This window comes from Mercenaria mercenaria, chromosome 6 (assembly GCF_021730395.1).
Source record: "Mercenaria mercenaria strain notata chromosome 6, MADL_Memer_1, whole genome shotgun sequence".
NCBI classification, from domain to species: domain Eukaryota; kingdom Metazoa; phylum Mollusca; class Bivalvia; order Venerida; family Veneridae; genus Mercenaria; species Mercenaria mercenaria.
In genome coordinates this window covers 29,425,510-29,713,867 of record NC_069366.1, presented here as the reverse complement: position 1 = coordinate 29,713,867, position 288,358 = coordinate 29,425,510, and the positions used below count along the sequence as shown (strand labels likewise).

General features: G+C 35.0%; 9 protein-coding genes and 1 long non-coding RNA gene across 10 annotated transcripts; 3 read left to right on the top strand and 7 right to left on the bottom strand.

Annotated features, from left to right (window-relative positions):
- The first annotated feature begins 11,568 nt into the window (after window positions 1–11,568).
- Window positions 11,569–15,715, top strand: LOC128557658 (uncharacterized). The gene is made up of 3 exons (XR_008371299.1): window positions 11,569–12,596; window positions 14,131–14,200; window positions 14,431–15,715. It is a non-coding gene; the product is annotated as an uncharacterized LOC128557658 (long non-coding RNA).
- A 3,042-nt stretch (window positions 15,716–18,757) lies between these two features.
- On the bottom strand, window positions 18,758–24,170 carry LOC128557657 (transcription intermediary factor 1-alpha-like). Its single transcript, XM_053545510.1, has 3 exons — window positions 23,066–24,170; window positions 21,241–21,311; window positions 18,758–19,969 (listed from the first exon to the last, which is right to left on the bottom strand). Exons 1-3 carry the CDS (start codon window positions 24,021–24,023, stop codon window positions 19,838–19,840), a joined length of 1,161 nt encoding a protein of 386 aa, XP_053401485.1. The 5' UTR covers window positions 24,024–24,170; the 3' UTR covers window positions 18,758–19,837.
- A 20,007-nt stretch (window positions 24,171–44,177) lies between these two features.
- Window positions 44,178–49,590, bottom strand: LOC123550232 (transcription intermediary factor 1-alpha-like). Its single transcript, XM_045338663.2, has 3 exons — window positions 48,497–49,590; window positions 46,352–46,422; window positions 44,178–45,139 (listed from the first exon to the last, which is right to left on the bottom strand). Exons 1-3 carry the CDS (start codon window positions 49,452–49,454, stop codon window positions 45,011–45,013), a joined length of 1,158 nt encoding a protein of 385 aa, XP_045194598.2. The 5' UTR covers window positions 49,455–49,590; the 3' UTR covers window positions 44,178–45,010.
- A 2,973-nt stretch (window positions 49,591–52,563) lies between these two features.
- LOC123549297 (transcription intermediary factor 1-alpha-like) lies at window positions 52,564–57,678 on the bottom strand. The gene is made up of 3 exons (XM_053545507.1): window positions 56,606–57,678; window positions 55,283–55,353; window positions 52,564–54,029 (listed from the first exon to the last, which is right to left on the bottom strand). The coding sequence occupies exons 1-3, from the start codon at window positions 57,555–57,557 to the stop codon at window positions 53,898–53,900; spliced, it is 1,155 nt and encodes a 384-aa protein (XP_053401482.1). The 5' UTR covers window positions 57,558–57,678; the 3' UTR covers window positions 52,564–53,897.
- Window positions 57,679–81,637: 23,959 nt separating this feature from the next.
- On the bottom strand, window positions 81,638–87,913 carry LOC123549299 (transcription intermediary factor 1-alpha-like). The gene is made up of 3 exons (XM_053545508.1): window positions 86,684–87,913; window positions 84,850–84,920; window positions 81,638–84,660 (listed from the first exon to the last, which is right to left on the bottom strand). The coding sequence occupies exons 1-3, from the start codon at window positions 87,570–87,572 to the stop codon at window positions 84,532–84,534; spliced, it is 1,089 nt and encodes a 362-aa protein (XP_053401483.1). The 5' UTR covers window positions 87,573–87,913; the 3' UTR covers window positions 81,638–84,531.
- A 6,764-nt stretch (window positions 87,914–94,677) lies between these two features.
- Window positions 94,678–199,959, bottom strand: LOC123549300 (protein spire-like). Its single transcript, XM_053546734.1, has 16 exons — window positions 199,675–199,959; window positions 175,168–175,226; window positions 171,455–171,673; window positions 154,349–154,474; window positions 151,892–151,954; window positions 150,087–150,245; window positions 149,259–149,345; window positions 145,933–146,047; window positions 144,813–144,910; window positions 143,577–143,611; window positions 134,698–134,899; window positions 131,055–131,192; window positions 130,264–130,365; window positions 97,427–97,527; window positions 96,058–96,257; window positions 94,678–95,661 (listed from the first exon to the last, which is right to left on the bottom strand). The coding sequence occupies exons 1-16, from the start codon at window positions 199,940–199,942 to the stop codon at window positions 95,390–95,392; spliced, it is 2,244 nt and encodes a 747-aa protein (XP_053402709.1). The 5' UTR covers window positions 199,943–199,959; the 3' UTR covers window positions 94,678–95,389.
- On the bottom strand, window positions 108,754–113,667 carry LOC123550233 (transcription intermediary factor 1-alpha-like). Its single transcript, XM_053545509.1, has 2 exons — window positions 112,592–113,667; window positions 108,754–108,848 (listed from the first exon to the last, which is right to left on the bottom strand). The coding sequence occupies exons 1-2, from the start codon at window positions 113,547–113,549 to the stop codon at window positions 108,763–108,765; spliced, it is 1,044 nt and encodes a 347-aa protein (XP_053401484.1). The 5' UTR covers window positions 113,550–113,667; the 3' UTR covers window positions 108,754–108,762.
- A 20,759-nt stretch (window positions 199,960–220,718) lies between the features above and the next one.
- LOC123549301 (uncharacterized) lies at window positions 220,719–224,847 on the bottom strand. The gene has a single exon (XM_045337273.2). It carries the CDS (start codon window positions 224,194–224,196, stop codon window positions 221,419–221,421), a length of 2,778 nt encoding a protein of 925 aa, XP_045193208.2. The 5' UTR covers window positions 224,197–224,847; the 3' UTR covers window positions 220,719–221,418.
- A 26,989-nt stretch (window positions 224,848–251,836) lies between these two features.
- On the top strand, window positions 251,837–268,030 carry LOC123550234 (heat shock 70 kDa protein 12B-like). Its single transcript, XM_053546733.1, has 6 exons — window positions 251,837–252,189; window positions 252,739–252,954; window positions 254,512–254,610; window positions 255,586–255,804; window positions 255,958–256,114; window positions 267,861–268,030. Exons 2-6 carry the CDS (start codon window positions 252,739–252,741, stop codon window positions 268,028–268,030), a joined length of 861 nt encoding a protein of 286 aa, XP_053402708.1. The 5' UTR covers window positions 251,837–252,189.
- Window positions 268,031–268,479: 449 nt separating this feature from the next.
- LOC128558115 (uncharacterized) lies at window positions 268,480–287,887 on the top strand. Its single transcript, XM_053546962.1, has 4 exons — window positions 268,480–268,854; window positions 271,322–271,429; window positions 276,834–277,190; window positions 283,674–287,887. The coding sequence occupies exons 1-4, from the start codon at window positions 268,499–268,501 to the stop codon at window positions 285,022–285,024; spliced, it is 2,172 nt and encodes a 723-aa protein (XP_053402937.1). The 5' UTR covers window positions 268,480–268,498; the 3' UTR covers window positions 285,025–287,887.
- Window positions 287,888–288,358: the final 471 nt, after the last annotated feature.

Sequence of the window (288,358 nt, the reverse complement as noted above, 5' to 3'; positions counted from 1 at the left end):
AATACTCTGTATAATAGACCAAGATGCCTGAAAATAGTGAAAAGTGAGCAAATTAAGAAAACATGGACAACCAGCTGTTTTGAAATTTCAAAGGTCTAAGGGCTAACATCCTTTTCGCAGTTTTTCAATTTTCATGCCTATAAGATGACCCCAATTATATCATTGCCAATGGCATTGCGGGAGAAATTTGTTAAATAAAACTTTTTTTAATGAAAATAAAACAGTAGCAAATTTTGTCAAAATGTATAATGAAAGGAAGTAAATGCGGTTAAAAATTTCAGTTCTGAAAAAAGAAAAGCCACTGTATGAGTAGGTTTGTTTACACGACTGACCAGCCAGAACAGCCAAACATTACTTTAACCCAGTGAATTCCAGGTACCTTTTTGACTTGGTGGTCTATGACCTTCACTTTGCTCGGTATCATTAAAAGGCAAAAACAGACTGGTAAAGCAGCTAGAAGAATCTGTTATGCCTTCCTCAGTTTAGTATGAACACAGGAGCCGACAAAATGCTACAATTGTTTATTGGTATCTGACGATCATGATTCATAAACGTATAACTTTAAACGTATTTGAGTATGTTTGCAGTGTACAAAATTCAGATTTCAACTAACCCATGCTGGCTACCAGATAGAAAATTTTCCAAGCCTGACACCAATTTCACATGCCTGAACTTAAAGCTGAGTTTTGAACCATAAAACAACTGGTCTAGCTCATACCCTCAAAATACTTCGTCATACTGTTTGGGACATACTCGACTGGGGATTCCTAGGAGAACAGGAACTGAATGCATCGTATTAAAAAGTAATGTGAGCGGCTTCAGTTTGCATTTGCAGAGCTCAAATTTAACTTTTTTGACCAACGTACTGCAAATTTTAGCATGTAGCTTTTTTTTCTTGTTGCTAAATCTGAAATCTACTTGCAATTAAGAATGTTAGAATATCCTAAAAAATCATGCTAGAACATCAATATTGTTTGCACGGTTTTCTTTGGCATACAATTTTGTGCGTTATAACTCAAAATGACCTTCAAAGTAATTCGGAACGCATCATTGATGGCGTAACTTAACTACCGGCTGAAACTACGGCAAGGCAAATTTTCGTACCTAATATTATAAATAGCGATTCAACTGTATACATGTACGAATTAGTAAGATAGCCTGCATTCTAGATTTAATTATAAGATAGACCTCTACATTTCTTTATAATCAGTAATCCATTCAACAAAAAATGGCTAACCAAAAAAGATGTTGTGTTTTCTGTTATCCTCAAATGAAAGCGAATCTACAAACATTAACAAAAACCGCAACAATTTTGACTATTATTTGTATTTGCAAAATAAATTGTGTGAAATTTTTATCTTAACTTGCATTCCATGAAATTGACTTGCATTTAGCGAGTCCAAATTTTGAGCCCTGTGATTTGTGAAAGTAATTACATCTTCTGCATGATTATGGTTGACTAATCGAGCATGCTTCAGAACTCCAGATAAGGGCTGTATTTTTGTAATTACTAACTTGTTAGGGATCAGATATGACTTTATTTTAAAATGTGGACATATCAATACGAATTTATTTTAAAATGTGGTTGTATCAGTACGACATGTAAACAGTATTACATATATTCCAAAGATCAAGCCGAATTGCATGTCTGCACCAAGTTGCGCTTATCAACGCTATCCCGACTGTTGACAATTTGCACGGTGTCAAATGAGTGCGGAATATACGAAACAAACGCCAATAGCATAATGTAATGCACTAACACATAATTTTTTTGGACTTCAAAAATTATGCGTCATAAAAATCTGAAAAGGGGAAATAATTCTACCAAAAGTTAAACTGAAGGCAACCAAGTTATTTTTATTTTAATTTGTGTCATATGAACAGATGAACCAAGTTTGAAAGAAATATCTTTACTATTTTTCAAAAAATGTTAGTTTTTATGTCGAAAGCCCGATCGGGCAATGTTACCAGTCTTTAAAATCTATATTTTTTCTATAAGCCGATCCGATTCCCTGTATTTAGGCCGAGCACAGCTTATCGGCAGAATCATAAGCTCAACTTAATTACTGTGTATACATGCAGTGAGCCTTAAGAAACAAGAATGTGTCACCTTATGTACCAGACACCTTATGTACCACTTTGGACACCTTATGTACCACATATATAATATATAGTGGATTATCATTTTTGTTTTGAATTGATTATATTGTTATATTTTATGTTACTTGAAATGTTTTTTTGTTAAATTTAAATGTTAATTGTCATAATTAATCAGGTAAAGTTATATGCACTTCTTATATTTGAATATTCTTACCTCAAAGACAAAATTAAGGTCCATATATTATCCATATTATTATATCCATTCTATATTATTTTATTCAATATTTTACTTATTTTGATAGTCATTTCATATCAAGATGTTAATTTAAAATGAAAAAAATACTACTGTTAATTGTTTCAGCAGATTATCATTGAACCCTAATTAGCACATTAGTTACATCCAATTAATTACTGGCATAGTTCACTGTTTCAATCAAAAGGCTTGGTATGACAAACTTATGAGGACACTGAAACCAAACAAATCATTGGCTTGGTCAAACAGAGTGACATACTACTCAAACAAATCAAGATGTAATGTAAGTATGGGAAAAACTATATGGCATATGACTCAAACATTTAATTTGATTTTGTATATAAGTATGTCCATAAAAATTGTAAGACCAGTCCTAGACTACCATTACCATGGCAGATACTAGATTTCCGTGTATCTTTTGTGGCCTCAACGTCTCCTCCAGGCATCATGCAATTTCGTGTGATGTCTGCAAGCGATGGCAGCATAGGAAGTGCAATACTGGTAAGATTAAGTTTTTATTGAAAAATATTTGTAATTTTAAAGTAATAAAAATAATAATAAATTTATTAACAATAATTACATTAACTGTAAGTCTTAGAAATTTATCTAATTTCTTGCAGCGTTGAGTGAATCAATAATTAGTATTGCTATTAATTTATTAATGTACAATATAAATGATTTTATTATTTTTTTTAAACTTTTGCAGGTATAACCCACATCCAGTATCGCCAGCTCCAAAGACAGGAAATTGATCTTCCCTGGTCTTGCGACCAGTGTAAGGCAATTCCTGTTGACATCACCGACGACATCATCGACGAAAGAGCTGAAGAAGTAGACAACGTCATTCCGGACCAGTCGTTTAATGTAACGGATCCAATTCAAGAAAGACCTCACATACCTAATGAGTAAGTTTTATTTTTATTACTGTTACTTTTTGTTAATCAAAATAACAGCATCATTATCGCAATATTTTGAATACATAGTTCCAATTTTCTAGAAATCTGTAAAATTACAGCAAAGCCACATATTCCGAGTCTATTAAATGGTAATTACTGGTAGCCAAATAACATCATTATTTACTAATGTTATTAGGTAGGTAAGTAGTATTGCATATGATATTGTATTTCTAATTCCATTATATTTCTTCTTTCAGACAGTTGCCAGACAGGCCACCCAGCATGACTGTCGTGCCCGAAGATCCTGTCACATATGAGGTCATCCAGGGAGCAACACGTAAAGGAGGTAGCATGCTTCTTGGAAGTGATGGCTATACCTACGTTGTAAGGGTAAGGTTATAATTTTTTCATATTGAAATATGTTACGCGTGGATTTTTGTCTTAATTTTGTCCTTCTTTCCGAAACATTTATTACTTATTAATTTATTTATTTTATTTATGATTTTTGTTGTCTTTTTCAGCGTAGCAATCATGCAGCCGGCTTTGTTTACTGGACATGCAGTGTAAGGTCTACAAGCACTGTTCTGCCTGGGTAAAGAAGTACGGTGAAGATCGCGTCACAGGTACTGTTGCTCACAACCACCCTGCAGACCCGACGAAATCTGGAAAGCTGAAGTGCTCTGTCTTGGTATGTATCATGGTATGATTTGTCTTGTAATTGATCATCTTTTTTTCATTTTAGATTTTAGTATGACTGCTATATCTGCGACTATTTTTTTTTATTCTCGCTGTAATAATTTCTTATCATATTGTTATTATCGTTTCAGATAAAATCCAAAGCCACCGCCCAGGTCTCAAGGCCAGTCGGCCAGATCGCCAAGGAGGCAATGCGGGAGTTGGAAGCTCTGAACGTTCGGGTCAGTCAGAAACCCAGGAACCTTACCAAGGCCATCAATAAGCACCGTAAGGGTATGCGACCAACAGATCCACTTCCGGATGATCTGGAGTTTGAAGTAAGTTTTATTTATATATATTTTTTATTGTCGATTGTTGAAATGAAAATATGTATTCGAACATTTTGCATTATCCATAACTAATGTATCTTCATATCCTTATTCATACCTTATTCATTACAGAAAGTATCAAGAAAACAATAAACAATTTTGCAACGGTCCAGTGTATAGGCATGGCACAAAACCGAATTTCGTTTAATTTGGACTTGCTGAATTTTAACTTATTTGGAGGGAATGTTTGTATGGGACAAAACCGGATTTCGTTTGTATTTTGGGTAAGATGAATTGCATTTATTTTACACCGTATTGGTTTAAGTCTACATTTAAATCCATATTAAATTCTGTATTTAGAATACACAATTACTTCTAATCTAAATATTTTTTTGCTGTAATGTATAAATTCTCTAACGCATTGTTTTGTTTCTTTTCCAGATTGACAGAGAGTACTTTTTAGTACTGGAAGATCTGAAGCTTGAAGGTGCTCGCCACGTGCTCTTCGCCACGCCACTGCAGCTCCAGCTTCTGCAACGTTCCAAGCGCTGGTTTATAGACTGGACTTTCAAGGTCGTCAGTCGTCCTTTCTACCAATTAATGACGATCCATTCGTTCATTAAGAAAGACGACAATGTCAAACAGGTACCGTTGCTGTTTGTCCTGATGTCCCGTCGTCAGAAGAGAGACTACGTAGCTGTAAGTATAATTCTTTTGGTGAATTTTACTATTATGGGATAATTATTGGTAATATGCTCAGCAGTAATTAGCTAATTTTGTAACTTTATGTACTGAAAATTGATGTATGCTTTTCTTCAATGTTTAGCCTAATGGTTAGCCTGAGTAACTGAAACATAAATATATTAATGTAAAAGAAAACAGTTTCCTAATCAGCTATTATTATTTCACGTTTCAGGTGTTCCAGTCCCTTATCCAGCATCTGGCACCAGATCAGGTCAACGTAGAATGGTTCATGATAGACTACGAAGCAGCTGCATGGCAAGCCATCCGAGAAGTGTTCCAGCGTGCGCTTGTCCGTGGGTGTGTGTATTCAGTGGACTCAGCGTATATACCGTCAGGTGATACGTTTGGGCCTCAGTGCAACATACACACAGGGAGGAGACACTTACCAGTTTATCAGGAAGATTCTGGCATTACCCTTCCTGCCGTCCGAGCATATACCAGGAGCCTTCACCGAGCTGCAGACCCTTGCCAACCTAGGAGCAGAGCCAGTCAACCGACTGGTGGACTATGTGAACTCTACATGGATAAGTGGTAATAATAATCTAAAAGGCCAATTTCAAATTGATGAATAAATAAAAATGTAAAAAATAAGGAATTTCTATGCTTTTTATGGGGTGTTTGTTTACATTCTTACTATACAATGGAAAGTTAGTTACTCACGTTTCTAAAAATGTCAACAGGTCCAACCATGCACATGCTGTACTGGAGTGCCGTCCATATTCTATATAAAAGTAAAATAATTCCATTAATCAGTCATGCCTGCAAGTAAAATTACGGATTTCTTAATTTTAAAAATTCAGGATATAGGCTTAGTAACAGAGAAGTTCAAAGAAACTAAAGCACCGGAAAGGAATTAAAATACGATCTGAAAAGCGACACAAAGGTGAATCTATTCTCTCATTCCCCAAGCTGAAGAACTCGTTGGAGAATGTTTTTGTTTCCTCAAATTTTCAAAATGTCGGCGCCAGTGTAACGTGTATCCACTCTCCTCTAAATATAAAAATGTTCAAAATGTCGCCGTTTAAAAATGCTACTCAGTATTGAATAAAGCATGTTTGTATCACAAATTATAGGGTTTTGTGTTGAATTTAAATCCCATGTCACACATTGGAATTGAGCATTTTTCACGTCTTAACTGGTTACCAGTTTCAAGTAGAGTTAATCTAATAACTCTCTGTCATGTCTATAAAATAAATTCTAATATTGCTCCTTCATATTTAAGTGAACACTTTACCCCTATCAATACTGTTCATGATTATCCCACAAGGTTCAGAGCAAAGGCAAATGCCTCCCTTGATGGTACAGGTTTTTCAATGTCAGATAGTAAGAGATATGCTCTCCCAGTGGTCAAAGGTTTTGGGAAAAAAACATTTGCTTATAATGGTTGTTGTTTATGGAACAGTCTGCCACAAAATGTTAGGGATGCCACAACCATGTATTCATTTAAACGTAAGGTTAAGGAACATTTTTTAAGCTTAATATGACTTTTAGTTAGATTGCATTATAGATAGATTTTTGCATTGTGTTTTTTTACTAGTCAATCATTTTTTATACTAGTCAATCATTTTTAAGCATAGGATTTTTATACAAACTTATCTTCGGGCATTTTTCTGTGATTATTTTTTTACTGTGATAAATTATTCTTCCTATGTCATACAATACTATATCTTAAGGACCACAATGGAAATAAGAGTTTATTTTAACTCTTTTTTGTGTAATCCTTAACATATAATGTTGATTGACATGGCTATATTAATTCATACATGTTTGTTTATTGTTTGATTGTATGTTTTAATTATAAATCGCCATGTAAGTTGTACATTTTATGTTGAAATAAATCTATCTATCTATCTAGGGGATGAAAATCCCCGAGACGGTAACGTCCGTATATAGTTATTCGTCTTTGTTGTCTGCATATGGCACAAGACCACAGTTATTTGCGGAAGTGGTTACGCGGAAAAGTTCCTCTGTTTGATGGTGAATATTGGTGAATTTTTGAGTGAAAGACCTGCAATAAATGGCATGATTTAATAGAGGAGATATGAAATAGTAGGTACATGTACAATTTGACAGAATGAAAATGTCAGAATATGCATAACATGACTTTTTGATAGGGCCTGTTTTGCCTGTTTGCGGCCATCTAGAGAGTATTCTTCATACGCATGTGATTTGGTTCAAAATGGTGGAAAAAAGAGCCGGTCAACCCAATGTTTACTGTGGCTGGAATTTTTTCTCTTGGATAGTTCTGTTGAGTTCAGGTATTTTTATAGGGGTTGGAATGCATGCAAAATTGCTATAGTGTCCAGTGCCTATATACAACATATAGTAAAAATAACTGTGGTCTTAGGCCATAATCTGAGACAATTTTTTCGATGTTTTCCGGTTCCGGTTTATATACACACCGCAGACTGATTGTCTGCATGAACATCCGAGCACCCCGAATCAGTCATATAAACTCGTAAACCGCGCTAACATGATTATTTTACTTCTTTTTCGTAATGAAAACTGTACATGCAACTGAAAAACACTTTTAAAACAGTAAGGAAGTGTAAAGGCCGCCAAGTTTCTGCGTGGAGTGCAAACAAACAAAAAAAATCCTAAAAGCTAGTGCGAGAACGCTGAATGACGTCACCGTCACGGCTTCCGTAAATTTTGCAAAGTATGATATTCGCTGTAAGAGGTATGATGACACTAAATGTAAACTACAGTTTAGAGCAAAGTTTCACTTTCTTGAGCGTTGAATATTTCTTTCTAAGCGGATATAAAAAGATAAATCCCCAATGCTAGGTGATGCCTTAATTCATATTATCAGTGTAGTCACGTTACCGGCTGATTAGCTTCTGACGCAACAAAATTAACAGCTTACTTTGAATATTCTTTCGGGTCGTAGACATCTTATTGTGCGGATATTGCGTTTCGCCTACTGATCTGACGGACGCTTATTAGCATTAAAGAAGACCGTGATATCCCGAATTTCATCGGGGTCGTCGCACGCCCATGGTCTAAACCGGAACTCCATATTTTTTTATTTGGATAGTATGTGTTGTTTGGATACCCTCGTATGTTACCGTAGTGGGATTCGATCCCGATTTTCGTCGCTTCGCGACGAAAATCGGTAATATCGATTCCCTATTACTGTAACAAAATTTAAGAAAACATACAATATCTAAATAAAAGTGTCGTATTTCGTAGTATTCCTGCTAATGTATAATCTTTGTGGAGTATTGACCATACGCCAGGCTTCGCCTACAGGTCACGTGGTACCACAAAATACTAAACCTCCGACATTTAGATCGATAATGGCTGCTGGCCTGCTGCTACTTTACGCGATATTTCTGAAGAGATTAGCGAGAAATTTCTGTCTTATTATGTGTCTTTAAAACATTTAGATGAATTGCGAGAAAGTACCGTTAGGAGTCTTACATTGATAGTTTTAGGATTTTCCGACATTCGGAGACGGAATTAGTTGAGAAAGCATGTATATTCAGAAGTCAAAAGAAGACGGAAGAAGGCTACACGACGACAATAACTGATGATATCTATTGTTGAAAATTTTGTGTTGCTTCTTTAATAAATCGCTAACAAGTTTATGCGTGTTTTTATTATTATAAAAATATTTGTTTATCATTCAGTTTGATATTTTCTTAGTATTTGACTTGTACTCTGTCAGTACTTATGCCCCGTGTGCAAAACTGGAAAAAGTGCATTAAAGGATAATGATACATTTACATTTCAGGTATAAATAGCCCTTCTCCCTCATCCTAAAAAGAATTCACATCACCGACGCCTTTCCACGTACATGTTGATCGAGGTAACTGAAGTTTGAGCACGAATAATGTAGCATTTTTAGTTCATATTTTTGCTACTTGAACATTTTGGCACTTTCTCCTTACACTTTCTCGTTATGTAAATGCCCAATAAGAAGTGTTATGGCTAAGAAATAAACCAACAATGCCTAGTTTACCTTTGGCCTACGATGTGTCTGCGGAGCCCGTAGACTGTCCGTATCCTCCTTTCTGTGTTCTGTGTGGCCTCCATGCGGAGGCAGGGGGGTGGGGCACAATGCGATATTCGTACGGATTCACGGGCTCCGCAGCCTCTACGATTTTGTTTAGCGAAAAGTTATACATATTTGAATTAATCGAAAGCCCTTAGACCGTAGACATGTTGCAGGTGGCATTGCACAATCTCCGCATGGGCATCGTTAGGAGGCCACGCGCTGATCGTGCAGCCAACGCACGATTTTCCGTGGACATAATGCCTAAAAGAAATCGTACGGAGATTGTAGACATCTGAGACCTTCGCACGGCCCTCGCACAGCGGCCACAATGTTCCTGCTTGCTACAGTACCGAATGAAATCGCACGGATATTGAGCAATCATCGCGCGGCAACACTACAGCGGCCACATCATTTCCATGCGGCGGCCTTGATATGGCATAACATTTTTCGGACTATCGGACTTGCGAAGTCCCCACTGACACCTTTTTACCATTTCTAATAAGTTTTACTTGTATATATAATCATTTTCAAAAGGAATTTATCAGTTGTTTTTATCGGTGACGAGATCGCAATGTCGGAGGTTAATATTTACATTAACACCGTCAGAGGTGTGCGTCGAATCAAGCGCATTGATTGGTTGATCGCTTATCGATTTATTGGTTTGATTGACAGCCGGCGTTTGGTCAATTGCAAAATGATAAAATAATGCATTAGTATGATGTTATTGTGTTAACGTGTTTATTTATCTCAGACATTAGATATAGCAATTCCGTTTATGTTCAAGTATTGATTAATTTCGGAGGTCGTGATCTCTGGAAATATGAGAGATTGGTGCTGATTGTGCTTTATTATTCGTGATACTTCTATTGTGTACACAGTAATTCTTTCAGCAATTGTATTGGTGTTTTTCTTTTTCAAATAAAATCTTCAAATTGGAATTAATATTGTGGGTTAATTTTATGAGAGAAGAAAACGATAGTTCTATTTTATAAGCGATATTAGTAATAAAATTGGAAATACACCCGACCAATTTAATAGATATCGCAACTTGGATAGAAAAAAAATAATCCACTGAAAAGTTCATTCCAGTAAATAAATAAGACCGACATAAAATGTCATAAAGACTGCAATATCTAAGGCAAAATGTATTCTGCTTCAAAATGTTGTATTATGCCTTCGACAGGGTGTGGCATCGCGGACTTCTTCATAAGCTACCCTCTCTAGGTATTAAGGGCTTACTTCTGGACTGGATAACCTCATACCTTTCCACGCGTAAGCAGAGAGTTGTGTACGCAAATGCATTTTCCTCTTGGTCGACAATCAACGCTGGTGTCCCGCAAGGATCTATTCTAGGACCTTTGTTATTCCTAACATACATTAACGACATTGTTTCAAACATCGGTTCTAAAATTCGTCTTTTTGCAGATGATACTAGTCTTTATATCATCGTAGATGATCCAGCTTTAGCCAGTACCACTCTGAACGCTGATCTTGAAACTATACACTCTTGGTCCAAAGCATGGCTTGTGACATTCAACCCATCAAAAACAGAATCCATGATCTTTTCAAGAAAACTCTACAAACCCAATCATCCTCAAATATATATGAACAATACATCAATCACTGAAGTGACTGAACACAAACATCTCGGTCTTACCTTTTCCTCGGATCTAAAATGGACCTCACATATATCTATTACTTTGAAAAAAGCTTGGCAATGAATTGGAATAATGAGATCTCTTAAATTTCTATTAAATCGACAAAGTCTCGAACGAATGTACTTTTCATTTATTCGTCCAATCCTGGAATATTCTGATGTTGTTTGGGATAACTGTACAGAAGCTCTAAAGAATGAAATCGAGGCCGTCCAGAACGAGGCTGCTCGTATAGTCACCGATGCCACTGAACTCTGTATATAAAATAGATTCAATACATAAGCTGCGACAATCAACATCTCCCCTCTTCCTACCCCAAACGACGACGAGAGACAATAGCATAAACATGCTCGTTAATTCTTCACTCATCATTCAAACACAACCACACACACACACACACACACACACACACACACACACAAAAAAGCACAAAAGCTTTGTATTATACATATATTTTTCACATTCATATTCCGATTAACACAACATGATACACATACTTACACAGCCTAGTTACTATTCTTCATCTAACCTCTGTTTTTCTTATGGAGCGGAATTCATATAAGTTTTAAGTAGCTTGTTTTCCAATCCATTCGATTAAAAAATTCTTTGTTTGTTTGTACTATTTTGATTGATGTATGTCTTTTTGTCAAACTTTGTTAATTTAAATATAGTACTCATGTTTGTATATACAATTTGTGGAAATAAATACAGTTTAAACTAATGTTGTATTGGGGTAAATTGGCATAAAAGACTTTATGCAATATATGGTTGTAAATATTTTCGTCACCACTAAAATGTTTAAATAGACATCTCAGACATTATTGCATAAAGCGTACGAAAAAAGCATAAAGAAGACACTTACTATCATGTTTCGTTATCTATTAAAGGTAGTATATGTATAAATATCGTTGTAATCAAACTTTATGTGATATCAAGTATCGGCGGCCTTGTAGTATAAATAGAACAATCTTAATTTTACAACAACGAAAAACAAATCGCGTACAGTTGAAATGGAATAAATTAAAGTACATAACTCTTTTATATCACAATTGGTTGTTTAAAATGGAAGTCGCTGGTAAGAGAAAGAACTTCAAGAGAGGAAAACATACGTTTTGTGATCCTTGTAAAGTTGAAAGTAAGGAAACTAAAGCAAATGGAGCATGTCAAGAATGTAAAGAGTACATGTGTACCACATGCTTCTGGCATCACCTGAAGGGTAAACTGTGTAGAAATCATGTTTTACTTCCAACATAATAGCTGTCTTCAATGTCACTGGATAGCAGTTCGGAAGACGTTGAAAAATGTGGGAAGCACGATAATGAACCCATTAAATTCTATTGTCGTACACATGATATTGTGGGGTGTGGCGACTGCATAGTGTGAGGACATTCAGCCTGTAGGCCAGAGTATATCAAGGACATAGCAAAGTCATTTCCTTATGAAGCTTATGAAGAACAATTCAAAAACTTGATGGCGAAACTGGAAACGTTTAAATCGTATAATACAGCCAATGAAATAGCCATTCAAAAGAATAGGGAAGAAATGAAACAAATGAATGAAAAAGTGATAAAAGACATTCAACAATTTAGATCAGATATCAATGAATATTTGGATAATGTAGAAGCTAACGTCTTATCTGATGTGAGAAAATTAACCTTAGAAAACACACAAATACAGAGAAAGCTCGAGAAAGACGTTCAATCGTTGACATCTGAAATCGAGGAAGTGAAGCAGAAGTTAAACACGCAGCTGCATGGAGGAAATGCATTGTTTATCAATGCAGTTAGTTGTAAGTCTAAACTGAATGACATTGAGAAAATGCATACGCGAATAAAGCAAGAGCATTCTTTGAAAAGATTCGAATTTGTTCCTGACAAGACTCTGGAATATTACAAGCCGCACAAAAGTTTGGGAGCCTGAAGATTGATTCCGGTCTCGATACAAGTAAGCAACATGCTGTCAGTTACAGTACAGCATAATAAAACATAATTTAATTTTGCATTAGATAAATCAAAAGCACATGTATAACAAGAACACCACATTAATCGCACTATTTATTGTTTTGTACATCATTCAGATATGTACTAGCAGGGGTTTTTTTTATTTCTCAAAAGTAGGTTACAGCATATAGCATATAATATGTGAAATATTCTATAAGTAGGTGATTACATACTGAGTTATTTGAAAAATGTGCATAATCGAAACCTTGTGTAAAGCCCTGACCCGTGCCATGTTAGATGTCTTTAAAGAATTTGTCTGTCCTTCAATTCGGACAGTACCATCGAGTGATTAAAGGATGTTTACCAAAGGATACTGACCGATAGGCGAAACAGCGCAGATCTTGATCAGACAGCACTGATGTGCAGGCCAATCAAGATCTACACTAGTCTCAAAGGCAGAACCGATAGTGTCAAACAAAACAAGGGTCAAAGCATTACTATAGACTATTTAGCTAAATAAAGGGAATTAATTCCTACAAGCATAATACGCTAATCATAACACAGTTATTCATCTTCCTTGTTTGTAATATCTGCTTCTTATAACCTTAATAAAATAACAAAAATAAAATATACCAGATCGGCATGGTACCAGATACCAGAGGCTATGCCAAAAAGATTGGAAAAAGGGGGGAAGGGACAAAAACAAAGTAGGGTTTGGTGGTGCAGCACTGGGGAGATTCAGAAACGAGCTGTACAGAAGAAAGATTAGTTGTCTAGTGGAAGCAGAGATAAACAATCACTCCATTTCACATTGATTCTGTTTAAATTGTTTTCTTTTTTAGCGTTAAAATGTTCAAGTTTCAATAGCATTTCCATTTGTATTTTGAACAATTGAAAGCTTGGAAATATGTTTCTAGTTCGACATTGATATATAAAAAAAATTCGCATTTAGTAATATTATATTCATTAATGCAATGCTAAATGTTTCGTTACCTAAAATAATGTCTTTGACCATTCTGTGGAAATATTCGGACAAGTTTCGTTTATCCATCTTTTGACCTCAGTCCAGTATTAGTTACTGTAACGGCAATCATAAAATAAATGTTTTAAAGTTTTAGTTTCTGTATTACAGAAAGAACATAACGAATCATTTCTTAAACCCATTTTTTGGGGAGAGTAATTTGTTGCAATGATTCTATGATTCAATCTAAATTGAAACCATTGCAACTTTGTATCTTTAGTTATGTACATTGAAAGGGAATTTATATATAAATTTCCAGTTAAAAAGCGCTTTTAAATTTAATTCATCAATCCATTTTCTCCTTGAAGAGAGGATTATTTTTGGCCTGGCAAGTAGGGAAGCATAGATTTTTCTACATCCTTTTATTTGACTATTAATTATTTTAACTAGCAGGTTAGTTAATCCAATGTTTGTTTGTTTGTGGGGAGTTTATTAAAAGATTTTGACATATTATTATTTTTGCTTTAGAGTAAAACATGAAAAAGAAATTATTCATCTGTCATTTGTTTCGTTATAGGAGTAAAACTGTTCGAATTTGCTGTTGGTGCACGTGTACGTCGGGCCCTGACTGGAATTGGGAAAATGAGGTTTTGCAAATAAACATCATTTAGTTCATATAAATTGTATAAATTGCAAATAATGATTTTTAAAGTTTTGAATTAAAGCTGTAATTTGTAAATACAAACATTATTTCTTTAGAACTGAGACAAGCAATATTTCATCTGATAAAGTGTATACCAAGGGAGATTATCACTTGCATGTCATTTGTTTTCATACATCAGGAGAGTATTAAAAGTTTTTATTGTTTTTATTTGAGGACGGTGGAGGACTAGGCACTGTGACAGGATTTGATGATGGCTGGGCGCGTGTGACTTGGGACGCAGGCATATCGAATAATTACAGAATTGGACAAGAAGATGCTTTTGATCTTGAAATCGTTTAGAAACATCAAGTTTACATTATTTTTTTAAGTGGAAACTATACAAGTCGCTCAACACGATAGTATGTAAATATTGCTGACTCGGGTTTGACAGAGTCTGTTCATTCCCTTCCCTCACGCCCAAGGTTGAGCAGAACTCACATTAATTTTGCACATGCAGTACAATTTAGAGTTTTCATACGGCGGATCAAGGCCAATGACTTACTTATTCATATTAAAAAGTGCTTATCATTTATAAACATAAAGAAGTTTTCACAGTTTCATCCAAACTTATTGTTTTATGAGAATTATGACGACAGTCAGTTTCTCGTAAATCCTTATGTGATAGTTCTATCTCTTTAAAGTGATGGTTTCACTGATTTCGGTTTAATGATATTGTTTTAAAACTTTTTATGAAACACTGGTTAAAGAAATAATATGCAAAAGTACTGTATTATGTTTAGATTTTTTATCATGAATTGATGGTCTAAAATTCAGCTCATCTTGGAACCAGTAAAGGACTCGTCACAGTTAGCCTTTTAGCTATGTTATTTGTTAGCTTTTAATATTGGTTTTCCGATACTTTAACATAATATTTCTGAAGCAGCTTAAATCAGTTTTTGACACAAGACCTATGGTGTCTTTCTTTATAATTATCTTGATGAAAACAAAAAATATTCCAGTCAGACTAATGAACATAAAACAAATCTCTGGCAAAATGGGTAACTGACGTATCGGCAGTATTTAAACAATTACAGTCAATATCAAATAAAAATACAATAATTTTAGTCTGTTTTATCAATTTCAAACAGGAGATATTGAATTAGTGTGCATTATCAAATTTGAAATTCATGACAATCCAAGACCCTTCAACTCGTTAAAATGAGTGAAAGAGACCTACAGATTCACCATAACAATATCGGACTGCACATGAAAGCTGTGGCCAAAACATTACATTTCCGCAAGTGAAATTTAAAACCTTTTATGTTACATGCAAAATAAACAATATATTTCTATATTTTGACAATTCACTGAATCAAAATAACTATGCAGTTTTTAAACCATATTTCAATTCGATTTTCTTGCATTTCGGATGAAACAATAAAGTAAACATTTGTATTTTGTGACAGTAGTACGGCAATTAAGTGGTTGCTCCGTGATTTAATTACATACACATTGGTAGTGTACACGTACAATGACATCGAACTTAACTATATTGAAAGTTTTGTAAGAATGTGATGATTCAAAAAAACTCATAACTTTACATCTCGGGGTCGTCTGCAAAATAAATTACAAACATTTGTCGTTTTCAATCAAATGTACGCAAGTAATCAGTTGAATGACGTTCTTTTATGACTTTGTATTGTCCTGTATTATACTACATGTACATATGTGTTTACATTTTTCACGTTAAACTAGATCCCTACGTTATTTTCAAAGAAAAAGTCACTTGTAGGAATCTACAGTTTTCAAATTGATATGAGTATTGTAAAACTAGCACAAAATAAACAAAAATAAGAATAATCAAAAGTCATACATACGATATATAAATTACACATGCCTCCATCTATGGCCAAAACGTCAACGACCGCATAACTGGAAACATCTTGTTACTTTTCAATATTTATTGAGACGTTGGATTAACAAAATATATTAGATACTTTTGAAGCATATAACTCAAACAAGCACATTAATGGAAGAGTCGGTTTGAATAAATCTGTTGAAGAAAGGAATACATCACGACCCCAAGCACCGGCTTAAGCAGAATTCTGTTTTCAATTAACATTTATGGAAAGCCAGACAGTATACAGGTCCCTCGGAGTTACAATATAGGTTGTACAGTAAATGCGGAAAATCGGGGCACCCTCACCTCCGAGCATAACCTCCGCATTTTCAATAGGGTTTTATAGTACGTACAGTTAGAAAATCCCGAGCTTCCACTCGCCAAGTGACTACATGACCAGATGGACAAGGCACTTGAACGACTGGCCCACTAGAATTGAAGAAAATTGCGTACAACATCGTTTTCCAACATATGGTTCTCTTGGTAATACAGGGGCGTTTTTATCTTTTCGCCTCAATTGCTTATTATCAGCCTATCTCTGTGGCTCACACATTTGCACTCACGTTTCGTCACATATTAGCAAGTTAGAAATAACCCGACTATCACAGCTTTTGTATGTTTTCAAAAGTTTCAGGGCACATTTAAGGCGTTGATTTTTTTGTTGTTCCTCATTGTATGGTCAGTGGTATATACTCTGGTATTTAGCAGTGTATATCTCAACTATGCATTTAAAGTCGTTTTATTATACGGTCGAAACCCTAACTTATTCCAATACTAATTTACGTACAAAGTAACACGCATGCTGTCTTTCCTTCATTTCGAGAAATGTTTTATATGTTTAACTAATGGGTTTAGGCTAACGTATTGTCTCACTGATTTAGAAATAAACATATGGATACGATTAACGTTAAGTTTGCGAGATGGACTATAATATTGCTTCAATTCGAAAAGAACCCATTTTGAACATGTATAATATATAAATATTGCAACTACGTCCTGTCTTGATTTTCGCTTATTTTGTAAGTTGGTTACTATAGCAAGTAAGACGTTTTGCCAATGCATGTATTACATTATAAGCTTATTGTTAGACCCTGTGTTACGGGAGTGAAGTGCGTTGCTTATTTCTTATAAATCATGAACATACACACATAAACCATGTCTTTTATTACTTTCCTTGGTTGTACTTTTATGTTTTAAAGTCTTATAGATTTCAATGACTAACACAACAACATTCTTTAAGTTCCGTTCAATAATTATTTTATTACATGACATCGTAAATACATCTTCACAGATTTTATTTCCTCAAGTTTTGATTTTAGCTCAGCAAATCTGTGCTGATCCATAGACCAGTCAATAGTGCAAACTATAGACCGGCAATTTATAAGATTTGCCTTATAATAATATACACTTATTGAATGACTTGCCGTTCAATAGTCAATAATGGGCCATAGAAACGCTTTTAAAGTTCACTTGGAAAAAACACGATTGATGTAGCTGAAAGTAGGAAGCCTGCAAAAAGAGGTGTTATCCATAATATCAAACACATTGAGTACGGAATGTAGTGTACCATAGCCTAGTGTATTTCCTCTGATGTTTTCAGCGCTATATCGCAATACCTTAAACTGCACAGAGTATTTCTAAACGATCCAAAGCAAAGCAGTGCTATAAATGGAGCGTTCAGTATATCTTACTATACAAGTATACGCACACTAAAGTGCAAGTGAAATGACATGGCAAACCAGAATTAAAATTAAATTATTGTTTCAACTGGCTATAAGCACACATTGGTATTTACACCAAATTGCTCTGTTGTTAGTTTTAGTTAGTAGGTTTAGAGTTTTGTTCGAAATTCAAAGTACATTATGTGCTGAATGTATACACCGAACATCAACAGAACTACTAGTATATCTATAACGGATTCAGCGAATACATTAAATTTGTTAGCTTGTAGTATATGATGCCCAAAAAGTCAGAAAAAATGTGTTATTGATGTAAGTAAGACGCAAGTACTCATTATATTAAAATATATGCACTTTGTCTTTAAAACAAAATAATCAAACCAGCCTCTTAGTAAAACGAGCTACATATATAATTTTAACTCATCACTGTCTATTTTGCGGCTTCTATTTAAAAAAATGTACCCCACTTTACATCTTTCAATTACATAGTCTGGGATAAAACTGGGGTCTTGAATGAATCTAGTATGTATGCAAAATTTAAAACCAAAGCAGGATTTTGAATGGCTATGATAAAATAATATATAGCAATGGTGGCACTCATATCTGAAAGTCTCTGGGCTACTCCGCTCGACTATATTTCAAATATAACGCGACAATGCTATTTATGTTACAAACAATACTTGAATTAAAATATATCGGTTTAACATTGTTTGTTTTCCATGTAAAATTATAAAAATGGCTTATTTCATGAACATTTAGATACGCCATATTGACTGCGTGTTCCTAAGAGTAAGGTAGTAAAAAAAACTGATTCAATAAACAAATAGTTGATATCTGACTTTTAGTTAAACATGATGCATTGTTAACGCATCCACTGTATATGTACATACGAAGTTGGTATTCATATAGTGGCTGATTTTCAAGGCAGAAAACCTGGTTTCATTGTTATTTTCAGGTTTGTTATTTTTAACAAAAATGTGTGTATATTTAACAGTTTTATTATATCATAGATATTAAGCATATAATAATTTTCAGCTAAACCCATTCATCCTGGGAAACAAGTATCAATCTAAAACAGGAAAAAACACGTTCATAGACAATGTAATGCCACAGCAATGTATGTATGAATGATAAGCATATACACAACAATACATAAAGATAAGCATGTAGACAGTGAGAAGAAGAAATGTACCATTTTTTAACATACATGATGTTTTAAAATTCCTAAGTCAGAGTCTACAACATCTGAAAATGTCAATGGCTGTTTAAATTTTGAAACAATCCCCATCCATGATCATTTAATGAAATAATTACTTTCATCTTTCACATATACGGAGCTTATTTATGTAAAAAAGTGAACAAATATTTTCTTGTGTGGGTTTTCTGTCTCAAAAATTAACTACGATTATGCTGACTGGCTATACTAGCCTAGATGACTTTTGAATAGATAAACTGTGTTATTATTACTTGACGCAAGGTTGACCATTTCATTTCATCAAATGACATTGTCTTAAACGCCTTACCTTGTAAAGCTAGCAGGGATTGCTGGAAGTGAAGTGTATATGTTGGGTGATAATTTTCTGACTGGAATAATTAGTTTTTGTTAATGAATGACAGGATCCAGTACTTGCTTAATACCAAATGTGATTATTTTATCGTTTATACAAAGTATTGAATGATTAAAATTAATTTTTAGTAGCTATCTAATGACAAGTATAAAATTGTTTTAATAGATAACCAAATCTCAACTTCCAATGATCATAATGGAATCTACTGGAAGTTGCTTTGCAACCAAACAAACTAATATCAGACTCGCTTTAAATGAGTCTGTTACTGAAATTACGTCAAATACACTTGCATATATTTTCCTCTAATTCCTCTGGAAAATACTGAAACTAGCCAGTAACTTGAAAATAATAAAAGAAGAATACATTTTACTACAATTGCCTAAGAAACTGTCATATCAATGTAAGTGAACTAGATATTTCCCGTAACTTCAATATGTAATGATAGTTATAAGGTTGTTATCAAACCAATGAAGCTGGAAAGCCATCATCACAAGTCAGAATTGTATGATCTCTAGATCAAAGACATTGTCCTGTCCTATCCTATAAGATCCTGAACTTCCCTTATCCCACCGTACCACAGCCCAGTCTGAAAAAACACATATCACAGTACCTGGTCCCCCACCATCCTGAAAATATAAATTATTTATAAAAACAAGGAGCCAGTAGAAACGATGCTCCTCCACGCACCTATCAGAACCCTGTAGTAGTTTATGTGTGGATATGTACATCATGAAAAAATGCAAAAATACATAGACAAAGTAAAACATATAGACAACAACGGCGAAGCAAAACAAGGAACACACTGCGGCACGAACTGGAACGGTCAGTAGCAAAAACACCACTTAAACTTTAAATGATGCACAAAACGTGGCTCTAATTTCCAACATTTTCTCAAGTTTAAACAAATAAAGTTCTACCCGCCAGATGAAGCTCTTTTACTTCTATATTCAGAAACAAATATCATGATATAAAATTATATACATCTTTAAATTAACATGATCATTTCTTTAATATGTGAGGACTAAGCGTTCAGCTGCCAATTTCGGGACAGTAGGTTCGAGTCGCCTGTCGGACGATATCATTTTTGTTAACTTCATCTGTAGGTTAAACAGACGGGAAAATGGTCACATTTATCAAGATTTGTCGTTTATTATTGAAGTATTTTTGGTATTACACGTTTATACTGGGTGTAGCCATACATGTATACAATGCACTGTGTACTATTTTTTACCTAATACATAGTATTGTAAATATATATAAACTTTTATCTTTATGTTAACATAAACCCAATTCAGTAATTGGTCATGTTTTGTAATATAAAATTTGGATTTAGTATAACTTTAATTGTTATGACATATTCACGGCGAGCAGACTCTCAGGAACAACCAATATTTCAAATTTCCGCCTTTTTATAAAACTAAACGACTATTTATTAAGATCATTTTCCACTTTCATTCTTGTCAAATGTAAGCGTTTCCAAAGGTCATGTATTGAAACGTTATAACGTGGCAAGATCAAACACCATCGGACATTCGCCGAAATTATACTGGACAAGCTGCGCTAATGAGTTCCATGTTTGACACCACCATCTAAAATACTACCCAGATTTTTATGTTTTATCAGTATAACGGCTTAAGAGGATATTCGATATTCTTTTCCGATGACCGACCTAAAATCTTCTGGCATCAGATTTTCATTTCAAAGTCCTTGAGTTAAATCCCAATTCAGCGAAATTTATTTTAAACTATTGATGCGAATTCATATCAATAAGTAGATTTGAAAACATTCAAAAGAAAACGTTTCACCCTAGATGCTGCTAAACAAGTACTACACTAGTAAAGATGTTAACTATAAATCAAAGGCGTTTAGATGGCATGAGATTTTATAAATGTGTAACCTGATTTCCATGTCTCCAATCAGGACCTCGACGTACACGTGCACCTACAACAAAGTCCGTTGATTTCGGTTCTACAAATTAAAAAAAAGTTATTGAATCACTTTTTATCTATTCAATTCTATTTCTATGCAATGTTATATATAAAGACTATTTCCACACAAGAATTGTTTATAAAACATATACACCCGTGATGGCCTGTCAGAGAGAACTGGGTATGTAATTTTGCATGATGTGACCTTGATCTTTGACCATATGACCTCAAGAACAACAGAGTTTATGTTCTTGTAGACTGGCAAACTAGAATTAGGTTTATTATCGTCGTTCTTTACACTGCTAAATTGATTGGTATGCACATGTTCTTTGTTGCAAAATCTATACAAGTTATCGTGTTGAGATGTATTGTTTTTAAACAAATCAATATTAAAAAATTCAGATGTCAACCAATTTCATTATTCCTGGAATTGTGAGGTGTTTTACTGAAACCTTACATGTTACAGATCTTTCTTTTCTATTTTCCCTTGCAAACTGAATAGGATGGATACAAGCTCTACAGATGTTTTAAAACACATATCTTTTATTATGAATGTAAAAAAGGAAACTGAATACGTAGTGTATTTTTTAATACCAATATTTCTAGAGTTTTTTTTTTAATGAAAAGTCCCGTATTTCGTCTTACATTTCTTTCAGATATTACTAGACTGGCTCCCGTCCCTGTGTCATTTTTCTAATACATAAGTTTCTTCATTAACAGAGGAAGTAGCTCCAGTAGGCTGTTTCTTAACTGACATTTTTATTTCCCCTGATTTCAGATATAGGTGCTGTATGGTTTAGCCACCATATAAGATGTGCTATTCTAGAGGATTAAAATTTACTTTAAAAATCTTTGCAGTATTAAAAATATAACCATACAGCCAGGGAGCCAGATTAATGTTCTTGGTACAGGCAACTATCCTATGAAGGATCGGTGATGATAGGCACAATTAAGCTTTCTCCAGTAGCTGATCAGAAACCGTTATCAAACTCAAGGTTTACTGTAACCTGAACCCTTGACATCACCACTCTCTCCCCACTCCAAAACAATATGATTTATCCCCTGACAATCATTCTAAGAAATCTGAATGGCCAAACGTACTTCAGATATTGATCGAAAACCGTTTTCATTTTCAAGGTCACTTTTAACCATGATTTATCTTCGACCAATCGACCTGTTGACTACAGGCAAAAATTCTATGAAGTTAAAAAGCATGATATAAGTCTTCTCGAGGTGGTCCATTTGACGCTGACCTTTTCCTACTGACCCTTAAAACAGGCAATCATTATATGAAGTTTGATGACAGCAGGCTAACGCGTTTTTACGTATTGAGCGCAACCGGTTTTCAGTTTCGTATTCTCAAGCTTACTAGTATTTGAACAACTCTCCAATCTGCTTCCTGCAAAAACCAGTACATAAGAACGCATATTTGTGACCTCAGTGGGGCTCGAACCCACGACCCCGAATTGAGCAGGCAACACTTTAACCACTAGACTACTGCTTCCCTTTGACATACTGACTTCCAAAATAATAGGGTTCATCTACTGACCACAGTAATCATTCTATGAAGTTTGACTCTAGTAGTCCAAAGCGTTCTGGAAAACGTTTTCAGTCTAAAGGTCACTGTTACATTGCAATTTGACCTACGGACCCCCCAGTTTTAGAAAACATAGTAAGATCAATAGCATATTATCTTTAGAGTTTTGTTACTTTATAACATGTAAGAGCTAGTTTCATCTAGAGAGAAACGAGTGCCATAACACCCGTTATCCAATCTATATATCATTTACTTACTTCTACTTCCTAGACTTGCAAAGGTATCTGCAGAATATTGTTTTGCAGAATTCGTATTTCCATGCTTAATTCCATCGCGGCCGGAACCAATTCTCAGTTTACCTAGTTGTTGTGCAGCTTGTAATATTCCAGAGATATTCTCGTCACGAATAAACTCAAACCTTTTCACGCTATGTTCTTGCTTTATTTTTGCATTCATCTTTTCGATGTCACCGAGTTTAGACTTGCACCTAATTGTGTTGATAAACAATACATTTCCATGATGCAGCTGCGTGTTAATATTAAGCTTTTGTTTTACTTCCTCGATTTCTGATAACAACGCCCTTACGTATTGCTCGAGCTTTCTCTGCATTTCTGTGTTTTCCGCTGCTATTTGTTCTACCTGAGATAAGATATTTGCTTCTGCCTTGTCCAGATAGAAATTTATATCTGATCTGAACTGTCGAATTTCCTTCAAAGCTCTGTCATACATTGATTTAGCTTCGTCCTTACTTTTTTTAATTGTCTCCCCATTTTTCTTCTTATACGATTCAAACATTTTCAGTTTCTCCATTAAGTTTTTGAATTTATCTCCATTTTTGAATGTTTTTGCTAAGTCTTTGATATATTCTGGCTTACAAGTTGCATGTCCTAGAACTATACAGTCACCACAGCCCACGATTTCATGTGTACGACAGTAGAATTTTATGGGTTCATTATCGTGCTTCTCGCATTTTTCCGCGTCTTCCGTTCTGCTATCCAGTGACATTGAAGAAAACTCTCTTGTAGGAAGTAACACATGATTTCTACAATGTTTAGCTTTAAGGTGATGCCGGTAACACGTGCTACACATGTACTCTTTACATTCTCGGCATGCTCCATTAGCTTCAGTTTTCTTGTATTCTACAAGACATGGTTCACAAAATACATCGCTTAAAGTTCCTTCTTCTGTTCTCAGCTTCCTACCAGCGACGTCCATTTAAAATTGTAATTCACTTCAATTAGACGTGTTAAAACAGTTTTATTTTTCACTTTAACCTAGTTTTTAAACTAGAATAGCCAAAAATCCATACATAGTTAAGAGTATTGTTGTACAAGTGAATTTGATCACCTCGGCTTTTATGGTACGCAGTACACATATTTACAATAGTGAAACGGAAATACCCGTTATTTCACGCTTGATTGCACATTGCAAAGTACAAGGTCGTTGAAAATCGATATCACTGCATGACAGCGATATACTTAATAAACTTTATAAGTTGAAACAAGATAACAAGCATTTTAACGGTTTGTTTGATACTATATAAAGTAAACCGGGATGTTTAAAATCCGTTTGCTTTACAACCATGCATTTCTAAGCCAAAGATATTGACAATGTTACATCCATTATCCAGCCATTTGTTAATTTTATGATCTGACCAGTAAGTTTCTACAGTCCCAACTGTGGCATCAAAGTTTGTAATTACTAAGTCTAATGTAGACAGATTATAAGTTATAGGTTCATTTATAAGTAATCTACGGTCAAGCTTGTCATACAAATACTGCAAAACTCTTCATGGCATTTTGAAACAGCTATATTAAAACCCCCCAAAATGATTTAAGGTTTATAATGTACCAAAAGTAGGAAACGCTTTTCTGTCAAAACAGAGCGAAGGGCAGTATCTGTCATTTTTGGTGATTTGTGAAACACAAAAGCTTGCATTTCATTTAATTATCTTACAAGAACAAATTCAAAACTTGCAGAGCTAAATTTGGCTATAGATTTTATAACAAATCCAAATCACAGAACATCAAAACTTTATCATGTTTCCATGTTTCACATCACTGAAATGCTTACGCAATGATCTGCAATTATTGAAAGCTATTTTAAAATGCATGTTTGAATGAATAAATTTCAAAGGAATGCAACATAATTCTAGGGAAGCATCTTTATGCAGTCTCTCCATATTAGTTTTAACTTGTTCATCAATTTGTAAAGTTTGTTCCTCCAAATTGAGATCCTGAATCTTTTCTAGGGATCTTACACTACTTAGTGCGACAAAGTGAAGTTGCGGAACTTTTCGTGTTGTCCTTTGTGATAAGTCAGTAACAACATTAAGGGTAATAACAACTATCAAGGGTAGTTCCTTGTGCCCTTGTGAACGTCCTGCAGATGGTTGTAAAGGAAACTGAATTTACCTAAAAGTCTTCTTGTTGTATGTATATTGTTATGTCATTCACTTGTCAGGATAAACCAAGTTAGGGTTCGAGACGTGCCGGGCCCAATACGAATAACACTCTTAATACATTTTAATCTACATGATACAAGTGCAACGACAATACTGAATACTTGACAATGAAACATGCCTATTGTATAACACAGTAACAATAACTCAATGTCCTAATAGTGTTGCTGATACAGCATTGTTGTGTCCCTTAGTGTGTATATAATCCAGTTACACAACATATATGTCCGTTCAATATCAAATATAGGTGTCCAGTTTTCATCTATTTGATTATGAAACATGCTTCTGTACTTTTAGCTCACCTGAGCACGAAGTGCTCAAGGTGAGCCTTTGTGATCGCCCTGTGTCCGTCGTCCGTCGTCGTCAACAATTTGACTTTTAACACTCTAAGAGGTCACAATTTTAGCCTAATCTTAATGAAACTTGGTCAGAATGTTACCCTAGGTAAAATCTTGGACGAGATCGATATTGGGTCAACTGAGGTCAAAAACTAGGTCACCAGGTCAAATCAAAGGAAAAGCTTGTTAACACTCTAGAGGTCACAAATTTGGCCCAAACTAAATTAAACTTAGTCAGAATGTTACCCTTAATAAAATATTGGACGACTTGATATTGGGTTATCTGGGGTCAAAAACTAGGTCACCAGGTCAAATCAAAGAAAAAGCTTGCTAACACTCTAGAGGTCACAATTTTGGTTCAGTTTTAAGGAAACATGGTCAGAATGTTACTCTCAATAAAATCTTAGAAGAGTTTGATATTGGGTCATCTGGGATCAAAAACTAGGTCACCAGGTCAAAGCAAAGGGAAAGCTTGCTAACATTCTAGAGGTCACACTTTTGACCCAAACTGAATGAAACTTTGTCAGAATGTTACCCTTAATAAAATCTTGGACAAGTGTGATATTGGGTCATCCGGAGGTCAAAAACTAGGTCGTCAGGTCAAATCACATGAAAAGCTTGTTAACACTGTTGAGGCCACATTTATGACTGTATCTTCATGAAACTTGGTAAGAATGTTAATCTTGATAATTTTAAGGTCCAGTTTGAATCTGTGTTATGTATAATCAAAACCTAGGTCAATAGGTCAAATCAAAGGAAAAGCTAGTTAACACTTTAGAGGCCACATTTATGACCATATCTTAATTAAACTTTTCAGAATGTTAATCTTGATGATCTATAAGTCAAGTTCGAATCTGGATCAGGTGGGGTCAAAAACTAGTTCACTAGGTCAAATCAAAGGAAAAGATTGTTAACACTCAAGAGTTCACAATTTTGGTCCAATCTTAATGAAACTTGGTCAAAAAGTTACCCTCAATAAAATCTTGGATGAGTTTGATATTAAGACATTTGAGATCAAAAACTAGGTCACCAGGTTAAATCAAAGGAAAAGCTTGTTAACACTCTAGAGGTCACAATTTTGACCCAATTGTAATGAAACTTAGTCAGAATATTACCCTCAATAAAATCTTTGACAAGTTTGATATTAGGTCATCCATGTATGACTGTATATGATAAAACTTGGTCAAAATATTAATCTTGATAATCCCAAGGTCCAGTTTGAAACTGGGTCATGAAGGATCAAAAACTAAGTCACCAGGTCAAATCAAAGGAAAAGCTACATTGTAGAGGCCACGTTTATGACATGTCTTAATGAAACTTGTTTAGAATAGTAATCTTGATGATCTATAGGTCAAGTTCGAATCTTGGTCAGGTAGGGTCAAAAACTAGGTCACTAGGTCAAATCAAAGGAAAAGCATGTTAGCATTCTAGAGGCCACATTTATGACTGTATCTTCATGAAACATAGTCAGAATGTTAATCTTGATGATCTTTAGGTCAAGTTCAAATCTGGATCATGTGGGGTCAAAAACTAGATCACCAGGTTAAATCAAAGGAAAAGCTTGTTAACACTTTAGAGGCCACATTTATGACCATATCTTAATGAAACTTGGTCAGAATGTTAATCTTGATGATCTTTAGGTCAATAGGTCAGGTGAGCGATACATGGCCTTCATGACTCTCTTGTTATATTTCAATCTTGTTTCTCGGCCTGCTTTCAAAACCTCAAATTGTACCCATATAACACTAGTACTTTGTGTTTCTCTCACCATTTGCGAAGTCATCTTTACAGCAAAGTCATACAGCATCCCATGAACGACATCATATGAACAATGAAAATTTGCTGTTTTGTTTGGATCTGTTGGTAACCTTTTGATTGCTTCATCTCGTTTTTCCTTTGATAACTTTGGTGAAACAACAGACCCATGACAGAGTACCTTGTCTTTGTTTGAACTGTTTACGAGTGTCTTACTGTAAATATGCACTCTTTAGGAACAATCTTATCTTCAGCTGTTATATATTACTGTGTCAGTTCTGAGTCTGTTTAATAATGGGTGAAAATAGAAAAATGAAGCCTTTTAAAGATTTCCATTTTTTTGTTTACTGAAATAAGAAACTGTTTCATTTTTACTTCTGAAAATGTGGTATACAGTAGTTACTAGTAATTGTTATTTCAAGTTTTGTCGCACGACGATGGTCCTTTAAAAATAATGCAGAAAAAAATCTTCAAAAAATGTCCAAAGTGTACTGGTTTTAGCGTGACATTTAACTGAAATCATGTATTCAACTTTAAATTACTTTGTGACCATCTTAAAAAAGTCGAAGCTATACAGTGACTAATTTGTTTTGCACAAGTTAGAAATTGTCGGTTGCAAATTTCTTTTACTGACAATCTTATGTCAAAGACCCACGCTATTTAGAGTTTTATTAATGTGTTTTAACAAATCCGTAAATGTGTCAAAGCAATAAAGATGCGCCCATAACTTGACTGGTGTAGATTTAAACTGTTGAGATGTATGATGGGTAAACATTTACGTCCCTCTGGGTATTCAAATGTAAATACCATAAGGCAAATGATAGACATTATTTAAGAACACGTTCTGTAATAAGAAGTGAATATCCCGATCAGACTAGACAAAATAAAATGGAAAGCAACATTTCGCCCAACACGACATAAACAAAACTGCTGCAGACTCGATTTGATTGAGCCTGTTTATGGACGGTAGTGGAAATCGTTACATATGTTCGTTTTGATGCATTTGCAATAGCGTGCGAGTGGCGAAATTTCACATAACAAGGTGGAACACAGTTTTCAGCAATTGTTATCTTATTTCTTAACAAATGGCATTGATTTTCAAAGGGAGACAACTTTTTCTCGAAGAATACTTAAAATATTCGGAAAAAGTTGCCTCCGTTTGAAAATCAATGCCATTTGTACTTAAAATATTCAGAAAAGTTGTCTTTCTTTGAAAATCAATGCCATTTGTAAAGAAATAGTTATGCGAAATTGCACCACTTGCACGCTATTGCAAATGCATCAAAACGAACATGTGTAACAGTTCTTTGAAAATGGTGAGTTTTTAAAGGCATTTGACTGTCCGGAAGTGAGGCCCCTTTAGGCAGTCCTTTTCCTGAATTCAATGTTTATATCAGTATACTGTCGCTTGTTTCGTAAAGTAATATACATGTTTTGCATGCTGTTCAATTTTCATGTTAAAGAACTCTTTCTTTCTATGATTTGGTGTTGTTTGATTTTTGTCTCTCAAAGCGTAATTCTAAGCCTTAAAGTACTTATGTAAATCATTACTTTAGACTGACGGTAAGAAAGGTGGTCGATGACAGAGTTACGGCGACAAGTTTTATTTTGCCGTCTGCTGATAGAAATAAGTGGCGTTGTCTTAAGATGCACTAACAGTCGCATTCTCCTTTTAATAATGAAATATTATATTATGCACTGTTGTCTGTCAACCACCGCTATACTAGGTGCACTTCCTGTTTGCTCCTATAGTTTGTATCCTATACATGTTTACCGTTTATGACATACCATTATGTCTCCTCACTAAGTTACTGATCTTAACTTCTGGATCTCGCTGATCTTTTCACTCAACACAGTTCATCGTAAGCACATTTACAAATGATATATATGTTAACATCAACAACGCACTTCAACTGATTGCATGTGTACATTTCATAGACACCAACGGTCTTCCATTCTACTTGCAAAAAATGCAAATTAAGAAATAATAAATATGTCCCTATATTTTATCAGTTAATAAAATATGGGCAGGAGTTCGAATGCGTATTTTTTTTATTTAACCATATTTCATTGCTCATATATACATGCAAGTAGATACATAGGATTACAAAAATACAAAAGCAATTGGATTGGGCAACAAGTTCTAACACAGTAACAAATTCTTCGCATTTTACAGCACTACATTTTAGCTCGATACGTCCATCGTCTACCCATATGCTATTACAAAAACCTCCCCATGATTGGAAAGCGTTGCATAACGGAATTTTCCGATATTCAGTAAATTTTAATAAAAGTGTTACTGCTGTAAAAATGTTATTTTCAATAACATCTTAGGTCGGAAAAGATCTTAGAAGTAAGTACTTTATTAAAAGTTTATCTAGATGCAGTTTCTAAAAATAGTACACGTCACCTATGATGACACTGCAACATACATACCAAAACATTGCGGCATATAAACACGTAAACACTTGAGTAACAGAATTATTTACTATATTTATGTATAATTTATTTACTGTCAAAGTAGAATCAAGTTGACATTTGCGGTGCGTATTTAATCGGCATACAATGGAAGCGGGGTAGAACCTTTAATCAAGTTACAATCGTAGGGCGGAACTGAACAGCTATATTTTATCGTAGTTTCATGTATAGGCGGTTTCACGGTGAGGATGCTTACACCGGATATTGCCATTTAGTGATAAGGTATTTTCCGAAAACGTGTATATTTTTCGTCAACAAGGTAATTAAAACACCTATTTACCATTGTATTATACTACTATAGAAAAAAGAGCATTACTTTTAATAACTAGATACTGTGTATATGCTCTCACAAGCGTAAAATGAGTCAATCTTATGAAGGAACGCTAAACTTTGTGATAAAATGGCAACCTAATCATCTGATAAATGTAGGTCGGGGACACATTTCTCCCGATATCGTCACTTATTGTCTTGTGATAAAAATTCTGAATTGTATGATTTTTTTTGGATTTGACGTCGCACCGACACATGATAGGTCATATGGCGACTTTCCAGCTTTAATGGTGGAGGAAGACCCCAGGTGCCCCTCCGTGCATTATTACATCACGAGCGGGCACCTGTGTAGAACCACCGACCTTCCGTAAGCCAGCTGGATGGCTTCCTCACATGAAGAATTCAACGGTTGGTTATGCACCATAAACCGGTTTAAGCTTCCCAGTAGTGTTTTTGCTACTGACCGTTTCAAGGCGGTGCCCAACAGTGTTCAGTGTTTGTGTGTGTGTTTGTGTGTGTGTTTGTGTGTGTGTGTGTGTGTGTGTGTGTGTGTGTGTGTGTGTGTGTGTGCACATCTGTGTGCTGTGAGTTTTGTTTTGGGGAGGCTTCGTTTTTGGAACGTGGCATTCCCCGTTTGATATATATTCTTGTTTTTTATAACTTCTTACAATAGCATAATAATAACACAACCTTGCATATCAAAATATAAGGAAATCAATATTTTGGTTTTGTGTTAATATGACTTTGCATGTGCAATGTCATATTGAGACTATAAGAATCTTTCACTGGCTGCTGGTAAAGATGGGAATATCCGGCACTTGGGTAACTGTTTAAGCGGTAACGAGCGGGCACCTGTGTAGAACCACCGACCTTCCGTAAGCCAGCTGGATGGCTTCCTCACATGAAGAATTCAACGCCCCGAGTGAGGCTCGAACCCACATCGATGAGGGGCAAGTGATTTGAAGTCAGCGACCTTAACCACTCGGCCACGGAGGCCCCCGGATCGTATGATTTATTTGGTTACATTCAAAGAAAACATGTGCACAATTTCAGCTTTGTAAATGTTCAAATGACGGAGAAATCGATGATAAATGAGCGTCGATGGTGTACTGTGTATTGCAAATATACGTACTGTGTATTGACCTGTACCATTTTACTGTACTGTGTATTGTTTACATTATCGCTGAGTTTTATAGAATTAATCTTACAAAATGTACATTATCATTTCCTTTTCAAAGTACAAAACTAATTTCTTTAGTCCTGAAGATACGTGATGCTATTACATTGATATACATGTATATAGCGTTTACATTGTAGTAATTCATATAATAAGCTCTAAATATAACTCAAAGTCACCATAGTGCAACAGTGGGCAATAATGTTTGCTATGCTTACCAGTTGTAAATGTATATGTATATATATTCTATTCTTACACTGAGCATTGTTTAAGTCGGTATTACATGAATTATCTCAAAAACAGTTAAAGGTATCTTTTTAAAGTTTGCATTTGGATGCCACTAAGCCTTACTCTCAATATCTTGCAGAAAGCCCAGCCCTACTAATAAAGACTATATTGTGATTTGTTTCGTTGCAGATTCAACTTGTTTATGTGTGTTAATGGCTCGACGAACGAAATTAAGGACATTGTATGTCATTTGTTGAACCACCCAAATGACAAAAATATTGTAGTATGCTAACGACCAAAACCGCAAGATAGCACCAGACATATGCAAAGAAAAACAAACAGAAAAAAAAAATGTTGATTCAGAAAATATCAAAATACCTGTTTCAAAAAGGAACCCGCTTACAAAGGGACCACTTTGCAACAGAAAGAAACCTTTGATTTGGGCAAATGGTGAGGAGCCTGTTCATTGACGGCAGGGGGAAATGTATGCTACCTACCACGCCGTCTGGCAGAACTCACCATTTACACATGCTACCAGTACAAAAATATAATCACATACACGGCGGTGTACATGGAACATTCAATGTTACACAGAGTGCAATTCCATGGACAGACAAGGTTTTCGGAGAGTATTGTTATACAGTCTTTGAAAGAATGTGACAAAATAGATGGATGAATAAATTGCCTTTAATCAGTTTGTTTGCCAAGAAACGTTTTCTTTAACAGATAGAGTTTCCTATAATTCCTGACGTCGCAAAATGTTTTCATCGACAACTTGGTTAATGTGAGGTATAGTGAAGACTGCAAGTTATTTCGAAGAACAGGCATATAACTCTTCCGATGATTTTACAATTATACAACTGCTTGCATAACAGAGACCGCATTTCTGACGCTAAATTAAGAGGAAACGAAAGCAAGACAGAAGAATACTTATTGACATTGAAAGAAGCAGCTAGTTACTACATAAATATGATGAGTGTACATTACTTCCACATAAGACTGGGCATTGATATGGAAATATGTTCTGTCGTGACAGATTTATTTTACCAAACATTCTTTGACAAGCAATATTGTAAAAGCCATGTTTTACTTTGATAAAGAACAAATAGTCATGTACATTGAAATATTTATTAAACAAACTTGAAACGTAAACACAAATTCATAAAATAGCAAAAATAATAATAAGATAGTAGAAGAACTCTATATGATTTGTCTTTCGTTCTAATCCTTTCCACCAACTATAATGTTAGTAAATAAATATAGTTAGTTTTATTTACCCATTAATAGACTTCCAAACCTACATAAGTCTGTACATTCCAAGTATAAGGTCATCGATAATTGATATCACTATATGACAGCGATATATTAAATAAACAAGATAGCAAGCGTTTAATGGTTACCTATTATCTTTTATCTGGCACGATGTAAAATAAACTAGGATGTGTCGAAATACGTTTGTCTTCTAAGTCAATATCACGTTTGTCATCGAAAACGAAAGTTGATTACAATTTGATGTATTGATTTATAAGTTATTTTGACAATACAGTATTATTCGGCCTAAAGCAGCAAGTGATTGATTAAAACTGAACAGATTGTGTAAATAACAAACTACGCTAAAGATTTTTTCTTCTTAAATATTACGGATTTCATAACGACCTATTTTTCTGTCACGGCTTTCTGTCTTCAGTTGGACATATATATGACTAAAAAATATGGTTGGACATTTTCTTTATTAAAAGTTCGTTTGTGTACAGTGTATGGATAACGCGTTTTATTATATTTATTTATTTATTTATTTTTTAGTGTTACAACATTTGCAGAATCTCGACGTATTGGTTGGTATCCGAGCCCGGTACGTATCTCGATGGATTTTGCCGAATGGACATGCGCGAACACTACTCTAGCATAAATTTTTCATAAAGCCAGAATATGAAAATATTGTCCATAAATGTCATTTAATGATCATACAGAATGCGCGAGAATTTATGCGTTCTTTTTCACGTTGATGTCATTTTCTATTGAATTATCCGTTACGGTGCCGTAAAACGTACACGCATGTGCTTGGATGCTAAAAGCATGTCTTTGCAAGTACACAGTCAATTCATTCCTTGCAAAATTGAAAATCAGTAAATTTCCATTTACATTTTTATTCAACTGTAATAAAATGATAAAATTTTATGATGATTTATTTAGCATACCTAGTCCTGCACGTTTTAGAAGTATTGAACTGTCTGGCGTCTAGCCGCAACAAAATAGTGATCACGTGTACGAACACCTTTAAAAGCGCAGAAGCAGTTTGTTCCACCAACAAACATGTACCAATTATGTATGTGTATATATTTCGCCTAAGTGACCACGAGTGTAACTTTGCAGTGCTTGGATCGACCCTAAAAGTGTATGTCACGGACATCATGAATCATTTTTATGGAGTTTCAGTTCAACTCCTTAAAACAAGAAAATCAGTTTGCACGTCAATTGTTTGTTTGTTTGTGTTTGGTTTAACGCCGTTTTACACCAGTATTTCAGACATGTAACGGCTGGCAGTTAACCTAACCAGTGTTCCTGGATTCTGTACCAGTACAAACCTGTTCTCGGCAACTAACTGCCAACTTTCCCCACATGAATCAGACCAATGCCAATGCTCTACCTACTGAGCTAAGCGGGCGGGCTGCGCGTCAAATGTTATTACAACAAATTGCCTACTTGAGCTAACGACCTGCCAATCGTAAGGTGACTACTGTATATGCCATTAGGTTGCGGAGTATAACAAGAAAGTCTGACAATAGCCTGTTGACTCATATTATGATCAGATCAGAGAAAAGTCGGAAGAGCACTTGACACCGTCATGTAACATGATTGGATTTTACATTGCAAATTGAGTTTAGTCAAAGGCATGAGCCTTTAAAATGGTGGACGTTTTCTATTTTCAGTGCTGTCACTTGTAACGGATCTCTTAGTTACAAATAAACATGTTCTCATGTAATATTGCCTATTAGAGTTAAGATTAATGTTGATATGGTGTAAACTTTGGGTGCAATGAAACAGCATTAATGAGTTAGTAATAATACAATAAACGTCGCAACTTTATACGTATGGTTACCGTGATGGAAGTGAATTTAAAATATAAAACAAAATTTTGAAAGCAGGATTAGCATCAGATACACAATCGAAAGATTGTGTTGAATATGTCATAATATTTCCGATTAACTTTGCCATTTCAGCCATAAATAAAAAAAAAACAACTCATGTTTGTTCAAAACCAAGTCAAAGCAAGTAAGGAAGTAACAATATATTTAAGTGGTAATATTTAATCTGGAGATTTTGAGATGCGAGTTGTCAAAAATGTATTACTAATCTTTTCTAAATATGCAAATGAGTCTAAACGTGTACAATTGCTGCAACGTTATGTTTTACATGACATACTTTCATAGCTCTTAGTTATACAAGAATTAAAAATATTAAGATTCATAATTCTCCACTTGGATGTATAGCCGATTTATAGACGAGCTCTTAAACATTTTAGAACAAAGCGGTCTTGCTACAGAAGGATTTATTCCTGATGTTGTAAATCTTCTTGTCAAATATAGAATCTCCCATTTTCTCATTGACTATATCCAAACAGGTAATGTTCCACAGAAAAATAATTGGAATAGTATATGCAGAACTAGTATTCAATATTACGAAACGGAATCCTGGCCTTCCCGCATTGAAAATGATAATGATTTCAACAGATTTAAATTTTTACCTACTAATATTGAACACGCTTTAATATGGTCATGCGCAACTGATTAGCTTAGCTTATGCACATATAGTAAGCAAACTCTGGATAATGAAAATAACCGAAAGGGAATATATGATCTTATGTCACTATTGTGGAATGTTATTCGCTGACGCTCTTTACCATATACTGTTTGACTGCTCTAGAACTGAATCCAAACGGCACGTATTCTATAGGTGCATTGAAACAAAGTTTGGCCAAGATGTGATATTTGAACTTATAAACTGTTCAAATGAGACTAAGCTGCAGGAACTAATCGGTAGAAAATTGGATTCAATTACTCACAAAAGAGTACATAAACACTTTCTGCGAATAGCTATTCACTTTGTTGCAAAATGTTTAAATATCACTCACCTACTAGAGTTAAACGATTTCTGACCATTTGTGGTACTGATCACCTTTTTACCTGCGCACAAGCTTTAATTATACCATAAAGATTACCTAATCACTAAGTATCAGATTAGCCTAAATTGTACAAACCAATTTTGTACTGTATATTGCTTTGTAAACGATGTACTGAAACAAACCTGGTATAGTTCAGTTGATAATATATCTCTGACTATTCCCATTCTGATAACAGAACTGTTTAGTTTCAGCCAATACTTTTCAGATCTTTGTGTACCTTACTAATATATTTTGTTATATATTTGTCATTTGTACTTGACCAATGCTTTTCTTGTATATGTGTTACTGTTTGTGTGTTCGGATTACTACATTTGTATATTGTGTAAATATGTTAAAATCCTTGTATACATGAGGGAAATAAAGAGTATATATATAAGTCCGCTGAGACCCATGAAAATACAAACAGTGCCGGAACGTCAAACTAAGTAATGACAACTCTCAACGTTTTAAATGAACTGGCAAATTAGACAAAACCTCATAATAACTAAATGTGTGTCAATGGGAAACTTATGCCCAGACTTATTGACAATGCACAATCATGCCTATTACTTGTTGACAATGAAAACATATGTAAACTTATATATAACCATTAAACATCATCAAGAAAAACTAAATAAAAGAAACTAAGAGTAAAAATATTTGGTGTGAGTAAGGTGGGAAATAACTTCCGAATAAAACACCTGGTACAACTTTTCACATGCTGATTTACATTCTTTTAACGTTTCATGAAACTAGGTCGAATTATTCTTTTAGATAAATGCGATGCAACCTTTTAGACCTTTTATGAATATTTTTGACGAAGTCATGGGGAACTGAGGTCTTGCTGAGTATTTTACAATTATACAACTGCTTGCATAACAGAGACCGCATTTTTAACGCTAAATTACGATGAAAGTGTAAAGCAAGACAGACGAATACTTATTGACATTAATAGAAGCAGCTAGTTACTACATAAATGTGATAAGTGTACATTACTTCCACATAAGACTGGGCATTGATACTGAAATATGTTCTGTTGTGACAGATTTATTTTACCAAACATTATTTAACAAGCAATATTGTAAAAGCCATACTTTCATAAAGAACAAATAGTCATGTACATTAAAATATTTATTACACAAACTTGAAACGTAAACACAAATTCATAAAATAGCAAAAATAATAATAAGATAGTAGAAGAACTCTATAAGATTTGTCTTTCGTTCTAATCCTTTCCACCAACTATAATGTTAGTAAATAAATATAGTTAGTTTTATTTACCCATTAATAGACTTCCAAACCTACATAAGACTGTACATTCCAAGTTCAAGGTCGTCGATATTTGATATCCCTATATGACAGCGATATATTAAATAAACAAGATAGCAAGCGTTTAATGGTTACCTATTATCTTTTATCTGGTACGATGTAAAATAAACTATGATGTGTCGAAATACATTTGTCTTCTAAGCCAATATCACGTTTGTCATCGAACACAAAAGTTGTTTACAATTTCATGTATTGATTTATAAGTTATTTTGACAATACAGTGTTATTCGGCCTAAAGCAGCAAGTGATTGATTAAAACTGAACAGATTTAGTAAATAACAAACTACGCTAATGATTTTTTCTTCTTAAATGTTACGCATTTCATAACGACCTGTTTTTCTGTCACGGCTTTCTGTCTTCAGTTGGACATATATATGACTAATGGCTAAGAAATATGGTTGGACGTTTCCTTTATTAAAAGTTCGTTTGTGTACAGTGTATGGATAACGCGTTTTATTATATTTTTTTATTTTTTAGTGTTACAACATCTGCAGAATCTCGACGTATTGGTTGGTATCCGAGCCCGGTACGTATCTCGATGGATTTTTCCGAATGGACATGCGCGAACACTACTCTAGCATAAATCTTTCATAAAGCCAGAATATGAAAATATTGTCCATAAATGTCATTTAATGATCATACAGAATGCGCGAGAATTTATGCGTTCTTTTTCACGTTGATGTCTATTGAATTAACCGTTACGGGGCCGTGATACGTATACGCATGTGCTTGGATCGACCCTAAAAGTGCATGTCACGGACATCAAAATTCTATGATAATGAATCTGCACGTTTTGAAATAGTATTTCTGAAAATGCATTAGGCATGCTAAAAGCATGTCTTTACAAGTACACAGTCAATTCATTCCTTGCAAAATTGAAAATCAGTAAAATTCCATTTACATTTTTATTCAGCTGTAATAAAATGATAAAATTGTATGATGATTTATCTAGCATACCAAGTCCTGCACGTTTTAGAAGTATTGAATTGTCTGGCGTCTAGCCACAACAAAATAGTGATCACGTGTACGAACACCTTTAAAAGAGCAGAAGCAGTTTGTTCCACAAACAAACATGTACCAATTATGTATGTGTATATATTTCGCCTAAGTGACCACGAGTGTAACTTTGCAGTGCTTGGATCGACCCTAAAAGTGTATGTCACTGGAGTTTCAGTTCAACTCCTTAAAACAAGAAAATCAGTTTGCGCGTCAATTGTTTGTTTGTTTGTTTGTGTTGGGTTTAACACCGTTTTACACCAGTATTTCAGACATGTAACGGCGGGCAGTTAACCTAACCAGTGTTCCTGGATTCTGTTCCAGTACAAACCTGTTCTCGGCAAGTAACTGCCAAATTCCCCCCACATGAATCAAACAACCTCGCGATCCATAGACTAATGCTCTACCTACTGAGCTAAGCGGGCGGGCTGCGCGTCAAATGTTATTACAACAAATTGCCTGCATGAGCAAACGACCTGCCAATCGTAAGGTGACTACTGTATATGCCATTAGGTTGCTGAGTATAACAAGAAAGTCTGACAATAGCCTGTTGACTAATATGATCAGAGAAAAGTCGTCATGTAACATGATTGGATTTCACGTTGCAAATTGAGTTTAGTCAAAGGCATGAGCCTTTAGAATGGTGGACATTTCAGTCTATTTTCATGATGAATTCAGTGCTGTCACTTGTAATGGATCTCTTAGTTACAAATAAACATGTTCTCATGTAATATTGCCTATTAGAGTTAGGATTAATGTTGGTATGGTGTAAAATCTGAGTGCGATGAAACAGCATTAATGAGTTAGAAATAATACAATAAACGTCGCAACAGTGATGGAAGTGAATTTAAGATATAAAACAAAATTTTGAAAGCAGAATTAGCATCAGATACACAATTGGAAGATTGTATGGAATATGTCATAATATTTTCGATTAACTTTGCCATTTCAGCCATAAATAAAAAAAACACTTCATGATTGTTCAAAACCAAGTCAAAGCAAGTAAGGAAGTAACAATATATTTAAGTGGTGATATTTAATCAAGAGATTTTGAGATGCGAGTCGTCAAAAATGTATGACCAATCTTTTCTAAATATGAAAAATGAGTCTTAACGTGTAAAATTGTTGCAACATTATGTTTTACATGACATATTTTCATAGCTCTTAGTTACACAAGAATTAGAAATATCAAGATTCATAATTCATATATGTTTACACTTTTATGTTGAATGAAGTAAAGTAATCATATTATGCAGAATGCTACAAAACAACCTTCGTTCTTTTACATCACTATTACTGGATTTCAGAAAATATTTCAATCACATAATAATGACCTATGACTTGGGTAGATCTGATGAACTAAGACATAAATGCGAGATATCAAAAAGAAATAAACTCTATCTATGTACAACGGTGAGGTTCGAGAAGGTCTGTGCATCTTATTTTTCTGTATCCGTATAGAAATTCCAAAGCCGGCGAAACAAAGGTATTTCAAGTCCGCCGAGACACATGAAAGGACAAACAGTGCTCGAACGTCAAACTAAGTAATGACAACTCTCAACGTTTTAAATAAACTGGCAAATTACACAAAACTTCATAAGAACTAAATGTGTATCAATGGGAAACTTATGACCCAACTTATTGACAATGCACAATCATGCCTTTTACTTGTTGACAATGAAAACATATGTAAACTTATATATAACCATTAAACATCATCAAGAAAAACTCGTTTTCGTATAACCTAATGTAAAATTGCATTGACCATATCGGCATTAAGGATAAATCCCGTTTTCCGGTATTTCCGTAAATAGGGTCAGGGGGGCTGGTGAAATTAACCGACCGTATACAATATTAGCGATTATTTTTGCCAGAAGATAAGGATTTAGGAACGTTCTTACTTTTATCACAATGGAAATACTATTCTACGACCTCGGCAACATTTTTTTTTTCAAAAATAATCTGTTTACCTTGAAAAATGAGAATAATTTCACACCTTCGGTATCGAGCCACGGAAGCGGCAGTGTAGAATAAAAGATAAAATTTAAAAAAATAAAGTAAACTTTGGGGATACTTTTGCTACATCTTAATTACAACAAAGTTTAATGATAATCTGCAATACTTTTTTATTCATTTTCTTTGTTTAAAACTTGAAAAAATGATAAACTAAACACTACCGCCACGTAGCGTAATCGCCGATACCCTCCTCACCGTAAAACCGGGAACGGGCGTTTATTGGTGGTTAATACCGGAAAACGGGATTTTATCCATAATGCCGATATCGAGAATAGGTTACCAGATGTTCTTTTGAGGGTATTTTAGAGATCGGAGCAAACATGACAAGAGAAAATGTTATAAAGGTACACAAATCAGATTGCTCCGTCCCTTTAATGCGGATTTAAGAACTCATTGTCATGGCGTAACCCACCTAATCGCAAATCGAAGAGGAGTGTATACTGGCCAACTGTGAAAGGAATTAACACTAAACACGTAACGTGTCTTAAAACAATATGGTCACAGTCTTTTCCAACAAAACGTTTCATAATAAAGGTTGGAAATAGCTACAGTATGCCCGAGAATTTTACGAAGTTTGTAAATTACATCTCCATAAAAAGCAAGTTGTTGGTTACATTGTCGCATTTATTTTTAAATCAATAATTTTTTAACATAAGATTTAGTAAATAATTTGCGATGTTATTATAACTGTAGCTTTGCTGAAGAGGCTTTCATTAGGAATGTAAAGATGTTTAAAACACAGTCATTGTACTTCATACGGAGTTGAAAATCACTAAACTGTATCTTGTAATTACATTTTTGTGTTTATGAGTATTGTTATTAAAAAAAGTTGATTTAATGTGTCTAGTTCAGCATTCTCTTGAAACATTAGATTTCTGCTGGTAACAACTGGTAAAGTGGACGTGTCTCACATGGCGATGTGTAAAAACAAGCGCATTATGATTGTTAATTCTTATTAGATATCTCTGTTACTTATTTTACAAGAATGGATGCTAAAGGTAACTGAACTTTCTTACGACCAAGTAAAAAAGACGAAGTATTCAGTATGAAAATTGCTAATTGGTGGAAGTCTCGGGAGACAATTACGAGTCTTACCGTAGCTTAAACAAAAACTTGTTAATATAGTCCAAAGCAACGGGGTATAATATAAATACTTCCAAGGAACGCGTGTTGATCCAGGACTGGCGAGTACGGTCTATTACCAGAAAACTAAAACGGTAAATATCTTTAAATTTTCAATGTAGATAAATGCTTCTGGTAACTAATGTTGGTTTTGGTGGATTTGGTATCCAAATTGTTACGCAAAAAAACCAAGTGTCAGTCGCTACCCTGACGTACTACAGAAACCGATTGTCTGAACTGTTACGTCGTAAGTCAATAAAGATTATGTATCTCATGTACCTTATAGTTTTTTGACCATCGAAACAAACGTTAGAAATGACTGTCTGTCAAGCTATGTAGCAAAGTATTGCAATAGAAATCCTTGTAGAACTTTGATAATGAACCTTTTTATCGACTTCAAATACCATTCTTTCGAGAAAAAAGCTCGATGCTCTTATTAGTTTAAACGTACGATAGAGGAAGCAAGAAATAGAACATAATTGCATGCATCTCTAGTTTTGCTATCAAGAAATTTTCGTTGACATTTGGTCCCGTTTGCATTTCTTCACCAAATATACGTCATGCCCTGATATATGAATGTTACAAACAGAAACCAAAACAACAAAAATCAGGTCTCGGCAAGTGTTTGTACAAACTCTTTGGCGCTGTTTGGCGTTACTTGCTCATCCCACACTACCAAATATTTGGTGTACTTGATGTAGCAGTAGCGTTATTTTTTCAACTTCCCAAATTGAATATCTTAATCAAATTTTTAAATACTTTCTTGTTCTTGTGAAGTGGTAACACTTTTTCTCCATGTTGGCTTCATGTATATACAATTCTAATAAACGATGTTGAACATGCTGAACATCTACTTCTTACTTTGGTTCTTGATAGCGTTGATGAAATAGGAATCACAACATATATTTAATATATATATTTTAATATGGTTTGTTCAGCCAAGAAACAGGAACCGATGTGTATATGGAGGATTGTAATTTCATGAATAAAAAGTTTAGTTTATGATTGACAAGATCAATTATAACGCTGATGATTTGCTAAATACACAAGGTGATAATTTTATCGTTTACATGAAGTATTAACTTAAAAGGGGCATGCCTCCGACGAAAACAAGGCGATTGGTAACACCGATAGATGCTCCACGAAAGTATAGTAGCATAAAGGGCTTTTCAGTTACTGAGGTTGTGTTTAGGAGAAATGTTGTCAGGAAGAGTTGTGTTTCTTTAACACTGCATTCCCTGTCACAGATCTTTCAAGTTAATAACTAAGAGTTATGCCACGAGCAAGGTTTTTCAAAAAAGGAGATAATTCAAAAATGAGACCACCAAGAGTTATGATTCCTTATCATTGTACTTTCTCTCACTAAACTCTAAAAATATGTAAAGTATCAGTCAATACCTTACATACTATTCGAGTTATGCCCCAGACAAAGTTTTCAAAAACGGGAGATAATTCAAAAATCGGACGACCTAGAGAAATGATTCCTGTCACTGCATTTCCTCTCACTAACCTCTAAGAATGTGCAAAGTATCTCGTCAATACCTTACAGGATATTCAAAAAGGGAGATAATAAAAAAATGGTACCACATAGAGTTATGGTTCATTGCCTCTGCACTCCCTCTTACTGACACTATACATATTTAAAGTATGAAGTCAATACTTTACATAGTATTCAAGTTATGCTCCGGACAAGGTTTTAAAAAAATGGGATAATTAAAAATGGGTACTCTTAGAGTAATGATTCCTTGTCACTGACCTTCTCATTGAACTCTATCAATATGTAAAGTATGAAGTCAATGTCAAGTTTTTGTGTTTACTATCAAGGTGACAATATATCAGGTATCTTCTAAGCAATGTACACGACAAATGATTCATGCAATAACTGTGGTTCCTGGATTTACTGTCGTACCACGACTTGCTGCACTTTTAATACTGGCTGCGCTCACTAGAATTGCTGCCCAACCTGGGCTTGCTGCACATCCTAAATTTGCTGTGCAGTCTGGACTTGCTGCATCTTGGACCTATTCCGTAACTGGACTTGCTCATCTTACTGGATTTTTTGTGCAACCTGGATTTGCTCCTCTTACAGGACTTGCTGCGCAACCTGGACTTGCTGCGTTTACTGGACTTGCTCCTCTTACTGGACTTTGTCCTCTTACTGGACTTGCTCCTCTTATTGGACTTGCTCCTCTAACTGGACTTGCTCCTCTTACTGGACTTGCTGCTCAACTTGGACTTGCTGCGCTTACTGGACTGGCTCCTCTTACAGGACTTGCTGCGCCACCTGGACTTGCTCTTCTTACTGGACTTTCTGCGCAACTTGCTTCTCTTACTGGACTTGCTCCTCTTACTGGACTTGCTGCGCAACCTGGACTTGCTGCACAACGTGGACTTGTTGCAAGGTTTTCAAAAAGGGAGATAATTTAAAAAAAATGGGACCACCTAGAGTCATGATTCCTTGTCACTGCACTCCCTCTTAATGACCTTTATCAATATATTAAGTATCAATTTTTACCTTACATGGTATTCGAATAATTCCCTGGACAAGGTTTTCAAAACAGAGAGATAATTTAAAGATGGTACCACCTAGAATTATGGTTTCTTGACACTGTACATTCTCTCAATGAGCTCTGTAATTTATAAAGATAGAACTCCGGACGGACAGACGGACGTTCCTACATATGGGTAGTTATGTGGCTACTCTTTTGTTTTCTTTTTTGTTCTTTTAGCCATGTAAAAGAAAAATAGGCACATAAAAGCTTACAGAATGAAGGACATCAAAGACAAAGTACAGTTACCTATTGTTCCCTTAGCCACCCAAGTATGCAAATGTAAGCTCGGACAGACGGACGGATGGACAATGTAGCCACTATATGTCCCAAACCCACCTTCGCTGAGCATCAATACAGATTGCAGTGATATTGGCTATAGAAAATGATAAAGTGTAACATATATAACACAGCTTAATTCCTTCTATCAAATTACATTAGCAGGACTAACGTTTTTGTTAGTTTTCTACATATTTTATTGATTAAAAGAGTGTTTTCACAGATAAAAAGTTCCTAAATGGCACAGATGTACTTTATATAACAGAACAGCACATAACTTTAATAACTCAAGTTACATATGCAACATATGATTGTACAGAGACATATATGAATTATCAAATATTTACACATGACGCAAGTGTTTCTAAAAATCTTTAAATTCCAGTTCTAAGTAAGAACAAATAATCCCATTTTAAGTATAAAATATTTAGGGAGGTTATGTAGGACAGAGGGGATTGGGGACAGGGGAGGGGACGAAAGTTGGAATGCCAAGTTATCCTAACTAATTAATAGTGACTGGCTTGTCATTGGGTAAATTCAAAGTCATTTTACACGGGCCCGCTTTTATTGTTTAATGCAATAACTTATTAATGTAAGCATTTCACATAAATCTGGAGACGTGCGGCTTTAAACTAATTCCTTGTATCAAAGGACAAGCAGCGACTTTGTTTTTATAGATAACCAAAACCCACCTGCCCATGAAATCTGAAAGTTTCTATGGAATAAAAGAACGCTACAAAGCAAAAAAAACAAAACAGACTCGGTTTAATTGATTCTCTTCAGTGAATCATATACGTTCATTATGAAGTCATATACACTTGCATATATTTTTCAGCCTTATTACTTGGGAAAATATTGAACCTAGTAATTTTATCAAAGAAGAAAACATCCTGCTTGAATGTCTGGATTCTATAAAGGGAGGCAACTGCCTAGGATGTAAACGAACTCAATATCTCCCGTTTCTTCAAGATGTTATGATAGTTGAGATTTAAAATTTGTTATTACATTAATAAAGCTGAAAAACCATCATCACAAATCAGAATTATATGAGCTCTAGATCAAAGGCACCATCTTTTCCTATCCTGTAATTGCGCCCTGACTGTCCCTTATCCCAAGTCACAACTGCCCAGCCTGATCGAACACCTATCACAGTACCTGGTCCCCCACCATCCTGAAAATATAAATGATTTATAAATACAAGGACAAAAATCATAGAGTGCTCCCCTGCTCATATCAGAACCCTAGAGCAGTGTATGTATGAATGTGTACATCATGAAAATATATAAAAAATACATAGTCAAAATAAAAGATATAGACAACAAAGGCAAAGCAAAAAAAAAGGGAACACACTGTGGTACCCACTGGAACGGTCAGTGGCAAAAGAAACCTAGGGAGATTAATGTAGATAATGATGCATCAAGCCTTACTAAAGTGAAAGGAGAGTAGAAACAAAGTAATTCTCACCAGAATCGCTGCTACATGCAATGGTTTCAGAAGGCAGAGTAAAAAGTTCACTAAGTTTGCCCTTTGTTAACTTTGATTCAATGAGTGGTTTTCATTTGTCTTCTTACAAATATACAAAAGGACTCAAAAACTTGCAATCATTTCATCCAATATGATGAATTCTTTTGTGATAATGGAAGCGTGACTGTTGTCAACATTGCACATGGAGCTGGTGTTGTAATTCATATCATATGCAGTTCACAACGCAAATTAAAACAAAATGAATGTTATTACATGTTGTTGAAGTCGATCACAAACTTGTGAACAACATTCCGATTTGTATTGAAATAAACGTCTTTGTATTAAAATCATTATCAACTTTTATTTTTGTCAAAAGTAGCCGTTGCTAAAATTGTTTATTGAAACGCTATAATGCCACGAAATGAAACACCATCAACTTATACCGTTAAGGAAGATTCATCAAAATTACTGGACAGATTGCGATCTAGGGTTCCATGTTCAACACCAATACGTGAACATTTTGAATCACATCAACACCACCTGTATTCACGTATCAACTCAACATTTTATTACATAGTATCTTTAAAGGGTGTAACGACTTTTTATCCGACGATATTCGATATTCTGTTCCAACGATCGTAAAATCCTCTTACATCAATTTTTCAAATGTTTAAATGCAACGTTTTTAAAGTCCTTTAAAAGTATTTTCTTTAATTCAGAATTCAGCGAAATGTATTTAACACTATTGTCGCAGATTTAATACAGTATTTTAAACATAAACATTCAATTGAAAAAGTGTCACCCTGGACGTTGCTAAACAAGCATCACACTTTTAACGATGAATAGGCATGAAGTTAATTAATACATCATCATAAACTCAAAGGCGTTAACGTAGCATTAGCTTTACTAAACATCTTACCTGGTTTTCCCATTTCCAGTCAGGACCCCGACGTACACGTGCACCTACAACAAAGTCGGTTGATTTCGGTTCTACAAATTAAGAATATGGTATTTGAAAAGATTTGTTAGCTATACCATTTCTGTTTCTTTATAATGTTATATATGAATAATATTTCCAAACAAGAGCTTGTGTATACTCCCTTGATGACCAGTTGGAAGGAAATGGAATTGTAGTTTTGTATCTTGTGACCTTGACCTTTGACCAAAGGACCTCAAAAACAAGAGGTTCATTTACTTACTGCAGACAACAATCCTATGAAGACCCAAGTTTCTCCAGTCGGAAACTGTTTTCATTTTCAATGACACTTTGACCATGATCTTCGACCTAGTGACCCCCGAAACATTAGAGGTCATCTTACAACTAGAACCACTAATTCTATGATGTTAAAAAGTGAAATCCAAGTGTTCTCGAGGTCAATGTGACCCTGACCTACTGGCTCTTAAAACAAGCAATCATTCTATGAAGTTTGGCGACTGTAGGCCAAAGCGTTCTTTACTTATTCAGCGTAAACCATTTTCAGTCTCGAGGGTACTGTGACATTGACCTTTGGGCTACTTACCCAAAAACAACTAAGTCGTCAACTGACCAGAATTTATCATCCTATAAAAACTGACTAATGTGAGATCAAGCATATTTATTTATCTGTCAGAATCAAATAGTCTACAGACTGAATGACAGACAACTAATGAGCAAAACATTATTCTTATACACGGGTTCTTATGTACTGGTGTGCGATGTATGTCTGTGTTAGTTGTGACTGTGTTTCCAATAAAAAGGTAATGAACACAAATTGAAGACAGTGATGTTATATCTGAAGTTTATTTTCTTTAGTTATAGATGATGATTAATGACTAGTAATTCCAGTGTATAAAATTTTTTTTTCAAATAATAAAACCAGTGATTCCCACATGAAATGGTACAGTAACTACTTATGCTAGTATAAATTCACAATCGTAAAATAAGTCCAAACTTATGGTAACGATGGACGGTCCAATTTTTACAAAGGTAAATATTAAATTTAGTGTCAGACTGTAGATCCAGTCAAGAATTTACTTCCGAGCTGAGAAATGTCAGTATTCTAAGGATGTCTGCATTAACATTTATAGAAAAGTCTTAAAAACATTTACTCGCATTTATAAAAAAGGCTTAAAACATTTACTCAGAGTGACATGAGAAAAGTAACAACTTGAGGAAAAATTAAATAAAGCTAAATAATTATTAATCAGCAAACAGAAGCCAAACACCCCTAAGGTGATAAAAACAATCACCTACTTCTGCATCGGACATTCATAAAAGTGAAACAGCAATACCTTCTAAAAGCTATTTCCTAATAAAAATTGAATGGTGTTAAAACAGATTACAGCTTCAAGGACCAACACACTTTTAAGTCTAGATTAATGTTTACTTACTTTGATTAAAAAATTCTGGAAAGCGGATATATGCTTTTAAAAACCCCGAAAACATAAAATGACAAAAATAGATTTTCTATTTACAAAAGGTATAACATGATAAGTGGTATTCAATAATGCATAAAAAATAACACAGATTTTACATTGTAATAATATAGCCAAAGAGCGGCAAAATTACATGTAGGAACTATGTTCCAGTAGGAATTTCTGTTCCAAAAACGATCAAGCAGACCAATGTTAAATATCTGTTTCAAGCATAGTTCATCAAATAAAATAATAGCAGAATGATTACGTCTGTTTATGGCGGGTATTGAAACTGACTTACTTGTGTGACCGGACTCACAGTCTCAATATTGATATGAAACCGGTATCATGATTTTTTCAATGTGGAATTGCAGGGTAATTATTTCTTAGAGAACAGTATATGTTTCGAATAATAAAATCTATAAAATATATAGAACGCAAGGAATCAAAATAGTAGCAGACTATGTTTGATTGAGACTGTTTATGAGAGATTATGATATCAGTAAACTCGTAATTTTAAAGTCACGTTTTTTATAAATGAGTTTTCAAAAAGTAGAAAACATAACAAAATCAATATAATATTTCTTACGAGCTTTGATACCTTATAAGATGTTAAAGCTAGAAACGATTTTCATTAAACCCGTTATCTAGAATAGATATATTTACTTACTTCTAGTTCCTTGATGTCCAGACAGGCGTGCAGCTTTTTGTATTCCAGACTTTGTATTTTCATGTTTACTTCCATCGACATCGGAATCAATTCTCAGTTTACCAAGTTGTTGGAGAGCTTGTAATATTCCTGCGAAATTATCGTCGCGGATAAACTGAAACCTTTTCAAGATATGTTCTTGCTTTATTTTTGCATTCATCTTTTCAAGGTCACAGAGTTTAGACTTACACCTAATTGTGTTGATAAACAATACATTTCCATGATGCACCTGCATGTTAAGCTTTTGTTTTATTTCCTCAAGTTCTGATGTCAAAGACTTTACGTCTTGTTCGAGCTTTCTCTGCATTTTTGTGTTTTCCGCGGCTAGCTGCTCTACCTGAGATAACATACTTGCTTCTGCCTTGTCCAAATAGAAATTTATATCTGATCTGAACTGCCGAATTTCCTTTAGAGTTCTTTCATACATCAATTCAGCTTCATCCTTATTCTTTTGAATTGTTTCCCCATTTTTCTTTTTATACGATTCAAACATTTTCAGTTTCGCAATTACGATTTTGAATTCATCTCCATCTTTAAATGTTTTTGCTAGGTCCTTGATATAATTTGGCTTACAAGTTGCATGCTCTAACACTATACAGTCGCCACATCCAACAATATCATGTGTATGACAGTAGAACTTTATGGGTTCATTATCGTGCTTCTCACATTTAGCTTCGTCTTCTGTACTGCTGTCCAACGACATTGAAGACAACTCTCCTGCGGGAAGTAACACGTGATTTCTACATAGTTTACTCTTCAGGTGATGCCGGAAGCATGTAGTACACATGTACTCTTTACATTCTCGACAGGCTCCATTTGCTTTAGTTTTCGTGTTTTCAACTTGACACGGCTCGCAAAACACACGTTCATCTCTTGAAGTTCCTTCCTCTGATTCCGATTTCCTGCCAGCGACTTCCATTTTAAACAAATGTGATATAGAACTGTGCTTATACTTTAATTCCCTCCGTTTAAATCAATATGACTGAACTGTCCAAAAATGTGTTTCAAGATTGAGCTTGTTCTCTTGATAATACGAGATCGTTGATATTTGCTATCACATATATAAGATATCCTATCAACGATATACATGTATATTATCTAGTTTACAACCTCCAATAAATTTCAAAACGTAACAGTAACTCAATGTTTTCTCTGACAATTTGATTTTTTTTTAAAAGAGGATTCTACACCAATAATTCTCTTTTAAAGAGGCAAATTTAGCTTTTTGTGTCTCTTTTTTCTCCTTTTTTTATGTATTTTGTGAAAGTTGCACGATAGATAGGACTGGTGGTTTCTTCGTGATTGTTAATGGCGTTATACGCGTACGTATACAGTGTTGGTGCCCACGTACAATGACATCGAACTTAACTATATATTGAAAGTTTTGTAAGAAGAAAGTGATCATTCCAAAAATCATAATTTTACATCAACGGGTCGTTTGCAAAATAAATCACAAACGTTTGTCATTTTTTCAATCAAATGTACGCATGTAATCAAACTGACTGACATTGTGTTATGAGTAAGTGTATTTTCCTCTATTTACATTTGTTCACGTTAAACTAGATCCCCTGTTCCGAGAGTCAAGACCGGTAACCTAGTGACTTAGTAGACAGCACAAACATCTTGATGTATAACCGTTATTTTCAAAGAAAAAGTCATTTGTAGGAATCTACAGTTTTCAAATTGATACGAGTATTGCAAAACTAGCACAAAATAAACAAGAATAAGAATAACCAACAGTCACACATACGAAATATAAATTACATTTGCCTTCATGTATGGCCAAACCGTTAACGACAGCATAGCTGGAAACATCTTGTTTCTTTTTAATATTTATTGAAATGTTGGATTAACAAAACCTATTAGATACTTTGGAAGCATATAACGCAACCAAGCACATTAATGGAAGAGAAAGGAGACATGCGTAACAAACATCACGCTTAAACAGAATTCTGTTTTCAATAAACATTTATGGAAAGCAAGACAGTATACAGGACCCCAGGAGTTACAACATAGGTTATACAGTAAATGCGGAAAATCGGGACACCCCAAGCTTCCGCACCTCCAAGCATAACCTCCGCATTTTTCAATCAGAAAATCCCGAGCTTCCAATCTTGTTTGTTTGTCTGTTTTTGGTTTAACGCCATTTTTCAACTGTATTTCAGTCAAGTAACCACGGGCAGTTAACCTAACCGGTGTTCCTGGATTCTGCACCAGTACAAACCTGTTCTCCGCAAGTAACTGCCAACTTCCCCACATGAATTAGAGGTGGAGGAGAAATGATTTCAGACACAATGTCTTTTATCAAATCGTCACGGAGAACATACGCCCCGCCCGGGGATCAAACTCACGACCCCGCGATCCGTAGACCAACGCTCTCGCTACTGAGTTAAGCGGGCGGGCTTTCCACTCTTATCGAATCGATCAGTGATTGTATGACCAGATGGACAATGCACTTGAACGTCTAGCCCACTAGAATTGAAGAAAATTGCGTACAACATCGTTTTCGAACTTATGGTTCTCTTGGCAATACAGGGGCGTTTTTTTATCTTTTTACCTCCATTGTTAATTGTCAGCCCAATTGTGTGGCTCAAACATGTGCTCCTACGTTTGTCACCTGTTAGCTAGTTAGAAATAACTCGACTATCATAGCCTTTGTATGTTTTCAAAAGTTCCCGGGCACATTTAAGAGTTGTTTCTTTTGTTGTTCCTCATTGTATGGTCAACGCTATAATACTCTGGTATTTAGCAATGTATATCTAAAGTATGGTTTTAAAATCGTTTTATTGTAAAATCGAAACCCTAAATTATTGCAATACTAATTGACGTACAAGGTAACACGCATGTCTTTCCTTCATTTCAGGAAATGTTTGATATATTTAACTAATGGGTTTAGGCTAACTTATTGTCTCACTGATTTAGAAATAAACTTATGGATACGATTTACGTTGAGTTAGCGAGATGGACTATAATATTGCTTCAATTCGAAAAGAACCCATTTTGAACATGTATAATATATAAATATTGCAACTATAGCCCAAAGAAAAAAAAGATTGGAATGAATCGGTGTAATAAATGGTAAACAAATCGGGTGATTTGTTCACGATTTGAGCACGATTCAAATGGTATGCAAATGAGCTAATGAATCGGAAATAAATCGTAAACAAATCGTTTAATAAATCGGTAACAAATCAGAACTTTAAATTGTTTTGCTAAATAATGAATCGGTAACAAATCGGGTATGCTGAAGTTGAAATGAAAGGAATTTGGAAATCGGTGGCACTAATAAATCGGTAATAAATCGTGCTAATGAATCGGTAATGAATCGTACTAATAACTCAGCATTATTTTTAAGGGACGAATTTTCCGAGCCTCTAAAGCAAAAGTTCCTACCGATATATCGGAAAAAGGGGGAGTCATACTTATTTTATATATATTTAATATTAAAGAAATTACCACAACAAGAATGTCCGTTCGACATGTGTAAAATATGCACTGTTTCTATATGCCCTGGAAATGCATAAATAAAACATGTGTCCATAACAACCTGAAACGGCCGACTTCGATCGGCTAATGTCAGCTGAATAGTCTTGTTTTTTTTCGATATTTCCAGCACTTTAGTTGTGTTTTATGCAAGAATAGCGATAACACACGTTTGTTTCGTGAAACAACATCAGCAGAATCCCTCGGGCTATGTTGGTGCACTCGCCCTACGGGCTCGTGCAGCAACCAATCCCTTGGGATTCTGCAGATGTTGTTACATAAAAAAACGTGCGTTAACCCTACAATCAAATTAGCCTTTTAGTAAAACGCGCTACGTATATAATTTAAACTTATCACTGTCTGTTTTGCGGCTTCTATTTTAAAAAATGTACCTCACTTTACATCTTTCAATTGCATAGTCTGGGAATAAAACTGGGGTCTTGAATGAATCTAGTATGTATGCAAAATTTAAAACCAAAGCAGGATTTTGAATGGCTATGATCAAATAATATTTAGCAATGGTGACATTCATATCTGAAAGTCTCTGGGCTACTCAGTTCGACTTTATTTCAAATATAACTTGACAATGCTATTTATATTACAAACAATACTTGAAATGAAATATATCGGTTTAACATTGTTTGTTTCCTTGTAAAATTATAAAAATGGCTTATTTCATGAACATTTAGATACGCCATATTGACTGCGTGTTCCTAAGAGTAAGTAAAAAAACTGATTCAATAAAGAATTAGTTGATATCTGACTTTAAGTTAAACATGATGCATTTTGAGCGCATCCACTGTATACAAAGTTGGTATTCATATATTGGCTGATTTTCAGGGCAGATAATCTGGTTTCATTGTTATTTTCAGGTTTGTTATTTTTAGGTTTATTATTTTTAAAGAAATGTGTGTATATTTAGCAGTTCTATTATAACATAGGTATTAAGCATATAATAATTTTCAGCTAAACCCATTCATCCTGGGAAACAAGTATCAATCTGAAACAGGAAACACACACATTCATAGACAAACTGTAATGCTACAGCAATGTATGTATGAATGATAAGCATATACACAAAAATACATAAAGATAAGCATATAGACAGCGAGAGGAAGAAATGTACCATTTTTTTAACATACTGTAGGCCTACATGATTTTTCAAAATTCTACAACATCTGGAAATGTCAATGGCTGTTTAAAGTTTGAAACAATCCCCATCCATGACATGATCATTTTATGAAATAATTTCTTTCATCTTTCGCATATACGGAGCTTATTTAATATGTTAAAAAAACCTGAACAAATATTTTCTTGTGTGGGTTTTCTGTCTCAAAAATTAACTACGATTATGCTGACTGGCTATACTAGCCTAGATGACCTTTGAATAGATAAACTGTGTTATTATTACTTGACGCAATGATGCCCATTTCATTTCGTCACATGACATTGTGATAATTTTCTGACTGGAATAATTAGTTTTTGTTAATGAATGACAGGATCCAGTACTTGCTTAATACGAAATGTGATCATTTTATCGTTTATACAAAGTATTGAATGATTTAAAATTAATTTTTAGTAGCTATCTAATGACAAGTATAAAATTGTTTTAATAGATACCCAAATCTCAACTTTAAATGCGTCTGTTACTGAAATTACGTCAAATACACTTGCATATAATTTCCCTCTAATTCCTCTGGAAAATACTGAAACTAGCCAGTAACTTGAAAATAATAAAAGAAGAAAACATTTTACTACAATTGCCTAAGAAACTGTCATATCAATGTAAGCGAACTAGATATTTCCCGTAACTTCAATATGTAATGATAGTTATAAGGTTGTTATCAAACCAATGAAGCTGAAAAGCCATCATCACAAGTCAGAATTGTATTATCTCTAGATCAAAGGCATTGTCCTGTCCTATCCTATAAGATCCTGAATTTCCCTTATCCCACCGTACCACAGCCCAGTCTGAAAAAGCACATGTCACAGTACCTGGTCCCCCACCATCCTGGAAATATAAATGATTTATAAAAACAAGGAGCCAGTAGAAACGATGCTCCTCCACGCACCTATCAGAACCCTGTAGTAGTTTATGTATGGATATGTACATCATGAAAAAATGCAAAAATACATAGACAAAGTAAAACATATAGACAACAAAGGCGAAGCAAAACAAGGAACACACTGCGGCACGAACTGGAACGGTCAGTAGCAAAAACACCACTTAAACTTTAAATGATGCGCAAAACGTGGCTCTAATTTCCAACATTTTCTCAAGTTTAAACAAATAAAGTTCTACCCGCCAGATGAATCTCTTTTACTTCTATATTCAGAAACAAATAACATGATATAAAATTATATACATCTTTAAATTAACATGATCATTTCTTTAATATGTGAGGACTAAGCGTTCAGCTACCAATTTCGGGACAGTAGGTTCGAGTCGCCTATCGGACGATATCATTTTTGTTAACTTCATCTGTAGGTTAAACAGACGGGAAAATGGTCACATTTATCAAGATTTGTCGTTTTTTATTGAAGTATTTTTGGTATTACACGTTTATACTGGGTGTAGCCATACATGTATACAATGCACTGTGTACTATTTTTTACCTAATACATAGTATTGTAAATATATATAAACTTTTATCTTTATGTTTACATAAACCCAATTCAGTAATTGGTCATGTTTTGTAATATAACTTTAATTGTTATGACATATTCATGGCGAGCAGACTCTCAGGAACAACCAATATTTCAAATTTCCGCCTTTTTGTAAAACTAAACGACTATTTATTAAAATCATTTTCCACTTTTATTCTTGTCAAATGTAGGCGTTTCCAAACGTCATGTATTGAAACGTTATAACGTGACAAGATCAAACACCATCGGACATTCGGCGAAATTATACTGGACAAGCTGCGCTAATGAGTTCCATGTTTGACACCACCATCTGAAATACTACCCAGATTTTTATGTTTTATCAGTATAACGGCTTAAGAGGATATTCGATATTCTTTTCCGATGACCGACCTAAAATCTTCTGGCATCAGATTTTCATTTCAAAGTCCTTGAGTTAAATCCCAATTCAGCGAAATTTATTTTAAACTATTGATGCGAATTCATATCAATAAGTAGATTTGAAAACATTCAAAAGAAAACGTTTCACCCTAGACGCTGCTAAACAAGTACTACACTAGTAAAGATGTTAACTATAAATCAAAGGCGTTTAGATGGCATGAGATTTTATAAATGTCTAACCTGATTTCCACGTCTCCAATCAGGGCCCCGACGTACACGTGCACCTACAACAAAGTCCGTTGATTTCGGTTCTACAAATTAAAAAAAAGTTATTGAATCACTTTTTATCTATTCAGTTCTATTTCTATGCAATGTTATATATAAAGACTATTTCCACACAAGAATTGTTTATAAAACATATACACCCGTGATGGCCTGTCAAAGAGAACTGGGTATGTAATTTTGCATGATGTGACCTTGATCTTTGACCATATGACCTCAGGAACAACAGAGTTTATGTTCTTGTAGATTGGCAAATTAGAATTAGGTTTATTATCGTCGTTCTTTACACTGCTAAATTGACTGGTATGCACATACTCTTTGTTGCAAAATTTATACAAGTTATCGTGTTGAGATGTATTATTTTTAAACATATCCAGATTTAAAAATTCAGATGTCAACCAATTCAATTATTCCTGGAATTGTGAGGTGTTTTACTGAAACCTTACATGTTACAAATCTTTCTTTTCTATTTTCCCTTGCAAACTGAATAGGATGGACAGAAGCTCTTGAGATGTTTTAAAACACATATCTTTTATTATGAATGTAAAAAAGGAAACTGAATACGTAGTGTACTTTTAATACCAATATTTCTAGAGTTTTTTTATGAAAAGTCCCGTATTTCGTCTTACATTTATTTCAGATATTACTAGACTGGCTCCAGTCCCTGTGTCATTTTTCTAATAATAAGTTTCTTCATTAACAGAGGAAGTAGCTCCAGTAGGCTGTTTCTTAACTGACATTTTTATTGCCCCTGATTTCAGATATAAGTAGGTGCTGTATGGTTTAGCCACCAGATAGGATGTGCTATTCTAGAGGCTTAAAATTTACTTTAAAATCTTTGCAGTATTAAAAATATAACCATACAGCCAGGGAGCCATACTAATGTTCTTGGTACAGGCAATTATCCTATGAAGGATCGGTGATGATAGTGGGGCTCGAACCCACGACCCTGAATTGAGCAGGCAACACTTTAACCACTAGACTACTGCTTCCCTTTGACACACTGACTTCCAAAATAATAGGGTTCATCTACTGACCACAGTAATAATTCTATGAAGTTTGACTCTAGTATTCCAAAGTGCTCTGGAAAAAGATTTCAGTCTAAAGGTCACTGTTACATTGAAATTTGACCTACGAACCCCCCAGTTTTAGAAAACATAATAAGATCAATAGCATATTATCTGTAGAGTTTTGTTACTTTATAACATGTAAGAGCTAGTTTCATCTAGAGAGAAACGAGTGCCATAACCCCGTTATCCAATCTATATATCATTTACTTACTTCTGCATCCTAGACTTGCAAAGGTATCTGCAGAATATTGGTTTCCAGAATTCGTATTTCCATGCTTACTTCCATCGCGGCCGGAATCAGTTCTCAGTTTACCTAATTGTTGTGCAGATTGTAATATTCCAGATATATTCTCGTCACGAATAAACTCAAACCTCTTCACGCTATGTTCTTGCTTTACTTTTGCATTCATCTTTTCAATGTCACCGAGTTTAGACTTGCACCTAATTGCATTGATAAACAAAGCATTCCCATGATAAAGCTGCGTGTTAAGCTTTTGTTTTACTTCCTCGATTTCTGATGTCAACGCCTTTACGTCTTGTTCGAGCTTTCTCTGCATTTCTGTGTTTTCCGCGGCTAGCTGTTCTACCTGAGATAAGATATTTGCTTCTGCATTGTCCAGATAGATATTTATATCTGATCTGAATTGCCGAATTTCCTTCAGAGCTCTGTCATACATCGATTTAGCTTCGTCCTTACTGTTTTTAATTGTCTCCCCATTTTTTTTCTTATACGATTCAAACATTTTTAATTTCTCCATTAAGTTTTTGAATTCGTCTCCATTTTTTAATGTCTTTTCTAGGTCTTTGATATATTCTGGCTTACAAGTTGCATGTCCTAGCACTATACAGTCGCCACAGCCCACGATTTCATGTGTACGACAGTAGAATTTTATGGGTTCATTATCGTGCTTCTCGCATTTTTCCGCGTCTTCCGTGCTGCTATCCAGTGACATTGAAGACAACTCTCCTGTAGGAAGTAACACATGATTTCTACAATGTTTAGCTTTAAGGTGATGCCGGTAGCACGTAGTACACATGTACTCCTTACATTCTCGACATGCTCCATTTGCTTTAGTTTTCTTGTTTTCTACCTGACATGGTTCACAAAACACTTCGCTTAAAGTTCCTTCTTCTGTTTCCAACTTCCTACCAGCGACTTCCATTTAAAATTGTAATTCACTTTAATTAGACGTGTTAAAACAGATTTTTTTCACTTTAACCTAGTTTTTAAACTAGAATAGCCATAAACTCATACAAAGATACGAGTATGGTTGTACAAGTCAATTTGATCACCTCGGCTTTTATGGTATGCAATACACGTATTTATAACAGTGAAACGGAAATACCCGTTGTTTCACGATTGATTGTACATTGCAAAGTACAAGGTCGTTGATAATCGATATCACTGCATGACAGCGATATACTTAATAAACTTTATAAGCTGAAATAAATTTTGAAACGAGATAACAAGCATTTTATTGGTTTGTCTGACACTATATAAAATAAACCAGGATGTTTAAAACTCGTTTGTTTTTACAACCATACACTTCTAAGCCGAAGATATTCACGATGTAAGATTCATTATCCAGCCATTTGTTAATTTCGTGGCTTTGCCTTAAATATCATTAAGTCGTGGTGACATGAAGTACTATATTTCAACTTTTGAAGATAAAATGAATAATTATCTCACAGGAATCGTAGATTTTGCAATCCAGCTACTTGAATAATTTTATTTAGAATTTCAGCGTTTTCATACATTTGGGGAAATGTTGAAAGAGAAAGGGGGAAGGAGAGAGAGAGAGAGAGAGAGAGAGAGAGATCTCTGTCTCTCTCAATTGATTTTCTTTGTTAGTTATTAGCTCCCTGGACACAGTTGCACTTAATAAGATGCTAGAAATAGAAAGTATTTCTTCGTTATTAATAACAAGAGGGTCATGATGACCTTTGATCGCTCACCTGAGTAATGTGAAATTTTATAACCTTTGAATGGTAGTCCTCTGGTTTAGCTCAATGAGAAATCATGTTCAAGGATATGGTGCAAACCACTCTACTGTTATAGAAGCATATAGTACCAAGAGTTGATATTGTATATACCGATAAACCAAGTGGATGATTTCACACATTTTTTAAAAGACTCCTTTTGAACAACTACTGTTCCAACTGTGGCATCAAAATTTGTAATTACTAAGTCTAATGTAGACAGATTATCAGTTGTAGGTTCATTTGTAAGTAATCTACAGTCTTACAGTCAAGCTTGTCATATAAATACTGCAAAACACCTCCAAGGCATTTTGAAACATCTATATTAATTAAAATCTGAAAAGTAGATCCCTCGGAAGCACCGAAAACAAGGCAAACAGTGAAAATTGCAGACTCGGTTTGATTGAGTCTGTTCATGAGCAGTAATGGAAAATGCAACACTGCCCACGCCCCCTAGCACCGGCTTAAGCAGTATTCAATCTTCAAATCTAAATGAGTTGAAATCAATGATCCCGAAGGACCAGAAAATATAACAACACTGAGATGAAATCGGGGCGACTTTTTACGGCCGCCACACAGCACTTAACACCCGCTGTTGTGAAGTAAATAAAATCTGAAAAGTAGATCCCTCGGAAGCACCGAAAACAAGGTAAACAGTGAAAATTGCAGACTCGGTTTGAAGTTTAAAATCCCCCAGAATGATTAAAGGGTTTATGATGTACCAAAAGTGGGAAAAGTTTTTCTGTCAAAACAGAGCGAAGGGCAGTATCTGTCATCTTTGGTGATTTGTGAAACACAATTACTTGCATTTCATTTAATTATCTTGCAAGAACAAATTCAAAACTTGCAGAGCTAAATCTGACTGTAGATATTATAACAGCATCATCTTTGACATAAATATCATCTTTGACTTAAATAGCAAACCCATGCGGAGGTCTCTCTGATGCTGATTTGTAACACTGATCATTGCGTACTAAATTATATCCATGTATCTGATAATAAGTATCATCATCATTCTTGAGTAATCGAGTTTCTGCAAATCCAAGAATATCACAGAACATCAAAACTTTATCATGTTTCCATGTTTCACATCACTGAAATGTTTATGCAATGATCTGCAATTACTGAAAGCTATTCTAAAATGCATGTTTGAATGAATAGATTTCAAATGAATGTAACATAATTCTAGGGAAGCACCTTTATGCAGTCTCTCCATTTTAGTTTTTAATTGTTCATCAATTTGTTAAGTTTATACATCAAAATTGAGATTCTGAAGCTTTTCTAGGGATCTTACACTATTCAGTGCGACATAGTGAAGGTGTGGAACTTTTCGTGTTCTCCTTTGCGATAAGTAAATAACAACAGTAAGGGTAATAACAACTATCAAGGGTAGTTCCTTCTGCCCTATGTACTGATTGTCCTGCAGATGGTTGTAAAGGAAACTGAATTTTTTCAAAAGTCTTCTTGTTGTATGTAAAGGTCCTTTCAATATCAAATATAGGTGTCCAGTTTTCATCTATCTGATTATGATACAGGCCTTTATTTCTATATTTCGATCTTGTTTCTCGGCCTGCTTTCAAAACCTCAAATTGTACCCATATAATACTAGGACGTTGCGTTTCTCTCTGTTTGTATTCAATGAATTTTACAACACACATGGTGCACCATTTGCGAAGCCATCTTCAGTATTTGTATTTACAGTAAAATAGAGAAAAGTGGAAAATTCAAAGGTCGCTCAACACGACAAAAACGAAAATGTTGCAGGCTCGGTTTGATTGAGCCTGTTCATGGACGGTAGTGGAAATACATGCTACCGTCCACGCCCTCGAGCCCCGGGTTGAGCAAAACACAACATTTACACATGCTAAAAATACAAAAGCAATTTAGAGGCACCCGCAGATGTATTCAAACGGCGGTGAATATGGAACCTTCAATGATACACGTGTTGAGGCGTGTAATTCCATGAAGAGCGGCATTTGGTCCCCAGATAAAGTAAAGGAAGTCATACAACACCCCATAAACAACATCCAATGAGCAATGAAGATTTGCAGTTCTGTTTAGATCTGTTGGTAACCTTTTGATTGCTTCATCTTGTTTTTCCTTTGATAACTTTGGTGAAACAACAGAATAATGACAAAGTATCAAAACCTTGTCTTTGTTTGAACTCTGTATGAGTGTCTTATTGAAAATATGCATGTAATAGTTCTCAGCAAATAAATGTTGAGAATTCTCCTGGTAATTGTTTGCACTTAAGAATCAATTTCACACCATTTAAGAACAATCTTACCATCAGCTGTTATATAATTAGTGAGTCACTTCTGATTCTTTTTAATAATTTTGCAAATGGGCGAAAATAAAAAAAAAATGAAGCCTTTTAAAGATTTCAATTTTATTGTTTACTGAAAAAAGAAACTGTTTCATTTTTACTTCTGAAAATGTGGTTTACAGTGGTTAATTGTTATTACAAGTTTCGTCGCTTTACGATGGTCCATTGAAAATAATGCAGAAAAAAAACTTCAAAAAATGTACTGGTTTTAGCGTGACATTTAACTGAAATCATGTTTTCAACTTTAAATAACTTTGTAACCACCTTATATATAAAAAAAGTCGAAGCTATGCAGTGACCTGACTTATTTGTTTTGTGCAAGTTGGAAATCGTCGGTTGCAAATCTCTTTATCTCCTTTTACTGATAATCTTATGTCAAAGACCCAAGCTATTTAGAGTTTTATTAATGTATTTTAACAAATCTCTAAAATGCATCAGAACTCAACATTTACACATGTTAAAATTACTAGAATATAATTTAGAGATATCATTCGCAAATAACACATCGCCTGTCAATAGGGTAAAAGGAATGTCTCCAACTTACGGAATCCTGTTCGTGCCACTTAAATTGTCGCCTCGCCAACACGCGACAACGCGATAATTATCGCGTTGTCGCCTTGTCCGAAAACATACTTACATGCGAGATTTAACAATCCTCGCGAGGTTAAGAGGGCGACAATTATCGTCTTAATTGTCGCTTGTCTTTCTTAATTCTCGCATCGTGAAATTGAAATCCAATATACATAGTTGCGAGAATTAGTAAAATCTCGCATTGTCGCATTGTCGCTTTGTCGCCCGGTGATAGGGATTATTTCTTACTACAGCACCGTTGGTGAAATTTTCTGCTGCACCGTTGACAAAGGGAAACTACGGAATCCGGTTAGTGTCCCATTGAATGCCGACGAAATATTGACTAAAAACGAGTATGAAAACAATTTTCTACACGCCATCGGAAAAATTTGCTGAACTTTGCAATTTTTGCTTAAAATATTAGCCGTACAATAAGGAAAAAGTGCTTATGAAATATTCATCTGGGGTAAATAACTGCAAATAAAACTTTTTTTATAGAAAATGACACTATCTGAAAGTCTGTGTCAAAAAGACAATATTATCTGTTCCTTCGTCTGTACGTAATTTAGGATATCAGCTGTATTGCCGTACTTTTCCGTACGGAAAAAGTCCGTGTTTTTCAATAACCTTTAACCTGCTGGACAAGATTGATTCTGCCTTTACGATCAGTGTAGATCATGATTAGCCTGCATATCCGTGCAGTTTGATCATGATCTGCACTGTTCGCCATTCAGTAAGTATCTTTTTGGATAGCACCCTTTTTAACAGTTAATGGTACTGTCCAAATTGAAGGATGGACAAGTTCATTATAGAAATTTAGCAGGGTAAGTGTTAACTTCAAATAATTCTAAAATGTCCAAACACAAGATATTTTTATGAAATAACTTCTATAAATTTAATGTAAATATTGTCTACACAGACATGTGATTTGTATATTTTGACAAACTACGTTTTCGTCATGGGACGGTCTAAACATGTACCATTTTTCGTGAAAATATGCATACTTCTTCATATATTAAATATAGGGGTTGGCATTGTCAGAGGAGTCATATCTTCATAACCTGATGTCCTATTTTAATAAATAAATGATACCTTAATGCAAAGGGCAAGCCAGTACCTAGAGAAAACAGGCCAAGTTTGGTTCAAATCCGGTCGACTAGGGGTCAAGGTCATAGGTTAAAGTTCGGTAATATTCTCAAAATATGAACTTTTTAGAGCAGTCAAGGCAGGCACTATCTTCACTGAGTCCAACGACACCATTGGAGCAATTCTCACGGCTCCCCGGTTGGACCAGCTTAGTCTTTGCCAGCACCCTACCGCATATAACAAGTTTGGTCATTTACTGATACCTGTCCTGAGCTCTGATGGCATTATATGGACTTGTAAGTAGCTTAAATGTAAAGCTTAGATACCTACCAACATATTTATATAAGGTATAGGCAGATACCCGGGATTAAGAGTCTCGAACAGCGGTCAAAATCTAACCTAGTGTCATTATAACAATACCGTACCTCTATGTACTACCTCCCCTGACACATATGGCTCACCCAAGTACTTTAACATGGTCTCAATCAATGGATTAAACTTGATTTCCTGAAAAAAAAATCGGAGACAATTTTTTTTATATTAAAGTGTACCTTGTTGAATATTTTCGAAAAAAATATTTTTTTGTCTCCGATTTCTGTTGTTGTTCTTTTTTTCTTACAAGAAAACGAGTTTAATCAATTTCATCGACAGAACTGCCTTCAAAAATAAAATATCTTACCCTAAACTAATATTCTGGGGAGGTGGGGGGGGGGTGGTAATGTTTTTTGGGGTGGGTATTTAAAAAAACCTTTGAAAAAATGCGAAAAAATAAAGTTTGGTGTAATAAAAAAAATATTATTAGTGAGTGCTAGGCACAAACTTTAAAACAAATGAGTGATGAATAAATTTGGACCCTCAACGAAGTGACCTTGACCTGATGAATATATACAAAAATCATGGGGAAAAATCAAATTCTGGTCGGGTTTTATATTTTTCAAGTCCAGTGCTGCAGACATATCATTATAATTACAATATAATGTAGTTAAATGTCGTAGCTACAAAATAAGAACATAATGAGGTCACAGGAAATAAGTTAGCAGCTTAGCAGCCTAGCGGTCTAGTAGCGTAAAGTTAGCAGCCTAGCAGATTAGCGGCCTAGCAGCCTAGCAGCCTCCATTTTAGGCGCAACGCCGCTGAGCGGCCGGCGTTGGGGCCATCGAGTGATCACGTGACGGCCCGAACGCCGCCTTTTCGGCGGCGTTGCGCCGATAGTGTATATACATTAACCTTTTAATTATTTATGATGCATTTTAAGGTGATTTTATGTATTATTTAATTTATTTAGATAAATATTGGCGACTAATTTTGAAAAAATGCGTTAAACATGATTATTTATCCTTACTTTTTGCCGAATTGCGCTAAAGATATCATGAATGTGATGTAAAAATTACGGGTTCTAAAATGTATGTTTTCTAATTTGAAGATCATTCAAATGATTCAAATGTTGAATACTGAAATTTAAACTTTTACCATCTTTGAAAATATATGAAATCATTTTAAAAAGTCAACCCTTTTATTGAAAGTACGTGCTTGTTTCATTGATGACACTGTTATTTACTTGTTTTGTTACTATATATATCATTAAATATTTAATTGTTCATCTTTGATCTTTCTATACAAATGTGTACATGTACTTTATAAGATTTTATTCTATATAATAGAATCTTATGAATTTTAAAGACAAAATGTGTCTATGTGACTAATACAGTCTTGTGACTCTATTAGTCACAATAGTTTTTTCCTGTGTGTCAGTTGACAGTTTTCTGTTCTATTGTGCAAAAAACATCATGGTACCCCGGTTATTGCTGCATTTGATAATTTTTGTACACCCATATAGACACAACGTTAATGAAACATAAAACACTTTGTAAACCTTTCTCAAGGCTGTTTAATATTTTAGTACTAGAAGGCACCTTTTTATAAAATATGATCATTATCCATGCTACAATTGCATTTCAGTTGAATTCAATTGATATTACTCACTGCAGTATGTGAATATAATAACTGAATGATAAATGTAGATCCGAAGACTTTTGACTGTTAAAAAAAAAACTTCTATTATATTATACAGTACTCTTGACAGGAAAAAGTTGGTGTAATTTGTTCCATGTTTCAAAATACAAGGACTTTGATGTTTCTTCATGTCAGCTATTAAGCAACTTGTAGATGTATTTGCAAGATTCGTTCAGTTTCAAGAAACAAGATAACAACTTCCACCTTCAATCTTTCACATTAGTCAATATTTGCAAAAAGATGTTTTTAATTATTTTGTTTTATCATTTCCAAACTTTTGAGCATTTTAAACATCTTAACAATGAAATTTTCTTCGTTATCAATTTGTTTTTTAACGATGTATATCCTAACTCTTACACCAGGTCTAAGGAAAATGGGCCCAATTCTTTATACACATGGTACTTAATCCGTTTGGAAAAAGCACCGAAATCCATAAAATAAAACCCAGTAAAAAGTTTAAAACAATACATTAGACTTTATTTTTGACACAAGCGCAACATGCTGTCCTACCCTGATCTGAGCCCACCCGAAATAGAAACAACAATGATGACTTTTATCAAAATAATATCGAACATACAATAAGAATAAAAAGAAAATAAAAACAAAAAAATGAAAATATTTAAATAATAAATGACAGAAACATGAATAACAATATCAAAGAAACAATAAGAAAAACGAAATAATAGAATAACAATAATGCTTTTAGAATATGAATGACAAACTTTGAATAAAATAAAAACATACCAAAATAATAATAACAACAAACTATAAATTAAAACAACGTTTGAAAATGCCAAAGCGACTTAAAAGGTGTTTAATGTTTAAATTTAACTTTAAACGTCAAAATCCATCGCTGCAATTTGGGTTGAACCGTAAGGCCCAAGCGCCATCTACATTTGACCGTATTAATATAACACTCAATAGAAACTCCCCCGTTTTTATCATAATGTGTTTTTTTTTTCAAATCGAATAACGTGTATATTATAAGCTGGATATAGATGCAAATCTCTGTCTTTTCAATATAGCTTGAAACAAATCCGATGAAATGAATGAACTGAGGTATAAAAATATGAAGATCGGTGCCGTTTTCCCAAAAACTTTTACGCAAAAATTTAGAATCCGGGTCTTACGAAACTGGCCGCTCAGAGTCTGTTTTAAAACAACAATTAAAACAGCACTATAAAAAGGGTTTAAAATTTATGAATAAACGGGAAGGGTGATAACAATGAACTTCACGTTTTAAACAGTTAATTGCTAACTTCATTTTTTTTTATTTAATTATTTTAATCATATTATTGCTGTTTTTTCAATTAAGATTCTTTCATGAAAGGGTAAAGGGAATATCTCGTTACACTAACAAAGTGATGAATCTTTTTTTTGAATGTAACACAAAATTAAAAAAAAAATTAACGAAAATTTTTATAGCACATTTTTTCTTATAATAAAAATAACAAAGCGGATTATACGTCATAACAGGAAGTACGTAAAGACGTTACAAACACAAAACAACGTAATAGTTCCGATTTAGTTTTATCATCTGCAGTAAAACTTTATGGTTTTTCCGTAAAAGGACATTTTTGAATGGAGAAAAAGTTATAAGGAACAAAGAAAAAACATCAAGGTATTGATTTTTACGTAAAAACATTATATTACTACACAAATCTTCGTACAGAAGAGTTCATAAAAACGTCATTTACTGCACGAGAGAGGAGTTTTCCACACCGTGAAATCACCAAAAATAAAAATATCTGTCAGTGTTTACAAACGGATAGAAATATCCGTCCGAGGGCACCTACCATTCGCAGTAAACAAGCTGCCGAGTTACCGCCCAAGAAGTCAGATAAGTTATATTTCAGCAAGCATAACTTCAAAACTTTTCAAAAAATTGACTTCAAACTCGCATATGAATAGGAGACCCGCGAAAATGATGAAACAGAGTCCATGAACATGGTGTAGTCAAAGAAAATGTCACAAACTTATTAAAAATGACAAAGTTTCCTTTTGTATTTAGTTTCCAATCACAACTTCAAAACTATCAAGGTATTGACTTTAACTTCGGATATAGATAGGTATAAATAAGACGATTGCCATGTGACAATCCACACCACTCCCTCACATAACATTTTATCCCCTCTCCCCCCACACAAAAAAAACAACACACCAGTCACCGCCGCCACTCAAAACACAAACTGTCATATTGCACCCTCTCTGACTCACACACACCCCCCAAAAAGTAGGTCCTTTGTATTTTATCCCCGGGAGAAAAACTTAAAGTATCCAGTAGAATAACAGAGAAAAGAGACCGAACCTTGCAGTAGGGTATATACAGGTTTTATTGCAGTTCTCTGTCTTATCATGTGTAAATATGATCTAAACAAGCATTTAACATGACACTGAAATTTCAAAGATTCTGCTGAATAAAAAATGTAAGGAAAATATGGTGATATTTCTTTAGAACTTTTTATTTGATGATAAATGCCCTTTTCATAATAAGGTACTGTAGAATTTACATCACATAGTTTAAAAATGTTTTCCACTTGCAATACCTTAATTCTAAAGACGTTTCATCTGAGACAGAGTGTTTCAATCATAATTTGATCAAAATATTAAAATCAATTTTTCTTATTTAAAACTATTTTAAAACTACTTTTACCTGTGTTCCATTTATGCAAAAACCTTAAAAATATGTTACAAATATAATCCTTTAATTTTCATTTCAAGATAACTTTATATTGATGTGAAATGATAAAAATGTAAAACTTCGTGTCATTTTCTAACGTTCCTGCAAGAATCGTTTTAACTGTGTAAAAAAAATTGAAAAGTCAATGTTTTCGCAAAAATTAGCCCATGTACATACATAACACGACTGATTTTTTACGTTTTCTTTTCCTTTTTGAATAATTTAAGCAAGAGGCCAGTTACAGAACTTTTTCGTAATTAAACGTGATAACACTTAGAAGTTATGCATGTTTAACAAAAAGTTTAGTTAAACTTTTGAATAGGTACAAAGATCTTTACTTTGTTTGAAAAGCGCATAAAAAACTTCATCAGCTATGTATTTACTACATGCTAGATGCGTGAATGGAATTTTAATAGGTTGGCTTCTCTTATATATATTTATATGAGACATTCCTTTTTTCAGTAAAGTATTTACTTATAATCAAGTTGCAGGGCCATTAGAAATGTTACTACGTAACGGTACGTAATATTTTTTGCCAGAAATGCCTGTGACAACCCTTAACATCTACACTACATTAGGTAGGACTTCTGTAATCTGCACACTATTAAGTCTGAAACATGAATATATTGTTCATTAAAACAACTTAAAAGCCCTAATTTTATTCATGTGAAATAAGCATAAAAATTATATTAAATGACAGGAGACTGGTGAAGTATTTCCAGGATATAATTTCTGTAACAGTTAAAATGTACGATCGAGTTGAAATAATTACTCATTGCAAGATGTTGTTTTCTACAACTTTTGCATAACATTAATGTCTGCATTTTTGCTCCTTTAGAGCAGGAGGAATTATGGAATTGAATTGTCATTCTTTGATTAAATTGAGTAAAATGATGAGAGATATGTGTAGGTCAAGGTTACTTAAATTACCATCATACAAAATGTGCACACAATTCAGTTTTTTGCTGTGCCCTCTCAGTAAGTTTTTACATCAAATGAATCATATTCAAACTATACAAATGTGTATTACAGTAATAATTGTTTTACTTCAAAATGATAACCTCAAAGATAAAACTTGAAATATAATAGCTTACCCCGGTATCTTGAGAATACACCTTTATACTTAAAAGCAGGAACTCCATTTTAGTCTGAATTTAGGAAATTTATGGTAAATAATATGATACAAAGCTATTTTTTCTATCCACTTACAATTTAATGTTTTGGCAGTACTATATAATTTGAAAATGCCCTTAAAACAAATTTCCTGAATTTCAACATACATGTAATCTAGTAAATTTGAGGTTTTACTCCTTCCACGATCTAAACTCTCATTTTCAAAAGTGACTTTCTAACTTATGACTATAATTTATTTTATGAAATATTAACTTTGTTTCGTTTTACTGAAATTGCTATGTTAGAGAAAGCACGTTGTTCTAAATTTGCGTAATTAAATTAAACAAAGATATGCAGTTTTGGAAGTTTAAAGATATTTGCCAAATTTCAAACATAGCATAAAGAAGATGTTTTTAAAAATTTTGTGTTCTAACCGAAAACAAATGTGTGACTTTCAATTAAGGTCACAGCATTGTTTATTTCTGTGTTAGTTTTTTTTTTCTCCATCATCTTCAGCCTTACCAACTAACATGATCCAGTTGTAACTAACTGAGAGTTAAAAGTTAAAAGGGACTTGATTGTGTAAAACTAAAAACATTATCTAACATCTTAATATGCTTTTAGTTCCTGTTGTCATTGTCTAATCATTGATAATACTATGATCATATATGCACAAACTGCATTTGGATATAAGGGGGTAATGGTAAAGGTACAGCGGTCGTTCTGCTGTTACCTATAATGTCACAAACTAAAAATTATGTAAATATAGGAAAAGTCAACCTGCTTTTCATAATTCAGTGTTATTTTTCATAGATATATTTTTAAAAAACATATATTTATTCAAAAATCTTTCAAAAATCTATCACATGGGGTATTCGAAAGTAACCGTTATACCCCCTTCACACCTACGATTTTTTCTTACAATTCCTTACAATTTGCCAACTCGTAGGCAGTCGCAAGCTATCGTAAATAGCTCGTCGGTATCGAAAAATAGCTCGGCACCACTCGCAAACGACCGCAAGCAATCTTGAATGTTGAGGTAAATTTTTGACATGCCCAAATTTCTTAGATCGTCCGCGACTTGAATTATCGGTGAATAGCTCGGAAAGAGCTCGTAAAGAGCTCGTAACAAGTCGTAAGTATCGTAAACAACACGTAAACCACTCGTAAGCGCTCGTAAATGTATCTTAAAGACTTTGTTTTACGATTAAATACGATGTGTTTACAATGTGTTTACGATGTGTTTACAAGTTCTTACCATTTCTTTCACGATGCGGTACGAGGGGTTTACGATTTGTTACGGGCACTTTACAAGTACTTTACGAGTACATACGTATGCTTTACGATTTATGAGAGGTGTAAAAGCTACCAAATCGAACATTCCCTTTCAGTTGCTGTCAATACGTCAATGGAGTGAGACCTCAACCATATCTGCAACAATGCCCCAAAAAAGGAGGTAGTAAACAAGAAGAAAGAGCACGCTCGCCTTCGTGAAATTTGAACTGCAAAAACATGATATTCGTAAATACCGTATCTAACACGTAACTACTCTTAACAACTCGTAAACAAATCGTAATGTACTCGTAAAGCCTTTGGTGAATCCATAATAATCCAAAATTCACTCGCAACAGCTCGTAAATAACTCGTAATAGCTCGTAAAACGATCGTATGATCCTAATTACTCGGAACAAATCGGAAATTTAGTCGTAAATGCATCGTAATAACTCGGAATAAATCGCAATTTGATCGTAAACAGCTCTTAAATAGCTGGTAAATGTGGGGAATCGGTGAACTTTTACGATTTTGTGCAATCCGTCACAAATCGTAAGAAAAATCGTAGATGTGAAGAGGGTATAACTGATAACATTATGAAGCCAAAAGTATTATGGCAGCTGTTATAAGTTATCTCTTTTGGTGCAGTGAGTCTCCAGTTTATATGTGTTTAAATGTTTACACTGGAACAGTGAAATAGGACATAAAGAGCTTAATTAAAAGGTACAGTGGCCAGTCGGTTTGCAGACAGACTCGAGCTGAACTGTACATGTCTGAGGAGGGCTTTCCGGATTTAGATTGTTCTTTCATAGAAGAATTTGAGACGTACTAAGTGCTTAAATTTTGAATTCCAATTACGTTGGATACATGGACTAGTTGTAAAATACAGTAAGAGGGATGACACCGAGAAATAACACACTCCGCCACCCACTCCTACACCCCTCGACACACATCCCGAAAAATGTTTCTTTAAATTTTACTTCTTCTTCCTCCTTTAATCTAACGCATATTGCCCCCTTTGCGGAGCTACGTAATTTTAAAAACAAAACTATAAACAAATAACATACTAGTATATTATAAAGGTGGCTTAATTTCTGCCCTTTCGTTCTGTGATGTATTTGATAAACGTTCCCGAGGTAACTTGATCTTGTTTCATCATAATTTAACCACTTAGCATCAAAACGGGGCCAGGTTTATCACGAGCTGAAAGAGTAACCCGAAAGACCTCTTAAGGGCCCAAATTACGGTAACGTGAATGTATTTCTACACATAGAATTTGAGAACATTCGCCGGAAGTTAGCAAGGCGCCCTTTAGCGGCTAGGGAAATAGGTTCTCAACAGTGAGGAAAAACGTCATTCGACCGCTCAAATTGTATAACGACTGTTATGGGACATTGATATGGTAAAAACATGGTCGCTATGACTTATTTTCTCTAAATGCCTTGTCAAAACAATTTAACGAAAACGATTTCAGGGAAACTGTTGACACAATGATTTGTAAAAAGTGAGGCCGCTGGTGGCCGTGACTTGCAAGAAAAATTGTGTGTAGTAATATCTGTCGAGCGGTGAAACCTCAGTGTGATCTAGAGACCATCATGACCTATTTGTTTTCAGAAAAATATATCTCGAACGCTCGATATGGCATCTTTTTCTCCCGGCGCTCAAAATCGATCGTCGAGTGCACATCTTTTTTCGATCGCACGACAGTTTATCTCGAGAGCACGACATCTTTTCTCGAGCGCACGAAATAAATTTTCTCGTGCGCACGACACATATGTCGAGGCTCGAGATAACTTAATCTAAAAATGTGTCCAAAACATACCACCATATAAAAAGACATGCAAAGTATTTTCAACTTATACAAAGGTTTCGTTTTTGTTTTAGAACCCACTTCATCTACATACGAGGGGTTTGCAAGACACGCGAATGTCCTATTACCTGAAAAAAACTCCGTAGTAAGGACCTTAAATAATTCAAGTTCTGTCGCGCCATACCGCGTCGAGGCTCAACCCTGTTAAAAATTTAGTCAATAAAAGTATGAAAAGTTTAGCACCATTGAAAAGCAAACGTAGTTCCAGAACAGTATGCCAATTTTAAAAAGATTTAACGATTAAAGTGGTGCGACAATTAACGGGGCCACACTTTTTACATGTCATATTTTTATTGAGGTATTACTCAAATCGATTTGTCTAGAATCCCCATTTTTGCAGCCAAGATAGAATTATTTGAGCATATATAAAAATTTAATACACGCAATTTGCCTAACATAATTCTGGGAAAGGAAGTGTCTTGCACTATCCTCCCAGCAACATTTTGAACAGTCCCTTTTGGAGGGATATCCAGTGGCACTATAATAACTTGCAAACAAGAAACAGAGTAACCGACAATCATATTACAGTGTTGAAATCATCTAGAATTCACAAAATTCAGCCCTTTACCGCAACCCCCCCCCCCCCCCCCCCCCCCCCCCCCCCCCCACACACACACACCGCCCAAACCCTCTCCTGCAGAAATACAACAATGCCTAAAAATAAGGTAAACACTTCATTGAATAAACAGACAAGAAAGTAAAGTGAAATAAAGAAATTCATAACTTAAACTCTTTTAATTACATGATTTTCCCTTGAATTATCGAAATAATAGTGTGAGATATATCTAGTAAAATTTGACAGTGAAAAATATCAAATGTAAAAGAAAAACAAAACAAAAAAACTCCAAGAAGTTCTAATGGTCGCCCATTATCAATTGGTTTTTACAAAACTAACCTATACATGTTCTAAATAATTAATTAATTTGAAACATAGATAACAGTCTGCAGCCTGATCTAAATCCAGAAAATTTTTTTTTATACATCTCTGATGCGCCAGTGACTTAATAAGTGGACAAGATAATGTAAAAGGCTACTAGGCCGCTAGACTGCTAGGGTTCTAACTTCACGACGCACATGGGTGACAGGGAAAAGAAAAAATGGATGTCCGGTAAAGGAAATATTCATAAAACGGGGCCCATTTGATTGATAATTTTACTGATGAGAAGGCAAACAGCCCCCTTTAAAACATAAATGGTACTTAATATTGTACCTAAATAACATATCTACATTTTAAGGTAGGGTTTAAGGTGCAAGGATAACCCCTAGAGGTCACAGGAAAATGAAATATGGAAATCAAATACAGCAAAAACAATGAAACTCATTTTTAGACCTAACTGAACAAGTTTAGACCCTGGTTCGAGCCTCTGTGTCATCAAAATATACCCCTTACACATATGATCTGATTTGTATGGATCATAGCTACTGTTCAAAATCCAATTTGGGTATACTGGATACCATCTGAGGTCAGGGCAATAATAAAATTATGGGGGAATGTTGGAGTCAAAAAAGCATTATTTTTATCAATATTGGGCGTTTTCAACCCGGTTGGGTGCCCTGTGACCCGGGATATACTACTATGTATATCATAAGAAAAGGTATAAGGTCCTTGTTTCGAATAATATCAATTTTAGTATTTGACATACCCCTAAAAGGGCATGGCAGGTCCTATAAGGTCACCGGTATGTTGAAACTTAGGAAATACGTCAAATTTGATCATGTCTGTACGGCTTTAGACCCGGTTTTGAACCCCTGTGACCAGACATATTACAAATATTATACTTGCTCGTGTAGGTATAGGTCCTAGCTAAAGATTGAGACCCAGTTCAGGTACCTGTGTAGCCCGAGAGTCGGCAGGTTGTAGAAGGTCACCAGGCAGTGTTCAACTTGAAAATCTGCTTAATTTTTACCACGTCGGAAAGGTTTTCCCATAAAGTCCTGGCTATCGATTGAGCCAAAGTACGAGTACCTCGGATAGCCGTTGGTTGGGTGAGTTCGAGTCTCTACATCCTGGGTACCTACCTATACCATATATAGATATGTTGGTAGATTCTAAGCTACATACAAGTCAATATGATGCCATCAGAGCTCAGGACAGTATCAAAAATTACCAAACTTGTTATAATGCAGTAGGGGGCATACCAAGACTAAGCTGGCCCGGCCCGGGGGGGCCGAGAGAATTGTTCCAATGGTGTTGTTTTGGGCTTAGTGAAGATGTTATTTCGTTTTCAGGACTGCCTTACTGCTGTGAAAACTTCATATTTTGAGAATATTACCGAACTTTGACCTAAGACTTTGAAACCCCCAGCCGACCGGTCGAACCTGACTTGACCGTTTCCTCGAGGTACTGGCTTGCTCTTTGCATTTAATTTAAAAACAACATCAAGTTATGAAGAATAGCTTCTCTGACAAGCCCACCCCTCTATTTAGTATATGAAGAAATAAGCAATTTTCACCAAAAATGGTACACTTTTAGACAGTCCCCCGACGAAACCTTTGGCGGTAAAAAATTATAATTACGTATCTGTTTAGACCATGTTTAGATTTATTTTATAAAAGATTCATTAAAATATCTTGTGCTTGGAACCTTCTACAATATTTGAATGTTAGAAAAACACGAACTTTTTTTCCCTATGGAAAGACAGAAATACAGCTTTTACCCTAAATTACGTACATACGGACGAACAGATTTGTCTTTTTTTGTCACAAACGTTCAATATATAATAGCGATAAGTCTCTGAAAATCTGATATGCTAGAAAATGTCGAAAACTTTATTTAATGTAAATAAAGTACAGTCGGGTTTTGTGGTGTTCAGCCAGCAAGACTGTCATTAGAAATTTGTTTCGGTGACTGATAAATAATACCCAAGAAGAATTATATCGATCAATTTGTCCAGAAATATAATCCCAAGCGACAGTGCGACAATGCGACAATGCGAGGTTTTACTAATTCTCGCAACTATGTCTATTGGATTTCAATTTCACGATGCGAGGTTTAAAAAAGACAAGCGACAAATTAAGACGATAATTGCGCCCTCTTAACCTCGCGAGGATTGTTAAATCTCGCATGTAAGTATGTTTTCGACAAGGCGACAACGCGATAATTATCGCGTTGTCGCGTGTTGGCGAGGCGACAATTTAAGTGGCACGAACAGGATTCCGTATGAATCCCTTCGACTATAAAGGTCTTCCTTAACCCACTCTTCGATACATATATTGTAATAGATCCATTAACTACTAGCATACTGATTCACTGAAAGATAAAGAATAACATCACTCTATTATAGGTATTTCCTTCCATGTCATGTTTCCTTGGAAAATGTTAATTTGTAATATTCTTAAGTTTTAGCCTTCAAATAAGTTGGGTGTATTGTCCGTATTTTGTTATCGTAAATAGGCGACTTTGTACATATCTAGTTTTTCTTTTGTAAGCTTAAAATATACAGTTAGCAACAATAATGCCCAGTGTGAGCAGTATTGGAAAATAGACACACAGAAAGAAAATATCGATAAAGAAACCGATAATAAAATCGAAATCATTCATCAAGCTGGTGGACTGGTAAACGCTTTTGCTCACACGTAGCATTTAAAGATACTAGCAATATAGCGAATTTGAAACCCTAATGGAAACAAGAAAGATTGATCGATGTGGCGGCTGAATACTACAGAAAGCAGATATTTTGTAGACGGCATATTAACTTTACATTAAATGACTGCATTCGGACTACAAGTTGTGGAGTAGGAACAACTTTGGCTGAAACGTTAGCCTTTTGTGTGATTCAGAGATTATGTGGATGTCATGTCAGAAAGGGAAAGTAATGATAGAAGCATGCAGAATGCTGCAAAACAACTAACATACTTACATAAATTTATTTCTGGAAATATTTCATTCCGATACAGTGTATAGCCTAAGTAATAAACTAGATGTTGGACAAAACCTGTTCATCTGTGCCTGATCAATAACAAAAACATTTAATGAAAATAATAAACATGTATAAAACTATTATTATTATTATTATTATTATTATATAGATTTATATAGCGCCCTTTTCATGATGAACACGTTCAAAGGGGCTTTACATATAGCAAACGCAGCCACACAGGCGAGAACTTCATCCCCGAGCTAACAGAACAGCCCCGAGCGATCTGACCAGAGGGACAGTGAGTTAAAGCCCCAGAACAGATAGGGGCAGAAATCCTTTTCAGATACGAACTTGTCCGGCAACCCTAGCCTAGCTCTTTTGCGAATAACAGACTGGTTCTTTAACGTGCCTGTGAATACACCGTACACGCGAAGCCGTCTTTCCTGAGAGAACCAGTACATGCCTCAGTAGATTTGGGAAAACGCAGGAGAATCTCAGAAATTTCCGTGCCCGACCGGATTCGAACCCCGACCTCTGGATTTACGCTAGCGTGTTACCACTAGATCATCGGCCTACCTATAAACAAAAATACACAACAGACCACATACTCAAATTTTACCTGGCGAACAAGACGATACAATGTATTCATTTTATGTTTTTCAATGAAATACTGAAATTTATCAGTGAAATAAAATTGAAATAAATTCATATTCTTTCGCAAGTGTTTGAAACAGTGAAGAATATGAATTATGAATAATAGAAAGTTCAATGCAAAATATACTTTAGTAAAGATATTAATGTCTATGTAGATCTACATAGATATTTATCCTGTCACTTGCAGTATTTTCGACCCGATATCAGAGTGCCGTATATCTTTCTTGATATACCGTCAGTTGACACGTGACCAGTGATATACGGTCAGTTGATCATGTGACCTTATGATCGATATTGTTGTCATAAGAATTTTTGCATTGAAACCATCCCCATTGTGTTGGAAATGTCCAAACTAAGAAAATAAGTGGTCAAAAAATGAGTTTTTATTCAAAAACGAAGAAGTTACTGCGATTTTTAATTGTAACCACATTACTGCGTCGGTGATTACGTCATTATATAAGTGACGTCATTACGAATATGACGTCATTAAAACGGTTGTCGCACACTTACTTTTGTAAAATAAATTGCCAGATATCGGAAAATGAAGTAATGACAAGATAAATAGAATAACAGGTTAGTGCCTAGTGCGGCTCACCCGATAACCTCCTCCGCCTCGCCAGATAAACTTTCTCATCTACGGCATTGACCTGTTATTCTCTATTTACAGGATCATAAAGATATACGTTCCATCATTATAGAATCTAAAAGAAGTCTGAAAACGTCATAAAACTATTTGACATTTATACACCATAGATATCTGACGTCATGAAATTATGGCGTCCTGATGCGATGCACGTGACGCTGCGAGGGTAAAATGGATATAATTTGTTTAAAACGCTTGAAAATAATACAGTAAAAAGAAAATGTGTTTGTTTCAAAGTAAGATGGAAATATATTTTACTTGTGAACATTATAATTTACATTTTCAATTATTTGATTATAGTGTTCACTCATTGAAATATCTTTCGATCTTACACTGAAACAAACAAATATCCTCTATATAATCTATTTCAAGTAATAAAGTATATAAATTTAAATTGTGAATTATTCTTAAAAATATTTTTTTCTGCTGAAGAAAGACTAGAAAAAGTCAACTTAAGTACCGTGTGGCGGCTGTGAACCGTTTCACCGTAATTTGATTCAAAGAAGTTATATTTTCTGGTCCGTTATATCTTTCAACATGGCCAACAACTTCAGTAGCGAATCCTTTAGGGTTATGGTGTCCAGCTTCATCTATTGGGAAACGTAAGAACTTTTATATACATTGTATACTGTTTCATTTGCAACCTTGCCGTCAATGCTGCAGTCATTTTTTATGAAGCAAATTATCATTTTGTTTGAAAATTTCACATCAAAATCACTCAAAATACAAAAAGAAAAAAAAAATTACAACTTTAATTACTTATGTTAATCATGACATTAGACTGATGGGAAGAAAATTGTTCGATGACAGAGTTACGGCGACAAGTTTTATTTTGCCGTCTGCTGATATAAATAAATGGCGTTGTCATAAGATGCACTAACAGCCGCATTCTCCTTTTAATAATGAAATACTATATTATGCACTGCTGTTTCCGTCAACCACCGCTTTATTAGGTGTACTTCCATTTTTGCTGTATGCTAATCCATGTGTACCGTTTAAGATATAACACTATGTCTCCTCACTAAGTTACTGATCTTAGCTTCTGGATCTCGCTGATCTCTTCACTCAACACAGTTCATCGTAAGCACACTTACAAATGATATATATGTTAACATCAACAACGCACTTCAATTGATTGCATGTGTACATTTCATAGACACCAACGGTCTTCCATTCTACTTTCCAAAAATGCAAATGTGAGTTTATTGCGTAGTTTATTGTTTTTTATTGTTTCAAAAAGGAAATGTAAGCGAATCTATTCAAATGTTCAACTGCAATATGGTTCAGATATTAATCTTTACAATGCATATTTTATGACATGTGTTTCAGTGGATCATTACAATATAACAGAAAAAATACAAATTATCTGGCAATTTTACACAACAAATATCAAATTTTTGTTCCCCGATTTGCGCGAGCTGGATGTATAATATTTTGTTACAATTATCGAAAAAAAAGATGCGAAAGAAGTTGATTTTACATATTACGTCAAAATGTGCTTTCACTAATGAACGCAATGTTTTATATTTTCGCTTGCGCAAATTTCGTTTTGTGGCTACAGAACTCGTGAAAATACGGCATCTAGTGTTCACTCACTGAAACATATCTTACGCTTAAGTGACAGGGGCCAGCTTCGAATTGAGGCTCGGGTACGTTTGTTGATAGATATCTTAAATGTATCAAAATATCTTATAAATTTTTCACGTCTTCGACTATCTTCGCATAGACTTTGCATTGAAACTGGTAGGTGGAACCAACCAAATAGTATTCCTGTTAATGAACGAAAATGTATAATCTGTAATTGTTTGGAAGATGCATACCACTTAGTTATTGAACGTGTTTCATATAATGATCTAAGAAAAAAGTTTATCGCAGATGTATTTTGGAAAAGGCCTAGTATGTATAAATTTGTAGATCTACAACTTATAAACTCAGAAGATGCCAAACTCGTAAAACATCTCGCATGTTACATTGAAAAAGCTTTTCAAGTAAGAGGTAGCTTACTGTATTTACCATAATGAATACATGTAGATAATACTAGTATAATGATACAATTATTTTAAAAAATAATAATAATAAACCCTACCTTTTTTTTTGTTTGGAATTTGTTTATAGAGTTAAATGCATAGGTCGTGTTAGAATGTAATGACACAACATCCAAACGGATTTGCCATCTGTCAACCTTGTCGCTTCGTTTTTCGGACAAGATGGGCGGAACGATGGTGCAGATCTTGTTTATGAAATTACGTTAAAGTTCATTTCAAACCCCTCCACTGTCAATTTTAGCTTGACTTATTGCGTTCAAGATATAAGAAACGTGACTGTTTGTGTTTCCAGTATGACAGATTTCATCCAAAATATATAATAACGATATTATTCTGTGTGGAAAATCATTAAATGAAATATTGTTATGATAGAAACATTTTTGTCTTGAATAATGTATTTTGGTAATATTTTGAGGCCATTTTGAATCTTGGTGGCCACATTGAATCATATATCTTATTGTTAATTGTGTAAGCATGGCTGTTGCATGATGAAATACTTTTTGGTGTTATAAAAGTATATAAGTAACTGATTATTAACATCACAAGATAAAATGTTTGTTAAACTTTGGCCATCTTCATTTTGGTCAAATATAGCTTAAACATTTTATTTTTTATAGTTCTTGAAAATAAGCTTCAACAACTTTTTAGCTGTAGTCAACGTGTGGTTATGCTTAACTTACATGTATAATTATACATGTACTTATGTTTCGTATTTAAATTTATAATTAATTATTGACGTGGCTAATCTGTGCCATCATTTGTTCTATGACCTTCTGGATTAATAATAATTTGTAAACTTTGAAACTTTTGTTGAATAAATTGTAGCTGTACTTTAAAGGCTTTCGTATTCAATGTTATTTATACAATTTTCTGCGACGAATTATTGTGGTAAAATAAATAGGCATTGTGTTCAATACGAGAAACAGTGAATGCTTTGTTCATGAAACTTAAGTGACAGGGGCCAGCTTCGCTTTTTTTTTTGGGCGTTTGCTAAAGGTTATTTTGTTATAGATATGTTCTAAAATTATTTAAATAATAAGTGTCTTTTCCTTCACCCCTTCGTCTAACTTTGCTGATAACTGTAGGTCGGCAAACGGAAACGGTATTCATATTATGAAATCGAAAAAAAACGTATTGTTTTTGAACAGTGGCACATCGTAATTAGTTTTGAGGTCATATTTGGGATTAAAGGAAAGGTTCGCGTGGTCATTTGGGCAGGCCATTAGTGTTTTTGATTCATTTAAACATACAGGTGAATGTCACATCGTAAGACATCTCAGATTGTTTCAACAAAAAAACGCACTTTATCAACAGTGTCCTGTCCCTATTACGCTATAATAAACATATAGCATAAATACCATTTCGTACCTGGTCTTTTTCAATAGAATAAGAATTTATAACACGCATTTCATTATAGCCTTTTACTTAGTTTATACTAATTTATTTTAGATTGTGAAGCAAGTTCTACAAATTATATTAATCACTCTCGAAACCCCATTCCTGATGGAATCCATCGGCACGTGGGTATGAGTCTTTATTAGCAATACATCTAAGCAAACTGACCATGATCATTTCAATTGATATTTTATCAAATGAAATAAGAAAAGACAAATACTGCATCGTCTAAATATTATAAATTATAATAACGTCTTATTTGCTAAACTTTGATAGTGTTATGGTAAATCTTTTTACTTACATTCACTCAAATTTTAAGAGTTTGACCATTTTGTATTATCTTAATTGACCAATGAATAAAAAATATACAGGCTGAAACGGTTGACACGACCTTAAATATTTTATTTCCTAAATAAATTATCGTGACATTTAAATACGCCTATAAATTAAACAGTTGAAAGCTTTGCTTTCTGTCACGTGACCATAAATATATACAAGTATCGTACTGTGCAATCTTATATGTATTCACGGTTCTAAGTATATAATATACAACAATTTCCGAAACTTACAGTCCAAAAAGGCCATTTGTTCAAATTAGACAAAATCGTATTGGCTCGTCTCGCCTAAATATGGGTAATAACTGCTGTGTACTCGTCCAACAGAATTCAGTATTATATTCAAATTGGTTAAATAACCTCATTTAAGTTTTGAAGTACTGTCAATACGTTAGTTATCCACGTGCTACATTAATTTGTTGTTCCTTATTGTACATGCATTTTTCTGTTTTTATCAATATAAAGAGGACCGCGCAAACTGTATTGTACTATCAAAGACAAAGAACTGAAAAAATGACTTTGTCATTAAATTATTTATACTATACAAATGTGGAGTCGCCGCTGCTTCAAAATGGGAAATCAACGTGTCTCAACTGCTATTGAACAAAACATCGAACATCAAAGCTGTACCTAAAAATTGTTTTAAAAGTGTTTAAAGCTTACTATTTATCAAGGCATTTATTTGTTTAAGCTCATTCAATTATAGCTTGAAATCAGCTCTGAACATTCGTGAGTGAATCCAGGTTCAAGGTTTATTCGGAAAATTCGGCATTACACATGCCTTTGGCATTAACAAATGAAAGAAAGGAACATGGCATATTAAAATTGATACAAATACACGTTTATTCATATACTGATTCATTAAAAGTAAAGTGTATGCATCCAAATATAACAACATTTGTAAATTACTAGAATGAAAAAAAAAAATGTTAGGAAACATCTAACAAACAAACATATACAATACCTTAGTTACATTATGGTTTGTATGTTTTAATGTTAATCAGTTTGAAATTGCGTGCTTCTTTAATAGAACTTAGAAAGCTTACAAGCAACTGTGCAATTTTTGATACGGTTCTAATTAAAATTAATTAATTTTGAAAGTGGCCATTGTGTAATTACCAAGATGCTTTTTTCCTAATATGAGTAATATTTACTACACAAAGAATGAAATATGATATTCATGACTCCACATAATTTTGGTTACAAAATCTTACATAGTCGTTACTATCTATTATTTATTATATCTACTCAATTTTCTGTTCTTATCAAGGATAGAACGTAACTCATGCAAGTAACAATTTTCGATAAATAGATATTTTTTCATTTCACAATATATTCCTCATAACAATTGTGCCGCTTTAAAATTAATAACTGTCCAAATTTAGGCAGCATATAATAGATTCACTCCACTCTTGAATGAATTTATCACATAATCTGTTTTTCAACAACGGGAAATAGTTCACATTATTATCAAAGTTCATGCGTATATCCGTGTAACCAAGGTGATCTATAATAGAGTTAATTTGATTTGACCAGCAAATACCGTTAATAGTTCTACACTGGTCAAGATAAATATCATATAAAGCAGTATTAGGGTCCTTCATGATCTTTAACCAAAATTTCATTGCTCTTATTTTACAAACAACAGACAAAGGTAGTACCCCTAATTCACCATACACCGCATAATTTGGGGTCTGGAAGGTATTTACAAAACCGAACATGTAACTTGTCAATTTCTTTTAACTTGTAGACACCCCAAACTTCTGCGCCATATAGTAAAATAGGAAGGACCATTAAATTAAATAAAGACAATTTTGTTTTAACATCCATATCCACACGATCAAATAAGGATAGAAGATTGAAATAAGCTCTAAGAGCTTGATCATGAAGAAGCTTAACAGCATCTCTGAAAGTTCCTGTACGTGTAAATTTAATTCTTAAATAAATAAAACTGTCAACAGTTTCAACTTTTTTATCATTTATGAAAAATTCTAAGTTATCATTGCATTTTCGTTTCTCAAAAATACAGATTTTAGTCTTATCTATGTTAATTTCTAAGCCCCATTTAACAGAATAGTGCCATAGACTGTCAATTTGTGCTTGCAGACTCTTTGGGTCAGTGGTGAATAAAACAATATCGTCTGCAAATAAAATAAGATATTTTGACAATAAGTCTAAGTCATTCTCAGTCAAAGAATTCCTATCAATATTATCAGCAATATCATTAACAAAAAGAATAAACATTATCGGTGACAAGGGTTCTCCTTGCTTTAAGCCGATAGTGACATTGAAAAACTCTGACATTTTCATAGAGCTTGACATACGTACACATGACTGAACATTGTTATATATTGACTTAATCATTCTAATCATCTTGCAACTTATACCTGATTTAATAAGTTTCTCCCATAATGCCTCACGGCTGACAGTATCAAAAGCACGTTTATAATCTACAAATATACACCATAACTTGGAATTATTAGATAAAACCTTTTGAATAACAGCATGTAACAGAAAAATTGCATCAGAAGTAGAGTGACCATCTCGAAAACCGAACTGAGAATCGTTAAAAACATGTTCATTCTCACACCATTTGTTAATTCTATTTCTCAGTAATAAAGAAAATATTTTTGCTATGACATTCACAAGGGTAATGCCTCTATAATTTGAACAATCATTTACATCACCTTTTTTAAATATAGGCACAATGACTCCCTTTGTCCATGCATCGGGATAGCTACCACTATCGAATATATAATTAAATATGGTACACAAATAAGGCGATATAAAAATTTTTGCATCGATAAAAAAATCAGCCACATTATTTTCAATATCACTACTTTTATTTCTTTTCAACAACGAGATTGTTTTGTGAATTTCTTCTATACTGATAACACAATCAAGCTGCTCAACATCTAACACATTATCACGTGTACTTTGAAATTCCGATTCAATATTTAAATCATCAGGCCTGCTATTAGAACTTTGTGAAAAATGCTTTGCAAAGTCATCAATATTTAAATCAGTAGACACATTTTTAGATTTTCGAAATTTATTTAAATATTTCCAAAATTTTCTTGGTGACTGTTTGCTAAGTTTGGATAGTTTATATTTTTCCTTGCTATAAAAATTGTTTTTAGCTCTTCTCTTAGCTTTGGCAAAATTGGACCTGCAAGTTAAAAAATTGATTGACTCGATTAACCTCAGAATTTTCTAACAACATGTTTCGTTTAGCATGTAAAAAATCTCCTTTAGCAATTCTACAGTCATGATTAAACCAAACAGTTTTCTTTCGTTGTTTAGGTTTATTCGTAACAGTTTTTCCGAAACAGTTATATGATACCCCACGGACGAGATTTGAAAAGCAATTTATACATTCATTTATATCATAATCTCCAGACAGAAGCTTATCCGTTACATCATCAAATAAATGCGCTTTACAATTAAGAGCATTAAGAAATTCATCTTTATTAGATGCGTCCCAAAATATTTTATCGTACTGAACTGAATAATGTATACCAAATTTATGAACCTGCTTGCACATTTTCCTCTTATCATTATTACAGGTTATTAGAATATAATCTGGTAATGGTGAGGTAATCACAGAATAAATATATCATTTTAACAGTCTGCTAGAAAATGAAGAGTAGGCTGATAAAAGTTCAGACGTATTTACATAACTTCTTATAACATTTTATAACTTGTTTAACATTTCTATAATGAACTTGACCATCTTTCAATTTGGACAGTACCATTAACTGTTAAAAGGGGTGCTTAGCAAAAAAAAAGAAAAAAGATACTGACTGAATAGCAAACAGTTGCAGGTCATGATCAAACTGCACGGATGTGCAAACGGATCACAATCTGCACTGGTCGCAAAAGCAGAATCATTCGAGTCCAGCATGATAAGGGTTAAACGGAGCCAACGTTGTGTAAAATGTTTGCCAGTTTATACAATTTCTGATATGGTCAGGATATAGACTGGGAAGAAATCATATTCGGATAGACAAATAATGTCTATTACTACTTCTTCTTTCTGCTGCGAAGCGAGAAATTATTATTTAAACCGGTGCTCTATAAAAAAAGTTTTAAGGCAAATGAGATTAAACAAAAATCAGTAAAACCATTATCTTATGAAAATAAAATATACCGTAGGAATTCAGTGAATCTGACTTTGTCGTAATCCTTATAAAACAGTCAGGTTTTGATGAATCATTTTCAACGTCACTGTGGAAAACATCTTTAATGAACAATACGTGTTTTAAGCACGTAGTTTTTATATGCATGTCGTGTTTCTAAACGATTTCAAGATCGAAGGCATCTTCTTGTCCGATTCTGTAAACATCATTTCCACCTTTATCCCAGGTTACAGCTGCCCAGCCTTTACTATTAAATCCTGTCACAGTACCTAGTCCTCCACTGTCCTTAAATATAAATACTTTAAATTACACTCTTTAAATATTAAGCACTCCATCTTTGTAAAAAATAGTTCAGCTGAAATTTCGTTTGTGTCATGCAAGAAATATTCTGAAAAAGAAATGTATTTGAAAATGAAACAGTTTATGTTTATTGCATGGCTTTTACTGATAAAACCTTTTGGTTAGACTATTTACCTGATTTTCCCATTTCCAATCAGGGCCCCGACGAACATGTAACCCAACAACAAAATCGGAATGTTTCACGTCTGTAACGAAACAAGGGACAAAATTAATTAAACAGTTTTATGTTTCATTAAGAAAAAGCTTATGATATCCCATTTTTCAAAAAAAAAAATATTGGATAAACAAAACTGCTAGTATCTGGACGATGTAGAAAACAATAACTAATTTGGTCAATGCACTATGCTTTTTATACGCCCGTTTTGAAAAAGGGGCGTATTATAGAATGCTATTGTCCATCCATCCGTCAGTCTGTCAACATTTTGCGTTTCAGGAATTAAGTAACAAAGTCAAAGTTTCAAACAGGATGACTCAGCACTGCTTGAGGATGATCCCTATTGTGTTTAGGGGGTCAATAGGTAAACGAGTACAATACAGGGTTCAAACTTTACGTGATGGCTTACAACTGCTTGATATTTCAGGGTCAGAAGAAAAAGGTCAAGGTCACAGTAACCAGGAGACCGAAAATGGTGTCCGGGCTGTAAGACAAAAAGTGTAAGAGCTATGGCTTTCAAACTATATACAATGACTAAGAACTATTACAGAAAGATCTCTATTGAATTTTGGGTCAATATGGTCAAACATCAAGGGCCATTTGTTTCTAGTACTTTTATTTCGTTCCAGGGCTCTTAGGAACTATAACAGCTACGACTTTCAAATTTTTATGAAACGACTAAGTAACACCCGGAGAAAAATTCCCATTGATTTTTGGAACAATTGAACGTCAAGGTCACAGGCCCCTCTAACCTAATACCCGCTATTTCCTTTAATTTACTTTAAATTCAGTTTTCTTAATATTGTATTTCAGTATCCCTCATTCGCATCCTGCCAACCCGCATAAAAAATCGAATCATTTCAAAGTATTTTCTTTCTGTCACTATGTACGCGTCATTTCAATGTCTAGTTAGTTGTTTAAAAAATATACATACATTGTATATCTATCTGCTAACAACACTGACACATTTCCGAAATTGGCCTTCATGGGAACGGACTCGCAAAGAAAAAAAAACAGGTCACACATCTTGATATAAAACTTGTATCGTGATTAAAATATTTTCAACACGGAATAGGTAGTTCATTACATTACATAACATCGACCTAACGGATAATCGATCAATTTGTCTATATAAACAAAGGACAAAATAACTTAAAAGTAAAGCGAAATATTGTAATGTTAGGTTGGTCCTTTTTATCTTTAGACAGACCGACCTCAGTTCATATAGACTCTGTAGTAAGCGGAACTTCTTCAAATATAACAGATAAAATGAGAAAATTTCCGCAAATGGTAAAGAAAACGGTGCCCCTAAAAATATAAAGTATTCAATATTAATTTTGTTTGAAAGTTAATAATCCTTTATCATTTTAGTGAGTACATTGAGCATTTCTTCAAATATTCCGGCTTCATTTTTCGCTGTTACCCGTAACTACTTGGAAAAGATTTTCGTCTGCTATCCTGGTTTGCATAGGCAATATCGGATTGACAAAAAAAAAAAATAGATTGTAATTAGAAACACCGTGTAATATTCTTTAAGAACGACCAGCTTTAATATTGGTGCATATAGTTCCTGAAACATTTTTCAGGTTTTTGAATACAAAATGAGATCAATGAAATATTGTCTTAATTTTAAGCTTTGTTACTTTATAAAATAATAGAGCCAGTACCATCTAGAGAAACGATTGTCATAACACCCGTTATCCAAGCTAGATATCATTTATTTTTTCTAGTTCCTAGACTTCCAAAGTGTTGTGCAGCTTCTTTTTATTTTATAAATCGTATTATCATACTTACTTCCGTCGGGACCGGAATAGATTCTCAGTTTCCCCAGTTGTTGTGCAGCTTGTAATATTCCAGAGATATTCTCGTCACGAATAAACTCAAACCTCTTCACGCTAAGTTGTTGCTTTATTTTTGCATGCATCTTTTCAATGTCATCGAGCTTAGACTTGCATCTAATTGCATTGATAAACAATGCATTCCCATGATGCAGCTGCATGTTAAGCTTTTGTTTTACTTCCTCAAGTCCTTGTGTCAACGCTTTTACGTCTTGCTCGAGCTTTCTCTGCAACATTTTGTTTTCCGTGCCTATCGGTTTTACCTGAGATAAGATATTTGCTTCTGCCTTGTCCAAATAGATATTTATATCTGATCGGAACTGTCGAATTTCTTTCAGGGCTTTCTTATTCATCAATTCAATATCACCCTTATTCTTTATAATTATCTCTGCATTTTCTGCCATGTATAGTTCCAGCATGTCCAGCTTTTTTACTAAGTTTTTGAATTCGTCACCATTTTTGAATGTTTTTGCTAGATCTTTGATATATTCTGGTTTACAAGTTGCATGCCCTAACACTATACAGTCGCCACACCTTACAATATCATGTGTACGACAATAGAATTTTACTGGTTCATTGTCGTGCTTCTCACATTTTTCTACGGTTTCCTTACTGCTATCCAATGACATTGAAGACAACTCTCCTATGGGCAATAACACATGATTCCTGCACAGTTTACCCTTAAGGTGATGACGGAAGCACGTGGTACACATGTACTCCTTACATTCTCGACATGCTCCATTTGCTTCAGTTTTAGTGCTTTCAACTTCACACGGTTCACAAAACACGTGTTCATCTCTTGGAGTTTCGTCTTCGGCTTCTAATTTCCTACCGGCGACTTCCATATTAAACTGCAATTCACCCCAGTCAGAGGAGTTAAAACAGTTTTATTTTTCACATTAATCCACTTAGCCAAACTTAAATATGACCGTATATTCCAAAGTACAAGGCCGTTGACAATCACTACATATCACTACATGACATCGATATACTCAATAAACTTTATAAGCTCAACAAGATAGCAAGCATATAAATTTACGATGTAAAATAAACTGGGATGTGTCGAAATACGTTTGACTCACGCTTAGGGATGTCGGTAACGGCTTTCAGGACTATTTCTATGTTATTTTCCGTCAATGAAAACGAAAGTAGCTTACAATTTCACACTGTGTAAGTTATTTTTGACAATATAATGGTATTCGGCCTCAAATAAGTGACTACAATTGATAGCACACTACACACTACAACTCGTTTAAATGGGTGAACCGTGTTGTTGTACTTATAAAATAGACTGGATCGGTTTATAGGTTGGTCAGGGCTACGATATGTATTGTATTTTGCCATCGAAATACATTTTTGTATTTCTATAATGCTTCTTCCACTTCCGTTTGGATCCGCCCATATTTACAAATACGTTTGTTTATTTTATGGACTGTGCACTATAGCTAAGTTTTGAGGTCAGCGATGGTTTTGTACTTTTAATAATGGAACTTATTTATTTATTTGGGTTTTACGGCGCACCAACACAGTTTAGGTTATATGGCGCCAAACAGGAGTACAAATTTTGGTTTCACGTCTCATTTACATGGAAATAAAAACATGAGGTATGGAATCACAGAGTTACAGAGTTACAGCAAAGCCAAGAGTTAAGACCCTATTAGTCGCCTCTTACGATCATGCAAGGGTAAGGCAGTGGTTCCAATTCTTTTCATACATAGATCGTCCCAGAACCACATGGGGCGTAAATAATGGAACGGTCCATTTTTTGGGTAATGTTATTCAGTACGTTTGCCTAAATAAGGCAAAGTAAATCATGCTGATTTCCCTAATCGGTAGACGAGTCTATAAATTGAACCCTCAAATATAATCCCATTTTTTTCTGCTTGAATGTTACGGGTTTCATAACGACTTATTTTTCGGGTCTGACACGTGTGGGTCATTTAAATATGGCATAATAAATAGTCCAAAGCCACTGGGGACAAAAACATGGGTCAATGTATATAGAACTGACCAGGGAAATTGCTCCATATGGGCCCTTTAACTACAACACTCTACAAAACGTCCAACATTTTAAACACACTTCATTGCATCCATTGTTTCTCTCTATGAATTACAGGGCTATGCATTGCCATCCACGAAAATACACAACTTTAATCCATGCCTCAAACGATGTTCATTTTATCAAGCTTTGTATGTCACAGTAACGAATAAATTTCTATCCATTTACACGTGTTCGTACACACGTAATGCATCAGAACATTCAAGACATTTTCGCCAACATCCATTGCTATTTGTCAGAAAGGGTGATGTAACAAGTGACAGTAAATGATTTGTGACACTGATAAACGTTTAAGCAAATATATCGACTTGATTTATTAAGCTAAATACACAATACGTGTTAAAGTGGACAATACTACATACCATAACACAGGTAAGTATCAACATTCGGGTGCCCAATTAACGTTTCCATAGGCGGGCTATCGCAGGTACATAATAATGTTTATGATTTCAACTCAATATTTTGCGGTTATATAATATCGGGGATTTTTTCCTAGTTCTTATTTTTTCAAGTATTTAAGAAAATCTTCGAAGTAAGTTTATTTCCTGCCAAAGTCTGTTTATTTTTACTTAGAGAAACCTGCATTGATATTTACGAATGTTCGTTTCTTGAAAGTGATATGTGAATAATAATCATTTTATCCTCTTCGGTCCTTGACGATAACGTTAATTTAGTCTTTAAAAAGAAAACAGTCTTTTTTTAAGTCTTGTTCAGTATGTATGCACTGGATAAACGTCCCGACAAGTGTTATTGCACGCTCCTCGTGCTTACTTTCCCCTGCTTAGCCAACACTTAGATATTTCAAGACACGTTTGACGCCTACCGTATGGACCGAGACAAAAATTCACATGGTGGAAGGTTTCTGGCGCTCAAGAAATGTTTCATCTGCGTTGCACTCCCGCAGCTTCATAACGAAATAGTGAATTGCAAGCTGGAAAACACTAAGTCTTAAGCTCCTTCCAAACGTCAGCTTTGTCTCAGCTACTATGTGTCATGACTTACTGTATCGAGTCTGAACAGTGTAAAAAAAGGTAAATTGTTAGGAAATATCAAAACATACATAAATGGCAAATGGCGTTGGTTAACTTTTATTTATTTATTTTTTTTTTTGGTGGAGGGGGTGGGGGCGGGTGTGTAACGTTGCCCTCCGTGCATTATTTCATCACGGGTAGGCACCTGGGTAGAACCACCGACCTTCATGAGTAACATGATATTTAACTGACGATACTTGTAAGCCAGCTGGATGGCTTCATCACATGACGAATTCAACGCCACGAGTGAGGCTCAAACCCACATCGGTGATCTTAACCACACGGTCATGGAGGCCCCCGTTGGTTAACTGGTTAACTATTTTGCTCTATGTTAATCACATACATGTTTGTTATATAAGGTTCATTTTAATCTGGAACATTGTATTATATAATTAAAGAAACAGGTAAGACTGTGTTTTGTTAGTATCCAGTTTTATTTTATTATATCTTTTTTTCAACGAAGACCATTCATACAAAAACACAATTTCTCTTTACATAAATAACTGCAGTACATGTATGTAAAGAAAATAGCAAGATAATAACTTTGACATGCAAGTGAAAAGGAAGAAAAGTTGACCTGGGTGGCTATTGGCTCGTGCGGAAAGCAAATTACTATAGATCATTATTAATCAATAGGGAATGTTAACTTAACTTCGTTGTTCCTAAATCAAACTAGAAAATGCTTTTGTAAAAAAGCGCATGTCTCCCCCAATGCAAAGTCCTATAGGCAAGAAGTCAATAGGGGTCAGGAGCGAAAGTCAAAGAGACACTGATGGTTGGCTGCAATAGGGATCATCTACTTGGTATGTCCAGTCATCCCGCTAAATTTCAACACTCTTTGCCTAGTGGTTCTCAAGTCACTGTTCAGGCTCCTGTGACCTTGACCTTTGATCAAGTGACCTCAAAATAAATAGGGGTCATCTACTCTGCATGTCCAATCACCCTATTAAGTTTCAACACTGTAGGTCAAGTGGTTCTCAAGTTATTTCCAAAAAATGATTTTACATGAAAAGGCCACTGTGACCTTGACCTTTAATAGACTGACCCCAAAATCAATAGGGGTCATCTACTCTGCATGTGCAATCATCCTATGAAGTTTCAACTTTCTGGGTCAAGTGGTTCTCAAGTTATTGATCGGAACTGGTTATCAATGTTCAGGCGTCTGTGACCTTGACCTTTAACGGAGTGACCCCAAAAACAATAGGGGTCATTTACTCTGCATGAACAATCATCCTATGAAGTTTCAACATTCTGGGTCGAGAGGTTCTCAAGTTATTGATTGGAAATGGTTTTCCATGTTCAGGCCCCTGTGGCCTTGACCTTTAACAGAGTGACCCTAAAATCATTAGGGGTCATCTACTCTGCATGACCAATCATCCTATGAAGTTTCAACTTTCTGGGTCAAGTGGTTCTCAAGTTACTGACCGGAAATGGTTTTCAATGTTCAGGCCCCTGTGACCTTGACCTTTCACAGAGTGACCCCAAAATCGTTAGGGGTCATTTACTCTGCATGATCAATCATCCTATTAAGTTTCAACATTCTGGGTCAAGTGGTTCATTTGTTATTGATCGGAAATGGTTTTCCATGTTCAGGCCACTGTGATCTTGACCTTTGATGGAGTGACCCCAAAATCAATAGGGGTCATCTACTCTTCATGACCAATCATCCTATGAAGTTTCAACATTCTGGGTCAAGTGGTTCTCTAGTTATTGATCGGAAATGGTTTTCAATGTTCAAGCCCCTGTGACCTTGACCTTTAATGGAGTGACCCCAAAATCAATAGGGGTCATCTACTTTGCATGTACAATCATCCTATGAAGTTTCAACATTCTGGGTCAAGTGGTTCATTAGTTATTGATCGGAAATGGTTTTCCATGTTCAGGCCACTGTGATCTTGACCTTTGATGGAGTGACCTCAAAATCAATAGGGGTCATCTACTCTTCATGACCAATCATCCTATGAAGTTTCAACATTCTGGGTCAAGTGGTTCTCTAGTTATTGATCGGAAATGGTTTTCAATGTTCAGGCCCCTGTGACCTTGACCTTTGACGGAGTGACCCCAAAATCAATAGGGGTCATCTACTCTTCATGACCAATCATCCTATGAAGTTTCAACATTCTGGATCAAGTGGTTCTCTAGTTATTGATCGGAAATGGTCTTCAATGTTCGGGCCCCTGTGACCTTGACCTTTGACGGAGTGACCCCAAAAACAATAGGGATCGTCTACTCCAGCAGCCCTACAACCCTATGAAGTTTGAAGGTTCTAGGTCAAATGGTTCTCCAGTTATTGCTCGGAAATGAAGTGTGACGTACGGACGGACGTACGGACGGACAGGGCAAAAACAATATGTCTCCTGGGGGAGACATAATTAGTGCATTTGCATTAAACAATATATTTTCTCAACAAAACGTCAGGTAGGAACTTTGACTAAAATATTTTTTTTTAGTAAAACATAAGCCTTTTGTATGATTTCGAGAATAGTGTATGACAGGACTGGTACATTACAAGATAAAAAAAATCAAAATCTTGCACAAGTCCAAAATGGAGGAATCACTACACCAACATATTCATACTAAAGTGTAAAAGTACATACTTAGTACATGTGGTAGCACAGTTCCTCTTCAAGAACAATCAGTTTACTGATAAAATGAATATACCAAAAGATTTTTAAAATACATACATGAAAAGATTTATTTAGAACACAATCTGTCTACTAAGGCCAGTATTTGAACACGTTGTACATAATGTAGTGATTACTAATTAGGGCAAATGATCATTAAGTGTATAATGAGGTATTGCCTTATAGAGAGAAGCAAAACTTGATTAAGGTGAAAGTACAATAACTACTTATCAGTAACAGAATGAAACATTGCATATTACATTATGAATCTTGATTGGAATAGTCTTAAAGACAATAATTACTATCATGAAAGAGAATGTAAAAAGTATTGCAAAACTGAATTGGTATTTGATAAGGATATTTAATGGTAGGTAGCACATACAACTGATATATATTAGTAAAAATTTCTTTGTCACACTTGACTGTTCACAACCAGGAAGTAACATGCTATTTAAATGATGATACCTGTAATCACATCAGTTATTACAAATGTTTGATCAGTGTCATTCAGGTGATTTCAAATTCCTCTTGTATAAATATTGAAATTAATCTCAGTATGCAGGTATGTTACAAATGGTGTTTTATATGATTTAATTTCATAGCTCTAGATTATACAATACGTGAAAAGTAAGAATCCTATTTATATATTATACGTTCCTTATTTTGATGGCATGTCAAGCGGAGAATTTATCATAAAAGAATGTGGAATGCTGCAAAACGTCATTATTACTGGATTTCATAAAATATCTCATTCATACAATGAATAACCTATATTGTAAGCAATAAACTAATTCATAAATTGCTAAATAAACTCTTCATATATACACAACAGTCGGGTAGGCCTGTACATATTACTGTTCTATAATACATCTACGTTTGTACAAAATATGTACATCACACCGATATGTACAAGGATGGTCATCCTGACGAATTGCGAAAACAAAATGAGTTTATACAAATAAAAAAAACTTGTATTTCCATGTGTTCATTTTTTGAATGGTTACTAATCATAGACATTGGCACCACACAAAACTACATCACAGTGTACAGTAGAGAGAAAAAGTTCACCTTCAAGCCAGACAGTAAAGCTACTGTATAGTTATTACAAGCAATACACAATGTGGCTTCTAGCTGTGCAGGTAGATTTCTAAAACTGAAAAAAAACTTTGCCATAACTACAATCTGGTATCTTTTTTATTCAAACAAGTTAAATGCAGCAAAAACAATACTTTCCAGTTTTGCTCTTGTCAGTAATTTGGCCTTCATCTTGAATGTTACCAAATACAGTTGAAATTCAATATGTCAAACTTGCTTATCTCAAATTCCTGTTATTTTGAAGCCTACCGGTATTTCAAGTCCCGTCCCCAAACCGAATGCACAAAAATATCATTTTAAGTGGAATTTCGGTTATCTTGAAGTAAAACGATTAATCCTTGGTCATCCAGAAACCTAGTTTCAACTGCAAGGGTTTCCTCAAAAATGTTCTATTAAACTTGAGAACAAATCAAAACATATCCTTAACAACCTGTAAAACCAGCATTAATTTAGCACCTTAAATGATCCAAATATTGCATAAAATAAAGTTTTATTTCTAGGAATAATATGACATCTCAGAACAGAAATGCTGACAACAGGCACATACAAACCTGCATGTTAATGGAATGACAATGTTGAAATTTTATGCAGCTAACAGAGAACAGTTGACATTTTGATACAAGCACTGGTCTGAATCACACAGTCTCCAAGCTTTCTATAAAAGTTTTATTTTTTCAAACGATAGTCCCTAAAAATGTGTGCAATTAACTCTTCACTTGAACTTGATATGATAGCACAATTGCTCTTGTATACATTAATGAAAAATAGTAAGTGGTAGTTTAGAGCAAAAAGTGTATACATGTATAATATAAAAAATGGAAAAAATCCAAAAATGCAGACATAAAATAAAACATTTCATTGCAGAAAAATAAATAGAAAATGCACAACCCATGTTTTGATCAAATGCAGTTAGTGTATAAATATTTGTTCAATGGAAATATCTATATAAAATACAAAGCAAAAATTTGGTACAAGCAGCAAGTAAAGGAGTGCATATCTGGTTAAACAATCAGAGAATGGGCAACACATAGACTTCTCATAACATGGTTTCTCCTTATTCTAAACTTTTTCATTTCCCATTTCAGAAAATGTTAAACACTAAAAAGTAACTATCTTGGACATAACTTGGTGTAGGAACATAGATCAAGGAGTCACAAGTCATGCTTCACAATGAAAGTTTTGGTTTCCATGTGCTACGTGGTGCATTCTGGGTATATTTGAGTTGCATCTCTGAGAAAAATGTGTAGGTGTGTATATGCCTATAAATGATCAAATGATGTCTTTGAAGTGTTGAATGTATGTCTCGTATTTAACACTATGTAAGAAAACTTGGCAGCTGAATTTACTAACATCAGTGAGGTGAAGAAACTGGAAATTCATGCAAGAAAACAAGAAGGTCTTGTTGGCCCTAGATCCCTCAACTGAGTCTCAACAGTTTTGGTAGGGGATCGCACATGGACATTATTCTTCAATTTGGACAGTGTTTTCTGACAGGAAGATTTTTTAAGTTTCCACTAAATACACAAAAGAAACACTAAATTCATATAGCAGAAAATGCCTACAAGCTCTGGAGGCCAAATTTTTGACAAACAGTAATAACTAGAACATTCTTGGTATATGGTAAACAAAGGAACGTTTCTAACAAACAGGTGACAGACATCCAACAACCTTAAATGCTCACCATAAACACCTTGTGCTCTGGTGAACTAAAAATTTAAAGTTAACTTTGAGAGTCATGTCATCAAATTCTCCTAATATGTAGCTAGTGTTTTTTTTTTGCATGAATATAAAAGAAATCTGGAAATAAAAACATCACAGGACCAATCCCCCTCTGTGATAAAATATTGTGTATATTATGCATCAGTACTTGTTTTTGAAAAATTAAATGACTTGAAGTTATCTAGCATAGACCTAGGCCTCGGTCGTTCTTCAAGATTTAAATGTCTTGGTCTTAATACAACTGAAGATCTTGCAGACAACTGGCTCCTAGGGGTCACTGAGTCTTTATTTTTATCCCCTTCCTGGGCCTCAGGTTTGCCCGTAATGAGAGACACTGAAGATCTACTGGCTCGAATTATTTCCATTATCATAGTTTTACAATCACAACATATGCTCATCTGAGGTCCTGTAAAATACGGAAACAAAATTTGTTCAAATATCAATTACTTATGCTATAAAAACAAATAATCACTACGAAATATCAGCAAAATATGTAAAGTTTTATTACAAACATTGCACATGACACTGTGTAACTGAAATATCACAATTCCTCCAGAAAGTGCAATTGTTATATCAGGAAATTTAAAATATCTCGAAGTATCAAAACTGTTAATTTACCTTTCTTGTAAACCATGCAAGTTTCTAAAATATAAACGTAGAATAAAACCTCCTAGTAATAAAAACCCTTAAAGATTTCATCCAGCCTTACTCGTACATCATTCAAAGAAAAAGCAATCTAACAGATGTGCTTATAAGTTTCAAGTTAACTGAAAAGTCAAGGCCCTTATGGGCATCTATATACCTTTCAACAATGCCTTGTTAGGAGGTGGCCTTGACCCTACACCAACACCAATGGTATGTGACCTCTGTAGAGACTTTCTCCTAGTGGCTGTTTTATTCTCCTCTGATACTGGAGTGTCTGGTTCCTCTGCTGTTTTACTATTGCTGTCTGTCTCAGCAAGCTTTCTGTTAGTAACGGGGCTATGTGGAACGGAACCAGTGCTGTAAATGTTTAAAACTAATTGTAGATATTTGACTGACCAATTAATAGCCTACAGAAAACTTGCATTCCTCGACATACGTCTAGTAATCAAGGTATATTGGCTTAAATATGTATATATTTGGGAAACTTCTCAAGAGTTTCAGAATACTGTGAAATAATTTAATTTCATATGAATGAAATTTCGTGGTTTTGGCCAAAACTTTCGCGCTGTCAAAATGTATATACATGTACAATGCTTTTGTTTTTGTTTGTTTTGGGTTTAATGCCGTTTTTCAACAGTATTTCAGTCATGTAACGGCGAGCAGTTAACCTAACCAGTGTTTCTGGATTCTGTACCAGTACAAACCTGTTCTCTGCAAGTAACTGCCAACTTCCCCACATGAATTATCAGAGGTAGAGGACGAATGATTTCAGACACAATGTCTTTTATCAAATCGTCACGGAGAACATACGCCCCGCCTGGGGATCGAACTCGCGACCCCGCGATCCGTAGACCAACGCTCTCCCTACTGAGCTAAGCGGGCTTACTGTACAATGCATTTTAGAAGAGTTATCTGAATGAATACCATTCATATGCTATGGCTTTTCAAGTACGTTTCTGTTTTCAAAGAACAGGACAAAGTGTAAAAAGAGTAACCACAGAAATGTTACAAAAACAACTACCATATTCTCTTAGGGTTACCACAACACAGCTATCTTCTAAAATGGATGAGTCTCTTTCCTTTGACTGTTTTGACATTTAAGCAATGTAACTTTTCTTATGATTTAAGATATTATATTAATCCTGAGCTACACAACTGAATCAGAAAACAAAAATGAGCTGCACCATGAGAAAACCAACATAGTGGCTTTGCGACCAGCATGGATCCAGACCAGCCTGCGCATCCATGCAGTCTGGTCAGGATCCATGCTGTTCGCTAACAGTTTCTCTACTTGCAATAGGCTTTGAAAGCGAACAGCATGGATCCTGACCAGACTGTGTGGATGCCCAGGCTGGTCTGGATCCATGCTAGTCGCAAAGCCACTATGTTGGTTTTCGCATGGCACTGCTCAAATGCCTGTTTACCTTTCATAGACTTTGAGAGCACTTCTAGACTTAAAGCACTTCTGGACTTAAAGGTACAGGACTGAGTGTATACACAGGGATCTTCTCAAAATGTATATTTACCTTTCATAGACTTTGAGAGCTTCTAGCACTTCTGGACTTAAAGGAACAGGACTGAGTGTATACACAGGGATCTTCTCAAAATGTTCTGTAGGAACACTCATCTGAAATGATCAACAGAATGTCTCATACATAAATCTGTTTTAATCCTATCATTCCTTGAATTTTCTTCAACATAATTATTTATCATAAATAATCCAGCTAATTTCTGCATCAGCTTTTTATTTTCAATAAATGTGTTGACAGAGCATGGATGCCCTCTCTATGTGAAGTAACAACATGGAAGTTTGAGTCAGGTACTGGTACTTTGACAATAGAACATATAATATTAACTTATAGACAAAGAACTACCATTAATGTTTATTCCATCTTTATATAAATTACTAAATGTCAAAATCCCTTGTTATGGTGAAATTTTGTACCAAGTTATTTGATAATTCTTCTGTGTATATAAAACTTAAAGACCAGACAAGAAAATGGTTTAACATCTCTGGCTTCTATTCAAGCAGGATCTTGCCCTTTGAGCTATGACATCAGTATTGTCCTGTTCTAATGAAAACAAACACGATTGTTCTTAAACCGTGTCTATGTACAACTACATACAGGACTTTTTATTTTAAAACTTCTACTGTTTTAGTGGGTTCATATACATCTTCAAGTTGCAAGTGTTTCCTTTCAAAAAACAATGCTGTAACACGAATTTAGCCCTTAACTCTGACAGAAATGCCGATACATTTAATGAAAACTTGTGAAATCCAAGTTAAATCCATAAACAGCGATGATCTGAGATTTAATAATAAAATATATCAAAATCAAAGTTTCTTCTAAATAAAAAACAATGTGTTTCTTTAATGATTCGAAGGGTGTATCTGAGTTTGTGTGTGTGTATATTCTGGTTCAACATCTTTTTCAATGAATTTTCAGTGATATAAATGACACTATGACAGTGTTTATTTATCTCAGACATTAGATATAGCAATTCCGTTTATGTTCAAGTATTGATTAATTTGGAGGTCGTGATCTCTAGAAATATGAGAGATTGGTGCTGACTGTGCTTTATTATTCGTGATACTTCTGTTGTGTACACAGCAATTCTTTCAGCAATTGTATTGGTGTTTTTCTTTTTCAAATAAAATCTTCAAAATGGAATTAATATTTTGGGTTAATTTTATGAGAGAAGAAAACGATAGTTCTATTTTATACGCGATATTAGTAATAAAATTGGAAATACACCCGACCAATTTAATTGATATCGCAACTTGGATAGAAAAAAAATAATCAACTGAAAAGTTCATTCCAGTAAATAAATAAGACCGACAAAAAATGTCATAAAGACTGCAATATCCGCGACAAAATGCTGTTATATTGGGGGAAATTGGCATAAAAGGCTTAATGAATATACGGTTGTAAATATTTTTGTCACCACATAAAATGTTTAAATACATATCTCAGATATTATTGCATAAAGTGTACGAAAAACCATAAAGACACTTACTATCATGTTTCGTTATCTTTTACATCATAATTAATTGTTTAAAATTGAAGTCGCTGGTAAGAGAAAGAACTTCAAAAGAGGAAAACATAAGTTTTGTGATCCTTAATTGTAAAGTTGAAAGTAAGGAAACTAAAGCAAATGGAGCATGTCGGGAATGTAAAGAGTACATGTGTACTATGTGCTTCCGGCATCATCTGAAGGGTAAATTGGGTATAATCTATGTATTACTTCCAACAGGCGACATGTCTTCAATGCCATTTGATAGCAATACAGAAGACATAGAAAAAGTGAGAAGCACGATAACGAACCCATAAAATCCTATTGTCGTTTACATGGTAGTGTAGGGCATGGCGACTGTATAGCATTGCGACTGTAGGCCGGAGTATATCAAAGACATAGCAAAGTCATTTCCTTATGAAGACCAATTCAAAAACTTGATGGCGAAACTGGAAATGTTTAAATCGTATAATTCAGCCAATAAAATAGCCATTCAAAAGAATAGGGAAGAAATGAAACAAATGAATGAAAAAGTGATAAAAGAAATTCAACAATTTAGATCAGATATAAATAAATATTTGGATAATGTAGAAGCTAACGTCTTATCTGATGTGAGAAAATTAACCTTAGAAAACACACAAATACAGAGAAAGCTCGAGAAAGACGTTCAATCGTTGACATCTGAAATCGAAGAAGTAAAGCAGAAGTTAAACACGCAGCTGCGTGGAGGAAATGCATTGTTTATCGATGCAGTTAGCTGTAAGTCTAAACTGAATGACATTGAGAAAATGCATACGCGAATAAAGCAAGAGCATACTTTGAAAAGATTCGAATTTGTTCCTGACAAGTTATTCTCTGGAATATTACAAGCTGCACAAAAGTTTGGGAGTCTGAAGATTGATTCCGGTCTCGATATAAGTAAGCAACATGCTATCAGTTACAGTATAACATAATAAAACCAGATCTAGCATAATTTTAATTTGTATCAGATAATTCACAAGAGCCTCTATAAAAAGCACACCGCATTAATCACACTAATTATTGTTTTGTACATCATTCAGATACTGGCGGTTTAGTTAATCCAATGATTTTTGACACAATGAGATATCATAAAATTTGCTTTTGAGTAAAACGTAAAAACGAAATTATTCATCTGTCATCTGTTTCGTTACAGGACACAATGCCTAACAACTTGAAAAGTCAAAGTACACTTCCAAGATATGTCTTTGATAAATGATAGCTTAGTGTACAACTTTAAATACTAAGTTTGTATGGTGTCTTTCTTTATCTCTTGATAAAAAAATCATTCCATGCCAGAGCAATAAACATGAAACAAATCTGTAGCAAAATGGATAACTAGCGTATTGGCAGTGTTTAACAATTTCAGTCGATAGCAAATAAAAATACAATAAATTCTGTTTCATCAATTTCAAACAGCAGATATTACATTTTAGTGTATATCATCAAATTTGAAATTCATGACAATCCAAGAACATACAGCTTGTTATAACTTATAGATTTACCATAACAATAACGTAATTAACAAAACAGTCATGCAAGATGCCATATTTTCACGTGTGCTGTAGCCCAAAAAATATATTTCGGCAGGTGATATCTAAAACCTTATGTGTTACATGTAAAATAAACAAATTACCTTTTTATATTTTAATTTTTAATTATCCACTGAAAAAAATAAACATGCATATTTTAAATAGGTTTGCTTGCATTTCTTTTTCATTTGTACTTCGAGAAAGTGGCATGACTGACAGGTGCATTCTTCATGACTTTAAATGGCGGTATACGCGAACATATACAGTGGTAATGTACAAGTACAATGACATTGAACGTAAATATATAATAAAGATTTTATAATAAAAAAGTGATAATTCCAAAAAAATCATAATTTTACATCATCGGGTCGTTTGTAAAATAAATCACAAACGTTTGTCATTTTCAATCAAATTACGCATGTAATCACTTGAATGGCGTTGTGTTATGAGTTAGTGTACATGTGTATTTTCCTCTATTTACATTTGTTTACGTTAAACTAGATTGTTTGCAAATTAAATTACAAACATTTGTCATTTTCAATCAAATGTACGCTTGTAATCAGTTGAATGATGTTGTTTTATGACTTTGTATTCTCCTGTATTATACTAAATGTACATATACAAGTATTTACATTTTTCACGTTAAACTAGATCCCTACGTTATTTTCAAAGAAAAAGTCACATGTAGGAATCTACAGTTTTCAAATTGATATGAGTATTGTAAAACTAGCACAAAATAAACAAAGATAAGAATAATCAAAAGTCATTTATACAAAATATAAATTACACATGCCTCCATCTATGGTCAAACCGTTAACGACAGCATAACTGGAAACATCTTGTTTCTGTTTAAAGTTTATTGAAACGCTGGCTTAACAAAATATATTAGATACTTTGGAAGCGTATAACGCAACCAAGCACTTTAATGGAAGAGTCGGTTTGAATAAATCTGTTCAAGAAAAGAATACATCATGACTCCAAGCACCGGCTTAAGCAGAATTCTGTTTTCAATTAACATTTATGGAAAGCCAGACAGTATACAGGACCCTCGGAGTTACAATATAGGTTGTACAGTAAACGCGGAAAATCGGGACACCCCGCACCTCCGAGCTTTACCTCCGCATTTTCAATAGGGTTTTATAGTACGTACAGTTGGAAAATCCCGAGCTGCTTCCACTCTTGTAAAATCGCTTAGTGACTACATGACCAGATGAACGACTGACCCGCTAGAATTGAAGAAAATTGCGTACAACATCGTTTTCCAGCTTATGGTTCTCTTGGCAATACAGGGGCGTTTTTATCTTTTCGCCTCCATTGCTTATTATCAGCCTATCTCTGTGGCTCACACATGTGCACCCACGTTTCGTCACATGTTAGCAAGTTAGAAATAACCCGACTATCACAGCCTTTGTATGTTTTCAAAAGTTCCCGGGCACATTTAAGGCGTTGTTTCTTTTGTTGTTCCTCATTGTATGGTCAACAATATATACTCTGGTATTTAGCAATGTGTATCTAAAGTATGGTTTTAAAATCGTTTTATTATAAAATCGAAACCCTAAATTATTGCAATATTAATTGACGTACAAGGTAACACGCATGCCTTTCCTTCATTTCAGGAAATGTTTGATATATTTAACTAATGGGTTTAGGCTAAATTATTGTCTAATTGAATTAGAAATAAACATATGAATACAGCGATTAACGATGAGTTTGCGAGATGGGCTATAATATTGTTTCATTTCGAAAATAACCCATTTTGAACATGTACAATTATATAAATATTGCAACTACGTCCTGTCTTGATTTTCGCTTATTTTGTAAGTCGGTCACTATAGCAAGTAAGACATTTTGCCAATGCATGTATTACATTTTTAAGCTTATTGTTAGACCCTGTGTTACAGGCGTGGTCTTATATACCATGAACATACACACACACAAACCATGTCTTATTACTTTGCTTGGTTTTACTTTTATGTTTCAAAGTCTTATAGATTTCAATGACTAACACAACAACAGTCTTCAAGTTCCGTTCAATAATTATTCTATAACATGACATCGTAAATACATTTTCACAGATTTTATTTCCTCAAGGTTTTACTTAAGCGCAGCAAACTTGTGTTGAACTATAGACCATTCAATAGTGCAAACTATGGACCGGCAATTTATGTTAAGTCTTATAATACTATACACTTATGTAATGACCTGTCGGTCAATAGTTGATAATTTAATGTTATTAATCAAGCAATTTCATATTTGCCTTGTTATTTGTCCAAGGGTTGTCGTAATGGAATTCCTACTTATTTTCTTTAGTGAGTATCTCATTTGAACTGTGATAAAAACTGCTTTAAAAGTCATTTCCTTTTAGGCTGCAGGCAACGAGACACAAAATTGTACACATATGTGTTGATCAAGATAATACAACCAACTAAGCACATATTATACGATCCCATGCCTTGTTTAATTCTTATTTGAAAGTGTTTGCAGTTTACAACTGACACTCATGTTCGCCAATTTATTCATCCACTTTCCAGCATGTGAATCGCTATTTATCATTGCACAAATAGTCCACACTATCAAAATGTCTGTTAAAGATAAGTATTATCCTTTTAATTAATCTGAGTTTCGCATATTTTCTCATTATTTTCCTTGAAAATTGTCAGAATTTCTGACAGGAAACACTTGTTTGTACACAATACCGAATAAGCGAAAGTATAGTTGTAATCTATAAAGACGTACATAGACATCGTACGTCCCCGTTCAGTCATACTTGGTTATTACATGAACAGTTAGATGACTTTTTTGTCAAAAATGTAAAAAAAAATGTAATCTATAACTCTGATGTAAAACAAAATGGCGTCATTTAAAACTCTAACGGAAGTGACTTCTCCATATTGGCCCTCTCTTTTGAACCAATCAAAATGCTTGAATTCCGTATTGGCCCTGTTTTCTCGTATTGGCCCTGCTTTTCTCATATTGGCTCAGTTATGTTTTGTATTAGCTCTATCTGTTTCATATGATGTTTGCAATTAGTCTAATACAGTGTGTAATATTGTAAAGTTGAATAATAATGGGCCATATAATTGTTTTTAAACGTCACTAGGGTAAGCTCCGTATGAAGAAACACGGATGATGTAGCTGAAAGTAGGAAGCCTGCAAAAAGAGGTATTATGCATAATATAAAACACAGTGAATATGGAATGTGGTGTACCATAGCCTAGTGTATTTCCTCTGATGTTTTCAGCGCTATATCGCAAAACCTTAAACTGCACAGAGTATTTCTAAACGATCCAAAGCAAAGCAGAGCTATAAATGGAGCGTGCAGTATATTTTAGATATACCACACTAAAGTGCAAGTGAAATGATATGGCAAACCAGAATTAAAATTATTGTTTCAATTTGCTATAAGGCGTAAAAAAATTGTTTGTTTCCGGTATCCCGACCTACCCTAAATTTTTGGCCCTACCCTAAATGTTTTTATGGCCTTGGAGATTTTTTTTTTCAACCTTTTAACAAAAAGTTGCAAAACTTCACTCTTTATGCTTTAAACATGGTCAGTGAAGTTAGAAATCAACTTACTGATGCTCTAAAGGCATAACCCCCTTATTTGTATTCATTTTTGACATCAAAATAATTTCCGAAAAGTCTCACTTAATAAAAAAAATCAAAAAAAGAAAACAAAACATTTTCCGACCTACCTACCCTAATTCTTTTTAGCATGTTACCGTAAAGAAATAATTTTTTTTAGGCCTAAGCACACATTGGTATTTATATCAAATTGCTCTGTTGTTAGTATTTATTAGTAGGTTTAGAGTTTTGTTCGCAAGTTCTAAGTACATTATGTGCTGAATGTATACACCGAACATGAACAGAACTATATCTATAACGGATTCAGAGAATACATTAAATTTGTTAGCTTGTGGTATGTGATGCCCGAAACGTCAGAAAAAAATGTGTTATTGATGTAAGTAAGACACAAGTACTCATTATATTATATAAATATTGCATTCCTGAGAGGGTGATATGAAGATAATGTTCACCGCGAAATATATGAATATTGACCGAGGCGCCAGCCGAGGTCTGTATTCATATTTCGAGGGGTGAACATTTTTCATATCACCCTCTCAGGAATACAATATTTATTTTATTATACCGAAAGACTAAAAGGGTCAAAGCATTTACTTGAAAATCAACGTAATTTATTTAACATTAAAAGTAATTACTAACCAAATAATGAAGACAGAATTAAAGAGTCTTTACTTGTTAGCACTCATAATTTGTGGCGACTTTGCTGTGTAATAAGACTTTTTTTGATAGATTTAGTCGAGACGTTTACTATCGCTGACCCCTATATTTACTCTAATATTCAATATTGCGTCAATCAGTAGCATTCGAAAAACGGCGATAACTTTTTTTTCTACACGAAACATATAATTGAGAGCACTCATTTTCTTAGTTAGATCATTTCCAAAGTTATAGTGGTAGTTTCGATTCAATATTTGATAAAAATTTGTTTTCGAAATATTTTGCACTTAGCATAAAAAAAGAAAATTCGGCCCTGTTCGCACATGCAAGAGCACCAGAAAAGGGTAATTCAATCCTAAAGTATAATTATATAAGCGCCTCGTCTGAAAATTTATCGACTCAGTCTTTTAATCAATGCGAAAGTATCAATCTCTCAACGGGTGATATGAAAAATAATATCACATGCGCAGAAAAACAAAATAACGCTGTTGCGCATGTGATATGAAATTATGGATCATATCATCTGCGCAGAAATTAACGAGTTTGTGCATGTGATATAAAATCACTTGGGAATATGATATATTATTCAAGTTAAACTAATGGGAAATTTGCATTGGACATTTATGTGAGGTATAATAATAAAATATATGCACTTTGTCTTAAAACAAAATAATCAAATAAGCCTCTTAAAACGAGCTACACATATAATTCTAATTTTACACTGTCTATTTTGCGGCTTCTATTTGAAAAAATGTACCTCAATTTACATCCGTTTCAATTACCTAGTCTGAGAATAAAACTGGGTTTTTATTGATTCTAGTATGTATGCAAAATTTAAAACCAAAGCAGGATTTTGAATAGCTCTGAACAAATAATATATAAGAAATGGTGGCACTCGTATCTGAAAGTCTCTGGGCTACGCCGCTCGTGTATATTTCAAATATAACGTGACAATGCTATTTATATTACAAACAATACTTGAAATGAAATATATCGCTTTAAAATTGTTTGTTTTCTTGTAAAATTATAAAAATGGCTTATTTCATGAACCTTTAGATACATCATATTGACTGTGTGTTCCTAAGAGTAAGTATGAAAACTGATTCAATGAAAAAATAGCTGATATCTGACTTTCAGTTAAACATGATGAATGCATTGTTAACGCATCCATTGTATACGAAGAGTCCCGAGTAAAACTGGTAAAATGGTAGTAAAGAAAAGAGAGAATAACTGTAGATTGTGGATTTGCCCGGGACATTCTAGTTGGCATTTATATATTGACTGATTTTCAAGGTAGATAAGCTGGTTATCGTATAGTTTCATTGTTATTTTCTGGTTTGTTATTGTAGATCATTTTATTACAGTTTATTTTAAAGAAATGTGTGTATATATTTTTTGTTGGATTTAACGTCGCACCGACACATGATAGGTCATATGGCGACTTTTCAGCTTTAATGGTGGAGGAAGACCCCAGGTGCCCCTCCGTGCATTATTTCATCACAAGCGGTCACCAGGGTAAAACCACCGACCATCCGTAAGCCAGCTGGATGGCTTCCTCGCATGAAGAATTCAACCTCCCGAGTGAGGCTCGAACCCACATAGCTGAGGGGCAAAAGATTTAGCAGTTCCATTATAACATAGGCATTAAGCATAAAATAAGTTTCAGCTAAACCCATTCAACCTTGAAAGCAAGTATCAATCTAAAACAGGAAGAACAACACGTTCCTAGGTAGAAAAACTGTAATGCTACAGCAATGTATGTTTGAATGATAAGCATATACACAAAATACATAAAGACAAACATGTAGATAACAAGAAGAAGAAATGTACCATTTTTTAACATACATTATTTTTTAAACTTCTTAAGTCAAAGTCTACAGTATTAGCAAAAATGTCAATGGCTGTTTAAATTTTGAAACAATTCCCAACCATGATCATTTTATGAAATAATTTCTTTCATCTGTCACATATACGGAGTTTATTTAATATGTAAAAAAAAACTGAACAAATATTTTTTTTGTTTGGGTTTTCTGTCTCAGAAATAATTAACTACCATTATACTAGCTATACTAGCCTAGATGACCTTTGAATAGATAAACTGTGTTCTTGTTACCTGACGCAAGGATGACCTTTTCATTTCGTCACATGACATTATCTTAAACGCCTTACGTTGTAAAGCTAGCAGGGATTGCTGGAAACGAAGTGATAATTTTCTGGAATAATTAGTTTTGTTCATGAATGGCAGGATCCAGTACTTGCTGAATACGAAATATGACCATTTTATCGTTTATACATTTAGAATTAGCTTTTAGTAGCTATCTAATGACAAGTATAAAATTGTTTTAATAGATACTAGTAACCAAATCTCAACTTCCCATGATATTGAAATCTACTGGAAGTTCCTTTGCAACCAAACAAACTAATAATAGTAGACTCGCTTTTACTGAGTCCGTTAGTGAAAAGACTCTAGTGAATCATGCGTTCCTGATGACGTCACATACACTTGCATTTATTTTCCCACTCATTCCTCTGGAAAATACTGGAACTAGACAGTAGCTTGAAGGTTATAAAAGAAGAAAACATTTTACTACAATTGCCTAAGAAACTGTCATATCAATGCAAACGAACTAAATTTTTCCCGTAGTTTCAATATGTAATGAAAGTCATAAGATTGTTATCAAACCAATGAAGCTGTAAAGCCATCATCACAAGTCAGGATTATATGATCTCTAGATCAAAGGCATTGTTACGTCCTATCCTGTAAGATAATATTTTTTCTCTATCCCACTTTACCTCAGCCCGGCCTGAATAATAAACTCGTGTCACAGTGCCTGGTCCCCCACCATCTTGAAAGTATAAACGGTTTATAAATACAAGGACAAAGATCCAGTAGAAACGGCTACGTTTAAAGAATGATCATCCACGCTCCTATCAGTACCCTATAGTAGTTTTTGTATGAATATGTACATCATGAAAATATGCAAAAATACATAGACAAAGGACAACATGTAGACAACAAAGGCAAAGCAAAACAAGGAACACACTGCGGCACGCATTAGAACAGTCAGTAGCAAAATCACCACTTAAACTTGTAAATGATGCACAAAACGTCACTCCTAATTTTCAACATGTTTCGAATTTTAAACAAAGTTCTATCCGCCAGATGAATCCCTTTTACTTCTATATTCAGAAAAAAATGACATGATATAATGTTCAAAAAGTGTGCTCTAACAATTGAAAACCCAACGATATACATCTTTAAATTACCATGATCATGTCATATGTGCGGACTAAACGTTCAGCTAACAATTTCAGGACTGTGGGTTCGAGACACCTGTCTCACGATATCATTTTTGAACTGAACAGACGGGAAAATGGTCACATAAATCAAGATTTATCGTTTCGTTATAGAAGTTATTTATTGGTATTACACGTTTATACTGCCGGGGTGCAGTCATACATGTATATAGCGTGTACTATTTTTCCCTAATGCATAGTATTGTAAATATATATAAACTTTTATCTGTATGTTTACATAAACTCAATTCAGTCATTGGACATGTTTTCAAATATGAAATTTGGATTTGATATACCTTCAATTGCTATAACATACTCACGGCGATCAGACTCAACAACCAATATTTCAAATTTCCGCCTTTTTGTAAATCTTTTTCGACTTTTATTCATGTCAAATAAAGGCGTTTCCCAAGGTCATGTATTGAAACGTTATAACGTGACAAGATCAAAAACCATCGACACTCGCGGAAATTATACTGGACAAGCTGCGCTAATGAGTACCATGTTTGACACCACAATCGATATTCAATATTCTTTTCCGATGACCGACCTAAAGTCTTCTTGTATCATATTTTCATTTCAAAGTCCTGGAGTAAGATCCCAATTCATCGCAATTTGTTTTATACTATTGTTGCAAATATAATAAAGTATTTGAAAACATTCAATGTGAAAAAATTTCACCCTAGACGCTGCTAAAAAAGTACTACACTAGTACAAATGTTAACTATAAATCAAAGGGGTTTAGATGGCATGAGATTTTATAAATGTCTAACCTGATTTCCATATTTCCAATCAGGACCTCGACGTACACGTACACCTGCATAAAAGCCGGTTGATTTTGGTTCTACAATTAAAAAAATGTTATTGAATCATTTTTTAACTACTCAATTCTATTTCTATCCAATGTTATATGTAAAAAAAATTTACACAAAAACCGTTTGTAAAACATATACTCCCGTGATGGCCTGTCAGAGAGAACTGGGTATGTAATTTTTCATGATGCGACCTATCACCTTTGACCATATGACTTCAAGAACAACATAGTTCATGTTCTTGTTGTAGACTGGCAAACTAGAATTAGGTTTATCATCATCGTTCTTTACACTGCTAAATTGATTGGTATGTACATGTTCTTTGTTGCAAAATTTATAAAAGTTATCGTGTTGAAATGTACATTTATTTTTTAAAATATGCATATTAAAAATTCAGATGTCAACCAATTTCATTATTCCTGGAATTGTGAGATGTTTTACTGAAACCTAGGACAAATATTTCTTTTCTATTTTTCCTTGGAAACTGAATAGGATAGACCTAAGCTCTAGAGATATTTTAAAACACATGTCTTTTATTATGAATGTAAAAATGGAAATTGATTCGTAGTGTATTTTTAATATTTATAATACTTCTAGCTTTTTATGAAAAGTCCCGTATTTCTTCTTACATTTCTCCCAGATATTACTACATTGGCTCCCGTCCCTTTGTCGTATTTCTTATACATACGTTTCTACATTACCAGAGGAAGTAGCTTCAGTAAGCTGTTTCTTAACTGACATTTTATTGCCCCTGACTTCAGAAATAGGGGCTGTATGGTTTAGACACCAGATAAAAGATGCTATTTTAGAGGCTTAAAATTTACTTTACAAATCTTTGCAGTATTAAAAATATAACCATACAGCCAGGGAGCCAGGCTAATGTTCTTGGTACAGGCAACTATCCTATGAGGATTGATGGTCAAATGCCCAATTAAGTTTTCTCCAGTAACTGATCAGAAACCGTTATCAAACTTGCTGTACTATACTGTAACCTCAACCCTTGACATCACCACTCTCTCCCCACTCCAAAAAAAAAACAAAGAAAAATATCAAACAGGGAATGCCACGCACCAAAAGCGCAGACTCCTCAAAACGAACCCCCAGCACGCAAACGCGTGCACCACACACACACACACACACACACACACACTCAAAAGCTTACACATCAGGACAAAACGAACAACACACACACACACACACTCAAAGCCAACACATAAGGACAAGACGAACAATAAGCATACACACACGCGCGCACACAAAGTCAACATACACTATGATTCATCCCCTGACAATCATTCTAAGAAATGTACATCAAATATTGATCGGAAACCGTTTTCATTTTCAAGGTCAATTTTAACAATGATTTATCTTCGACCTATCGACCTGTTGACTACAGGCAAAACTTCTATGAAGGTAAAAAGCAGGATATAAGTGTTCTCGAGGTGGTCAATTTGACCCTGACCTTTATTTACTGTCTTAAAACAGGCAATCATTTTATGAAGTTTGATGAAAGTAGGCTAACGTGTTTTTGCGTATTGAGCGCAACCCGGACCTACTAATTTATGCTACTTTATTTTAGCTCAATTGTGATGAAAGCTCCAAGCTTATTTCAACAACTCTCCATTTCGCTTCCTGGAAAAACCAGTACTTAAGAATGCATGTTTGTGACCTCAGTGGGGCTCGAACCCATGACTCCGGATTGAGCAGGCAACACTTTAACCACTAGACTACTGCTCCCCTTTAACATACTGACTTTCAAAATAATAGGGTTCATCTATTGACCACAAGCAATCACTCTATGAAGACTGACTCTAGTAGTCCAAAGCGTTCTTTTGTTATTGAGTGGAAAACGTTTTCAGTCTAAAGATCACTGTTACATTGAAATTCTATCTACGGACCCCCAAAAAACTACAGGGCTATCTTCTGACCAGAAACATTCATCCTATGAAGTTTGTCTATTGTGAGACCAATCATTCCCTATTTCTTGATCGGAAACCAAAGGGTGCACCGACCGATAGTCCGACATACAATGAGCAAAACAATTTAGCCGAAGATCATATTGTATGTTGGAGCTATGTTCATGTAGAAAAGCTTATTGCAAAACGGCCAAGAAGGCATAGGTTCAATAAAATATATAAGCATATTTATTTTAAGAATGGATCGCCAAACAAAATAATATTAGACTCGGTTAGTACATTGAGTCTTTTTATAATAGGTAATTAAATTTGAAACACTCCTCAATCCTTGTCGGATGAACTTCAGTCCAAGAAACGCATTTTGTAAATGATAATGATATATTTAATTTTAATTGCTACAGACTTTCGCCTTATTTAATATAATTAAATTTAGATTCAGTCGCAATTTGAATAATAAGTTGAAGAACGAATATTCCTTGAAATTTTGTGAATTGTAAAATTAGGCAAACACACATATCCTTAGAAAATACTAACACATTCTCGAAACTGGTCTTACTCATGTGAACTGGCTGACAAAGGAAAAACAGGTTTAACATCTTGATAAAAAAGTTGGTATCATTATCAAAATACTTTAAACACGGAATTGCATGATAATATGATTCCTTATACAGTGTAACTTCCGAAAACCGAAAGACATCCGGACCAGCCTAAAAGTTTGCTTTTTGGAAGTTTCCGGAATTCAGAAGTTTGAAAGTTTGTAGGCAAAGTGGACGTGGTGCACAAAAGTTATGTTTTCTTACACCTAGATTGAAGGGGATTTTTATCTTTTTAATTTTAAAATTGCAATAATAATAATAATTAATTAATTAATTAGATAATTAATTAATTATTTACAAACATTAAGGATAATAAATACATAAATAACAAATATAAAAAGAAGCAACAGAACTTTTTCACTTACATTTTACCATCTTTGGAGTCCCGAGTTCATCAACATTAAATTTTAATTAATGTTGATAATGCATGGTTTAATCGATGTAACTAATCATTTAAAACATCTATCTTTCTTTCGTTCAAACATTAAGAAAGTTTTTAATACATAAGATATTCGATTCATCATGTTATCATCAGCTGAATACAAATGAAAATAATCGCTAATTACTTCCTTACTTTTGCATCAAATGATCATTGTGATTATATATCGTGTCAAAATAAACGCGCACCGCTAATGAATAAACAAAAGAACATGTTGACAGCGTTTCTGGATTATCAGGTGACACTTTTAATCCAGCAAATATTTTTCAGAAGTCAATTTGAGTGTTAAAATATAAACGGTGCTTCAAAAATCGTCCGGTTTTCAGAATTCGGAAACTCCGGCTTTTAGAGGTTAAAAATATATAGAAATAAGAACAGAAAAACGGGACCTTGAGTTTCGTGCGGTTTTTAAAGGTTTCCGGTTTTCAGAAGGTCCGATTTTCGGAAGTTACACTGTACTAGTACATCAGTTTAAGTTACGTAATAAAATCTTTAAAAAAGACAGAAAGCAACATGTCAAACTAGTTACAGAATTTGTAAATATGATTCCTTAGACCTCAGTTTATGTAATCTAATAAAATCTACTAACAGATAGAAAGCAAAAAGTTACAGAATTTGTTGGATTGAGTGTTAACGAGAGGTATTGATACTGTCTGTAACCTCGTAACATTAAATAGATAATTATCATTAACAGGTTTTAGAAAACATAGTTAGATCAATAATATATATAGTTTTGTTACTTTATAAAATGGAAGAACTTGTTTCATCTAGCGAGAAACGAGTGTCATAACACCCGTTATCCAGTCTAGATATGGTTTACTTACTTCTAGGTCCTAGACTTCCATGTGGATCTGCAGAGTTTTGTATTCCAGAATTCGTATTTTCATTCTTACTTCCATCCAGATCAGAATCAATTCTCAGTTTCCCCAATTGTTGCGCAGCTTGCAATATTCCAGAGATATTCTCGTCACGAATAAACTCAAACCTTTTCAAGACATGTTCTTTCTTTATTTTCGCATTCATCTTTTCAATGTCATCTGGTTTAGACTTGCACCTAATTGCATTGATAAACAATTCATTTCCATGATAAAGCTGCGTGTTAAACTTTTGTTTTACTTCCTCGATTTCTGATGTCAACGCCTTTACGTCTTGCTCAAGCTTTCTCTGCATTTTTGTATTTTCCGAAGCTAGCTGTTCTACCTCAGATAAGATATTTGCTTCTGCCTTGTCCAGATATATATTTATATCTGATCTGAACTGTCGAATTCCTTTCAGGGCTTTCTCATTCATCAATTCAATGTCTTCCTTATTCTTTTGAATAGACTTTGCATTTTCTGCCCTGTATAGTTCCAGCATGTCCAGCTTTTTTACTAAGTTTTTGAATTCGTCTCCATTTTTGAATGTTTTTGCTATATCTTTGATATATTCTGGTTTACAAGTTGCATGTCCTAACACTATACAGTCGCCACACCCTACAATATCATGTGTCCGACAATAGAATTTTATTGGTTCATTCTCGTGCTTCTCACATTTTTCAATGATTTCCTTACTGCTATCCAGTGACATTGAAGACAACTCTCCTATGGGCAATAGCACATAATTTCTACACAGTTTACCCTTAAGGTGATGCCGGAAGCACATGGTACACATGTACTCCTTACATTCTCGACATGCACCATTTGCTTCAGTTTTAGTGCTTTCAACTTCACATGGTTCACAAAACACGTGTTCATCTCTTGGAGTTTCTTCTTCGGCTTCTAATTTCCTACCGGCGACTTCCATATTAAACTGCAATTCACCTCAATCCGATGTGTTAAAACAGTTTTATTTTTCACATTAATCCAGTTTATAACCGGAATAGCCAAACCTAAATATGACTGCACATGTCGTTGATAATCGATATCACTGCAGAACAGCTTTATACTATACTATATAATCTTTATAAGCTGAACAAAATATAAATACCGCACAATATTATGGCGTTTCTATTTTTAGCAATAAGTAAATAAACAAACGATAGGGTATGCATAGTCAAGGTATAGCAAGTAAATTTAAATGTTTCTCTTATACGAAGTTAAATAATGAGATGTGTCGAATAACGTTTGTCCTCAAAGCCACGATCACGCTTAGGGATGTCGGTAACGCCTTTTAAAAGGTAAAAGGTAAAGGTAAGCTTTATTTAACGTCGCATCTAATCCAACATATAACATGAGCTACAAAGCTCTTGTGCGACAAACTAGGTATCCAGTAACAGATACTTATCTGTGCTTATTTTACCTTCCTGGTTTTTAGGACTATTTCTATGTTATTTGTCGTTATTGAAAACGAAAGTACTAGTAGCTTACAATTTCACATTAGTGACTGTATAATATTTGAAATAGGAATAGCCCCACAGACCCAAATTCTCCTCTACAGGCGTAAACATCATCAAATTTGCTGAATTTTGCAACATCCTGAAACAGCAGGCTTACTATATGTGGACGCATAACGAAATCACAATCTACTCAACGGAATGTCTGTCACTTTGAACTGTTCCCTAACTAAATTGGATGTGCAAAGTAAAAAAAAAAATACTTTCAATCAACTGAACTAGTTCTAGCAAATGACTGTTCTCATACAAATCAGATGATATACAAAAGGCAGGTTTAAAACTAGAGCTATCACTGAAGGTGATGAATGTACCCCCCCCCCCCCCCCCCCCTCCCCCGCATGCACTGACACAGTACATTGCAATTTGTTGCTCACAAGATTGCATAACTATGTGGACTGCATGTATATAGACTTTATGTAGATATACAGACTTTATGTATATAGTATAGTAACAAAAACAAAGTCCCATAACTCTGCAGAATATATATCAAAAACAACATAACATGCACCATGCACAACTAGGGTTACTGATTACTTGTGTGAAGTTTCGTTCAATTGTGTGCAAGGGTTCGTGAGATTAGGTGCGCACAATTTAAGATTGCATATACAGACCCTACGTACATAGTAGATTAACAAAGAAAAACAAAGTCTTATAACTCTGAATATTTTTTCTGAAAGAACCTAACATGCAAGATGCACAATTAGGGTTACTAGTGATAACTTGTATGAAGTTTCGTTCAATTGTGTGCATGGGTTCAAAAGATAAGGCGCGTACAAGATTGCATATACAGACTCTATGTATATAGTATAATAACAAAAAAAAACAAAGTCCCATACCTCTACATTTGTTATTCTGAAAGAATCTAACATGCCCCATGCACAACTAGGATTGGTACTGATCACTTGTGTGAAGTTTCCTTAGATTGTGTGAAGGGGATGAAGAAAGTTGGTGCGCACAAAACTGTGTCTACAGACAGACGGACAGATGACCAGACAGAAAATCAGAAACCATATACCCCACTTACAACTTTGGCCCGGGGTGGGGGTGCAACTTTGCGTGGGGTGAGATACAAAAAACAGAAAGGATTGAATATCTTATCTTAGAATAAGAGGCATAGTTAAAGTAAATATTAAGCTGGATTATCATCATAATGCATAACCGTATAACGCGGGTTATATCGGGTACAAAATGATGTTTACGATTTCAACTAAAAACATATTTTGCGATTATAATATCAGGGAATTTGTCTGTGTTTTTTCTAGATCTTACTTTTTGCAAGTATTCAATATAAACACCTCGAAGTTAACTTATTTCCTGCCGATTTCTTGGAAGGTGAAGGTTTCAACTCTGGATATGTAGACTGAACCGTACGGATATGACGGCAAGTTCCTCGAGGCGCGCCAAACATTAATACCCACATTAGATACACAGAAAAATACCCGAAGGCAATTTGTAGACAATATTCAAGAACACTGTTTATCCCAGGACGTCAATATCCCGACAAGACAAAGCAAACCTCTCGGTATTTTCACAAAAAGCAAAATAAAATACAAGAGGACCAAGATGGCCCTAGGTCGCTCACCTGCGAAACACATCATAACAGTGTAAACATGTTTCCCAGATGACCCATATTTGAACTTGGCCTAGATTTCATCAAGGCAATCATTCTGACTAAATTTTATGAATATCCAGTGTAAAATACAGTCCCTATTGCATACACAAGGTTTTTTCTTTAATTTGACCGAGTGACCTAGTTTTCGAACCTAGATGACCCATATTCAAACTCAACCTTGATTTCATCCAAACAAATACTCTGATCAAAAGTCATGAAGATCCGGTGTAAAATGCAGCCCCTACTGCATACACAAGGTTTTTCTTTGATTTGACCTAGTGACCTAGTTTTTGATCCAAGATAACCCACATTCGAGCTTGACCTAGATTTCATCAATGAAATCATTCTGACCAAAATTCATGAAGATCAATTGAAAAATACAGCCTCTATCGCATACACAAGGTTTTCCTTTGATTTGACCTACTGACCTAGTTTTTGACCCCATATGACCCACTTTCGAACTTACCTAGATTTTATCAAGGTCTCATCCTGAACAGAATTCATGAAGATCAATTGAAAAATACAGCCTATATCGCATACACAAGGTTTTTCTTTGATTTGACCTAGTGACCTAGTTTTTGACCACAGATGACCCATTTTCGAACTTGGCCTAGATTTCATGAAGGTAATCATTCTGACCAAATTTCATGAAGGTCAAATAAAAGATACAGCTTCTATCGCATATACAAGCTTAATGTTGACAGACGACACAAACACTGACAGACGACAGACAGACGCTGGACATCGAGCGATCACAAAAACTCACCTGATGTCTCCAAAGTGGTTTGTTTACTTAAGACTGGAGCATAAAAAGGAAATCACTTAATCGTCGTTCAAGACAGATACTCTTAATTTACAAAGACAAATAATTATCTCCTACTGAATTCCTGCGCTCCATAAAATCCTCCCCAATCCAACTTTTTCAGTACATGTATAATATATGCCTACCGGTATCTTCTAGAACACTGATTCTCCTTCTACATGGACCTTCCCATTATATATCATATTTCCTTGCAGACTGTTAACGAACAAAGGGAAAAAACATTTGAAATGAACGTGCAGAAACAATCCCTTACCTTTTGTAAATATGCGACTTTGTATATACACAATCTAATTTTGTAAGCTTTGTCTCAACTATCACCTGTCATTTTCTGTATCAAGTCTGAACAGTGTCAACAACAGGTAAATAGGAAATATCAAAACATACATTTTTTTAGGGGTGGGGGGGGGGGAGGGTGGTGGTGTAACGTTGCACCAACACAATTATAGGTCATATGGGGCCTTCCATGGGTGGAGGAAGACCAAAGGTTCCGCTCCGTGCACTATTTCGTCACGGGCGGGCACCTGGGTAGAACCACCGACCTTCATGTGTAACATAACATTTAACTGATGATACATGTAAGCCAGCTGGATGGCTTCCTCACATGAAGAATTCAACGCCACGAGTGAGGCTCAAACCCACATCGGTGATTCAAAGCCAGCAATCTTAACCACACGGCCACGGAGGCCCCCGTTGATTTACTGGTAAACCATTTTGCTCTATGTAAATCACATACATGTTTTGTTACATAAGGTTCATTTTAAGCTGGAACATTATATCATAAATTATAGAAACAGACAAGACAACATGACTGTGTTTTGTTAGTATCCAGTTTTATTTTATTATGTCTTTTTTTCAACGAAGACCATTCATACAAAGAACACAATTTCTCTTTACATAAATAAATGCAGTACATGTATGTAAAGAAAATAGCAAGATAATAACTTTGACATGCAAGTGAAAAGGAAGAAAAATTGATCAGTGTGGCTATTGGCTTGTGTGGAAAGCAGATTACTATAATAGATTATATTATTTATTTGCATTAAACAATATATTTTCTCAACAAAAAGCCAGATAGGAACTTTAGCATTTTGTATCATTCCGAGAATAGTTTATGCCAAATTAGAGTTTTAACATGATTGGTACATTACAAGAAAAATAGCTTGCACAAGTCGAAAATGGAGGAATCACTACACCAAAATATTCATACTACAGTGTAAAGTACATACATGTGGTAATACAGCTCCTCTTCAAGAACAATCAGTTTACTGACAAACTGAATATACCAAAAGAATTTTTACAATACATACATGAAAAGATTTATTTAGAACACAATCTGTCTACCAAGACCAGTATTTGAACACGTTGTACATAATGTAGTCATTAGGGAAAATGATCATTAAATGTATAATGAAGTATTGCCTTATAGAGAGAAGCAAAACTTGATTAAAGTGAAAGTACGATAATTACTTATCAGTAACAGAATGAAACATTGCATATTATATAATGAATCTTGATTGGAATAGACTTAAAGACAACAACTACTATCATGAAAGAGAATTAAAAAGTCTTGCAAAATAGAATTGGTATTTGATAAGGATATTTAATGGTAGGTAGCACATACAACTGATAGAAATTAGTAAAAATGTCTTTGTTATTAAAAACTTGTCACTTGACTGTTCACAACCAGGAAGTAACATGATATTTAAATAATGATACCTGTAATCACATCAGTATATTATAAATGTTTGATCAGTGGTCATTCAGGGCGATTTTTTTTTTCAAATTCCTCTTGTGTAAATATTCAAATTAATCTCATATCAGGGATGTTACAATTGGTGGTTTTATCTGATTAATTTCGATAGCACTAGATCATACAATAACTGAAAATTAAGAATTCCTATTTATATATATATATTTTTTTTTCTTCCTTATTTCGTTGGCATGTCAAACGGAGAATTTTATCATTAAAGAATGTGGAATGCTGCAAACGCATCATAATTACTGGATTTCAATAAATAACTCATTCATACAAGAAATAACCTATATGTGTAAGCAATAAACTTAATGTCAAAAAATTGCTAAATAAACTCTTCAAATATCACAACTGCGAGTAGGCCTTGTACATATTACTGTTCTATAATACATCTACGTTTGTACAAAATATGTACATCACACCGATATGTACAAGGATGGTCATCCTGACGAATTGCGAAAACAAAATGAGTTTATACAAATAAAAAAACTTGTATTTCCATGTGTACATTTTTTGAATGGTTACTAATCATAGACATTGGCACCACACAAAACTACATCACAGTGTATCGCAGAGAGAAAAAGTTCACCTATCTAAACTAGAAAATGCTTTTGTAAAAAAGCGCATGTCTCCCCCAATGTAAAAGTTCTATAGGCAAGAAGTCAATAGGGGTCAGGAGCGAAAGTCAAAGAGACACTGGTGGTTGGCTGCAATAGGGATCATCTAATTGGCATGTCCAGTCATCCCGCTAAAATTCAACACTCCTTATGGCCTAGTGGTGCTCAAATTCACTGTGTTCAGGCTCCTGTGACCTTGACCTTTAATCAAGTGACCCCTCAAAATAAATAGGGGTTCATCTACTCTGCATGTCCAATCATCCGATTAATTTCAACATTGTAGGTCAAGTGGTTCTCAATTTATTTCTCAAAAATATATTACATGAAGATCAGCCACTGTGACCTTGACCTTTAATAGACTGACCCCAAAATCAATAGGGGTCACTACTCTGCATGTTCAGTTCATCCATAAGTTCTAACATTCTGGGTCAAGTGGTTCTCAAGTATTGTTGATCGGAACTGGTTATACAATGTTCAGCCTCTGTGACTACTTGACCTTTAACGGAGTGGACCCCAAAAACAATAGGGGTCATTTTAACTCTGCCCATGATCAATCATCCTATGAAGTTTCATCAACATTCCTGGTCCGAGAGGTTATCAAGTTATTGATTGGAATGATTTTCATGTTCAGCCCCTGTGGCTTGCCCTTTAAGCAGAGTGACCCCATTTTGATTAGGGTCATATCTCTGCTTGATGACCAAATTCATCCTATGAAGTTTCATCATTCAGTCAAGTGGTTCGCAAGTTAACTGACCGGAAATGGTTTCATTTCAGGGCCCCTGTGAACCTTCACCTTTCACAGAGTGACCCCAAAATCGTTAGGGTCATCTACTCTTGCTTGACCAATCATCCTATTAAGTTTTCAAAATACTGGGTAAAGCGGTCTCAAGTTACTGACCGAAATGGTTTCAATGTTCACCAGAAGCCCCTGTGACCTTGACCTTTAATGGAGTTGACCCCCAAAATCGATAGGGGTCATCTACTTTGCATGTACTATCATCCTATGAATTTCAACATTCTGGTCAAGTGGTTCTCAGTTAGTGATCGGAAATGGCTTTCCATGTTCAGCCCCTGTGACCTTGACCTTTTGATGAAGTGACCCCCAAATCAATAAAGGTCATCTACTCTTCATGTACAATCATCCTATGAAGTTCAACAGTCTGGGTCAAGTGGTTCTCTAGTTATGATCGGAAATATGTTTCAATGTTCAGGCCCTGTGAACGTTGACCTTTGACGGAGTGACCCCAAAATCATAGGGGTCATCTACTCTTCATGAGCCACTCATCCTATGAAGTTTCAACATTCTGGTGAAGTGGTCTCTAGTTATTGATCAGAACTGGTTTTTTCACAATGTTCAGGCCCTGACCTTGACCTTTGATGACGAGTGACCCCCAAAATCAATAGGGGTCATCTACTCTTTCATGCCGAATCACCTATGAAGTTTCAACATTCCTGGGTCCTAGAGATTCTCTATTTTTGATCGAAATGGTTTTTCAATGTTCAGGGCCCCTGTGGACCTAGACCTTTGACAGTGTGACCCCAAAAACATTAGGGGACGTCTACACCAGCAGAGCCCTACAACCCTATGAAGTTGAAGGTTCAAGGTCAAATGGTTTACTCCATTTATTGCTCTTAAATAAGTTGCCGTACGGACGGATGGACGGACGGACGGGACAGGGCAAAAACAATATGACTCCTGGGGGAACATAAGTTACATTCGAGGCCAGACAGTAAAGCTACTGCAAAGAAGTTCCAGTGTGGCTTCTAGTTGTGCATGCAGATTTCTAAAACTGAAAAAAACTTTGCCATAACTACAATCTGGTATCTTTTTTATTTCAAACAAGTTGAATGCAGCCAAAAACAAAACTTTCCAGTTTTTGCATCATCAGTAATTTGGCCTTCCATCTTGAAATGATTACTAAATACAGGTGAATTCAATATGCAACTCACTTATCTCAAAATTCCTGTTATTTTTGAAGCCTATTTCACGTCCGAATCCGTAAACCAAATACACAAAAATATCACTTATATCGAATTTCGTTATCTTGAAGTAAAAACGCTTAATGCCTTTGTCATCCCCAGAAACCTAATTTCCAACTGTAAGGGTTTCCTCCAAAACGTTCTATTAAACTTAAGAACAAATCAAAACATATCATTAACAACATGTAAAACCAGCATTAAATCAGCACCTTAAATGATCCAAATATTGCATAAAATAAGTTATTATTTCCTAGAATAATTATGATATCTTAGAACAGAAATACTGACAACACAGGCAACATAACAAACCTGCTGTGTAATGGAAATGACAATGTTGAATTTTTATGCAGCTAACAGAGAACAGTTGACATTTGATACAACACTGTCCTGAATCACACATCCCCCAGCTTTCTATAAAAGTTATATTTTTTTCAAACGATAGTCCCTCAAAAGGTGTGGGCAATTAACTCTTCAGTTGAACTTGATATGATAGCCACAATTGCTCTTGTATACATTTATGAAAAATATAAGTGGTAGTTAGAGCCAAAAGTGTAAATACAGTAATAAATAAAAAATGGAAGAAAATCCAAAATGCAGACATAAAATAAAACATTTCATTGCAGAAAAATAAATAGAAAATGCACAACCCACGTTTTTGATAAACTGCAGTTAGTCTATAAATATTTGTTCTATGGAAATATCTATATAAAAATACGAAAGCAAAAATTTGGTACAAAGCAGCAAGTAAAGGAGTCATATCTGGGTTAAACAATCAGAGAATGGGCAAAACACATAAGACTTCTCCATACATGGTTTTCCTCCTTATTCTAAACGTTTTCATTCCCATTTCAGAAAAATTTTAAACACTAACAAGAGGGGCCATGATGACCCCTATATGCTCACTGCTATCATTGCACTTGAGACAAGAAGGTCCTCAGAAAAAAAATATCTCAGAGCCCAAAGGACAGGAACAACAAAGCAAGAAATTTACCAAAAAGAAAAACAAATTCTTACAACATGGTAACAGATATGTCAAAATACCCCTAAAATTGGCGGTAAAACCATCCATGTTTGTACCACAGAAAAGTGGTCTCAGTTTTTTCCCTACGGCCAATAATAAAAAAGTTACTAAAAATAAGCTATTTATAGTATCGTAAAAGAGGGAAGTAATTAAAAAAAAATTATTGTAAGTGAACAAAAGAAGGATTCTGCCAAATAATCTTTGACATAAATGAAATTTCAGAACAGTATCTTCATTAGTTACCGGGATATACCAGTTAGTTTGAAATAAAGGGATGTAATTGACATAAAATCAGTCCGTAGTTAAATCTAACCCTGTTTGGCCTCAGTCCAACAAATGACAATAATGAAATTTCAAATAATCCCTATAAGTACTTACTGAGATTAAAATCCATTTTGACTACAATCAGGGGAGTTAATCAGATATAAAATAACTCTGGAATCCTACGATTGGTCTGATTTGTCATGGAAATCCAAGATTTATTGTTGTTGAAGAATTTTGGAAATTTGTATCAAATAAAACCATAAATGAAGTCTCTATATGGCTGCAAAAGCCAAAAAAGCCAATGTTTGGACATTTTAAGAAGGGCCATAACTCCTGGAACCCATGATGGAATCTGGCCAGTTTAACAAAAGTAAACCAAGAGCTTGTGGTGATACAAGTTGTGTGCAATTTGGTTAAAATCAAATCAAAATGAAGTTGCTATTGTGGCAGATAAGGTTCAAAATAGCTAATGTTGGCCCTTTCAGGGCCGATAACTCTTGGAACCCATTATGGGATCTGGCCGTTCATCAAAGGAACTGAGATCTTATGACAACACAATTTTGTGCAAGTTTGGAGGGTACATTCCAAAACAAAATGAATGCTGCTAATTGTGCAGACAAGATCAAAATAGCTAAATTCTGCCTTTCCAGGGCCATAACTCTGAACCCCACAATGGAATCCTAGCATTTCAAGACAAGACCAAGATCTTATAGTGATACAAGTTGTGTGCAAGTTTGGTTAAAATAAAATCATAAATGAAGCGGCTATTGTGGCAGACAAGGTCAAACTAGATGATTTTGGCACTTGCAGGGTCCAATAACTCTGGAACCCATAACGGATCTGGCCAGTTCAAGAAAGGAATCGAGATCTTATGGTTTGGTTAAAATAAAATCAGAAATAAACCTACTATTTTGTGCAGACAATTAAATTGTTGACGCACAGACAACGGACGAAGGGTGATCACAAAAGCTCACCTTGTCACTATGTGACAGGTGAGCTAAAAAAGTAACTATCTGGGATAAAACTTGGTTAAGACTGATCAATGTGTAGGAACATAGATCAAGGAGTCACACGTCATGCTTCACAATTTTGGTTTCTGTGTGCTTCGTGGTGCATTCTGGGAATATTTGAGTTGCATCTCTGAGAAAATGTTAGCGTGTATATGCCTATAAATGATCAAATGATGTCTTTGAACAGTTGAATTATGTCTCGTATTTTAACACTATGTAAGAAAACATGCAGCTGAATTTACTAACATCAGGAGGTGAAGAAACTGAAATTCATGCAAGAAAACCAGAAGGTCATGTTGGCCACTAGATCCCTCAACCCGAGTCTCCAACAGTTTTGGTGGGGATCACACATGGACATTATTCTTCAACTAGAAGTCCCATTAGCTTTTGAGAAAAGCCATGTCTCCCACAACTGCCCCTAGAAAAATGTCTAGTTTCTCTAGATGGTTTAGATGAGTGGATCAATTAGATGCGTCTGGATGAGTGATCCCAATCAAGGGCCCATAAATCAAAAGTGCCTGGGCGGATTTGGCTCTGTTATCGAACTTGGCTAAGTCTTATTGGCCAAACACCTTTTGTCAAGTTTGGAAGATCGGATGAGAAATGTCGACTTAGAGAGCGACAAGAGTAAAATAGGCGGATTTTTTCGGTAATTCAAGGCCGTAACTCCAAAATGGCCTGGACTGTTTTGGCTAGTTATTGATCCTGGGCCGAGGTCTCATGGTCAAACACATTTTGTTTCAAGTTTGGTTACGATCGGATGAAAAATTTCGACTTAGAGGTGGACAAGTGTAACAAGAGCACCGCCCATCTGATTTTTTTGTATAAAAGAAATATTGTCCTACCCATGATTTTCTAAGTCTAAAAAGGGCCATCATTCTTGCAAAAGCAGGATAGAGTTAGTTTCTTGATGTACAGGGTTGCGTCGGCTTATGATGTGAAAAACTGTTGCCAATTTTTTAAAGAATAGCTTAGATAGTTTTTATGAGAAAAGCTGACTTAAACATAATACCAACCAAGATAATAACTGATTTTCTAACTCAAAAAGGCAATGATTATTGCAAAAAAGCAGGATGGAGTTATTTTTTTGCTGTACAGGGTCAGCTTATGATGGTGAACAAGTGTTGCAAGTTTCAAAGCAATAGCTTTGATAGTTTAAGCGAAAAAGTTGACCTAAAACATAAATCTTTAAACCAAGAACTCGATACTTTCTAAATCCAAAAGGGGCCATAAAATCTTGCAAAAAGCAGGATGGAGTTATTTTCTTGCTGACAAGGGTCAGCTATTGATGGTATACATGTGTTGCAAGTATCAAAAACCATAACGTTGGATAGGTTAGGAGAAAAGCTGACCTAATCATAAAACTTATCCAAGAAATCAGATTTTCTAAGTCCCAAAGGGCATAATTCTTGCAAAAAGCAAAATGGAGTTTATGTTCCCCTGCTGCACGGGTCAGGCTTATGATGTGAACAACCTGTTCAAGTTTCAAAGCAATATCTTTGAAAAGTTTAGGAAAAAACCCTGACCTAAAACAAAAACTTAACCGAAGAAATCTGAATTTTCGAAGTCCAAAAGGGGCCATAATTCTTGCAAAAAGCAGATGTAGTTAATGTTTCTTGGTGTATCAAGGTCAGCTAATGATGGTGAACAAGGTTCCGATTCAAAGCAATATCTTTGATAGTTTAAGGAGAAAAGCTGACCTAAACTAAAACTTAACCAGGCAATGCCGACGCCGACGCCGATCAAGTGATGACAATAACTTTTTTTTCAAAAAATCAGATGAGCTAAAAAGGCCCATTTTTCGATAATTCAAGTGCCTTAACTCTATATGCCTGGACCGATTTTGGCTAGTTATGGGAACTTGGCTCGATTCTCATGGTCAAACACATTTTGTTTCAAAGTTTTGGTGAAGATTGGATGAGAAATTGTTCGAATTAGTAGCGGACAAAGCAAACAAGAGCACTGCCTTGCGGGTGCTGACGCTCATCCTGATTTTTTTGTATAATAGAATTATTGTCCACCCATGATTTTCTAATCCTAAACAAGGACCATTACTCTTGCAAAAAGCAGGATAGAGTTATGTTTCTTGAAGTACATTGACCCTTAGATGGGAAAAACTGTTCAAGTTAAACAGCCATAGCTATTGAATAGTTTCTGAGAAAAGTTGACTTACACATAATATTACACCAAGAAATGATTTTTCTAAAGTCCAAAAGGGGCAATAAATTATGCAAAAAGCTGGATGGAGTTATGTGCTTGCTGTACATGGTCAGCTTATGGATGGTGAACAAGAGTTGCTAGTTTAAATAATTAGCAATAGCATTTGATAGTTTAAGAGAAAAAGTTGACCTAGACATAAAACTTAACCAAGAATTCTGATATTTCAAGTACAAAAAGAGGCCATAAATCTTGCAAAAAACAGATGAGATTATGTTTCTTGCATGTTAACAGGGTCACTTATGATGGTTGAACAAGAGTTGCAAGTTTTAAAATAAGAATAGCTTTGATGTTTAGGATATAAGCTGACCTAAACATAAAACTTTACCACGAAAACTGATTTTTCTAAGTCCCACAGGGGCAATGAATTCTTGCAAAAAGGCAGATGGAGTTATGTTCTTGATGTACACGGGTCCTGCTTATGATGGTGAACAAGTATTCCCAAGTTTCAAAGCAAAAGCTTTGATAGTTAGGAGAAAAGTAACCTAAACATAAAACTTAACCAAGAATCGTGATATTTTCTAAGTACAAAAGGGGCCATAAATCTTGCAAAAAGCCAAAGTATGGAGTTATGTTTCTTGCATTAACAACAGGGTCAACTATGATGGTGAACAAGTATTTCCAATTTCAAAGCAATAGCAGTGATAGTTTAAGAAAAACTGACCTAACGTAAAACTAACCAGGAAATACCGACGCAGAACGCCGACTCCGACAACCGCTCAAGTGATGACAATAACTCATCATTTTTTTCTTTCAAAAAATCAGATGCGCTAAAAAGCCGATTTTTGGTACTTCAAGGGCAATAACTCCAAGATGCCTGGACCGATTTGGCTAGTTATCGAACATGGCCAAGGTCTTATGGTCAAACACATTTTGCTTAAGTTTTGGTGAAAATCTGATGAGAAATGTTCGACTTAGAGTGGCGGACCAAGCTTTGTGACAGACAGACAGACAGACACACACACACACACCCCACACACACAGACTGGAGTAAATCATATTTCTCCCACACCACTGTTGGTGGAGACATCATAGGGCAGTGTTTTCTGACCGAAAGATTTTTTAAGTTTCCTCTAAAAACACATACAAAGCACTAAATTCATATAGCAGAAATCGACTACAAGCTCTGGAGGCCAAGTTTTTGACAAACAGTAATAACTAGAACATTCTTGGTATATGGTAAACAAAGGTAAACAAACAGGTGACAGACATCCAACAACCTTAAATGCTCACCATAAACACCTTGTGCTCTGGTGAACTAAAAATTTAAAGTTAACTTTGAGAGTCAGGTCATCAAATTCCTCCTAATTATGTAGCAAGTGCTTTTTTTGCATGATATAAAAGATCTCTGGAAATAAAACCATCACATTACCAATCACTCTCTGTGATAAAATATTGTGTATATTATGCATCAGTACTTTTTTTGAAAGAACATTAAATGCTTGAAGTTATCTACATAGACCTAGCCTCGGATCGTTCTTCAAGATTTAAATGTCTTTGCTTTAATCCAACTGAAGATCTGGCAGACACCTGCCCCTAGTCACAGAGTCTTTATTTTTATCCCCTTCCTGGGCCTCAGGTTGCCCGTAATGAGAGAACACTGAAGTCTACTTGGCTCGAATTATTTTCCATTATCATAGTGTTTACAATCACAAACATATGCTCATCGTCTGAGGTCCTGTAAAATCCGGGAAACAAAATCTGTTCAATATATCAATTACTTGATGCTATAAAAACAAATTAATCACTAACGAAATCTCAGCAAAATAGTAAAGTTTTATATTAACAAACATTGCACATGACACTGTGTTAAACTGATATATCACAATTCCTCCAGAAAGTGCAATTGTTATATCAGGAAATTTAAAAAAATATACTCGAAGTATCAAACTGTTAATTTATACCTTTCTTTTAAACCATGCAAGTTTTCTATAAATATAAACGTAGAATAAAAAACCTCCTAGTAATAAAAAAACCCTTAAGATTTCATCCACCTTACTACTCCATTCATCATTCAAAGAAAAAGCAATCTAACAGAATATGTGCTTATAAAGTTTCAAGTTACTGGAAAATCATTCAATTTCGTGGGCATGAAATTTCGGGTTTTATGGTCAAAAACGGCAATTTCGTGGGGATAGAATGCATGGATTTCAAACTTTTTAAAAACATAAAATGAAATTGGAAATTTACTTGTTCGTTGGGATTAAATTTCAGATTGACTCAAAACCATCGAAAATTAATCCCCCACAGAATAGTAATGATTTCACAGTATTGAAAAGTCAAGGCCCTTATGGGCATCTATATACATTTCAACAATGCCTTGTTTAGGAGGTGGCCTGACCCTACACCTACACCAAAGGTATGTGACCTCTGTAGAGACTTTTTCTCCTATTGGGCCGTGTTTATTCTCCTCTGATACTGGATTGTCTGGTTCCTTCAGCGTTTTGAATTATTGCTGTCTGTCTCAAGCAAGCTTTCTGTTGGTGACAGGGCTATGTGGAACGGCACCAGTGCTGTAAATGTTTACAACCAATTGTAGATATTTCTGACCACAAATAGCTTACAGAAAAACTTATAATTCCGCGACATACTTCCAGTAATCAAGGTTTATGGGCTTAAAATGTATATATTTGGGAAATTTCCTCAAGAGTTTCAGAATACTGTGAATAATTTAATTTCATAATGCATACATTTCATGGTTTGGGCCAAAACTTACAGGCTGTCAAAATGTATATTGTATGTACAATGCATTTTAGAATGTTATCAGAATGAATACCATTCATAATGCTATGGCTTTTCAAGTATGTTTTTGTTTTAAAAGAACAGGACAAAGTGTAAAAAGAAACCATAGAAATGTTACAAAAACAACTACATTCTCTTTGGGTTACCTCAACACAGCTTTCTTCTATAATGAACGAGTCTCCTTCCTTTGACTGTTTTGACATTTAAGGCAATGTAACTTTTCTTATGATTTAAGACATTATATTAATCCTGAACTACACAACTGAATCAGAAAAAAAATATGAGCTGCACCATGAAAAACCAACATAGTGGCTTTGCAACCAGCATGGATCCAGACCAGCCTGCGCATCCATGCAGTCTGGTCAGGATCCATGCAGTTTCGCTAACTTTCTCCCGTAACTTGCAATAGGCTTTGAAAGCGAACAGCATGGATCCTGACCAGACTGGTGTGGGTTGTATGCCAGCTGGCTCTGGATCCATGCTTAGTCGCAAAGCCATATGTTTGGTTTTTGCATGGCACAAGCGCAAATGCCTGTTTACCTTCTAGACTTGAGAGCACTTTCTAGATTAAAGCACTTCTGGACTAAAGGAACAGGACTGATGATACACAGGGATCTTCCTCAAAAATGTATATTTTTACCTTTCATAGACTTTTGAGAGCTTATAGCACTTCTGGATGTCTTAAAGGAACAGGACTGAGTGTATACACAGGGACTTCTCAAAATGTATTTTTTAACCTTCCATGGACTTTGAGAGCTCTAGCACTACTTCGTGGACATAAAAGGAACAGGACTAAGTGATACACAGGATCATTCTCAAAATGTATATTTACTTTCATAAGCTTTGAAGCTTCTAGCAACATCCTGACATTAAAGGAACAGGACTGAGTGTATACACAGGGATCTTCCTCAAAATGTTCCTGTAGGAACCACCTCATTCTGAAATGATTCAACAGAATGTCTCATAATAAATCTGTTTTAAATCCTATCCTTCCCTTGAATTTCCTTTCAACATAATTATTTATCATAAATAATCCAGCTATTTCTGCATCAGCTTTTTATTTCAATAAAAGAGTTGACAGAGCATGGATGCCCTCTCTATGTGAAGTAACACCATGGAAGTTTGAGTCAGGTACTGGTCCTTTGACAAGAGAACATATAATATATTAACTTATTGAAAAAAAAAAAAAAGAACTACCATTAATGTTTATTCCATCTTTATATAAATTCTAAATGGTCAAAATTCCATGTTATGGTGAAATTTTGTACCAAGTTCTTTGAATATCATTCTGTGTAATAAAACTTAAAGGACCAGACAAAAACTGGTTTAACACTCTGACTTCATCAAGCAGGATCCTTTGCCCTTTGAGCTATGACATCCTATTGTCCGTTTCTAATGACAAACAAACCACGATTGTTCTTAAAACCAAAACCGTGTCTATGTACAACTCCATACAGGAACTTTTTTATTTAAAACTTCTTCTGTTTTAGGGTTCCATATACATCTCAAGTTGCAAGTGTTTCCTTTCAAAAACAATGCTGTAACACGAATTAGCGCCGTTAACACGACAGAAATGCCGATACATTTAATAAAACTTGTGTAATCCAGTTAAATCCATAAACAGCGATGATCGGAGATTTATAATAAAAATATATCAAATCAAAGTTTCTTCTCAATAAAAAACAATGTGTTTTTCTTTAAATGATTCGAAGGGTGTATCTGAGTTTGTGTGTGTGTATATTCTGGTTCAACGTCTTTTTCAATGAATTTTCAGTGATATAAATGACACTATGACAGTGTGTACTTGCAGAGTCAGCACAATGCCCAACTTTATAGTGCTGCCTCACTGGAATATCATGCCATAGACATGTCACATGATATCCCACCTAGTCATATTATACTGACACCGGGCTGACCAGTCCTAGCACTATCCTCTTAATGCTGAGCATCCAGAAAGGAGGCTTTTAGTACAATTTTTCATGTCTTAGGTATGACACTGCCAGGGAGGGAACACAAAACCTCCCGCACTCAAAACAGGCTTACCACTAGGCTACAGAGACGGTATAATAAAATGTGTCACTCTTACCTTTCTGAGACAGTAATTGCAAACAGTTCTTTGGCAGAATTTACATTTGGTACCCCACTGACCAAATAAGGAAAACTTTGTCTTCTTGCATGTAAAACACACCTGAAAGTGATAAAGATAAAATGCTGAAATTTGAAATTTTCGTTCGTTTTGGTATAATTATTGATCTAAAGACTCACACAATATAGTATTCAATGAATGTTAAAGAAGTCAATGTTGTATTCAATGAATGTTCAAGAAAAACATTAAATTGAAAGAATTCAGGACAATTATCTGCCTGCTTTACTGGTAATAACTTAATAAAATATATACCTTGAACCATACAGAATATTTAAGGTTGTAATGCACACAAGCAACTAGATAGCTGTTTTACCAAAGATAATCTGTATTAAGGTAAAGGACCAGTAATAACAATTGGCAATTTATGTGCAAATTTGTATTTTTATTTGCTATTTCAGGCTTTTTTAACTGTAAATATTACTCTTATGAGCAATGGTTTCCATAACAACTAGAGAATGCAGAAATCACATGCAGAGAAAACATAATCAAATGGAAATCACAAACTGTCAATATGGGTCCACCACCTTAAAACTGGTAACTAAAACTGTTTAAATATTCCTCATATGAGCAATGGTTTCCATAACAACTAGAGAATGCAAAAATCACATGCTGAGAAAACCTAATCAAATGGAAATCACAAATTGTTAATATGGGTCTACCACCTTAAAACTGATAACTAAAAATGCTTAATGGTTTTCTATTGATTATAAAACAAAACGCAAAGCACATACCTTTCCCTTGCTAACTTGACTATAAAGTTCTGGATTGGTTATAAGACTTTCGAGCTCAGCTTTGGTCAGTACACAGCGGATATGTGTCACTTCCTCCAACGTCAACGACAAACATTCTATAGGATTCTGCCATTTATGCTGCATAAAATTGATCACAAAACTGATATATAATTTCAAACAAACAATTCCCAAAGATAGGCTTTTCCAAACTAAACAAACTGTATAAATGAACGAATAAAACACAGAAAACTAGAGAACTTAGAAAATCAACATGCTTCCTACAGAAGATAATTTCCCTTTATTGTTTTTTTTTTATTGGGAACTCAAAATTAACTAGCAATTAACATAGAACAAGAGGACCATGATGGTCCTGAATCGCTCACCTCTTCCCACATGACCCAGTTTTGAGTATGAAGTCGTTTTTTCTATTATTTGACATAGTGACCTAGTTTTTGAGCTCATGTGACCCAGTTTTGAACCTGACCTAGATATTATCAAGATAAAAATTCTGACCAATTTTCAAGAAGATCCATTGAAAAACATGGTCTCTAGAGAGGTCACAAGGTTTTTCTATTATTTGACCTATTGACCTAGTTTTCGAAGGTACGTGACCGTGTTTTGAATTTTACCTAGATATCATCAAGGTGAACATTCTCACTAATTTTCATGAAGATCTCATGACAAATATGGCCTCTAGAGAGGTCACAAGGTTTTTCTATTTTTATACCTACTGGCCTAGTTTTTGACCGCATGTGACCCAGTTTCGAAATTGACCTAGATATCATCAAGGTGAACATTCAGATCAATTTTCATGAAGATTCATTGAAAAATATGGCCTCTAGAGAGGTCAAAAGATTTTTCTAATTTTAGACCTACTGACCTAGTTTTTGACCGCAGTTAACCCAGTTTCAAACTTGACCTAGATATCATCAAGATGAACATTCAGACCAACTTTCATACAGATCCCATGAAAAGTATGGCCTCTAGAGAGGTCACAAGGTTTTTTTATTATTTGACCTACTGACCTAGTTTTTTAAGGCACGTGACCCAGTTTCAAACTTGACCTAGATATCATCAAGGTGAACATTCTGACCAATTTTTATGGAGATCCATTCACAAGTATGGCCTCTAGAGAGGTCACAAGGTTTTTCTATTTTTAGACCTACTGACCTAGTTTTTGATTGCACATGACCCTGTTTCGAACTTGACCTAGATATCATCAAGATGAATATTCAGACCAACTTTCATACAGATCCCATGAAAAATATGGCCTTTAGAGAGGTCACAAGGTTTTTCTATTATTTGACCTACTGACCTAGTTTTTGATGGCACGTGACCCACTTTCAAAAAATACCTAGATATCATCAAGATGAACATTCAGACCAACTTTCATACAGATCCCATGAAAAATATGGCCTCTAGAGAGGTTACAAGGTTTTTCTATTATTTGACCTACTGACCTAGTTTTTGAGGGCACGTGACCCAATTTCAAACTTGACCTAGATATCATCATGGTAAACATTCTGACCAATTTTCATGAAGATCTCATGAAATATATGGCCTCTAGAGAGGTCACAAGGTTTTTCTATTTTTAGACCTACTGACCTAGTTTTTGAGGGCACGTGACCCAGTTTCGAACTAGACCTAGATATCATCAACATGAACATTCAGATCAACTTTCATACAGATCTCATGAAAAATGTGGCCTTTAGAGAGGTCAGAAGGTTTTTCTATTATTTGACCTACTGACCTAGTTTTTGAAGGCACGTGACCCAGTTTCGAACTTGACCTAGATATCATCAAGATGAATGTTCTGACCAATTTTCATGAAGATCTTGTGAAATATATGGCCTCTAGAGAGGTCACAAGGTTTTTCTATTTTTAGACCTACTGACCTAGTTTTTGACGGCACGTGACCCAGTTTCAAACTTGACCTAGATATCATCAAGGTGAACATTCTGACCAATTTTCATGAAGATCTTGTCAAATATATGGCCTCTAGAGAGGTCACAAGGTTTTTCTATTTTTAGACCTACTGACCTAGTTTTTGAAGGCACGTGACCCAGTTTCGAACTTGACCTAGATATCATCAAGATGAAACATTCTGACCAACTTTCATAAAGATCCCATGAAAAATGTGACCTCTAGAGTGGTCACAAGCAAAAAGTTTACGGACGGACGCACGCACGCACGGACGACGGACACCGCGCGATCACAAAAGCTCACCTTGTCACTTTGTGACAGGTGAGCTAAAAACATTAGAAAACAGCTCACCAGCTAAAGACAGTCTAAGACTGTCAACCTCAAGAAGGTGGACAAAAGGGAAAAACAGTAGAAGCATTGCTGCCATACAAGTACTACTGAAAGAACATTTTTCAACTACTGAACAAAAGATGACATGTATATGAAAATTGAAGAAAAACTTTTTTCCTACAACTAAATCACCTTTTATATAAAAAGAGTTTGACAGTACGTAAGAAAGAGTGTTTTCATACAAATTGATCAAAAGTACCAAACATTATCCATGGAGAACAGTAACCCAAAACCGAAAAAAAGAAATAGAAATGAAGAGATTTATAATTAATATATATACATGGAATGCAGTAATTACTGGAAGCCAGTCAGCCTTAGAAAATGCATAATTATATAATCATGCAGTGTCAAATTTGCAATGCAGTTTTATCATGTGCCATAAAACCATGTCAGTTTCTTTTTTTTTGTACACATCCACTACATGACATTTAAAGAATAAACTTTTAGCAAATATTTTAATAACAAGACTTTGTACAGACATTCATTTGCTATTTTGCATCCTAAAAATATTTACAAAAATCTCTTTTCATTGGCAAATTTTACCGTAAGCTTTCATTCAATGCCTTAAATTATTAAATTACAGTATTTTAAGACATCCATTACGTTACAAAATGTGAGATAGTTTTTAAATTCATAAATATATCAGTAATTTATCCATAATTAAAGTTCAGAAAACAATTTCTAATCTTTATCAAAGTAAATGTTTTCCAACACAAGTTGCCAACTAACTAAATCTGGAAGAATATTATAAAAATCACAAAATCTTGTGAAAATTACAACAGGACTTGCATTACATTGTAAAGCTTTTCTTTGAATCTTATAAAGAATATACTGCATGTAGATAATCAGGAACGTTCATTTAATAACAGACCTGTGTTATGTTAAAGATGTTATATAATTCCAAGACTTCAAACAAACAAACAAACAGATGAAAGTTCCTCCAATCATCTGTTAATTGGCTGTTGTGTTACATTTTAAAGGGGCATGTCTCCATTTGTACTTAAGATTACCAAAAAGTTTAAAAAATGACAAAATCCCTTAAATTATAAACAAAAACATATCTTATACAAACATTATGTTTACTATATACGTAATGCAGTATGACTAATGCAAGCTTTTTTTCTTATTCAATAGACTGCCTGAATGTTTCCATCAATACTACCAAGACATAAATAGAGCCATTTGTTTTAAATTTTTACTTACTTTTCGAACAATTATAAAAGAATTTACAGATTTTCTGTTTTTCCTATATTTTGGAAATATTTAAAAAAAAAAAGTCTGGAGATGTGCCCCTTTAAAAGAGAGAAGGAAAGGTTATCTAGGTACTCACTGAGGGAAGGGGTCTGCAGTCAGAGCAGGGGTTAGACTTGTTAGTAGGGTCCTGACGACAGCATTCCGTTTTCCAACTTACATGCAGTAAATCGACCACCTTGAACTCAGCACGACTCGTCTTAATCACGTCTGGAATATTTTCAGTGTGGGCATACAAAATACTTTTTTTTTTTGTGGGAGTGGTTTTAATCATCGGGTCTCTAAACCAGAGGCGGGAAAATCAAAATGTTTTTATTTTCTAAATGATCGAGATTTTTATCCAAAATCTACCGGTAAGTTTGTAAACCCCTTTTCACGGGTTTTCTTTTCGGGCCCTTTTACCCTGCCTTGACCTTAAAATTGGTCTTATTTTTGCCCCTAATTAAATTCTTCTTGGGGCTTTTTTTTTTCCTTTTTTTCCTATATGACCCCTTCCGTTTTGAAATACTACAGCCCCCCTTTTGTTGATTTACTTGAAACCAAACTTTTCTTTCATTGAAACAACCCAACAACGTCTTGTTCGATTTTTCCTGGGTTTTAAATTTTCCAGGGTCACAAACGGGCTGTAAATTTTTTTTCAGTATAATTTTGTGGGCTTCTCAGTCCCCTTTTCCCTTTCATTTTTTACTCTGAAATTTTTGGATTTTATTCAAGCCCTCAGTTCCCATTGCCAAACTGCAACAGTCTCACTGCTCTCTTACTTTGACTCCACTTCTTTTTGCCCCTTTTTTTTGGGTTTTCAATGAATCTTTCTAGAGAAAAACCTTTTGCAGCCCTTTTTTCAGATCAACGGAATTCTCCCTGTCAACTGATCTTGAGAAAACAGGCCTTTCAACACTGCTCTTAGCTCTAGTAACCTGTGACCTTGTTTTTTGATTAAAGTCAATTTCACTAGTTGGTCTTGCTCTTTCATGATCCCCACTATTAACAATTTTAGAAGCAGCACTAGCTCTTTCAATAAACTGAAAATGTTTTTCTTCTTCTTCTTTGATATCTTTTGACCTTACATCAGGCCGTGACCTTGCTCTAACAATAGTTGTCCTCGACCTTCTTACAGCTACATTGCAATTTTTTTTCCCCTTTGGTTTCCCCATTTTTAATCCGGGGATTAGAATTTTCCCCAAAAAATTTTTTTTTTTTTTTGAAAATACTAAATTTTTTTTCCAAATTTTTGGGAAAAAGAATTCTTAAAAAATTTTTGAATTATTTTTAACGGGGCCCCCCATGTAACTATTTGATTGGGTGATTAACTTGCCCCTTTTAAAACCCGGGTTTTGGATTTTCTACCATGCTCTTTTGAAGGGTGATTCTGTTTAACCCTTGAAAAACCCAAGCACCTGGAAAACTTAAAATTCCTCCGAACTGAACGAGATTTTTGGAAAAATTTAATTAAATACTGGAAAAAAAACCATCCCCTGCTGAAACAAAAGCCCATGCACTTTATCACTAAAACTTGAGTATCACATCCCAGTTTCTTTTTAAAGGCGCCCCATATGGGCAAATGTCTCCTTGGAGATTCATTTCTACGTGAATGAGGGGGGGGCCTCTTCCGATCCGGGGGGAGGAAAACGCCCAGAATTTTTTTAAAGCACATTTGAGGGAATAAACATCGAGTTCTATATGGGTCCATTACGAATAAAAACCCGATTTTTTACGGGGAACACTACAAGTAAATGTTTCTGAACAGATAAATGAAAAACAGGGATTCGGGCCCCTACCTCATCTTTCGGGGCGACTGAGATCGCCCAAACCCATGGCTTTTGGGAGACATACATCTAAAGGGGTTCTGAAATAGAGCACACAGCAAACAGAAAAAACGAGACAATCACTAGACACATTTCAGGGCATATATTATGAACTAAAAAACACCGCCCAAACAAAAATTTCCATGCGATTTTGATAAAAAAAATGACCAAAAAGCTTAAGCGGGATTTCGGCCTTTTCGAATATTTCTTGCAGAAACATTTTTGAAGAAATTTTATAAAAAGCTGTAAAACTTTGGTGCTTTTTAAACGATACGTTTAAAATTTTTTTTAGTTTTTCTTGCGCAGGACCACGTTTAAAAATTTTTCCACTATCACAACATTGTCTTTTTCATCCTGGGAAGAGGAGCTTGCGGGGAAGGGTTTCGGATACCTTTTTCCCCATTTTTAATATCACGGGCACTTATTGTATAAACTCTGGACACAGAACGACATTTTAATTGAAGGTTTTTCGCAAGGTCCCTGGAAAACACAAAAATAAAAGAGAAAGCGCATATTTTCCCTATAATCCCACACAGCCTTAACATTTAGAAAATACGAAATATTAAAAAATTCCCATTTTTTTTTTTTTAAAAAAATACGTACTGTGAAATCTTTAATAATCGGGGGGGGAAAAAATTTTTCCGTGGATTTCGGGTTTCCCAGTAAATCCACAAAATTTTAATCCCAACAAAGAAAAAAAATTTCCCATTTTTTTTTATGTTCAAAATTTTTAAAAACCACGAATTCATATTTCCACAAAATTGGGGCCTTTTTTGGGAACCAAAACCATAAAAATTTCATGCCCACGAAATTAAATGATTTTACAGTATCTGACACAAGTTTTATTACATACTTATAAATTTTCTGTCTGAAATTCAGCTAGTATTTCACCAACAAATACAAAACCTAATATATTCAATCCCAAAAAATAGAAGTACCAAAACCCTGATGGGGTTTTCCCCTTTTTTTTCAGAGGTATGAAAAAATATGGGGTTAGAAATGAAAAAATGATATGCATCTAAAAAATTCCATGCATTAAAAATTCCCCCCTTTTTAACAACGTCAAATCTTTTTTAAAAAAAAAAACTATCTTTAAAGGTTAAGAAAGGAAAAAAATTTGGTCCGGGTTAGTTTGTAAAGAGCCCTAAAGACAGAAAAATCTTATCGCATTACCGGGCAATACGAATTCACTGGGACCAAATACCCCAAATTTTCCGTTCCAGATACAAAGGGCCCAATAACTCTTTAAATTCAGCCCGTGTTTTTAAGGCTAAACTTTTGGCGTAAAAAAAAAAAAATGGTTGAAATTGTTTTTTATCTATAAAAGTGTGAAAAAAAATCGTATTTTTTGTATTCAGTAAAAACAAAATTACCCGGTTACCGCCACTTTTTCCAGTTGACATCTTCAGCATTTGGATAAAGGGGATCAAGGGGTGCCCATCCGGGGGGGCTGATATGTTACGATAATCATCTTCCGGATCAAAAAGTAAGAATCAAAAATCATCGTAATCCTGAAAAGTTTAAAAAACTTTTTAAAAACATAAATTTTTTTTTTTCTGATCTTTTTTTTTTTTTTTGAATATATTTTTTGGAATAAAAATTTTAAATTGTACCCAAAAAGACATAAAATTAAAGACAACTAAATATCATATTTTTGGGTACAACTTATTATATAATGTTTGAAAACACAAAAGGGGCCCACGGGGCCATAAAAACATTTTTTTTGTTTTTCCTTTTTTTCCGAGAAAAAATAAAAAAAAAAACAAATTTCAGAAAAACCCATCTCCTTTGCAATAATCATAAATTTTTTGAAGTCCGAAGAAAAGGGTTTTTAAACTTATTACAAAAAAATTTTTAAAAACAATAGAAAAATTTAAATTTTTTTTGTTTTTTTTTTTTTTGGGAAAATTAAAAAACTTTCTTTTTTTCAACAGTATTTCGGGTTAAAATAACTGTTACAGGGGGCCCATTAAACCCCAACCAGTTTTTCCAAATTTCCCGGGAACGAAAAAAACCTTTTCTTCGAAAGAAATTTGGGCCAAACTTCCCCACATGAACTGAGGGGGGGGAATAAATTTTTCAAACACATTCTTTTATCAAATTACCCACAAATATCACCCCACCCTGGGGAACGAACTCCCCTCCCCCCGGTTTATTTGTAGACCCTGCACTCTAACCTTTTTAACTTACTGTCTGTACTAAAAATTCGTATCCATGTAAAGTTTCTTTAAAAAATCGGGGCCCTTAAATTAAAAAAACAACAAACTTTTTTCAAAATTGAAAAAACTAAATTTCGGGACTTAAAAACTTGATAAAAATAAACCCGGGTTTCCCAAACTTCAAAAAAAATCTGTTTTGCTTTTTAATAAGTCCTCTAGCAAATCGCTGAAACAGGAACACATTTCCAAAGCTATAAAAAAAGTACCAAAAAAAAATTTTTTAAAGGGATCTAATGCCTATAATTACTGATTTTTAAGAAATATTTTAATTTATAAACCAGCTGAAGAATGTAAGGTTTTTTGTTGCCCAATACATGTGTTTATACTAGATATACTTAGGTCAGGGATGGAAGCACCTAATCCTGGTACTTTTGAAAATTCAGAAAATTTTTGGTAAATTTTTTCCTTTTTCCCTTAGAATAAGACAATGATATACATTCACATCTACAATACAATCTAAAATGGCAGTGATAAAATGAGTCTGAAAAGTGTATTTATGAAGGTAAGGTATACTACCCTATGTGATAATAAATATGTTTGAAATCCGTATTCATTTTTAAAGACTTGAAAACTTTAAAGATTAAAAAATATAAAACTATAAACTCCAATAAAAAAATTATATAAAATAAACAGTTAAAAAATTTTTAAAAAATGAAAGATTTGAAGGAGAACAGATTTACAAACATGAATTAAAAGAAATCTAAATCATTGCGTCTTATTTACAACATGTTTTAAATGATTTACAAAACAAGAGCTGTCTCCATAGGAAAGACACATGCCCCCCGATGGCACCTTTTAAATGAATGTTATGGCCGATGTTAGAGTTTTGGACCTTTGAACCCCACGGGCCTGGGGCTTGCGCGCGACATCGTTTGTCTTTTCCCGTTGGGACACATTTTATGCCCCAATTTAAATTTAAAAACCATGCATGAAAGACAAAATATGGCCGGACATGCCCATCAATGCACTATCCCTGAAAAAATTTAACCCCTTTTAAAATCTAAGTGTACCTTGACCTTTGACTCACCTGGGTCTTGCTCCTGACATGTCCCTCTTACGGGTACACATTCCTGCCAAATTTTTGAAAAACCATCCCTTTATGACAAAGATAGGACCCCACAACACATCATGAAAAATGACCTTTTAAAAATCTAAGTGTGCCTTGACCTTTGAGCTACGGACCAATCTTGCGCGCCAAAAAAGTCGTCTTACTTGGGGAAACCTTCATGCCAAGTTATTTTTAAAAACCCCCATGGGTGACAAAGATATGAACCACACTAATGCCAAATATCATGAAAAAGACCTTTTAACGTCTAAGTGTTGGGCCTTGACCTTTGGGGCTACGGAAACCAAGGCTTGCGCGCGACATGTCGTCTTACTTTGGGAACTTTAAACCAAGTTATTTTTTAAAATCCATCCATCAATGACAAAGAATGGCCACAAAGAAAATTGCCCGGGCAAAACTGACAGACCGCAGAAAGGTTCAAAAACTAATTCCTCCCTTTGGGGGATGAAAAAAAAAATCCCGATAAAGAAATAACTTATTAAACAAATATTGTTTATGTTATACCTAGGGAAGTTTTAAATAGCATTTTAATGGCCTATATACAGTGCTGAATTGAAATTACATGATAAGAAATGATGGAAATAGTTTGCATGCTACAAAAAAATTTATTATTTTAAGAGTTACATTACAATATAAAAGCCGTGCCCTGAAAAAACAACATAGGGGGCTTTTGACCAGCATGGAACCAGAAATAGCCCGCCATCCCCGCAGTCGGTCAGGAAACCATGCTGTTCACTTTCCCTTGTCTATTGCAATTAAAAGAAACCATTACGAACACATGGAAACCGACCAACCAGACTTTCGCGGAGCGCAGCTGGTCTGGATCCAAGCTGGGCCCCCAAAACCACTATTTGGTTTTCCCCAGGGAAAAGGCCAATTTTGTTTCTTAAATCCAAAAACCCTTTCATGGAAAAGTTTTTTTCCAACAAGCTTCCCAAAAGAAAATTGAAAAAACATACTTTAAAAATTTTTTAACTTTGAAGCTTTAAAAGTTGTAATTTTAAAATACTTGACATTTATGTAAAAAAGGGAAAACAGTCTTTAATTTTAAATTTTATCATCTGAAAAAAATCCCCAGCTGCCCCAAAATTGATCTGAAGTTTTGCTTTTCATATTAAAACTGAAAAGTTATATCAACTGCTCAAGCTATAAATTTTTTTTCATCCCGTCTGTTTTTAATTGGATTCCACCAAGTATACAGAGGAATATCTTTTTGTTTTAGTGTAAGGTTGAAATATCTTTCACCAAGAGAACACCAGAAACATATTTTCCCCAAAAGGAGAAACCATCAGTTGAATGAAATTTAGTGTTCACCAAGAAATCTTTTTTTTGATCTACAAAGTATAACAAAAAACCCTTACTTTTTTTTCCTTCTTTTCCCCTGGTTTTTTAAATTAAAAATTTCCAATGTGGAAACACACCTGCAAAAACATATATCTGATATTTTTACTGTGAAATTACCAGATATATTTAATTTTTATATTTCATAATTTACTGAAAAACTGGGTCATAAAAAAATTTTTTACTCAATGCTCTTTAAAACTTTTTTTGGGGTATTCCCTCAAATACCTTTTTTTTTGATGTAAAAAGATGTGAAACCAAAATTTTAAAATCCTGCTTTGCCATATAACCTATACTGTGGGTTTATGGGGCCATAAAAAGAACCCTCTATATACTTAAAAGGGTGTTTAAAAAAAATAGCTTGGGATAGTAATTTTATTTACAATGTTTTAAAAAAAAGAACAAGAGACCATGATGGTCCCGAATCGCTCACCTCTTCCCCCCATGGGCCCATTTTTATATGACTTTTGTTTTTTTTTTTATTTTTACATAGTGACCTAGTTTTTTTAGCTCCAAATTTACCCCGTTTTGAAATTTTACCTAGAAATTTTCAAAATAAAAATTTTTGACCAATTTTTTATAAGATCCCTTTTAAAAATATGGCCAGAGAGGCACCCGGGTTTTTTTTATTATTTTTACCTATTGACCTAGTTTTTTAAAGGGATGTGACCCTGTTTTGAACTTTAACCAAAATCCCAAAGGGGAAAATTCTCACAAAATTTTTTTGGAAAACTCCCTGAAAAATATTTCCTCTAGAGAGGTCCCCAAGGGTTTTTTTATTTTTATACCTACTGGCCCCAGTTTTTTTACCGCACGTGACCCAGTTTCAAAACGAAACCCAGATAAACTTTAAAGGGGAACAATTTAGATCAATTTTCAAAGATTTCCCTTGAAAATATGGCCCTAAGAGGGCAAAAGATTTTTCCCCAAATTTTAAAAACCCAAATGCCCCATTTTTTGACCGCATTGACCCTTTTTTAAAACCCGACCTAGTATCATTTAAAGAAACATTTAACCAACTTTTATAAAAGATTTCCCAAAAAAAGTATTGGCCCCAAGAAATTTACCAAGTTTTTTTATTATTTGACCTACTGACCTAGTTTTTTACGGCACATGACCCAGTTTCAAACTTGACCTAGATATCATCAAGGTGAACATTCTGACCAATTTTCATGAAGATCCATTCAAGGGTATGGCCTCTAGAGAGGTCACAAGGTTTTTCTATTTTTAGACCTACTGACCTAGTTTTTGAGCGCAGTTGACCCAGTTTCAAACTTGACCTATATATCATCAAGATAAACATTCAATCAACTTTCATACAGATCCCATGAAAAATATGGCCTCTAGAGAGTCACAACGTTTTTTCATTATTTGCCCTACTGACCTACTTTTTGATGGCACGTGACCCACTTTTGAATTTGACCTAGATATCATCAAGATGAACATTCTGACCAATTTTTATGGAGATCCATTCACAAGTATGGCCTCTAGAGAGGTCGCAAGGTTTTTCTATTTTTAGACCTACTGACCTAGTTTTTGACCGCACATGACCCTGTTTCGAACTTGACCTAGATATCATCAAGATGAACAATCAGACCAACTTTCATACAGATCCCATGAAAAATATGGCCTTTAGAGAGGTCACAAGGTTTTTCTATTATTTGACCTACTGACCTAGTTTATGAAGGCACGTGACCCACTTTCGAACTTGACCTAGATATCATCAAGATGAACATTCAGACCAACTTTCATACAGATCCCATGAAAAATATGGCCTATAGAGAGGTCACAAGGTTTTTCTATTATTTGACCTACTGACCTAGTTTTTGAAGGCACGTGACCCACTTTCGAACTTGACCTAGATATCATCAAGGTGAACATTCTGACCAATTTTCATGAAGATCTCATGAAATATATGGCCTCTAGAGAGGTCACAAGGTTTTTCTATTTTTAGACCTACTGACCTAGTTTTTGACCGCACGTGACCCAGTTTCGAACTTGACCTAGATATCATCAAGATGAAAATTCAGACCAACTTTCATACAGATCCCATGAAAAATATGGCCTTTAGAGAGGTCACAAGGTTTTTCTATTATTTGACCTACTGACCTAGTTTTTGATGGCACGTGACCCAGTTTCGAACTTGACCTAGATATCATCAAGGTGAACGTTCTGACCAATTTTCATGAAGATCTTGTGAAATATATGGCCTCTAGAGAGGTCACAAGGTTTTTCTATTTTTTGACCTACTGACCTAGTTTTTGATGGCACGTGACCCAGTTTCGAACTTGACCTAGATATCATCAAGGTGAACATTCTGACCAACTTTCATAAAGATCCCATGAAAAATGTGACCTCTAGAGTGGTCACAAGCAAAAGTTTACGGACTGACGCACGCACGCACGCACGCACGCACGCACGGACGGACGACGGACGACGGACACCGCGCGATCACAAAAGCTCACCTTGTCACTTTGTGACAGGTGAGCTAAAAAGGAGGGAAAGGTCTACAATGATGACCCTCTACAGTGCTTTACGTACCTCTTGACTTCCATTCGATACCTAACATTAGTAAAGCATTTTGTGTTACTATCAACTACTTTGAAGGTGATTTTAAAACTAGAAATGAGCCGAGCCATGAGAAAACCAACATAGTGGCTTTGCGACCAGCATGGATCCAGACCAGCCTGCGCATCCGCGCAGTCTGGTCAGGATCCATGCTGTCCGCTTTGAAAGCCTACTGGAGTTGGAGAAACCTTTAGCGAACAGCATGGATCCTGACCAGACTGCGCGGATGTGCAGGCTGGTCTGGATCCATGCTGGTCGCAAACCCACTATGTTGGTTTTCTCATGGCAAGGCTCAAATGTGTCCATAGTGGTATAATACCCCAGTTATGTCATGTAAGGACACAAATTGTTTCTGTGAGCCATGAAATTTTGACAATAGCTTATTAGTACTTTTAACCTTTAGCCTGCTAGCAGCAAGAAATACTGCCTTTGCGACCAGTGCAGACCAAGATTAGCCAGCATGTCCATGCTGGCTCTGTTTGCTATTCAGTCAGTAAATTTTCAGTGAACACGCCTTTGATAAACACAAGGCACAGCCCAAATTGATGGACCAGTCCATTTTATAAATTTAGCAGGCTAAAGGTTAACAGCAGGGGCATAAAAAAATACAACATAAGCAAAACAAACCATGCAAGTCTGTTTTCCTCAATGTTTACAGTTTTCAAAATAGTGCCTCAAGTAAACAAGCTTTGAAATGAGCTATAACCCTTACTCTGCTAAATTTCTATAATGAACTTGTCCATCTTTCAATTTGGACAGTACCATTAATTGTTAAAATTGGTGCTTACCAAAAAGATACTGACTGAATAGCAAACAGTGCATATCTTGATCAGACTGCACAAATGTGTGAGCTGATCGTGATCTACATTGGTCACAAAGGCAGAATCAATCGTGTCCAGCATGCTAAGGGTTAACTATGAAATTTTGCACAAATATCAAGAATTGTGGAAAGCCCATTGTTCTTTTAGCTTGACTTTGTGCATTACAAATTTCAGCTAGCCGAACAAGATAAAATTAAACTGATAACAACAGACCCTGAATAAAACTAAAATGTGAAAAGTACAATATATATTGAACTTAAGTTGCACAACATGTATGACTAAATATAACAGAACAAAAAAAAAATAATATAAATGCATATACAATATGTTTTGGTATACATATAATGCAAATACGAGTGGTGGGGTAAATTTACCTGAAAGGCTGCTACTGGTTTGATGACTTTTCTCACTTGTTTTGGGCTCTCTTCCTCTGAGGAATCATTTGTATCACAGTCTAATGTTGGCTTCCGAACTGAAATTTCAAATATTATAATACCAAATATTATAATACCTAGTATATGGATTAGCAATTATTTTCAAACTATATTCCGTTCAATTGTAGTGACAAGGCTGACAAAATTTAGCATATCTATTTTCGAAAGCCATTCCTATTATCCATTTCGGAACATGTTAAGCTTTAAATTAGACAAAATACTGTGAAATCACTAATTTTCGTGGTGTTCAAATTTCTGTGCCTTTTATGATAAAGTCAATCCATCGGATGAAATCCTACTCATATGCAAAATTCTCATTCATTTTACATATATCTTCAAAATTTGAAATCAATAAAATTGTATCCCCACCAAACAGCTGTTCTGACTAAAACTATGAAAATTTATGCCATTAAAATTGAATTTTTTTGCAGTATAATTACGCTGTATAGTAAACTATTAATGCAGCACAGACGATCACTATTACAATGAAGAAAAATCCATTTATGAAATAATTCCTAGTTACCTCCCTTAGACTGTTCAACAACTGTTGACAAGTAAAATTTTGATGCAGAGCATCAAATCGCTGGAGAACTAAATTGACTGTGCATAACACAGAGTGCATGGGAGTTAAGTTCGTTAACCCATTTCAAAGTGATAAATAAGAGTAAAAATGTTACTGATAAAGTCAGTTTATTCAATACACACTTCACATAATCTTCCATTGAAAGGGTACTGTAAATAATCTCTCATTAGAGAAATATCTCTTACGAAAAGGTAACTCTACCTGGATTAACTTGAAACTGACCCATTTAATGATATTCATATATGGATATTTTTCCTATTTTCCTTAAATAAGTATCTTTTGAAATAATAAAATTGTATGCAATTTTCAGCTCTTAATTCCTTTATGTAAGCTTTTCATTAACTGCCTTATTTTTCTTTTATTCACAATATCATTTTTTCATTGTCACATTTACACAACTTCTCCTTCAAGCTGAAGAATCCTAAAGTGTATCAAATATAGTTGCCGGTCTCTACCGGCAACTAATAAAGAACCTACCAACAACCTTGCCATGTTTGACAGGTTTTAAAGTCTGAGGTTGGCGTATATCTTGTAACAGTAATTCTCTAGGGTCCATTTCCTGTGGCCGCTCTTTTAATTTACGTCTATTTGCCTGGAAGAATAAAACATAGGTTTTTAACTGACTTCTGTACATTCAAAAAATATTATCTCGTGAGTGAAAGGCAAGCATTTTATGAGCTGCACCATGAGAAAACCAACGTAGTGCATTTGCAACCAGCATGGATCCAGACCAGCCTGCGCAGTCGCTAACAGTTTTTCTAATTTTTCTAATTGCAATAGGCTTTGTAAGCGACCAGCATGGATCCTGACCAGACTGCGCGGATGCGCAGGCTGGTCTGGATCCATGCTGGTCACAAATGCACTATGTTGGTTTTCTCATGGCGCGGCTCATTTTATTTCTAGATAACATGCAGTAAAAAGAAATAACTTTAAGCATGAATGACTTCAATTACTATTTGGTTTAGCTACTAAATGCAAGTCAAGAAAAAAAAAACAGCTAAAAGAACAAAGCACCTGTTCATAATACATTAATGCCAATTATTGTATATCTTACATTGTCAGTTATGAGCAAGCCTTTCCATGCTGTTTTTACACAACATTACACATACTTTCATTCATCTACTTCAATGTTTAGCATATGGTGTAAACATAAGGCAAACTGCTTATCTTTTCACCTCCAAATTTTAATTAAATACATACCTACCTATAAGCAATCAACCACTCAATTCCACTTTACATTCTTTTCATTAACACACAGAAATATCAAGTCCAAAATAACTATGAATACAGTATTACCAGAGACACAAGATCTTGTGAAGTAAGTAGTTCACTCACATCTGGTAATGCATTAAACAAATTGTGTAGAATATAACGCCTTCAAAACACTACTGCATGATATAACAAAAACACATGCACATGCAGTATGCATGTTTCTGCACCTTCTGAACATTGCACATGAAAACAATGAACTCTTCTAGACACTAATAAAAAAATTTAATGCTATGCAATTAAACTGGAGAATCAGAGTTTGTAAATTCAGAAAATTTAATATTATACAAAACATAAAAATTTACAATTTCACATGCAGCTCTCTCACAAGTAAAGGTGAATTTATAGTCAGAAATCTTAGTAATATCTCATTAAACAAGACTTAGTGCTTTTTTCTTATGTTATATTCCATACATTAAAATATTTCTGCTAGGGAAAATTCACGATTCTACCGTGATAGTTTTTTCTAATGTTATATTCCATGTAAAATATTTCTGCCTTTAGTTTTTCTTATATCATATTCCATGTAAAGTATTTCTGCCCTTAGTTTTTTCTTTTGTTATATTCCATGTAAAATATTTCTGCCCTTAGTTTTTCTTATATTATATTCCATGTAAAGTATTTCTGCCCTTAGTTTTTTCTTTTGTTATATTCCATGTAAAATATTTCTGCCCTTGTAGTTTTTCTTATGTTATATTCCATGTAAAAAATATATAATTATCTAAAAAAATTCTCTGGAGAAAATATCCTGAATGACCAAAACCGGCTTCTTTAATTCTTCATCCTGATTTATGACACTCTATTTTTAGCTTCCATTCACACAAATAGTTTCTCCTTTAATTAAGTCTAATCAACAATTCCCTATGCAGTACCAGATAACTGACTTAGTAAATTACATCATGAACTTGGTACTAGCTAACTTCCCTACTGTATTATCCATGTCACTTATTTCCTCCTCTATAGCTGAGCCGCGCCATGAGAAAACCAACATAATGGGTTTGCGACCAGCATGGATCCAGACCAGCCAGTCTGGTCAGGATCCATGCTGTTCGCTAACAGGTTCTCTAATTGCAATAGGCTTTGAAAGTGAACAGCATGGATCCTGACCAGACTGCGCGGATGCGCAGGCTGGTCTGGATCCATGCTGGTCGCAAAGCCACTATGTTGGTTTTCCCATGGCACGGCTCAGTTCTTGTTAATCAATGCTTAATTTCCTTGCAACCCTAATTAAACCAAATTACTGAGCCCTATAATCCAAGAAATAAACAGAAATTATAACATTTGTACCTCTGGTTAACCAGTTATTGTGATATATTACAGACGTTCCTCATTCTACTACTGTAAAACAAGAACATTTCCAGGGAGGAGAGCATACATTATTCTGTTATCAACAGCACAGATGAAGGTGGAATATTTGTTTACACCATATCTATATTACAGTATGAGGGTCATCCAATAAATAACTGAAAATTTTATGCTTTAAAATGTCTATTTTAGAAAACTGAATAAAATCTAAATATAAGGGCTGTTCCTTATGAAAGTCAGGGAGCAAGTATGAACACAATCCATAGATAAATATTTCACCTAGAACTTATACAATATATGCACCAGGTTTTACAAAAGTGATTCTCTCAGATTTACTTTATTCATAACAGAACAGAACTGAGATGACCAAAATTGCCAACTTAGTTTCTTATAGAAATAGATGAAATTAACATGCTGTTTTTTATATTTGTAAGACCAAACTGAAGATATTATTTTTAGGAAAGGTTTCCACAGACAATACCAAAATAAATATTTTCTCACACTTTCTGTTGATTATTAAACATGACAGAAAATATGCTAGCTTACCACAAAGTAGACAGAAAATTCATCAACTATTCTGTTAGCACAAAAAGCTGAAACTGCAGATTTACACCTAGTTTTTGTTTTGGCAAAACTGGCCCAATTAATATGTTTTAAAGATGTTATACATGTACACATCAACTCACATATCAACCATGAAGAGCCAAAACAAACAACCAATTAGATAGGAAATCTTGTAAAAAAAAAAAAAAAAAGAGATTATTAAAAGTTTCCAAGTTAACACATCTAATGATGAACAAGTTGATCACTCTCTATTTTTATTTACTACCTTTCAAGGCCATAGCTGCTATAGAAACTTAATAAAATGCTGACACCAACAAGTGACAACAACACCTTATCAACTGTTTTCTTAATCAGATGAGATTTTGAAATTTTGACTTTTACCTAAAAACTTGCAGATTAGGGTGTTACTTCAGTATCAAATCTATTCAACATGTTACTTCAGTATTTTTAGACAAGGGAAAGAACTTACAGGTATGTGTTAGAACTTACAGGTTTGAGTTTTAGAACTCACATATCTGATTGCTGCAAATTACAGGTTTAAGTGTTAGAACTTACAGGTTTGAGTGTCAAAACTTACAGGTTAAAATGCTAGAACTTAAAGGTTTGAGTGTTAGAACTTACAGGTTTGAGTGTTAGAACTTACAGGTTTAAGTGTTAGAACTTACAGGTTTGAGTGGGGGTCTGGATCGTATGAAGTCTAGTATGACAGCATGAGCATCGTCCTTGACCTTCCTCGGAATGTCACCATTCACCTACACAGATAAATATACTATCATGCCACACAGAACCAACAGTAAGTCAAGATGCAGAACCAACATTACTGTAATCAGATATTTTTGCAATGCTAAAAGTTACATTATTTCCAAACCTTGAATTTGTGAGCATAGTACAAGATTAACAACATATGCAGCTAAAAAGTCAATTGCAAAGGTTAATGATTTTACACAATCACAAGCTGAAAACAAAAGAAATGCTTCTGAACTCCTAAATAACAAGATTTTAAGGCAGCATTCTAGTAATAAAGCACGCAATCCATGCCTAACAATTAGTTAGTTTAGAACATGAACAAAGTACATCTCTTCATGCTTGAGACACTTCATTAGTGTAATAGAAGTGAATACAACAAAATAATAAATCTTTAAAACTTAAATGCTTATTATTTATTACAAGTCCCATTTTCATTTGTCTGTTTTGTTGAGTTTAAAGACACACTGAAAAGATTTATGGAATACAGTAACTTGTCAGCTTTTAGAGTGTCTTAGTCCAAAATTGCAACTCATAGTTTAAATGGAAGCACAGACAGGCACCACCAACCTTTGCAACCCAGGCCGATGGCTTCCTCAAATGAAAGAAATCTACATCAAAGTTGGGGTTTCAAATCCAATGTGGTAATAGGAGAGTGAGTCAAAGTCAGTGACCATAACCACTCAGCTATAGAGAACACTTATTTTTCTCTGAGAAAGATATTAATTTATGATTATTGTGTACATTACCATTATTCTGTTGAGTTTGAATCTGCCTAGCCGTATGTCTTCAAGCAAAATCTCAAATGGTGTGAGTTCAAACTCTAGCGGAAGAAGTTGGACTTGTTCAACTTTTTTCAACCGTACCCCATGCCGTAATTCACGCATGATCTGTACCCATAGCCTAGCCTGTAAAATAAAGACACAAAATTTTATAAAGTAAGTTCAAATACTCAAATCAACAATACTTTTTATAACAGACATAAAATACTGTCCTTTTTAGCAGAATTATTTTATTATCAAAACTCTTGCCATTTACTCTTAAACTATATAATTTATCATATTATACACCTTGGTCAATTGGGTCAGTAATATTTAAAGCTGGGGGATACAACTAGAAAGTAGACGATTTTTTATTTGTTCTTATTCTTGCATCCCACCCACTTTAAGCTCTATAGGGAGAGCACAGATCCATGGATCGCAGGGCCGTGAGTTCGATCCAAGGGTGAGGTGTATGTTCTCCGTGGCGATTTAATAAAATGACACAGCATCTAAAATCATTTGTCCTCCACCTCTGAGTCATGTGGGGAATTTAGCAGTTACTTGCAGAGAACAGGTTAGTTCTAGTATGAAATCCAGGAACACTGCAGGTTAGGTTAAGATAACTGCCCACCGTTACATAAGTGAAATACTGTTGAAAACGAAAAAAAATTATTCTAGCAGGGCTACAAACAAAAACAGCCCGAGTGTTCTACCAACAAGCTCCCCTGCTCTGAACTATATTTTATTTAACTGATTAAAGTTTCCTTGCAATGTGTGTTGGCTATACAGTGCCTTTTCAACCTACAGGTTAACTTTTTTGGTTTTAATTTAATATGGCATCTTTTAAAGATAATCTACATTTTTGGTTTGAATTCATAATGGCCTCTTAAAGATATCTACATTTTTGGTTTGAATTCATATGGCCTCTTAAAGATATCTACAGTTTTGGTTTGAATTCATATGGCCTCTTAAAGATTTCTACATTTTTGGTTTGAATTCATATGGCCTCTTAAAGATTTCTACATTTTTGGTTTGAATTCATATGGCCTCTTAAAGATGTCTATATTTTTTGGCATAAAAGCTGGCTGTCAATTCTGTGACCATATAGTATATAAATTTTTGTTTGCTGTTTCATTATATTCAACTTGTACAAGGAAATGAACTTGAACTGGTACGTGTGAAAACAGTCCTAATAGCAGTCATTTCCATGCTTCATGTAGAAGTAATTGACTTAATTCTTGTATTTATATGATAATGCACAATACAGGAAAACAGGAGGCAACTTTTCACATTGTCTTGGAATGCATAATATAGGAATTAATGCATGCAGGACAGCATAGTCTTGCATTATGATCAGTTTCCAGTTTTTTTTCACCAGAGCTGGAAAAAACTAGTCTTAGGTCAAGGGAATTAACCTTTAGCCTGCTGGCGGCAAGTGATTTTGCCTCTGCGACCAGTGCAGACCAACCAACATCATGGTCTGCACTGTTTCCTATTCAATCAATAAATTTTCAGTGAACACCCCTTTGAATAGTAAGTGAAATGAATGATGGACCAGTCCATTTTAGAAATTTAGCAGGGTAAAGGTTAAGCTGCAAGATATGTTATTTATAAAAAATAAATGTCTCATTTCATGAAAGAATGTGTAAAATCATACACTACTATAATACTTAAAGGAAATTTATTTTGAACATGCTACAAAAGAAAAAGAATCCACCTGGGTGTGGGACCATACCCAATTTTAAGCTCTGAGAAAATTAATCCAACAAATGCCAGTCTTCATGAGCACTTACCCAATCTGACCTTTCAAGGTCATCAACAGAAGGTTGGTTATCACCTTTATTAGTTGCCAATTTCTGAAAAAAGAAAAGTTTATTTACTGTATACATTTGAACAAGAGCTCGTCGAACACGACATGCCCCCCTTGATGCATTCAGTAATTGCACAAGGAACAGAAATTATTTGCTTACTGTAAACAAAAGTTCTACTGTTCTGGTTCAATGTGACATTGACCTTTGACCTACTGACCTCAAAATCAACAGGGGTCATGATCAACCTCCCTATCAAGTTTAGTGATCCTAGGCCCAAGCGTTCTCAATGTATCGTCTGGAAAGGGTTTAACTGTTCCCAGTCAATGTGACCTTGACCTTTAGCCTAAAGATCTCAAAATCTATAGGGGTCATCTACAGGTCATGACCAACCTCCATATCAAGTTTCTTTATCCTAGGCCCAAGTTTCTCAAGTTATTGTCTGGAAAAAGTTTAAATGTTCCGGGTCACTGTAACCGTGACCTTTGACCTACTGACCCTAAAATGGTCATCTGCTGGTCATGATGAACCTCACTATCATCTTTCATGACCTTTGGCCCAAGCGTTCTCAAGTTATCTTCCAGAAACCGTTTTAACTGTTCCTGACCGATCTGACCTTGAACTTTGACATACTGACCTCAAAATCAATAGGGGTCATCTGCAGGTCATGATCAATCTCCCTACCAATTCTCCTGATCAAGCATTCTTGAGTTATCGCCCAGAAACTGTTTTACTGTTCCTGGTCACTGTGACCTTGAACTTTGACCTACTGATCTCAAAATCTATAGGGGTCATCTGCTGGTCATGATCAACCTCCCTATCAATTTTCACGATCCTAGGCCCAAGCAATCTTGAGTTATCATCCGGAAACCGTTTAACTGTTCCGGGTCACTGTGACCTTGAACTTTGACATACTGACCTCAAAATAAATAGGGGTCATTTGCTGGTCATGACCAACCTCCCTATCAACTTTCATGATCCTAGGCCCAAGCGTTCTTGAGTTATCATCCGGAAATCGTTTAACTGTTCAGAGTCACTGTGACCTTGACCTTTGACATACAGACCTTAAAATCAATAGGGGTCATCTGCAGGTGATGACCTACCTTCCTATTAACTTTCATGATCCTAGGCCCAAGCGTTCTTTAGTTATAATCCGGAAATGGATAGGTCTACATACAGACCAACCGACCGACAGACCGACCAACATCTGCAAAACAATATACCCCTCCTTCTTCGAAGTGGGGCATAATAAAATATGTAAACAAAAAGGAAGGTTTTGTAAAAGTTTTTAACTGTTATACAAGTAGTATTTGAACATAATATTGTTCACATTCTGTTGCAAGTCCAGTCCCATCACCATTTCCATAAGTGATCTTTAACAAAAATATTTTTCGAGTTGAAACATAATACTTTTTAAATAATTCATTTCTCTATAATACAGCACCATTATTAAGTTAACAACTACAATTGTCCCATTTCAAAACAAAAGCCTGAATGTATGGCTAAGAGATATGGAAACTAAACAGTACTGGTTGGGAACCATTTTCCGAACAGCACCAGTTTCCAGACACATGTAATATCCGCTTTATTTCATTGTTATTCATGTAACTGTTTCATTTAGATCATTTAGATGTTTGTTCTTCATGTCTACAAAAAACCACTATATCATAAGGCTGTATAATGTTTGGGTTTTTGATGATAACTCATCTGCGTTTACAAAACAACTTTCTGTCTTAACGGGGCATGAAGATAGCATTGCGCATGCGCGGTAGTTCACACTTGCCGAGATATCAAGTATGGAAGAAATAATCAAACTACATAATGATTGTCTGCTGATAACATGTTCTACCTTTAATTTCACGGTAAAAGTTACGTAAGATGCAGAGCTGTCGATTTTTGCACTAATTTTATTCTATATCTATTGGAATTATCAAGAATTCATGTTAGACGAAATTCGAGTCTTTTATAGTCAAACTCAGTTTGCTTTCGTAGCTGCTGTTGAACGTTGGTTTATGTTTCATGTGCAATTTTGAAGAGATGAATGATTAAGAAATGTGTAGAAATAGTTTAATTACTTATTTTGATATCAAATTAACAACAAAACACCGTCAAAATATTTGTCCGGATACTGGTTTACCTGACGGGGAAAATAACTTCTATTAGTGACCCCATTGAACCCATATTCAATGTCACAAGGCGATGCTGATTACATCAGATGTGGAAGGAGCTGAAGTTTGTGCAGTGTGGGCTTCATTTATGTCGAATATTTTTTTTAGGGATTAATGGCGACGAAATATGAAAATGTGTCCGGAAAATGGTTCCCAACCAGTATATATTTCTGCATTGCATTTTTGGGACAATCATATAAAGTAGTAAAAGTCACCCAGTCCCCTAATCCCAACCCCATTTCTGAGGCAAGAAGAAATTTAAAACCTAACTCACCTCTTGTCCTTTTGCAATATTATCGAGGAATGTAACGAGTTCTGTTGCCTCTGTGGCCAGGGCACGACACACAGCCTTGTAGTGTAGCTGGGCATTCTGCTGACTTGACAGGCGCCTCACACAACTCTGAATATAGACATAATATTCTATGTATTATAGAATTTCTAATTTGTAAGGTTTAGTGTCATATCCAGTTTCAGGTCACACACCAGGGTCACAAACCAGCTTCCTCTGCGATACTGTCAGAAGAATACCTCAAACATTTTTAAGAGGGTACCTGGGTGGAGTTGCTAACATTCTGCCAGCTACTTGGGTCAGTAAGCGTTCTATCATTACTCTTAAGGTTGTCCCTATTAAGGTCCAATTTGCAAATGTACTGAAGTCAGTGAGCTGTAACTCATCCAGATGCTTACCCGTGGATGTACCCTGCATCAGTGGTAAATAGCATATGAAGTTATATTAAGCCAGTAAACAACTGAACAACAGATGCTCACTGGACCCCTGTTGAATATGACTAAAGCCAGTGAACAACTGAATAACAGATGCTCACATGACCCGTTGTATATGACTAAAGCCAGTGAACAACTGAATAACAAATGCTCACTGGACCCCTGCTGTATATGACTGAAGCCAGTGAACAACTGAATAACAAATGCTCACTGGACCCCTGCTGTATATGACTGGAGCCAGTAAACAACTGAATAACAGATGCTCACTAGACCTCTGTTGAATATGACTGAAGTCAGTAAACAACTGAATAACAGATGCTCACTTGACCCCTGCTGTATATGACTGGAGCCAGTAAACAACTGAATAACAGATGCTCACTAGACCTCTGTTGAATATGACTGAAGCCAGTAAACAACTGAATAACACGATGCTCACTGGACCCCTGCTGTATATGACTGAAGTCAGTAAACAACTGAATAACAGATGCTCACTTGACCCCTGCTGTATATGACTGAAGTCAGTAAACAACTGAATAACAAATGCTCACTGGACCCCTGCTGTATATGACTGAAGCCAGTGAACAACTGAATAACAGATGCTCCCCCAGGACCCCTGTTGTATATGACTGAAGTCAGTAAACAACTGAATAACAGATGCTCACTTGACCCCTGCTGTATATGACTGGAGCCAGTAAACAACTGAATAACAGATGCTCACTAGACCTCTGTTGAATATGACTGAAGCCAGTAAACAACTGAATAACACGATGCTCACTGGACCCCTGCTGTATATGACTGAAGCCAGTAAACAACTGAATAACACGATGCTCACTGGACCCCTGGTGTATATGACTGAAGCCAGTAAACAACTGAATAACAGATGCTCACTGGACCCCTGTTGTATATGACTGAGCCAGTGAACAACTGAATTACAGATGTTCACTGGACCCCTGTTGTATATGACTGAAGCCAGTGAACAAGTGAATAACAGATGCTCACTGGACCTCTGCTGAATATGACTGAAGTCAGTAAACAACTGAATCAAGGTGATCCCTGGATCTATGATGTATAGCAAATGAATTGAAGCTAATGAGCCACTTCAACATGCTTGGACCAGAAGCAAACAGCAAGTAAATTAAAGATGTTGGATCAGAAGTGAGCAGCAAGTAAATTTAAGTCAGTGGATCAGCAAGTAAATTGAATTCAGTGGATCAGAAGTGAACAGCAAGTAAATAAGTCAGTGGATTGGAAGTGAAGAGAAAGTTAATTAAAGTCAGTGGATCAGAAGTGAATAGTAAGTAAATTAAAGTCAATGGATCAGAAGTGAACAGCAAGTAAATTAAAGTCAGTGGATCAGAATTGAACAGCCAGAAAATTGAATTCAGTGGATCAGAAGTGAACAGCAAGTTAATGAGAGTCAGTGTATCAGATTTGTGAACAGCAAGTAAACTGAAGTCTGTGGATCAGAAGTGAACAGCAAACAAATTGAAGGCAGTAGATCAGAAGTGAACAGCAAGTAAACTGAATTCAGTGGATCAGAAGTAAACAGCAAGTAAACTTAAGTCAGTGGATCAGAAATGAACAGCAAGTAAATTAAAGTCAGGTGATCAGAAGTGAATGGCAAGTAAATTAAAGTCAGTGGATCAGAAGCAAACAGCAAGCAAACTGAAGGCAGTGGATCAGAAGTGAACAGCAAGTAAATTGAAGTCAGTGGATCAGAAGTGAACAGCAAATAAACTGAAGTCATTGGAACAAAAGTGAACAGCAAGTAAACTGAAGTCAGAGAATCACTTATCCAGATGCTCCCTGATTCACTGGCAAGTAGCAAATAAATTAAAGTCAATAAACCAATTAAATTAAAGTCAAAGAACCACTTATAACCAAAAGAACCACCCCGCCCCCATCCCCAGATTAAAAGATATATACACTTTCTTAAAGAAGCTCTTCAAATAAACTCTTTGAGCCTTTTTGCTCAAAATTTATTGTCAAAAAATTAAATGCAGAAATGAATTACAACACAAATAAATCATCAAGACTTAGTGAAACATTTAATTTTTGGGGGGCATTTTTGTATAATTTTATTTATTGTAAAATTGTTCCTTTTCATGTAACAAACAAATTACCTGTTCTAACAGATATAAGGAATTATCTATGTTATATTTGTGGTATAGTTGAGACTTGTCAAAAACAAACATAGTTTATCACAGTACATATCTCAATTGTACAATTTCAACACCAAATTAAACATGCAAAATCATCGACAAGTAGGTGGAAAATAATGTGAAGAGCAGGGTAATTTAATTCTGAAGAGCTCATCAAATACTTTTCAGTATAATAATATACCAACTGCAAACAAACTAGAAAATCTGCATTCTTCAGTTTGCAAACTAATCTAGACCTGCAAAAAGACACTGCATGGAAAGAAAATATAATAACTCTAGGTTAATAACATCTTTTTGATCTGCTTAAACTTTGTTTAAAGCTAACTTATACTGATACAATTTTGCTTTCCCAAAGCATCTTCATGTAAAGTTTCATTTCGATCTATGCTAATAAAAATATTATAATAGTGACAAGATCAAAACGGAAGTTTAGTATTCTGAATCCATTTAAGTCTTAATTTACCCTTATCATGCTGGACACGATTGATTCTGCTTTTGCGACCAGTGTAGATCATGATCAGCCTGCACATCCATGCAGTCTGATCAAGATCTACACTGTTCGCCATTCAGTCAGTATCATTTTGGAAAGCACCTCCTTTAACAGTTAATGGTACTGTCCAAATTGAAAGATTATAGAAATTTAGCAGGGTAAGGGTTAACAATGATAAATACCGAACCTTCCCCTTAAGGGTAATAGGTGGCAGGTTGAGACTGGATGGAGCGAGAGACACTGACAGAAGGGTAGCAGCTAACCAAGTAAGGACTAATAAAACATCCTTTTGACTGATAAATTCTGCATTTAGAAATCATAAATAATTTATTCAAAAGAAAACTTCATTCTGAAATTTTACTATTTACAGAAAATACATGTAAATCATTTTCATTTAAATGAAACAATAAATGCAGATAAACTTCTAAGAACTCATTAAATTAAATGGTGGTGGTGCGGTGAAGTAAGGGCAGGGCATGATTTTAAGTATTCCTGAAAAATGAAATCGTGCACGTGCAGAAAACAGAGCTGTTTACCGCATTTAACAATCTGGCTAATTTTTATCGAAATTATTGTATGATGTGTCTGCCCACGCCAATGTCAGTGAAACAACAGGAAAACCCTGTAATATTATATCTGTCTATCTTAAAAAACATGCTATTTTGTTATCAAATCTTAAGTAATTTCAGTTATGAGTAATTTAGATATTTTGTTTGAGTTGTTTCTATTTATATAGGGCAAAAAAAACTGACAAGCTGATACCACTTATACGCATATTTACGATATTTGATATTTCACGCAAACTTCAGCATATGCTAAGTAAATAACTTAAATTTTATAAAAGCACGTAAAGCTATCGTTAAATCAAAATATAAGTTCAACTTTCTATACAATCTAAAATTCTTTTATTTGGGTCATGGACAAGAAAATAGAAGTATCTTTGTATTCCGTTTATCAGATTTCTGATCATCGGAAATAAGAAATTAACAATGTAGGTCTAATAGACTAGTATTTTTACTAACATTCAAAATCTAAATTGTATTAATCTGGTAAGATCAAATCGGTAAGGTAACAACAAAATGTTAAACAGCACTCTAAAACCAATCATCAAATGAAAGGGAAGCTACTCAGGCAACCTTAGTTTTATAATGCACATATTACATTATTTTGATTTTTGTCGGCCGCTAACAATTAACATTGTATTGTATGAAATAAGCACATCTAACTAGCAGGACTAGAAGTTAAAACTGGTATTTCTGTACACTGAAAATAAACAGGATTATAAAAGGTGTTAATCCTTCTATAACATAAGAACATAATGGGCCAGTAACATTACAGGGAATTACGAGATTGACTATTTATATATAGAACACTGGTACTACTTTTTCATGAGAGATTTAATACGTATTACGCATTTAGCCATGTTTCCCTGTAAAAGTCGACTGCCTATAAATAATTTTAATAACTTCTAAGAAACACTGTTTCAGTTTCAAAGCAAGAAAACAAAAACTTAAAAAAGCAAAAATAACAGTTTGACACGTTCGTTAAAGTAAATGGTTGCATGCATGCATTTTCCCACTCCTTCCTTAAAGGTGGTTAATCAGATTTGGGTCAAATAACAGATCTGTTCAACCAAAATTATTTGTGTTCGTACAGATTTTTACAGTTTACATTTTAATTTACTGTAAAACTAGAAATTTGATAAACTGAAATAAAAAGAAAAATAAAATTATGTACTCAGTGTTTTTTTGTAACTTTCGTAATTATTAAAGGGAGGTAATTAAAATATTTCAAAAAAAAAATCAATAAAACATACATAATTTACATCAATTCTGGTGGAAATCAAACTCTACATAAATGTTTGTAGTAATTACTAAAACTACTTTTGTTCCTTAAATAAATCTCTAACAGAGTAATATATTATGAATTCAAAAGAGAAAAATGTCATAAAATGTGTCTAAATACCACATTTAGATTAACACATAATGTTGCAGAAAAAAGGAAAAGCTAAATGTGACATCTCTAAAATTACTTCTTATTTAAATTTAGAGACACCATAAAAAATAACAATATCATTTAAACTAACAATTTGCTTTAAAATGTGCTTTGAGCAAGTCTACACAATTTGGCTAAATACTGTAGAACAATTGCACAGTGGTGCAGTGCAGGCAGTGTGACAGACCCCAGATCTGGAGGATGTAGAATTCAATCCATATTACACTCAGTGGAATTTGACCTTTTTTTCAAAGCTCAAGCACTCCTTTAATTCAGAGTCAAATATCCAATTTAAGGAGACCCAAAATGACAATCAGTAATTTCTATTTGATTACTTATTCCCCATATATGATTTCAGCGTTCTCCGGCTGCTATACGGAACCATTGTTCGTATGAACACTTACGGCTGAAAAATGCCGAATAACAGAAGAAGAAAATAAGAAATTGCACGGAAGTTGTCCACTGACATTATGGGTCCACTTCCTTAATTCATATTAACATTGTAGCAGGATGTAACGTTAGCTCCTAGACTTCGATACATCATTTTTTAAATCTTTATTTCTAAAATTGTGAATACTGCCAGTCTATATCCTACGTGATTATCAAAATAGTTCAATCAGTCCTACCCCAGTCAACCATACGGCGAGGATCTAAGCTACGTCTAGCCACGGATAGAAACGTAGTAATCCGTATCGATCCGTACCTGAGCCGTACGGATTGGTACGGATTACTACTTTAAGGTATGACTCAGGTACGGATCGATATGGATTACTACGTTTCTATCCGTGGCTAAGACGTAGCTATCCGCGCCGTATGTGTGACTGGGGTAAAAAAGACTGGCATTTGTCATAATTACATTAGTTGAAATTTTGTGACAAATTCTTTATAATTTGTCTAGTGGCAGGTCTGGCAGGATGTCTGTGTCATATGTATACAAACTAAAAATCTTTCTACCACAATTTTAATTATTTTTTTCTTTCAGTCATTCATCAACATAAATTCTTTTCGTTGTCTTACATAATTTACCTTTTTTATTCAAGTTTGAAACTAAAATGACATAAATTAGGCATTCAAGCATGAACAATTTCATCAACTTGAACACCTTTCCATTAATTTTCATTTTGCACCGACAATTACACTGTCAGGTGGAGAGATTTCAGTTTCTTTTTTTCCTTTGCATTTTTGTTAGTCCATCAATTATAGCAGAATAATTTACATAAAATGTGCACCTTTTCTCGCAATTTCTCACAATTATTTATGCAAGAGATGTCAGAGGTATTTGCTGGTGTAAATTGTATAAATGCAGGTATTAAATTAGCTTTTTACAAACATCCATCTTCGTATAAAGCGTTTAAATTGTTTGGCAAGATTTATAGCACGTAAATACTAAATCAGCATTTACTACAGTGGCGCCCCTGATGATAGCGATGCAACAAATGCACTAAAAGATGCAAAATGATAAACAGAGTTAGTAAATAATATATTTTTTAGATGTAAAACACATACATTAACCCTTATCATGCTGATCGAACAGGACTGATTCTGCCTTTGCAACCAGTGTCGATCTTGATCAAGATCTGCTCTGTTCACCATGGCATCCAGTTTAAATGTTTACTGAGGAAATGTAAACCATTTAAGTACAATTCAATTAGTGTAAGACTCTCCATACAGAAGCGTGGTAATGTTAACTGATTCAAGGTCATCGCACCATCTTCAAATCAATCTAAAAGAAGTTCCAAGCAAAACAAGTGAATGAAGTATTGCCATGCAATACAAAGTCCCCTACTGGAAGGCACCTAATTTTCTCTACTGCAGTATAACATAATGAACTGATATCTGTCAATGATGTATAAACAATATTGTACTACATATACAATATGTTATAACAACACACTTGGATTAAAATGTGCATATATAAAAACCCACAGTTGTTTTCATATTGAATTTTTTTTGGCTGATTATAAAAATGTTATCATGTAAGTTATTTATAGTAACAACAAAGGGAAATTAATCTTTAAAAAAAAAAAAAAAAAAAAAAAAATCTATATAATATAAGTCCACAAGAAACTCTTTACCAGGTAGAGATAGGTCAAAATACACCTAAAAATTGGATGTAACATGCATGCTGTACCACAGAAAAGTGGTCTCGATTTTTCTCTACCGCCAGTAATAAAAAAGTTACAATAAAATCTATTTATAGTAAAACAAAGGGACGTAATTCTAAAAACAAGGGTGCCTCATGGTGGTGAACATTTGGTCCAAGTTACATCAAAATCCCTCCATGCATGAAGAAGAAATGTTCCGTACAAAGTCATTCTTGAATTTGACCTTTGACCTCTAAATATGACCTTGACCTTAGACCTAGGGACCTGGTTCTTGCGCATGATATGTTGTCTCATCCAGGGGAATATTTGTGCCAACTGATATCTAAATCCTGCTTTGCATGACAAAGTTATAGACCGGACAGGAAAAAAATCCTCTTGACCTTTGATCTCAAAGTGTGACCTTGACCTTTAAGCTAGGGTACTGGGTGTTGCGCATGACACGTCGTCTCATCATGGGAAACATTTATGCCAAGTAATATTGTAATCCCTTGATGGATGCAGAGTTCTTGATCGGACAGGGAAAAAACCTTATTGACCTTTGACCTCCAATTGTGACCTTGACCTTTGAGCTAAGGGTCTGGGCTTTGCGCAGGACATGTTGTCTCATCATGGGGAACATTTGTGCCAAGTAATATTAAAATCCCTTCATGGATGGCAGAGTTATGGACGGGACAGGAAAAAAACTCTGTTGACCTTTGACCCCCAATTGTGACCTTGACCTTTGAGCTAGGGGTCTGGGATTTGCGCATGACACGTCGTCTCATCATGGGGAACACTTGTGCTAAGTGATATTAAAATCCCTTAATGAATGTCAGAGTTATGGACCGGACACGAAACAGACCCTGTTCATGCTATGATAACATTTGACTGCTAAGTGTGACCTTGACCTTTGAGCTAGGTGTCTGAAAGTTGTGCATGACACATTGTCTTATTATGAGGTACATTTGTGCCAAGTAATATTAAACTCCCTTCATAGATGGGAGAGTTATGGGCCGGACAGGAAAAAAGCCTTGTTGACCTTTGACCTCTAATTGTGACCTTGACCTTTAAGCTAGGGGTCCAGGTTTTGCGCATGACACGTCGTCTCCTCATGGGGAACATTTGTGCCAAGTAATATTGAAATCTCTTCATGGATGGGAGAGTTATGGACCGGACAGGAAAAAAGCCCTGTTGACCTTTGACCTCCAATTGTGACCTTGACCTTTGAGCTAGGGGTCCGGGATTTGCGCACGACACATCATCTCATCATGGGGAACATTTGTGCCAAGTAATACTAAAATCCCTTCAAGGATGGGAGAGTTGTGGACCGGACAGGAAAAAAGCCCTGTTGACCTTTGACCTCCAATTGTGACCTTGACCTTTGAGCTAGGGGTCCGGGTTTTGCGCATGACACTTCGTCTCATCATGGGAAACATTTGTGCCAAGTAATATTAAAGTCCCTTCATGGATGACAGAGTTATGGACCGGACACGAAATTGCGGACGGACGGACGGACGGACGGAATGACGGAAAAGTGCATTCCTATAGTCCCCGAAACTGGTTTTCAACCAGTAGGGGACTAATAATAGCAGATGAGGTTAGACTGAACCTGTTCATGTGAGGTAATCAAACAGACAAGATGCCTGACACTTCCACTGGCATCGGCTTAAGTGGAGGTCTATATTTTACAACAGAGTTCTACTAAAGCCAGTGCTTGCTATAATGACGGGCATGAATTAATGGAGTTTCCATGATCACAAAGGACCAGCAGATTAAGATCCTGTCAACAGATTCATGTGAGTGTGAGAAATGGTTCCAGGCACTGTCAACAGTCTGTGAGAACTGGTTCCAGGAACTGTCAACAGATTCATGGTCTGTGAGATGTGGTTCAACCCACTGTCAGCAGAATGATGTGTGTCAGAACTGGTTCAAGACCATGTCAACAGATTTAGGTGTATGACAGCCGGTTCAAGACCCTGTCAGCAGTTTTATGTTGTGTGACAACTGGTTCAAGACCCTGTCAACAGATTCATGTTGTGTGAGAACCGGTTCAAGACACTGTTAACAAAATGGATGGTGTGTCAGAATTGGTTCAAGGCATTGTCAACAGATTCATGGTGAATGACAACTAGATCAAGGCATAATGTCAACAGATATATGATTTGTTAAAACTGAACATGTCAACAGATTCATGGTGACTATGACAACTGGTTCCAGGCATATGTTGAGTGGTTTTAGTGTTTTGCCAAAGCTGACTCAGGTTTGATGCCCATTAGAAAGAGAAAAAGATCTTTTCTACCAGGTAGTAAAAACTTTTCAGCTACATAGTGTATACCGTATAACCCCGTTTAAACGCCCCCGGGGGCGATGCATTTTACGAAAAATTTGATCCAAACAATGTCAGTAACTCGTATAAACGCCCCCCCCTATTCATCCCAATTCATGCACTGACATAACCCGATACGTCATCGTACCGGGAATCTGTGTAAAGTCGCGCGCTGAGTGATGTGGCATATTCAGTACTTACACACAGTAGATTTATTTGTGCCATGCCTGTTGACGTGTTTAAAAGTTTGTGTTAATAAAGTGTGTTTTTTTTTAAATTCATTTGTATTGTTATGGAATTGTTATTATCTGGATATTATTGTGTTGGATCTAGGACCAATTTTTGAAGGTAAGATTTTTTTATTTTCCCCAAAAAACTGGGGGGGGGGGCATTAATTAGAGGGGGGCGTTAATACAGGGTTATACGGTATAAACTTATTCAAATGCTCCAAAACAGTTAAAAAATAATACAAGTCCCAAAGTCAAACTGACCTTTAAGGTCCTATAAAGTGATGTGATGCTAATTTCAACTGATTAAAAGGCTATTTTTACTTTATTGCAGACAATGCATGTATAAATCTTTTCAACTATCACAATCATTCATTCCATTTTTTTCATATGGTTTTCTGTTTGTGCTAAGTATGATAACTTTGATTTATTTCAAATGCAAGCTTGTTCTTTAAGTAATGTACAGATGCAAGATCTAATAACCCATAGTTTGTAAGGCTGTGATGTGATGTTCATCGTGCAATGTATGCACTTTTTAGAAACCCAGAATGCAGTCACCACATTTAAGTGTATCATACTAATTTTGTCATTATATATCATTATAGAACAGTTAACCATTGATTCTTAGAGAAGCTTCGGAATTCCAGTAAATGGTACCATACAGATTGCCAAGAAAAAACAAAGAAAATCAATTGCAAACTGGCAGTCGCACTGGAAGATCATAATTGTCTATATACAGTATCTAATTACTCAATAATGCTTCCACTTCAAATAAATAGCCACTATTGATGTTCCTTTCATGTCCAACACAAAGACACTTGGCAGACAATTGTGCTGAGCAGCAATTTTATTATAACTGATGACAATATGCCTGCAATACTGTTTGTTAGAAGTTTTGGTTTAACGCCATTTTCAACTGTATTTCAGTTATGTAATGGCAGACGGCTAACCTAACCAGTGTTCTTGGGTTCTGTACCAGTACAAACCTGTTCTCTGCAAGTAACTGCCGACTTCCCCACATGAAACAGAGGTGGAGGACGATTGATTTCAGACACAATGTCTTATAATTATCAAATCGTCACGGAGAACATATGGCCCATAAGGGGATTGCCCTTGTGACCACGCAATCCATAGATCTGCCCTCTCCCTATTGAGCTAAGCCGTCGAGTTACCTGCAATATTGTAACTGAAGGTTAACATCATTTATGTTATGAGGCGACAGTAATCACGCTGTCCCTAAACGTCCAATTATTTAGTATATGATTACATATGGCTGAACTGTTAATAACATAAATGTGTTCATAAAATAATGAAATCTTGTTCAGTTGCCTAAATGCAGAGTGCCTTTATTTCCTGAAGGTCTTTAAAGAAATTGTTCAATCAAGAGCTGGCAATACAGATAAATCAATAGAGAACCATACAGAGATTCTGAACAATAAGTACACCAACAACCAACAGAGATTTGCTGACACAGCTGATTATATATTACCACTACTGAGGGACAGAAGAACAGATATTGATTCATTTATATCTGGACTGCCTAAATACATCACCATGAAGTAAGATTAAAATTAAAGTATTCATACCAAATTACCAATATTATTTAAGTGAGTGAGCGAGTGAGTTAGGTTTTACGGCGAATCGACACAAAATGGTCATATATCGCCGAGTATTTAAGTGATGTAGTACAGTCGAATTTCGTTTACTCAAATATGGTTAATTTGAGCACCACCCTGTGCTAAAACTCATCGTCAAGTCCTGGCAAAATTATTATATAATGCATACTGTTCGATGGCTCAAACTACGTATTACTCGAACAAAATGTCAGTCCCATCGAGTTTGAGTGATTGCAGTTTGACTGTAGATATAACAGGATCAATGCCTGAGAGAGGCACTGATATGGCACTTACATCAGACACGAGATTCCTGCTGCATTTAGCCAGTCAGACTGCTTCCTAACATGAATGACCTTGACACTGAGAAGCTAGGAACCAACAGCAAACAAGATCATGTGACCGATGCAAGAGAATACGTATCTCATATACAGCGGAATAAATTCTTCACTTCTTAATAAAACCTTGGATTAGGGGCTCTTAAATGCTAAGAAATTCGTTCAATAGTTTCTCTAGAGAGGGACACTGTTCCGTAAATGAGTACAATATCATTTGTATTCAGCCAAGTCATTACTATAGAAGTACTGCATTAAATATACGACACCTTGAAAATAACTTCCATTATTCTGTCTGGTAGATAACTATAATAAGAAAATAACAAGCTATTGTTTCCTTTAATAGCAATGTTATAGATTATTCCTGAACTTAAATGCCCTTAGGCTTACCACTGGGTTATTTTGTCCGGACTTCATAATAACTTTTCTTTAACCTTTAGCATGCTAGATAAATTGTCGTCTGCTGGAAATGTCGTCTGCTAAAATTGTAAAGTTCATTCAATTTGCTCCAAAATTGAAAGAAATATTGTCAGAGTAGCAAACAGCTTGGAACCTGATCAGACGCCGATTTAATCGGCGTCTGATCTGGTTCCAAGCTGTTTGCAAAGGCTGTTAAATTCGCCTGCAGCATGCTAAGGGTTAATTATTACCCAGTTTGCTAAAACACAAATCTTCTGAATGTTCTAATCAAGTGTGTGTCTTAAGTTTTGTTTAAACTTTAATATCTATTGTACATTGATTGCAGAGAAAATTACTGAAGACTCAATGAACAGTCAGAAAATGCCAGCAATTCCTGGCTCTTAAGTGACACAGCCTTTCCAAAATGAACACATTTAAAAAATGGAGAAAAATCACAAAAAAACTAAAACCTACTAAACATTGAAAAACAAATGCTGTATCATGCAAGTTAAATGCAGCCAGGGAGAAAATGCTGTTTCATTTCAAATTTAACAAGTCAGTGATCATAAAAGTTGTAGTCCTTTAAGCAAAATAAAGTTTTTCCAACAATACTAATATCATTGCAATAAAGTATAACCTCAAGTATAATTCTGACATTCAAAATTGCTTACAAGTCTATTAAATTATATTCTATACCAATTTCAAAGCAATAAAAAACGGCATCTACATGGTCACGAAAGGCAAAACATTTCTATAAATTAAGGTATCATAAATTCTCTATTTTCCGCTACTGTTGAAAATTACTGTGGCATGTGAAAATTGGTTTCTATTTCACTTTGCTTTTACAACAATCAGAAATATATTACTTTAATATTATTTTCATCTGCAAAGAAAATGATGACTGTTACACACATGGTGGAGAATTTACATGCTGCTCAATCAAGACTTACTTGTCTTAGACACAGATGGGCTCCAGTCCTGTGTAGAATTTAGACACTTGTGTACAAACTGTACAAGGACCTCTGCATACAATAATATATGCGTAAAAAACACCTGTGTAGAAGGACACTTGTGTTATAGGCCAACTGCATATGACATTTGTGTAGCAGGACAAAATTTGTGGAAGGACATTTATGTAGAAGTATACCTGTGTTGTAGGACACCCGCATAGAAGGTCATTTGTGTAGAAGGACACCTGTGTAAAAGCACAGGTGTCTGAAATTCTATCAGTAAGACCATAAAAGTCTATCTTTACAAAAAATACCCCCTATTTTTTTTATAGGGGGTATTTTTTGTAAAGATAGACTTTTATGGTCTTATAGGGGGTATTTTTTGTAAAGATAGACTTTTATGGTCTTACTGATAGAATTTCAGACTTTCTATCAGTAAGACCATAAAAGTCTATCTTTACAAAAAATAATATTTTTGTAAAGATAGACTTTTATGGTCTTATAGGGGGTATTTTTTGTAAAGATAGACTTTTATAGACTTTTATGGTCTTATAGGGGGTATTTTTTGTAAAGATAGACTTTTATGGTCTTACTGATAGAATTTCAGACTCCTGTGGTAAAAGTCCAACTCTGTGTAGGACATCTTAGTTGCAGGCCACCTGCATAGATGGACATTTGTGTAAGATTCTTGTGTAGACTGTAGGACACCAGTGTAGAAGAAAACCTGTACAGAAGGGCACTTTGGTAGATGACAAAATGTGTAGAATAACACTTGTTTTGAAGATCATGTGTGTTACGAAGAACACCTGCACATAAAGACAGCTGTCTAGATTACTGTCAAGAGAGTTTCCTAAATTCCTTTTCCTAGCAAAGCTGAAATTTCTTTTACTGACAGTCAAGTCATCAAAGTCAGTAAATCTTCATCATTCAGACAGGCCTCAAAATATTTTAGATGCATTTTCTTTCACTTAAATTATGAAAAAAATGTAACTTTAACAAAACATGTGTATATTTTGATCTGGAAGACAAAAATTGGTCAGGTCACGACCAACATAAAAATAATGTGTCCTAAAGCTATGACTTGACTCCCTATAATAAAACTTCACCTACAACTATGGAATGTCAAAATTAAAGAGTGTCCTGTTTGATATTTTCACCTGATTAAAAATATCTTCATCATTAAAAGTCAAATAACCTTTCAACCTCTTTTTTCACTAACCTAATAAAATATTTCAGTGAATGACACCAGTTTTCATTAAGCCAACTTTTAAATCTCATACATCATGTAGTAAATGTACTGTTGGATTCAGAAATTAAAACAAGCTTGTTATATATATCTATTCCTTTGATTAATGCGAACAATGTTTTATAAATCTACAGAGTCACCGACACTAACACTTCAATACTAAAGATTTTTTTAAACCTCCCCCTAACCAAACTTTGTCTTTAGCCTGCCCGCATAGCTCAATAGGGAGAGCGTAGATCTCTGGGTCGTGAGTTTGATCCCTGAGGCGGGGCATATGTTCTCTGTGACGATTTGATAAAAGACAAAAATGTGTCTGAAATCATTTGTCCTCCACCTCTGATTCATGTGGGGAAGTTGGCAGTTACTTGTGGAGAACAGGTTTGTGCTGGTACAGAATCCAGGAACACGTACTGGTTAAGGTTAACTGCCAGTCATTACATAACTGAAATATTGTTTAAACCCAAAACAAACAAACAAATACTTTCTCTTCATAAACACAATTATTAAGGGTTAGCCTAAACACTTTTTAGAAATATTCTTATCATTTGTGAATTTGTTCAACTCTATCTGAAACCGTGGACCAAAAATCTAGGTAATCCATCTTCTTTTATGTTAAAAGACCATCAATACAAAATTTTTAAAAGTTTTTATCTTACAACTGAATTAAGTGGTATTATGAAATGCTTTTATACCTTTTAATATATATGAGCCGCGCCATGAGAAAACCAACACTGTGGGTTTGCGACCAGATGGGTCCAGACCAGCCTGCGCATCTGCGCAGTCTGGTCAGGATCCATTCTGTTCGCTAACAGTTTCTCTAATTGCAACAGACTTTGAAAGCGAACAGCATGGATTTTGACCAGACTGCGCGGATGCGCAGGCTGGTCTGGATCCATGCTGGTCGCAAACCCACTATGTTGGTTTTCTCATGGCACTGCGTAATTATGCTGTAAGACATTTTACAGTATCATCATTTATATTTTCTTTATCATGTTGACAATCTAGCACTGCTATCATACCATACAAAAATGTACCCCATTTCAACGAAAACAGGATGAAAAATGATGTAAACTTTGAAACTTGAGAAATCCAACCAGTATGTTCATTGTGCAATCACATCGGTGACAGCACCTATTAAAATTCAAAACACAATTTGCTTAATTTTAATGGTATAAATGATTTATCAAATCCAGAAGAGAAATAAATTTTATTCGTTTTACGTAGGTGGATCATAATTAAGGCCTCCATATTAAGCAGTAACTTGAAATTAAACTATTCTTAACTACTGCAGGGCCACTCAGAGGGTGTAGGACATAACCCATCCACAACAAACCAAAACCTGTGGCCTCGATCTCCCCCACCAATAGCTGAATTTTGAATAGGGACAAAACCCTTCCCATAAAAGACTTGATTTTTTATTTAAGATATTTCGACTGACATTTATGTATACTTACTGTATAGTAAGGCTAAGTAACAGTTCATGATAACGAAATATTATAAAATAATTTCATAAATTATGATAATTCTGTTTAATGCATGGGGTTTTGTATGATCCATGAAGTATCAGTAAGAAGGGGTTTAATGGGCTCCTCACTCAGACACTCAGTCACAAGTTTCATCTCTCTACCAACTACTTTATACCCAAGATAGATATTATAGTCACAAATCGACAAAGACCCATCTATCCTTCATTAATATATAATTTCACTTCTTTAATGTTCTTATCTAGAACTTAGAGGAACATATGTTCTCATAACTTTTCCTTCCATATTACAGTGAAGATGAACTGAGCATAGATCATGCAACAAACACATTAATCCACTTTCAGAAAGCTGGCTGTGCTATAAAAGGAACAATAAACCATTTTATATTCCATTGATTCTCCAGGTCCAGGGTACTTTGACAGAAAATGTTAAGCTTAGATGTGCTGTTGTTTTTTGTGTGTGTGTGTTTTTTTTGTTTGTTTGTTTGTTTGTTTTAAATACTAATGGAATAAAAAGATCTTACATGCCTGCCTGTGCAAGACAGGGTTTACCCTACTCAATTTAAAAGCCAAGCATCAGCTGTCATGAGGGTTTCTTAAATTAATGAGGGTTTGGAAAACATCTTTCTTAAACAGACATTAAAATAAATTTTTATGCCCATCACCTTCAATACAGATTTGGGTATTTCCTGGCATTATTATGTAGTTTATGATGTCATGTGTTAGTACCATATATGATGTCAATAAACTGCACTGCACACTATTTTAGACAAGAATTTTCCCTAGGGAATGACAGGAATATCTATGCTTGGCAAATGCTCAGACAAAATAGGCAGGCAAGAATAATTTCTCTTTCGATATAATAAGATTTGTATCAAGATGTTTTCCAAAAAAAATTCAGTTGTCTCGTTCTTCCGCCTACCACTTTTATCTGATAGTCTAATTTAAAGGGAAGAGGAAAACTGCTCCGAAAGTCACATTCAAAACTATATAGTGTCTCCCACAACTACATAATCATCTGAATAGTAAGTCTGTCTTTATATACTGTTTACTCACAGAAAATATACCTTTGATTAGGAGTAAGTGTTGGAGTAAGCTGCCAATTAGAAAAGTGTAATTGGAGTAAGCGGCCTATTGGTAATTCAAGGGCCATAATTCCAAAGTGCCTGGGTCGATTTGGCTAGTTATCGAACTTGGCCGAGGACTTATTGGCAAACACATGTTGTTCAAGACGGACACACAGACAAACAGGAGTAAATCAATATGTCTCCCACCACACAATGATGTGGGAGACATAATGACCAGTTACCATGGTAACCATTCTCATTCAGTGGCAGGAAAACTTACATCAATGATATCCTGGAACTCTGACTGTTCACGACCCTGACTGTCGTCAATATCCTGGTCAGAATCTCTCTCAATATCTATACCCTCATCATCATCTGTTGGGTGATCTGTGAGGAACTCTATCAGGGCCTCCAGGTCAGAACTCAGATGCGGCTCCTCTGATTCACTGAGGCCAAAGTCCAGGGCCTTGTATATTGCTGTTCCCAGGGCCTGTCGTACCTGCAAAATACAGACAGTATAGACAGTCAATAGAGTCTTTGACTTGCTACAGAGGTATACAATAAGTGAGTAACTGACTGTTGCTGACTGTAACTAGAGCTGTCACAGGAGTGACGAATTATACCCCCACAATACAGCTTTGTCACAGAAGTAAGCGAATGTCAAAGTTAAACTCAAAATCAACGGGGATCATCTGCTGGTCATGATTGAACCGCCCTATAAAGTTTCGTGATCCTAGGCCCATTCAGCATTCTCAAGTTATTGTACCGAAATGATTTAACTGTTCTGGGTCACTGTGACCTTGACCTTTGACCTCAAAATCTGTAGGTGTCATCTGCTGGTCATGACCAACCTTCCTATAAACTTTCATGATCCTAAGGCTAAAGCGTTCTCAAGTTATCCTCCGGAAATGGTTTAACTTTTCCAGGTCACTGTGACCTTGACCTTTGACCTACTGACCTAAAAATCGATAGGGGTCATCTGTATGTCATGACCAACCTCATTATCAACTTTCATGATCCTAGGCTTAAGTGAATCTCGAGTAATCATCCGGAAACCGTTTCACTGTTCAGGTTCATTATGACCTTGACCCTTGACCTACTGATCTCAAAGTTGAACTTGACCTTTATTTTATAATGTTACACCAGTGTACCAAAAATTATTTAAATCTGTCAAGCCTTCCATGAGTTATCGTCCGGAAACCATGAAAACCAACGGACCGGCCGGCCAACAGACCGGCTGACCAACAAGCTCACTCCTATATACCCCCCTAAACTTTGTTTTGTGTGGGGTATAATGAACAAACAAGTGATAATAAACATATAGCATAATTAAGATGTGACTGTCTTTAAATTTGCATAATAAAGGAAGATACATTTCTGCAAGGTCATCATTTGGTCTAGATTGCTAGGCAAATCCTTCTGACATTTTTATTATATTTTTTTTATTACATCTAAACATTTTTAAGTGAAATAAATATCTTGACTGCTTTAAAATAACAGTCATAAAGTTGCATTACTTACAATGAAATGTGGATTTATAACCTGATGACAAGAATTATGCGTATATTATGTCGTTTTTACTACTTATTTTGGTAATTTCCTCCCCTTAATTTTTCAACAAAACTATTAAATTAAAATCTTGTTCTGTCATATGACAAGTTTGCTACAAATGCAGACTGAATTTTGTAATAATTTATTCACTTATGGCGCAATTTCTGACATTTGTCCTTGACTGTTATAATGTGAATATTCTATAATTGCACAATTATGTATAATAGCTCTACCTACATTAAATGTGTTTTATTCCATAAAAGATTCTTAAATAATTTTGACTTTTAAATGTAATATAATAAGATTACAGGAAGAAATTTTATAAAAACAAAATTTAAATGAACTGGCACCAGTTTTGACAGTTAATACAGCAAACGTTTTTCATATCAACTGTAGAATCAAATAGGTAAACGTCTACACAGTGACAAGTATAATGACAAAGGAATGCAAATTTAAATAAGGAAAGTTGAATACTGTCAAACTCCTAAAAAGTCTGCAGCTATTTTTATTTGTGTGAACAAATAATATAAGACAGAAAAATGGTCACTTTCCATTCTTATACAGGATTCTCTGCTCTAATGTGGACAATTAATGAAATTAGGGGCATTTAAAAAAAAATAAGGAGCTGTGTTTTCAAAACATAAAGTCATGCCCCAGGATATATGTCCGAAGATGTTGCTTTATTAGGAAGGTCAATGTCAACTATATAAGGCAGTTTAAAGGTCTTGCATAATTAAAGGTCTGTTGAGTGTGGGTACAAACTAAATTGGGTCATTTATGTGGGTTGTATAGGTCCAAAAACGTTGTTCATTAAGGCTTTAAGTTTGAAGGTGAAGGTCATATGAGAGTCAAGGTCATCTACATATAAGTCACTTTGTTGGTTTTGCCAAAAGGTTTGTTGAGTACGAGTATGAACTAAATTGGGTCATATATGTTGGCTGTACTTAAAGGACCAAACATTTTGTTTATAAAGGTTTCAAGTTTGAAGGTGGAAGTCATTTATATACTAGTTAAGTATAGGTCAGTTTGTAGGTATTGCCACAAGGATTGTTGAGTGTGAGTATGAATTAAATCAGGTTTAATGTGTGCTATAGCCAATATGGTTTGTAAGGATGGACAAACAGATGGACAACACCAAAACTATATCCCTCCACCTTCGTGGGGGGAGAGATGGTGGGGGGGGGGAATAATAAAAAGGGATGAACCATTTTAAATTTGGTGTTTTTATTGGTTTACTGAACTCTCCCTATTGAGCTAAGGGACTTGGAGAGCATCATAACCCCCATCTAGCACTCTGAAATGATTCTATCCCAGTGTATTCCAGGATCCGGCTAAGTCCCTACATGTTGTAATACAGAAATCAATTTGATATATTCATCACTCACTGAAGATAAAAGTAATTTATATTCATGAGAAAAATCTATTTTCATGTTTTCTATCAACTCTGTATACTGTAGCCAATGTTATTTATAGCTTATATCATTATAGTGTTTTATGTAATTCATTTAATTAATTCAATGATAAAGAACATTCAAATGATAAATGACTCTAAATTAGGCAATAAAAACACAAGAAATACAGTGATGTTAAATATCTCAAATATTTTTACTGGTAGATGTCAATGTTTTAATGATTTTACAAGTTATTATAATTAGCATCTTGTAAAAACATAGTGAAATATGGCATTCATGGGCACACAACTCTTGCCTGACTACAGTACATGTCTTCAATCTAGCCAATCACTCAATTCAATCAGATCTTAGTGTTCTAAACCATGCTTTTTTTAATGTAAGGGTTGTAACTCTTGACATATCCAAGTCTGATGAAATGATGATGCAGAGTGTTAACTGATGGATATTTTACTATTCTTGACATAATAAAGGCCACCATAGGCACTTACTAGGTAGGCTCAATTCATACCATATACCGGGCTATCCTGACCATATGATCAGTTCCCCGAAATGTACCGTGATGTTTCAGCTGGGCTATTATGCATGTCCAACAGGTGTAGAACTGATTTGCCTGCAAAAAGACTAACTGGAATTGGAGCAAATAGGGCCATATCGGTGTACCGGGCGCAATCTGGGGATGCAATCAAGACCACCTTCTGCTTGAGCAGCTCTATTTCAGTGCTGCCAGAATATTTAGATTAATGCTTTAGATGTCTTCTTGTTCTAAAATAATTGAATAATTGAGCCACGCCATGAGAAAACCAACATAGTGCATTTGCGACCAGCTTGGATCCAGAAAAGCCTGCGCATCTGCACAGCCTGGACAGGATCCATACTGTTCGCTAACGGTTTCTCTAACTGCAATATAGGCTTTGAAAGCGGACAGCAGATGCGCAGTCTGGTCTGGATCCATGCTGGTCGCAAACGCACTATGTTGGTTTTCTCATGGTGCGGTTCAATTGTTTTGTTCTTTTTAAACCTGTCTACTTACATCTGTAGGTGTGATAACTGTTTTGAATTCTCTACTCAGTGAAAATGAACTTCTATTCTCTGAAAATAAAAAAACATAATTACGATTTTACTAAAACACAAGAAATATCTAATGGTGAAACTGTAATTATAAAATGCTGATTATGGTCAAACAGTTGCAGAAATAATTAACCCTGTTATACAATTTTGCAGAATTTGCTAATTAGGGGATCAACATTCTTCTATACATGTACATGATATGGAATATCAATTAATGTACTATGTTTGGAGGAGGGGGGCATTCTTTCAATATTTACTTAATGTTTCGGGCGTAAACAAATTAAACATGGTCAGAAATATTTATCAAAAGTGTTGTATGCAAACAGCTTACGTGCTTTTAATGTCATTGTGTCCCTTAAAACCATGTTTGACCATATCTGACCAAATATTTGCCGGTATTGTCAGGAACTAAGATAAGTTATCGGTGATATCGCACCCATATTGTCCGACTCTGTGGGCTTATATGTACATAAATAATCACATTATAATTACATTCAATCATAAGATTAAACATGAGAAGTTTGACGTGTTTCTTGATCGACTGGTCTAAATATTTACGAATTAGAGTAATGCTACTTCTCACCAAACTGCAAGAAAGTTTAATATCTAATGGGTGTACAATTTTTCATTCTAATCCATTTTCAAAAAATTTCCAAAAGCTTGCTTAAAGTTTATAAACATACTGTTCTAGATTTGAACCATTTTAGTATGCCTTAGTGCAGGACGATTGTGAAAAAAAAAACCAATACAGAAGCTGTTGGTTAGCTCCCCTGGCATGAAATTGTAACACCCAATACAGAAGCTGTTGGTTAGCTCCCCTGGCATGAAATTGTAACACCCAATACAGAGATAGCTCCCCTGGCATGAAATTGTAACACCCAATACAGAAGCTGTTGGTTAGCTTTCCTGGCATGAAATTGTAACACCCAATACAGAAGCTGTTGGTTAGCTCCCCTGGCATGAAATTGTAACACCCAATACAGAAGCTGTTGGTTAGCTCCCTTGGCATGAAATTGTAACACCCAATACAGAAGCCGTTGGTTAGCTCCCCTGGCATGAATTTGTGATAGTATTTACCTTCCCTGTGACAATTAACCCTTACCCTGCTAAATTTATATAATGAACTTGTCCTTCTTTCAATTTGGACAGTACCAATATCTGTTAAAAGGGGTGTGTTACCAAAAATATACTGACTGAATGGTGTACAGTGCAGAACTGTAATGGTTCATTTCGCAAAGGAATGATGTTTCAATTTTAAAGGATTTTCTTTTTTGATACCTGAAATAAATTACTAATCAATATTCATTTGTACCAGGAATATCAATGTCAAAATTAAATGTACTATTTCAATAGGTACATTCCTGCAAACCTACACAGACCTTATTTGTGTATTGGTGGGTGTGGGAATTCATTGAATTGTAACATTTTTTTGTCAATTTGTCTTAAATTAGCTAAAACATGAGGAGAATGTAACTACAACAGGTGTGTGTCAGGACACAAACCACACGACTATTTGATCAATCACAGGATATAACACCTATCATAGCTTTAATATGATTGATTTTTGCATGATCTTTTGTGATAAAGAAAAATGACTCATTTTTGACTGATCTTTTTTTGTCTTCTCTTAAATTTGGAGTAAAATTATAACTCTTTCTTAGTATATCCTTTTCTGGTGAAAAATAATTTCTCTCATAATTGGAAACCTTATACTCGTGTAAATAAATTGTTATTGCTTTAAAAGAAACTTGTCATTAAGGCTTTTAAAGTTTAACTTTGTGGCCTTTAAAACATAATATATGCTAATTAACTGTAATAATTATGACCTGTGACACTATGTGATTTTTGTGAGCTGAATCTGGCTAAAAACATACATACTGACAGTAAATATAAATTGACTACGAATATAATGTATATTGACTGAAAATACAAAATTATAGTGACTGTCACAATGTAAAATATTACACACCAGACTTTCATTCTACAATGTAATAAATTAGAATTACAAATTACATAACAAGGTTTTGTGTACAGTCGAACATGGTTTGCTCGAACTTAGGATAATTTGAACACCACCTTCGCTTGAACTCTGAGGATTGTTTAAGTCCTGGCAAAATCCATTTATAATGTAAATTGGTAAATGGCACTTAACTACTGATAACTCGAACAAATTTTGTCGGTCCCATCGAGTTCGAGCGAATGAAGTTTGACTGTACCTATAAATGTAACGGGAACAGCTAGTACGGCACTATAATCATGGTCAAACATAACCGACACTATTCTATAGAACTAAACGTGACTGCCATTATAACTCAAGTAGTTTTTCTACAGTTCTGCACATGACTTATTTCAGAAGAGGTCTAGATTTTATGCAATCAATAGAAAACTCGCAAATATTTATATATTTCGCCAATTTCAGGCTATTATTCCCCGGGTGCCTCCCGGCCATTCACCTCAGATTTATATCAATATATGGTAAGTGCCAATAATTAGCACTATTGTGTAAAACGAAAAATTCTATGGACTTGACACCCAAGAGCCCCACAGGGGATCAAACACCACTTCAGCAATTTTTAGGTTATCTTAACCTACCACTAAACACCATAAAAAGTTGTTTCACAATTTATAATAGGACACTATCAGATTCTGCAGACTTTATATAAATGAAATTTTGAAAGGTTTTGGAATAATTTCAGTTCAGATGTTGCAGAGATGCTAATAAAAAAATCGGAAAAAAAATCTTTTACATCTGTCTGTCTGTCTGTGCTACTGTCCATTTGAGTTAGAATTTTTTTTTTAACCTGACAGGGGTTTCAATAATTTGCATTAATTATTGAAGTAAAAAGTCAAAGTTGAAAAAAACAAGGGGAGGGAGGAGGGGTGTGGGTTTTGGAGGTTACTCCTGTTAAGAAATTTATTTGCTAAACATAAAGACTAGCCAGCCAGGGCTTCAGACTTGACAACAGCATGGGAAATCCCTGTCCCCTGGCCCTTAATTAGCCCAGTTTGGGCACGTTAATTTCATTCATGTTATGTATTACAGGAATCCTGTCATTATGCTGAACCATTACATGTACACAGTATGGCCATATTCCTTTGACAATTTTTACCCAGAACAGTGTTCTAAAAAGATTCTGGAGTAATCTTCTAATAATTGTAGTCAAAGGAATAAAATAGTACACTGTTTTGATCTGGTACCTTAAGTCCTAGTTATAGTATCCACATCTGAAAGGGGCAAGACCTGAATCTATAATCATAATATCACGTGACTATTCAGTCTGCACTGGCCAACTTTTATTTAGAACAGTCCGCACAATATGTCATGTTCTAAACATCCTGGAACACCTCTCTTTTTCACTCCATGTACTTAGAACTTCTGAGTATAATTATAGTCCAAGGAATATAGCCTATTTGATTTGTGTACAGACTGCAGATATTTGGCAACTGTTCATATTGGCGAGGAATTTGGCCAGACACCAAAACCATGATCTTCTTCCCTGTCAAGATACAAACACTATCTTACATATAACAATACAAGGTAAAAGACAGTATTATCTGTTGTCAACAAAGACTTCAAAATGTTCAATTAGCAAAGATATTGGTGTTAATCATTATATTTGTATTGTGAAATAGCATGCATAGATATTCAAAATAGGTGACAAGGTAAGATAGTTGTCTGCTGACAGGCACAAAGCACCCAATCATCAATGTATTGAAATAGCTGTCAATAAAAAGAAAGATAAATATTTCAACTCGGCCTTATTCCTAACTACTATCTCAATTTTGCTGTTTGAAAATCAATTCCTTGCTTAACTTGCATAATCTTTCTTTATGAATCCAAAATAGTTCTAACCACAGTGTCATAAATATTTCTGAAAATCTCCATATTAACTAGAAATTCAAATTCAACCAATTTAGTGTTACAACATCGACAACCATAATAAGAATGAAATATCAAATCATGAGTTATTTGTCAGATCTGTTGTTTTTTGAAGAGGAGGCGGGGTATTATTTTTTCTTGCAATCTAAAATGATTCCATCAGTGACTATTTCATTTTTCGTTGGGTTCAACTTCGCAACACACTGACACAATGCATTTTGCCAGCGTTTGATTGCGAAGCATAGAGAACTCAGTCTGGTACTCCCCCAGGCAGTTTTAAGGCATTGTCATCACATGGGTAGAACTTTCTACCTTCAATAAGTCAGCTGGATAAGAATTCTACAACCCAAGCAGGTCGGCTGGGTTTCGAACACACACTGGTGAGGGGCCAGATGTGCTTCGAAGGCAGCGAACTGTAAACACGCAGCCTTGGAGCAGCCAATAGTTGCTGTACCTGAAAATACTTTTACAATAACAAACATACCTTTATATAATAAAATTAGTCATCTACCACAAAATTTCAAGGTCATAATTTTAATTTTAATCAAGTTTAAAATGACAACATTTAAGATGACTCATAAAATGTTTCCGATCTAGCAAATCTTTAAGCCAGTAAATCTATACGTTTTGAGTTTTCTTTTTTTTCTTGTTCTCGCATTTCTCTGTGCAAAACTCAGATCCAGATGTAGATTTTCTTATCCATTTACGCAGTGACTTAAAACCCGCCAAAGAAAACATTTAATGCTATTTCAAATAAATAAATTTCGGAAATCTATTTTGATTTTTCAATATAACAAGAGCTGTCCGTAAGACAGCCAAGCTCGACTATTCGAAATATTGTCACAGAAGCAGGAAATTATTACCCAAAATGTTAAATATCAAAAGAGTTTTAAGTTCGAAACGGGACATAATTTGACCAAAATGCATATCAGAGTTATGGGACTTGATGCTATCAACTAGTTTAATAACCCTGAAGAAACATGTTAAGTTTCAATTCCATATCTGCATTAGTTTTGGAGATAGTAACTTGCATGTAAAACTTTAACCAGAATTTTCTAAGTCCAAAAGGGGGCATAATTTGCTCAAAATACATGTTAAGAGTTATGGAACTTGACCCAGTGAGGTTGGTAACTGACCTAGAAAAAGAATAAATAAGTTTCAAAGCTATATGCCTTTAGGTAATAGCTGTATGTACTTGCACGCAAAACTTTAACCAGGATTTTCTAAGTCCAAAAGGGGGCATAATTTGCCCAAAATACATGTCAGAGTTATGGGACTTGATTCTATCAACTAGTTTTATAACCCCGAAGACACATGTGAAGTTTCAATTTAATATCTGCATTAGTTTTGGAGATAGTAACTTGCATGTAAAACTTTAACCAGGATTTTCTAAGTCCAAAAGGGGGCATAATTTGCTCAAAATACATGTCAGAGTTATGGGACTTGGCCCAGGGAGGTAGGTAATTGATCTAGAAAAAGGAAAAATAAGTTTCAAATCAATATGCCTTTTAGTAATAGCTGTATGTACTTGCATGCAAAACTTTAACCAGAATTTTCTAAGTCCAGAAGGGGGCATAATTTGGCCAAAATACATGTCAGAGTTATGGGACTTGACCCAGTGAGGTAGGTAATTGATCTAGAAAAAGAAAAAATAAGTTTCAAATCTATATGCCTTTTAGTAATACCCCTGTAAAAAATGTTCTAGAACTAGTATTAAGTTCTTGAACATTCAAGAACTTCTGAAGAACTTATAGAACTGTTCTTGAACCAGCAAAACAGTTCTTAGACTGTGGTTCTAGAACAATGATGGTTCTTGAACATTGGTTCAAAAACTGCAGAAGTTCAAGAACTTATAGAACTTTACCAGAGTTCTGGAACAGTTACTGCTGGTCTAGAACCAAAATTGTTCTTGAACACAGGTTCATTAAAAGTACTAAAATTCAAAACCTTTTTCTAGTTCAGTACCAGTTCTTGAACCCAATTGTGAGTTTCTGAACTGTTCATTCATTATACAAAAAACTTAGGTTTATTACCTTTTACAATAATGAATAAGTTCTTGAACTGTTCTTGAACATTAAATTCATAATGTCACATGATTAGTTTCCATTATTTTGTTGCATGCTGGGAAATTTTTTGCACGTGATTCAGCAATTTTTGAGACGTTTGTGCAGCAAATAAGCAGGAAATATTTATCAACTACAGTAAGTAATGGTTTAAAAGGAACACGAGTATAATGAATATCAGATAAGTAATTATGGTGTTGTCATTAATTGTTCCTTTTAAAAAAATATAAAATCCTTTTAAAATGTCACAAGTTTTCATGACCCTGATTTCAATCTTGAGATTAAAGTAAATTATACATTGTTTAACTTAATGTTTTGTATTTTATGCAGCTATTGTTTACTTCTTATTATGCTCCCAATCCCACTCTAGTTTACTGTTTTACTCAACATGTCATTTGTTGAGGGTGTAAAATGTCATTTCACAGTAGCTGAGACTAAAAACAGACCAGTCTCTGGCCACTAACTGAACATCACTTTGACCTATAGTTGACAGATTTCATAGGATGGTCAGTCTGCTAAATAACAGTAATGTAGTTTCAAAAAAAATGTTGTTTGTAGCCCCTGCCAAGATCAGTTCATGAAATTTTCGACAGGGTTCTTAAATTAGTTCTTGAATTTCTTCTTGAATTTATTCTTGAATAGTCTAAGGAAGGGACTCAATTATATCAAACTTCTGTAATCATATCTAGAAGTTCTTGAACTGTTCAAGATCATTGCAGAATTAATACTTGAACTAGTTCTTGGATAGTTCAAGAACATTAAATTGTCATTCTAGAACTAGGAGTTCAAGAATTTGTTCTTGGTTTAGTTCTAGAAAAAGTTCTAGAACTTGGAAGTTCTAGAACTGCCATTTAATGTTCATGAACTATTCTAGAACTAGATTCAAGAACTGTTCAAGAACTATTTCTTGAATTCCTCGCAGGTGTAGCTGTATGTACTTGCACGCAAAACTTTAACCAAAATTTTCTAAGTACAAAAGGGGGCATAATTTGGCCAAAATGAAGGTCAGAGTTATGGGACTTGGTGCTATCAACTAGTTTTATAACCCCGAAGACACATGTGAAGTTTCAATTCAATATCTGCATTAGTTTTGGAGATAGTAACTTGCATGAAAAATTTTAACCAGAATTTTCAAAGTCAAAAGGGCAAAATTTTGCTCAAAATCATGTTTAGAGTTAGGGAACTTGCCCCAGTGAGGTGGAATTGCCCTAGAAAAAGAATAAAAATTTCAAAGTATATCCTTTAAAGGATGGGTTTATGTACTTCATGCAAAAAATTTAAACCCGGGTGTGATGCCGACGCTGACGCCGGCCGGGGAGTAGAATAGCTGATATTCTTCGAATAGCGAGCTAAAAACAAAAAATTTTTTAAACGTTTGCAAAAAAACAAAAGCGGCTTTAAATCCTTCAGCTGAACAGTTAATTTTGAAATATAGGGCTAGAATGTTCTCGTTCTGGAGGATGGGATTATACTATTATCATTAAGACAGGATGTGCACTAAGCTTACTGCAGTTTAAATATGTCGGTGTTCAGTATTTTCCTGTTTGAAAAGAAGAAAGAAATATGAAACCATTGTAAAGATATCCCTTAAAGCTGCATCTATTATACTTTTGAAAAAAAACAAATTTTTTGAAGGCAGCAAAAGGTGAAATTCAGGTCAGAAAAAAATAATGGAATTGAATCTGTAATTAGGTTTTTTTTTCTGAAAGTAAAACTATCGACTAAATAATACTTTTTTCATTCTACAACAAAATAGTAAGCACATTTGAGCACATACTTCGAATTTATTTTTTTATGACAAAAGCTAAGATGATATTGTGAGACAGGCTACACTAAATTAAGTCTAAAGTTTTTCAGAACTCTTGACGTTTGACCTTTTGCTGACAGTAGCAGTAATGCTGCAAAACAGCTTGGACATAGAAATTTTAAGGCAAAAATTTTTTCTAGCAGGGCAAAACAATGTTGGGGCAGAGACAAAATTTCAGAAATCATAAGTCGACAATTCACCAAAAAAAAGTTTTAAATTTAAAATTTTAATCATTAAATTCACTCGCCCAAACCCAAAGGGGCTTTGGAAGAAGAATTACCAAATGATAATCTATGAAATTGTTTTGAACAATATTTTAATTTCTACATTTTTTGTTTTTAAAAAAATCTACAAAGGGAAAAGAAATTTTATTTCACATCGATTAAATTTGTTTATATTCTTAAAATTAAAAAGTTGAATTTTAAAAATTTGTAAATTTGTGTCTAAAACACTTCTTTTGTTACTTTTTTCACTTTTCATACATTTTTGTAATTCTCATTTCTGTGAAGGTCAAATCGAAGAAACAAAATAACCCATTACATTGGAGCCAGGTTTCCATCAGAACAGGATATTTTATTGCATCTCATTCAATTTTTGTAGTTACCTCCCTTTAAAAAGATCATTCAAAAGTTATTATGCATTTTTTTTAAAACAAGAGCTGTCACTATTGCATGGTGACAAAGGGCCCGAAGCATGCCCAAAAATGATAAAGTTGTATCGCAAAAAAAAATCAACATCATTTTAGTGACCTTTTCCAAGAGGCCCGGGGCCTAAGCGTGATCACCCTTTTTAAAAGGTTACATTTGTGTCAAAAATTTTTTTCAATTCCTTTTATAAATGGCGAGTTATGGACCCCACAAAAAACACCTTTGACTTCTAAGTGGACTTACCCTTGGAGCAGGGGTCTGGGGCTTGTGATGACATGTCTTTATTATAGGGAAATTAATAATTTATGCAAAGTAATTTCAAAATCTCTCCATCAATGGCAGAGTTTATAGGACCGGACAAGAAACAGACCCTTTAACCTTTAACCCAGCTAAAAATGACCTTTACCTTAGCTTAAGGGGCTTGATCTTGCACATGACCATCTCTCATTATGGGGGAAAATTTTTGCCAAGTAATTTTTTAAAACCCTTGATGAATGGCAGGTTATGGCGGACACAAAAAAGACCCTTTTAAACCCTTTTATTCCAAGTGTGAGCTTGACTTTGGAGCTAGGGGTCTGGGTCTTGCGCATGACACATGGTCTCATTGGTGAACATTTATGCTAAGTTATTTCAAATTAAATCCCTTTATGGATGGAAGAGTTACAGCCTGGACAAGAATTACCAGACGCACGCACGCACAGACACATGGACGGACAGACAGTGCGATTTTAATATGCATTCGGGGGCATAAAAAAAAGAAACATTTTTGCAAGATATTCTATATTAAACCAAAAATATTATGCAGAATGTAGTAAACCATTGCAATGCTTTTGAAATAATGCTGAAAATTTACATTCTTCTTGCATTTTTACCAATATCTAACCTTCTTTTTCACCCACTTTATCATTAAATTACAGTGTCGTATAAATACATTCTATGCCAAACTTGGTAAAAATGGACATGTTGGAAAATTTGACCCAAACTACAGGACCAATAGACAATGTAGTTACTTGAATGGGATATGTTTTTTGCTTTGCAAAGCTTCCAGCACAGCTTGTTAACATACAACATTAATCATAAAATAATCATAAATGCCAAAACTAGGTTGACAATTACAATTAGTAGGTGGTGGTAGCGTGACATTGTTCAAATTGTACTCGGAAGTTTAAACAGAAATTAGACCAATTAAAAATAATTTACATAGTTTAGTGTACAGACCTTTATACTGCTGATGAAATGTAATGATTGTTACAAAACAATTAAACAATGCATACCTTGTGTATGACTCCTCGTAATTGCCCAAATTTATTAATGCCTTAACTTCTAAAATTTCAGAATTTTTCTACCAGACCCCTCGGAGGCAACCCAACTGATACCCAGACCGGCAAAGGCGGGGACAACTAAACCGGTTTACAAAATGTGTCCTCCAGCAAACAGCTACTGAACTTGTTGGGAAGAAATTGCAATGTTGTTGGCTTTTTTCATCAAATATACTGGGTCACAACTGTCATCTAAAACTGGGACTCGTTGGGCTTCACGTAAAAGTGGTCTTCTTAAGTCTATGTTGACTGGCTCATTGTCCATGGCCTTACAGTGTTTTCGAAGGTCAGAGTGATACAATGACTGACAGGAAGAGGGCTATATAAAACTGTATTATACCCCTCATCATGAACCTTTTGCAGATTTTATGTTTGAAAAGTTTGATATTGGTCTGAAACAACATTCTTCGAAGCATTCTAAAGAGCCATAGGAAAAACTGACCCTTCCCAACTGGCAAAACTGTTTCTTGTACATTTTTGTAGGATCAAACTTCACTGGGATGACAGGAAGAAAACAATGTTTCAAACCAATTTAAGAAAATATTGATCAGTAAATTTAGACAAGATGTTCAAAGACAAAAACAGTTAATTTCAAAAATCCACACTGTAAATTTACAGACTGAACAGAAAACTGTGCAGACCACGATCTGCCTGCACAGTTGTGCAGGCTGATCTTGGTCTGCACTGGCCGCAAAGGCAGAAACACTTGTCTCCAATAGGCTAAAGGTTAAAGCTCATTTTAAGTGTTTAACTTTTCTTAATTATTTGTATTAGGCAAGCAAAATAATGATCATCAGAGGAACTAGTTCATGTGATATTATCTCATCTTAACAAAAGCATAATAAAATGTTCCTTCTCCTAAAGAAGGAAATTAAATAAACTACCATTGATTTCCTATACCGCTTGAATTCTGCAAGTCTCTATAAATTCCGATAGGCCATTACCATGATACCAGGAATAGAGAAAATTGCAGTTATTATGAGAATAAGAAATTTTAAAATCTAAAATGTCAGGAGACAAATGGAACAACAACTTGTCACAATTTACACTTAATTCATTATCTTTTTTCCTCATTTTAAAAATTTGTTATCAAGATCAGAAAGGCTGAGTGTTTTATATATGCCTAAACACATTACCAGGGCTAGTCTGGAAGCTATGTCTGACCATTGCATGGCCCTGGAAATTGTATACAGTCATGTCTCTTCCTGTATACACCTGATGGCAACATTTTTACCATACTGTATTAATTTGTATTGATTAGATATTGTATATTCAAATGAACAAGTCTTTTTAATTATGATAGATGACATACAACATAAAACAAAATTAATTTTCTGTCAAGTCATTACAGGTTTAATTCATTTTTGATACTTACAGAGTTTTCTCTAGTATTAACTGACCATAGTGAAATTGTGTTGTAACTTCAAAAAGGTGTATTAATTAGCATTAATATGACATATACAAAAATGATAATATCTTAAGCTATGACAGAATGCCACTTGTATATAAAGGAGAATAGTTACAGTCAGCTAGGGGTAATCAGATTGCTGTCATGTCTGGCAGATTTTGAGACCACCCCTGATCCAAGTTCTTATGACCAAAAACATCTATTAAATGTTTTGTATAATCTTACACTGAATGTCAGCTTTAATCGTTATTTTCAACCTTTTGCTCACTTTATATTTTCATAATGGAAATGATGTATAAAAACTAATTTTCAATCAGTTTAAGTGGTTATAACAGCTTTGTATATAATTTTGTTGCATGAACATAAAAAATACATTAATTTCTAAAAAGGTGGTATTTCCTAGTTTTGGAATGGTGTTATGGAGCTTATTATCTAAGATTTTTGTCATAGGTTTGATTACTTGATTAACATAGTAGAAAGTATTACTGAATACACCATTTTTGATTACCTCCCTAAAATTACAGCTGACAGTTCAGTTCATGTGCAACACATTGAAGAGAGGGATATTCTAACCCTGTATAAATTATGCATAATATATCTGTCCTGTCAATTGATCTGTTTTTACATAAAACTTGGAAATGTGCATGGTACAGCCAGCTACAGCATCAAAACAACTCTAATCATCAATCAAATTCTAGGATCTGAAAAAAAAATCTGCACAAGATATAAATATATATATAATAACTTTTTAAGTGAAAAAATGTACTAAGTTTAAATAATACATTAAACAAAACTGTATCAAATTCCCTATAAACCTGTAGCAATTGTTCAAATATCAGTCCTTAATGGTTTATCTTTTATCAAAGCTATTGATGCTTTTGTATTTTGGACTATTTCCTTCACACTGATTGTCATCAAGGAGTTCTTTCAATGCTTTGATATCACACCTACTGTAAACAGATATATTATCAACATTTTTATGCATCTTTTGCCAGTTATAATCATCCAATTGTTTGGGCATTACTTTAGAACTTGGATCATGTTACCTAACAGCCCTTCAGATGAATAAAGTCCAAATCCCTACCCTTATAATGTACAACCCTTGAAATGGGGGGATTAAATTAGAGAAAGGTCACCGATTTGAAGTATTGCGATTTGAAGTATTGCGGTATATTGCGGTATTACACTGAAATGCTGAAAAAATCTTTGAATGTGCAATAAATAAATTTTGCATTATATAAATACAGGATAAATCTCCATTATCTAACAGGAAAGGTCAAGTTTGTCCCTTTTACACTGCACAGCTAAATTGATAACAACAGGGGAGACAATTGGTAACATTTAATTCAATTCAAACCTGATTGAGTTTAATGAATTATGAAAAACAGAAAACAACAGAAGTTGTTTTTGCATACCTTATCAATTCTTCTACTTTAACTCTTTATTTACTGACACACTTTTTTTGAACTACTGAAAATTAGTTTTGTTATTACCTCCCTTTATGTCATTCTAGGTTTCTGGCTGACCTTTACCCGTCATTTGTTTACAAGTCATATTTACAAATACTTAAATATATATTTTACATATGAAGGAACTATAATTATTCATAGACAGACTATATATCGGTCCGAAGATAACGGAATGTTAAGCAGTGTAAATTGTGCAATTACTGAACTAATTATGATAAAATCATACCAGTCATGCTGTCTCATTTACATAAAAGCTTATCCAGTACATCAGTCAAGTTAAAAAGTTCAAAACTTGACCATTAAATGATCCTAACAGGAAAATATTTTCATGTATATTAAAATCTGAATACTGGTGTTATAAATTAATTCCGCACAACATGACAATAGTGCAAAGATTTTTCACATCATTAAGCCAGACAAACTGTTGAAGTTACTTACTTTTTACTGCAAATATAAACCATGGCAGGGGCGGCAAATTCAATTATCCATATTGCCCAGGTTGTCCCAAAGCTTGTACGGACAAGTGAAATTTGATTAGAATTTTCTATATAACTATCATACGGACAAGTAAAAAATAGCAATTGACAAAAACGGATAATTAAGCAAGTCAAAATCAGATTTCGCCGCCCCTGCATGGAGTGACTAATCCACTTTTTACTTCAACACAATCATGCCACTTCTAACTTCATGACATGTTTTCAAACTAGATGCCCACAGGCAACATGTCGAGCCCACTCTTTGACCGTAACTGTGACCATGACCTTTGAGATAGGAACTTGGGGTTTGCACATGTTACTCTGTCTAACTGATTTAAACATTCATGCCAAATATCAACAAGATTCCTCCATATTGCATGTCAAAGTTCTCCAGGGCCGGACAAGATCTGACATGACCTTTGACCTCCAACTGTGACCTCGACCTTTGAGATAGGAACCTGGGGTTTGTGCATGGCACTCAGTCTCACTGGGGTTAACATTCATGCCAAATATAAACAAGATTGCTCCATGCATGTCAAACTGGATGGACGCAGTCACAGCACATACACCAAACAGCTATTTGGATGGCTATGTCTTCCCTTCTACAAGTGGGCTGGACAATAAAAATCAATGCTTAAATTCATTGGTCTGATAGGGTAAATAGAACTATACTTAAAATGTAATAATCTTGCAGGGGTCAAAGTTGATTAAACAATTTGTAATTCCATATAATGGGCTTGTTTTTTGTTTTGCTTTTTAGGGGGTCAGAATTACCTCAAAAATTTATTCATAACACTTGAGATGAAGTTCGTTCTTGTAATCAAAACGTAAAATTTGTCAAGAAGCCATAAATGAAGTATATATAATCGCACAAATGGCAATAAACATCTTCAGGTATATCTTAAGTACTTCTAAATGATCAATTTTACAAAATAAGTACATAAAATAAAACTGAATATCTCATCATGCAGTCTTTTAAAATCAGCAATCATGTCAAAGTACAAAATCATCTCAGTCAGAGCGACTTATATATTATGTGGTATACAAAAAACCTACAGAAAGCAAAAGACTATAATCCTTTGCTGCTGGTTTTCATATTTTTACAGGTCAAGAATTAAAACAAATGGATTTTTTTAGCCAGTGCTTTAGCAACTGGCTATAGCTCTAAATCACAGGTGGCAGTAACATAGTCTTTAGGATACAGTATGGGTCCATGAGCCATATACACTTAAATATATTAGAGCAAAGGAGTCTAATATCGACCCTCTTCTATTATCGACCCCCCACCCTTAATTGATACTTAATCACATTTATTACTAGAAATCATGTGATCATGTCATTCACTGTCATTTTTACGTCACAAATTTTCTTCATGCGCCATTTTGAATGTTTACATACAGTGTGACTGCATGAATAATTTCAGTGCCAACCACTACATCGTCCGTTAAGGTAGGTATCTTTCTTAAATCAAATTTACCGTTTTTATGGATCGAATCAGTTTAATTTTGTATTTAATCCTACTATACACATATAGAACCCATTTCTATCAGCCATTTTGTAGTCTCTTGCAACTTCTGGAAAGATTATGTGGGGGTCGATAATAGCAGATTGAAAATATGACCTTCTGCTATTATCGACCCCCAATTAATTAAATTTATATAATTTCTTGTTGCTTTGAGAAAAGCACTTAATTCATAACTTTAACATGTCCAAAACATTGTGGAATGATACTTATTTCACTTGGGTATTGATTACATTTTACTCGGACTTTATCATAGACTCTCAGTGTAAAATCTCAAACTTTTAACTAAAATAAAGGTATTAAATCAATATAAAATTTCAATGAAACTTCAAAGTTTTGTTGTTTGTAGCATCATCTGAAGCATGTGCAGTGAAAAATCTTGATTTTATTTCTAAAATAGTGTGATATTTATTTCTAAAGTCACTATTATGTTCATTGTAAATATACTTTGTTATACCAAAGTGGAAACTGGCAGGTACTCTAAAATGCAGCTCTCTGATTGGTCAGTTAGAAACCCTAATGTTCTGTGATGACTCATGATAAAGTTATGAATGCACATTTTAGTTGATCACAAGGATTAAAAATCTCCTAAAATAAAAAGAAAAAAAAGCGCAGAGTCTCTGAAAGTTCGTCATAGTCTGATGTTTCTATCATTTATGATGATAGTGACAGTTATGACGATTTTGACGATTCCTCTGATGGACAAAATGATGATGGACAGTGCAGACAGCTTAGACCAATGTCAGGGGTGTGGTCAGTCTAATGGGAAGCCAAATGAGTGAAAAGGCTGTGATGAATGCCCAGGATGGTGGCACATTAAATGTACTAAGCAACCAGAACTTCACTTGTTGACTCCAGAGGACTTAAAAAAAGTTAATTTTAAATGTATAAAAATTGAATGCTAAAATATGTTGTTAAGGCTGTAGAAAATAATAGATAATCAACTTTGTTTGAATGTTTGAATTATTTATCTCTTGTGTGTGGCTAATGTTATATTACAAATAACTATTATCTAACATTTACAATTTGTCAGTCAAAAGACCAGATATGAAACTGTGATAGTATGAAAGACCAAATTTATAAATAAAAAAAAACACATGAAATAATATTTTCCATGAAATCGTAATAAAGTGATGCTTTGTTTATATGCTCAGTTGCATAATTTCAAATTGCAATTATGACAATAAAGGACAAATAAAAATTAACTTAATATTAAGTTAATAATAATATTATGCTTGATTTTCAGTGTTTTCAAAGTTTAAAAAAAAACAAAAAACTAGGGGGTCGATAATAGCAGAAGTGGGTCGATAATGGCAGACACATGTCACGAGACAGAATATTAGACCATACCTTATTCTGTAATGTAACAAGTGTTTTCATTGGTTGAAATCGACCAATGATAGTTTGTCTCAAATATATGCGTCACTTTGTCTCCGAAAGTGAAAGTAAGAATATGTACGGTAGATTATGGTCTTAAGGGGTCGATAATTGCCTCCTTTGCTCTACAATTATAATGTTTTCTTAGAAAAAAAATGCCATTAATTAGACTCAACAAAGTAGGACTGAACCTGATTTTCGGTCTTATTAGTTTGCAGTTTGCCTGTTCTGAACGGTTATAACGTTATTTTAAACTGACACGACGTGCTTGGTGTGTTTTAAACCTTATTTAAAGCAAGTGTGTAACAGGGTATTGAAAGTTTTCTCCATTTGTGACTGAATTTCAGGTATTTTTATTTCACTAAATTTACCGTTTTAAGACAGGATAATAAGTATTTTATATCAATTTTATAGCCACACATGAAGGCCTATAATCACGACTTCATCTCAAATGTAACACCATATTGAATGTAACACCATATTGCATGTGTTTCATGACCATGACATTACAATTTCAATTTCGCTACCTATTAACATTTTTTCACATTATCTGAACAAATATTCACTTATAATTTATATGACACTGCCTCAAAAAATAGTTTTTTTACAAAGAGTACATAAAAAAAGAATAATGATTTATGTAACGGCAGGCTCCAAGGTCTGTAATTTGTAATCATAAAGGCCTGTCCGTAAAGTTATTTTGTTTGTTTTGGGGTTTCAACGACCTTCAACCTGTCACATTTTCTCATTTATTACGGCAACTTTTGAGCTTTATGGTACAGGTATGATCTCCGGTACCTTAAACTTCAATCCAACGAAAAGATTCAAACCTGCAGCAGTGCGAGGTATTAACCCTTAGCTTGCTGGCGGCAAGTGATTCTGCCTTTGCGACCAGTGCAGACCAAGATCAGCCTGCACATTTGTGCAGTCTGATCATGGTCTGCACTGTTCGCTATTCAGTCAGTAAATTTTTAGTAAACACCCCTTCAAATGATAAATGGTACTGACCAAATTGGAAGATGGACCAGTCCATTATAGAAATTTAGCATGGTAAGGGTTAAGTTGATAGTATTGCAGCAAGGGTTAAGCTTCTCTGGTCCTGTTTTCCTCTACCAGCAAATTCAAGATTGTTCCCCACCCAGATACAGATCCACATTGGTCATGTTTGTATTAAGCTCCTGGACACATGTACCTCCTCATAGTGTCCAGTAAACTGGACTTGTTGACACTTAATTGTTGTTTATAATCCGTCGGACAAGATAGCATTCAAAGGTTGCTATGCACACTGTAAGGAAGTGTTTCAAAACTTTCAATCTCTGGCCATGCAATGACCACGTGCACAGATCTTAAAAAGTTTGCCAGTGTAAACAGTTGATATTCTCCAATCCTTACCATATATGGCTTCAGTTGAATTGGGCTTTTCCTAATTAAAAAGAAAAATTCTTTCAAGATGTCTGTTAAGCATAAAGGGTCATTATGGGACACTGTGCAGTCTATTATCAGCCACTGTGGGTAATTGTTGATTATTAACCCAGGAAGTAAATAAAATTCCAGTGTAGCTCAAGTCCTACTGTTTGTCAGGGATAATTAACTTTCATCACACTGGCTAATTAATGTCTCTGGAGTATCACAAGTAAACAAACAGGTGAAGAGGGTGCTTAACCTGCACATTTATCACACATAGTGACATACAAAATACAGTCAAACTGCAGTGATGGCTGTGACAGTTCACCTTATAAAATTTCATTTTTTTTTATTAGATTTAAGGCTATGCCAAAACGGAATAGGCTGGAAGGGAAAAATACAGTGGAGGGCTTTAAGTCGGCTCTAAAAAAATCTTTGTTTAACAACCCAGTCGAAACTGATGGTTTATTACCATGGTGATTCATGGTTTACCATAGTAGTTCGTGGTCATGAGACAATGGTTTGGTAATTGGCACCACAGTCATAAAACATGGTATCAGACCATGGTCAAAAACCATGTACCATGGTTATGGATCACAGTCAACCATGGTAGACCAAGGTCCATGACCATGGTCGACCGTGGTGATTATTGACTATCAAAAACTGTATAAATATGAATTTGAAAGGGTCATGAAAATAAATGACATTGCAGTCTATATCTACTTTTGCAATCAATCATTTATTTTCACAAAATTATAGTCAGACTATGAAAGTTTACCTTTGAATCTGTCTACAAATCCAGGAAAACTATTCTATAACTAGGAAAACTTTTGGAGCCAAAATGCAGTCAGGTCAGTGTCTTTGGTGCTTTGTAAAACTTGATGTGTGAAAATTACTAATATGACCATGTAAGTAGTCCATTGACTATTAGTCAACCGTGGCTGAAAAAAGTTGACCACGGTAGCATCGTCAAACTGTTGATAGTCTTTTCTGACCAAGGCCAATCTTATCTCACCATGGCCGACCGTGCTCCTGACCATGTTTTCACCATGGTCATCATTTCGCCTGGGTAACCAGTAACCGGCACAACCATTAACTCACAACCAGTAACTCACGACCACGACCAGAAACTCATGACCAGTGTAACGTTGCCTGTGATGTCTTAATTATAATTTATACCTGTATAGTACAACTACAGACATTAGGGCTGTCATCGATAGAAACGATATCAATGTATCAACGATTTTTTTTTGTCGATCGATTATCGATTACCATTTTCAAAAATCGATATTTTACAGGGAGAAAAAACTACCCAAATAAACACTCAGACCCTAAAAAACAACTTAAGTTCACAAAGTTGTAAATTTGGATGAATGCAAAAAAGGAGTGAAGGCAAAATAAAAATGAAAGATGTTATTAATTTTTATGTATTACTTTTATTTCATAAATACAAATACAACACAATCAAACAGAAATATGGAAAGTAGGCAATAAAACTTAAAATAGCATTTACAGGAAGGTATATAGTATTGTATGAACAAATAGGTTGTTAATCTAACTTAATAATCAATATATCGATGTATCGTCGATATTTGTCATCTGATATATCGGTATCGTCGATACGCCTAAGACCCAATCAATGACAGCCCTAACAGACATAGGGGGAAATCTAACAAACTTAAACCCCAACATGCTTCCAGCCATGATGTGATTAAAATCTAAAGATAATATGATTTTCCGTGCAGTTTTACGAGTGAAGAAAAAACTATCCAGCTTCAGCCCTAAATCAGCAACATTCTATGACCCCACTCCTTGAAATGGCTTTGGTGATTAGTAAATTTATTACTTTTATTATTAATTAAACCATATTACTCACATCAGAAAAAGGTGAAAAAAAGCCAGGCTGTTTGCAAATTATTACTTGTTACAAAAATCAATCACAATCTGTGCACTTTTGTATGTGCACCTCCCACTAAATGGCAGAACTTGAAAAAAAATATCAAAATATTTAAAGTTGTTTCATCGAAAATGTTTGAAAAAAGAGCAAATCGTTCACTTTAATACCATAAATCGTTCGAACATATTTACAGTATTTTTTTATACTTTATCTAGATGATTCATTGAATGATCACAGTTAATCTTTTAAAGATTTTCTATTGAAATATTCTCCTATTTAACTGCTTTAATCAAACATCTCCTGCTAGGATATTACCCTCTGAATTAATTTTAATGGGTTAAAAATTTCAAATATATTCTGGTAGCGAAAAAAAATCACATTCCTGTACGTCAAATCAAACATGAAAAATGTTTTTAAAGAATTTGAAACTTTATACATAGTTTACTTTTCACTGATTTCAAGAGACCCACTTTAAGAAAAGGAAAACATCAACATGGATATTAATCTATTTAAATCTAATTTCAGGGTTTTTATCACTGCTAGTTTAGTACAACATAAATCAATTGATTTATTGACAAAGTCAAGAAAATATTTCTTATGGATCAGCGTATAGGTATTTTCCTTTATATATAAAATGTTTCACATCCTGAAATGCATTAGTTATTACAACTACCATGAGAGAATTAATTATTTATATATTATAAATTCTGTCTACCAGACATATAGTCAATACAAAAAACTTACTCCTCTGGAACAAAATTCACATTTTTAATGAACGAAAGAGCTGTAAGCATGGTTAATAACAATTAAGATTGTCCATTTAAAAAAATCATGGACCCTAAGGTTCACAAATATATATGAGCCGTGCCATGGGAAAACCAACATAGTGGGTATGCGATCAGCATGGATCCAGACCAGCCTGCGCATCCGCGCAGTCTGGTCAGGATCCATGCTGTTCGCTAATAGTTTCTCCAATTCCAATAGGCTTTAAAAGCGAACAGCATGGAGCCTGACCAGACTGCGCGGATGCGCAGGCTGGTCTGGATCCATGCTGGTCGCATACCCACTATGTTGGTTTTCTCATGGCACGGCTCATATGTTAATACGTATGTTGGACAAGGACATACTTTTATTAAGTTTTAAGATGAAACAGTAAAGAAATAAAGTATGCTTGCATGTACAAAATATTGTACAGAGGTGAAGTGTCATGTTGTACAGGCAGGGAAAACACGCTACAACATTGTTTGGGCCAAACTAGTTCATCTGAAAAAGATGTTACTAAACAAAAAAAACATGCCCAAATTCACATGACTTTGTGTACTCTCAAATAAAAGGAAGTATAATTTTTTTTCTTTCCATGTAACTTTATTATACAGACTGTTCAGATGAAAACTATATTATTTTAAAGATATCCTATAACTTCTGATCAGGTACATGTAGCAGTTTAAATGCCATATAAAAGTTTTAAACTTACTGACCCTACAAGTTCAAAAGAGAAGTACCCGCTTTGACATGTGCTTTTGAGATACAATAGCTGGGTGCACCTAATGGTAGAGATGTTGATTTTAGTGATTAGCCTGACAAACGGACAATACTAAAAGTTACAATACATAAATGTATAAAATAACATGGCTTGATCTGTATTTGCTTGAGGGATTAAAACATTTTGGCTCTACAAATATTATAGCTTCATCAAAGCTTTCAGGAAAAAAAAAAACGTATTCGTGTTTTTCGTTCTTGTTTCATATCCTTAGGACGGCCAGCACATATTTATGCAATCTCGCCAGGCACATGTATATTTCTGACAACACAGAAAATGATGTCACTCGACCTTCAGCTATTTCCGGAAGTAAATAAAATGAAAGTAGAAATGCTAAACTTGAAAACAAAAGCCGCATTTTGATTCGTAGATAGTCAGGGGTCACCCCGTCTAAATGTATGCGCGTGGACTTTTTTTTTTTTTTTTTTTTTTTTTTGCTATCGGGGAGCCAATTTTTGGCACTTTATTACGAATTGAAATTACCTGGGCTTTAGTACAGCATGTCAGCTTTTAATCTATGAAAAAATAGTTGAGCTCTGGATAAACAGAAATCCCACAGGGGTCCGTAACGGACCAAGGGTACATCGATAATTTTGGAACTTCATCAAATCGCTCAAAATGTCATTTTTGATGTTGTCTGAGAGTGTGAGAATATGACTCAGATGTAAGATATAACCGTATTTGAGAGCTGCAGACCTAGACATTTCGGAAATATTTTCAAAATAAGTTTCGTGTAATAAATGTTGTTTCTACGGAAGCGTGAAAGGGCCATCAGACGCTAATACGTTTAAGTACGTTAAGGCTGCGGAAAGGATATAGTGTGCCTGGCGTCTAACTTATAATACAAAGCTCATTCTAACTGCATGTTTTGTCTGATACTTTTCATGCCATATAAGTGAGTTGAAATAAGCAAGTGTTTTATTTCATCTAGCCCTAGCTCTGCTAATCTAGTATTAAATACCACCAAAGGCAAAATATCTAAATGTCTGGCAGAATGCTTACACTCTGAAGTATAACGCAAACAACAATATAATGTAATTTGTCATAATATATAACTGGCAGCTGTTCTGGTACTTCTCGCTTTATCATAACACACATGTTTACACATGTATATACACAGAATATGTTAATATGCATTTTTTACCCATGTATATACACAGAATTTGTAAATATACACTTTTTTCCTTATTACATTTCTATTATATTCTATAGATTGAATAATTAATGGATAACATTACAGAACATCAATGGATCTCATTACAACGTTTAAAGAACATGAAATTTTTTTTTTCATTTATATTTAAATTATCTTATACAGCTGTGACATTCTCTTCATTTCGTTACAGTGATTTTTACATAAAACATAATACACGTTACAACTTCAATATACAGAATACTTTGATATATATTATTATAAAGTAAAATGGAGGAAGGAAGCCATGGGTCAAGAGAAATGGCTGTTTGTCCTGCAATCTGAAAGTAGCTAGTACGAACTACCATGGGGTCATAGTGACATAATCCAACCCACCATAATAATTATGACAGTTTTTTTTTCTCAGATCTATGGTAGGCTTGAGAATGATTCAAATACTTTATTCATAAATTAATAAATCATTCTACATACTCTCGCTAACTTTTTTGCAAAGACATTTTAAATTTTTTGCTTTTTTTCTGAAGAAATCATGTGACATTATGACAGTATAAATATATTTATTAATATTATTTTTATACCAAAACATAGATGACCTTTATAATCTTGATATACAAATTGTTAAAGCTGTATTAGACACAGAAACCTTTGTGTATTCAAATTTTTCTGAAATCCTCTTAACAAAGTTATCGCCTTTAAAGCAAGGCCAAATACTTTCACAGTATTGAGAAATGTAACTATTTAAAACCTTTTTATGTTATTAGTAAATGGTTAGTTGAATAAAAGAAATTGTTTGAATAGGTGAAGTATTAGGAAATTGTTGATCTTTTTCATCAAAAGAACAAAATTAAAGATTACATCATTTTGTGCCTCAGATCTGTCACCATTTTATTTCATTGAAAAAGAAATTGAAAAGTATTTTTCAAAATCAAAGTTTTATTAAAATGTAATAATGCTCTAGTATGTTTTGTGTGGCTGCCATATTTTGTATGTCAAAACACAACACAAACTAATTTCTTGACGTTGTTAAATCTTATTTTCAATACTTATTTTCTCATATATCTGTCAAAGGTTTGTCTACTGACTTACACAGAAGGAAGTATTACCAAAATTATTGTTTTCTATTACCTCCCTTTATGACTCTAGTAGATAACCAGTGCAGTATTGAAACAAGCACTTTTCTCACCATGTAGTTTTGTATAATCTCTATTTGGACAGCCAATCTATCTATTTTGACATAAAATCAAAAGCAAGATGGAACATTTAACAGTTTTAATATATTTCATAAATGCTATAACTTCGTAATAATTTAATGTGAAGAGACTCAATCTTCAATGATCTTTGTACAAATTTAGGCTTGCTGTCTTATCACATAATCATAATGTATGTAATTGATTAAGTTACATCGGTATTGACTTTAAAATCAATTAATCTACAACTTATTTCAGGTAAACCTTCCATTTAATTAATTTTATAAAATGAAGAATTCTTTCCTTTCCAACATAAAAAAATGCTAGAATTTTTCTTGTCAGCCTATACCATTTAATAATAATATTTAAGTAGCCTAAACATAAAAATAACACAAAATGAACACTTACAGGCCACCAAAAACCTGTAGATCTGTGACAAGTAAAGAAATTGCTCTTGTTTTTTATTGTTAACATATTTAGCTATCAATGGCCTTTTAAACAGTTTACCAGACATCAGTTGTTGCCAGGTGACTCCTAATTTGCCTAGATATATTATACAAAGGAGGTGGAAAATATGACACTGATTTGCAACAAAATCAGTGCTAGTATATATGGATAAAAGCATCAAATTTCATAGCAACACAGTGAAAATACATTATGACAATGAAGAGGTGGTTGAATCAAAATATGATAGCAGTAAGCTATACATTGATTTTCTATGAATTGAACACAAGTTAAATATCATTGTTTGTTCTTTATCTGGGTATCATTGGCTGCACCCTCATGATATATTTCCTTCACATATGATCTGAACTCCAAAGAATGACTATATTCATGGAAAAAGTCACTGTTTTGAATGAACTAAAAATTAACTCTTACCCTGCTATGTTTCTATAAACAATTTGTCCATCTTTCAATTTGGACAGTGCCATTATCTAAGGGATGCTTACCAAAATGATACCGACTTAATGGTGCACAGTGCAGATCTTGATCAGACTGCACCCACATGATATGAAAAGGCAGAATCAATCCTGTATTATATTGAGGGACATTAAGTTAACATCATCAGCATGATCAGGACAACATATAAATGTTGTACAGTAGTCCAATTAATTGTACTCAAGAGTTGAATATCGTTATGACGTTAATATTTTTGACTTGCGATATCCGCCTCTAGGAAGACAACGTAAAATATCAAAATGTAAAATCGGTCTACCCGAGGTCTCGTTATTTAGACTATCAAAATAAATGTTGGACCAGTTTTCCCCATTAACAGACCCATGTTCACAAATATCAGGTTTGTAAATAAGAAATACTTACTAGGAGGGCCTTTTCCCGAACCCTGACTGAAATTCACTTCTATTTTAACATCCCCTTCTTTTGATAATCCAATCGCAGTAATTCCATAATAATAAAGATCTCTAAAACTATCCTGGGATGGATTTTGCTCAAAAAATTGTGCACACTGATAACAAACAGCCCAGGCCTGTTCTTCACTTAAACTATTATTAAATGCATACAATACATCCTGTAGAGAAAATAAATCCACGCTAGAATTATGTGCCACTTCTTCTCTCTTGCTGGCCATGTTTTCAACTGACAACAAACTGTCGCTTACAGCATATCGAAAATAGTATTAGAGTGGAACGCCATTTGCATTCAATCTAAGGGAGGTAACAGCAACATACTATAGCCCTCATTAGCTTCTGCTTCTGTTTCCTTTTACAGCGTAAAACACCGTGGGGAGTGCGCTAGTAATACTGAGGGAGGGCAGACTTAAAACCCTCGACTGTCTTATATAAGGTTCTTGTTTTTCGTGGGAGAGTCTAATGAATATTTGACTAGATCTATCAGTATCCTTTTATGATCTGCAAAGTACAATTTTACTACAGGTGGCTGAAAAATGTAGAAACCGGATGGGGTTTTATTACAGCGTTTAAAAGTGATCAGATAGAATCTCCTCATTAAATTGAAACATTGCATGGATTTTAAATGAGTAGGCCTATACAACACCAATCCAAGTTCAAGCATAACGCGTGCATATATAGCTTCTAAATACACTGGTTCAAGGCTTGTGCCCTGCTGATTGCTAACCAAACGATGAAGTGGACGTCTCTTAACTAAATCATATTCTGCTATTTACTAGTATAAATACGTGTGTAAATGTTGTGTTCTGCTCAACCCGGATTTCCACTATCGTTCATAAACAGGCTCAATCAAATCGATCGTGCAACATTTTCATTTATGTCGTGTTGGGCGATCTGTGGTTTTCCGCATTTTTATTCTAACAATGAAAAAGATTCGTTATTTTTCTCCATGCATCCTAAAATGCATTGAATGCAGTGGTGGCGACACTCCATTGATGTGATGGCGACTACTGCATGCCTGTTCCATAACTAAACTTACTTGACAAAAACATACCTATAAACATATTCGCTTTTATAATCAGGAAGGATTACATTTACTATATCTTTAATTTCTGGACATAATTCTTCATTTTGCTATCATGTTATATTTAGGACTTGGAAATACAGCTTTTAGACAATGTGCTTATGGGCTCATATCATTTACTTGTTTGGAAATGAAAGTTTTGCCTAATTTTGATTTCTTATGGATAGACAAAGAAATGATCTATCAAGTGTGTGACCCAACTATTCTGTCACAGGATATGTTGTCTGCCTTTCAGTTTACAGTATGAGATGTCAGTGTTCAGCAGAAACAGCTGATACCCCGGCATCAAAACGTACGGTCAACGTTGACAACGTTTCATTAATTCGTTGAAAATTTTGCGTTTCTTTCTTGTATTTAATATATTTCATCGATCGTCCTCATGCATGTGATACTTTCTTTTATATGAGCCGTGCCATGAGAAAACCAACATAGTGGCTTTGCGACCAGCATGGATCCAGACCAGCCTGCGCATCCGCGCAGTCTGGTCAGGATCCATGCTGTTCGCTAACAGTTTCTCTAATTACAGTAGGCTTTGAAAGCGAACAGCATGGATCCTGACCAGACTGCGCGGATGCGCAGGCTGGTCTGGACCCATGCTGGTCGCAAAGCCACCATGTTGGTTTTCTCATGGCGCGGCTCATATGAAATCTTATTGTAAGTGCTTGGAAACGATTGCAAAATTCAACGGCGAGTTGTTTTATATTCTGACAACATTATTACGTCCCTTATATATGTGCCGAAACAGTTCTGGTGCTAGCGTTTTGTTACATATGACTGCGTTCATCCTGCAGTAACTGAACATCGACATATGTTCAAACCTTTCTTTTGACGTATGCCGCCAGCATATTGAAAATCTGTCGGCAATGCAGTATGTAATATTCTAGCAGGTTGACTGCAGTCCCGTACGTGAAGAACGTTGTGAATTACATTTGTAACAGGGATTCGAGCCCATTTTACAACACATATGAATGAACAATCAGTTTAAAACTGATTTCAGTGTATCTCAACCAGCTCCAACACTAAGTCAGTAAAGTAGGTGAGCAATCAAATACATCATATGGGCATGTATCGCCGGCATATTGATAATGGTGCATGGAGGAAGATCCATGGAAATATTTAAATACATTCTGTAGTGTGAAGACTTACATTATTTGTTGCATCTAGCCACTACCCGGTTAGCCGTGTTATCAAAACTTTAGTTACTTAGTCTTAAACATTGATGTATAAATGAATAGCATGTTTTACGGCTTATATACTGTAATGTCATAGAAAGTTAGAAACCCCAGAATCAATGGAAAATATGTTGTCTCACAGTTGTATCATTTCAAATAGACGGAATTGACAGGCATGCAACTGTGTGTAAGACCATCTTTATGCTACACCTTTTCAGTAGGGTCTCCGTGGTCGCTGATTTCGAATCACTCGCATCTGACCGCTGTAGATTCAAAACCTCGCTTTGGGCGTTAAATTCTTTCATGTGAGGAAGCCATGCAGCTGGTGTAAGGAGTGTCAATGGCTCTATTTAGGTGAATGGTTTTTGTTGCATTTGGCCAAATTGTAGACCAGGACAGGGTCGTAGCTGGTCCAATCCCCAAATAGCTGAGGTTAATTATGCACGAATGGGTACATGCGTCTTCCTTTACCATCAAAAGACGCCTATAAGTGTGTCGGTGTGACGCTGAGCCCAACAAAAAACATTTACCAGTATGCTTCCGCCTCAGTATCACAACGTGCATAGCTTGAAAACTCGCCCACAATGTAGTATCTAACTAGAAAAAAAGATACCGAGTATTGCAGTGGCAATACAGAAGTCCCCTACAGGTGAAAAAATATTTTACTTGACCTTCAATAGTGACCTTGACCTTTGACTGACAACCATGGGTCATGCGTGCGACACATACTCTAATCATGGGGAATATTTCTTTGTAGTACTAAAAATCCTTCAACGCAATTAAAAGTATTGGAGCAGAAACAAATTTTTACTTGACCTTGAACAGTGACCTTAACCTTTAACCGGCAAGCATAGATCATGCGTTGACACATTGTCTCATCATGGGGAACGTTTGTGTGTAGCATTAAGATAATCCATCAATGCATAAAATTATAAAAGTTATGGAGCAGAAACGATTTTTACTTGACCTTCAATAATGACTTTGACCTTTGATCTACAAGCATACGTCATGCATAATCTACACATTGCTCTCTATTCACATACCAAGTTTTATGAACCTAGCTTGAATCCTTTTTGAGTTATCGCAGGATCCAGATTTGCGGACGGAGGGCATTCCTACAGTCCCCTCTGGTGTTTCACCCGGTAGGGGACTAATTATGCTTTTGAAAGATGTGATATAAATTTTACTACAAATCTGCATCAAAAGCCACATTTTAATGTGATGTTCTTCACACAGCTATGGTCAACTCTGTATTCGATATAAGATCTATACATAGGTTTTTGATAAAAAAAGAGGGCACGGTCTTCCCAATTTTTTTGTTGAAACACACCACATATTTTACAGTCAGGCATCACGCTATGTCTGACGGAGCAGGTGGAAAAGTCAGTGATAGATTGTCCTTAATGCCCACTTAAGTCTTGGCGGGGCCTCCGTGTTTGAGTGCTTGATGTCGCTGACTTTAAATCACTTGCCCCTTACCGCTATGGGTTCGAACCTCACTCAGGGCATTGAATTCTTCGTGTGACGAAGCCATCCAGTAGTACTACTCAGGTGTCTGTCGTGATGAAATAATGCACGGAGGGGCACATGGGGTCTTTCTCCACCACCAAAGCTGGAAAGTCGCCAAAATGACCTACAGTTGTGTCGGTGCGACGTTAAACCTAACAAAAAACTTAGGTGTTGGCAGCGAATATATTAGTGATATGGAATAATTTAAGTGGAGAGTAAGAAAGAGTTCTGCAATTAGTAATTTTTGTACACTTGGCATGTAAAAGTTTAGCTTTCCTCTTACAACAACTATTTATATTTTCATTTAGTTTATTCACTATATAGCCGCCTATACAGAGGGAAAAGACTCTTACAAGAAATCCAGTGATAAGTCGTATTGACTGGCTAATAAATTCAAAAGTGGTCCAAACGAAAAAGTAGGAGTGCACATCACAGGTGCGCATCAACATACCGACAAATAATGAAAATGTGGTAGGCATCGGGAATTGTAATGAAGGCACTGTTTATTGATGGACGATAGTGGAAATGCATGCTACCGTCCACGCCCTGTAGCCCCGGGTTGAGCAGAACTCAACACTACACATGCTACAAGTACAAAAACAATTTAGAAACATCAGTATGAGTACCAATATCAAACATAATGGGCTATTTTTATAAGCAGGGGTTGATTATGAAGCAGTCCATGCTTATGGGGATTCTGCTAAAGGAGATGCTGAATCTCTTTCTGTTAGCAATATGACATATTATATTTGTATGTTTCCGATAATGTGGATTGTTTCATTGAAATAAGTGTCCGCAAAATGAAAATGTGGGCAAGTGATTTTATACCTTAGTTTTCAAAATTTTGAATTTCTTTGCAAGACAATTTTTACGAAAATAAAAGTAAACTTAGTTGTAAAAGTCTTTATTTAAAGTACAAAATATATATGTAAAGCTGCTCCTAAACAAAACCTTATCCAAATATGTATCAGGCCTATAATACAGTCTACAGCCTCATGCAACACAACTCACACATTTCTGACGAAGAATAGCCTTAAACTTCAATGGATATTCCAATACATATTTGATTGCTAAGCACAATGAATTTCATGTGTTCAGTGAGAAATAGAACTGTTCAGTTCCCTTGCACCTCTTCATAGTAATATTTTGCCACACTTTTTTTTATAAGAGTGAATAGTACTTGCACATTTCTTCAAACCCAACAGTCTGGTCATCCATTTCTTCAAATTCATTTTCATCCTCATTTGAATCATCATGTGTTTCTTCAAATTCATTTCTGTCTCGCACGGCTCGTGAACAGGAACCTTCATCAATATCTGAGAAATCCTGTCGCTCACCTAGCATCGACAGCATAACTTTGATAAAACAATATCTGAATGCACAGAAGTAATGATTATAGTGTGGAAGGACTTTAGAGTTGAATGTGAATACATTTTGCCAAGGAAATACAAAAAAGACGGGAGATTTTCATCTCTGGGAAACATCAATAACTTGACAAATATATTCCGCACTATGGCATGAAGATCAAATTCTTCGCCATGTTTTGATTCATTCGTTTCTGTGGGGTCAATATTCTTCATTTGTTCGCCTACTTTCATGTCATTCACGACGTGAAACATTGTGTTTTTCAGTATATAACTTGTGAGCAACGTCTTTATAGGGATGTCTGCTTTGACATGCAAATCGGGACATATTCTACTGTCACATAGTATCTTACAGGCTTTATAAGCATCTCTTGCTACTTGTGGAAGATTAAGCATATGTTCATTTTCAGCACTCATTGCTGATACTCTCAGTTTGCACTGAGGTTCATTATGAACATCGTCCTTAAATTCAGATTGTAAAAGTAGAACAGCTCCTTGTTCTTTCAAGGTTGTTAAATCACCCTTTAGATCATCAATATTGCAATTATTTGGCCACCAGTTTTTAATCTGACAAGCTGGAACTAGATCGACGTCAACCAAAATATTTTTGTATAAACATCCTTTCCAGTAGAATGTAAAATTAAAGGTAGGACTGATTATGGCTTTGTTATCACCCTCAACAAAAGAAATGTTAGGATGCTTAAAGGTCCAATACTAAGGAAAGTGAACATTTTAATTTCTTTTAAAAAGCACAGAAACTATTTCATTTTATTGGAAAATGAAAGTTGGTATGTAGAAATTCGAAATAAATCGCAGTATATGTACAATTATTTTTCTATGAAGTATGAAGAAAGTTAAAAAGACCTGGGGGGTCATTCTGTCGATTCATTGAAATTTCAACATAATACACATACATTTCTTTGAGTTCCAAAGACCTTCTGTAAATTTTGACCTGCCAATCTTCATTATTTAGTGTCTTGCAGAAGTCTATGCACTGGCTATGAAAAAAATTGCCAACTCACTTTCCCTTAGTAATGGACCTTTAAACGGACTTTCAGTTGTGTAAAGTTCTTCTAGGATTTCGTCTAGTTCACGTCGAACTTCACCAGTGTCAAGATAATTATCATCGTTAAAGAACCTTTTGTACTCCTCAGTGGCATACTCCTGTTTCAATTTGAGATATGCATATCCTTGATCTTGGTGAGATTGCTGCTCATCTACAAAACATATTTCTCCAAGTTTTTCTACAATGATAACAAAATCAAATTCATTTGGAGATTTCACTTTTGTGTTTTCTCCTACACTTCCCGACTGCATAATCCTACATTTCCAGAATTCATTTTTCTCTGTTAATTTTGCACAAATGCTTTCTACAATGTCTTTTGTTATATTCTTAATATCATCAATTTCGAAGTTTACAGCCCCAATAGCCGGAAGACTTAAAACTTTTGACATTTTATCGCCTCTGAAATTTCTGATACGATCAAACTTTTCTTCGAATTTCTCAGGAGATTTTACTAATGTTGATAACTTAATTACATCGTTAGTCAAATTAAAATGTTCCTGATCAATATGAGAATCATCACTGCATTCACAAAGTTCATCAAATACTGCTTTGTACCCTTGCATATAGGCAACATCACATGGCAGTTGTCCTAGCTTATCTCGTATATCTTTCACTTTGTATTTATTTAAGGCAGGAAGAAAATCTCGATGGAAACCATGCCAGGCAATGTAATGTAATACAGTACTTCCATGAATGTCGGCAGCAAACACATTAGCACCTTGTCTAAGGAGATCCTCTAATGTATCCAGTTCAACATTCTTTTTACCAACAAAATAAAGTAATGGTGTTTGCAAAAGCTCATTCCGCTGGTTAATGTCTGCGCCTAGATTGACTAAGGTATTTATATGCTCTTTATTTTTTGCTAGAAAGATAGGAGATTCCCCTCTTTGGTTGGTAGCATTCACATCTGCTCCATGTTTGACTGAATATTGAATCACTTTACCCGTTAAGTCATCTAAAAATTTAGCTTGATCGTCTGTTTCTTCAGTATCTTCTTCTAATTGGTTCATGTATTTTTTGAAAATACAGTGAAGAGCAGTATCACCTATCAAGTCACTTATATTAGGATCTGCACCAGCGTCAAGTATATCTTCATAGTCACTTACTGATTTTCCTTCACCGAGTTTTATAAGAATATGTAATGGTGTATTCTTGTTTATGTTCTGACTATTAAGGAGTTGTACAAGTGTTTCTTTTGATAGATACTTAAGCTCTCCTTTGAGCATTTTGTCTTGAAAATGCGGTGCATACATTCTTCTGTGTCTTAGAAAGTATCTATGGAGAAAGTTTTCACCATCCTCATCGCAAATGAATGGATTCACATGTGCGAAATGTGACAACATTATTTCAAGACTCTTCATGGACGGCCAATAATCAGCGGCTATGTGAAGCGGTGTACAACCATACTTATTCTGTGCATTCAAATCTATTGCAAACTCGTCAACATTTTCTAGAATGTAGTCCCAGAACATTTCAACCATTTGTTCTTGCTCTGAACTTCCAAATTCATATTTACCATCTTCATTTCTTCGTATACCCCAAACACTATCCCCAACTCTATCCATCAACACATGGAGAAAAGAATTCCCAATATCGTCTCGAAGATCAAAATCCTTTTCCAGTTTTAACAGATTTATTGCAGTTTGCCACGATCCATGATTTATACATTCAAATGGTGTCTTTCCATTATCGTTAGTTACATTTGCATCTACACCTTCTTCCAGTAATGCTTTTAGTGTGTTTATGTCAGCATCTGTTGAGATGGCAACATTAAATGCTGTACCACCGTTCATCTTTCGATAGCTAATATCCCATTTTTAATATGCAGGATCCTCTAACAGCTGCCTTTTTCTGTTTTGACCAAAGCACCATGTTTTCACTGGTCACATCCCTTTATTATTAATAACTGTTAACTTCTATAGATGAAACACAATAACTTGATTTTATCCCAGTATCAGTGATTGCAGGATTGTTGCCGTTTTTGTAAATCCTTATATAAATATAAAGGTAAGATCACTTTTACCTTATCATCTATATTACGATATTAAAAAATATATAACCAAATTATCGAGATTCACTATGTGACAAATGCCTATATATTGCCATTCATTTCACATTCCTGTGTGTAAATAGTTGTATGATACATTGCATTTATATCTAGTTGAATAATATCTATGTAATACAATATAAGACAAACAATCATAAAATATTCAACCATGTAAAACAATCTGTAGCTTGCTTATAAGTTTGACATGTCAGGTTCATGAATATTAATATTCAGACATTTGCTGAGGTACACTTCTTTTTCAGTATACAGACGGTTAAAGGTGGTTAGTCAGATTCGGATCAAGAAACGGATTTGTTTGAAACTTTAGTATCTGCCTATGAACAATTACTTGTGTTCATACAAATTACATTTTTAGTGTAAGTTATTTTTAAAATGTAATTTGCCCAACCAACATAGAGTTATTTTATTTTTCCTAGGGACATATTGTATTATATTTATTAATGGTTTGCACTAACAATTATATATTTAGCTGGAATTCATTAGAAAGGAAATTTTGGTATTGCAAATGTATGACTTCCAATTGCCTACCAAGATGAATCAGGGATCTCATTCTATGTTATGGGCATTTTGTTTTTCAAATAAGTCTCTAACAGAATAAACGAAAAAAGCAAAATGTTATAAAATGTTGCTCAGATGTGATTGACAAGTCTTAAAGATCCGCGACAAGCCTTTTCTACGTTTTAACATTAAGGTGGCATGTAACCCGGTTTCGAGAAATGTTAATCGCTGAATTATTCAAAGATTTGTAACTTTAAAAAAATTAATTTAAAATATATATTGACCTTTAGAAACATTTTGTCAGATCAGTCTGATCATAGTGCTTACGACAAACAAAATATAAGTCGCTAAATTTAATAATATGTCTTACCCATTAAGTTTTGAACGGTAATCTCATGTGCTCGAAAGTTTTACCGCATCTTATTCAATGTTCTCTGCTAGAGTAAAACGCATGTCTATCTCTTCAAATTCATTTCATACTCTTAAATGTGTAGTGACAGAGAGCTAAACCACATCATAAAATTGAAACATTTCTGTACCTTCAAAATTTAAGGGAATATCACATTATAGTATTGATGCATATGTATAAATTCAGATACTTTGGTTCGAAACAGATTACGAGTATATACACACCTTTAAAATTCCGACTAATCAGTGATCACATGTGAGTGCAGTGCAGATGTGCGTGGAATGTTAATAATGAGCGTAGGGTGTTGTTTTAAAATGCAATGACACGATCACCATTTTTAATGGAGATACAGAAATTATCAGGCATACTGACTTATATGGGAATAGGCCATCGCCTTGAAAATACTGAACTACTTAATACTGAAATACTTAACTCAGTCTATACGACTGAGTTAAACCCAAGGTGCTTCGGGCGGTGTCTGCATGATAACATTTTCCTAAACATGTCACACAGAGATAACAATCATGTGTATTCGACGTATCATTTTGAAACAGTTGAGTCGTCAATGCGATAGAAAACTCAAGTCATGTTATCCCAACAGTATAATGAGTGATCCAGAATGAGCCGGTGTACTGGGCTTTTATCAAAACTCAAATAGGAGAAATGATTCTTCAATAAATTTTCATTTTCAAAACACTGTGTACAATATACACACCATGTCCGTATGAAAAAAAACCAAATAAATAAATAAATCAACGCAACTTGACAGGATATTTCATGCGAGGTAATGAAATTTGTAACAAGCATCACTCCCACTAGCACCTGCTTAATAAGTAGAGCTCTATGTATTAGTTTAATCATATTTTGTACATATTTACGGAAACACAAACAACAATCACATACATCAAATATGTCATATATACAAATGGCTCTACTAAAACTATCTTGCATGGCTCTTTATCCATAAGGACTAGAAAAAGCGATACTGTATACAGTGTTGTCTGTCTAACCGTAACGTGCAATACCTTCTTCAGCAGTTTACAGTCCAGTCCCAGCTTTGGTCTCTTGAACGGCTGACTATTGTATCCGGTATTTAAGGTATATCTTTATTTTTTACAACAGCACTGGTCTTTTCATTCTTTTATCCTTGCACTTCATGAGTATTCAAATGATCTGCATTACCCAAAGATAAATTACATGGTATTCCTTAAATTTCATCTCATATATTTTCTGCGTGTTAGACGTATATTTACTTTGTATGAGGATGTAAATCACCAGAAGCGAGAAGATTCCGGATGAATAAGGGCATCTCATCTGTATCCACTCGATTTTCCCTATTATGTAATTACTATGGATGTCACCATTGTTCTGCTAGCAAAGGATGGCGATACCCATAATGGCTTCTACTACATGCCTGTTTCATAACGAACCTTACTTGACAAAACATTTACGTATCAAGAATATTACATTTATTACATATTTAATTTCTGGACATAATTCAACGTTCTACTACCAGTTAATGTTTGGGACAAGGAGTGACGACTCAGTTGAAGTACTGAGCTTATTGGTTCATGTTATTAAAATGCCCTGGTTTGGAAATTAAATCTGATTTGAAATTACCGTCGGACAAGTAATGTATCAACTTGTTGACCCAACGATTCTGTGACATCTGTGACATGATCTTTTATCTGCTTTCAGTTTACAACACGCGATGTTAGTGTTTAGCAGAAACTTGAGAAAGGCAACTTACCGAAACAATTCTGTAAGCGTTTTATTACTGAACAAATATTCTAGCAATATATTTATACGGTTGAATGCAGCCTAATACGACCTGAACACAATAACAAGGATTCAAACTCATTTTAACAACACATGAAAAATAAAGCGAATACGTTACACTGATTCCGCAGTGTACATTGTGTATCTTTTATGGGGACAAAGATATCGACGAGGAATACAGCGTTAGCTTAGCATCAAAATATCTTTTTTGGATGTGCATCGGCGGAATATTGTAAATCCGTCGGCAATGCAATATGTATGGCGATTTTCCAGCTTTTGATGGTGGAGGAAGACCTCTGGCATTATTTCAGAACATTTGATCCTGTGAAAATGCACATTACTTGCTGCATCAAGTATTAGTGTGTTTGCAAGTTCTCAGCCATACCAATTGATATATAACACTGAAAAATTTCCACTTTTTCTCATTCTGATGCAGCTACTTGTTAGTCAGCCGTGTTATCAAGACTTCAGCTACTTAGGAATGACCTGTTTCGCGGCTTGTATATTGAAATGTCAAAGAAACCTCATAGTCAATGGGAAATCATTTATCTCACGTACAGTTGCATGGTACCAAAAAGATGGAATCTTTTACCGAAATCGACGGGCATGCGACTGTGTGTAAGCCCATCTTTATGCTACACTTTCCAAGTAGGGTCTCCGTGGTCGCTGACTTCACATCACTTGCATCTGACCGCTGTAGATTCAAAACCTCGCTTTGGGTGTTAAATTCTTTCATGCGAGGAAGCCATGCAGCTGGCTAAAGGAAGGTCAGGGGTCTTGTTCAGGTGTGTCAATAAAGTATTACGAAGGGGTACATGTGTCATCCTCCACCATCAAAAGCTGGAAACTTGCCAATTATTTTGTCGTTGAGACGTTAAAATAACCCTTTATCAGTATGCTTCCGCCCCTTATCAGTTGAAACTGAAAACAACATAATTCACTGAAAAACCCGATCACTAGACGGTGTCTGACTAGATATAATTATGATTACAAATTCTACTATACTTTGGCTGATACAAAGTGTATCATAAGCCACCTTTTATGGAGATGTTATTTACAAACTTCGTAAGCCTCTTGGTCATGGCAATTCTTTAGTTGTATTCAGTAAAATTATTAAAAGTTTTATTAAAAGAGGTTACGGCACTTTTTTTAAAGGCACTGACCTTCAGATCGTACGACAAAAATATTTGAAAAAATAGATATCAAGAAATTATTGCTATATTTTAAAAAGGCTTTGAAACTTAATTACTGACAGAATATATATTACAGAAACGGAAAAAATGAGTTGATTTTACTAATTTGTTTCCATTCAAATTTTAAAAGCGTTTTTTACGGGGTACCGGATGTAAATTGCCTTAATTATAAAGCTTTACATTTAAGGACTGTTAAAGTTAGTTCTGCATGCAGGAACATTTTTGTTGCCGAGGCGGCCCGGATTCGAGCAGCGACTAGGGGCATTTTTCTTTTTCTTGATTTGTTTTTTTTTTTCAGATACCTTAAAAACAAAAACTAAAGTTCTAACCTAACTTCAATTTCAAAGAAAAATCATTTAAAGCGAAAAGCTTAAGGACACTGCTATTAAACCCACTACGATGTTTTACAGTCAGACGCTACGCTGTGTCTGACGGAGCAGGTGAAAGACTCAGCAATAGCCCAATTAGGTACTGCATCTGGTATATTAGATATTTATGGTGATAACTTTCCTTTTTAATGTTTCTGTGACGATGGAACAAAGCGGAGAGTGAAAACAAGATTTATGCTGAACCGGTTCAATCACTCCGGTAAAGTTTTTACCCCTGGCCTTTTGAAAAGCTTTATCCCCGATGTATTAATATGTTTATTTGTTCGTTTTTGTTTGAGTTTGTTTTACTTTGTCTATGTGTTGTTAAGTAACACTTACATACACTGCCGAATGTTTCATTATGGAAAGAATGCGTTCTTGGAACGTGGCTATTCAAAATGTATAAATTGCATTATAATTCTAATGCCGTGGCATTCAGTAAAAACTTTAACATTGTTTTGTAAAAATAACCATTCTTGTTGGGAAGACTGGTTCTTTTAACAAACTTTTATGTTTATTACACAATCTGTCTTTACAGAGAACAAAATATACTGATATACCTATACATATATCTTCATGGCATAAAAGTTACTCAAATAAAGTGACTCTTGCAAGAAACCAACTGATAAGCCGTACTGACCGGCTATCAAATTCAAAGTTGAATATCAATATCAGACATAATGGGTCATTGGCAAGTAGAGGTTGATTAAGAAGGAGCCCATGCTGGTGGAGATTCTTCTGAAGGAGATCTTGCTGCTAAAAGTGTGATACATAATTTATGTATGTGCCCAATAATGAGGATTGTTTCAGGCAAGTAAAAATTTCATTACATGTACTTAGTATTCAAAATTTTGAATTTCTCCGAAAGTCGATTATTTAGAAAGGATTAAATACTTAGTTGTAAACTTCTTTGTGTAAAGCTGTTCCTAGACGCAGATTTATCCAAATATGTATCAGCTTTCAAAGTCTACAGCTTCATGTAGAAAAACTTCTACATTTCTGATGAAGAATAGCCTTCAACCTCAATGGATATTTAATATATATTTCATTGCTAAGCACAATGAATTTTACATGTATCCTGTATATAAAGCTGTTTAATTCTCTTGCACCTATTCATAGTATGTCAAACTTTTTCATAAGAGTGAGTAGTGACACCACTTAAATGATTTTTTAAACCAAACACTCTGGTCATTCATTTCTTCAAGCTCATCTTCGTCCTTATTAGAATGCTCATTTGCTTCTTCAGATTCATTTCTGTCTCGCACGGCTCGTGAACAGGAACCTACATCAATATCTGAGAAATCCTGACGCTCACCTAGCATCGATAGTATTATTTTGATAAAACAATATCTAAATGCACAGAAGTAATGATTATGCTTTGGAAGGACTTTAGAGTTGAATGTGAATACATTTTGCCAAGGAAATATAAAAGACGGGAGATTTTCATCTCTTGCGAACTTCAATAATTTGACAAATACATTCCGCACTATAGTATGAAGGTCAGTGTTTTCGCCATATTTCGATTCATTCGTTTCGGTGAGTTCACTATCCTTCCTTTGTTTGCTTACTTTCATGTCATTCATGACGTGAAACATTGTGTTCTTGAGCATATAACTTGTGAGCAACTTCTTTATAGGGATGTCTGCTTTGGCATGCAAATCAGGACAAATTCTACTGTCACATAGTATCTTACAGACTTTATAAGCATCTCTTGCTACTTGTGGAAGATTAAGCATATGTTCCTTTTCAGCACTCATTGCTGATACTCTCAGTTTGCACTGAGCTACATTCACATCCTTGATTTCAGATTGTAAAAGGAGAACAGCTCCTTGTTCTTTCAAGGTTGTTAAATCACCCTTTAGATCATCAATATTGCAATTATCTGGCCACCAGTTTTTAATCTGATAAACTGGAACTAGATCGATGTCAACCAGAAGGTTTTTGTATAAACATCCTTTCCAGTAGAAGGTAAAATTAAAGGTTGGACTGACTATGGCTTTGTTATTACCCGCAACAAATGAAATGTTTGGATGCTTAAATGGACTTTCAGTTGTGTAAAGTTCGTCTAGGATTTCGGCTAGTTCACGTCGAACTTCATCAGTTTCAAGATAATTATCATCGTTAAAGAACCTTTTGTACTCCTCGGCTGCATACTCCTGTTTCAATTTTAGATATGCATATCCTTGATCTTGGTGAGATTGCTGCTCATCTACAAAACATATTTCTCCAAGTTTTTCTACAATGATAACAAAATCAAATTCATTTGGGGAATGCACTTTTGTGTTTTCTCCTACACTTCCCGATTGCATAATCCTACATTTCCAGAATTCATTTTTCTCAGTTAATTTTGTGCAAATGCTTTCTACAATGTCTTTCGTTACATTCTTAATATCATCGACTTCTCCTTCGAAATTTACAGCTCCAATACCCGGAAGACTTAAAATCTTCAACATTTTATCGCCTCTGAAATTTCTGATACGATCAAACGTTTTTTGGAACTCCTCAGAAGTTTCTACTAATGTTGATAGCTCAATTACATCGCCAGCCAGATTAAAATGTTCCTGATCAATATGAGAATCATCACTACATTCACAAAGTTCATCAAATACTGCTTTGTACCCTTGCATATAGGCAACATCACATGGCAGTTGTCCTAGCTTATCTCGTTTATCTTTCACTTTGTATTTATTTAAAGCAGGAAGAAAATCTCGATGGAAACCATGCCAGGCAATGTAATGTAATACAGTGCTTCCATGAATATCGGCAGCAAACACATTAGCACCTTTGCTAAGGAGATTCTCCAATGTATTCAAATCAACATTCCTTTTACTAACAACATCAAGTAATGGCGTTTGCAAAAGCTCATTCCACAGGTTAATGTCTGCACCTAGACTGACTAAGGTATTTATATGCTCTTTGTTTTTTGCTAGAAAGATAGGCGATTCCCCTCTTTGGTTGATAGCATTCACATCTGCTCCATGTTTGACTAAACATTGAATCACTTTATCAGTTAAGTCATCGAAACATTTAGCTTTTTCGTCTGTTTCTTCAGTATACTCTTCTAACTGGTTCATGTATTTTTTTAAAATACAATGAAGAGAAGTATCACCCATGCAGTCACTTATATTAGGATCTGCACCAGCTTCAAGTATATCTTCATAGTCACTTACAGATTTTCCTTCACCAAATTTTATAAGAATATGTAATGGTGTATTCTTGTTTATGTTCTGACTATTAAGGAGTTTTATGAGTGTTTCTTTTGGTAGATACTTAAGCTCTCCTTTGAGCATTTTGTCTTGAAAATGCGGTGCATACATTCTTCTGTGTCTTATAAAGTATCTATGGAGAAAGTTTTCACCATCCTCATCACAAATGAATGGATCCACATGTGCGAAATGTGACAACATTCTTTTAAGACTCTTCATTGACGGCAAATAATCAGCGGAAATGTGAAGCGGAGTACACCCATATTTATTTTGTGTATTCAAATTTATTGCAAACTCGTCAACATTTCCCAGAATGTAGTCCCAAAACTTTTCAATTATTTGTTCTTGTTCTGAAGTTCCAAATTCACATTTACCATCCACATTTCTTCGTATACCCCAAACACTATCTCCAACTCTGTCCATCAACACATGGAGAAAAGTATCCCCACTGTCGTCTCGAAGATCAAAATCCTTCTCCAGTTTTAACAAATTTATTGCAGCTTGCCACGATCCATGATTTATGCATTCGAATGGTGTGTTTCCATTATTGTTAGTTACATTTACATCCGCACCATCTTCTAGTAATGTTTTAAGTACTTTTATATCAGCATCTGTTGCGATAGCAACATGGAATGCTGTATCACCGTTCATATTTTGACAGTTAAGGTCCCATTTTAAATATTCACGATCATCCGTTACTGACTTTATCTTTTACCAGTACTTCTCAGGAAAATTCTTCAATTAACATGTTATCCAGGAGGACCTTATAAGAAGTCCTAGGACAATAATGAGTTATGTCCATGTTGCTGTACCTTTGATAATATTTGTCTGTTTAGTTTTACGTTGCATTTTTTTTCATAAAAAGCACCATGTTTTCACTGACCACATCCCTTCATTATTCATAACTGGAAACTATCACATCTTGATGAAACAATAATTTGAGTTTTATCTCATCAGTAACAGTGATTGCAAGATAATTACAGTTTTATTTTGTAAATACACATATAATGGTAACATCACTTTCACATTTTCATTTTTTATAAAGATATTGTTTGTCAATAAATTATCGAGCTTTCACTATGCCGCATGTGCCAATATTGCCATTGATTTTAATTCCTGTGTTTAAATAACAATATCATGAATATGAGTCATATAAGCCATGTAGAACATTCTGTACTAAAATACGGTGTGTCGTATATTTACACAAAGCGGGTTGTTTGTCGAAATTTCATTTTTAGATTGTTTGAGAATCCACAAAGTGTGTTTTTCCTTTATCAAGAAACGTTTTTTTTTAACCTTTAATATCTGCTCATGAACAATCATATTTGTTCATACAAGGAAGTTATTTCTAAAATTTCATTTTTCATAGCTTTGATGGCAAACCAACATAGAGTTATTTTATTTTGCGTGGAGGCTTATTTATTAATGGTTTGCACTAACAATTATATATTTCAAATTAGCTGAAATTCATTAGAAAGGATTTTTTTATATTATTAATTCCCTTTGCTTACCAAGAAGAAATCAGAAGCTACCAGCCGTTTTGAAACTTTCCGTTTGATTAAGATTGTTCAAATATCTTGATATCTATCCAATACAAATTAACTAGATAATAAATCAAGATAAGAGGAAGTACATGTTCCCAGCATTTTTAGGGGGAAGTGATTGTAAACCTTATTTTATAAATTAAAATCAACAACCCACACATTTCTAACAGGGATATTCTATTTAATGGGCATTTTGTCCTTCTAACAAGTCTCTAACAGAATATATGAAAAATCAAAAATGTCGTAAAGTATTGCTCAGACGTGACTGACAAGTTTGAAGGATCCGCGACAAACCTGTTCTACGTTTTAACATTAAGCTGGCATGTAACCCGGTTTCGTGAAATGTTCCGCTAAATTATTCAAAGATTTGTAACTTTAAAAAAATAAATAAAATATATATGGACCTTTTTTTATATCAAATACAGATACATTTTGTCAGACCAGTCAGATCATAGTGCTTACGACAAACAAAATATAAGTCGCTAAATCTAATAATATGTCTTACCCATTAAGTTTTGAACGGTAATCTCATGTGCTCGAAAGTTTTTCCGCATCTTATTCAGTGTTCTCTGCTAGAGTAAAACGCATGTCTATCTCTTCAAATTCATTTCATACTCTTAAATGTGTAGTGACAGCTAGAGAGCTGAACCACATCATAAAATTGAAACATTTCTTTACCTTCAAAATTTAAGGAAATATCATATTATAGTATTGATGCATATGTATAAATTCAGATACTTTGGTTCGAAACAGATTACGAGTATATACACACCTTTAAAATTCCGACTAATCAGTGATCACATGTGAGTGCAGTGCAGATGTGCGTGGAATGTTAATAATGAGCGTAGGGTGTTGTTTTAAAATGCAATGACACGATCACCATTTTTAATGGAGATACAGAAATTATCAGGCATACTGACTTATATGGGAATAGGCCATCGCCTTGAAAATTCTGAAGTATAGACTGAGTTAAACCCAAGGTGCTTCGGGCGGTGTCTGCATGATAACATTTTCCTAAACATGTCACACAGAGATAACAATCATGTGTATTCGACGTATCATTTTGAACAAGTTGAGTCGTCAATGCGATAGAAAACTCCAGTCATGTTATCCCAGCAGTATAATGAGCGATCCAGAATGAACCGGTGTACCGGGCTTTTATCAAAACTCAAAAAGGAGAAATGATTCTTCAATAAATTTTCATTTTCAAAACACTGTATACAATATACATACCATGTCCATATGAAAAAAAAAATAAATAAATGAACGCAACTTTCATGCGAGGTAATGAAATTTGTAACACTCATCCCTCCCACTAGCACCTGCTTAATAAGTAGAGCTCTGTGTATTAGTTTAATCATATTTTGTACATATATACGGAAACACAAACAACAATCACATACATCAAATATGTCATATATACAAATGGCTCTATTAAAACTATCTTGCATTGGCTCCTTATATCCATAAGGACTAGAAACAGCAATACGGTATACAGTCTTGCTTGTCTTTCTAACCGTAACGTGCAATACCTTCTTAAGCAGTTTACATTCCAGTCGGTAGCCTAGTGGTAGAGCGTCCGCTTCGAGTGCGGGAGGTCGTGGGTTCGATCCCCGGCCGCGTCATACCAAAGAAGTAAAAAGAATGGTACTAGTAGCTTCCTCGCTTGGCGCTGAGCATTAAGAGGATAGTGCTAGGAATGGTCAGCCCGGTGTCAGAATAATGTGACTGGGTGGGTTATCATGCCACGTGTCTACGGCGTGATATTCCAGTGAGGCAGCACTATAAAGTTGGGCATTGTGCTCACTGCTACAAGTAGACATCGTCGTTTATATGACTGAAAAACTGTTGAAAAAGACGTTAAACCCGAACAAACACACACACAAACACACACACATACATTCCAGTCCCAGCTTTGGTCTCTTTCTTGAACGGCTGGTTATTGTATCCGATATTTAAGGTATATCTTTAGTTTTTACTGTAGCACTGGTCTTTTTTATTCTTTTATCCTTGCACTTCATGAGTTTAACGTCTACTGAATTCAAATGATCTGCATTACCCAAAGATAAATTACATGGTATTCCTTAAACTTCATCTTATATATTTTCTGCAAATATAATGTTAGACGTATATTTATTTTATATGAGAATGTAAATCAATCTTGGTTTTAGGCCAGATCCGAGGAGATTCCTGATGAATAAGGGCCTCTCATCTGTATTCACTCGATTTTCCCTATTATGTAATTACTATGGATGTAACCATTGTCCTGCTAGCAAAGGATGGCGAGACCCATTTATGGCTTCTAACTAACCTTACTTGACAAAAAAGTTTACGAATACTTGTAAATAATTTTATTCATTTTAATGATCAGGAATAATTACATTTATTACATATTTAATTTCTGGACATAATTCAACGTTTTACTACCAGTTAAAGTTTGGGACAAGGAGTGACGACTCAGTTTAAGTACTGAGCTTATTAGTTCATGTTATTAAAATCCCCTGGTTTGGAAATTAAATCTGATTTGAAATAATTTTGATCATTTACCGTCGGACAAGTAATGTAATTCAATCTGTGTCTGGACGACATTGCTTCATTTCTGGTGTAAAAATCTGGACAGTAGAAACTTCTTGTATGCTTATTCATAGTGTTACAAAAAGCAAATTGTTTAGTTTTTGCTAGTGCAACTTGAGAAAGGCAATCGTACGAAAACAGCATATTCATGTGTGAGAAACGTGTTTAATCATTACATAATAGCAAAAGTTACATGATTCGCATGTAATTATTTTTATGACAGTTCTGTTGTAGACTATGTGTGCATGCACTATTGTAAAATCCGCGGCAATCATATGTGCATTTGCTTGAAGGAAGATGTATTCTGAAGCTAAACTACATTACTGCTGTAATGCAGCCTAATACTCCTGAACCAATATAAACAATGAATATAAACTCTCTTTAACAACCTAGAGATAAATAAAGATGAACAGTTTAAGCTGATTCCGGGGCTAATGATGATACTTAGTAGGTATCTTTTTAGTGGGGAAAAAAAGATTCGATCGACGAGAGATAGTACTTTCAGCCGTGTTAGCTTCTGCATCAAAAGTAATTCTTTTTTTAATGGAATGGTGGGCCATCGGCGGAAATAATTTGTTAAATCGTCGAATTGCAATATTGTAGTGGCGAATATTTCCTAGCTTTTCATGGTGGAGGAAGCCCTCTGGACAAATTATTTCAGAACATTCGGAAATATTACAGTGCTTTTAAACCCACTACATTGCTTTACAGTCAGTCAGACGCTACGCGGTGTCTGACGGAGCAAGTGAAAGACTCAGTAATAGCCCACTTAGGTGCTGCATCTGGTATATTACAGATTCATGGGGATAACTTTCTTTTTTTTCAATGTTTCTCAATGGAACAAAGCGGAGAGTGAAAACAAGACTTATGATTAACCGGTTCAAACACTCAGGTGAAGATTTCACCCCTGATCTTTTGAAAAGCTTTATCCCCGCTGTATTAATATGTTGTTATTTGTTTCGTCTTTGTTGGAGTTGGTTTTACTTTGTCTATGTGTTGTTAAGTAACACTTACATACAATTCCGAATGTTTCATTTTGGAGAGACTGCGTTCTTGGAACATGGCTATTCAAAATGTATAAATTGCATTATAATTCTAATGCGGTGGCATTCAGTAATTACTTTGACATTTTTTGTAAAAATAACGATTTTTGTTGGAAAGACTTTTTCTTTAAACAAAATTTTTATCTTTATTACACAATGTCTATACAGAGGACAAAATATACTTATATACTTACATATATATCTTTAAGGCATAAAAGCTACTCAAATAAAGTGACTCTTGCAAGAAATCAACTGAAAAGCCGTATTGACCGGCTATTATGTCAAAGTTTAATGTCAATATCAAACATAATGGGTCGTTTTTGCAAGCTGAGGTTGATAAAGAAGGAGCCCATGCTAACGGAGATTCTGCTGAAGGAGATACCGATTCTCTTGTTGCTAAAATTGTGATGAATTATTTTATGTATGTCTCCAATAATGAGGATTGTTCCAATGAAATAAGTGCTTTGCAATGTGAAAATGCCGGCAAGTAATTTCATTACATGTACTTAGTATTCAAAATTTTTAATTTCTCCGAAAGTCAATTATTTAGAAAGGATTAAATGCGTAATTGTAAAACTCTTTATTAAATATTATTTGCGTAAAGCTGTTCCTAGACGCATATTTATCCAAATATGTATCAGGTTTCTAACACAGTCTACATCTTCATGTAATACCCCTTCATTTCTGATGAATAACAGCCTTAAACCTCAATGGATTTTCTAATACAAATTTGTTTGCTAAGCACAATAAATTTCATTTGTTCAGTGGGAGATAAAACTGTTCAATTCCCTTGCACCTCTTCATAGTATGTCACACTTTTTCATAAGAGTGAGTAGTACTTGAACTCTTCAAACTCAACAGTCTGGTCATCCATTTCTTCAAATTCATTTTCCTCCTCATGTGAATCCTCACGTGCTTCTTCAAATTCATTTCTATCTCGCACGGCTCGTGAACAGGAAACTTCATCAATATCTGAGAAATACTGTCGCTCACCTAGCATCGACAGCATAACTTTGATAAAACAATATCTAAATGCACAGAAGTAATGATTATGATGTGGAAGGACTTTAGAGTTGAATGTGAATACATTTTGCCAAGGAAATACAAAAGACGGGAGATTTTCATCTCTTGTGAACTTCAATAACTTTACAAATATATTCCGCACTATGGTCTGAAGTTCAGTGTTTTCGCCAAAGTTTGATACATTCTTCTCAGTAGGTTCACTTTTCCTCCTTTGCTCGCTTACTTTAATGTCATTCATGACGTGAAACATTGTGTTTTTGAGCATATAACTTGTAAGCAATTTCTTTATAGGGATGTCTTCTTTGACATGCAAATCAGGACAAATTCTACTGTCACATAGTATCTTACAAACTTTATAAGCATCTCTTGCTACTTGTGGAAGATTAAGCATATGTTCCTTTTCAGCACTCATTGCTGATACTCTCAGTTTGCACTGAGGTACACTAATATATTGTGCATCAACATCATCCTTAATTTCAGATTGTAAAAGCAGAATAGCTCCTTGTTCTTGCAATGTTGTTGAATCGCCTTGTAGATCATCAATATTGCAATTATCTGGCCACCAGTTTTTTATCTGACAAGCTGGAACTAGATCGATGTCAACCAGAAGGTTTTTGTATAAACATCCTTTCCAGTAGAAGGTAAAATTAAAGGTTGGACTGATTATGGCTTTGTTATTACCCACAACAAATGAAATGTTTGGATGTTTAAACGGACTTTCAGTTGTGTAAAGTTCTTGTAGGATTTCGTCTAGTTCACGTCGAACTTCATCAGTGTCAAGATAATTATCATCGTTAAAGAACCTTTTGTACTCCTCAGTGACATACTCCTGTTTCAATTTGAGATATGCATATCCTTGATCTTGGTGAGATTGCTGCTCATCTACAAAACATATTTCTCCAAGTTTTTCTACAATGATAACAAAATCAAATTCATTTGGAGATTGCACTTTTGTATCTTCTCCTACACTTCCCGACTGCATAATCCTACATTTCCAGAATTCATTTTTCTCTGTTAATTTTGCACAAATGCTTTCTATAATGTCTTTCGTTACATTCTTAATATCATCAATTTCTCCTTCGAAATTTACAGCTCCAATACCCGGAAGACTTAAAACCTTCGACATTTTATCGCCTCTGAAATTTCTGATACGATCAAACTTTTCTTCGAATTCCTCAGGAGTTTTTACTAATGTTGATAGCTTAATTACATCGCTTGTCAGATTTAAATGTTCCTGATTCATATGAGAATCATTACTACATTGACAAAGTTCATCAAATACTGCTTTATACCCTTGCATATAGGCAACATCACATGGCAGTTGTCCTAGCTTATCTCGTATATCTTTCATTTTGTATTTATTTAAAGCAGGAAGAAAATCTCGATGAAAACCATGCCAGGCAATGTAATGTAATACAGTACTTCCATTAATGTCTGCAGCAGACACATTGGCACCTTTCCTAAGGAGATCCTCTAATGTACCCAACTCAACATTCTTTTTACCAACAAAATAAAGTAATGGTGTTTGCAAAAGCTCATTCCGCTGGTTAATGTCTGCGCCTAGATTGACTAAGGTATTTATGTGTTCTTTGTTATTCGCTAGGAAGATAGGGGATTCCCCTCTTTGGTTGATAGCATTCACATCTGCTCCATGTTTGACTAAACATTGAATCACTTTATCTGTTAAGTCATCGAGTAATTTAGATTCTTCGTCTGGTTCTTCAGAATCCTCTTCTAATTGGTTCACGTATTTTTTGAAAATACAATGAAGAGCAGTATCACCTTTCCAGTCACTTATATTAGGATCTGTACCGGCTTCAAGTATATCTTCATAGTCACACACAGATTTTCCGTGACCGAGTTTTATAAGAATATGTAATGGTGTATTCTTATTTATATTCTGACTGTTAAGGAGTTTTACAAGTGCTTCTTTTGGTAGATACTTAAGCTCTCCCTTCAGCATTTTGCCTTGAAACTGTTGTGCATACATTCTTTTGTGCTTTAGAAAGTATTTGTGAAGGAAGTTTTCACCATCCTCATCACATATAAATGGATCCACATGTTTGAAATATGATAACATCATTTCAAGACTCTTCATGGATGGCCAATAATCAGCGGCAATGTGAAGCGTCGTACAACCATACTTATTTTGTGCATTCAAATCTATTGCAAACTCGTCAACATTTTCCAGAATGTAGTCCCAAAACTTTTCAATCATTTGTTCTTGGTCTGAATTTCCAAATTCACATTTACCATCTATAGTTCTTCGTATACCCCAAACACTATCCCCAACTCTGTCCATCAAAACATGAAGAAAAGTATCCCCAATGTCGTCTCGAAGATCGAATACCTTCTCCAGTTTTAACAAATTTATTGCTGTTTGCCACGATCCATGATTGATACATTCGAATGGTGTCTTTCCATTATTGTTAGTTACATTTACATCTGCATCTTTTTCCAGTAATGCTTTTAGTATGTTTATGTCAGCATCTGTTGAGATGGCAACATGAAATGCTGTATCACCATTCACATTTTGATAGTTAATATCCCATGTTAGATATTCATTACCCTCCATTGCTTGCCTGCACTTCTTATGAATACTCGATCCTGGCTGATCTTTTTAATACTAATTAGAATCTTCACAGTAAGTGCTGTTAATGTTGTTCTTGAGTTTCCTATTCATTTAGTCCCATACTTTCAATAACATTAGTTTTTCAATGATTGTTATGTACTTAAATATTATTTTAATTTCACTTCATTTTTTATTATCATACAAAGCACCATGTTTTTCATTGGTCAAAACCTCTTATCATTCATAGCTAGTAACTATCGCTTTTATAGATGGAACTTTTTATTTCGTCAATAACAGTGACTGCAGGTTTATTTACGGTTTTTGTAAATCCTTATATAAACATAAAGTTAAGATCACTTTCACTTTTTCATCATCATGAATTTTAAAGATATTGTTTGTCAATAAAACCAAATTACTGAGCTTTCAAAATGCCACATTTGCCAGTATTTTGCCATTGATTTTACATTCCTGGGTATAAATAGTTGTATGATACACTGCGTATAGATCTAGTTTGTATATATCTATGTAATATATCCAATGTAAATCCAACAAGCATATACTATTCAACCATGTAGAACATTCTGTACTTAATATCTGTAAATTTGATACGTCATAGATTTACACAAAGCGGGTTCATGAATATCAATATTCAGACATTTGCTGCGGCTCACTACATGCTCGCTTTTCATGGATAATTTAAAGGTGCTTAATCAGATTTGGATCAAGAAAAGGATTTGTTTGAAACTCTACCATCTGCTCATGAACACTTACTTGTGTTAATCTAGAGCTAAATGCAAATAACATTGTCAGTGGAAGTTATCTTTAAAATTCTATTTTGCGATCCAGGTTGCATAACCAACTAACGAAGATTTATTTCATTTTGACCAAGGAATGTTATTAATTTATTATATTCGCACTAACTTTTACATTTTCAGTTGAAAATAATTAGAAATGCGATTCTGAAAATCCACTGTTTTATCTTTACAGATTGAAGGAATAAATTCAGAAGCTTCATACAGTTTTAAAACTTTCTGTAAGATGCAGATTGTTGAAATATCGCGCTATCTGTCAAATTCAAATGTAAAAATAGATAATATATCAAAGTAACAGGAAGCACATGTAGATCTACCCAGCTTGTTTTAGGGCGAAGTCATTACAAACGTTATATATAATAATCAATAACTAATAGGGATCTCATTCAATATAATGGGTATTTCGTTAAACAAGTACGCACAGGACTTGAAAGCATGTTGCATTAAGTAATAGGATGAGCATTTAACAAAATAATACGTTACTGTGACCAATTAGTACATACGTTAGACATGACGACATTGCAAGTCATCATGATAACATAGTATTTACCCAAATATAACATGATCTTGAGAAGCTACTACGCTAAATAAAGAAGATACCGGTACCTTGTTTTCATCTAACATAAACAGCTCTGGCGTTCCTATATGTTGTTTTATTTTTTCAATTTAATTCTATGCCTTTATATGTTCAATGACAGACAGCTTCAGAATTTAAGGAAGCTTCATAATAATTTGATATCTATACATATGTATAAGTTACAATTACTTTGTTTCGAAACAGTATATACCTTTAAAATTCCTCCGACTAATCAATTATCACATGTGAGTGCAGTGCAGATGAATGAAAAAAGTGCGGAGGTTGAATAGAGAATACACTAGATTTCCGTTTTTAATGGAGATAACGAAAGTATGAGGCATACCGACTCCAATGGAAAAATGACATCGTCATGGAAATCGAAACATTTGTATCCAACGAATTTCCGGCGGTGACTACACTCAACAAAATTCCTAATCGGTCAGTTTATATTTATATTACTATTTTGTCAATAATGCAGGTATTTACACAAAATTTCACATGCCGACATTTGAATAGGTACTACAGCTAATTATTAACTTATTTTTTGTGACTGGCCAAAGTAACCGCATTAGGCGGTTTGCCTAATATTGGATATTATGCACGTACAGTGCATGTGCACCAACATGCACGTTTTTGTTTACAATTTTGGCATTACTGACGAAAGTCCAACTAGAAAAACACATATTATGGTGAAATTGACACAAGAGCAATGGGATCGATCTTTCGGAATGCTGCTAGCTGGGACACATTTACGGCACGTGTTATTGTTTTTAGAATTTCAATAGAATTTTGATGTTATTTGTTTGTAACTGTTACTTTGATGGTTATTTCCATTTGTAACCTTATTTCCGTTTACAAGAACCTTCACTCGTTGGTTGTCTACCATCCGCGCTCTTTTTCGAAATTTAACCAAAGTACAATTCATTGAAATGACCGATTTTTTAATTTTGTTGTATAATTCCGACAGCCCGGGCGCGTTGCTCTTGTGTCAATTTAACGATGATATGTGTTTTTCTAGAAGGACTTTCGTCAGTAACATCAAAAGTGTTCATTAACACGTGGATATTGGTGCACATGCCATGCACGTGCAGAATATGCTAAATTGGCTAAAACGCCTAAAGCTGTTATTTTGGCGGTGAGTCGGTCAAAAATAAATCAATAATTAGCTGCAGTACTTAATTAAGTGTCGGTATGTGAAATTTCGTGTAAATACTTGCATTATTAACAAAATAGTAATACAATAAAAACTGACCGATTAGGAATTTTGTTGAGTGTACATGTGAACAATAGTTATTGTCCTAAACAAGAGCTGTCTGTTGACAGCGCGCTCGACTATTCGAAGAATTGATTAGAGTATAGGGTCAAAATATTACCAGAGATTTTCAGACAAAAGGAAAAAAGACACGACAAACAATGTACCTGTATTTAGGGAACTGGATATGTCTTGTGCTATTATTATGGCAATGTGTGACCATGATGGTAAGCAAGTGTTCAAAGTTTCAAAGCCATATATAAAACAGTTTAGACAAAATTTCAAAATGGCGAAACTTAACTAATTTCTATATCAAAAAGGACCATAGAGTCTTTGTCTTAGTTATACAACTCTAGTCTTGCCTACATATGTAGACTATGACGGTTAACAAATGGTCAAAGTTTCAAAGCCAAATGTCAAACAGGTTAGGCAAAATATGGACTGGCATGAAAATTAATTGATTTCAGTCCAGAAAGGTCCATAACTCAGCCCAAATAATAATAATAATAATAAATCTTTATTTAATGAAGGTAACATACAAGGTGTACATAACATGAACATGAAACGTAAACTTATTTTTGGTATGGCCTTCAGTTAACAACAACAAAAATAATATACATGTATACAAACATGTACGATAAATTTCACACTCATATTTAAAAATATATCTATGATCAATGTATAAAATATATTGTACGAGTAAAAGCCTTCCAATCATCCATCCGACAGACACTGTATTTCTGAAGAGTAATACTATCCCAGTCAATATATCACAGAAAAACACCACCATCAACAATGAACTTTTTTGCTACACATCAAAGTATCTAGTCCATATAAGATTATTAAAGATAATAAACAAACAACAGCAAAAAATAATAATAATAATAATAATAAAATAACTGACCTCATTATATGTAAAAACTGGAATATTAAATATAATTATTTTAAGTACTGGACTGTAACATGAGCAAATGTCGTTTGAAATTATTTTTGAATGTTTGTAAAGTACTCGATTCCTTAATTTCAGTTGGTATTTTATTCCAAATATAATGCTGAAGTACGAGAACGAATCTTTAATACCCCTGTCACATACGGCCTAGCCACGGATAGAAACTAGTCTGTTACACTGATCTCTCATAGGGTGTCACCCCGGCATTGAAGTACTTCCGGGTCGTTGTATCCTAGGAAGTAGTTCTTGGAAATTTTGAAGTTCCCAATTTAACGCTATCCCTACTTTTTGACATGTTAAATTCCAAATGTATTTATTGATACTGTGTACATTTTTTGTTTTTCAGGACTACATTTCTGTGCGGAAGGATTAAAAAACTACACTAGACTGGCGGCCATGACAGGTGTCAGTGGGAAATTTAAACATGGACTAGATACTTTGATGTGTAGCAAACAAGTTCATTGTTGATGGTGGTGTTTTTCTGTGATATATTGACTGGGATAGTATTACTCTTCAGAAATACAGAGCTGTCAATGCTGCAATTTTGTTGTGAAATTCACAGTCCATGTCCAAAAGTGCTTGTTTTACTATACAGCAAAGAAGGAGAAATTGTACTGGGCCGACACCATAGCGAATACAGCGCGTAAAGTAGTAATCCGTATCAATCCGTACGGCTCAGGTACGGATCGATACGGATTACTACGTTGTTAGACGTAGCTATCCGCGCCGTATGTGTCACTGGGTATAAGGTAATTTGTACGAGGTGTTACACGCAAAACAAGATCTTTGTGGGCTGTTGGTCGTAGATTATGTAATATATTATTTGAGACACTCAATATTTCAGTCATGTAGATAGGTACCATGTTATGCATACATTTGTTAACCATCACTGCTGTGTGATATTTCACCCTGTTGCTAAATTAAAGCCATTTGAGATCATTAAAATGTTCTGATGTAGGGGGCCTTATCGGTTTGTTAAGTATAATTTTGGCCGCTCTTTTTTGTATTACTTGCACTTTATTTAATAACATTTTGTATCTTTTCCCAGAATAGTACAACAATAGTTGATAGAGTTACGCATGCTTGCCTACATATGGAGTTTATTACGATAAACAAGTGTTCAAAATTTCAAAGCAACATGTCAAATAGTTTTGACAAAACATGGACTTGTACAAAAACTGTACCAATTTCCAAGTCCTAAAATAATTCAGCCAAAATATAAATTGCAAAGCTTTATCTCAGAAGGTTTTGTCAAAATGTGGACTGGTACAAATATATCATAACCAAGGCGTGACGCTGACGCTGACGCCGACATCGACGCTGACGCAGACGCCGTGGTGTGTAGGATAGCTCTACTTATTCTTCTAATAATCGAGCTAAAAAGTCACAGTGATAACAATCATAGTTATGTTTGCTACGTTTAATTTTGGACATGCAATAGAAAGGTGCTCTACTTTAACTGTTCTTTCGCTACAATGTTACCAACAGTAAAACGTGTGACCAAGAATTAATAAACTCAATTACAATAAATGATACTTCAAAACACACTGTATACAATATATCTATAGTATTCATTTTGTGCAAAAAGACAACTCAAACAAGCAAAATAATATCAGATTCGTTTTGGGTGGGTATTTTTGAGAGATAATGAAATCTGCAACACCTTAACTTCCACTAGCACTGGCTTAATAGGTAGCGCTCTAATATAAAATATATCGACTTGGCTATCCCTAAGGACTAGAAATAGCATTACTGTAGCCTTCCTAACCGTGTGATATTCATCAGTATCTTTACTACCTATAAGTATATGTGTGTGTAGATATGATACATCAACACCCTTCAAATGTCCATAAAAAGAGAATTTTTCCACAATAAAAATCACTTTATCATCATCATCTTTCAAAATGTTGTTTTGCGTCCATCGATGTTCGATGGTGATCAAGAGATTTTTAAGCTATTTATACGCTTTTGTGGGTCCGGAGATGGCTAATGAGTTTAGTCAGACTACTGAAGTAACGACCACAAGTGGGGCACACATGATTCGTTCACATAGTCAAATGTGGTGGTACGGTGCTGCCTGAACGAGTGTTGCGGGGCAAACACTTTTCTTTCGCTGCCTTCGTAAGCCGTTCTTCGGAAAGTTTGGCATCCCTGCTGATACGAACACGCTTTTCCCAGGTGTTTTAATCTATGTCAAGCCTTTTAAGTGACACTTTCAGGTTGTATCTAATTCGCTTCCATTGGCCACCAACTTGTTTTCCTTTTGCAGCTCTCAGTAGAGTAGACGTGAACATCCAAACACATTTTTGGTATTTCTGTAGAATGGTGTTGATAGTTGGAAGAGTAGTTTTTACAAATACCTCTGTATCTGGGACTTTGTCCTGCCATCTTATGTGGAGAAGTTCGTGCAAGCATATATTGAAATGGTTCAGTTTGCGCGCATATCAACTAAAGACTGTCTATAATTCACAGGCATACAGTACTGTATGGAGATCAACAGCTCTACGCTCCCGTACCTTGGGACGGAATTTACCAAAAGTTGAGCTTGCTGTTTTATTCTGCAGTTGGTCTCACCAGCTATGTGAACTCCTCTGGATATGGTGCTATTCAGCTAGGTTTCCGTGAGTTGGATGTTGTGCTCTGTATAGGTTTTATTGGGAGATGCTGGTGCATGATCTCTGTTTTCTTAGTACTAATGGTGAGACCAAAATTGTTACCAGCCTTATAGAACTTGTCCATGTTCTGCTGCATCTAACCCTCAGAGTTAGCACTGAGGGCACAGTCATCTGTAAATAATGTTCACGTCTCGAATGATAGTGTGGCTGACTTTGGTGACAGCCTTCAGGCGTCTCGGATTGAATATCTTGCAATCAGTCCGATAACGGATTTCTAAGCCAGAATCTTTCCGTGTGAAGGCATCCAGAAGCATTGCTGAGAACATCAATGAGAACAGTATTGAAGCAAGACTACAGGCCTGCATGACGCAATTACTAACTGGAAAGTCTTTCGATGCCTCTACGTTATATACATGTAGTACACGGGCAATCATTCCCTCATGAAATTGAGGAGCGTACCCTTGTTCAAGCATGAATAAAACAGTGCAGTGAGCCTCTCAGTGAGTACGAGATCTCAACTTGAATGGCATCAGCTCCAGGGAATTTACCATACGAGAGCTGTTTGATGGCCTTGCACTCCTCAATTGTGGTTGGGGGATAGTCGGGCTCTGTTGATTGGTACCCGAAGAATGCGTTTTTAGGTGCTCTTTCGTTGATGAAGGACGGCTGATAAGGCTATCAAAGTGTTATGCACATAGATCTCTTTTAGATCGGATTTCTGTCAGTTAAGAAAGTTGTTTTGTCTCATGACAAATGTGGGCCTGTACCGACTGATGGAGGACTATAAATTGCCTCGAGGAAGACGTAAAAACACTTGCTATAATGCCCGTCAGCATATGATTGAAATATCATCAGCTTTATCGCTGAGTCTATTGCTGTACACGGTACGAAATTGGTCCTTTCCTTCCTACGGCAGTCAACAAAAGCTGCTCTCTTGGAGAAGAATATGGTTTGGTTTGAAAGACAAGATAGCTTCAATTCCAGAAGCACAATAATTGCCTTGTCATTCTTATCAAACCAGTCCTATTTTCTTGCCCCAAGACCTAGGTGTTAATAGGACATAGCGTACAGTCCGAATAATAGGACGTTTGGGGACAGCGTGATAATATTTGACTGTCGCTGTCCCGTCACAACAAGAGGGATGACAACGATACAGTATCAGATCATAAAATAAGTCATCACGATAAGCCAGATAAGTAAGGCTAGGTACCGTAGAGCTGCCCAGTCTGCTCACGGCATTGACGGCTAGGTCTTCTGCTGTATTCTCTACCTTCACCTTAGCAGTGTTCAGTCTCTTGAGCGGTGCCGTTCCTTGTGGTTTGCGCTTTAGTTTTAATCCATGGTTAAGTTTCGTGATGACTAGACGAGAATCAGCCCGGCATTCCGCACCACACATTGTCCTGTCACTTGCACAACGTGCCTGTCTATCCCTCTTGTAATGATGTTGTCAAGGTGTCAGGGTTTGGACCTTGCACGGGAATCATCAAGAAAAACATTCTTACAATGTTTCATGAAGATAGGGTCATAAATATTGCCCAAAGAGTGTTAACAGGCTTTTCTCTTGATCTGACCGAGTGACCTAGTTTTTGACTCCACATGACCCAGTTTCGTACTTGGCCTAGGAATCATCAAAATAAACATTCTGACAAAGTTTCATGAAGACAGGGTCATATATGTGACCTCAAAAATGTTAACAAGGTTTTCCTTCGAGTTGACTAGGTGACTTAGTGTTTGACCCATATGACCCAGTTTCAAACTTGGCCTAGGAATCATCAAGATAAACATTCTGACCAAGTTTCATGAAGATAGGGTCATAAATGTGGCCTCTAGGTTGTTAACAAGCTTTTCCTTTGATTTGACCTGATGATCTATTTTTTTATTCGACATGACCCAGTTTCGATCCTGGCCTAGAGATCATCAAGATAAACATGCTGTGCAATTTAGTTTCAAATCAAAGCATAAATGAAATCTCTATATGACTGAAAGCGCCGAAATAGAAAATATTGCACCTTTCAGGGGCAGTAACTCTAGAAATCATGATGGAATCTAGCCGCTTTTCGAAAGAGACAGAGATCTTATTGTAACTTAAGTTGTTTGTAAGTTTGGTCAAAATCAAATATAAAATATCACTTATATCGTGTTCACAAGGTAAAAATCAACAAATTTTGGCTCCTTCATGGGTCAGTTAGGGACCGTAACTCAGGATGGATCTGACAGATTCATTACGAAATCTAAGAGTTATTGCTGTTTAAGATATTTTGCAAGTCTGTAACAAATAAAACCATAAATGAAGTCTCTATATCCTTAGGAAGCCAGCACATATTTAAGCAATCTCGCCAGGCATATATATGTTTTTGACAACACAGAAAATGACGTCACTCGACCTTCAGCTATTTCCGGAAGTAAAGTAAATGAGAATGCAAATGCTAAACTTGAAAACGAAAGCCGTATTTTGATTCGTTGAGTCAGGGGTCACCCCGTCTAAATGTACGCGCTTTATTTTTGCTACTGGGGAGTCAATTTTACGCACTTTCTAACGAACTGAAATTACCTGGGCTTTAGTATGGCATGTCAGCTTTTCATCTATGAAATGATATTTGAGCTCGGGATAAACACAAATCCCACAGGGGTCCGTAACGGACCAAGGGTACATTGATAATTTTGGAATTTCATCAAATCGCTCAAAAGGTCGTTTTTGACATTGTCTGAGACTGTCAGTATATGCCTCGGATGTAAGATAGAACCGTATTTGAGAGCTGCAGACCTAGACATTTCAGAAATATTTTTCAAAATAAATTTCGTGTAATAAATGTTGATTCTACGGAAGCGTAAAATGGCCATCAGACGCTAATACTTTTTATTTAGTTAAGGCTGCGGAAAGGATATGGCTACAAAAGCCAAAATAGCACATTTTGGCCCTTTAAGGGACCATAACTCTTGAACCCATAATGGGATCTGTTTAGTTTTCAAAAGGAACCGAGATATTATGGCAATACAAGTTATCTTCAAGTTTAATTAAAATCAGTTTCAAAATGTGGTCTCTATCATGGTCACAAGTCAAAAATAGCAAATTTTGGCCCTTTGGCCCTTTAAGGGCCTATAACTCTGGAACCCATGATGAAATCTGGCCAGTTTTCGAAAGATAGTATGTCAATACGTTGTGTGCACGTTTGAATTTAAGGGGCCATAACTCTAAAACACATAATGGGATCTGGCCAGTTTTCGAAAAGAACTGAAATCTTATGCCAATACAAGTTGTTTGCAAGTTTGATTAAAATTGATTGCCATATGTGGTCTCTATCGTGTTAACAAGACATTGTGAACGGACGGACGACAGACGGACGGACGACGGACAAAATGGGATCACAAAAGCTCACCCTGTCACTATGTGGCAGGTGAGCTAAAAAGGGGTTTATGTTCTCAAGAGTTTCATGCACGGATTTTATAAATCTTCAAAAGCAGCATCTGGATCATTGTATTCAGTAAAATTATTAAAGGTTTCATAAAAAGAGGTCACGACCCAATTTTTATTTTTTTTGAAACACACCACATATTTTACAGCCAGACATCACGCTGTATCTAACGGAGCAGGTGGAAAAGTCAGTCCTTAATGCCCACCTAGGTATTGGCGGGGCCTCCGTGTTTGAGTGCTTGATGTCGTTGACTTAAAATCACTTGCCCCTTACCGCTGTAGGTATAACCTCACTCAGGGCGTTGAATTCTTCGGTGTGACGAAGCCACCCAGCTGGCTTGCGGGAGGTCTGTGGTTCTACTCAGGTGCCCGTTGTGATGAAATAATGCACGGAGGGCACCTGGGGTTTTCCTCCACCATCAAACCGGAAAAGTTGCCAAAAATGACCTAAAGTTGTGTTGGTGTGACGGTAAACCCTACAAAAAACTTAAGTGTTGGGCAACTAATATTATTAGTGACAACTTAAATTCATACCGTTTCTGTTACTATTGAACAAAGTGGACAGTAAGAAAGAGGTTTGAGAAAAATAAATGGTTCAGACTTACCAGTGCGATTTTTACCAATGGCCTTATGAAGCGTTTTGCCCCCACATACATACACTGCCAATGGAGGCTGCTGTCTTTGAACGTGGCTATTCGCACTGTATAAATTCCATAATAGTCCTAATGTGGTGGCATTAGGTAATTTTTGTAACACTTTTGGCTTGTTAAAAATGGTTGAGTTTGCTTAAATAAAATGACATCTTTATTACATAAGTCGCCTATACAGAGGGCGAAAACTACTCAAAACTCTGTATTGACTGGCTAAAAAATTAAGTCAAAATATGAGCACCAATATCAAACATAATAGATTATTTTTACAAGCAGGGGTTGATGAAGAAGCGGTCCATGCTAATGGAGATTCTGCTAAAGGACATAATGTTAATAATGTTAAAGGAGATGCTGAATCTCCTTCTGTTAAAAACATTAACGTGATATTTTTGTTTGTCTCCGATAATGCGGAATGTTTCAATGAAATAAGTATCCGCAATATGAGCAGGCGGGCCCGTGATTTTATCACATGTACTTAGTGTTCTGAATTTTGAATATATTTGCAAGTCAATTTTTTGAGACAATAAACGTATACAAAGTTGTAAAATTCTTTATTAAATAATATATGTGTAAAGCTGTTCTTAAACATAAATCTATTCAAATATTTATGAGGTACAGCTTCATGTAACTCCTACATTTCTGATGTATAATAGCCTTAAGCTTGAATGGATTTTCTAATATACATTTGATTGCTAAGCACAATAAATTTCATTTGTTCAGTGAGAAATAAAATTGTTCAATTCCCTTGCACCTCTTCATGGTATGTTACACTTTTTCACAAGAGTGAGTAGTAAGTGAATGAGTCTTCAAACCCAACAGCCTGGTCATCCATTTCTTCAAATGCATTTTCATCCTCATTTGAATGTGCTTCTTCAAATTCATTTCTGTCTCGCACGGCTCGTGAACAGGAACCTTCATCAATATCTGAGAAATCCTGATTCTCACCTAGCATTGACAGCATAACTTTGATAAAACAATATCTAAATGCACAGAAGTAATGGTTATGATGTGGAAGGACTTTAGAGTTGAATGTGAATACATTTTGCCAAGGAAATACAAAAAGACGGGAGATTTTCAACTCTAGTGAACTTTAATAACTTGGCAAATATATTTCGCACTATGGTCTGAAGTTCAGTGCCTCCGCCAAATTTTGATATATTTTTCTCAGTGGGTTCGATATTCTTCGTTTGTTCGCTTTCTTTCATGACGTAAAACAATGTGTTTTTGAGCATATAACTTGTGAGCAACTTCTTTATAGGGATGTCTGCTTTGACATGCAAGTCGGGACAAATTCTACTGTCACATAATATCTTACAAACTTTATAAGCATCTCTTGCTACTTGTGGAAGATTAAGCATATGTTCCTTTTCAGCACTCGTTGCTGATACTCTCAATTTGAACTGAGATTTAGTAGGAGCTTCATCCTTAAACTCAGATTGTAAAAGTAGAACAGCTCCTTGTTCTTTCAAGGTTGTTAAATCACCCTTTAGATCATCAATATTGCAATCATCTGGCCACCAGTTTTTTATCTGACAAGCTGGAACTAGATCGACGTCAACCAGAAGATTTTTGTATAAACATCCTTTCCAGTAGAAGGTAAATTTAAATGTAGGACTGATTATGGCTTTGTTATCACCCTTAACAAAAGAAATGTTTGGATGCATAAATGGACTTTCAGTTGTGTAAAGTTCGTCTAAGATTCCGTCTAGTTCACGTCGAACTTTACCAGTGTCAAGATAATTAACATCGTTAAAGAACTTTTTGTACTCCTCAGTGGCATACTCCTGTTTCAATTTGAGATATGCATATCCTTGATCTTGGTGAGATTGCTGCTCATCTACATAACATATTTCTCCAAGTTTTTCTACAATGATAACAAAATCAAATTCATTTGGAGATTGCACTTTTGTGTTTTCTACTACACTTCCCTCTCATCTACATAACATATTTCTCCAAGTTTTTCTACAATGATAACAAAATCAAATTCATTTGGAGATTGCACTTTTGTGTTTTCTACTACACTTCCCGACTGCATAATCCTACATTTCCAGAAATCATTTTTCTCTGTTAATTTTGTACAAATGCTTTCTTCTATATCTTTTGTTACATTCTTAATATCATAAATTTTGCCTTCGAAATTGACAGATCCAATAGCCGGAAGACTTAAAACTTTCAACATTTTATCGCCTCTGAAATTTTTGATACGATCAAACTTTTCTTGGAATTCCTCAGGATTTTTTACTAATGTTGATAGCTTAATTACATCGCTTGTCAGATTTAAATGTTCCTGATTCATATGAGAATCATCACTGCATTCACAAAGTTCAACAAATATTGCTTTGTACCTTGCATACAGGCAACATCACATGGTAGTTGTCCTAGCTTATCTCGTGCATCTTTCACTTTGTATTTATTTAAAGCAGGAAGAAAGTCTCGATGGAAACCATGCCAGGCAATGTAATGTAATACAGTACTTCCATGAATGTCGGCAGCAAACACATTAGCACCTTTGCTAAGGAGTTTCTCCAATGTATCCAAATTTAACATTCTTTTTACTAACAACATATAGTAATGGTGTTTGCAAAAGCTCATTCCGCTGGTTAATATCAGCGCCTAGACTGACTAAGGTATTTATATGCTCTTTATTTTTTGCTAGAAAGATAGGCGATTCCCCTCTTTGGTTGATAGCATTCACATCTGCTCCATGTTTGACTAAACATTGAATCACTTTACCCGTTAAGTCATCGAAACATTTAGCTTTTTCGTCTGTTTCTCCAGTATCCTCTTCTAAATGGTTCATGTATTTTTTTAAAATACAATGAAGAGCAGTATCACCTATGCAATCACTTATATTAGGATCTGCACCAGCTTCAAGTATATCTTCACAGTCACTTACATATTTTCCTTCACCAAATTTTATAATAATATGTAATGGTGTATTCTTGTGTATGTTCTGACTATTAAAGAGTTTTATGAGTGTTTCTTTTGGTAGATACTTAAGCTCTCCTTTGAGCATTTTGTCTTGAAAATGTGGTGCATACATTCTTCTGTGTCTTGTAAAGTATCTATGGAGAAAGTTTTCACCATCCTCATCACAAATGAATGGATCCACATGTGCGAAATGTGACAACATTTTTTCAAGACTCTTCATGGACGGCCAATAATCAGCGGAAATGTGAAGCGGTGTACACCCATACTTATTTTGTGTATTCAAATTTATTGCAAACTCGTCAACATTTCCCAGAATGTAGTCCCAAAACTTTTCAATCATTTGTTCTTGTTCTGAAGTTCCAAATTCACAATTTCCATCCACATTTCTTCGAATACCCCAAACACTATCTCCAACTCTGTCCAAGTAGAGAAAAGTATCCCCACTGTCGTCTCGAAGATCAAAATCCTTCTCCAGTTTAACAAATTTATTGCAGTTTGCCACGATCCATGATTTATGCATTCGAATGGTGTGTTTCCATTATTGTTAGTTACATTTACATCTGCACCATCTTCTAGTAATGCTTTAAGTATTTTTATATCAGCATCTGTTGCGATAGCAACATGAAATGCTGTATCACCGTTCACATTTTGATAGTTAATATCCTATTTTAGATATTTATTACCCTCCATTGCTTGTTTGCACTTCTTTTGAATACCTTTCGGTTACTCTGTTATCCTGGCAGGTATTTTTAATACTCCCTAGGGCCTTCACAGTATGTGATATCAAAGTTGTTCTCATGTTTCCTATTTCTTTAGTCCTGTACCTTAAATAACATTAGTTTTTTCGATGATTGTTATTTACTAACATGTTTAGTGCAATTTCACCTATTTTTTTTTATATAAAAACATCATGTTTTCACTTGTCAGATCCTCTTATTTTTCATAGTTGGTAACTATCACTTTATAGATGAAACATTTTTTCGTCAATAACAGTGACTGCAGGTTTGTAACTGTTTTTGTTAATCCTTATATAAATATAAAGTTAAGATCACTTTTACTTTTTCATTATTATGGTATTGAAAGATATTGTTTGTCAATAAAACCAAATTATTGAGCTTTCACTATGCCACATTTGCCTATATATTATCATTGATTTTACATTCATGTGTGATACACTGCTAATAGATCTAGCTGGTATATATCTATGTAATATATACATTATAAGTCAAAATATTCAGCCATATAGAACAACCTTTACTAAAAGCTTATCTGTAAATTTGTCGTAGATTTACACAAAGCGGGTTCATCAATACAATATATCGATATTCAGACATTTGCTGCGGTTCACCACCTGCTCGTTCGTCAAACGAAGTTTCATATCAGATTTGGAACAAGAAACGGATTTGTTTCAAACTGTAAAATCTGCTCATGTACAATTATTTGTGTTCATACGAGTTACATTTTCGTTGGAAGTCATTTCAAAATTTTTATTTTTCTGTCCAGGTTTCCCAACAAAAAATGGGAGATAGTTTACTTATTTTTAGCGCCACCAAGATTGTTGATATATACTGAACAGCAAAAGAAACTATCCAGATATATAACTGGGGTATTTTTTGATAAAACACTTCCGTACCGTTCGTACTTTAAACTTAAGTTTAGTTTAATGAAAACTGTCCATTTTCAACACTGTCATTGATCTTTTTATTTTTCAAAAATTGGGGACCATCTGCCAATATAAATCCTACGTACGCCTTTATAAATTTGACTTGTTTTCTTCAAACCACATTACACTCGAAGAACTTCACGTGATAAATTCAAAAAAATCGACCAACCTTGAAGTCAGTAGTCCCGCGATAACCATTTTGCACGAAATTCAAGTGCGCGTGTAATTCACGATTTTCTTTGTGAATTTTTATTGTCACTGGAACCATTCATGATTGACTAACCGGAAAAACAGCTTTAAGTTAAAAAATACTGTTGGTTGCATGGCACGACTGAATCAAATTCAGTGCGAGCGCGCAATTCGGATGTTACAATGCAACAGATGCGCCGAAGATAAAGCCAGAATTTCGCGCAAAACGGCTATTGTTGGACCACTGACTTCACGGTTGATCGATTTTTTAAAAAATTTAACACGTTAAGTTCTTCAAGTGTAATGTGGTATGAAGAAAACAAGTCAAATTTATAAATTTAAATGTTTTATTAAAAATACCCCAGTTATCATCTGGATAGTTTCTTTTGCTGTTCAGTATATGTTGATATCTTTCAAATTCAAATGTAAAACTAGATAAATTATTACAGTGACAGGAAGTACATTTACCCAGGTTTTTTAGGACGAGGTAATTACAAACTTTTTTATATAAAACTCAACAAACCGTATGTATTTCTAACAGGGATCGCATACTATGTAATGGGTATTTTGTTCTTTAAATGAATCTAGATATGTCTCTATTTTCTTGTAGGTGAATTGCTGGTAAACTGGACAGAAAATGGACTTCTCTTACAGAATATACGAAATGGAAATGTTGATCAGATATAACCGGCTAGCTTTAAGATCTGTGGCAAGTCTATTATACTCCTATACGTTTTAACATTAAGGTGGCATGCAAAGCGTTATCATTTATGGAATTTAATTCGCTGAAATAGCTAAAGGTTTGTAATTTAAAAAATACGTAGAATTTATATAAGCTTAAAGTTTTAGATATCTAAAAATATTAATCTTGTCAGATCATTCAACCCATAGTGCTTACGACATCGCTAAACGTAATGATACGTTTTACTCATTAAGTGTTTGAACATGGACTTTGGGGGTGATCCCATGTACTCAAAAGTTTTATCGCATCTTGTTTAATATTTTCTATTTAACCAACTTTTGATATATCTATGGAACGCTGCCTTATGTTAGATCAATACGAGGTATCTCCTTTAGTTGAAGTAGTATCTTCTCAAGATCTTGTTATGCGTTGTAAATTACTTTGTTATCATGTTAACTTGCAATACTATTATGTCTTACGTACGTACTATTTTGTCAGAGTGACTTATTTTATTTAAACGACTATCCTTTTTTTCTCAAAGCAGCATGCTATCATGTCCAATGAACATATCTTGTCTGAGTGACGTACTATTTTTTTCAGAGTAATATGCTACCATGTCCAATGTGTATACTACCTTGTCACAGTGATGTAATATTTTGTTATACGTTGATTTATTTTTGGGACACGTTTGCGGAAGACATGACCAGTCCAACGCATTTGGTATTTCTGTAGAATGCTGTGGACAGTTGGGAGATTAGCCCTTCCTAACACAACTGTATCTGGGACTTTGTTCTGCATATTATGTTGAAAAGTTGGGCAAGCATTTTGGTGTGGGAGTGGTTCAATTTGCGTGCATGTCAACTGTAGACTCTAGAGGGCGTGCACGTGGACGGTAGCGTGCATTTCCCCTACTGTCCATGAACAGGCTATATCAAACCGAGCCTGTAACATTTTCGTTTATGTCGTTAAGGTGACCTGTGGTTTTCCACTTTTTTTTATTTCTCCATGATTTACTGGCATACAGTAGTGTAGGGAGAACAAGTATCTATTGACATTGAGTTTTGTTTCATGTGGAGACGTCTGTACCATCCCATAGATTGGGACGGAATCTACCAAAGGCAGCTGAGCTTGCTTTTGTTATTCCGAGTTCGTTTATATGGACTCCTCTAAACAGGGTACTACCTAAGTATGTAAATTTGTCAACTGCTTTCAGGCGGGTTCCCATGACTTGGATGTTGTGCTTTGTGTAAGCTTTGTTGGGAGGTGGCTGGTGCACGATCTGAATCTCCAGTGTTAGTACTAAGGGCGAAGTTGTCTGCAAATAACAAGTGTCATTCTCGAATAATGGTGTAGCTGACTTTTATGACAGCCTTCAGGCGTCTTTGGTTGAATAACTTGCCATTAGTTCGATAACGGATTTTTAAGTCAGGATATTCTTATCTGAAGGCATTCATACGCATTGTTTGAGAATATCAGTGAGAATTGTATAGGTGAAAGAACACAGTCCTGCGTTACACCAGTACTAGCTGAAAAGTCTTTCGATGTATTTTCGTTGTCCAGTACATGGACCATCATTCCATAAAATCAGTCCGCTTTCAAGGTGCTTAATTAGCCGATTCATGAAGATTCTGGCAAGCACTTTACCTGCAAACGATACCTTTGTGATTAACGAAGGGCTGTCTATTCCCCCTTCTTTCATATAGATGGACATTGGATGCGTCCTTTAAGTATTGAGGGAGTGTACCAAGGATAAATTAAACAGTTCAGTGAGCCCACAGTGAGTATGGAGACCCCACACTGGTAGATCTATACTGGAATAGCATCAGCTCCACGGGCTTAATCATATGAGAGTTGCTCTGTGTTCATTGACACGTGAGGAAGAAGCCCTGAAAGTATATGGTTGCTGCATTGATAAAGAATGGCTTAGAACGCTATCAGAGTGTTTTACCCATATTTCTTGGATTTTATTTCTGTCCGTCAAGAGAGCTGTTCCATCTGAAGACAAAAGTGGTGCTATAGCAATTGATGGAGATGTTAAAAAAACACTTGTTATCATGCTTGTCAGCATAATTGAATTTCATCAGTTTTATCGCCGAGCCACTTGTTGTGCACGATACGTAGTTGATCCTGTACCTTCCTGTAGCTGTAAACAAAAGCTGCTATCTGAGGGAAAATGGGGATTGCTTTGAAAAGCAGGATAGTGTCGGTGTTTCTCATCTACAAGCTTGTTAATTACCTTATTATTCTCGTCCAACCAGTCCAGACCTGATATCTTCTTGTGTTTACAAAGGACTTTGGAGGTAATATAGAGATGGAGTGCCGACGAGATAATTGGTGCAAATTATTTATTTTACCCGATGTACATGTAGTTCATTGCTGAGCTTCATTCAGAATCATATGAGAGATATCACCATAGACACCATATAATCACTATCTCACATGTAATCTCTTTAATACCTCCTTGAAAAGACAAAGCGTACACTTGGTCCCGTGGTGCTGCCAAATATGCCTCTATATTGTCAGAGCTGAGTTCCTGTAGCTTGCTATGAATGGTGGCGGCTATGACTTCTGCTGTATTACCAACCTTCAACTTAGCAGTGTTCCGTCTCTCGGGCGTGTCGTTCCATAAGTCAACGCTTTGGTTTTGTTACGAGGTTAAGATTTACGATGGCTACACGACGAACAGTTCAGTATTATGCACCACACATTATCTTTGTTACGTGCACATCTTACCTGTCTGTCCTTCTTGTTATAATGTATTCAAAGTGCCAGAGTTTTGACCTTAGATGCTTTCAAGTTGTCGTCTGGCGGTTAGCGAGGGTCTCATTAAAAATCGACAAGAAGGATTTTAGCGACAAGAAGCGTCAAGAAGGTTTATGATTTTTGTATTCAAAGTGACTTTTAATAGAAAATGACTGATGTTATTTAAGAATGATTTTATGATATTGTGCCATTAAGAAATATTTTTATATAATTAAATGACTTAATAAGACCCAAGAAAAAAATCGTGAACTGCCATATTTCTTGTCGCTTTCGGGCGTGCATTTTTAATGAAGGCAGCGTCAAGAAGGTTTATTTCAATTCTCCATTACCTTTTTTTATCAAAAACATGATTGATAATATTTAAGAATGATTTTCAAGACATTATGTCATTTAAGGAAATATTTTTATCATTAAATACGTTAATTAGACCAAATAACAAAATCATGTACTGCAGTTTTTCTAGTCGCTTTCAGGTATGCATAAATGAAGGAAGCGTCAAGTAGGTTTATTTTTATTCTAAATTATTTGTAAGTAATTAGAATGATTTGTTGATATTATAGAATTAGTTTTGAGACATATTATCAATTAAAAATATGTCTTTTTATCTTTTTTACCCAAGAAAAAAGTTCACGTCTTTTACTCTTGTCGCTCTCCGACATGCTTTACTGTAGGAAGCGCCAAGAAATAAATACAAGATCTAAATATAATATTTACAGTCTACAAGTTTAATAAAGTTATCACAATCTCATGATGTCATGAAAAGATAGATAATTGCTGATGGAGTGATCACTATACTCCACTGGCTTTATTACTAACGACTTAAAATATTATAGATATGTGTGAATTATATCTTTTTATTAATAAATAAATGCATGAGGAATGCAACATCACACATTATATATAAGTTAAAGAATCACGAATCAAATTAATTGAACATCAACATGTATCAACAGGTGCATCAACACAGTGTCTATGGTTCCACTGTGAACATCTCTCGCATTGCACTTGATCATCCAAGCATGCGGGTAAATTACAAATACAATATTTTTTAAAGAAACGAATTTCAGATGCTTTTTTCTTCGTACACTTACAGTTTTCTTTGTGCTGGGAAATTCTATCTCTAAACACAACATTAAATGTTCTCTTAGTTTAATAGAATCAAATATCAACTAAGAGCAAATTTTCTGTCTATTACAATACGAGGAAAAATATAATGTTTTTGAGTGCATTTAATAAATATTGCTTTCAAATGATTTCTGTTGTCAATATACCCAAATATATTTCAGACTTATAAGCCAAAATTGTAACTCACCAAATACAGCGACATCACTTAACAATACAAAACAAGAACATTGACTGTAACTATTTTCCCATAAACAAAGTTCATTCTGCAAAATAGAAGTTTCAGTTTTGGCATCCTTTAAAAAATACGATATGAAAAAAGATCGAAAACATGAAAAAGTCTTTAAAACCGTACTTAATTCCAAGCACAAATCAAATAATTTAAAACAGACCATAATACTACAGCGTGAAAATCCTTCTTTCTATATATGGTCAGCTCTTTCCGATAATCCTTTTTCTAAATGGTCAGCATTTTCCAATACATTCTATGTCGTCAGCAATAAGGTGGCAGGGGAGCAGTTTTTTGCTAGATTTTAAGCAAGTCCACGATTCGCAACTGTTTTTCCTTATATATTATAAGTACAAAAAAAGCAGTACTTCTGCTTTACATTGTGATATGGCACTAAGGTAAGCTTCAAAATGAAAGCATTAATTTTAATCCATGTGGTCAACTTTAAAAGGAGTACACATTACAGTCTACCCCTAACCCCTCTTAAAATCAAGAAAATTTGAGCATTTTTCCTTACTTCCAACACATGCCATACACTCGCTTGTGTACTTTCATACAATTACACCAGGTTTTCATATAAATGAACCCATAGGTTGCAAAGCCCTGCTAGGCAAAGTGTCTGTCACCCACAAAGTTTCAGGAGAAAAAGTTGGTCAAAAACACTTACCGTTTTGCTGTAGAAAACACCTGATTCGTTCAAATCTGCATCCGGAAATTTATAGATCTAGGTGTACAAGTGGGGTATTCGATCTACTCCTAACCACCGAAACAAAATGGCGGCCAAAACTGAAAATGTGAGTTTTTCTTACTTTATTTCTTTTTCAAGGATATCTAGACAATAGCACATGTCTATCAACCTGCTCCACTGTTTTCTCTATCAACCAGTACCGTTTCACTTTGGAAACGGTACTGTTATTTGTCTGGAATGCTGGTCATGAGATTCGAATCGATGAAAGAGCCTCCGTTAAACACGGGATAAGGAATAGTGCGACTTGCCAAAATGGTCCTTTTTACCTAATATACTGCAGGTTGTAAGCTATTTTTCTGATTGGAAGGAATATTTCCACATACCTATCTAATACGGTTCGTTTTGTGCAGATCACAGTTCGTATTTTCAAAAAAAACACAATTTTTGTCCGATGGTAAGGAACAGTGTGCGAAAATTAGAGGATAAGGTGCAGTGCAATTTTTTCAAACGGATTTTACAGTTTTCTTTCATCGTTTCTGAGATAACCAGTTGACATTTCTCTACCATGTAATAATTGAAAGGGGTCGGATTGAGGAGTAGAACAGTAACATAATCCCAAAATGAACATATTACCTGACAAGATATGTCAGTAGGTAAGCACACTTGACTTTTTCAGTGATTGTCGATTAAACAAAACTGTTGTTCTCTGTTCTACGTGGTGTCTTATATCACTTTTGACCTAGATATCTGGCCAATCAAACATTTTATAGGAACTTATATTTGTCCATTTAAATGCTAAATAGGTAGGGATCATATGTAACGATTTTTCCATTGGTTAAATACACAAAGCAACCAAGTTCCTCTTCAGAAGATATACTACAAAAGTTTGATTTCCACTTCAGAAGCTTTTCACGAAATATAAACGACGATTCTTCTGGAAATTACAAATCGGTTAGGTCCTTTGGTAGACTTTTATGATTATTCATGACGGCCAAGAACCGTTGCTTTTTATATTTCACAATCTCATTTGCATATTTAAAGTGAAACACTGATCATCTTACTGTAATTCGTGTAGTATAATACTAGTAGCAATTTTCAGTTGCTGTGCATTTCCATGTGTAAAATGAATGATATTTCCGCATAAGTATTTGGTTGTTGTGCTTTTGAAATATAGAAACCAGGCATTCGGAACAGGACAATACTCTATTCTGTATGCTAAAACATACGGTAATCCAGTCTCACTTGAAAGACTTCCAAGTAGGATGTCTCATCAGCCTGCATGAAAAAAGTGAAAAATGTAAACATTTTCATAAACATGGCTATAATTATGGGGACTCGGATTCAGTCTTCATTTAAAAAATTCATAAGGAATTATTCACCCAAAATCACTAGTGAGGCGCATGTGTATGTTACTGTTTACTATCTTATTCACAAATCAATAGAAGAGTAGCACTAAGCTTGTTTGATTTTTATACCGACTCTTTGACTGTTACCTTTGTCTGTTAGTAATTTATGAAGCTTCAAACTACCGTAAACAATACATACGTTACTGTCGCCAGCTCATTTTTATGTTTAATGAACGTTCTTGTAGTTAAAATTCATCAGTAGTCAATGAAATCACATATTTTTATGAAGTAACATAGGAAGTTATTTTATAATCAAACATAGATACAAATTTTTCCGGACTCCTTTGGTATCAGTCATCATTTAAAATGATGTCTCAACCATAATGGTACATACGTTATGCCAAAGAATATGATAATGTTTCTGCCGTTTCTGGGTAGAATAAACATTCACACATGTCTGTTCGTAAATTATATAACTATTATGCTTGCTCATTCTTGCTGTTAATTCGGGTTACATTTTATACCATATCAGCCTGGAAAACCTTACCCAAAAGCGTATATAAGAGATTGATACATCCGTCACCGTACTGTAGAAATATCTCAATTTAATTCATTTTTTTTTAATGCTCTTAAAGACGAAGTTCATTGTCATATCTGATAGCTGATTACCCTTTAGGTAACAAGTATCTATCCATGAATATTCTTTATGAGCATCAAAGAAGGAAATGATACATACGTGATCGATACATACATTACTGAAATATTTAAAACTAACTCCTACATCAGCATACGTCAACAGTGATGCAGGGTTTCATGTTTACAAGCTTTTTAGGCCGTCAACTTTTAATTTTGATAACCTTTTATCACGTACACATTGTAAACAAATTCAGTTTTGAGAATTGTATGCTATAGATATGATAAGAGAATAATATCACACCGTAATAAAGTTTTATATCTAATAAATTTTAAATATAGATTATGCTTATTATTTTCAAATGAAATCACTACATAATTTATATATTAATGTATATAAAAGTAAAGATACAGTGTGTACGAGTGATACATACGTAACCAATAGTAACATATGTATAATTTCAAATGAAAAAAATAAAACATTTCTTTTTTTTGTGGCATTCATAATGTAGTAATAAAATAATTTGAATATCATGTTCGGAATAATTTATACAGGATATGAATAGATAGAAAAGTATTTTCGCATTATGTTTAATTTTGAACGGGTGCCATTATTTATCTCTAAAGTTGATTGGACAAAGTAATTCAAGTTCCATTTGATCTGTAATTCATTTACACCAATCCTAATGCTTCAATTCATTCGTACAGGATGGATTTTATATTGTTTCGTAGAATTTCGACGATTACATAACGCAGATTCTTATTTTTGTACAGCAGGAGGTTACATGCCAGTGTAATTGTGCAGTAACGTGTGTATTTGCTTTGAAAAAAAGCTATTTGTTAATATTGTTCATTCTTCTTTTCTGCAATTCACATGATATGCATAACTGCCTCGATAGTGATTAAACATCTTAAAACATTTTCTTTATTATAGTTTTGGACCAATATACTAGAAATTTAGGACGTACATAAATTTCAGGGCAGTATCATAGATGATAGTATTCAAATGAGAATACACTATTGCCCATTAACAGTAATACAAAAATTAATGTTATCGAAACATATTCAAAGGGCATATAAAATATTTTATTAAATTAACGAAAAGTGGTATCTGTAAATACATTGTATATGCATAATTTACTTAACTGGTACATACGTTACCTTGAGCATACTCATCGATTTTGTGTTATGTATGATGAAAATATGATAGATTGTTCTCAAAGTTGTTAGAATGACTGTAAATATTCCAGTACTTTTCCTTCAGACAAAACTATTGTTTGTACTACGTTTAAATTACATAGGAAAAAAAGAGAAAAAAAAATTGTTGAATTCACTCTGAGTGTTTAATAAAAGTTGATTTCAATTCATTTTGTTAGTTTGATATACGAAGCCGGAAAAATAAATACAGTTTGTATAATCAGTCTGTAGCTAAAATGCTGGTATATTTTCAGCTATTCTACTAAACATACCGACTCAGTCAACCGCGCAACTGTTCCCGAAAACAGTTTGTTTTTTAAACACTGGTGTAGTCACGTATGTATTTTGAAAACCCTCAAGGAAAAAGTGGTGATGTTATTTAATGTATCATAACTTTCTTCAGAGAAAGTTTTCATGGTTGATTTTTTTTGTGTTTAATCTAGGTATATTTTATTTTGGAAATGAAAGCACCTCACTTGTATACCTCAATTTTTTTAGATTTTTACGGCCTATATGCGCCTAATTAGTGATTTTGAGTGTATTACTTCTCCAAAAAAGCTTTTAAAATGTTTGAATTATTATATACCATTAGGAGAAAGGCTTCTGGAAAATAAGGTGTAGTCCTTTTTATAAAAAGATGTTAGCAGTAGTGTTTTCAAATCATAATATTAAGATTTAGTTTCGTTTATTTATAAAACTTATGGAACTACATGTGTTGATAAACATATTTTATGATACTGCTTTCACCCCTAAAATTAACATGTATGCTTTAACACATAGTAGGAACTCCAAAAACATTAGAAGCATAAGCACCACTTGTCAAAACATAAATGTGAAAGCACATAGTGTAAACCCTCCTATACCAAATAGAAAAATGTGAGCAAGGGATACTATATTAAATACTTGCTAAACTTTTGGCTTTCAGTACATCACGTGTCTGATAGACAGGCGGATACCTTTTAAATCTTACTACATTGAGCAAGAGGTAGTTATAAATGATCACCAAATATTATTTTAACAGAATTTTACTTGATTGTCTCTGAAAAGAGCGAAGAAAAAAATCGCTTGAAGAAGTGAACTGCACCTTATCCTCTTATTTTCGTACAATGTTCCTTACCATCAGACAAAAAAGCTGTGTAATTTAAAATTACGACTTTTAATCGGCTCCAGACTAACCATGAAGGAAATATATATTGAATTTTTACTTCTAATCAGAAAAATAGCTTACAGCTGTATGAATAATTAGGAAAAAAGACCATTTTTGCTAATCGCACTATTCCTTATCCCGTGTTTAACGGAGGATTTTCCATCGATTCAAATCCCATGACCAGCATTCCAGACAAATTACAGCACTGTTTCCAAAGTGAAAGGTACCGATAGATAGAAAAAAAACAGTGGAGCAGGTTGATAGCCATGTGCAATGGTCTAGAAATCCTTAAAAAAGATAAAAAGTAAGAAAAACTCACATCTTCAGTTTTCGCCGCCATTTTGTTTTGGTGGTAAGGAGTAGATCGAATACCCCCCTTGGTGTAGCCAAATATTCGCATCTGCTATTTATAGCTACATGCATGTACACATTGATTTCTTTTAGAATAAACTTTAAATTATTAAAACATTAATATTAATACACTTTGAACAAAGCTACCCTAAATATTTAAAAAAAATCGACGGGCCAAAATTCGATACTGCTCCCCTTCCACCTAACCGTCGGCCATTCTATACATAGAACGTGACGCCACTCATTCCGTCTGACAGTGCGACAGTATGAAAGCGCTACCGCAGGGGATCGAACGTGTTCGGGTATGCTGACATTTTAAGCGAGAGCAAAAGGTTAGTTGACACCAAAATGGCGGATATAAGCACGTAAACAAGATACATGGTCAGTATTTTTTTTTTAATTATATTATTTCAACATTAATGCGGTTATTTAAACTGTGCAAAGAGTGGACAAATGTTACAGCTGTGTAATGCCGTTTTTACAAGGAAGAACTATGTCGTATATAAAAAGTTATGGAGTGTAAATTTACAACTTTCGCTTTCTCGCCAACGAAATGTTTATAAATAAACCCATCAATTTGGATCTATTTTGGTCAGGTAATCTTTGTTTTTTTTTATTTTACATCATGTAATACTTAACTAGAAGCGTGTGACCTTATTTCATTTGTCATAGATGCATTAAGCAGCCGCACCGCCAAAAAAATGTGGTGTACGAATGTAAAAAAGTTCGTTAAACTAAATGTACGCTCAAAATGGTTAGTTTTAGATTAATTGTGTACATATATTTGGCACTACCGGGGTTGATTTTCGTATTGAGAATACCGGTATTTGACGAACTGACCTAAAATCAATAACTATGGCTCAGTCATAAATGACCTCCATATCAAATTTCCTCTTAAACCAAAGCATTCTCTAGTTATTTTGAAAAAAAATACTGTTCTGGGTCAATGTGACCTCGACAAGTGACCTACTGACCTAAAAATCAACAGGTGTCATCTCCCGGTAAAATTTAATCTCTCTATCAAATTTCGTCTTCCTAAGCCCAAGCGTTCTCAAGTTATTGTCCGGAAATGGTTTAACTGTTCCGGGTTACTATTACCTTGACCTTTGACCTACTGACCGAAAAATCAATAGGGGTCATTTGCTGGTCGTGTTCAACCTCCCTATTAAATTTCCTGATCCTAGACCAAAGCGTTTAAAGTTATCTGGAAACTGTTTCACTGTTCCGGGTTACTGTGACCTTGACCTTTGACCTATTGTCCTCAAAATCAATACGGGTTATCTGCTGGTCATGTACAACATACGTATTAACTTTCATGATCGTAGGCCCAAGCGTTCTTGAGTTATCATCGGAAAACCGTTTAACTATTCTAGGTCACTGTGATCTTGACCTTCGACCTAATAACCTCAAAATAAATAGGGGTCATTTGCTGGTCATGACCAACCTACCTATCAACTTTCATGATCTATGCCCAAGCGTTCTTAAGTTATAATGCAGAAACCGTTTAACTGTTCCGGGTCACTGTGACCTTGATCTTTGACCTACTAATCTCAAAACCAGTAAGAGTCATCTGCTGGTCAACTTTCATGATCCTTTGCTCAAGCGTTCTTAAGGAATCATCCAGAAACCGATTTGTGTACATACGGACAGACATACCGACCGACCGGCAGACATCTGCAAAACAATATACCCCTCCTTCTTCGAGGGTGGAGGTGGGGGGGGGGGGGGCATAAAAATTGATAATACACTTTTGTAATAAACTTTTCACGTCGTTTTAAATAGCAAAAAAAAGAACTTTTTTTCGTCAGGAAAAGCTAACATGTGATAAAAACACTTGTGTTTGTGCCTTTCTTAACACGCTTCATCGCGCTTTGTGTAACACTCTCCAATGTAGTCGTCACACGATGTACGGACGACTTTATTCATAAAATAGGTCAAATGTGTACTTACCTACTTTTGCTTTCGCCAGTATCGGCCATTTTGTGTCAACAAACGTTTTGCTCTCGCTTAAAATGTCAACGTACCTAAACACGTTCGACCTCCTGTACACTACGGTAGCGCTTTCATACTGTGGCACTGACGGAATGTGTGGCGTCACGCTCTATGTATAGAATGAATGAAGGCTGATCACTACCAAATAGAATGTAAGCCTCCGCAGGTCTAGTCACAAGTAGTCCAAATATAAATAGTACTAATCTTTTTTCCTTTCCTAGTGCATTTTCTCGGCAGCAACGTGCTTACTTTTACCCTACCGCGTTTCAGTATGTATCACTTTGCATTCTAATGAAATCGGCATGTTCCTATCGCATGCTAGATAAAAATGGCGGCGTAAGAATTTAATGTCACGAAAAGAGAAATTGAAAGAAGCGAAAAGTAGTAAATTCAGCGGGTTGTATTTAACGAACTGTAGTTTTGTTATATAAAAGTTAACACCCCCTTTTCTTTTTGTTTTTCTAAAGTAGCGATCTAGTTCTTTATGGGAATATAAGTGTCTGAAAATCTGATATGCTAGAAAATGTCGAAACACCGTTATGAAGTGAGTGGATTTTATATGAAATAAAGAACAGCTGGATTTAGTGGTGTTCAGCCTGAACCGCCGACCGCGATATTAAACGGTTCATTATATATAATCTTCGTGACAATCGGTCCTTTGTAATTAATCAATGTCGAATAGCGATGGTTTTGAACTCGGAAATCATGTAAAGGTTTTTTTTTTTCTTTCGTTAAATCATTTTGATATACATTCATGAAGATAAAGAACTTCGTAAAACATAATTTTATATAGAAGGTAGGTTAACTGATTTTCTACTTTCGATTTTAATTTTTAGCTTTCGGTTTAAATATTGTAACTGTTCAACAGCTTAAAACTTTGGATTGAATACTACTAGATCTATGAATGTATTATATGGTATTCATTTTTGGGTTATTCGTCTAAATCTAAAATAATGTTGTGTTTATCTTATCATCTGATTTCATGTTCAAACGTGTTCGATAATAATTAGCCTCTGTTCAAAGTGAAAAGAATTGAGAGCTTTAATATGAAATTATTTCAACAGGTAGTTCAGGAGAAATGTTTTTAGGTTCATCTTACAAACTAGATCATCATGCCAAGTTACGGAAAGAAACTCGATTTGAAACACTGTTTTTAACGAACAAAACCGCAACGTGAACGCTGCGAAAGGGCGGCTTCAAAATCATGAAAATCAATATGAACACCGGTAGATAGATCTAGATCTGTGTCACATTGAGTTGAGCTTTATTTTGCATCTTCGCCCTGCACAAACATGTAGATCTATTGTTTTTACAATTATCAAAATCGTTGTGCTTTCTTCGGAAGATGGCCGATCCTAAACTGGTATGTGCTATTGACATCGGAACAACCTACAGCAGTTATGCCTTTCAATTCAAACACGATTACAGCCGTGAGGACCCTGTTCACAAGATTTGCGCACCGCAGGCCTGGAATGATGGAAAATTGCAGGTGGCATCAATGAAAACACCTACATGTCTGTTGTTGGACAACAACGGACACGTTGACAGCTTCGGGTATGAGGTAGGTATCGGTAATACATATCGTACGTCAGCGACTCGAACACTGTTCAGGAGCATACCTAAACATTCCCCGGTACGCATGTGCTGTACAATTAAGACGCAATTAAATATAAAACCTAACGGGGTTATGCGTCTAAATGTTTCTTTGAACAATTGCATCTTTATAGGGGACACATCAAATCAGTTATATAATATACTATAAGTAGAATATAATTTATTTATTAGTTATCGTGATACAGCTGCTGTATCACGTTAATTAATAAATACCTCCGATCAGTTTGTATTTGTCTATATTTAAAATGCTTACAAATAAGCAATTTATTTATGAAAGCAGTTTGCAAAAGGGTACTATGCGTATTTAACAACTGATAAGTTATCTTCCATTGTACAGTGTTTCTTACACGCGTACTCGAGTTTTTGTCAAAATTATAGAAAAAAACTTGCATCAAAAATCCCTGCTCCTGTCCTAGCTTCCGAACAATGTCGCCAGATAATGTTGTGACCGTACAGTAAGTAACATAGTACAACAAGTAAGTGGTTCTTTGTTTTATTTTATATCGAACTCAATTTTTCCGACTGTTTCGGCTAATGCTAATTATCAGTTGTCTGAAGCCGCTAAATTTAGCCTTTCTATATTAAATATATTCTCAAATTCTCGTTTTTTGCCCATGCACCAATCTCTTACGGAAGCAAAAACTACTGCGAAACGTAGTAAGGGAATAACAAATTTTTCGTCTGATTGTTTGGTACCCAGGCAAGTACACCGATGTGAAAGGATTCTGCAGAACTGGAAACAAACATGTGTGATAATGATATTATAACATAATATGTTGAAGAAAACAAAAGTCATGGCACTGATCTTTTGAGTTATCGTATTTATTTTCCATCCCATTCAAACACTGTACATCAATTTTATACAATACTAAGTACAATGAAAGATACGCGATGAAGCACTGCATATGTATGTTAAGCGCAGATATATCTTTGTTGGAGCAGATAATAACGTTATGTTTATACCGATGAAATATCATTGAGGATTATCAATTAAGTATTGCAATGACATGTCTTCATCGTCTTTTTGCATTCAAAGCTTAAGACACTTGGGGGACACCCCTTCCCTCTCCGTCTCTGTCAAATGTCGGTCAATATTGTAGCCATTTAGAACAATCTGAGCTTAGGTCTCAATAATTAGATAATTATGTCTTGTTTTAAAAAATTTCATTCACTATCAGTGCATAGAGAAGTATCCATTGATAGTAGATGGCAATTTTTGAAACATGATGACTTTGTAACATAACATATTTAATGATGGGCACCTAAACTTGAATTTGTTTTAAAAAGTTAAAATATTGGCCGATATTTGGCAGGGGCGGAGAGGGGAGTGGGACCTGAACTCCATTTATCTGTGATGAGTTTCTTCCCAAGCAGTCGCACTTATTTTGTCTTATATCGCGACACATGGACGTTTTCTTTGGGTTCTCAAAATGTTTATATAAAATACAATGACCGTTATATTATTGTTGCTCATATGACATGTATTTTCCCATACTTTTATCAGGCTGAGCGGAAGTTCTCAGATATATGCGAGGACGAAGACCAAGATCCGAAGGACTGGTACTTCTTTAAAAGGTTTAAAATGAAGTTACATGATCTGAAGGTAGGTTAAAGTTCTTCGGTAAGCTTTTTTCTATATGCAAGCAAAATATTAAGTGGAAATTCGGTATCTCGAATACAAACGGATCAATCATTTTACTTCGAGATAACCAAACTTCGACATACCGGTAGTATGATATATGTATGTTGGAATAGTAGTCAATGACTTTAGATGTCAATGTATATTTTCATTTCTTTCCATTTACAAACTGTTTGTGTTTTACTTTTTTCATTACATTCATTTAATTGAAATTCGTTCTAAAAGCTGCTTCTTCACTCTAAATACAAGTTGAAGAAAACAAAAGTAGATTGATGCGCCCTCAGATGTAGTTTCTTCTATTCGAGCCGCATTTTTTCTTAAGCCTCAGCAATCTTTGACACATTTTCCAATTTAGTGTTGAATTGATTGATACAAAACATTCAGGGTATTATTGTCAAACATAAAAGGCTTAAGAAAGAATAACTGTTTATAAAGTCTAGTGGTCTTGGCTGATATCCTGCTAACTTCAAGATGCTAGAACACACGACTTTCGGCTACACACTTCTGTGCGGCTAACTCCACGGACACCATAACATTGACATTATTAAATATATTTTTAAAACAATTAGAAAACTCCTGCAACCCAATAAAATGATATTTTTATATCTAGGTCTCAAAATGCAGCCGCAATTTATGAAAAATCATTCTGGAATTAGTTAGTCGGGACCTCCGTGCCCGGATGGTTAAGGTCGCTGACCTCGAATCAATTGCCTCTCACCAATGTGGGTTCGAGCCTCACTTGAGGCGTTGAATTCTTCATGTGAGGAAGCCATCCAGCTGGCTTTTGTAAGGTCGGTGGTTCTACCCAGGTGCCCTCTCGTGATGAAATAGTGTATGAAGGAGCACCTGGGGTCTTCCTACACCACCGTATGACCTATAATAGTGTTACACCAGATAAAAACAAAAACAAAACAAACTGTAGAGTTGTTTTTCCTTCAGGCTTTGTCTCCATCTACACTAATAAAAGATGAACAAAATAAAGCGTTTCCTGCTATAGAGGTTTTTTCAAAGTCGATAATGTGCTTGAAAGATGAGTTGCTGAACGAATCAAAGAGGAAAATTGCGACAGTTCTAACAGACGACATTTTATATGTGTTGACAGTTCCCGCCATTTGGAGCGATAATGCGAAAGACTTCATGAGGCAAGCTGCGAAACGGGTAAGTAATAATTTTTTCCGATTAATTTTGTCTAGTTTGTATATAAGTAACTACTTGAAATCTTGAAATGGACCCTATTAGAAAAATGGGAAAAGTAATAATCATAATTCAATACATTTATAAGAATTATGACAAGAATATTTTGTCTTTCAGGCTGGCATTAAGGACAATAGGTTAACGATATCCTTAGAACCTGAGTCAGCGTCCCTGTGCTGTCAGTTTCTTCCCGTTGACAGATTCTCCGTCGGCGGCGTAGCACAGTTTGCCCTAGCAGTTCCTGGTACAGTGTATATGCTAGTCGATCTTGGAGGTGTGTATTTCTTTTCAGTATTAACCATTATCAGACTTAAAAAAAGTGAACATATCACCTAACTGGTAATTAGGCATTGCTTTTCTCTTCCGTTCATCTTTTTTTCTATATTTCTCCCATTCCTGTGTTACTGTCATATACTTTCTGTAATCAATCGTAAAATTCGGAAGCTCGAATTCGGCAATACAATGGGAATAACAAAATGTATCAGACATAGGAGAATTCTATAAGGCGTTATCTTTCATTCTAATCAAATTCAAACAAGTGTAATACAATTACATGTTCATATAACTATATCATTTATTTAGAATAAAAATATTTAATCTAAACCAAAATTGTTGATTAAAAAGATGATATACGGGTGTTAATCCTGGAAAAAGGGCGACGTCAGAAGATGCTTTAAAGCCTCTAAAAGTCCTCATATTACGGTAGCTAGAATACAAAATAACCGCTACATGTACTCTGAAGAGGTGGCACTTTCTTTAAGGGCACCAGGATGCTTCGCAGACTATAGTTATTGGGAATATCGTAGATTTTCTATGCGATATTTAGAAATCGCGACCCGACGTCGACCGAAAAACTGCGATGATAGTAATATATACTGAATAGCGTCATACAAGACGTCGTAAACGCTGAAAGAAGACAATTATCTGACAATTACAGGGTGCTGCAACTGGACATCGACTAACATAATTACAAACGATGTATCAAATTGCGGGAAGTTAGCAGTAGAACAGTAACAGCAGTAACAGCAGTATTACTGCTATTACTGTTGTAAAGTTATAGCAGTAACATCAGTATAACTGCTGTTACTGCTGGCAGTTTTAGCAACAACAACGATATTACTGATGCTACTATTGGAAGTTATAGCAGTAACAACAGTGGTTGGAAGTTGTGAAAAGTACAATTTGAGATCAATTTTGTCAATTTATACATTGTTGGCCATCGAAAAAATTTCAAAGCTGTTCTTTTTATAATGTTTTTGTCTTTTTATGTCTCAGGAAACGGGCTTCAAGCCATCTTGCTGCTGTTATTCACAACTTTTATGCAGGCTTTAGGATGCATTTCACGATATCGATATATTGTTGGTATATTTGTTAAAAAAGTACTACATATTACATTGCCGGCGGATGTTCAGGATACCAATGGCATCATATTTTTTGATGTCCGAAATGGGCTCAAATCTTTAATAATGCTGTAATTCACAGCGTCCAGTGGGATTTTGGGATGAAATCAAACATGTTGATATACGGCTGGTATGTATGTAAAAGTAATAGTACATTTAACATAGCCGGCGGATATTCCGGATGCCGACGGCATACGTCCAAAGAAGGCCTCATCGCGAAATTAGAACATGTTTTCATACTCAGTTAATGCTTTATTCTGCACCAAACCGATGCCCTTAAGCCAATGTTTGGTCATCTTAGGTCATTGTTGGGGTCTTTATAAGATACGAAATGAAATCAGAATCAGCACTTTATGCATATTGTTTCGACAAAGAATGGTGCATTGTCCGCAAAATCTTGATTTAAAGCATTTTATAGGTGTTCGGAAATGGGCTCGATTCCTTGTTACTGCTGTTATTCTCAGCGTCCAAGAGGACTTGAGAATGAACCAGTCAAGGTAGATATATTGCTGGTATGTATGTCCAAATAAAAGTGTATATTTCATTGCCGACGGATATTAATTATACCGACGACATAGGTCCAAAGAATACCACATCACGAAATTGGAACATGCTTTGGTGGTCAGTTACTGCTGTTTTCTGCTCCGAAACAATGTCCTTAAGACAACATTTGGTCATCTTAAGTCATTATTAGGGCCTTTATGAGATATAAGATGGTTTTCGTTTCAGCAATTTATGCATAATGTGCCGACGTCGAACAGTGTAACGTGTTGAAAATCGTAATTTCAAGCATTTTTCAGGTGTCCAAAAATGGGCTCGAATAATAAGGTTACTGCTGTAAATCACAGCACCAAGGTGGACTAGAGGATAAATAAATACATGTGGATATATTACTGTTATGTATGTCCAAACGATAGTATATATTTCATTGCCGACGGTGTTTCAGGAAGCCGACGGCATGCGTCCAAAGAAGACCTCATCATGTAATCGGAATACGTTTTGGTGCTCAGTTACTGCAGTATTCTGCGCCGAAACGATGCCCTTAATCCAATAGTTAGGCAACTTAGGTCATCGACGAGACTTTCATAATATATGAAGTGAATTTAGTTATAGCAATTTATGCAAAATGTGCCGACGAAAAACAGTGAAATGTATTAAAAATCTTGATTTTAAGCAATTTTTATGTGTCCGAAAATGGGCTCGAATCCTTGTTACTGCTGTAATTCACAGCGTCCATGAGGACTTAAGGATAAATCAAACTATGTGGATATATTGCTGGTATGTTTGTTCAAATAAAAGTACATATTGCATTGCCGACGAATTTTCAGGATGCCGACGGCATACGTCGAAAAAACGCCCCATCACAAAATTGAAACATATTTTGATGCTTAGATGTTGCTGCATTCTGCGCCGAAACGATGCATATGAGACAAGATTTGGTCTCTTAAGCTCATTGATGAAGTCTCTGTTATATACAAAATAAAATTAGTTTTAGCAGTTTATGCTTTATATTACTGCGAAGAACGGTAAAATCTGTAGAAAATCGAAATTTTAAGCATTTTTCAGACGTCAAAAAATGGGCTCGAATCCTTGTTAATGCTGTAATTCACAGCGTCCTGAAGGACTTGAGGATAAATAAAACCATGTGGATATATTGCTTGTGCATATGTTCAAATGATAGTATATAATACATTGCCGGCGGATTTGAAGAATGTCGACGGCATACATCTAAAGAAGACCTCATCTGTAATCTGGAACATGTTTTGGTCAATTTTTAGGTGTCCTAAAATGGGCTCGAATCCTTGTTACTGCTGTAATTCACAGCGTCCATGGGGACTTGAGGATGAATCAAACTATGTGGATATATTGCTGGTATGTATGTCCAAATAAAAGTACATATTGCATTGCCGACGAATTTTCAGGATGCCGACGGCATACGTCGAAAAAAACGCCCCATCACAAAATTGAAACATATTTTGATGCTTTGATGTTGCTGCATTCTGCGCCGAAACGATGCCTATGAGACAAGACTTGGTCTCTTAAGCTCATTGATGAAGTCTCTGTTATATACAAAATAAAATTAGTTTTAGCAGTTTATGCTTTATATTACTGCGAAGAACGGTAAAATCTGTTGAAAATCGTAATTTTAAGCATTTTTCAGACGTCCAAAAATGGGCTCGAATCCTTGTTACTGCAATTATTCACAGCGTCCTGAAGGTCTTGAGGATAAATAAAACCATGTGAATATATTGCTTGTGCATATGTTCAAATGGTAGTATATACAACATTGTCGGCGGATTTGAAGAATGCCGACGGCATACGTCTAAAGAAGACCTTATCTCTAATCTGGAACATGTTTTGGTGGTCAGTTACTGCTGTATTTTGCGCCGAAACGAACCCCCCTGAACCGAACCATTAATTAGTCATCTAACGTCATTGTTGAGGCCTTTATGAGGTATAAAATGAATTTAGTTTTAGCAGTTTATGCAATATGTGCCGACGAAGAACAATGGAATGTGTTGAAAATCGTTATTTCAAGCATTTTTCTTGTGTCTGAAAATGGACTCGAATCCTTGTTACTGCTGTAATCCACAGCGTCCAGGAGGACACTAGGATGAATCAAACTATGTGGATATATTGCTGGTATGTATGTCCAAGTAAAAGTACATATTGCATCGCCGGCGGATTTTCAGGATTCCGACGGCATACGTCAGAAAAACGCCTCATCACACAAATGAAAAATATCTTGGTGCTTAGATGCTGCTGTATTCTGCGCCGAAGCGATCCACATGAGACACGTTTTAGTCTCCTAAGGTCATTGATGAAGTCTCTATTATATACACAAAATAAAATTAGTTTAAGCAGATTATGCTTTAAATTTCTGCGAATAACGGAACAATCTGTTGAAAATCGTAATTTTAAGCATTTTTCAGACGTCCAAAAATGGGCTGGAATCCTTGTTACTGCTGTAATTCACAGCGTCCTGAAGGACTTGAAGATAAATAAAACCATGTGGATATTTTGCTTGTGTATATGTTCGAATGATAGTATATACAACACTTCGGACGGATTTTAAGAATGCCTACGGCATACGTCTAAAAAAGACCTCATCTGTAATCTGGAACATGTTTTGGTGGTCAATTACTGCTGTATTTTGCTCCGAAACGATCCCCTCAAACCATTATTTCGTCATCTAATGCCATTGTTGAGGCCTTTATGAGATATAAAATGAATTTAGTTTGAGCAATTTAAGCAAAATGTGCCGACGAAGAACAATGAAATGTGTCGAAAATCTTGATTTTAAGCAATTTTTAGTTGTCCGAAAATGGGCTCGAATCCTTGTTACTGCTGTAATTCACAGCGTCCATGAGGACTTGAGGATGAATCAAACTATGTGGATATATTGCTGGTATGTATGTCCAAATAAAAGTACATATTGCATTGCCGGCGGATTTTCAGGATGCCGATGGCATACGTCGAAAAAAACGCCTCATGACAAAATTGAAACATGTTTTGGTGCTTATATTTGGTGTATTAGAACTGCGCCGAAACGATGCAAATGAGTCACGATTTAGTCTTGTTAGGACATTGAAGTCTTTATTATATAATAAATAAATTAATTTTAGCAGTTTATGGTTTGTATTCCGGCGAAGAAGGGTTAAATGTGTTGAAAATCGTAATTTTAAGCATTTTTTTCAGATTTTCAAAGATAGATTCCAATTCGAATCCTCGTTATTGCTGTAATTCACAGCATCCTGAAAAAGGATAAATCATAATTATGTATATAATGATAGTTCATATCACATTATGAACTGCTAACCTATAAATTTTACAACATCTAGCTAGAGCTCCAGTAATAATTAGGATGACTAATTAATTCTTCTGAAAATGTTATTTGTAAAGTTCGCTTATTCATCAAAAACATGTTGCAGATTTCACTTTCTTTTTCTTGTTCTAAACTAAAACTGTACATTGCAACTAACCAGAAATAAAATAGTAAGTAAACCGTTCATGACTATAAAAACACTGTCGCTAATTTAATTGATTATTAATACCAATTAGCTACTGTGCGTAGTAATGTAGGCCTAATCTTTTATCAATTTTGTGTTTTTACATGATCAAAGGATTAAAATAATAAACTTATGCTTTTACCTTAATACTTAGACTGTTTTTGTGCTCATAAATTGCTGAATTCGTTGTACAGCTAAAGTAAGTTATAACGCCTTAGTAACAGTAATTAACTTATGGAAATCGACAAAATTATTTTATAATTTAATATTCAATATATGTCCCAGCGTGAGAGCTGTTTACAAAAATATATTAACAAAAAGTACTTAAAGGCAACTTCATGACAACAAATTATATCTTTCTTTGATCTTATACATTAATAACACAGTACATAACACTATAAGTGTATCGATTACCAGACCTCTAGACTCCGGGTCCGGTTACCGGACGGCTAGCCACTGCCTTTATATAACGGCGGTCTAGTATGTTATTTTTTATAAAGACATTCTTGTTCAATGCATCTTTTTGAGAAAGTGTGTTTGCGTATAAGATTATAATATTTGTATCAGTCAATCATATTAAGCACAATACGTAGATGAAATTCAAACATTTAACCTGAAAATCAGTCATATTTCAATTTATATTTAGGACATAAACAGTAAAATCCGTTCCATGCCGTAATTTTCCGGTTCCATGTCGTTTTAACTCGGGTGTGGTTAAGACATTCAAATTTATTGATTAATTAAATTCTATTACTTTAAAATTGATAAAAAATGCGACAAATGTGTGTGACGTATTGTTGACATGTTTTTAAGGGATGAAAAGACTAAAAAGTATTCATTCTACATGACATTGATAAAATTGAAAGTACACAGCAAGACACGTTTTAAATGTATATGCTTTATAGATTCTTAAAGAACATTTTAGAGCTAAATAAATATAAAGAAAAGTAGGATCTTGCTCCTTGTTTATAATTATTAATTCCTCCTTCAAGTTGTAAATTACAGCAATAACAAGGATTCGAGCTCATATCGGACACCTGAAAAATGCATACAATTACGATTTTCAACACGTTTCATCGTTCTTCGGCACATATTGCATAAATTGTTTAAACTAAATTCATTTTATACCTCATTAAGGCCTCAAAAATAAGATGACCAAATATTAGTTTGAGGGCATCGTTTTGGGCTATAATACAGAAGTAACTGAGCACCAAAACATATTCCAGCTTAGACATAAAGTCTTCGTTAGACGTATGCTGTCGGCATTCTTCAGATCCGTCGGCAATGTGAAATGTATTATTATTTCAACATAAGTATAACCAATATATCCACATGGTTTTATTTATCCTGAAGTTCTTCAGAACGCTGTGAATTACAGCAGTAACAAGGATTCGAGCCCATTTTTGAACATCTGAAAAATGCTTAAAATTACGTTTTTTTCAACGGATTTGACTGTTCTTCGCAGGAATATAAAGCATAAACTGCTAAAACTAATTTTATCTTTTATATAACAGAGACATAATTAATGACATAAGTAGACCAAATCGTATCTCATGTGCATCGTTTCGGCGCAGAATACAGTAGCATCTAAGCACCAAAATATGTTTCAATTTTGTGAGGAGACGTATTTTCGACGTATGCCGTCGGCATCCTGAAAATCGGTCGGCAATGAAATATGTACTTTTATTTGGACATACATACCAGCAATATATCCACATAGTTTGATTCATCCTCATGTCCTCCTGGACGCTGTGGATTTCAGCAGTAACAACTATTCGAGCCCATTTTCGGACACATGAAAAATGCTTGACATATTACGATTTTCAATACATTTCATTGTTCTTCGTCGGCACATATTGCATAAATTGCTAAAACTAAACTCATATTATATCTCATAAAGGCCTCAGCAATGACATTAGATGACTAAATAATTGTTTGAGGGGACTGTTTTAGCGCCAAAGACAGCAGTAACTGACCACCAAAACATGTTCCAGATTACAGATGAGGTCTTCTTTAGACGTATGCCATCGGCATTCCTCAAATCTGCCGGCAATGTTGTATATACTACTATTTGAACATATGCACAAGCAATATATCCACATGGTTTTATTTATCCTTAAGTCCTTCAGAACGCTGTGAATTACAGCAGTAATAAGGATTCGAGCCCATTTTTGGACGTCTGAAAAATGCTTAAAATTACGATTTTCAACAGATTTTACCGTTCTTCGCAGTAATATAAAGCATAAACTGCTTAAACTAATTTTATCCTTTATATAACAGAGACTTAATTAATGACATCAGGAGACCAAATCGTGTCTCATGTACATCGTTTCGGCGCAGAATACAGCAGCATCTAAGCATCAAAATATGTTTCAATTTTCTGAGGAGACGTATTTTCGACGTATGCCGCCGGCATCCTGAAAATCGGTCGGCAATGAAATATGTACTTTTATTTGGACATACAGAACAGCAATATATCCACATAGTTTGATTCATCCTCATGTCCTCCTGGACGCTGTGGATTTCAGCAGTAACAACTATTCGAGCCCATTTTCGGACACATGAAAAATGCTTGACATATTACGATTTTCAATACATTTCATTGTTCTTCGTCGGCACATATTGCATAAACTGCTAAAACTAAAATCATATTATATCTCATAAAGGCCTCAACAATGGCATTAGATGACTAAATAATTGTTTGAGGGGACTGTTTTAGCGCCGAATACAGCAGTAACTGACCACCAAAACATGTTCCAGATAACAGATGAGGTCTTATTTAGACGTATGCCTTCGGCATTCCTCAAATCCGCCGGCAATATTGTATATATTACCATTTGAAGATATGTATCCTCAAGTCCTTCAGAACGCTTTGAATTACAGCAGTAACAAGGATTCGAGCCCATTTTTGGACGTCTGAAAAATACTTAAAATTACGATTTTCAACAGATTTTACCGTTCTTCGCAGTAATATTAAGCATAAACTGCGAAATCTAAATTTATTTTGTATATAACAGAGACTTCATCAATGACCTTAGGAGACCACATCGTGTCGCATGTGTATTGTTTCGGCGCAGAATACAGCAGCATCTAAGCACCAAAATATGTTTCAATTTTGTGATGGGGCGTTTTTTCGACGTATGCCATCGGCATACTGAAAATTCGTCGGCAATGCAATATGTACTTTTATTTGGACATACATACCAGCAATATATCCACATAGTTTGATTTATCCTTAAGTCCTCATGGACGCTGTGAATTACAGCAGTAACAAGGATTCGAACCCATTTTCGGACACCTAAAAATTGCTTAAAATAAAGGTTTTTTTTAACACATTTCACTGTTATTCGTCGGCACATTTTCATATATTGCTGTAACTAAATTCACTTTATATATTTTGATAGTCTCAACGATGACCTAAATTGCCCATTTATAGGCTTCAGGGCATCGCTTCGACGCAGAATACTGCAGTAACTGAGCACCAAAACGTGTTTCGATTTCGTTATGAGGTCTTACTTGGACGTATGCCGTCGGCATCCTGAAACACCGTCCGCAATGAAATATATACTATCGTTTGGACATACATAACAGTTATATATCCACATGTATTTATTTATCCTCTAGTTCACCTTGGTGCTGTGATTTACAGCAGTAATAAGGATTCAAATCCATTTCCGAACACTTGAAAAATGCTTAAAATTACGATTTTCAATACATTTCATTGTTCTTCGTCGGCACATATTCCATAACTGCTTAAACTAAATTCATATTATATCTCATAAAGGCCTCAACAATGACATTAGGTGATTAAATAATGGTTTGAGGGGATCGTTTTGGCGCCAAAAACAGTAGTAACTGACCACCAAAACATGTTCCAGATTACAGATGAGGTCTTCTTTAGACGTATGCCATCGGCATTTTTCAAATCCGCCGGCAATGTTGTATATACTATCATTTGAACATATGCACAAGCAATATATCCACATGGTTTTATTTATCCTCAAGTCCTTCAGGACGCTGTGAATTACAGCAGTAACAAGGATTCGAGCCTATTTTTGGACGTCTGAAAAATGCTTAAAATTACGATTTTCAACAGATTTTACCGTTCTTCGCAGTAATATAAAGCATAAACTGCTAAAACTAATTTTATTTTGTATATAACAGAGACTTCATCAATGAGCTGAAGAGACCAAGTCTTGTCTCATATGCATCGTTTCGGCGCAGAATGCAGCAACATCTAAGCATCAAAATATGTTTCAATTTTGTGATGGGGCGTTTTTTCGACGTATGCCGTCGGCATCCTGAAAATTCGTCGGCAATGCAATTTGACTTTTATTTGGACATACATACCAGCAATATATCCACATAGTTTGATTTATCCTCAAGTCCTCATGGACGCTGTGAATTACAGCAGTAACAAGGATTCCAGCCCTTTTTCGGACACATAAATTGCTTAAAATCAAGATTTTTAATACATTTCACTGTTTTTCGTCAGCACATTTTGCATGAATTGCTGTAACTAAATTCACTTCATATATTATGAAAGTCTCGTCGATGACCTAAGTTGCCCAAATATTGGATTAAGGGCATCGTTTTGGCGCAGAATACTGCAGTAACTGAGCACCAAAACGTGTTTCGATTTCATGATGAGGTCTTTTTTGTATGTATGCCGTCGGCTTTCTGAAACACCGTCGGCAATGAAATATATACTATCGTTTGGACATACATAGCAGTAATATATCCACATGTATTTATTTATCCTCTAGTCCACCTTGGTGCTGTGATTTACAGCAGTAATAAGGATTCGAGCCCATTTTTGGACACCTGAAAAAATGCTTGAAATTACGATTTTCAACACGTTACACTGTTCGACGTCGGCACATTATGCATAAATTGCTGAAACGAAAACCATCTTATATCTCATAAAGGCTTAAGATGACCAAATGTTGTCTTAAGGGCATTGTTTCGGAGCAGAAAACAGCAGTAACTGACCACCAAAGCATGTTCCAATTTCGTGATGTGGTATTCTTTGGACCTATGTCGTCGGTTTACTTAATATCCGTCGGCAATGAAATATACACTTTTATTTGGACATACATACCAGCCATATATCTACCTTGATTGGTTCATCCTCAAGTCCTCTTGGACGCTGAGAATGACAGCAGTAACAAAGATTCGAGCCCATTTCCGAACACCTATAAAATGCTTTAAATCAAGATTTTCCGGACATTGCACCATTCTTTGTCGAAACAATATGCATAAAGTACTGAATCTGATTTCATTTCGTATCTTATAAAGACCCAAACAATGACCTAAGATGACCAAACACTAGCTTAAGGGCATCGGTTTGGTGCAGAATAAAGCATTAACTGAGTATGAAAACATGTTCTAATTTCGCGATGAGGCCTTCTTTGGACGTATGCCGTCGGCATCCGGAATATCCGTCGGCTATGTTAAATGTACTATTACTTTTACATACATACCAGCCGTATATCAACATGTTTGATTTCATCCCAAAATCCCACTGGACGCTGTGAATTACAGCATTAATAAAGATTTGAGCCCATTTCGGACATCAAAAAAATATGATGCCATTGGTATCCTGAACATCCGCCGGCAATGTAATATGTAGTACTTTTTTAACAAACATACCAACAATATATCGATATCGTGAAATGCATCCTAAAGCCTGCATAAAAGTTGTGAATAACAGCAGCAAGATGGCTTGAAGCCCGTTTCCCGAGACATAAAAAGACAAAAACATTATAAAAAGAACAGCTTTGAAATTTTTTCGATGGCCAATAATGCATAAATTGACAAAATTGATCTCAAATTGTACTTTGCACAACTTCCAACCACTGTTCTTACTGCTATAACTTCCAATAGTAGCATCAGTAATATTGTTGTTGTTGCTTAAACTGCCAGCAGTAACAGCAGTAATACTGTTGTTACTGCTATAACCTTACAACAGTAATAGCAGTAATACTGCTGCTACTGCTATAACGTTCCAGCAGTAGTAGCAGTAATACTGCTGTTACTGCTGTTACTGTTCTACTGCTAACTTCCCGCTGGTACTGGTATCATATTGTCACGAGAGCTGCGTGATTGGTTCTTCGACCATAGAAAGTGCAAGGACCATTAGTGAATGTTTATATTGCGGTCGGTAAAGACATTAAGTGGCTCCGACATGCACCGGTCGACGTTTCGTTTTCCACATCGATTAACTTGATGTAGAATCATAATTCAGATAAAAGCTGTTTTAAATGACTCTAAACATCGTGCCTTGATGGCAATTATGTTATTTATTATTCATAATGTCTACGGTTTAATGGAACGCCCTTCTTTATCGTGTCATTGTATGCATCTTCATTCTTTGTCATGCCTTTAATGTATGATATGGTCAGTGTACAGTCAATCTTGTGTTAAGAGACCACCCAAGGGACAGGCAAAAAGTGGCACAGTGGTTGTTTATACACATACATGTTTTGAAAATCAAACTTGCACTTGTTTTCGCCAATTTTAAAGTTATGGTGAATTATTACTTACCATATTTAGGTAATTTCTGATTTGTTTATACGGACTTGGCAGCTAATTGTTAGTTTTCATTCAGATGGAACCGCGGATATAACGGTGCAAGAGAAACTTGACTGCGGAAAACTGCGCGAGGTGCACCGTGTATGTGGCGGCCCATGGGGTGGAACAGCTGTTGATGCTTTTTTTATACAGGTGTTGTCTAATATAGTTTCTCCCTTAGGAATGTCAGAATTCATGAACGAGTAAGTAGTAGTATCAAAACTTATATTAAATTAATGTTTTCTGTCTACTCTTACAATTTAATGGTATGGTATATGTCACACGGGCAGCTGTTCTATAAAGTGGTTACATCAAAATGGACGCAAGTTGCCCGCACGGACACACATCTGTTTAAAATTACGAACCCTTTGCACAGAAACGCTGAATGACGTATCTATATATACTTAATTCATTCAAATAAAGAGCTAGATATATAAATGGATGAAGGCATCCTTTGAAAAGTCATTGACCTTCGATACATTTTGTCTTTGTTAAGAACCATTTTTCTAAATATTTGATAGTAAACAATTTCGAACATGTTATTGCGTGAATTCGGCCTGGTAGAGCACTATATATTATCAACTAATTGAAAGTTTAAGTTATATAGACTATTTACTTAGTAAAAAATTGTGACGATTGTCTATAACTAGGCACTGTGGAGACTACCTTGACCTTATGAGAGATTTTCAAGTTTTCAAAAGAAATGTTGACACAACCTCAGACAAGGCTTTCATCATCAGTATACCTGTCTCTCTTTCGGATGTGTCCAAGGAATACATGCAAAAATCATTTTCTGAAGCTGTGGCGTCAAGTGCTTATGCAGGGGTAATGAAAGTCGTTGGAAATAAACTGAAAATGTCGGCGTGTGCGGCAAGAGATCTGTTTCGGAAAGTCATTGATAAAGTTACCCGCCAGATGGAACAGTGCATTGATGACGTGAGCAAGATCGCGCCAGCACGCACAATATCTCTGATTCTGATGGTAGGGGGGTTCTCAGAGTCACCATTTGTACAGGAGACGATAAAAAACAGGTATAGCATAAAAAAGCGTAAACATTTACATTTTCGTGCTTCAACTTTTAAAAATTGAAAACATTCTATAGAAGTAATAAGGTACAGGTAGAAAATTTAGATATCAATTCCGAAGATTGTTTTTATAAAAACCCTAAGTAACGGCTGTTTGATCTACCATTTCTATAGCAATGATTTTCTTTGATTTCTCTTTAAATAAAAGACGATATCATTGATATTATCTATCATTTAAAAGGATCCAGTAAGTGGTAATAGAATAATTTTCAATTAAAAAAAATCCAATTTTTAATTTATCATAAACCAAAAACTGATTTAGTGGGCTGTTTTCCATTATAAATTTTGACCGTTTCGGACACCAAGAAAGTTAAAAAACAGTTCGGCTTTATTTGTTCATAGATTGTTAAAACAATTTCGGGATATTTTTACTTTAACTCAAAAGCCTAAAAATATGAGATTTCTAAAAGATGTATTTTGTCGAAATTCCTGATTTTTTCAATGAGATATATGTTATTTAAACAAGACCGTGGACCGCTCACCTGAGTATATGAGCTGCATATTATCAAATGTCAAACTGATGCTAAAATATTAAGAAAGTAGGTCAGTAGGTCACATTCATGGTCACTGAAAGTCAGTCAGTTTTAATATCAATGTGCATAACTCTACTCTATGTCAAACAAATTTCGAGGCTGTATCTTAAAAAAAAGTAGGTCGGGACAGGGCCTCTTTTCACCCCAGGGGCATAATTCAAACAATCTTGTGAGAAATCAACCAGGCAATGACACATACCAAATATCAAAGGCCTACGGTCTAGATTTTTTAATTCATTTCCTATATAATTCTTTGTAAAACTTGGGACACCCTGGGTGGGGCCTCTTTTCAACTAAGGGGCATAATTTGAATAATCTTGGTATAAAGGACCACTAGGCAATGCAACATACCAACCATCAAAAGCCTAGGCCTTCCAGTTTCATATAAGAAGATTTTTAAAGCTTTTCCTATATAAATATAATGTAAAACTATAGACCCCCAGGGAAAAACCTCTTTTCACCCCAGAGTAATAATTTGAACAATCTTGGTAGAGGAGCACACGGCAATGCTACATACAAAACATTAAATTCCTAGGTCTTGTGGTTTCAGACAAGAAGATTTTTCCTAAACAAGTCTATTTAAACCATGTGACCACGGCCTGGGCGGGGCAGTATTTGACCCTAGGGGTAATGAATTGACCAAACTTAGTAAAGGACCAATAGATGATGCTACATACCAAATATCAAAGCCCTAGGTCCTGCGTTTCCCTATATAATTTTTTAATTAACCATGCGAACCCTGGGGCGGGACAACATTTGACCCTAGGGAGTTACTTTGAAAAAGCTCGGTAGAGGACTTTTTGTAGATGTTACATACCAAATATCAAAGCCCTAGGTCTTATGGTTTTGGACAAAAAGATTTTCTAAGTTTTTCCGTGTAAGTCTTTATAAACCATTAATCTGACCCCGGGGCGGACCATATTTAACCCTAGGGGGATAATTTGAACAATCCCAGTAGAGGACCACTAGATGATGTTACATAAAAATATCAAAGCTCTTAGCCCTGTGGTTTTGGACAAGAAGATTTTCAAAGTTTTTCCTATATTAATAAGTCTATGTTAAGCATATGACCCCAAGGGCGGGGCCATATTTGACCCTAGGGAGATAATTTGAACTAACTTGGTAGAGAATCATAAGATGATGTCACACACCAAATATCAAAGCCCTAGTTACTGTGGTTTTGGACTAGAAGATTTTTTAAAGCTTTTCCTTTCGGTTGTCACGACAACCAGAGTTCTGCATGGAATCCAATTCTTTATGCAATTTTGATAGGGGCACCCAAGGATCATTTCTGTGAAGTTTAGTGTAAATCTGCTTAGTGGTTTTGAAGAAAGATTTCTGAAATTTACAATATTTCCATGTATGGAAAATAATCCCTACCCCCTGGCGGCCATGTTTTTTACCAAAACAAAATGGCTTAGGCAATTTTGGTAGAGGGTCACCTTGAGATCATTTCTACAAAATGCTTTTGAAATCTGACAAGAAGATTTTCAAAGTTTTTCCTTTCGGTTGCCATTGCAACCAGAGTTCTGGATGGAATTAAAAAAATTTGGCAATTTTGAAAGGGAGGCACCCAAAGATCATTCCGGTGAAGTCTGGTGTAAATCTGCCCAGTGGTTCTAGAGAAGAAGATTTGTTTTACAAATTGTTGACGGACAACGGACATCAAGCGGTCACAAAAGCTCACCTTGTCACTACATGACAGGTGAACTAAAAATACTCTACTACCACTCTCTTGGAATCTGGATCTTGCCAAAAATTATGTCTCAACTTACTAAATAATCCAAATTATGCAAATCAATAAGTAATTATAGTTAGAATCTGGAAAAAATTGGTTCGTGTTATCCAGATATGTTCTCACTTGTCATATCTTTATGCAGATTTGAAGATGTAGATGGGATGAAAGTGCTGGTACCAAAGAATGCCGGACAAGCAGTTCTCAAAGGTGCTGTCATATTTGGAAGACAACAAGACAGTATAACGTCAAGGTAAGATCAGTGCCGCCATGAGAAGCACGGAGTTCACTATCAAACTTTAAATCCTAACAACTCTCTAAAAAGATTTTATTTGCAAAATTAGACTTTGAATAGTTCTATATATTCCTTTGTACCTGTATAATTTTTTGTTACCGTCGTGATACATATTTGCAATTTGTTTTAGCTGTACACAATCACTGTATGTAAAAGGCGGAACACCACTAAATTCGAATGTTCAATATTTAATATTGATAATAATATAAATAAAAAATAAATAAAATCTGAAAATTAAATCCCTCGGAAGCATCGAGAAAAAGGCAAACAGTGAAAATTGCAGACTCGGTTTGTTTTAGTCTGTTCATGGGCAGTAATGGAAAATGCAACACTGCCCACGCCCCCTAGCAATGGCTTAAGCAGTATTCAATCTTCAAATCTTAATGAGTTGAAATCAATGATCCCGAAGGACCAGAAAATATAACAACACTGAGATGAAGTCGGGACGACTTTTTACGGCCGCCACACAGCACTTAACACCCGCTGTTGTGAAGTAAATAAAATCTGGAAATTGGATCCCTCGGAAGCATCGAGAAAAAGGCAAACAGTGAAAATTGCAGACTCGGTTTGATTTAGTCTGTTCATGGGCAGTAATGGAAAATGCAACACTGCCCACGCCCTCCTAGCACCGGCTTAAGCAGTATTCAATCTTCAAATCTAAAAACGCCTACTTTCTTTATAACTTTTTCTTTTACTTTATGTCGCAAATCAAATTTTCAGAGACTTATATTCCTATAAAGTATTATATCACTTTTTAGAAAAAGAAAAAGTGGTGTTAACTTTTATATAGGAAAACTACAATTCCTTACATACAACTCACTGAGACATGAAATTCTTACGCCGCAATATTTACCTTGCATGCGATAAGAACATGCTGATTTCGATAGAATGCTTCATATGCATACTGAAACATGGTAGATTGAAAGAAAATACGATAAAACGATAAAGGGCACGGGGAAGGGAAGAAAGATCAACACTATTTATATTTAGGCTACTTGTAATCCTGCGGAGACTTACATTTGATTTGGTAGTGGTCTACACCCTCTAGATAAGGCTCAAATTTGTGTCTTTCTACAAGAAGTCGTATATTTGCTAGTAATAAACCTTCTGTATTCTAGTAACAGAAAGTCACAACATTGTTCCACACAAATACCCTAGTTCATGTTATGATAAATACTCTAAGGAAAGGTTTTATATATCTAGTAACAAAAAGGGCACTATAATAAATTTATGACAGACACTCTTAGGTTTCATTTCTTTGGTAATGACAGGTTGTCTTATCGTGACAAGTAATGTTTAAATCCCTTTACGGACTGTTGAGTTACACACCAGACAGGAAAAAAACCTTTAGGCCTTTTACCTCAAGGTGTGACCCTGGTCTTTGTGCAAGACAAATAGTCTCATCCAGGGAAATATTTTTGACAACTTGTATTTAAATCCTATTTTGCATGACAAAGTTACGAAGCAGACAACAAAATCCCTTGTTGATCTTTGATCTCCAAGTATGACCTTGACCTTTGAGCTTGGGTTCTGGGTATTGCACGAGACATGTTGTCTGATTATGAGGAAGATTTATGTTAAGTGATATTGATATCTCTTGACGGATGACAGAATTCTGGACAGGGCCAAGAACAAATAGCTCTGTTGACCTTTGACTATGTCCTTGACCTTTGAGCTAGGGGTTCGGGTTGTGCTCATGACACATTGTCTCATCATGGGGAACATTTGTGCCAAGTAGCATTTAAAACCTTTAATGAATGATAGAGTAATGAACCGGACATGTAAATAATAAGCACAATCCTATCCCCTAAACTTGTTTTTAACCTGTAGTGTCTGAAAACAACTTCAACGTTCAAATTTACAGCACATTTTCATGGACAATTCAACCTGTATTTTTTTCTGTTTGGTTTAATTTGTGTACCCCCCAACAAGTTGTAAGGGGGTATACTGGTTTCAGGTTATCTGTCTGTCCGCCTGTCCGTCCGTCTGTCTGTCTGTCGGTCCACAGACACAATCTTGTGCGCACCATCTCTCCTCATCCCCTTGACACAATTTAATGAAACTTCACACAAGTGATCAGTAACAACAGTAGTTGTGCATGGGACATGTTAGGTTCTTTCAGAAAAAAATGCAGAGTTATGGGACTTTGTTTTTGTTACTATACCATATACATAGACACAATCTTGTGCACACCATCTCTCCTCATCCCCTTGACACAACTTAATGAAACTTCACACAAGTGACCAGTAACAACAGTAGTTGTGCATGGGCATGTTACTAGGTACTTTCAACGACAAAAATTGCAGAGTTATGGGACTTTGTTTCTTGTTAACATACTAATTACATACAGTCTGCATATGCAATCTTGTGTGCGGCTAATCTTCCGAACCCTTGCACACAATTTAATGAAACTTCACACAAGTGATCAGTACCAACCCTAGTTGTGCATGGTACATGTTACGTTCTTTTAGATAAATATTCTGCATATTTATGGGACTTTGGTTTTTGTTACTATACTGTATACATACAGTCCACATAATTATGCAATCTTGTGTGTGTCAAATTGCAATGTACTGTGTCAGTGCATGCGGGGGTATATTCATCACCTTTAGTTATAGCTCTAGTTGTTTTGGTAGGTTTAATGTCGCACCGACATAATTATAGGTCATATGGCGACTTTCCAGCTGTTGATGGTGGAGAAAGATCCAATACGTCATTCCTTGTATTATTTATACGGGCAGGCACCCGGGTTAAACCACAGCATCCCCACATGAAGAATTCAATACCCCGAGCTCGCTTGAACTCACATCAGCTACAGAGGCAACTCAAGTTGAGAATACACTTAAGAAAAACTCATTACTGCTTAGAAGAATTAAGCATTACTTGTCAATACCAATTCACAAATTATTTTAGACTGCATAAAAATGCTACCACAAAGAGATTTTCGAGAGTACAAAAATAACTCGTCTAATGCTCCCCATTTACAGGGGCTACACATTCACTGAAATTACCTGTTACATATGAATTAGTCAAAAATGGAATTGTTATCATTTCCAGTGTTCGCCAATATACAATGTAAAAGCTAACTAGAATCGTGTCAATAGGACACAGATGCCCTCTCAAACTGTGCCATCCTCTTAATAGTAAAGTTTTTATTAAGAAATGGTCATAATTCTAAAAAAAATACCCGCAGAAAAAGGTCTATTATCAATGGTCATCTTCACACGAAGGTCTTTCAACTGTGAAACTTCCAGTCATATCCTTTCTATAGTGTTTGTGTTAGAAACACAAGATTATTCTCTATACTCTATACAGCAAATTTATCAAAGGGCCATCAGTGCAGTAACAGTAATAAGAGAAAAAAGTCCGTTCTTTATGGTCATCTTCACTTTTAAGTGTGTTCATCTGTTTGAAGCCAATCTGGATAGTAATGCGGGAGGCGTTTGACACACAAGATTTCGGGACATACGGATGGACGTACGTACGGACAACAGCAATGCTATATATATGTGCGGAGGCATAAAAATGATTGATATGATATATTACTGTTTAAAGTGTTAGTCGTTGTCAACAAACATTATTCATATGATACAAAGGCTAACTTCGACGGCTACATGGTCAAAGCTTAGTCATTAGGTGTTGCTTTTCCAAAAATTACTAAAATAATCTATAGTTACCAAATAAAAACATAAACACGACTGTTCCGACTTTTGCCCAATGTCTGTCTGGAATACTGTGATTAACGGTTCTTTACTCTGACAAGTGTCACATTTGTTAATAATTAAAGTCCTTAATTTGCTTATATTCGACCAATACACACTTACGAGCGTTTCGTAAACAACCTTCAACTCCAATATGCGACTGAAGTTGATCTAAAATTTATCTTAGCATACTTTTCCGTATGATGCATCTATCACTGAGAAATATGATACCATTATTTACCGATAGTTCATCCCGGACAGAATAATATGGCTTCGCTTCTCTCGGCACTATATTCCATTATCCATTCTTAATACTCTCAATCAGCTTTACCAATGTCTGGTTTTCGAGCGTTGCTTGCTATATTCTAATTTGTCTTTCAGAAGAAACTGTCAAATAATCTGACAAACATGTAGCTTCTATCTATTTTTCATAATCTGTCAAAAGAACTTCTAGGTGCGTAGCACATCCATTAGCTATGTAAACTCTAGAAAGTGTATCAGAAATATACATGTGTTTGCCGTTCATAGTCATAAGTCTGAAATTTCAGTAGCATTCGTTGAAGTCGCTTTGGTGCATGAAAAGGTGGTATTTTTCCGTTAATTTGTCTTCTTGTAGGAGCCGTTTACACAATCCATTGTCTCTGATACCCCTAATTACCCTGTCTTTGATCAATTCATTTTTTTAACGTTCCGTAGTTACAGGTTTGATAAAAAGTTTCTGACTTACCTTGAGAGCAGGTCTAAAAATATATCTCTCATATGTCACATTTGTTTTTCTGGTACAGGTTTCAAATTTATTCAACACAATATCGATATCATCCTTTCGTTATTCGTCTGCAAAATCGAACCCATCAAAGACATCCATCGCTTATAGTTCTTTGCACGTAAGAAACCTGGCTGTCATTAAGTCCTTCAATTTAAGTCCGCCCGCCTTCTTGTAATTGGCCCAAGAGCGTTTGAACTTTTTCCAATTAGTAGCGACATCGGTGAATGCACAGCCAGAGAACTATGAAACTGTGCGTCTTCAGCGTCAGCACTCATGGTGAACTACTGATTCAACTGCTGAGATAAGTGATATTCCTCTGAATCGAATGATTAGCTTAACGTCTTCTCCTTAGCATCTATTTATTCCATTTACATCTGACACCATGTTTAAAGGCCTAGTGGACACTTTTTAAGATTGACAGAAAACATTGTGTATGGTACAAAGGTTTACTTTGCTGTCATACATCGACTGCATCAGAATGGCATGTACAACAGATAAAGTATTATATACAAAGCATCATGGCAATGTGTATCAGATACTGTTACAATTACTAAAATGTGTAGCAAATAGGTTTGTAGTGAATATGAACAGTTGATAGATTTTTACCTTGTGTTTACATTCATTTTTTAATGAAATATTCATCTGTTCACAACATTGGTCAACAATGAGGAAGTATATGAATGCGACATTTATACATAGCATTGTAAATAATCTAAACAGCACATTAAATATACAAAAAGTCTTCCAAAATAACCACTGGTGGATTTTCTTATCTTGTACAATGAGAACCTAATAAAGAAATCTTATAATCCAGCTATTTGCTTCTGATGTTTGTTAAAATGAATTTACAATAAATTGAAAATGATTTATTTTGAACATGATACACTACTTTTAGGAGGATGAGACAAGGAAACATGGCTACTGGAGGAACAGACACATGTGTACTATCAGATGAAATATTCGATCTACTTTGTACAGTGTGTAAACGTAAAGGGAAAAACACAGAAGCTGAAAAATATTGCGTTGATTGTGGTGACTACTACTGTTTAATCTGTGTCAAAGTTCACGATGATGTTCCATTACTGAATGGGCATAAGATTCTCGGTAAGAACCAGTTTCAGTCGATGTCTATCAGGATGAAGCCGCCGGTTCCAACAGAAAGATGCGACAAACACAGTCATAAACATGTAGATATGTACTGCAAGTATCACGATGAAGTTGGTTGTTCAACATGTATGGCTACTGAACACAGGTATTTCATTTCTCACTATTGGTCACAGTCCTTATATTTGCAAAGGATATAATTTGTATACAGGAAGTGAGAGAGACTACTACTCTCACTTCTCTTAAATTGTTATACATGTAACATGGTTATCCTCAATTCCTGTCTAATATATGACAACAATTTTCTACAGAAGTGACGTTCACTGACCACACAAACTGAAAATTCAAATAGAAGATGTTTTTGTAGAAAAGCGTATGTCTTCCCTAAAACATAGTAGTAATAGGCGAATGAAAGTCTATAGGAGATGAGACACTGATGGGTGGCTTAGTGATTAAAATGAAATAGGGATCATCTACTCAATATGTCCAGTCAACCGATTAAGTTTCAATATTCTTGGTCAAGTAGTTCTCAAGTTATGGACTGGAAACAAATTAAACGTCCATCTGAAAGACGGGACGTATTATAGGGACGCCCTTGGCGGGAGGAAGTGCGGGTGGGCGTACGGCGTCCACAAATTTTGTTTGGAGCATTTCTTTTACAAGCTTGGAGGGATTTTGATGTAACTTGATACAATTGTTCACCATCATGAGAGGGACGGAGTGCCGTGCGCAAAAAACAGGTCCCTGGGTTTAAAGTTAAGGTCACACTTAGAGGTCAAAGGTAAGATCTTTTTCATGCATGAAGCGATTTTGCTATAACTAAGCATAAATGTTCACCATTATGAGACGGAGTGTATTGCGCATGTCCCTAGTTTAAAACTACTTCTCTTTGTTGTTACCAAATAGCTTATATTGTAACGTTTTATTTATACGCCACAAGAGACGTATTATGTTATACCCCCGGTGTCCGTCTGTCTGTCCGTCCGTCCATCCGTTAGCAATTTTGTGTTCGCTCTGTGTAACTCTTGAGCCCCTTGAAGGCTTTCAAAGAAACTTGACACAAATGTTCACCACACCGTGACGACGTGTAGAGCGCATGTTTCGGATGACTCGCTTCAAGGTCAAGGTTACACTTAGGGGTCACAGTTCATATATGATTTTGTTGTGTCCGCTTTATAACTCTTGAACGCACGCATGTTTTGGATGTCTCGCTTCAAGGTCAAGGTCACATTTAGGGGTCAAAGGTCATATCAGTTTATTTCGTGTCCGTCCTGTAACTCTTGAAATGCTTGAAGGATTTCAAAAAAGCACCACACTCAGACAACTCGCAGAGTGCATGTTTCGGATGACTCGCTTAAAGGTCAAGGTCACTCTTAGGGGTCAAAGGTCATATATGACTTTGCTTTGTGTATATTGCTCTGCATTGCAGTGCTCTTGTTTGTCCGCTCTGCTTGAAGGATTTCAAAGAAACATGGCACGCATGTTCACCATACTGAGGCGACGTGCAGAGTGCATATTTTGTTCACTTACAATACAATTTTCTTTAAGTTCTTCCCTTTTATGTTAATTTAAATAGCTTATTTTGAAACTTTGTTATTATTGGTCGTAGGGAAGAACCGAGAGCACTTTTCTTTGGTACAATATGGATGGTACATCTAAATTTGAGGTGTATTTTGACATAACTTTACCTTGTAAGATTTTTTTGTGGACTTTTTTTTTGGAATTTCTTCCTTTTATTGTTCCTGTCCATGGGGCTTCAACAGTCAAGTTCTTTAAATGTTACTCCCATTCTCTGATGCAACCCTTCGGGCGAATATTGCCCCGCTTGGCGGAGCTCTTGTTATTACTGACCATAGGGAAAAGGTCGAGGCCACTTTTCTGTAGTACAACATACATTTTATATCTAATTCTTAGGTGTATTTTTACCTGTCTTTACCGGGTGGATTTAGATATTTTTAAGATTAACTTCCCTTCCGTTTAGATTGATTGTGGGCTCGCTTCTCTTTCGTTGCTACTATAAATATCTTATTCTTGAAACGTTTTATCTGGTTATTAGACTTTGATATGTCATCGTTTGGGTTTTTCTGAGTCCAAATTTAAAAGAATATGTTTTACTATAACATCTTGTGATCAAAATGGACCCAAAAATCAAAAGAGGTCATCTCTCTGATGTCCAATCATCTTATGAAGTTTCAACATCCTGGGTCAAAAGTGGTTCTCAAGTTATTATCTGAAATGGTTTCAATTTTCAGAAAGCCCCTGTGACCTTGACCTTTGACTGGGTGAACCCAATAACAATAGGGGTCACATTCTCTGTAAGTCCTATCATCTTAGGAAGATTGAAGGTTCTGGGTAAAATTGATCAAAAACTGTTTTTCATGTTCAGGCCCTTTTGACCTGACCTTTAATAGAGTGACCCCAAATTCAATAGGGGTCATCTGCGTTGCATGTCCAATTATGCTATGAATTTCAACATTCTGGGTCAAATGGTTGGTTCTCGAGTTATTGATCAGAAACGGTTGTCCATGATCCGTGTGACCTTGACCTTTAAATAAGTGTCCCCCAAAAGCGATACGGGTTTTTACGCCCCCAAAGGGAGGCAAATAGTTTTTGAACCGTCTGTCGGTCTGTCAGTCTGTCGGTCTGTCCGCAATTTTCGTGTCCGGTTCATATCTTTGTCATCCATGGATGGATTTTCAAATAACTTGGCATGAATGTGTACCACAGTAAGACGACGTGGACGTGTCGCGCGCAAGACCCAGGTCCGTAGCTCAAAGCTCAAGGTCACACTTAGACGTTAAAGGTCATTTTTCATGATAGCGCATTCGTGTCCGGTCCATATCTTTGTCATCCATGGATGGATTTTCAAATAACTTGGCATGAATGTGTACCACAGTAAGACGACTTGTCGCGCGCAAGACCCAGGTCCGTAGCTCAAAGGTCAAGGTCACACTTAGACGTTAAAGGTCATTTTTCTGATAGTGCATTCGTGTCCGGTCCATATCTTTGTCATCCTGGATGGATTTCAAATAACTTGGCATGAATGTGTCCCACAGTAGACGACGTGTCGCGCGCAAGACCCAGGTCCGTAGCTCAAAGGTAAAGGGTCACACTTAGACGTAAAGGTCTATTTCATGATAGTGCATTGATGGGCGTTCCGGTCCTTTATCTTTGTCTTTATGCATGGATTTTAAAATTATTGGGCATAAGACGACGTGGTCGCGCGCAAGACCCAAAGGTCCGTAGGTCAAAGGTCCAAAACCTCTAACATCGGCCTAACATTCATTCAAGTGCCATCGGGGGTATGTGTCATCCTATGGAGACAGCTCTTGTTTACTATGTAAGCCCTATTATGCTATGAAGTTTTAAGGTTCTAGTTCAAATGGTTATCCAATTATCAATCGGAAATGAAGTGTGGTGGATTCAGGCCCCTATGATCTTGACCTTTGATAGAGAGACCCCAAAATCAATAGGGGTCTACATGTCCAACCATCCTGAAGTTTCAATATTCTTGGTCAAGTGGTTCTATTGTTATTGATCAGAAATGTTTTCCCATGTTCTGGCCGCTGTGACCTTTACCTTTGATGGTGTCACCCAAAAATCAATATGGGACATCTACTTTGCATATACAATCACCCTATGAAGTTCAAAGTTTCTAGGTCAAATGGTTCTCCAGTTATTGATTGGAAATGTTTCTGATGGACAAATTGACGGACGCGCGGATAGGGCATCCCCCAGAAGGGAGAGATAAAATAAAACAAACGTATTAGACTTTAGTGGCTAGACTAAATTCTTACCTACATGCGTTTCATGATGGAGATCTCTGTTTCTTTCCTATCTATATAGGTAAACTGTTTTAAACACTGAGTGCTTTACTGACTCTCCGAGGACGGAGTGGGGTCAGTATGATCTATGGAGGGAAAGGTGTTGGCAAGTCCTTCCATTTATCAAAATTACCACAAATTTTTCTATGCAAGGCCAGAAACAAACCAAAGCATTGATCTGTTTAATTAACCACTTATTTTAGACTTAACAAGATGTTGCTCTTTAGAAATATAGGGTGTCATCACACTACCACCTTTGGACCAATGAAAATGAGAGAAACTTTTCATGGGAACGCCATTCTAGGAAACTCAGTCCAAACAAACAAAACTCTCGTTCATTTTATCATCAAGATATGAAATCCACGGATTGATATCCCCACAAAAATAATCATTCCCCCCCCGCTCCCCGCCTCCCCCCAAAGTATATATATTATATATATATATATATTATATATATATATATATATATATATATATATATATATATATCAGACTATATGACCTCCCAGTATGCTGTTTCACTATCTTTTTCAAAACTCTGAATACTTTTTATTTCTTTCATCTTCAATGTTTGTAGTAACAATCAATTTTTATTAACCATTCAACCAAGAAAGCTGCACATTCTGGTTGCTGGAGGCAGGTGGCTGCTTACAACAACTTGAAACAAACAAATACATTTCACCCTTGAAAAAGGCTTTTTCTTCCAACAAAACGCACTTAAATGCAACTGAATTTCGTTCTCATTTCTTTGAAAACTATTTTTCTACATTTAGTAACAATGTCCTTGACCCAAGCTACCCAAAATACAAACAAAAATATTGGTATCTATGAACTACACCTATTTACAAGGTTTGGTCTGCTTACCTAATTCCTAACTGAAGTTCATGTAAGAGAACTATATTTTTTCTATTTTAGTAACAAAGATTTTGACTCTCTGTGCTTCCTAAATTCCAGGTTTGGTCAAACCCCTATCCCTTACTGAATTCATTGAGCAGAAACAAGTTTTCTATTTTCAGTACCGGCAACCCTGACTTGGCCCCAGTGACCAGAATGTATACAGTACATCAGCCTCACAACCCAAGCTACATATGTACACATTTCTAACGCTACCAGTAGCCATTTCGCTATAATTGAAATAACTGTAGATAATTCCGTGAAATTTTCAGGACAGTTAAAAGAATATTAGGCATTGTTTGATGGAAAACTGATAAAAAAACACTTCCGTAATTTGAAAATTTTGTACTTTATATGACGTAGCCCGATGATTTACAAATTCGCAAAATTTATCCAATAAACACAATTAAGAATGACATGAAAGTCAACGTTCCCAAGCTTGAAAAAATCCATTTTATTGCTACCAATATAATTCTCAGTCAATTAAATAAACATGACAATTGTTATCATTACCTCTGGACAATGTGATGTTCTGACGCATGAAAAGATACACCACGCCGCCTGTCGTGTATTACACATTAAACTATATTTAGTACGTGTACAAAAAATAACAACTTTAAAGCTTGTTTAAAGCTCGACTTTGCATAATTAAAAATATCAAGCGTTTCAATCTTGTGCTATCAGAATTAATTTAACTTTATTACTTGGTATGGCCACAAGTTGCTTGGATGACTTCTTTGCGTTTGCAGCGCATGGATAAGACGTTAATACGACAAATGACATAGGAAACAAACTGTTGCAGTTGCCTCAGATTATATGGAGCTCGTCTTCTTACAACCTTACCGATCACACCCCAAATATGCTCAGTCAGATTTAGGGGCGGTGAGCGGTATGACATTGACAAAATATTTACCAAGTTTGCAGCTAGAAAAGCCGCTTTTTGTGTTCACTGATATCCCTCCCAAAATCATAACGGATCTCGTTCATTTCTCATGAACATTGTAACTCGCGCCACCTTCAGTTAGACCGATCACCCGTGCTCTTCCAGGGTTGGCATTTTCGCCACTTTATAATATCAAGGAACTTTCCTATTAATTGCTTCAAATGTCCATGAATTTAACCGTTCATATTTTTTATCTTAGAAAATACATGTATATCGTACCAGTCAGCATAAGGTTCACGTATACCGCGCCTCATCTAAAAACGATTTATATTAAGAGCCATAGCTCAAGTGTTCCTTTAAGCAATTCCTGAACTTGCAGGACCATATTTCCCAAACAACAGTTAAAAATTATTACCATGTTTTATTGAAATCCTTCAAACTGTACTGAGTTATGACTCCTGATACAAAATAGAATAAAAACCCATTTTATATATATATATATAATATATAATTATATATATAAAATATATATATTTATATATATGTTGTAATTACAAAGGGTAAAAAGGTAATCTGATAAAATCTTGCGGGTGGCGTTTCTCTTAAAGCAGTTGATTTTTCTCCCATGTTTTATTTAAATACCCCAAAACCATGTCATAGATTGGCTCCAAGCCGTTGGAACGGATTTACAGTATTAATAGCATCATTTTACATGGTTTTCTTTTGTTATAAAGCACCCCAATAAGCTACAGAAAGACCCGTTACAGTATGGAATAAATAGAATTTACTGTTACCTTTTTTTCCTTGGTACCCAACAAATGTCTTCACTTGAACGGATAATGCCTTTGGTAGTGGATGATACAGAAAACCATTTAGGACGTGATATGACTGGCTGCTTAATACAGGTAGTCATTTATGTAGATTCAACTGTACTAAAAGGTTGGCACACGATAGCTGTATAAAACATACAGGCACAAGATCTTAACTACAAAAAATTCAGGTATCTAAAATAGACTGTTTTATTTTTCAGATCATGTCAGGATACCTTTTACATACCGGACTTCATACAGAACAATGCAAATTTAAAAGCAGCAAATCCAAAGACCATTCAGCAGGAACTTGAAGCCTCTGTCAAGACCTTAGATGAATACCTTGATGATTTTCAACAAGAAAGACAACGACTCTTGAAAAGCAAGGCGGACTCAATTGAAGAAATCAGAAAATTTAGACAGGAAGTCAATGCCAGGCTTGATGAAATGGAGCAGAACTCCATAGTGGAAACAGAAGATCGATTCAAAGGACTGATAAAAGAGATAGAAGACAGAATAAAGTCGTTGCAAAAAAATAAAACCAGTGTTACTTCAGCTAAAGAAAAATTAGCATCAGTCAAAAATAATGTTTCCCAGGAGTTTGTTAATGCAAAGAGGGGTAGAAAGGTAGCAAGTGATGCTAAAGCCTGTGTGGAGGACAGTGAAGCTGGATATCATAGGAAAGATATTAAAATCATCCCTGATCAGATAATACTGTCAAAGTTGAAAGAAATGAATATGCTGTTGAAAATAACAGAGCAAGATTTTCTGCTTCAAGCAAAAAATAAAAGAACATGTAATGTAAAAATTCCATCAGATACAGATGTCTGTTATATTACCTCAGTCTGTTACCTGGCAGATGAGTCAGTAATACTGTGTGATGAAAACAACAAGAAGCTGAAACATTTAGACAGTTTAGACAGTTCGTCCTATACCGTTAGCGACTACTATGAGCTTCCTTCCTATCCATGGCAAGCGTGTCCCATCAGCAAAAAGGAAGTTGCTGTGAGTCTGTATAAGAACAATGAAATTCATTTTATTTCCCATAGCAATAAAATGAGAAAAACAAATCAAATTAAAACTGACTTTGAATGTTATGGTCTGGCCCATGCAGATGGCAATCTGTACATTTCAGATGGGTATTCATTAGTGTATGTATACAGTGTATCAGGCATAGAGCTGCAGTGTATCAATATGGATCTTTCAGGACAGTTCAAATTTGATATGAGGAATCTGGCTGTCAGTGAGGATGGTTCCAGAATGTATGTTTCTTTCTGGAGTAAAGGATTCATCATATTAGACAATAATGGACAAGTTGTCAGAAACGTCAATGGTCCAGAGTTACAAAAACCCTGGGGAATATTTCAGACCAGCGGTGGTAGTTTGCTTGTTGCCTCTGTGGGTACCAACAATGTGCTTCAGTATGGACCAACAGGACGGCTTATTGGGGAGGTAATCAAACCTGATACTGGAAAAAGTAATTGTTCGGTCGTTGTGTGTAATCAGCAAACAAACAAGATGATCATTGGTAGGTATGATGAGAACGACATTGAAGTATATGATATAGTCTGATAAGGTAGGCAGGACATATCAAAATGTAGTCAACATACATTGTTGAATCTATCCGCTTATTTCCCTGGGATTTTTAACTTGCTTTATTGGCTTATGTCTCCTTTTGTGAGCCAATTTACTGCTGTTGCTAGTTTAATATACTGTCAGAATAATTGTTTCTTGTATTGATGGAACAACATTATACCAGAAAAATATCAGACATTAAAAGAAACAACATGCAGTAAAATCACAGGGAAATGAGTACATAGTTTTTAAATTATTGAGATAAATATAAGAGAAAATCTACATATTCATCATATATAAATTTTTGCATAACTTTAACCATCGAATCCATGAAAAGTGTCCCCCATTCACAGTAGATATAACCAATAAATGATAGACACTGCTGTCTTTTCACAGTATGAACAGAATTAAGAGAATTTGACAATGGGTGCTTAAACGGGTACTATTTTCCTTACATATATTCTTAATACAATTGGATTTTGAATATTTCAATTACCCATTGTATATATTAAGTGACTTATGACAAACTTATCGAGGGCTGGAGAGAAAACAGTCGGAAAGTCAAGAACTACACGGGATACTATTACACTGTGCACATCTTATGTTTGATATTGGTGGCTGCGTGGGGGATGTATTTCATTAAATATCAAGAATAGTACAGGATACTTTTACCCTAAGCACTTCTTATGTCTGATATTGTTTTCACTTGATATGGTTGATATCGAGGGTTGAGTGGGGGACAAAATTCACTGAACATCAAGAACAAACTATGATACTTCCACACTATGCATTTGTTATGTTTGATATGGAGCGCTAGATGGGGGAGGCGTAATTCACTGAACATCAAGCTCATCCTAGGATTCTTTTACAGTATGCACTTTTTATGTTTTATATTGAAGCATCATTGATTATCAGACAGTCACTTGTAGAGAACAGTATCTAGGAACCCCGATTAGATTAACTGTCCACATAACTGAAATACTGTTGAAAAACGGTATTAAAACCAGAACAAACAAACAAATCATTGATAATCATGAACAACCTAGGACACATACACTAACACTTGCTATGTTTGATATCGAGGACTGGGTGGGGATGTACGTAATTCAATGAACTCCAAGAACAATACAATACTTAGAAATAGTACGTAATCAAGAATATCTAAGGGGAACAACTCTGAATCGACTAATAAACTTAAGCCAACATAAAACTTGGTCAAAAATGAAAGAAAACTTAAATACATGTAGGTCTTTTCCCAACAACTGATAAGTCAGACAAAATATTACCCACATTTGTTAAAAACGCTTTGTATTCGATGCACAACATGCACACTTTTCTCATGGCTTACACTGAAAATTGCCCGCCCGCTTAGCTCAGTAAGTAGAGCGTTGGTCTACGGATCGCGGGGTCGTGAGTTCGTTCCTCGGGCGAGGCGTATGTTCTCCGTGACTATTTGATAAACGACATTGTGTCTGAAATCCTTAGTCCTCCACCTCTAATTCATGTGGTGGAAGTTGGCAGTTACTTGCAGAGAACAGGTTTGTATTGGTACAGAATCCAGGAACACTAGCTAGGTTAACTGCCCGCCGTTCCTTGACTGAAATACTGATGAAAAACGGCGTTAAACCCAAAATAAACAAACAAACAAAACAAATACACTGACAATTATTTTATAAGTTGCTCTGAGGCCCTGCTAGAAAGTTTAGTAGTGCATCAAAATAAAATAATGCATAAATATATATCAGGAAATTGTGCGGCAGTAAGAAACGTTACCTCAGACATTTAATTTTAAGCTTTTTAGCCAAAGATATTTTTGTTCTCAATGATAATACCTAGGTTTAAACAAAATTAGATATATCTAAATGTAAAATGTATATCCAACAATGATAAATTACAAAACAAAAATGAAACTGGTCTTACATATGTATAACCGTAGGTAGATTGTTGTTATATTCATCATTTCAATTAATCATTTGAAGGTGTTTCTTATGCTTTATTCATTTTGAAGCCTTTCTCTGACTGTTCATGAGTACTTTGCTGCAGATAGTGGAACATAAAGTCACTGTCATCAAAATTTAATGTAATTACAATATTTTAAACTGGAATTATACGCATTTTTCAAATAAAAATTCAGCTGAAATTGTTGTGTATGTAAAAAGGAGGAAGGAAATTATAGCTTTTAGCCCAATATACCAAACTCTTTCTGTTACCAGTACGAATTAATAAGTTTCCAAACATAACTTCAGAAATCTCTGCCTAAGACGTAAGAGAGATCATTGATTTTATAAAACAATCACTAGACTGCACTATGTGCAGTAAGATGCGTATAATGCCACTTTAAAGAAGTGGATCGGTAACAGCTCTCTTCAATTTCCGCATTATTATGTGCTTGTAAGCAATTCAACATTATCTAGACGTAACTCTCTCTCATGAAAACCGAAAAATGATAAAAAGGCATACGGGAATACGTAATTTGACGATTCTCGTTACAGGTCCCCTACCTCGCACAATAAGGTGTTTTATTTATTGTTGTAAACAAGATAAGCGGGTAACTTAAGATACTACACCAGCGCCACTGGCACCAGAACAGAAAGAAAATGCCTCTGTACATGTTATACCTTACCCCTAGGTATTCTATACGAACCATGGTCATGAACGGGAAAATATACTAACCCGTTTCAATCGTAAATTTCTCAACTTAAACGCACAGTTAGGTGAATGGGTACCTAGTATATTGAACAAGCGATAATGCACCAGTCACATTGTCTCAATATTCCATATTGCTGAGATTATCAACATATTTTATGCTTTCGTCAGCGTTACAGAAAAAAAAACATGCTTGACCTTCCCTAATGAAAATCCGGTCCCAGAGGTCACGGCAGTGTTGCACAAAGTTTGGGCGAAATGTAAACAAACAAAAACGAATTTAAAAAAAAATCACATTTTTTCAATAAAACTTTGAAATGATGAATGAAAATTCTCTTTTATATGTCTTTAATTGAAATCGAACATTGGTCTGTCTGTTTCTGTTTATGTTATTCATTTTGGCACATTTATGCTGCATTTTCCCATTTTAGCAACACGTGTAGTAAAATTACGATTGACATACATTTTCACTTTAGCCAATCAGAATGGTTTTGTAATCTAGAAGGGAACTTCACCAGAAGAAATGTGACCGGTACACAATGGAAGATAAATTACCACTTGTTTGATATCCATAGTACACATTTACGGAACTGCGTGTTTTAGGTATGAAATGCGCGATTGAAACGGGTTAGTATATTTTTCCCTTTCATGACCATGGTTCTTATGAATACTTAGGGGCAGGGTA

Excerpts from the sequence above, each read along its gene's own strand:
- LOC128557657 (XM_053545510.1), bottom strand. The coding sequence starts at position 24,023 with ATGGACGTCGCTGGTAGGAAGCTGAGAACAGAAGAAGGAACTTTAAGC. Across the intron at positions 21,312-23,065 it reads TGCAAGTCTAGGAAGTAGAA|AACCGAAATCAACGGACTTT; the intron begins GTAAGTAAATGA and ends TTTAATTTGTAG. Across the intron at positions 19,970-21,240 it reads ATTGGAGACATGGAAATCAG|GATGGTGGGGGACCAGGTAC; the intron begins GTTACACATTTA and ends TTATATTTTCAG.
- LOC123550232 (XM_045338663.2), bottom strand. The coding sequence starts at position 49,454 with ATGGAAGTCGCTGGCAGGAAATCGGAATCAGAGGAAGGAACTTCAAGA. Across the intron at positions 46,423-48,496 it reads TGGACATCAAGGAACTAGAA|AACCGAAATCAACCGACTTT; the intron begins GTAAGTAAATAT and ends CTTAATTTGTAG. Across the intron at positions 45,140-46,351 it reads ACTGGAAATGGGAAAACCAG|GATGGTGGGGGACCAGGTAC; the intron begins GTAAGATGTTTA and ends TTATATTTTCAG.
- LOC123549297 (XM_053545507.1), bottom strand. The coding sequence starts at position 57,557 with ATGGAAGTCGCTGGTAGGAAGTTGGAAACAGAAGAAGGAACTTTAAGC. Across the intron at positions 55,354-56,605 it reads TGCAAGTCTAGGATGCAGAA|AACCGAAATCAACGGACTTT; the intron begins GTAAGTAAATGA and ends TTTAATTTGTAG. Across the intron at positions 54,030-55,282 it reads ATTGGAGACGTGGAAATCAG|GATGGTGGGGGACCAGGTAC; the intron begins GTTAGACATTTA and ends TTATATTTCCAG.
- LOC123549299 (XM_053545508.1), bottom strand. The coding sequence starts at position 87,572 with ATGGAAGTCGCCGGTAGGAAATTAGAAGCCGAAGACGAAACTCCAAGA. Across the intron at positions 84,921-86,683 it reads CTATTCCGGTCCCGACGGAA|ACGTGAAACATTCCGATTTT; the intron begins GTAAGTATGATA and ends GTTTCGTTACAG. Across the intron at positions 84,661-84,849 it reads ATTGGAAATGGGAAAATCAG|GACAGTGGAGGACTAGGTAC; the intron begins GTAAATAGTCTA and ends TTTATATTTAAG.
- LOC123550233 (XM_053545509.1), bottom strand. The coding sequence starts at position 113,549 with ATGGAAGTCGCCGGTAGGAAATTAGAAGCCGAAGAAGAAACTCCAAGA. Across the intron at positions 108,849-112,591 it reads TGGAAGTCTAGGACCTAGAA|AACCAAAATCAACCGGCTTT; the intron begins GTAAGTAAACCA and ends TTTTAATTGTAG.
- LOC123549300 (XM_053546734.1), bottom strand. The coding sequence starts at position 199,942 with ATGGCCAGCAAGAGAGAAGAAGTGGCACATAATTCTAGCGTGGATTTA. Across the intron at positions 175,227-199,674 it reads TTCGGGAAAAGGCCCTCCTA|AGAATAGAAGTTCATTTTCA; the intron begins GTAAGTATTTCT and ends TTTTATTTTCAG. Across the intron at positions 97,528-130,263 it reads GCAATTACTGTCTCAGAAAG|ATGAGTGTTCCTACAGAACA; the intron begins GTAAGAGTGACA and ends TGATCATTTCAG.
- LOC123549301 (XM_045337273.2), bottom strand. The coding sequence starts at position 224,196 with ATGGAGGGTAATGAATATCTAACATGGGATATTAACTATCAAAATGTG.
- LOC123550234 (XM_053546733.1), top strand. The coding sequence starts at position 252,739 with ATGGCCGATCCTAAACTGGTATGTGCTATTGACATCGGAACAACCTAC. Across the intron at positions 254,611-255,585 it reads TGAAGTTACATGATCTGAAG|GCTTTGTCTCCATCTACACT; the intron begins GTAGGTTAAAGT and ends TTTTTCCTTCAG. Across the intron at positions 256,115-267,860 it reads TATGCTAGTCGATCTTGGAG|ATGGAACCGCGGATATAACG; the intron begins GTGTGTATTTCT and ends GTTTTCATTCAG.
- LOC128558115 (XM_053546962.1), top strand. The coding sequence starts at position 268,499 with ATGAGAGATTTTCAAGTTTTCAAAAGAAATGTTGACACAACCTCAGAC. Across the intron at positions 268,855-271,321 it reads CAGGAGACGATAAAAAACAG|ATTTGAAGATGTAGATGGGA; the intron begins GTATAGCATAAA and ends ATCTTTATGCAG. Across the intron at positions 271,430-276,833 it reads CAAGACAGTATAACGTCAAG|GAGGATGAGACAAGGAAACA; the intron begins GTAAGATCAGTG and ends CACTACTTTTAG.